Below are 242,146 nucleotides of genomic sequence, written 5' to 3' on the forward strand. Positions count from 1 at the left end.
AAACTTAATAAAAGACTTTTTATATTTTATTAGAATTTTTAAACTTAAAAATTATTATTTATTACTTTAAAAATTGAGTTTTGAGAATTTTTACGATGTAATTAGACAGCTTTTTATGATGATCAAAAATATAATGCAAATAAATAAATATTTGTAACAAAAAAAAAAATATATTTATTGTATGTTAGTTAAAAAAAAACGTATTATATTTTATAATATTTTATTAGAATTTTTTAACTTAAAAATGATTAATTATTAATTTAAAAATAAATTTTTTAAAGAATTTTCACAATACAAGTTTTAAAGAAAAAAAAATTAGACTCAGCTGTATATACTAATAATATTATAATTATTATTTTAATTAAATAATCTTTAAAAAAACACTTGTAATACTTTACAAATCTAAGTTTCACATAAATAAACCTTTTCTCAATATGAAAAAAAAAAGTGGAAGAGACTTACTTGGCCAAACACACAAATTTCATGCATTTTTAAGCTGATTTGCAGCTTAGAACTCGGAGATGGAAACTCGCAACTAGAAACTTTATTTTGGCTTTGACTTTTCCCTCCCAACAGTTTTTCCCTTTGCGTCTCATTCCTCCTTCGGCAGGCGTTTTATTTTATTACATATTTTTCTTTTAATGTAATTTATTTGATTTGGCTCGCTTTGTGCGACGGGTCCAGAGTTCAGTCCTTAGTCCTCCTCAACCTCCTGCTCCTCCTGCTCCTCCTGCTCCTCCTCCAGCGTGTTGTCTGCTGGGAAATGCCCATTCATTTCGTTTTGTTATTTGGCACTTAGTCAGCGGTTGGCTTTCGGTTTCGGTTCGGTTTCGGTTTACATTTCTTTAGTGCAGAAGGTCATAAAAAATAATAAAAGGCAACGGCCGCGGGTAGGTCCTTTTTACCCCCTCTCTCTCTCTTTCTTTTTTTTTTTGTCGGACTCTCTGAAAGGCCTTAACTTGGCAGGACAAACAATGGCCAAGGACATCAAAGATTATGTAAGCCATTTCCGGCAACTATACAAGAGTAGTTGCTGGGATTTGATTTATGCTTTGTACATCACTTTTATGGGTTTTCATCAGGATCTTTTTCAAGAGTTTCTTAATAATTTTTTAATGACAGATATGCGTAGTAACTCCCTACCATCGACCGGATTGGATTACATGGCACTTGGAGGCCATTCTGTTGCCCATTCAAGGCCCAAATAATGCCTGTCGTCTGCGCATGAAGGAAGTATCGTTTATTATAGTTAAATGTCGGCTGCACGTCAACGCCGCCTGACTGCGTTCCCGCCTCGTTTCCTCGACTGGATGACTAACTGGCTATATATATTGCTATATATCTATATACGTATACTATGGATATAGGCGCGGAGCCAGTCTTACTTCTGGGAGGGCGCCGAGACGCGCCTGAGCGGCGATGATAGCTTCCGTGGCCGGGTCCCGTCTCATGGTTTCCATCTGGCTAGGCACGCACACAAGCATTCGACTTTTATATTATTAAACATATACAATATACATATACATAAGCCTTTCAGACCCTTCATATCCTTGCCATAAAGCAGATCCTTGCTGTGGATTTTTATGGAAATTTCAGGTGCATTTATGGGTGTTTTATTTGAAGAAGCGGAAGAGATGAAATTTATTTAAAATATAAAAAATCAAAGTTTCTATCAATAGGCTTTTTGATTGAAGTAAGCAGCTTAAAATAATATTTTCGAGATATTTTCACGATAAATACAATAATTTTCTTTTTTTTAATTTGTATATATCGAATTTTTTATCGATATTAAATTGATAGGAAACCTAGCTTAGAAAAACTTTTTTAAAAGATATTTTCACGATAAATACTATAATTTTTCATTTTTAAAATTTTTATAATTCGAATTTTATTATCGATATTAAATCAATAAGAAACCTAGCTTAGAAAAACCATTTTAAATATTTGTTCACATTAAAAAATTATATTTATCGATATTTTAAATATAGAAATATCAAACATTTGAATTTTTCAGTATTATATGGCACTTTTTCTTTTCTTTTATGGGATATTTAAAATGATTTAAAATATTAAAGTTATAAATGTATCAAAGAGGATCTTTTCGATAAATAAGCTTGAAAGAGGCTCTAAAATAAACAAAAAATCCCACAATTCCCTTTAATTTACTAATTAATTCCCTATTTTCTGTGTTAATTATCAAAAAAAAAATTATTTTTATAAATTATATAACTAAATAATACTTTGAAAGTTTATCTGTCCCTCAATTTTTTGTATATGTATGTATGTACATATATATATCTTCAATCTTTTCTCTTTTCTTATTGCAGCTTATCAGGCGAGACACAGTCGTTGTCCTTGAATCGCCTTAATTCCTTGGTGTCTGGCCAGGCCTTCGTTTAATTCAGATTTCCGCTGTCAGCGCACAAATTATCGTATCAATCATTTCATTTCATTTACAGCCATTAACTTGCCTATCAAAGCTGTCCGCAGCCATTCAGTGGGGCCTACAAGCCCCCAAAATCCCCTTCTCCCCCCCCTCCACAGAGAAGCTTGTTGGCCAAGCTGTTTCCCAGGATTATCACAGGCCCGATTCTGGGCATCGTGTTCATGTTTTTCCAACTTCAATTACACTGCACAGGCAGTTGTAACAACTACAATTTCCTACAAAATTAAATATATACATATATATATACTTTATATATATTAAAACGCATAAACAAAGGCAGGCAACAAACGCTGGCTGGCAAAATATAGCTGGAGTTTATTATGAATAATTAAGGTCTAGCCCGGTCCCTGGCAGTTAAACTTTTTAATTTTCCACTTCCGCAGTAGCCTGAAAAAATGCCAAAGGAAAAAAGGAGAGAGAGAAAAGCGTAATGAACAGCTGTAAATACGAATTGTAAACATAATTATTCGTATTCGTTTAATGGCTGTTTCTCAAGAGCTATATATATTTTATTTTTAGTGAATTTATTTTATTAAAAATTGTTATTTATTATAATTAATATTTCTAAAAATATAAGAAAAGCAGGAAAGGAAGCCAAAGAAAAGGATTTTCGAAATTAATTAATTAAGATATTAAAAAAGAACTGAAAAAAACCTTCTTGAAGTAAGTCTTCCTTCTTGTTTCAAATATTTTAAATTTGAAATCTATTTAAACTTCAACTTTATTAAATTTTTTATTATTAAAATACCCTTTAAATCATTTTAAAAATCTATTTAAATATAATCCAATCGATGAAGGCTTACATTTCTTGACAGAAGCACTTAAAAAATGTATGTGAAACGCTGAAAGAAAATTCCTTTATGCCGGAAGCAAACAAAAATCGTTGAAAAATATCAACAGTTGAGTGTGTGGAACAAACAAAAAAACACGTACCAATGGCTTCTCAATAACATAAAAGCATTTCCTTCCATGCCCCATTTCCTCTTCCACACTTTTTCTTCAAACAATAATAATAATAATCGTTATATTAATAATAACAACATCAACGGGGAAAATAAAAAATGTTTTACAATAAATAAATAATTATCTTCCTGCCATAACTGAGCATAGAGATTTTTGGATTTGGCATACGTGGCGTATGCGTGATGTGCGTATGCTTGATATAAGCTATTTCTGTTTGCACTTTGAACAATACTTTTCTATACAATTAACCTTATTTATTGCTGTATAATTTATAAAATTTAACAGCTTTTAGATTTATAGAGTTAAAAAATTAGAATTAAGATTACATTAAATTAAATCAAGTTTTATTTCATGAATTTTAATGTTTAAGCTTAACCAAAGTAAAACTCTAAGTTTTGTAATAAATTTAAAAAATAGCTTATACGTTTTTCCATTTATAAAATCCTATATATATATATTTTATTAATATCACTGATCCCAGGGATTCCCCTGACATTTTGGAGGGGTTTGGGCTGCGGCACAATCAGCCTTCGATGCGAGAATTCATGTCGAAATTCATGCCTGAGCAGCCAAATGCGATTGGTCCTGGCTCCTGCTGGATTGCTCCTTGCCCCAGCCTCCGCCTCCTTATCCTCCTTTGCCTCCCCCTCTTTTCCCCTCCCTTTTGTTATTGTTGCTGCTCAAGCATTAAATTGCTTTATTATGCTTGATGTTATTATGCCCGCTGTGCAATTTGTTGCTGGCCACTGGGCCCCCCCCCCCTTTTCCTTTTTCCCCAAGTGAAAAATTTGAAAAGAATAAAAAAAGAAGAAGAAAAAAAAAGTAAGCAAAAGAGAAAGAGAATCAGGAAAAGCACGGAGAGAACGCATCAAAAGAATGATTTTCATATTTGTTCTGGTTTCCAATTTCATATTAATTTTATTACAGGCAAAACAGGCCCCAGACATGTGCACAAGCATATCAAATATTTACAAAAAAAAAAAAAAAAAGAAGTAAAGGGGGAAAATATACATTTTCATAATGGTTAAAAAAAAACCCTTGAAGCTTAAAGCCTGCAACTCTTTTTTCAGGTTTTCTTTGGTTTATAAATATTTAATTTTTATTAAACGATTGCTTACATTTCAATTATCATTTCCAAAATAAGTTTAAATAATAAAATTAAATTTTAATTTAAATTTCTAGAATTTATTAAAGGCTATTTACATAGTGCTTTTGTATTCCCTAATTGAAACTGCAATTAATCTTGGTTTGAATTCGATGTTCTTGTATTTGTTTTCCCTCTCTGTCGCTGTGTGGGCTTCCCCCAAAATGCATTAACATAATTGGGGATTGTATTTTAAAGCCAAGACAGTGTTACTGGCTTAAGGAAACACAAACACAGAAAAAGGAAGATATATATATATAAATAAAGCCAAACTCGCGGCCAAAGTTGTTGGCTAATTGAAGTTTAAGACCAACTTTGTGTGTGTGTTGTCTCCGTTAGCCGTAAATCATTCAATAAGCGTTTGCGGCATTAACCGACAGATTTGACAGGAAACCTATTAGAAGGGACTTTTAAGGTATTTAAGGATTTTTTTTTACTTTGGGGAAAAACAAAAAGATTTTCAAGCGTTAGAAAGATGTTAAATTTTGTGCTTTAAGTTGGAATATTTGTTTGCAAAACGTCAGCTATTTTTGTATATACATACATCACACTTACAGTGCATTGTCCTTATCAGGGATGCCACTAAAATCGTACAGGATTTCAAATTTCCTAAAAAATGCAGTCTAAAAAATAAATATTTTAGGAATGTGGAAAACTTTGGGACGTATTTTCAAGTGATTTCAAATCGAGAGATTTCAAATCGAAAGATTTCAATTCGAAAGATTTCACTTCGAAAGATTTCAAATCGCAAGTCTTTAAATCGAAAGATATTTTTTGGGAACTCGTCATTATATAATTTATATATATATTTTTATAAATATATACTTCCCTTTTTTATATTTAACTTATTAAAAGTAGATTTGAAATCATTTCAACTTCCAACTTTCCAAAGTAGCTTTGAAATATCACATATGCCTAAAAATATATAATTTAAAAACCGTTTAGTTAATTAGTAACGAAAAAATAATTTTTAATAATAAATATTATTATAAATAATATTATTTTTAAATTAAATTTTTAATATTATATTTTTTAACATTTCTTTAACATGTTTTTTTATAATATAATATTTTATAGTTAGCTTAGCTTGGCTTTTACAGCCACAGCATCCTGACTGGGGCTCCCCCGGTATGTGTGTGTGTGTGTTAGTTTTAGTGGCATTGCCTGCTGTGTCACTGCCAACACGGTTCCTTACATACCAACACACGCACAACATAACCCACACCTCTCTACCCGCCACCCACTCTGACACTCTCAGAACCTTAAACCCCTAATATCCCTCCGCCCCTGCCGCCGCCACCCCCTCTCATGTCCGTTCATTCTTGAGTAAACAACATAAATTTTTGTTAAAGTCAACAGGACAACGTTTTTCTCCAGCCTCGACAACGGCGTCGCCATGTCCTTGTGCATTAGCAGGTGGCGGGTGGTGTGGGGTGGTGTGGGGTGGTGCGGCACGGGATGTGGGCTGGGTTGGGTTGCCTCAAGAGGTGGCTGGCTTGGTGGGTGGGCTGCTTGCAGGCTGCAAGAGATACTAAGTTTCAAGTCGCTTGGGAAGAGTGTTTGAAAAAATAATTTCAAGTTGAGAAGGGTATTTTACATATTAGTTTATTTATTAATATTATTATTAAAAATAAATATATTGTTTATATATATATTTTTTGTTTATTTATTTAATAGTTTATTTAATTGTTTTATTTACTTAATTTAATGACAGTATCTCAACCTTTTTTGTATAAAAAGGAATCTTTCAAAGAGTCTTTTAAATAGTTTTGAAAGAGAAATCCTTTTAAAGAATATTTTAATTTTTAATTATTTAATTAATTACTTAATTAGTGAAAAATTCCTTATCTAAAAAATTAAAAAGGCCCCGTCAGAGTCTCCCAAAATGGCTCCCCGAAGGAGTCTCCCTCCTTAAGGAGTCCCTAAAGTAAACCCAACTCACTACCCATTGACTCCTGTCTATATATTTCAACTTGATATATAACTATTGTCGTCAAATCTGACTGATGTCGTCAGTCTGTTATTAATACCACATATCTCACAAGATAGACGAGTGATGATCCCAACTCCTTGGTAGCTAGCTGTTTCATCCTGCAATTTATCGCATATGTTAGTACATATAATGGGCACACAGCATACACTGTGCGAAATGCGGTGGTAATAAATATCAAAGAGATGGCTACTTTTATGGCAATCGATTGCAATTTTCGTGCAGTGAATGTTAGCGGAGAGATTATGGGTATGTAGCTATCACCAGGACCACCAGGACCTGTCCTGGAAACCATCTCCTCCTGCTCATCTGAAGCTTATCGCACATTCGTCTTGTGCCTCCGTCGTGCCTGGTGCAAGGAATCACGTCGCACAGCTGCTACTCGCTCGCTATCAACTTTCCCGCTTCGATATAAGGAGTGTGCCTCCTGCTGGTGCTCCTCCTTCTCCCCCTCCTCCTCCGCGGGCATCCTTATCCCCATTCTAGACACCTCGACGCCGCTTTAAAGTCAATTGAGTTGCCACTTGGCATACATTTTCCTCGTCTTCATGGTGGGTTTTCCTCTTTTATGGCTAAGAAAATGGTTAAGATGCCACATACTGTGATTTAATATATCAACTGTAGAGATTTTACAATGTTATTTTAACTTTATCTCTGATAAATCTTTAAATTATTAAAGATATAAGTTGCATTTCTGGGTTTAAATAATTTTTTTAAGAGTTTCTTAAAGTTTCTTTAAGTTAAAACCATTTTTGCTGCCTGGCCACTGATTGATTTTAAATTCCTTAACAGTTTGAACCAAGGCCTGGTCCACCTCTGGCCAGGATCATCCTCTGACTGCTCCTACTCCTGCTCCTGCTCCTGCTACTCCTCTTGTAATCTTCATTCCGATTGCCACCTCCTTTGCGTGCTGCCATCGGAGTCTGCTTTTGGGTGATTTAGCCAACTGCCATAAATATTTTATTACTGTACAAGGCGCACACCCCACACACACACAACACACCCATACAGCCTGGTGTTCAGGGGTGTAAAGAAAAACATAAAACTGTGATTTTGGAATGGGAAATGGCCCTGGAGGTGGTGTTGTGTGTATATTGTTGGCTCTTAGCTCATGGCTCATGGCTCATTAGCCAAGTCAGTTTGCTGAAAGAACTTTAAGCTTAAGCCCGGGCTTAAAGTCCAACCTCAGAGAGCGTTGAAATTACGAGCTGGATCTGGAGAAGTGAGCTGAGAGCTTAGTCCAGCAAACTGGCCAAAACTATAATTACAATATCATACAGTGAAAAGTATTTTTATTGAGATTTAAGGGGTTCTAATATATACAAAAATTGTTTTTATGCTTTTTTATATACTTTTTCCCATTAATTTAATTATTTCTATAAGTAATTGGATTTATATATTATTTATTAAAACATAACTTTGATTTTCAAACTTTTGAAAACCCAAAAACAATTGAATTAAAATTTTAGAACCTTAATAAATTTGTATACTAAATTTAAAAGTAAAAAATACTTAAAATAATTATAAATTTTTAACAATTTTAACAAATAAAAAATTGAAAAAAAAATTTGAACATTTTTTCTGGGATAGTATTATATTATATTAAATTTATTCCATTAAAGTCCCTCATTTTTACTTGCTGTGTAGCCTCAACCTCGATTAAAATGCATATAAAAGTGTTTGTAATTAGTAAAATATAAGAGGAAAATATGGAAAGCAAGGACTAAGCATTATTTATGAAATATTTTTTTTTGAAGAATTAAATTTGCATTGACCTACACACAACACACAACTCGGTTTCCACAGTGTTTGTTCCCAGGTCAATGACCCAAGTCAAGACAAAACCAATCGAAAGCGGACTGAAAGACCTAACGTAACCCAAATAAATTCAATTTGAACTGCGAACTGCGAGTCAGAGTCGCAGAGCAGTGAGTGGCAACCTGGCAAAACAGGAGGAGCCAGCTGCTGCAGGGCACATTACTCAACGCATTACTCATACGCCCCGTGTGCGGTGCTCCCTGGAGAGCCCTTCACACGCAAAATCATTGACGGCGCTGAAACAGGTTGTTCCTTCTCTGTAACTCTGTCCCCACAAGCTCCAGCGTCAGCGTCTATGAAGAGCAAAATAAATATAATAAAAATGGTATGAAAACACCGCAAGCCAAACAATAAAACAATGCGAGCGAAGCCGCCGAAAACCCTGAATCCCTGACCTCCTGAACCAAGAATACAATGCAAGCCATAAATAAGGCGAAACTTGGGGGAAAAAAAACGGGAGGGAAACGGATCGAAGGAGCTTAAAGAAAAAGAGAAAACTAAAGGGAAAATCGAAAAGAGAAACCAAAGTCTGAGGATACACTTAAGCTTTGGCAGGTGACTAATAAATAGAAAGCGATTCATAAAGATTTCATTATTAAATTTAAAAAATAAAGCAAATAATAATAAGAAATCAACAATTAAAATAAAATTCCCGAATTCAATTTTTTGATTGTAAATTCTTTAATAAACATTTAAGATAAAAAAAAACATTAATTGAAATTTTATTATTGTACCCTTGCAGGGTATTATAATTTCAGTCAGAAGTTTGAAACGCAGTGAAGGAGACGTTTCCGACCCTATAAAGTATATATATTTTTGATCAGCATCAACAGGGGAATCTTTCTAGATATGTCAGGAAGCAATCGATTTTTTGGCCATTTTCGCAATATTTTATAAGGGGTTACATCATTAAAATTTTTGATTTTGATAAAAAATTGAATTTTCAAAATTTTAAAATGAAGTATGCAGATTTATTAACTGTAGAAAATCTTGCACAGAACAGTTTTCCGATTTAAAATTAATGCTCTTTTGGCCGAGTTATGATATTTTTAATTAAAAAAAAATTAAGAAGTTTTTTAATATAAAAAATCAGATTTTATAATACAAAATAATATTTTTCTTAGTCAAGGAATCATTTCCGACCCCATAAACCATATATATTCTTGATCAGCATCAACAGGGGAATCTTTCTAGACATGTCCGGAAGAAATCGATTTTTTGGCCATTTTTGCGAAATTTGATAAGGGGTTACATCATTAAAATTAGCGAAAATGGCCAAAAATTTTGATTTCTTAAAATTTTAAATTTGGTATGCAGTTGTTTTAAATTAATAAAAACTAACACAAAACTGCTTTCCGAATCGAAATTAATGCATTTTTGGCTTAGTTATGATATATTTTAATTGTTACCTGTAAGGGTATACAAACTTCGTGTTTCGAAGTTAGCTTTCTTTCTTGTTAAAAATCAGTTATTAAAATTAAAACAATAAATGAATAAGTGATTTTTAATTATTTAATTGCAGTTGCGTAAAATTTATTAATTAAAATAAAATAATTTACCATGTAAAATACTACAATAAAAAGTCTCTAACAAAATTACACCAATTTAAAAAATTTTTTAAATGTAAACTAAAAGTAAAAGCCAATAAAATTTCTTAAAAAAAAAGCAATTAAAATTTACCAATTAAAATGTTAAATTTGAAATAAAATTAAAAATTTCCCATTAAAATTGACAATTTAAAACTCGCCATTAAAAAAAAAATTCAAAATACAACTCAACAACCAAAATTCACCAATGGTTTTTGTACTTTTTATTCACCAGATAAAATTATTCCAAAAATAATATAATGTATAAAAATTGGTAAATAAACTAACTCTTTTAATTTGTAATTCCAATAAGTTTGTAAAAAAAAACTCCGATTTGGGTAATCGGGTAATTTGGGTAATTAATAAAAAAAAATACTTCAAGTCCCACAATACCCATTGAAATTCTTGCAGTGTGCCGATAACCTGTACATTTGTATTTTACTCACCTATTCATTAGGATAATAATAGTAAAATTTAGTCAAGTATTTCACTCTCCTGATTTATACGACCAACTATTTCCCGAAAGTCGAAGGGAGGCCGTAAGGCTTTGATGACCACCTGTAAAGGCCATAACTTTTGGCAAACTGATTTGAGGGCGGAACGAGCGAATTTGTACAAATAAATCGCATCACAAACTTCTTAAGTACATTTCGAGATAGTTTAGCTGCCAAATAGTACTAGTGGGGTCTGGTTGGTGGCAGCCCCTTAACCCATGACCGACGACCCCAAAAGCACCCGCTTTAACCCCCCCTTGAGGCCGCGCGTTGTCACAACAACAGGCCAGGGCGAAAATCGAATAAGAGCCACGCCGTGAATCTGATTACACGGAAAGTGCCACGAACGAACGAAAAATTCGATCACGTAAATTGAGTTTACACTTTTATTTTTTTTTTATTATTTTGTTCTGGGAAACCTGGGTAAAATCCAGTTGGGAAAATCGTGCAAAGGGAAATATTTTGCGGCGGCACGTCTACAAATGTATTTGCTCAACTCTCGTGTATATTTGCCTTTGACTCGTATTTGTTGTTATTGTTGTTGTCGAATGGCCCCGAAACGGCTAAAGTCAAATCGAGCAAAGGCTAAAAAAAAAAAGGGGATAAAAAGACGAATCAGGGAACGTTTAGGTTCAAGTTCATTTGGTAAGAGAAATAATCTTGAAATAAGTTATTTAGGGGATTTGGCAATAGATTCAAGACTATCTTTGAGGGACGTGATCGTGTAAAGTTCGGTTTATTTATATAATTTAATCAGTTTTTTGTGGTTTAAGATTAACGTATTTTATATGAAAAATAGTAAGGCACACAGCGACGATCTAGAAAGTTGTAAAAAATGTTAAAAATTGAGATTCCAATTATTAGTATTCAATTTTTAAGAAATTAAATATAAAAAAAATTTTTTTTAATTTAAAAACAATAGAAAGTTGTAAAAAAGTTTTTAAAAAGTGAGTCCCTTTTTAAAACCTAAAATAAAAATTGGGATTCTTATTGGTATTTAATTTTAAAGAATTGAAATATATAATTTTATTTAAAACAAATATTTTAAAAATTTAAAAACAAGAACTTACTTAATTTTTTCCATTTAATCTTCATTTCAAAAAATTTAAAATTAAATTTGAAGCTTATTAAATTTTTCAAGCCAACAATAATTAAGCTTTAAATACGCCTCATATCCTTCGCTGAGAAAGGAGGCAAGGCAAAAGGTCCCCACCATCTAATTAACCTTCGTAAGCTGCTCTTATGATTTATATTTAGTACCTTTTAGTATTTTTTTTTTTTGTCGTTTTCTATCCTCTGGCTCCTTTTCCCTTCCGAATGTGTGAGGCACTCGAGATCCTCTTCGCTCGCACCAAACAAATCATGGCAATTAATTTAAATTTAATTTCACACCGCTCTCACTCTCTCTAGAGCACTTATTTTTTTTTTATTTTCCCTTTCGGTTGTAACCCATTTCATTTCTGTTTTTCCGCTTCCGCCCCAGGATTTATTTAAAGGGATTTGTCCTCTTGCGCGACATCGCGCGCCGTAATTTCATTTGTCCGTGCGCATATGCCCCCTCTCCCTCCCCCTTGGAAAATCTCCACTCCCCTTGTTCATCTGGAAGAGGAGGGGGAGCGAGTGGAAAAAACGGCATTAACGCTGGCCAGGACTCCCGATTCCGTTCCCTGTCCCACTTCCATTCGAACACTGTCAGGACATCTCGTGTGCGTGACTCATTTACCTACGCCAGCGGCACATTATTGAGTTCAGCAAAATAGGAGTGCTTTTTGTTAAAATATATTTGAGCTTAATATTAATTTGCTAAATATTCTTTTAATAAAAATTATTAATTGGGCATTGCTTTTATTAATTAACCAAATTAGTTGAGCAACGCAAAGAGGATTTGAGTCAAAAGAGTTATGAAAATCGTTGCTCTCATGCTCTCTTCAATTTCTTGTAACAGGAGAACAGAGAGCGGGAGAGCTAAGCTGATAAGGAGTGGAAATAATGAGTCATTAAGTTAATGAGTAATCAATGCTCTCATAAATTGTCCGTCTCTACATTTCCTATAACTAGCGAAGAGAGAACGGGAGAACTAAGCAAAGCTTATGAGCTGATCGGTGCGATGAGTGGAAATATTGTCATTGAGTGAAAATATGAGTCATTGAGTTAAAGAGTAATCGATGCTCTCATGCTCTTATAAGTTGTCTGTCTCTCCATTTCCTATAACTGGCTGAGAGAGTCCAGGCCGAGAGAGCTAAGATGAGCTTATGAGCTGTTCTGTGCGATGAGTGAAAATATTGGCATTGAGTGAAAATATGAGTCATTGCGTTAAAGAGTAATCAATGCTCTCATGCTCTCATAAATCGTCCGTCTTTACATCCTGTAACTAGCGAAGAGAGAGCTGGAGAGCTAAGATGAGCTTATGAGCTGATCTGTGCGATGATTGAATTGAGTGAAAATAATGGTTTACTCCAAAAGCATTCCTGCTTCTGCTGGCTTCTGTTCGCCTGGTGCCCAGAAATCGAGCATTTAATTGAATATGGACTTAAACATATCAAGATTTAAGCCTGGTTATATACATATACACCTCCAACGGATGGTGTTTGACCGAGCAGGGCCCTGAACACAGAGTACATTTTTGCGAATTTCCCTCTTTGGTGGCTTGCAACCGCGGAAAAGTCGCTTTAATTAACAGTTAACGGCGGCGCCGCAGCTTTAATCGATCTGAGATGCCAATTTTCCGGACAGGAAATTGCATCAACTGGGAGAAGAAAAAAAAAAGAACAGAGGGAACTTTTCTGAAATTCTCTCTTTTCGGAAAATAAAAGGCAAAATGGTCAACAATGTGCATTAAATATACATAAGGTATATGTATATATGGCCAGGGTTTTTTTTTTCGTGTTTTGCGTTGCCGAAAGTCCCAAGAGCAATTTCCACTTAAAATGCAATTACAAACATTTGCCGAGTGCTTTTCCTTGCGCAAGTAGCCAGGAAAAGCAGGACCTATGGCGACCATTAAACCCCTTTCATCCTGCCGAATCCTTCCATCAAATGGGCCAAGCCAACACATAAAAATGAATATTTATTGCCGGATTAGTCCGTTTATTCAAGATCGAAATCTACTCTCCATAGAGAGAGAAATCTTTTGGAATTTCCCGCTTTCTTTAGTTTTCATTTATTCTATTTTTCCCTGCCCAGCAAATATTACTTTTAATCTCTCGAATAAAGTTTAGTGCACGGCCCTAAAACGATTTTATTTGCATAGTCTGTGTGTGTGGTCTGTGCCTTTGTTTATGAATTTAAAAGGCAGAGTCTGAGGTTGGCATGCCCACTAACACTATTATTCTTAATCTCTCGAATAAACTTGATTGCATGTCCCCCGGGCATTTGTATTTGCATTTATGACTGACCACTTAAGTTGCGGATTTAGGAGTGCGTGGGCTCTTGGGTCAAGAACATTCATAAATTGGAGACAATGTCCTTTTTTATTTCTTATTTTTAGAAGCTGAGGAGACTATTTTGATTATTTCAAATATTTAATGTTTTTTTAGGGAAATCTAGATAATTTATTAATTTAAAAAAAATAAATAAATTCAGCAAAAGAAGAACAAAAGTAAAGAAAAATAAGTCTAAGATTCTATTACTTATATTTTTAAATTATATTTAATTAAAAAAACATTTAAATATATTTTATATACAAATTTTCAAGTATCATTCCCTAGAATTCCATCATAATTGAACATAATCCTTTACTTGTGGATTGCCCAGAGCTTCCATAAAAAATAAAAAAAAAAAAGAGAGGAAAAGAATAAAGGACACGACATGTCCTGGAGCCAAATAATACACATACATCGCAAATAAAGTGGCAGGAAAATGAAGCAAATAACTGAAACGACAACGACAGCGGCAACGATGGCAATAATAACGAGAATATAAAATGCATAAAAATGTATATAAAAGATTGTTTGGGAAATTGTAAAAATGCAAATTAAAATGCGCCCAAAAGCCAAAAAGGACCTAGGACCAGGACCAGGAACAAAAACATAACCTATCAACAGCAGCAGCACCAGCAGCAGCAGAGACGACAGCAACAACAGCAATTTAGTCCTGAAAAATACAAGGACTTTGCGGCCTGTTTGATGGAGAGAAAGGATATATTTCTTTAAATAAATTTGTTTTTTAATTCAAAATTTAAAATTATTAAATCCTTTTGGCAAGAAATTTCCTATATACAATATATATTTTATTTTTACTTTCCAAATGTAAAGGGTATTCCAAAGTTGCCACTTTTCAAATGCCTTTATTTTATTCCTTTTAGACAAACATTTTTTATGGTTGCCACGTAAAATAAAAGGAAAACAAAAAAATATGCATAGCACAGCGACTTCTGTGGCACTGCAGTAAATCAAAAAGTAGGCGGAGCTAATAAAGAGCCGGGAAGAAAAAACGCAAGTGAGAAAATGCGACCAGGTGGATAGTCTCATTACCATACCTGCCTTTAAAAAAATATATATATGTATATGGGCATATATAGACCCGTATTCACAGGTGAATTTTAATGGGTCAGACGGTGGTTTTTGGGAAAAGAGTATAAATAGAACAGGAGAGAAGCTGACGCTGCTTGAAAATATCCTTAATACAAAATAAATAAATACGTTAATAAATTTGTTAAAGAATATAAAAAGAATGAGATATAAAGAAAGATAAATAGAAATATAGATACATGGATTAAAAGATAAAAATAGATAAATAGATAGATTGATGGATAGATATATAGACAGATATGTAGATATGTATCCAGATAGATAAATAGAGAGATAGATGAAAAAATCCCTTGCCACATTCTCACCTGAAAACAAGCCTCTCCATCTTAACCCCTTAACGCACCTGCATAAATTGTGGTGTTAAGCTCCCCTCGTGTGAATGGCATCCGCCAGCTGTCATCCGTTCGATCCAAATAGATAGCAGGTTGCCTTTATTTGCATTTCGCATTTTATATATTTTTATACATATCTAGATATTTATTTCATAAAAAGCAAAGGCAAAGGCAGCTTAAAGCCTGCTTTGAGGGATTTTCAGCTGGGGCAAAATATTTATGCATGTGCGTGTGTCCACTTGTGGAATTATTGCGGAAATATCCAAAGCAAGGACGAAAGGATTTGCATTTCCTGTGCCTGGAAAGCCGCCACCCCTTTTGCGTTTCTGCTTTTCTGCTTTGCTGTTGCTTTTTGCACTGATTTTGCTCTGCTTATCAGCAGCTGCCACGCCCACATGCACAGGCCCCTTTGTTGGATTTTTAACCAAAGTACCAAAGGTGTGTGTTGTTGTGTGCGTGTGTGTGCTGGCAAAAACGACAAAAGCCGGCAATAAACATTCAAGAATCAAGGATACTCAAGACTAGTTTTTAGACCCAACAAATATCCATTAGTGCTTAGTTGATTTTTAGTAATAAATTAATTATTTAACGAAAGAAAGAAATACTTTTAGGAAATAGAAATATGAAATAATATTTTTCAAGAATTTTCTATGCTTAATAATTCCAAAAAAAAGCATTTTCTATAACTGTTTCAAGCTCATTTTTTAAGAAATCCCACAGGTAATACCCTTTCCTACCTTCACCCTTAGCTTTAAACCTTAACATCATCCTGTTTCTGCTAAATCCTTTGGTGCTGAAAATCGATAAGAAAGCAAATTAAAATTGCCTTATGAATGCGGCATATGCTGCTCGTGCTTTGTGCTTCGACAAGTGCCTGCCTCTGCGTCTTCGTCTCCATTTGCTAAGCTGTGGCAACAGACCAATTGAATCGTCATCAACAACGTAGGAAAAACAGGTGGGGAAAACACAGGTGGAACAGTGAGTTTTCACTGAGGGATTCTTTGGTAAGTGGGATCACAATGCGATCAGCTGTGAAATCCTCTCAAAATGTTTTCTTTCTTTTTTTTTGCTTTTGGCATTAAATCAAAAAAAGAGGCCCTCATTTGGCGTGCCAGCGGCATAATGTAAATCGAGAGACATAAGCCAGGTGAGCCAGGGCAGCATTTATATAAATTTATATTTAAAACGTGCTTTTAGAGGGGAAAGCAAGAGGTTAAGGATAAAGGGGATATAATATATATTTTTAAAAAATATAATATATATTTTTCAAAATATAAAATATATTTTTAAAAAATATATATACATTTTTAAGATTATTATATACCTTAAAATATATATTATATATTTTAATACTTATTTTTATCTATATATTTTTAAATATTTATTTTTATGTATATTTAAAAAAAGTAAGTGTCTAGATTTAAGTATTTTAAATATATATAAAAAAATAAATACTTAATATCTTACAAACTGTCTAAATATTTTCATAATTTCTTAAACAATATTATTCATAAAAACTTTAAAAATATTTATCCAGGGGAACTCAACCCCCTGGGCAACCCCTAATGACACGCCACTGTTGGATTTACTGGATGCATGGCACCCTGCCACTTCACATGTGTCGCTCACGACTGTAACTCTGACTTGGCGGGTTATATATGGTGTGGGGTATATGTGGGGTATATGTGGAGTATATGTGGAGTGTATGTGGGGTGTGTGTGGGGTGTATGTGGGGTGGGTGTTTGGTGTGGTGTGCCTTGTGGTGCGTGTTCGCCACACCAGAAAAATAAAATGACTAAATAAAACAAGAAAGAAGCTAACTTTGGTTAGCCGAAGTTTGTATACTGAATTTAATATATTAAAAGTTTATAATTTTTGTCAATTTTTGAGAGTTTAAAAATTAAAAAACTTTAAAAATGTTTTTCAACAATTTATGATTTATAGGGTTGGAAATGACTCCTTCGCAAGCCAGCTTCTGGCTAAAATTATAATGCCCTGAAATTATAATACCCTAAAAGGGTATTAAAATAAAAGAGTGTTGGGGGGAAACTGGGGAATTTATTTGAGTTTTTACTTTGACTGAAATTTGTCTGAAATCTGCATTAAGATTTCACCCGATGACATTTTGTCTGTGCGAAAATCACATTTTTATATACTTATATATATATATTTTTTTTTTATATATATTTGTAGGTATATATATTTTTTTTGTATTACTTTCCAAGGGCCATGAGTTGCAGAATTTAAGAGGACGCACAACTTGTACAAGAGAAATGCCTTTGGCCGGGGCAACATCTGCGGGATTTGCAGTCTTTTGACACTCGAGAATGAATGATATGTTTTTGGCCCCAATTGGGAATCGCAAAACGATTAATCTCAGCGGGTCGCATGTGGGCTAACCAATAACCTGAAACGCGACCTTGACCCCAAACGATGATGAACCCAAGCAGGTATTGACCAGAAAACAAATGTACAAACCCAAATATACATACAAAAAATTTAAATTTAAATAAAATAAATAGTTACTAATTAATAAACATAAATAACAATAAATAAATAAATTATATGATATATAATCCCAGACTTTCACTTAATTCTTAGGCTTCCTTTATTTTTCTAAATTTATTTAAGGGTCACTCCTACTTTTCTTTCTCTCTAGGCAACAAATAAATTGCGCTAGCCTAAACAAAAGCGAAAATTATGAGGGGGTAACAGAAGAAAAAAAATACAAAAAAATGAAAAACCGAGACAACAAGTTGAATTGCCTGCGGGCGTCCTGTTTTTCGTCCTGTTGCAGTGTTCTTGGGCTTTCCCTCTCTCTCTCTGTCTTTTTATTTTAGGATTTTTGCACGTGAAAAGCCATTTGCACGCAATGCCGCATAATAGAGCAACGGCATGTCCTGCCCCCCAATTTGGACGCTAGGAACGCTTTTCCAGGACGCTTTTCCCCACTGCTTTTCGAGCAATTTGCCTGCAATTTGCTTCTGTTATATTTTTTTATTTTTTTTGTCCCTCCGCCTACTTGCAAATTATCTGCAATTTCATTTCGCGCGCAAAACCCAAATTAACGAAACGTAAGCGAAAGTGAAAGTAAAAGTGAAAGTAAGGACAAAGGAAACGCGACACGGTCAGCGCTGAAAAGTAGGCAGCAGCAAAACGACAATAAAGAGAGAGTTTCCATCTAAATAAAAAATACAATTTAGGGATTATTTTATCTATTTTTGGGATAAGTCTAAAATATAAACCCTTGGAAACCCTTAAAAACACAAAAAACACACACCAGAAAACCTTTTTTTTTAATATTAAAAACCAAATTTACGAATATTTAATATTATAAAAAAAGTTTAAAAATAATATCCTTTCGCCTAACAGCAACTTTCTTAACATTGTAATTAGAGAAAATTATCGAAAATAATCGATTTAAAATCGATTTTGACACACAAAAATATTTGAAATTTAATTTAAATATTATTTTTATGATATATAAATAATATATAATCATATTATATATATAAATTAAAAAAATAAAATATTTTCCATTTAATATAAATAAATAAAAATAATAAATACTTAAGTATAAATATTATTTTCCCACTCAACTACATGCTCTTCAGTTAAGGACCTCTCCCATTTCAGCTAGAAAAACCGTTCAGCGCTTGCCAAACGGCAAGGACATGTACAAATTAAATAAGAAATTATTTGGCCGTCTCCGTCCTAGTTGCGGAAATGAATGATTTATGAAGCAAAGGAGGCGGAGGAGGTGGAAAAGGAGCAGGAGGAGGCGTGAGCAAGGCTGACCGACGGGCGTCGTAATCCTTTTAGCGCTAATTTATTTAATTCCGCTAAGTCGAAGGCAAACAAAAATCAATTTCCAGCAGTTTTTTTTTTCTTTATGCTCCTGTTTTCAGCATTCAGCCTTTCGCCTTTCGCCTTTCGGCTGGCTCTAAAAATTAATTAAACGACAGGCAGCGCAAGAAAAGGAAATTTGCGTAAAAATGCCAACAACAAATACATTTAAGTCACACCAAGTCCAAGGCGGGGGGATTTGTAAATGAAGTCAGCGAAATGGAAACTTCTTCTTCTCCATTTTCTCATTTTTGTTTTCATTTTTAATGCAAAAATTTACATTTAACCCAAAGTTTTGCCGTGGACAAATGTCCGTTCATTTGTCTTAAATCATCAAATTGGAAACGGCGGAAAATCCAATTTGAGGTCCACAAACACAGAGCAGGCATATCCTGGGACAGAAGGACATGGACAGGGACGACGACAGGTAACAAAGCGCTGACCAAGAATCAAATGTTCAACATAAATCCACCAGCAGCTTGTTGCAGGATGTGTGTGTGTGTGTGTGGGTGGTGGGTGTGTTGTGTGCCCTGTGACGAGGGTGAGAAATCAAATAAGCCAACGGAGAAGCAAAAGGATTCCGCTCAGGATTCCCAAACGAATAAAATACATTTCCAAACGCATTTTAATACATTTTCACCTCAAATAGTCGCCTGATAGAGAGTGTGTGTGTGACAACACACAGCCGCAAAATAATAGTTGTTGTTCAAATTAACATATAAATATATAAATAAATAAAATATAATATATAAATATATAAAATTATTTATCTATCAAAAAACCAATTTTAATATTTACCCATATTTTATATATATTTATTTTAATATTCATCCTTATGTACACAAGTGTAAATGGCCAAAAGGAAGCGAAGGAAGCGAAGGAAGCAAATTTGAAGCTCATTATCATGCTCATTTCAATATCAATTTCCGTGCGTTGACATGAGAAATCCTTTTAGACATTTCCCCAGAAAGGGTTTTTTTTTTGTTCTTCCCTTCACTACAGTGCACCCTCGCTGCCAGGGACCGTGTCAAATCGATGGCTGCCCCGGGGGAAATTGGGATATGTACTGTGCGAGTCGATGGTGTCGGCCACATTAGCATAATTCCGTGAGGGAACCGAGTCCGATGCCAATGGGCCGCAATATATATTTCTTTTTGTCGTTTTTTGTTTTGTTTTTTTCGTAATTTTCTTGTGCATTTCCTATGTGTCACACTGAAGGGGCAAATCAAAAGGGAATGCGATGGAAAGAAAGGACTACATCGAAAATGGAAATTTATCCTTTGGCTTTAAAGATAATGCACAGCCAGGAGAAGAGATGGGTAAGAGAGAAAGAGAGAATTTAGAGAGGGAATTTGAATTCTTAAAGCCAAGACCTTAAAATATATAAAAATTATATTATAAAACCATTAGTTGCAGCTATTTTATAATTAAAATCATAAAATGGACGTCCTGTGAGTTAGAAAGTAGTAAAAAATATAGATATATGGGTATAGTATCGATAACTGACATTAAAGTCTATATATAAACCTATATTTTAAAGATATTTGTAGAATAAATTGATATTCCTTGAACCGATATCATGGGAAACAAGAAAATTTTGATATAAATTATAACACCCAGCAAGGGTCTACAAATTTATACAAAATATTGATAATATGTAACCTGAAAATCACCAAAACTTGCAACGAAATCACTCACAGATCTATTAGGTTTCAATAGTTTTTATTTTTTAAACCAATGGTTGGTTTTTTGGAGTAAGTAAACATTAGTTGTAATGAAAAAAAATAGAGAAATACATTAGCGTTATAAGTATGTTTGCTGTTTGTATGTTATGTGTTCTTGTTTCGATTTGTTTCTTTTCTTCTTTTATGTTTTTTTAAATATTTTGTGAATACTTGCACAACCGCAAACAGTTCCGGGCGATGTTGCTGCCTGTTTCGGTTGGTTTGACGACGCGGGTTGAGTAGCAGGCGGTGCATTAACTTGGTTAACGTGAGAGTTTAAGGCGACCAAGTTCTACTAGCCCTTGAGGCTGGTCATGCCCGCACGCATCACCTCGTCGACGAGCAGCAGATTGCTGGCAATGATCGAGCACGAGTTGAGGATCTGTTTCTTCACAATGTAGTTGTCGTAGACGCCCAGATCCACTGGCTTCATGGGCTCACCGGTGGCAATGTCGAGACCGACGAGATCTGGATTGAGGCGATCCTCCACCGTCAGCTTGACAATGGTGTCCTGGGCATCGTAGCCACTGTTGACGGCCAGCGTCTTGGGTATGACGAGCAGGGCATCGGCAAAGGCCTGCACGGCCAAACGGGATTTGCCCTTGATGGTTTCCTTAAAGGCCACCAGTTCATTGTAGGCGCGCACCTCAAAGGCACCGGCGCCGGGCACCAGAGCCTTGTCCGCAATGGTATTGTTAATGGCCCGCAGACCGTCCCTGATGGCATCCTTGATCTGGGTGATGGTGTGCTTGTTGGGGCCCTTAATGAGGATCGTCACGGACAGGGGATTCTTGCAGTCCTCGACAAACGTGTACTTGTTCTCGCCCAGAACATGCTCGTACACCACACCGGCATAGCCCAGATGCTCCTCCTGCAGATCGTCGAACGAGTTCATGGCAGTGCCACCACAGGCCAGAGCCAAACGCTCCATGTTGCGACGCTTGGCACGACGCAGCGCCAGGATGCCCTCCTTGGCCAAAGCATCCAACGAGATGGGATCGATGCCCTTCTGGTTGATCAGCACAAAGGTCTTGTCGGTGCCGTCGCACACGGAACGCTTCAGTTCGATCACCTTCTTCACGCGCTGATCGATAAAGTCACGCTCGGCGCGCACAAAGGCCTCACGCTCCTCGGCGGTCTTGTAGAAGAATCCAGAGTTGACCTCGGCCTTCTCGTACTCCAACGACACGTTGGCTGTCAGGATGTAGGCATTCTCCAGACGCTTAGGCATATCGGGATGGCGGGCGCCATGGTCCATGACCAGGCCACGCACCAGCTGGGTGTCGGTGTCGGTCTTGTGCTGCATTTCCATCAGCTCGACCATATGGAGATCCACCGGCTTGTTCTTATCGCTGCTAGCAATGGTCAGCACGGCATCCACACACACCTCGGTGAGGAGATCGGCCAGACCTGGATGCACCTTGGTCTTCAAACTGGTATTGGCAATCTCCACGAGACTCTTCTTGCTGATCTCCACGGGCACCTTGACCTTCTCGAGCACCTCCAGTGCCTTGTCACGTGCCTTCTCAAAGCCCTCGGTCATGATGCGTGGATGTAGACCCTCCGACAGATAGATATCGGCCTGCTTCAGCAGCTCTCCAATCAACATCACCGTGGTGGTGGTACCATCGCCAGTGGAATCATCCTGGGCGGTACTGGCCCTGGCAATCATCGAAGCAGTGGGATGCTGGATCTGCATCTCGTGAAGGAGCACATTGCCGTCCTTGGTGATTTTGATGTCGCCGGCGCCAGACACCAGCCTGCGAAGGTTCCAGAACAAACATGAGTAAACGTGAAGCACGTGAGCGTTTAGGTCTTGTTTTCTCAGACACCAAACCTTGAAACTCAAGTATTTTGACCATTCCAAACATAAATAAGTCCTAACTAGCACAGTTTCATTGAAAGAATTTAGCTAAAACTAATAGAAAACATAAAAAATCACTAATTTCTTGTTTTAGCTTTCAGATGCTGCTATCTCTTTCTGGCCTACGATGACGCATGCCGCCAAGTTCAAGTCTAACCTCAAACTTTCGGCAGACGCAGCTGCTAGGAAAACGCTTGTCTTGGGCTGTATTTTCTTGAATTTTAACTAAAACTCCTGTCACATTGGAACGGGGCTGGTAATAGTTATATATTTATGCTGTTTTACTCACATCTTGACGGTTCCCTTGGGTCCCAAATTGGTGCGCATCACATCCTGCAGTCCCTTGGCGGCACTGATGTTGATGGCCAGGGCCTGGGCGGCGCGGGCGAACTCGGCCTTGGGGTTCAGCAAGCTAATCGAAGCCATTGTGTATGGGATTTAGTCAATTACTAAGTTTATTGAGTGAATTAAAGCGAGAAAAACTAAAACACGCTGAATGAGCCGACGAAATCAGAAGACAATGTGACCAGAGGCAGAGCAAGGGGAAAACGGCACATAATAGAGTATGACCAGTGTAGCTAATTTCTGTTTTTTTTTTTGTAAAAGTTATACATTTAGCTACTTCTTTTTAGCCATTTTTTCATTTAAACTTGTTTATATTCTTATTTTTGTTTAATAATAATAATAAACATAAAACTCTAAATCTATTAACCTTTTTGCCAAACTACTTTTCCTTGGGATAGTTGGCAGCACTATATCGTTATCGATACCACATCATCTCTCGATACCGATAAGCAAACAAAATACAACTGTACGCTCTAATCCCATCTCTAAACAACACCAACACCAAAAACGGCAAAGTTTTTTTTATTGGCAATAATTATTTAAAAAAGAAAAGCGAGAACAGGAGAATCCAGCTACCGAGTGCCGTGCGCTGCGTACCCCGAGGCGATACCAGAAATTAACTGCTTGCGTGTGCCCCGGGACCGGACCACAACCGGATCGCAGGCGGCGCCATGAGTGTGCTGGCGTATCCACGTACCAACGATGAGGAGATTTTCCGACACTGCGGCAAGGACTGCGGGGTGGTTACGGCCACCGAGGACTTTCAGTATTTCGCCCTGCGCTGCATATTCTGCAGCGAGAAGTTCCTCTACTTTGACTCCTTCATGGGGCACATGCAGACGGCGCATCTGGGGGATCAGTCTGTGGCGAATCCAGCCGAAGCCGCCGCCGCCGTTGGTGCCTCCTCAACGGCCGCTGGCGGCGGCGGCGGCGGTACATCCTCCTCCACCTCCAATTCAGCCAGCACTCTCCGGGGCCTGCATCTTGGCGATCCAATGTCGCTATCGGACGCGGGAAGGGAGCAGTTGCTGCCAAATTTTCATGAGATCGAAGACTTGACGGACGCCGATACAGCGCTGCTGGAGCCGCAGATGGTCATCAAACAGGAGCTGCAAGATTTGCCCTGCAGCGATGCCGACGAGGACATGGCTGATTCCGAGGCGGATTCCGAGGCAGACCACGACGACGACGATGACGACAACAACGAGGCCATACTGCCCGAGAGCGATGTGCCGGCGGTGAGCAGCAGCAGTGCCGGCGGCGGCCACAAGCCCAAGACGCGGATGAAGGTGACAAAGCCACGACAAACGGTAATGCCAAACGAGACGCCACTGATCATGGCCGATGCCGAGGGAGATGGTGACTCCTTTACGGACGATTACGGTGATCTGGACAACAGCTATATGGACGAAAACTCTGGCGAATATATGGATTATGGCGAGCCCTTTGAGCCAAGCCAGCTGTGCCTAGATTCCACGTTCCTTAGCTACGACGAGATGGTGGAGGAGTCCCTGCTGGGGGTGAGTTTTTGGCAGACAAACACCTCTAAAGATTCTCTTAATTATTCTAATAATTTCTTTTGATTTTCTTTGTTAACTAAAGCGCGATCGGGAGGTGACCATGCACATCAAGGACCGCAAAATGATCAAGTTCCTCATCCATTCGTACAAGCGCAATCCCTTCTTGTGGGACCACGGGAATCCCCAGTTTCGTGATCGCGTCAAGCGTGCCCGCTTCCTCGACTGGATCGTGCTGGAGTTCAAGAGCCGCTTTAATATCTCCCTGGCCAAGGATGCCATCACCCGAAAGTGGGACAATCTGCGGACAGTGTACAAGCGAGAGTGCAATCGGATGGCCTTGGAGAAGACCAACATTAGCACATTGTGGTACTTCAAGGAGCTGCATTTCCTCAACGAGGTCTACAGCTACAACGACAAGATGTCCGATGCCGTGGTCAAGGTGAGTTGGATTTTGGACTCCTCCTTCTTCTCCTACTAATTGCTTGGTTCACTTCATCACCCAACAGGAAACATCGTATCGTCGCCGTTTCTCGGCCATTTGGAATGACACCTCGACGGCCAAGCTACTCAGCATGGTGAAGCGTTACCAGTGCTTCTACAATCGCTTCGATCCTGATTATCGCAGTAAGGAACGACGCGGCGAGGGCCTTCATCAGATGGCCATGGAGCTGCAGCAACTGATCGATGTGACCACCATTCAAATCTCTAAGCGCATCTCGCAGCTGCGCTTTGATTACTCCAAACAGAAGATGGAGCGCCTGAATTGCGAACGCCATGGCCGTAAGTTTATTGCCAACTATATATACTACGATCAGATGCACTTTATGGACGAGGATATACCGCCGTTCAAGTGCCAGCACTGTCCGGAGATTGTGCAGACACTCCGAGAACTGGATCTCCACATGCTCAGCCATCAGCCCAGCCTGGGCGGTGGTTACTTTTGCAACATTTGCACCATTCAGTTTCACAATGCCGAGGACTTTGAGAGTCACAAGCAACTGCATTTGGGCGCCGGCAATGAAATCAAATTCAACTGTGAACTCTGCACGGCGAGCTTCCGGGAGAAGGCCAACTATGATGAGCACTTGCGGAGGCATAACGAGGAGCTATTCCTGCCTTCGCTGGCCATGAATCATAGCATTTTAGAGGCCGGCACTGCGGACGAAATGGAGGATGAGGCACCAGCGCCGCCGCCGCCGCCTACTGTCGGAGGTAGAGGTCGCAAGAGGAACGCTGCAGGTGCATCGAAATCATTACCAGCAGTGGACCTGAACGATGAGGAGGATGGCACAACGGCAGCGGGTAGCGATGTGGCCAAGCCTTATGGCTGTGAGGTATGCCACCGGAGCTTTGCAACACCGGGCCACCTCAATGCCCATCGGATTGTGCATCAGGATGAGCGCGAGCGGTGCTACAAATGCGACTATCCGCAGTGCAATAAATCGTTTGTGGCCCGCAACAGCCTGTTTGAGCACCTGAAGCAGCACTATAGCAACGAGGAGTTCAAGTGCGACATCTGCGGCAAGACATTCAAGTCCACGAAGAACCTGCAGAACCACAAGCAGATTCACGACAAGGTCAAGCGCTATGTCTGCCAGATCTGTGGCTCGGCCTTTGCCCAGGCGGCCGGCCTGTATCTCCACAAGCGTCGCCACAATCGACCCAATGGTGCTGTCGGTGCTGTGGGACGCTCCGGTCGTAGTAGTCTGTGAGATAGGGAGTGGGAGAGGGACAAGGACAAGGACAAGATCAAGGCAGCGAGCGTCGGTCGGGGTGGACGCGGAGGCGGAGGACGTGGCCGTGGTCGTGGTCGGGGTCGTGGGCGATATGTCAAATAGTTTTCTAAGCAACTCAAAAAGGCAGCTTTCCTTACATTTATACAATGATTGGTAATTGTACATGTAATTGGTTTTCATTGAGTGTATTTTGTATTTTTTTAAAACCTTAAATTGTAAACTGTAACCTGTAGCTGGTACTTAAAGCAAAACAAAGTATTTAACAAACATTTAGGCCTAAGCTAGACACACACACTTCCTTCCCTCCACAAGTTCCCAATGATTCTTGAGTAAGTTCAAAATGAAAGAGACGGCATATGATCAAGAGAGAAAGAGAGAGCTAGCTCTGTACTTACAACCCTAGTATATTTATAATATTATTTATAAGAATAAATATTAAACATTTCTGTGCCAATTTCACGTCCTTCTCCCAATGATTGTAATGTTAGCCATGTAAGAATTGTAAACACATTCCTTCCCCCGCGCTCCGGTAAGAGACATTCCACACATTACCAAGTATTTCGAAAGAGTATTCTATGTAACTAAACTTAACTTAACTTATATATACACACATAGAGCAGATAGCAAAGCCGACTAATTAATTAACTAAGTTACTAAGCGCCGCATAAACTGAGCCGTAAGCTTAAGGTCAGCAGGAGAAATAGAAACACAAAATATATGACCACAGTGCGTCCGCCAAAATGACTGAGAATCTGAGAGCAAGGCAGAGAGATTACAATTACGAGAGGCCCACAAAAACCTAGCCCTAACTCTTAATATATATTTTAAAGCTATTCTGTACATATGTAAGCTGTATTAACAGTAGATATATATACCTACGCAGGCTCCTTGGCAATATATACTGGAACTAGAGAGGAGATTTCCGCAGAGAAGCTTTCCCATTTTTAGGCCTAAGTTCGTATTTAGCACAATTTCGCAGATACCCGGAGGATCCTGCTCTGATGATTACTCATGCAAACTTTAAAAATAATACAAAAACAAAAAAATAGTAAAAGAAGGCAGCCAAAAATCCGCTTATCACTAAATGCTGATAACATGCCGGATCGAGGGGCTTTATTCAAAACAAATTGTGAAATAGTTAACACGAGGAGAAAGAGGAGAACGAGTCCAGAGAGACAGTTTGGAGGAGATTATCGGAACAAAAGTGCGCTTCCAGGAGACAAAATAGAGAGATCAACCTCAAACCTTAAATGGAAAACAAAAAACAAACAAAACAAGAAAGCAAAAAGAAACTCAACCCAAGGAGGAAACCTAAACTAAAATAAATAATAACTGAAAAAAACTGAAACCCAGGTAGCACTCTTAATGGATAATGAATATTTTATAGATCTAAGTGAAAGTCTTCTGAACTAAACTATAACTAAAGCTAATGTAAATTAACTGATTAACTGAGAGAAACAAACAACAAATCACAATTCTATTTATATCCTAGCAATATCGAATGAGATTTTAGTACGATACACACACACGCATATTCGAAGTATTCTCGAATAAATAGGTTTAAATAATTTAAAAGAAAACAAAACAAAAAAAAGAAAAAACAGAAGAAAACAAACCCCCTTTTATTCACTCGGTGACGTCGGTGGGTGGGTCTTATCACTATCACCCGGGGTTTATCTTTACAGTTTTGTTGCTGTCGCACGTCTAGACTCTCACGGAAGATGGACGCCATCCAAGGCGGAACGGGAACCCAGGAATTAAAATCTTCTCTCGTCGTCTCTCATCGCCGCGTGTGTGTTTTCTTTTCAAATAATAATAATATGTACTATATATATTTTTAATTATGTTTTGACGTCAACAAAAGTGTTGTGTCATGCTTACTCGGTAAACAGCGACTTTGTATGCTCATTTGGCATTGGTCTAGAGGCATAAAAACACGACCAAAGAGATCATAACTGAACTATAAATATTATATTATATATTATAATTGATAGATAGATTCTAGAATTTTCAGAATTTTAGAAATTTCAGTTTACAGAATTTTAGAAATTTTAGTTTATAGAATTTTCAGAATTTTAGTTTATAGAATTTAAGAAATTTTAGTTTATAGAATTTTAGAAATTTTATTTTATAGAATTTTGGAAATTTTAGTTTATAGAATTTTAGAAATTTTAGTTTATAGAATTTTAAAAATTTTATTTTTTAGAATTTTAGAAATTTTAGTTTATAGAATTTTCAGAATTTTAGTTTATAGAATTTTAGAAATTTTATTTTATAGAATTTTTAAAATTTTTGTTTATAGAGTTTTAGAAATTATAGTTTATAGAATTTTGGAAATTTTAGTTTATAGAATTTTAGAAATTTTATTTTATAGAATTTTTGAAATTTTTGTTTATAGAATTTTCAGAATTTTAGAAAGAAATAACAAATAATATTTAGATCAGGTTTGGGGCTACAAAAAGTTTATCTAAAGACCTTAACTGACAGATTTTTCTAAGCACCCTGATTAATTTTTTTTTGTAATTCTGAGGTAGCAGACTTCATATAGTTAAAACCCGATAATAAATGTACTTTTTTGTTGAACGCAGCAACCTATGAATTACAGAAACGAAACTTACACAAGGTGCTATGAAAAATGCTTCAGTTGTTCAATATACTTTTATAAGCACACACCTCCAGCTTAGTACAAACATTTTTTCTAAAAAAAAAAAAAAAGGCTACAAAATGTATTTTTGTGTTTCACAAACTCTAATATTACACTTTAACACTTATTCTTGAATTGTGAGTCTAAACATACAATTACGTTAACAATATCGATTTAAGAAAACCTTTTCAAAATAGCAACTACTATCTACTGATTACTCGTATAAAAGTAAATTCTGAGGCCTTTCCTTCAAAGGCGACAGCTTCAACACTACATCTTGAATAGCGCGGCAAAGTACCTCCAGAGTGGAGGCATCCATCTCTCTGGCCAGGACGAAGGCTCCCATCAAGAGACGTTAGAGTCCCTACATTGCAGCTGTAAAGGGATATATCATCCTTGAGCTCTAGCTCCCGGCGCAAGGTGATGGCATCAACGCACGCTAATGCCGAGGCAATGGCCTTGTCTCTGGGGATGTGGCTTCTGTTATTTCCTGGCTTTTGTTCCAGAGGAGCCAAGCACTCCCGACTATGCTGGACACGTACTCTGAGCGCCACTGCGACTTTGGAACCCATAAACCATGGCATGGAATCCCTGCCAAAATTTTGCCGACCTCCTCCAAAAGTGCCCCTGGAAGTAAGAGCCTGGGCTTTGGCACAAGTTCGAAGAGTTGGTGGGAAGAGGCTGGGGAACAGTTGCCTGATCCACACTGTTCTGATCGGGAAGGATAACTCTTGGCTCTGAAGAGAGTACCCGCCGCTCCTTGTTGGTGACGACGCGATCTATGTCCAGCGTCTTGAGCTGCGGCAGAATGAGCAGTACGCTGGATCTATAGCTATCGCCGGCTGCTACCGAACACGGATTTTCTGCGAGGATAAGAGAGGTCAGGGATCTGGCATCCTTTCTGATACTGAAGTTCTTGGAGGTCTGCTATCTGGTTCTTTCTTAAAGAAAGATGATTGAGATGAACGCAATTCTTGAGAGATTTTAGCATAACTCCTGATGTGAAATATTTTATTACCAGGACAAAATTATATGTTGAAGGCAAAACCCAAGTCGTATACATTTCCGTTTCTAATTCTTGGACCTAGTTTTCTACCAACAACTCTTTAAAGAAAATCTATTGATATTGTTTTAGATATTTATGTTCCGTGTGATATGGGCACTTGGAATATATTATAGTTTACAGAGAACCTGGGATCAATGTCCCCTAAAGCCCCCTGGTGAAATTACAGGCACGTGGATGTGGCTGGCCCGCCCCTTAAAACCCGTCTGCTGCTGCTACCCCCTTCGCTGGTGGTTAGTGTGTCTTCAAGGCGAAGAAGCAGCTCCGGCGATCACTCGCGTGGGGCGTGCGCTCTATATAAGCCCATAGTCTAGCGCCATGCGATATACATACATATGTGTGAATAATTTTGTTGGCACCGTGCCAATTCAGATAACTTTAGCGATAATTAGCGGCCCGCGAAACTGTGTTTTGATCGATTTGATCAATTAGGAAAGAGTCGCGACACAAGCCCCTCCCGGGGCCCACCTTGTCGGTACGCCCAGCTACGCATTTCGCATTTTCTAGTATCAAATAAACACACATCATTAGTCAGCGATTAGATTGCCACGGATTTACCAGAAACATATGGAAAATATACAAACACAACACGCTTTTCTATAGATTTCGAACACTGGGACGTTCGTTGGTTTAATCACGGCACAAATCAACAATCAACGATTTTAATGGTACATTTTTATCATAGTTTTAGCCGGCTGTCTTCTTGCAAACAAAAGCTGTTTGCCTGCTGGTTCAGGTGTGCAGTAGCGGGTGCGGATGCATTTGCTCTTCGTGGGCTGTCCCCCCTGGCTGAGTGAGTCCTCCTTGGACACGATTCACAGGTTGACTGAGATGCAGGCATCAGGGTTAAGTGCTGATGCCTTGACTAGATGCCTAAATGAGCTCGCCGCGCTCGTTCACCTTGATCACACGGACGCGGGCATGCCGCTCGGATAGCACCTGATCGATGTTCTTGCTGGTACTGATCCCGGAGCTGATGCTGCTGCTGTCGCTGCCATCGCTGGCGGTGAATAAACCGAGATTATCCTTGATTAAATGATCAACGGCACAGCCGTCGCACTGGAGGATCACAACGCCGCTGTAGTAGGCCTCCTCGCTGATGGTCTTTGTGTTGCGGGTGTTGCACAGCTTGCAGCGATACACCAGCTCCATGCGTCGCTGCATGCGACGGAAGCGCTTCAGGGTTGTTGGCGACAGCGAACCACTGGATGCCTGGCCACTGGTGCGTCCGGCCTCGAAAGGCTTGGCGGTAAAGTGGCAAGCGTCGAGAATGGACCGGGGTATGGAGAGCGGAGAGGGACGCGGCTTCAGCGAGGCTTCGGCATCGGAGAGCTCCACTGCAGCGGCCGGCTGCTGCTGCGTGGCGTTGAGGATCGCGTTCTGTCCATTCTGGCGCAGGTAGTTGAGCGTTCGCGAGGTAAAGATGTTGCGCAATGCGTTCATCGCATGCTATATTCTCCGGCTACAGTGTCGACTGTGTTTTGGTTCTGCTGCAGTGCGTCTTCTGGCGCTGCACGGGCTGGTTGGGGGTGTTTCGGGCAGTTGGTTGCTAATGCTCCTGCCTCGATTTGTTTGGAACTGCGCCGTCTCTCCGGCAGAAGGTGTGTTTGGAGATATCAGCGAATGGGGACAAGGCGAACAGCTGTGAGGAGGCTCAGTGTGACCGTGCGGGGTCGATAACGATAGGAAATATTTTTAACTTTGAAATTCTAAAAAATGCCTACTCTCTGTACAAATATAAATGGGATATAAGCAAATTTATATAATTTATAATTTAATAATTAAAAATGTTCCCATGAGAATGAAGAAGTTGTTTTTTAGGTTGGCACTATCGATAACATTGAAAGTTTAGCCTTTCGATTTATTTAGTATTTTATGCGGCCTATGCATGGCAACAGTATTTTTGCCGGGAACTTAGCGCCATTTTGTTTTAAAATCAGATGAAATCGAAAATCTGATGGACAAACTTCAAATATTTACCAAGCTAAAAACGTTGGGAGTATTAGTTTCCCGTAAATAATGCAGTCAAATCCTGCCACCAAACCGCAGGTGGCAAGAGGGCGCAAGCCGCTGAACGTCTCACCATCAAGGGACTACCGTAGCGAGCTCCAAAATGCGCTGAAGGTTTCGCCGCCTGGTGGTCACCTCAACGCCGTGATAGCTTTGTATACTTGCGATCCCATAAAGCTGAAGAAGTCCTACGATCAAATTCGCAGGTGCATCAAAAGTGGCCTGAAAGACAAGGGGATCGTGGAGGTGTCTGCCTTTGGTTCGCTGGTCACGGACTTGGCTCTGCAGGGTAAGTGTAGTTTTCGTGTACACACACAGGAGCTATCAACATGCTAATTCATGTTTCTACACGCGCAGATAGCGACCTCGATTTGTACGTGAGAGATTACAACGATCCGTCCATGTCCCAGAGTCAGTTGCATGCCGTGCTCATGGATTTTCTAACCACCAACAAAGATAAAAAATTCTTAGGTGTCGCCAAGGTACCCCGCACCAGGGAGCCCATTATCCGGTGTAAGCATCGATTGTCCAAGCTGAACCTCAACATCCATGTGTACCATCCGAATGGCGCTTACAATTCCGAGTTCATCGGCAATCTGATGCGGCGCAGTAAGATTGTGCGCGACCTGAGCCTGTTCCTGAAGATCTGGTCGAATAATCTAATTGAAAGCTGCAGAATGAGTAACTATTGCCTGATCTGCATGATCATCGTCAGCCTGCAGGAGCAAGGCCTGCTGCTCAGTGTCAAGCAACTGCAGGCAGGCTGCCCGCCGAACATTTTCCGTGGCATTAACTACGCGTGCACCTTGTTCAAAATGCGACCGATTCCGGAAGAGATCACCGTCCTGGAGCTAATTGAAGACTTCTTTGAACTCTACAGCACCACAGATTTTGAAGCCCAAGCTGTAAGCCCGTTCTTCGGCTGTGTTATGGACAAACAGCCATTTCGGGATGATGAAATTCCCGAGTACACGGCTCAATTGGAGGCCATGAAGGTGGCTGGGGCTGAACCACCGTCGCCTTTCCGGCTGATTACATGCATGTACGTGCAAGATCCATTCGACATGCACAGCAACGTGGCCCAGTCCGTCTCCCCACTGAGTCTATCTTGGATTAAAAAATGCTTTAGCCTGGCATCTCGCGCCACTAAGGATCCGAAGCTACGGGCAGAACCGGAAAAGCTTTACGAGTACCTATTATTCGGCATGATGGATGAGTTAGATGAGATGCAGGAAGAGGAAGAGCGTGCAATGCGGGCACAAAAAAAGCGTATGAATCAAAGGAAGGAAGACCTTTAAAGCCATATTAAATTTAAGCTTTACTCTAATAAATATTACCTATATACAGGAAATAATTAATGCTTAATTTCCAGTGCCATTGTTAAAATGTGATTTAGAAATAAAGAATATGCAACGTTTAAAATCGGCTTGTGTGGCTATCGTTATTGGGAAATCTGGTGGAGCATCGATATTACCTTATTTTTTATGTATTTTGTAGTTGTATTTTCTCTTCTTGCACAATTTTTGCACAGTTTTTTTTAAGTTTAAAATAATAATCTATCAGTATTTAATATAAATATCCTCCAAAAATGAAATAAATATAACGATAGTTAAAAAGTTTTGGTTCACGATAGTTCCAGCTTAAATGGCTGGTATTCTCATCTCTGTGCGATATCGATATCGATAATCACAACAAACGGCAATCGACACCTTGCCGGCTTACTATTTTGATTATATAGCCATTATATAGCATGGCCCAGTAGCTGGAAGCTTGAAATCAACTGAAAAAGGGCGAGAAACGTCATGAACTTTGCACGCCTGGGATTCGAGCAGATGCTCCTGCAGAGCCTCCGAACGACCCGCCGCCGCCAGCCAACACAATGGCTGATGAACCACCACAGGCGAGGGATGGCCAGTGGAGCCTCCTCGTCCCCTGCTGCTGCGGCAACCAAAAAGCAAACATCACAGAGTGCACAGGTAAAGCCGTTGCCTTTGGCAGAGGAGCGCCTGGAGTCCATTCTATCACCCATTCGCACCCGGCTCATCCGAAAGAAGCGCCTGGCCATCGACGAGCTGTCCGCCTTGGGCTTTCTCAACGCCCGTGGCTACACCACCGCTGAGGAGTACAACTTGGAGGATCTGCAGATAGCGCTCCGTCAACAGAATCTGTATGAGACGAAGCGCTTCTTTTCCACGGACAATCTGGACGCCGAGCAGAATGTCCTGTTTGTGGCGGCCAAATATCCCACCGGCCAGCAGCCGCGTGAGATTTTCTTTTTCCGCGAGGGATCCGTGGTGTTCTGGAACTGCAGCGACATCGAGACGAACAATGTGCTGAGCTTCCTGCGATCCTTTGAGCGCGAGTCGTATGTGAGCGCCCTGGTCCACGGCGAGAGCGAGGTGATGCCCTACACATACATACCGTCGACGGCAGTGGATGTGGAGGGTGATCTGGTGGCTGAGAGCAGCGACTTTAATGTCGCCTCACGTGCCTTCTTCCAGAACGGCAAGTTCTTTGTGACCGCCGACACGGATAGCTTCCTGTACAAGTACACCTTCTCCAATGCCATGGCACAATCCATTAAGCTGGGCATCTGGGAGGCCACGCTGACCCGCTACATAGACTCCATAGAGCACTTGACGGAGGATCTGAAGCGGGGTCGCCGTCTGCGAATTTCACGGGCGACAATGCTACGCAAAACCGGTGAACTCTTTGCCCTGCGTCATGTTATCAATCTGTCGTCGGATCTGCTGGACACACCGGACTTTTACTGGGACCGCGAGGAGCTGGAGACGCTCTATTTGCAAGTCTGCTCCTACTTTAGTACCACGCGACGCACCAAGGTGATGAACGAGAAGATCAATCACTGTGTCGAGCTGGCCGAGCTTGTTTCGCACAACCTGAACGATGCCCATCACATTCGTCTCGAGTGGATGATCATCATCCTGATCATGGTGGAGGTGGGCTTTGAAATCCTGCACTTTGTCAGCGATGAGCCGCATGGATCGTCGCTGGAGGTGGTGCCCCTGGCAGCCAGTCCTGCCAATGTTCCTGCTCTGATGCCCAAGTAGCAGCAAGCCGAGTGAAATCTTTGTAATATATGTATAATTGTACCGTCGCCAAAATATATACTATATATATTTATACTTAGATCGGTTAGAAGTCGAAACAAGTCACAAAAGTATCCAAACCATCTCGCAATTTTTTTTACAGATATTCAATTATTTTGTAAAAATATCTCGTGCCTCATCTTTTGTTACTTTCATTTAAATGTCATTCGTAAAAATATATGGATTTATTTTAAATATATGGACCCATAAAATAAAGAGTCTATATATTATATAATCAGCGATTAGCTTGAAACTTCCAAGTATTTATACTACATTTTATACAAAAACTAAGCAAGAGAGAGCCCTGGTATGTAATCAGTGTTAAATTGAAAGTTTAGAGAGCTGTGTGGTTGGCTTTAGGCCGCGTTTACTGTGAGCATTGTTTACCTTTTTGTTTGCGCGTAAAACCATTTTTAATTGCTCGCCCGCCACCACCACTGTCACTTTTCCCCAGCCTCGACATTGTAAAAGTTGTTTTGTTTGGCTTTGTTTTCACTTTGCCGGACGCACACAGTCGATGAAAACTCAGCGCCTAGCGATGATGATCGGCTTTTGGCAATGCCGACGAGTCGCTCTAAAATGGGTCACACAGCCGCAGTGGCAGCGCGCCACTCCAGCAGCATCAGCAGCTCTTGAATCCCACAATTGCAGCCTTTACTTTGTAGGCTCGGCCGCCAGACAGACAGACAGCAGCGATGGTTACAACTGCCAAAAGTTGCAGCATCAAGTGATTGCAACTGCTGACTTACCCATTAAATACAGTTTTAAAATTTAAAATTTAAATTTTACAAATAAAACAATTATTTGGGTTCGTGTTAAACAATCTGTTAAAATAATGTTTAGTTTTAGTTTGCAGCTAGAAAATAAAAAAAGAATAGAGCCTGAAATTTCCTATCTTTAAATGTGGATCGTATTCCTGATTCCACATCCCGTGGGAGAGCTGTCTCTTTTCGTTTGTTTACATTTCCTTTCTCAAGGGCAAGTATCAGAACCACAAAACAAAGAAGAACAAGAAAAATCCCGTAGGGTTATTAAAAAATGGAGAGCGAGATGAAAACAAAACAAAACAAAAGATATTTTTGCATGTGCGTGTTTAAAATAACGGTGCATAAGAAATAAGGAAAAACAAAAAGAAAGGTAAACAAAATGGATAATCTTTACTCACCTGTTGTTTGTAGCGGCCAATCGTCATTATTCCTTGCCTTTTTATCCTTCACAAATATATATGTATGTATTTACATGTATACACAAACAAATAAAAAAAAAAACAAAAAAAATCACAGGTCCTTTTTTCATTTTAGGCAAAAAAAAGAATCGGCACTTTTCGGCCGTTTTCTGCCCGTTTTCCACATTCTTCCTAACTCTTTTCTTCTCCGCTCCCCTTTTCCCGATCAAAGGAAGAAGGCCAGAAAGCAAGGCGGCAACTAACGGGGCTTGCTCACATCGCTGGCACATTTAAGCGTCCTGTTTCACTCGCACTTGCAATTACACAGCAAAAAAAAAAAAAGAAAAAAGCTAAAAACTAAGGGATCTATGCAGCCGGGGCCTAGATTTTTCCGGCATTTCATTCGGATTTCATTCTCCGATGTTTTTTTCCGCGTTTTTCCGCACTTTTCCGACCATTTTTACCCGTTTTTAACCCATTTGTGTAGGAGCGCACTTTTTTCCGACCGAAAAATTTGCGTGGGAAAAAAGAAATGGCAGGATAATGGAAGAGCGCAGGAAGCTGAGAGCGGCGAGAGCGCGACGACACTCGATATTGGAAATTGGAAATGACAACAAAGGATTGCGGCCATTATGATCCACTTTTAACGGGAAGTAAATTCTACCCATTTTCGGGGGCTCGCCTGAAACCACGATCCGCTTTGTTTACATTTTTAGCAGATACAAAATTGAATTTATAATAAAAACAAGAAAGGAAGCTAACTTCGGCACGCCGAAGTTTTTATACCCTTGCAGATTGGTTTCGATGTTTATATTATAGATTTAAATGCTGAAAACACTCACAAAACAGAGTTTCATTACATTTTACCTATACTTATTATGTTTACAGTTTGACAGTTACAGTTTTACATTCCCAGCTTTACATATTTTATACATTTGCCGATCGCTTCTATGGCAGCTATATGATATAGTTGTCCGATTTTTATATAATTTATACCAAAATTCTAGAATAATAAAAAAAGCTTATAACTTAAAGTAGATGAAAATACGTTGAAAAACAACGAAGTTATATTTTTTTTCGATTAATTTCCCGATCGTTCCTATGGCAGCTATAAGATATAGTCGTCCGATTTTCATAAAATTTTTACCAAAATTCTTAAATAATATAGAGTGGCCATATCTAAAAAATGGTGCAAAAATGTTGAAAAACAGCAAAGTTATAATTTTTTTTCTAAAAATATATCGAACATTTGTATGGCAGCTATATGATATAGTCGCCCGATCCGGCCCGTTCCGACATATATAGCAGTGAGAACATATAGAAGACTATATGCAAAGTTTCATTCAGATAGCTTTAAAACTGAGGGACTAGTTTGCGTAGAAACAGACAGACGGACAGATGGACAGACGGACAGACGGACAGACGGACAGACGGACAGACGGACAGACGGACATGGCTAGATCGACTCGGCTGTTGATGCTGATCAAGAATATATATACTTTATAGGGTCGGAAACGTCTCCTTCACTGCGTTGCAAACTTCTGACTGAAATTATAATACCCTGCAAGGGTATAACAACGAAGTTATAATTTTTGTTCTGTTAATTGCCCGATTGTTCCTATGGCAGCTATAAGATATAGTCATCCGATTTTCATAAAATTAATATAGAAATTCTGAAATAATATAAATTGGCCATATCTCAAAAATGGTGCAAAAATGTTAAAAAACAGTCAAGTTATAATTTTTTTCCTATTAATTTTCTGATCGTTCCTATGGCAGCTATATGATATAGTCATCCGATTTTCATAAAATTTTTACCAAAATTCTGGAATAATATAAAATGACTATATCTAAAAAATGGTGCAAAAATGTTGAAAAACAACAAAGTTATAATTTTTTTTCTAAAAATTTATCGAACATTTGTATGGCAGCTATATGATATAGTCGTCCGATCCGGCCCGTTCCGACATATATAGCAGTGAGAGTATATAGAAGACTATATGCAAAGTTTCATTCAGATAGCTTTAAAACTGAGGGACTAGTTTGCGTAGAAACGGACAGACGGACAGACGGACAGACGGACAGACGGACGGACAGACGGACAGACGGACAGACGGACAGACGGACAGACGGACATGGCCAGATCGACTCGGCTGTTGATTCTGATCAAGAATATATATACTTTATAGGGTCGGAAAGGTCTCCTTCACTGCGTTGCAAACTTCTGACTGAAATTATAATACCCTGCAAGGGTATAATAAATATACAAATATATTTATAATTTTCTTTTATTGTTTTTTATTGAAATTAAATTGCGTGAGAAAATTATTATAAAATTTAAAATACATTTTATTAGAGCGTTAAATCACCCTATTTAGATTTCATTGCTCTTCAAAATAATTTTTTAATTTCATAGTTTATCTACTAAAATTAGTTATTAAACTGGCAAGTCATGATTAGACTAGGTCAGGCTGCCACAATGAATTGGAAAAACTCCAGTCAGGGTTACAAGTCCCAGATTAAACTCGTAATTATAATTGTACTATGTAATATGTATAGTAAAAAATAATAGGATAAACAATAAGCTTATGGGAAAAGTACCTTTAAAACGGTTCTAGGTACTGCACATGTGGAAACTGTCGTAAAAAAATTGTGGGAAAGAATAAATATTATTAATTTTTTTTTTATAAATTTAATCAAATACCATGCAAAAGTTTTAAGTAGTTGAAAGCAAAATACATTTAAAGAAAATATAATGAATATTCGTATTAACATTTAAAAGAAACATTATAAATATATATATTTAAAATAATATAATAATAAAAATATATATATTTAATATAATATATACTTCACGCTTACTTTTTGTTTTTAAATTCTTTTAGTTATTAATAATGGTTTTATGTTGATAATAATAGAACCTTTTATAACGGTATTATATATAAAATGTAACAAAATATAGCTTAATTTAATGTATTTAAAGTAGTTTATAGAACTTTGAAAACAAAACCTAGAAATACCAGTTTTAGAGATTACAAAAATAAAATATTCTTATTTAAGTTTTGTCAACTTTAAATTTTACTAAATTCTTTTTGACTTTAAGAAATCTGGTAGATCTTGCCCTATAAATGTGCTATATACCATCTATAGTATATATATTTTTTGATGTATTTTTCAGAGGTATCACTGGAGTGTTACCTGTGTGCTCTACTCTGGGCCAGCTTTTCCTTTTGACACATTTTCGTCGCTGTCTTGTCGACGTTGTTGCCGCCAACGCTGGCTTTTGTTGTTGTTTTTTTGTATTTGTAGTTTTAGTTGCTGGTTTTGTTGTTGTTGGTGCAGTTGTACCCAAGTCTCAGTGGCAATGTCTCTCTTCTCTTGGCGAGTTTTGAGTTCGGCTTGGGCTTGGGTTTTGATCGATCAGTTGCTGACTTTGCGCGGCAGCGAGCGGTTTGCACAGCGATCTCGCTGGTTTATTCATATATATGTATTTATAAACATATATATATTTTTTTGTTAGTTTTCAGTTCGATTTTGTGGTTGCAGTTGCGCACGCGCGTGGATTTTGATTTTTTGTTTTGTGAGTGAGCTGTCCGTGTAAAAAGTGGACTGTTTTTAAAGAAATCAATTAAAAACAATTGGTTCTGCGTGCTTAATTAAATAATTATAATTGATATTTACGGCTGCTGCTTATGCTGTTGGGTTTTTAAAAAATAATAACACTAGTGATTGATTGTTACACTTTTTAAAAACATTTTTCAACAAATTATAATTTATTTTGAGTGTTGTGTTTAAAAGGAAAACAAGTTAAATAATTAGCTCAATTAAAAATTAATTTTAAATTAATTTAAATGTAAAATTAATAATGATTTATGTTGAGTGTTTCGTTTTAAGATATTTTAAAGTTAAACAATTAGCTTAAAATTTAAATTTTTAATATTTTGTTGTAAAGGGACAATATTTAAGGAATAAGCTTAATTAAAAAAAAAAATTTTAATTAATTTAAATTTAAAAAAAACTGATAAGATTGGAAGAAAAAAGATATGTCCCTTGCTAGTTTTGGCTTTCAACTTTCAATTTTACTCAAAAAATATTGACAAAAAAAATATTCAAAAATTTGTAGTTTAAGTTTAGACTTAAATATTCTTTTTTTTAACAGTGTAGCCGCCTTGGTTACTTTTCATGTGCCATAATATCTGGCGCGCAAGTTCAAAAGTGCAAATTTAGTGCATTCTGTCCACCGATCTGCGCGGATCTGTGGCAAATTCCCAGAATAATTGCTGCCTTTTATGGCTAGAACTAGAACGAGGAGCATACACTGAGGGAAAATGGGTATTACAAGACAAGGGGGAATTCCTTAAAATAAAATTTAAGCATACAAATTTAGCTCAGCATGTTCCTGGCCACAAAAAAGCATGTGGTTATTTACATTTTCTTAAGAATTTCAACATTTTAAAGGTAATTTTATTTTTAAAAATATTTAAAATAAAAAAGAAACTATTTTTATTTAAATTTTAATCAAAGAAAAATATTCATAGATTTTTCGATAGATAGAAACAATTTTTCCCTTCAGACCTTTTTTATAGCCCAACTAAAGGTCATTAAGGCACTAACTGAACTCCCAAGTAAAACCCACAACTATTATGACTGTGACCATGATATATTCTATACGTAAGTCTGGCCCAAAACAATACAAAATCGTTAACAATATGACGTTTTTTTTTTGGCCGTGTTCACGCACACACAATGGAGGAGGCGGGGGGATTCGGTCTCGAGAATCGCTATGATGACTCCGAATGGGAAATGGGAATGGGAATGGCCATAATGGATTAGCGTGGAGCTGTGAAGTGCGACTGGGCTGTCCAGCTAGACAGCTACCCTGGTCCCAGTTGCATAATTGGCATCTCGTCAGCCCAATACCTAGCCCACATCCCTCTTTCTCTATTTGTGGCCCACAAAGAAATTCAAAATAAATAAAAAGAAGATCAAAACTGGAGCAAATTAACCGAGATTAAGCCCACAATTAGGTGCCCAATGTGAAAGTTAAGGCAGGCAGTGGCAGCAGCAGCAGCTGCTGGAAACCTGTTGCCTCTTCTTTTTTTATATATATATATTTTAAAGCTTTACTTGACGCTGCTGGTGCTGTGGTTTCGCGGTTTCGCGGTTTGTTTCTTCGTGTTTTGGCTCATCTGCAGCCATGGCCACTTTTACTGCAACTCCCTCTTATCGGGGGGCTCAGAGAGAAAAATATAGAGTCGAAGAAAAAACCAGAAATAAGTGCAGAGGGCAGGTAATACCCTTTCTGGACAAACTAGCAAAATCAACTTTGTTTATGTTACTTTTTGTTATTTAAAAAATGATTCTTAAATTCTGGGAAGGAGTCATTTTTTTTTTTTTAATTTTACAAGTTTGGAACGGTTAAAAGTCAAGTTATGAATAAACTATATATAAATATTAAAATCAAATTATTATAAAATAAAAGAAAATAATAGTAAAAACCAATAAAAAAAATAATCAAATCGTTAGAATTCTTAAATAATTATTAGAATCTTTATAAACTATTAAAATCCTTACAAACTATTAAAATCCTTACAAACCTCAAGCTTCCGTTTTAGGTCCATGTGGTTGTAGTGGCTCCTACTTCTCCTCCGGCACTCTCCTCCGCCTGCACCTCCTCCTTCTTCACGTCCTCCTCCACCTCCTCCTTCACGTCCCCCTCCACCTCCTCCTCAACCACCACCTCCTCCTCCACCTCCTCCACCTCCTCCACCTTAAAATCCCTAAAAATGATTATTAGAATCCTTATAAATTATTTAAATCCTTACAAACTATTAAAATCCTCCACCTCCTCCTCCATCTCCTCCATCTCCATCTCTATCTCCTCCTCCTCCTCCTTCTCCAGCAAAATGCCTGACTTCTATTCCACCTCCTCCCCCTTAAAATCCCTAAAAATGATTATTAGAATCCTTATAAATTATTTAAATCCTTATAAACTATTAAAATCCTTATAAACTATTAAAATCCTTATACATTATTAAAATCCTTACAAACTATTAAAATCCTAACAAACCATAAAAATCCTTATAAACTATTAAAATCCTTACAAACTATTAAAATTCTTATAAACGCTCAAGCTTTCGTTTTAGGTCCATGTGGGTGTAGTGGCTCATAATTCTCCTCCGGCACTCTCCTCCGCCTGCACCTCCTCCTTCTTCACGTCCTCCTCTACCTCCTCCTTCACGTCCCCCTCCACCTCCTCCTCAACCACCACCTCCTCCTCCACCTCCTCCACCTCCTCCACCTTAAAATCCCTAAAAATGATTATTAGAATCCTTATAAATTATTTAAATCCTTATAAACTATTAAAATCCTTATAAACTATTAAAATCCTTACAAACTATTAAAATCCTAACAAACCATTAAAATCCTTATAAACTATTAAAATCCTTATAAACTATTAAAATCCTTATAAACTATTAAAATCCTTTTAAACTATTAAAATCTTTACAAACTATTAAAATCCTTACAAACTATTAAATTCCTTTTAAACTATTAAAATCCTTATAAACTATTAAAATCCTTATAAACTATTAAAATCCTTATAAACTATTAAAATCCTTATACATTATTAAAATCCTTATAAACTATTAAAATCTTTATAAACTATTAAAATCCTTATAAACTATTAAAATCCTTACAAACTATTAAAATTTTAAAAATTATTAAAATTCTTTAAAAACTATTAAAATCTCTAAAAATTCGTAAAATCCTAAAGAACTATTAACACCCCTAAAAATGATTAAAATCCTTAAAAATAAATCTTAATTTAAAAAAAATCATAAAATAATAAAAAAATAGTTATAATAACAAAATAATAATATAAATAAAATAATGATTAAAACATATAATAAAAACACCTACACCAATAAACCCCATTTTGTTAGGGTATTTGGGGAAAATATAAGAAAACCCAGTATTAGCCAGGTTAAAACCAAGTCAGGAAAAGGGGGAAAGGGAATGGGAATATATATACTGCTCGAATGATAATAATACGCTTCACTGACCTATGCCAAGGCCCCCAGGGCGGCAGCTGTTGGCTTTGTTTTTCCGCGCTTTTGTTTCTCTTTTGCACTTTTGAACTCGGCCAACTCTCGCCGGCATTTAAAGCGTTGCTTTTTTTGTCTAGTTTTTTGTTTTAATTTTAGCAAGCCATCAAGTTCAAGCTTCAAGTTTCGTTTGGGGCTTTTAGTTTTCCCCCTTTTTGTTAGACGGAAGAGCAGAGCACATTAAAGATGATCTCTGTGAGCTTAGGAGAGACTCGTAAAATCAAGTCAAATGGAATAAAAACTCTGCCTTGCTTTCATTGTGATCGTTGCCAGCACACATCTTGCGACTCCAATTAGTTGCTATCAGCGATGAAAACAGTTAGGAACTTGGAGAGTAAGTCCCTAACCAGGTCTTCATTCCATTTATCATTTATCATTAATCGTTAATCGTTGATTGTCAATCGTTTGGATTTTGATTTGATTTGGAGAAACCATTTCCGGCGACAAATTAGCAATGAGTTGACACTTTTTATTTGGTTTTTTTTGGGAAGATTTTAAAAGGGCTTAAGAAGAAGAATTCTCAATTATTTTGACCCAAATTAGAAAAAAGAAAAGTTGATTATAAATCGATTTTAAATCGATTAACTTTGTGGTTTTACTAGCTGTAGTAGGTGATGAACCTATCTTAACCTGTTTCGCTTTAGGAAGTCGCTAAAAAGAGAAGTGTTTCTTAATATTTTTATTTTTATGACTCACTTCCCGCTTTTAAGTATAATTCTTAAAATTAACATACATTCGTTAAAGCAAAGTTCAGGCCAGAATTTATGGTTCTTTGCTTGCGCACTCTTTGAAAAACAAAGCCTAAGCTTAACCCTTAAGTTTTAAATACACCTTAAAAATAAATTAAAATTATAGATCCATAAATCATCTTTACCTTGAGCTTTGGGTTACAAAGTCTATATAAACTTTGTCGTAAAAATATTCCAAGAAATCTTTACCTTCACTTTTAATTCCGTAACTAAATCCAGTCAAATATTTTAAAGTTTTGCAATGGATTTTTCTTGATTTTTGGACTCTGACTTGACGCAGATTTCGTTACGACTTTATTTTTTGTTGTATTTATTTTCTGTCTTGGCTATTTGCATTTTCGTTTAGCATTGAACCAACCGACCACCGGTGATCAACGGTCGTCAACTGCTCCACTTGACATACATATTGCTGTGTTTTTTCTTAGATATACATGTGGCATTTAGTTTGGCATTTAGTTTGCTTAAAATGTGAAAAGTACATGTAAATTAATAAACATTAAAGCATTAAGTTTACATTTTATATCAAAGTCTAAAATTTTGATTACGAATACACATTTATATATCGATTTTTCCTTTAAGTCTTAAAGTCCATATATCAATCGATATTTTTGATTTGGAATATATGTGCCATAAATTTCTGTTTGATATATCGAATTCAAAATAATCGAAAAATATCGAACTTAGTTAAATAATATATACCTATGAATTTATATATATTTTAAAATTGAATGTTATATTTTTTCGATATTTAAACATTCGATATATCAAAGTTTACCATAATTTCGATATGATATGGAATATAATATTTTTCTGATGTATTATAAACTAATTTTTCTCTAAATACATATGATTAACTAAGAATTAATATTATTAAAACTATTATTAATTTTTTGTATTATTATTTAAAATCGAATTATCTTACCTTTTACAATTTTCTCTGTATTTTGAGTTGAGGAGTACTGAGGGTGGGCGTTGTTTTGCGGCTTTAGGCCAGGTCCATTGCCATTGCCACACACTCACGCCACCTTTTTTCGGTCGGCTTCTTCGTCATCTTCCTCGCATCACTTATTATTGGTTGTATGCATGCTGGCCATTGAAATGCCACAATGGAGCTGTGGAATCGTGGAATCACTTTCACTTGGCTCACCTACAGGGCCATCTCCCCTCCCTTTCCCCCCTATAGCCCCTTGGTTGCCAACTCTCTTGACCGAAAATGCTTGCGTAAACCGTTCGTTCGTGCTTTCAAAACAAAACAAAAAATTATGTTTATGCCAGAGGAAAGAAAAACAAAAAAAAAAAAAAAAAACACCTTAATAATAATAATAATAAATTTAATAATATTTTTGAGGTGTAAAAGAGGGACAAAGGCAGGTGTTATATGCAGGGGACAGTTTTTTTAGGGGCTATTTCTTTGGCAGCTTTATTAGCGGCTTCGCATTGCGTGTGTTTTAGCCATTCGCCAAACTCAAGGCTTGTCGTGGGAGTTACTAGTGAAAAGGGGGGTTTTAAGGGGGTTTTAAGGCGGTTTTAAGGGGGGGTTTTTAGGGGGGTTTTATAGGGGGCTTTAGGGGGGCTTATGGAGCTGTTTCCTCGGGGCTTCAGCTAGTTCAATGTCTTCCTAAGCAAATGCTAAGGTCAAGGGACATTTGACCATGATGTCAGAGGTGGCATATCTTGGCCAGATTGAAAATCCATTTATAATGATCATTAACTCTCCTTCGCAAGAGATTTTCCCTACAATATTTACTATCTATGAATATATTTATATATTCTAAATACAATTCCCAGGCCCTTATCTACCCATTCCTGATTAATCCTACGAAATGTTCTTTTTCTTAATTCATACAAAAAACTTAAGCCAAATATATATGCTGTTCAGACTTACCCCGATTCCTCCTTGATTACCTGTCATCTGTATGCCTGAGCCCGCCTGGCCGATGAACGTCTAATTGGCATCATATTACCCAATACGCCCAGCTGAGTGACTGGCTAACTCACTAGCCATATTGCCTCGAAATGGTCTCCGCTGCGTATACGTAATGTGTTGCATGTATCCCATCCGCCCCGTTGCCTCGCAGAAAAACACAAGACACAAAAACAAAAACAAAAAACACAAAAACTAATGGCAGGCGTGGCCCAAGCGATTCTTGGGGCTTGGCCTGATGCAATGGATGACATATGTACGGTTTGGTAGGAGGATTGCGGAATATGCCAGTGCGTGGCAATTGTGCTTCTCTGTCTGAAAGTCTGGAAACGAGGTCAGCTGTGAGCTGAATCGCGGTTTTTGGCACCTGCCACCCGTGGGGTGCTTTGCTCTAGCCGGGTTGAAGCCGGCAACTAGCAAGTGCTGGGAAATTGACCAGCCGGCGGAAGGGCTACGGGTCTTCCTTTAGTTTACCACTGAAATAATAATAAAAAAAAATAATAAATAATAAAAATATTATTTATTATATATTATTATAAATTAAAAAATAAATAAAACACAATAAATTAGAAAAAAAAATTAATCAAAATAAATTAGAACAAAAAAAAATTAAAAAAAATAATTTTAAATAATTAATAAAAAATAAAAAATAAATAAAATAAATATATATAATATACAAATATACATAATATATAAATATATATAATATATAAATATATAAAATAATAAAAAAAAAAATTTAATAAAATAAATTAATAAAAAATTCATATTTAATAATTATAATCTTAAATTAAATATGTACAGGAGAGCAGGTGGCCCATAGAAATCGCTTTAAACTTGAAATTAATCGAAATAAGGGTTCTTAAAAATATGTTTTGGAATATTTAGGGTGATAAATTTCACTTGAACTCACTTTTCAGGGCACTGTGGGAGAGATTATTTATTAAAAAAAATATATTTTAGAATTATATATATATATATATATATAATTCAAGCATTTTAATTATAATTTCTATGCAGATTGTTATATATTTTATCTATTAAAATATTAATATATATTTTAGGACTGTTTAGTAAGTAATAGGAATTTTAGAACCCTTAAAAAGGCGTTTAAAAAAATGAAAGACAATTTTTGAGTTAAGAAGTCTCTTTAAATTTGCTTATTTTAAGAAGTCAAATTTTGTAGAATTTTTTTTGACAACTTTATTTTTTTTTTATATTTTTATAAATTTTATATTTCTAAATATTTTATATTTCTAAATATTTTATATTTTTATAAATTTTATATTTCTAAATATTTTATATTTTTTTATATATGCCACAAATTTTAAATTTAAATTAATGAATTTCTAAGCTCAAGAATTGTATAGCAAAGTTTTGCATACCTTCTAAAAGAAAATTTAAAAAATACTTTTTCATACCCCTAGTGCTATTTTTTTCTTGTTCTGCACATATAAATGTATATATATTAAATCAAGGCGGCACTGTATTTTCTCTCTATGGTATACAAGTGATTCAATTATTTACTAAGGCTTGGAGACGCCTACAACATTTGACACGCAGCCCAGACCTCAACCAGCAGAAGCAGCAGGTGCTACTCGAGTGGCCACTAAAACCCTATACCTATATATCCTATATTTTTCTTTTCTGTCCATAGAGAACCGCTAGTTAACCAGCGCGAACTTCTACAGCTGATTAATTAAACAATAAAAGAAAAGAATATAGGAAAAAAAAGCGACTTACCAAGGGTCTAACCTGTTTGGGTAGCGACTCAACTCAGTCCAGCCGGCAATGCCTTGGGCTCTGGCTCAGCTTTAGTGGCAGCTCCAACGTAAAAAGGCTTTCAGAATCGGGATCGGAGATCGTAAACGGGATCGCAAACATAAACCTTTAGCCATGCCCTACAATCTGTGGCTGCGACGGCGCCTTCAGCTGCTGGCCTCGTTGCTCTTTTGCGGATTACTCGGCTATCTCACATCGGAGGCTGTGGCCAAGCCAACGCTGTCCTTTAGCCTGCCACAGGGCCTCCAGGGATTCCCCTCGTTCCAGTCCTTTACCCAGCAGATCATCGAGCAGCGCAGCGTGCGCCAGATGAAGAAGTACAGGTGAGTCGCGTCTCTGCTCCCCCTGATTAGCATTCAACGCCTCATCGTTGACTTGGAGGATTTTCACTCAAAACCATTGTCATGGACATCACGTAGCTAAACGCATGGAACACGGCTGACCATGTGTCCATACCTAGGCTCTGGCTCTCACTCTCTCCTCTATTTTATTGTATTTATTCTTGTTTTTTTTTTTTTTTTGATTTATTTTTGTGGCAGCGGGAAGCGGTTGAGCAACGATTCACTCATTATGATATACTATCACGATCAGACCATAGCCGTTACGGAGCTGGGGCCCCAGAAGCTGCTCCTAGGCTGCGAGCTCATCGAAATCTAGTGAGTACACATGTCCACCAAATAGATATATGTTTTATATATGTATAATCATGCGTATAGCCAAGGCTTGCCGGAAGTCGTCATGCAAATGCATTTGTTGTGAATACCGAATACTTAATTTGCTTTCGCAAATATTTGCACAATTTTATAAAAATAAGTTGAAGTCATAAATATGATAGGTATTTAAGTTATATATTAGTTTTGAGAATTTTGAGAATGAATTTTATAAAAAAAAGAATCAATAAAAACAACAACAAAAAAATATAAGAAAATATGAATTAAAAATTAATTATGCTTCCGCTTAGGTACCCTGTATGAGAAGCGCAGAGGAGAGCACTTGCTCTTTTTCTAAAAAACAACAACAAACACACTAAAAAAATATATTTAAAAATTCATTATGCTTCCGCTTAGGTACCCTGTATGAGAAGCGCAGAGGAGAGCACTTGCTCTTTTCTAGAAAAACAACAACAAACACTACAAAAAATATAGTTAAAAATTAATTAGGCTTCCGCTTAGGTAACCTGTATGAGAAGCGCAGAGGAGAGCGCTTACTCATTTTTATAATTTTCTCTCTTTCTCACTCTCTCTCCCTCTCCCAGCAACGAGAAGGAGGGCAAGATGCTTCTGGACGGCCTCTCCCACTATAACCGCCCCTTGGAGATCAAGTTCGATGAGATGCTCAAACTGATGGACCAGTGCGAGCATGTGGACAAGCTGAGCTATGCCTCCAAGTACAAGGCCTCCAAGCTGGAGACCAGCGGCGGCGAGCGGAGCAGCAGCAGTGGCAGCGATACATCCTCAACGGCAGTGAGCCTGAAATTTGGTGCCAATATCCTTCCACGCAGTCCCATCTCCCTGCTCAGCGGGATAATACCAGGTGAGGCAAGGGGGGATTACCAAAGATGATGCTCCTATAGTTACTCCTTCTTTACTCCATCTTTATGACAGGCACCAAGTGGTGCGGCACTGGAGACATTGCCGAGACTTACGGCGATCTGGGCAGCGAAATGGCCATGGATCGATGCTGTCGCCAGCATGATTTGTGTCCTGTAAAGATTCGGGCCTATCAGCACAAATACGAACTGGCGAATGATTCCCTGTACACCAAGTGGGTGCTAAAGGATGCTCCTTTTGGATTTCTATAGAATACTATATCCTTTATTTGCTTTTAGATCGCATTGCATTTGCGATGACATGCTCTTCTCCTGCCTGAAGATGACCAACACCTCGGCCTCGCAGCTAATGGGCTCCATTTACTTCAATCTGGTGCAAGTGCCCTGTTTGGATGGACGCAGCAATACGTACAAGTTCCGGGCAGCCAAGGAGGGTTTCTAGAAAGGATATTTCATCATCAAGGGAAGAGGGTTCACTGTACAGGCGGAGAGGATTGATGTTAAACAGAAAAAATGGGGGAAATCAATGTGTATTTATTTTTTTACAAACGATGAAACGCCCGCTGTTTTATTTTTGTCAAATATTCTGTTGGGTTTTACAGTTTAGCATTAACGTTATTTAGATAAGTATATATATATATATATAAAGTAGAATTGCAATCTTTGTTATACAAATACGAATATAAATATAAATATAAATATATATATTTTGGGTTAGCCGTCTTTAATCGTTGACAAAAAAAAATACAAAGGGGGCACGGACACGGACACCAATTTCTTTGTCATTTTTCGTATTAAACTTTGTCTTTTTTTTCCACACAAAAAAAAAATATTTAACTACAAGGCTTAAATCTAAAAAATTAAACAATGTCTCCCCCAAAAAACAAGGTGTGCTTAGATTTTGTAATTTTCAATTTAGATTCACTGTAAATTTTTCGCTGACACTTGACTAGGAGAGTCTCTCTATTCTTCGCATCGTTGTCTCTAGGTACTTGGAAGGTTTTCCCTTTTAAAAAATGCTTGCCACATTCGGACCCGGCTGCGAGTTGGTGGGTGTTGGCTGTGTGGGCCTATCAATGTCCTGGTAGCTGCGTTGCTGGCTAGTGGGGAATACCGAGCCCGTTTGCAGGGTACCGCCGCGTGTGTTGAACTCACGGTAGAGCAGGGCCACGCTCACTGGCCTCAGGATCAGGTTGATGATGGCAAATGCAATGGCCCAGCCATCTACAAAGAGGATCAAAGATAATAAGCATTAATTATGTTGGATTTTTGGTTTATATATCTCATTTTGTGGCGGAATTCACGGGGGAGGGGGAGATATGAGAGAGACTACTTACTCATGCCATGGAAATAAACAATGATGTTGACGAGATCAAAGAAAATGCTAGAAGCGTTGATGACAAGCGCCTGGAAAGATACGAGGAGAGATGATACGAGATGAGAGTGTGAAATCAAGGGGAATGTCAGGTGGTTTTGGAATAGGCAAGCTAATAAATCAATGAGAAATATTAATAAAACACACTTATTTTTTTTAAGTATTTATCTTCTTGGGAAATCTTAGCTGCTATTTTTCAAGGCATACTTTTGGGCGTCAGAAAATGGTTTTCATAAAAAACTTAGCTTGGGCTTGTTATCAAGATCAATAAACAAATATAATATACTAATATATTTATTTAAAGTATAATTAACCCAAATTCGGGCTTAATTAAATGTTAAACATAGGAGTTATGAGGCTTTAAAGTAGGAGACTGCCTGTTGAACTGATTGCAACATTGTTGTGTTGCCAGCAACATTATTGTGTTGCCAGCAACAATGAGTGTAGCATAAATTGTTTACAGAAACATGGTCAAAGCAATATTGGTAAAGTAACATTTGTTTAGCAACACATGTTTCCAGAAACATTTGTATAGCTACATTTTTAAAGCCACTTTTGTATAGCAACATTTTCTTAAGCATTTTTCCATGTTGCCAAAAAGCTAGTGAAAAACTTATTAACCCAAAAATAATATAAAAAGAGAATAGAATTTGTAATAAAATTATTGAGATCTAACAAACAAATATTTTACTATAGCGTCCGTACTCTTTGATAATTTATTTTAATATATTTTTAGGTGAATTTTTTATCATTAATATTCCATAAATTATTCAATTCTATTATTCAATAAACAATTCTTTGGTCATCGAAATTTGTTCTCCAGTTTTCTTAATTGTTTATGAAGATTTTAAATATTTTATATATGTTTTATATATAATATATGTTTTAATATTATTATTAATATATTTATAATATTTTTAATATTACAAATTTAGGTGAAAATAAATGATTAAAAACTTGTTCATGCAGCTGTTGCTAAGCTTAAACCAATACTGTAATTAGTATCCACAAAGCTGTGACAACAGTTGGGAATTTAACTATTTTTTTCCGTTTAACAACTTTTAAAATACTAAACAATTTCCATTTAATAAGAATTCCTTTTCCGAGTAAAAACTTAAACCCACAAAAAACACATGTCAAGATTCCAATGTCCCCCTTGGCTTTCTGCAAAATCCTTAACCCACTTCAACTTGGCTTGAAAATAACAACAAGCCCTCAACTGTTCGAGAGGAAAACTCCAAGTTTGTAAGAAACAAACTACAACAATTTACATATTTTTCTTAATTAAATAAATAATGTTCATTGATTTTTTTTAGTCTCTCTCTAGAGGGTAATGAACGCCAACGCCATGACTGGCCAGGATTATTTGGAACCGTGGAGGAGCTTGATTAAAAGGCGTTGCTAATGGCTTTCGAGGAAGCAAACAAACCAAGGACCAAGTTTGGAGTCCAACCAGGTGGCGAGGCCTTCGTGTGACTGTCCGAATTGGGAATGGAATCGTAAAGCCCGATTTACACTGCTCAAAATGGGACCTCTGACTGATTTTAGCTCTTAGAATTCCCAAGTGGTAATTTATAACAGACCTTGACTATGTCTAAATACATTTGTTTTGTTGTTTTTTATTCAGAAAATTCAGGATTAAAATCTTAAAATATCTTAGACATTTTTTTGCTTATTTTATTAACGAATTTACTGAACAATTTAATAGACTTTTCTCTCTGTGCAATTGCCAAAAAAAAATCAGCTTTCATTAGCATACCACCACGCGTTTGGAGTTGGACTTTTTTGATTGCGATTCGGTTCCGTTTATTTTATACCTATTTTATATATATATACCTATATATATTTTTTTTTTTTCTTGCTATAAAAATGAACCTGGTATGTGCCTGTTATGGCCAAGTTAACCCATAAGCAAGCAAATTGATTGGCCATAACTCCTCATCGTTAGCGCAACTTTTGCCATTATAACATTTAAAGGGTAAAGTACCTAGAGTTTTTTCTTTCTCGTTTCAACTAAGCTTCCTTTAATAAATGGTTTTAAGAAAGAGTGTACTACTTAGTCAGTGGATAACACCTTATCTTATCCAAGACAAAGAAGAGAAGGCAAACAAAAAAGACTTCTGTAAGCCCCTATAAAATATTGGGCTCCCTTAAGATATAGGCTTTATCTCAGCCCCTATATGTTTTTTTGTTTAAGAAAATGTAATATTATTTTTCTTAAATTAAAATAGGTACTGCCTAGAGTGTTTTAATTTTAATTTAAATTTGGAGAACCTTCTTTATTATAAAAAAAACATTTGTTTATAAAAAAAAGTCTTATGTAATCAACATACAAAGGCTTTGCTTTAGTTTGTATTCACAGCAGATTGCAATTAATTCGAATGATTAATTCGAATGACTTTAATGCAATGCCTCAATCAGTCAATCAATCAAGCAAAGCACACACTCTCGTCATTGTTTCAAGCCCAAAAACTATATTTTTTTTTGTTAGTGAGAGCATTTTGTTATTTATATTTTCGCCTGTATGTGTTAATTGTTGAGGAACAAACACCGAGCTGCTGTTCGCAACCGGTTTTTGTGGTGTGACTCGTCTTTTGAATTTGATTAAGAAAACTAAAGCCCAAATTGGCCCGGCAAGTGTCGAATATTTTAAATAAATTAAATATGAGATATTCTCTCTCCCTCTCTCTCTCTCTAATGAGAGATATGGTGCTCTTGGGCCCTGTTATCAGCTCGGCGGGGCTATCAACAATGCAATATGGTGAGTCACGGGAAAGGCTAAATCGCCATAACAAAGTTTAATTATGACATTCACACATCCTCATTTTATTTTAATATTTTTATAATAATAATAAATTAATTTTTTTTAAATTTATATATTAACTAAAAGTCTAAAAGTCATGCAAAATATCTTAAAAAATATATTATTAAAGGCTTAAGGCCATAAAAATGCAAGCAAATTAATTCAAAATAACCATTTCGATTAATTATCGAAAACTGTTATCGATTTAGAATTTACCAACTCACCGTCTGCACTGCTTCAATGGAGTCCTTGCTGTGCATCGTCCAGAACATGGCAATCAGGAAGAGGAAATTGTAAAACTCAAACGATCCATGGGCCCAGCTACCGAGCATGGCATTCGAGATGAAGAAAAAATGTACAAAGGCCACCAGCTGGAAAATATGAAGAAAAATGGGAAAATGTGGCAAAAATGCATCTCTGGTTAGCTTGGCTAATAATAAGCGGCTTAGTGCCAAGTGAAGCCCCACGAAGTTTGCCCAACGCCCAGCCGCCGCCATATCGGCTGTCATGTGCGGTTAACTTGGCTAACTTGACGGCTAACTTGGGGCGCTAATCAGTCGGAAAGCAATAGCAACAACGGCCATTAACCCATGGAGGCCCAACAAGTGAGAGTGCAAATCGGTTTGCAATAATAGCATTTGAGAATCTCTACCATTTTATGAAATTTTTGAAGAGAAAAACATTCTCTCAATGTCCGGTTAGGAGTTTGACAGTCACTCTAAATTTAATCTATCTTAGAAATTGTTTGAATTTTTTAATTTTATAAAATGTTAATAAAATTAAATGTTGAATTGATATTCTAAAATTATGATTTTATATTAAGAGCATGGAATTTTAATAAATTAGTTATTTAATTTCATACATTTTTTTACATAAATAATATTTAAAAAAAATAGGCCCAGAAAATATTTTGAGTTATTATTTCATTACAAAATTATAGGAATATAGCAAAACACTTTAGTTTTCTATTTAATTTCCTGGTTTAAAATTATTTCAAATATTATTATATTCAATATTAAATTTAAATTTTAAATTTAAAACAAATATTTTTATATTCAATATAATTTTTTAAATTTTAAATTTAAATCAAATATAAATTTTTCAATTTAAATTTGCATCCTCCTAGTTAGTGACTTTTTTGTTGCTATTATCTTAACCGCAGCTGTACATTTTGCCAGCTTTGTGGGGGGGCGGCGGCTCTGAACTGCTTTGGCAGCTTGGATGCTGCAACTGCATCGCCCACTGCTTTGCCAGTGCGTGGTGCACTGCTTACCTTCACACGCACAAACGGCGAACCCATCAGTTCGTTGAGATCGGTCATGATTCTAGCTCTCTCGCTCGCACTCACTACTCCCCAATTGGCAGATGCAAATGCAGATTATGATCTCTTCCGTCTCCCTCTCCCACAGAACGTTGGCTCTCCCACGCAGGCGGGCAACAATAACAACAGTAACAGCAACAGCAGGTGCGGCGGCGAACAGCTGTTTCGTTATTTTTGTGTGCAACAATTTGCTAGCGCCGAAACTGTTCCACTTTAGATCTATTTTCACTGCAATTCACTTTCAATTGCTGGCTCTCGCCCCCTTTTGTGTGTGTGTGTGTGTGTGTGTGTTTGATTGTCGGGTGTTGCAATTGTGTGAGTGTGAGCGCACTTGTTGGTCTTCGTTCTGCCTTTGCGGGGGGCGTTGACAACACAATTAAATAACAGCAACAAATTTGTTGGTCTCGGCAGGAACAATAACGCACACAGGCACAGGCACAATGGTGTTCACAAAAAAAAAATTTGATGTCTTTTTTTGCCGTTTGTTGATTTTTGTTTTTTATATTTGGTTTGGTGGGGGCGTGGCGCCAACAGTAGCCTCCGAATTTACACAAGTTAGAGAATCGAATCAACTTGATTTTTCCGCGTTACCGTAAAGTTGCTTCGTTGAATTGCGCTTTGCACCCGTATTTATTGAAAATTTGGCCCTAAAAAATCTGGAAAATTGAAATCTCCTAAAAAATCCACATCTGACACTCGAACCACACCCGATAACAGAGTGCTGCCACACTTTGCGTTCATAGAGAGAGCCGAAAAGAGAGTACAGAGAACGCAGTGAAAGCCGTTCAAAAAAAACATTATTTATGATTTTTATAACTCGAAAATAGCTAAATAAGTGCCTGAAAAATCATCGTTGGCGCTAATTTTTTGCCAAGAAACGTATGCTGGGTAACACTGTTCCAAAAAGGGAACATTGCTAATAAGAAAAACCATAAAAATTGACATGCAGATGGCGGGTTAGAGCGGGCGAAAGGCTTTCTTTTTAAAATTTAAATTCAAATTTGAATTATAAAAAATCAAGTTTTTGAAATGAAAAAAATATATATGTATGTATTAGCATAAAAAAACAGGTTTTTATATTTTTTTTATATATTTTATTTTATTTTATATATATATTTTATATAATTTATTATTTATTTAAATTGTTTCTATTTTGAAAATCTTTCATACTAATAGATTTTATTTTTTTTTTAAATTGAATAAATTAATATTTTATATTACAATTTACAAAATAATATTTTTTTGTAATTTTTGAATATTGTTTTAGATAATATTATTTCCAAGTTAAAAAACTTAAATTAAAAAAAAAATACCTAAGGAAAATATGATAAAATATATAAGGAAACCTATAAAAGAAAATAATAAAAAGAAAGGTTCAAAAAATACTCCAAAAACCGTCATAGTACCTTTAATATCTCTGATATTATTTATCATTTTCTTTTTTAATATCTCATTAATAATTCATACTTGTTTTTTATTTTTAATAAACTTTCACAGTATTTCACTGCTCCTCCTCCACTCTCCTCTCATAGGGCACCTCTTTGCTTTCCTTTTTTCCTTGGGGGTGGAGTGAAAAACTAACGAAAGGAAACGAATGGCGAACGGCGACAGAAGCGCCAACTAAAACACGAAAGTTTTCCTAAGCGCTCGCCTGCCATTGGCCAGTTGCCTGGCTTTTTTTTATCATATATTTCCATATATATATATTTGTATTTTCTTTTTTTAGGGCGTGGTTGAATCGGAAGGCAAGACTAATATTTTGAAAGGAAGAAACAGGCAGCTTATGTTGTGATTTAGCTGCAAATTGCTTTTGCACAATTCCACAATTTGCGTAATTGACACGCATGGAAATTGTCACAAAATACTTGGGTGTAAGTATTATATTGTTTGTCTATTTGTCTATTTGTTGTGTTTGCTTTTCTCCCATTTTCCTCGGGAAAATCTCAAGCTACAAATTTACTGACTAACTGACTGGCAATCCGAAATGTCTCAATAAATTGAAAAGCCAAATAAAAGTTCCCATGCACGGTTAAAAAATAAGTTATATAGAAAAAGGAAAAATAATTACATTTTTTTAATAAATAAATTTAATATAGGGTTTATTTATAATAATAAAAACATTTATGGATAGACAGTAAATATGAAAAAAGTAAACTTTATAATTTTCTAAGGGATTTTCTTTTTATTTATGCTAGAGCCAGTTGGGAATTATAAGTACACAAGTATGAGATTTTTTACCCCAAAAAGTTTAGGATAATTTCGCTAAGGTTATAATGAAAAATTTACCAGCAAAAGAAGTTCATTTTGCAATTAAATTCAAAAAGGAAATTAACTTAAAAAATCTAATCCTAAATTTGATAAAAAAAAATTAAATTAAATTTATTGGTTTCATTACAACTTTTTCTTAGTTTTAGGGCAATTTTTCTTAAATATAAATATAAAAATATTTTTTAAATAATTTTCGTTGCGTGTAAAACCCTCTCACACCTTACCTGAGACAATTTGCAATCCAGCGCATCTGTCGCCGGCAACATGTGGCGTCAATGATGTTCCTCTAACATTCTACATTCTACATCCTTCAGTCTTCATTCTCCATCTCGCCCCCCGTCTTTCCCACCAGTTTTCCTCGTCGCATTTTCCCCAATGCCACTTGACAATTGTCAACAAAGCGCACGTAAAGCGATTACAGTCTGCGTGAGTGCATGGAAATGGCTGTGGAAATGGCTGTGGAAATGGCTCCTGCTCGGGCTCCTCTGTCCTGGGCTTTTCCTCCTTTCCTTTTTTTGTGACGGATATTTGGCAAATCCGATGCCAGCGGCACTTAAGCTGCTCAAGATTGTACACATTGTCGGGGCATAATGCCCGGGTATATGGACTTTTCTCAGTTTGTAAAATATATAGAAAGCAGAAAGGATAGAAGCTTTTATATGGAATATATCAGAAGGAAATTTTAGATATTAAAAATATTTCTGAAGGTATTAAAAATTTATAAAAATTAATATACCATCTAAAAATAATATTAAAAATTCTTACATACCCCAATTCTCTATTAAATTCTCTCTTAATTAATAATAAAATATCTTAAAAATTCAAAATAAAATTGTACTACATTTTTTAAATTCCAAATTGAAATCATCTCACTCTTAAAATCCATCTAAAACCGCCTTAACAACCAGGAAATAAAATTTAAATTTAATTAAAGGTAAAGCCCACCACGCAGCCCACTAATTCATTAGCCGAAAAATTTTAGGAAATTGAAATTGAGAATAAAAAGGAAACCGAATTCTTGCCACAAAAAAAAAAAAAACATAAAAATCAAACCCACGAAAGGCTCGCGAACGTCTGCCTTGATTGTCCTTGATGGATGGCTGGTATGGATGGAATGGAATGGATGATGGACCACTCATAATGGGGAGTGGTGGGTGGTGTGGTGACGCCGCTAAAAGCAAATGACAATCAGTGGGGTTTGGTGGAACAGGGAACGGCGGGGGAGGGCGCAAAAGGCGACAGCGGCAAACATTTAACAAAAAGACAAGAAACAAAGTTTAAAATCTAAAAAAATTGAGTGAGCCGAGAGGGGGCACACACAGCGACAGCGGCAACGACAACGGCGGCACATTGCAATTTACATGCAAACAAACAAAACGAGCCCAAGAACACTGAGAGAAATAGTTTTTATATAACTCAATTTTAAAATTAATAAAAAATTTAGATGATTTCCCTAATTATTTCCTTAAAAGTTTCGATATTTGAAGTTTACAAGCGATATTTTTCGATATTTTATATATATTTAAATATATTTTTATTTTTTTAACACTTAACTAAAATATAAACTTGAAATAATCAACAAAACAAAGTCACGATCTTGCAACAATATCGCATTTTCTCTTTTTTCCCTGTGCACCCACCACCCACAGCGCGGCCATCCCTGTCTGTCTGTGTGTCTCCCTGTGCATACACCCACCCACCCACACACACACACACACACACACCACTCGTTCGTTGAACATTTCAATCAACGCTCGAGTGAAATGTGAAAAAAATCACAATAAAAGCAAGGATAATATGGCAAGCGAGTGGCTGGGTTGAGGCCTCTGAGGAGGATGGTGATGGGTGGTGGTGCCGCCGACCAAGCGGAAATGGATGCGCCACACAAAAGTGGCACAAACTGTGTGTGTGGCATGTATAAGAGACGTTGCGGTGTTGCAGGCATAAATGAGAAGAAAGATCATACATCACCTAACATAAGTAGTTACTTTAACAGTTGAGGAAAATCTATAATTCACTTAAAAAAAATAATAATAAATAAATAAATACATTTTTATGGATTTATAATTACTTTAAAAATTAATTTAGCTTTAGAAAGGCATTAAATAATGAATACACGTTACTGTATTGTAATTTAAAACAAAAGTTGATACTTAAATTCAATTTTCCAGAATTTACAATAGTTTTCATATAAAATTAAGCGAGATCATTTTTTAAAGTATTTTTTATATAATATATCACCCAAAAAACCTAATCAAACGCTTTACTCATATTCTTATTCACGCTTTGCCTGCAATGTACAAGCAAACGTAGATGCTGCACTCACTGAGAGAGCTACGCACTCTTTTAAATCTCTTTCTCTCTGGAATCTCGTCTGCTTGTGGGAATCCCCCTTTTCAACTGCAACAGCCGCTGCTACACGCCGTACTTTCAGCCGGACGGATTGCCATAACAACCGTTAACCGAGATACATTTTAAATCTCGAGCAGAGTCCAACCCAAAAATGGTAATGGTTTAACAAAAAAAAAATACAAAATACAAAAAAACGAAAAAGAAAAAAAATTGGTAGAAGGGGGAAAAGGGTGCGACGACCAGTAGCAAATCCAAAGTGTAAACATTCACAGCCTTGGTGGCGGAAGGAGGGAATGTGATGCCATTCCAGCCACTAGACAATGTCGGTGTTGCCCCACAAAACCCACTTCCTCCCCCTTGGGCGGGCATGGGCACAGCCACGGCAACAGCAACAGCTTCCTTCCGTGCTGATGTTTGATGTGCAGCCATGGGAGCTTTACACTAGCACTTGCTTTCTTCTCTTTTTGGTAAAAAAAAAGCGACAACCAAAAAAAAATGTGGTATTTATTTCAAACAAGCCCCAAACTCTTACCAAACCGAAATGGAGTTACATCCCGATGCTATTGCTCCTCCTGCAACCGCATACGCGTGCCATTGGCCAAGTCTGGCGGCTTGCAAATGCACTTGGAGGAAATTCTGGTACGAAAATTTTAACATTTCTAGGGAATGTCACTTATACTGTGCCAGAACCACTTGAGAATTTTAAAGCACGAGAGGAAGAAAGCCATTTGCTCTCTTTCGCTCACTTTCTCTCTCCCTCTAGCTTACCTTTTCTCTCTCTTCCTCACTCTCTTTCGCTTACTCTAACTCTCTCTCGATTACGCTTTCTCTTTCGCTTACTTTCTCTTTCTAGATTGCTTGCTCATGGCTTGGAATGTCACTTATATTGTGCTAGAACCACTTGCGAATTTAAGACCACGTAAAAAGTAATAATCAAATTATGCAAATAATTAAGTAATCTCAAGAGAGCGCAATGGAAAAAGGCTAAACCAATCGGTTCTTAGGAATCCCTTTTTTAACTTTAACTAAAACGGAACCCCTTTTGAGAGCTCTTATAATTTTAATTTAAATATATTATCCAACTATCTATATAATTTCTTTCACTGTCCTTTATACAGACAATTGCTTGGCAACAGCTTGCCGGGGAGGTGTCGCTAATGAAGTCGCAAACAGTCAGTGGCTTCTGTTGCTGCTGTAAAAAAAAATTAAGCAAAGAAGGCGAACATATAACCGCACATCCGGAAATCCGCATTGTAATAGAAATTATAGCAACCACATACCATCGGCCAAGCGCTGTCGTTCTAGCAACATGTCGTTGGCCGTAGCCAAGGATTGCATCCATTGTTCCAATGGCAGCAGCAGCAGCAGCAGCAGCAGCAGCAGGAGCATCGCCAGCGGATGGTAATTGAAAACGGACCAGTTTCAGGGTAAAAGGTTTAGCATTTAGACTGCTATATGCTATATGCTATGAATACATATGTATAAATCACACGATATGGTATAATGATGAGGCCAAAAGCGATTTTTTCTAGCAAAGTAGAGTGCATTTATTGCTGCTTTTGAAAAAGCAGGTTTGAATGAACTGTAAAGTTGAAGTTTGGGAACTGATATTATTCTTAAAATATTTATAATTAATATTCTAAAAAATATAAGGGGGTATTTTTAATTATATTTTATATATTTTAAAATATTAAAAATAAACTTAAGTCTTTTATGAAAACCGCCAAAGCTGATTTTGCTTATTGTGAGTTGCATTTAGAACCTGTAAAGGTCTTGGGTAAATTGTGTTATTTGCTTTTCCAAATGTATATATTAATTAAGTTTTTATGTATAATTATTATATTATTTATTTATTGATTATCATATTATTTATATTATTAATTAATACTATTTATTTCAAAAACCAAGTTTTTCAAAAGCGATCAACTCGCAGACTCATGAGTTTCTACATATTTTTTCGAGGCTTTTTACGTTACCTTTCCAAGGGTGGTTTCCATTAACACTTTTCCACTGTTGTTGTGGATGCTGCTGCCACTGCTGCTGCTATTGCTGCTGCTGATGCGCACCACCAATGCCACAGCGACTGGGGCGCAGCCACCCACCAGTTTCTGGCTCGCTTCATTTCCAACAATTCATAATTTTAAAATCGCAGCGAACTCTGGTCCTGCCGCCTCTGGCTCTGCATCGTCCTGGTTCTCGGTCTCTGGTTTTCCGCTTCTGTTTCTGTCTCGGCCTCAGGACTCGTTGGCTGATGCCGCTCTGCTTTGCTGCTTTGCTGCTTTCGTGCTGCTCTGCTTTCATGCTGCTGCTGCTGCTGCTGCTGCTGGCAGTCATTTCATTTGATTTTTAACTGTCATCGACGGCAGTTCTCGGTGTCCTCTGAATTGTTAATAACTAATATTAATATAAAAATAAATACAAAAATAAATTTCGAAATAAATATAAAAATAAATAATAAATAAATTGAAAAATATATAAAAATTAATTCTTAAATATAAGCATAATCAATATAAATGCAAAAATAAATATTATTTATATATTTTTTTCAAGTGAATGTGTGAGTTTTAAGCTAAAATCAAGGAAATATATTTCTCATCTGGATTATCAAAGGTGAGAAACGACTTTTAAGAGCAAGATAGGATTAAGGAAAATCCAAAATGAAATAAAGGAAATCAAAATTAAATAAAAAATTAAATTAAGTCTTAAATAAAATACATTTCAGGTAATTTTTAGACTTTTTAAACTGGAACAAAGTGTGGCAAAGTTGGAATAATATAATAAAATATATATCTAGTTCAAAGATTTCACTGAAACCATTATAAATTTTTGCGATTTTGGTTTTTTTCTGATAGATAGATATTATAAAATATTAACAGCCTATTCCAGGAAATAAATTCATTTAAAAAATGTCTATAAAATATTTTTTTAAATAAAAGTAGAGCTTGGCCAAAAGTTGAGGTTTCACAGAAATAAGCAAGCTAGAATTTATCACTGTGACATTTTTTATAAAACAAGATCTTATAGGCAATACTTCAACGACCACTCCACCTAGCCACAAATCCATCAGCGATAACCAGGGGTTGCACTTCACTCTCCGGGACTCAACCATTTGGCATTTTCCTGTTTTTGCCAAAAACTCGTATAACGCACAGGGAGAACCTGCCAGAAAAAAGGGTTCAAATCAAATTCGATTTGCCGCAACGAGCGGGCAAAGTTGCAAATGAAATTTTGTCAAATTTTCGGGGCGACACACATGAGCAGGGAACAGGGATCCCGGAGCAGGGGTCTCCATGCACACATGGACACACTCTGAGAGAGAGAGCCACAAGTGGCACATTATTTTAATTCGCAGTCAAACGCTGTAACGTTAACACCACAACGACAATGTCACCAACAAACCAACAAGTTCATCTGTCTGCGTGTGTGAGCTCTTGTGTCAGAGTGGAGTGGGTTAAATACAGGACAGGACAGGAGCAGAGGAAGGAGCGGGAGCTGGGACAGGAGGAGAAGCAAGAGCAGTAGAGGAATGGGTTAAATAAGAGACCAAAATGCTGGCTCAATTAGCAGGACAATATATGACTGGCTTTCTAAAACGTTTAATTCGTTTTTTATTAACATTTTGACATATAAATATAAAATTTTATTATATTTTAATATTACTACTTATAAGTTTTTAATTGTTTTTATCATCTTTTATGGATGTGCTTCATTTCTACTATAAAGGATCTGTATTTAGTTGGCTTTTCTACACTTCTGAAGCACCACGTTGGGCGTCAATTCTGAATATGTTTTATATTATGTTTATTTTCCTTGTTTTTTCTTTAAATAAAGTTGTATTTAAAATATATATATATATACATTTTTTAATAAATAAAGGCATTATAAATGTTAATAATTGTGGTACCCTCATATATAAAACGCCCCACGTTGTTCGCCAATTAAAAGTATTATTTATTTTTATTACTGATCAATAAAACTAATTTTAAAAAACCTTTTTTAATGATTTAAATACTTTTAAATATAAATAATTTGGATAATCTGATAAATTTATTTATTAAATTGAAACTTGTCAAAAAATCTAAACTTAAAATAACTTTTTTAAATGATTTAATGACGTTTAAATTTGGATAATTTTGATATTATGATAAATTCAAGAAATAAAATGCCCCACATTGCAGCCTAAACACGATCACAGCCAGACCTGAACTCTTACCCAGACTCCTATCGGGGTTGCAATCACACATTCACCTGGCTCGAGGGTTGCTAGCCGATTTTCAGGGGGTAGACGACGGGTTGGAGTGGTCGACTTATCGTTGTTTGATATGCTGTAATTATGTTATAAGGTTGCCCAGGCCCAAGTGCCAGTTAAGTGTGTGTAAGCTTGCAAGGGTTGGCTCAGCCCAGGGGGTGGCTTCAATGACGATGGGACATCAATCAGCTGGGCGCGTCCTTGGCTGGGTTGAATGAATATCCCAGTAGTATACTCCCGTTTTAATTGCCGCTGTTTGCAAAGCGAGAAGAGAGAGAGAGAGGGGAGAATCGGTAGAATTATGCAAAAGTTAGTTTCCAGCTTATCCCCAGACGAAAGACAAACAAAAGTCGGACTGCACTTGGCGCATTAATCCTCGCCCAGACCACAATCTCAGTTTCTGCTGGAAAAACTTCTGCGCTAAAAACTTGGGCGTGGGCCATAAAAGAAATAATAAAAGAAACTTACCCAACAGCTGCTGATTGAATATTAAAATTCCTGGCAGTTACTCTAGCAACCAGGGTAATGGTGGTTGCTCCTCATCCACTTCCTCATCATCATCCTTCTCATTCCACTTAAAAGTGGCAATTAAAGCTCCGTTTCGCTTCTCCTGTCCAGCATCAATCAGTGGCGTTGAAATCAACGGAATTTTCAGGACGGGGACAGGCCTTAATTAGCATAATCTAATTTCAACTTTGTCGCAAAAACAGAATAACAGCCACGGCTGCCAAAAAATGCAAATCAACAGCAGTGCCTCCCTCCTTCCTTCCTTTCCTCACCCACACACACACACATTCCTTTTGCGACAGTTGAAAACTTTTATATATTTTTACAACGAAATGAAAAGACAATAAAAATACGAATGAAATGTCAGAAATCCAGCATGAAGCAGAGCGGTAAAAAGCGGAAAGAACGCAAATGAATGCCACGAGAGTAATATTTTTGAGTGGATATGGAAGCAGAGAATACCTTTTGATTAATTGAAAGGCACTTGCTTAGGTTTAGACTATGAGAAGCGCAGAGAGAGGCACTTGCCTAGAAATAGGATCTAACATGTCCTCTCCTTAAGCCAGAAGGAAAATCTATCAGCAAATTAAAAATTTAACAAATTAAAAGTTATTCCTCCAACTTTTTTTGTGTTACAAAACCTCAACTACCCTTCTGATCCCTCTGGTTCGTGCATACCCCATGCTTGCCCTATTATTACAGGGCATTTCCAGCCAGCGAGTGTAACAGGCGACGGCTGTGGCTTGTTAAAAAACTTTTTTAAATGCGAAAATGAAAGAGCAACAACTGGCTCGAGGGGAGGAAGTGCAACGGTGGGTCCTGCCACACCCCCTGATGCCTGATGCCCGACACTCCCGATTCCTGGTTAGAATTGACAGGCACAGGATACAGGCAAGGCAGCAGCCGGCACACGGCGTCAAGTGCCTGAGCTGAGTTTGGCGACACAACAATTGAGTTTGTCCTTCGATGCTCGCGGGGGCCTCCTCCTCCTCCTCCTCCTCCACCTCTGTTGAAACATTTAATTTACTGGAATTTGGCGCAATGTGTGTAAGCTTATTAACAGCTTGACGGAGGGTATGGCTGCCTGCCTGCCTTTCCTGTTTTCCTATGCAAATTTTAAACCTTCATTGGAATGGGAGGTGGGGTGCAAAGAAGGTGTTTTTGAAACCTGGTTTCACCACAGATGTTGGCTTAATAAAGTCACAAAACAAAGGCAGCTTAGGCGGCGCCATCAGGTGTGTGAAACAAAGGGATGTTTGGGATGGGTTCGTTGTGGTTATATCTAGATATTATCCAGGTTTTTTCTACTTTTCAGATAGCTTAGTCATAGGTAATTTTTAGGTTTACAGGGAATACAGGGGAAAAGGTATATGACAAGCAGTAGGAGATCGTGATAGATATTAGATAGAAACTAGGTGATTCTTGGGAGATTCTTGAGAGATACAGAGATACTGGATAGGTACTGGATAGATACTAGATAGATACTAGATAGATACTAGATAGATACTTGAGAGCTACTTGATAGATAGATAGATTTAGGCCCTAAAAACCCTTTTACCACTCAAACTCAACATTCAGCTGGGTTACCACTCAAAAGATGATAGAACTAGTTGGGAATTATAATGTCAAGAGAGTGTTTTATTGATAAAATAATAATTTTGTACAAATTATTTAAATTAATTTTTGTTTTAATATTTTTTTTATTTAAATGAATTATTTGTATATAAATTATTTTATATAAATAAATAAATAAATAATTTATAAACACTTTATTAATATTATAATTACACAAACTAGTATCTTAAACACTTTAAAAACGATTTCTAAGTTCCTTTTTTGGATGGTGAAAACCCCCAAGAAAACTCACACCAAGACTACACCCAAGACAAAAACCAAGACAGAAAGCACAAAATTCAGATTTAATTGTCCCTCAAGAGGAGAGGGGGACATGGAAAAGGTGGATCCTTGGCCAGAGACAATGCAAATATACTTAAGTGGGATTTCCTATACAAATAAATTCTCAAGTGACTTCAGCAGAACATCTCTTACTCCCTCTCTCTCTCCTCAGGATGAAGGACAGCCTCTCCACGAGCAGCGCAGCAGGGATGCCAGCGGGAACAGGAACTGGAGGAACTGGAGGCAGTGCCACGCCCACGGCACCCACAACGCCCTCAGCAGGAGGAGGTGGAGGAGGAGGAGTAGGAGCTGGAGGAGCAGGAGGAGGAGCAGGAGGAGCAGGAACTGGAGCCACCACAGCCGCTGCAGCAGATCCGCAGCAGACCCCGCAACAGCGTGGCAAAAGCAACATCCATGAGCTGCGCAATCAGGACTATGTGAGTCGCCTGATGGCCGCCACTCCGCCATATCTGTACTCGGCGCCCGTGGGTCCCAACAACTTTTTCTTCAGCGACATGCTGCGCTCCCTGGTCCAGGCCAGGAACAATGAGACAGCGCGAGTGCTGCAGCTGCAACAGCAGCAGGCACAGCAGCAACAGCAGCAACATCAGCAACAACAGCAGCAGCAACACCATCAGGCCTCGCTGGTGCGACGTCCAAGGAAGCGATCCTGGTCACATCGTCCCTACTACGAGCAGCTGCGCGAGCGACGCGAGGCGGAGGAGAAGCAACAACAGCAACAGCAGCAGCAACTGCAGCAGCAGCCGGAGAAGCCCCTAGAGCTGACCAACAAGTCCCTGGCCACACCCACTACCGCTGCCACACCCACTCCCCCCTATGGCTATGCCAAGCTGGAGACCAAGCCAGCAGCCCTGCCGCCGCCACCCAAAACCCTAGCCACGGGTCTTGGTCTCGGCCTGGGACTTGGTGGCGCTGTGGACTCTGCTCTGCAGGATAATACACCGCCGGCGGCTTCATTGCCACCGCAGGATTTGGTTTTGCCACCGCCACCGCCCGTGTGGTATCCACCTTTGTATGCACCCTACGGCATCGATCCGCTGCACTTCTTCATTGATCTGCGAGTCTCTGGGCACATTTACGATCGCAAAAAGGAGAATGTGTCGCCTTTGTCGGCCAGCAATAATGCCATTGGCGAGGAGGGTTCATCCACCACCACTACCACCACCTCATCCTCTGCCTCCTTAGGTGGCAATCTTTTGAGCAAGCAGCGTCATGGCTCCGCCTTCACAGTGCCCATACCAAAGGCTGCTCAGAGTGATGCCATTAATTTGTGTGCCAATCCCAATGGGGGAGGAGGAGCAGGAGGAGCTGGTGGAGCCACCTCCCCCACCAGTGTCAGTGTCTTGGGCAGCAAATTCGAGCATTATGCCAAGTACTATGACCTTGGGGAGACCAAAGAGAATCAGCCCACGGCCACAGCCTCCAGTACGGTGGCCGCCAATCATCTCTCGGCAGCCGCCGCCGCCGCTGCTGCCGCCGCCAATCTGTCCAAGTCCAGTGCCAGCTATATGCTCCAGCATCTGCCGCGCCTCTACAGCCAGTTTGCTGCCCATCATCAGGCCCAGGTGCAGCAGAACCAGGACACGGAGTCTGCCAAATCGGATTCGGTCTCGGCCTCGGTCAGCGCCTCGCTTTCGGTGCCGGATCTCTGTGATGAGGATTCCATGGGCAGGGGTTCCAGCGACACGGCTGTGGGTCCTGGCGGTGGTTGCCTGGGCGAGGGCGATGGTGAGGGTGAGGGCGAGGGCTCTGGCGGTGGGCAGGGCAACTGTGACATCGATGTGGAGATCATAGACTCCATCAAGTACCGAACGGATGGGGAGAGTAGTCGCTATTCCAGCAACGACGAGGCCTCCATCACGCAGATCGATTGAGCGGCAGGCAGGGGGTTTAGGTAATAAAGAATATATAAATAAAATATAAAAAATATATATAAAATTATAAATAAAGCAAACAAAAATAAAACTATAATATTAATAAAAAATAAAAAGCTATGAAATATCCCTGAAAACTTACTTATTTATTCTGAAATGATAATACCCAGGAAGGATATAAAAAGGTAATGCCATTCCATTGTTCTATGAATTTGGTTTATTTTTAATAATATAAAAAAATCCTATATTTATATTCTTAAACTGATTTTATAATTCCCAACTTGTTCTGGTCTCAAAATGCATAAACAAGATCAAATGAAAGGTAGATTTGTTGTGAAAAATCTTTGAAGAAGAAAAGCTGAAGCCACCGTATCACTTGACACCTTCCATCATCATCAGGACAAGCCGCTGCTCCTACTCCATCTTTAGCTATACTTCTTCTTCTGGTTCTTCTTCTGGTTCTTCACTTCCGTTTCCTCCTGCCTGTCGCCCCTGAAAGTATGCAGCGACAAAAGTAATTTCATAAATCATTTGACGCTGTTGACGTCGCCGCTGTTGTTCGCCCATCTTTTTGCCACTGCCTCAAGGCATTTGTTAAATGTTGAAGCATCCCAAGAACCCCCCCTTCCTTGACGCCCCTGCGAAGCGCATTACACGCCTGACTACGCTTTGTGTAAATTAAAACTGCTGCCGGCTGCTGGATGGCACACAGAACGATGCTCCGCAATTCTTTTGCGTATTTTTTTTGCCTTCCCTTCGAGCCTTTTTTATGTATTATTTTTTATTTTCTTTTTTATTTTTTTGTTTCATTTAAGGCCCACAGGATATTAATTTTTACACCATTCATTGATTTTGTTTGCTACTCGTTGCTTAATGAACACATGCACGGCTATGGCGACTTCCGTTTCCGTATCCGTTTCTGCCAGAGCTGCACTGGAGTATAGGGGTATTATAACTTGTATATCAACGATTTCATTAAGTATAAAAATTCTAGAAAAACTAGGGATGACAAAAACGAAAACTTGCTCATTTTTAGATATACATATGTCCTTGAAAATTATACTCTATTTAATATATTGAAAAATATAAAAGAAAATCTAGACAAATTAAATAAAATAATATTTGTATAATGTATTTTCGATAACTCGATATTTTTAAACTTTATGATACAAACCACCCACCTAAGGCTACCGGGTAAAGTGCAGTCGTGCCTTCTTTGCAGTGGCTTTCTTACTTGCCTTTTTGCATGTCGCTTCTTGTTGCTTCTCGTTTGTGTGGGTGTGTGTATTGTTTATCAAACGTATGGATTTCCATGAGTTTGCAAATTTCTGCACATTGAGGTGGAAAAACTGCAGAGGAGACACTCGATAAAAAAAGGCAAAAAACCAAAACAAAAAAAACTGAAACCGCGGTGTACAGTCAGAACAAGAGATGTCGATAGGCTGGAGGGAGAACGAGCTGCTCATCATCATTATCATTGTTATTGTCATCGTCATCATCATCATGTGTAATCAAAGTAAGTACCAAAAATTGTAAGAGAGAGAAAATTGAAATTCAAGCTAATTGCAGGAAATTTATAACTCAACTTAACAGCTGACAGATTTTTGCCTTTTTCGCTGCGAGGCAAGGATAAGGAGCGGGAGCAGGAGCAGGAGAAGGAGGTGGATACTTTTGTTATCCTCTCGAATTCATAAATCTTGGTAGACGCTCATAATTCATGCAACAGTCGACAATTGGCAGCGGTTTCCACTCTCAAGACGGAGACAAGGATGCTGGCCAGCGGGGGGATTCCCCAACAATATAAGCCCGCTCAACTTGCCAGCATTTTACCAATGACAAGACGAGCTAACTGGCAACAGGCAACCGGCAAACAACAACAAAAAAAATAAAGGAAAGTAGGGGAAAGGGAAACTGGAAATGGAAACCCGAAGGAAAAACCCTTCAGAGTTGGGCGAGGTTGGGGGAGTTTTAGGCAAACAATGAATGCAGGCAGCAATGGCTTATCCCCAAAAGGGAAGACGGAAGGTGGAGGGGGTCCGTGTTTTAAAAAGAAAACGCCAAGTACTTGGGCGTGTTGACAGCTTAAAGCTTTTTCCCTAATTGATAGATTCCCCTTTATTTTTTTTTTGTTTTTTTTTGAGAGCTTAAAAGAAAAGGAACAGAAGGGAAAAGCAGCATAAAAGGGTAACCTAATTATTTGTTATACTTATTCAAAAAAAAATTAAGAAGAAAAAGAAAAGTACTATTTTATAGAAAATAATCCTTAGATTTTAGGGGTGTATTCGACATACCGGAAAATATTGATATATCTTTTAAACTATAATTATTAAAGTATTTCGGAAAATAGTTAATTTCCTTTATTTTCGGTTTTTTGTCATATTTATTTAATGTTATTATTAAGTAAAGGTATTCATTAATTTTAAAACTAAGTCCTTAGGCAATACACATTTGATTTTCGTTGTTTCCTTAGTTATTTAATAATTTATAGGTTAAATTTTGATTGGTTTTTTCTTTTATTAATTTGTTGTATTTTTTGCCCAACCGGAATTTAATTTTATATAATATCTTATTTAACGATTTGTGATTTTAAATATAAACTAAAAATCTTTTATAAAAAGGAAACCTCTGGCGCCATCTGTGGTTCCGTTACAACTGGCGCCATCTTGTACTCAAGTTGCAAAACCCATAAAACAGTGCTGCCCCAAACAGAGTCGCTGCCTTTAACTGTTTTACCTCATTTTCTCTATCATGGGCAGCACGGTTGTGGGGCGGGAAGTTTTAAAATTTAAAATTTGCGTTGTCTTGTTTGTTGCTCAAGGCAATTAACAGTCAATCGAAAGTCGAAACTAAGCAAACAAATTAAATTAAATCAGATTAACAAAAGTCTTGCACCGAGCGATATTTGGCGTTCGGCCTTCGGCAAATTATCATGTGATTGTGAGGGCTTTGTGTTACCAATTTGTTTTGCTACTTGTTTGGTCCCATTTTTTTTTATTTTTCTTATGTATTTTTCCAACTTCGTTTCCTCTGAAATTTTTTATTTATATTTATTTTTTTATATAATTTATGCTTAAATGCTGAGATTATAATAAAGAGCCACGCTTTATTTGCTCATACATATTTATGAGAAAATTTTCCAGATAGCATTCGTTATGGGTTTGTTTTTTTTTCCTCTCTACGCATGCAAAATACGCTAATTGTGGCAGCACGCTGAGAATAAACAAATACAAATACAAAAGCAGCAGGCAATAAAATCAAATAGTTTTGTTTTCTTGTAGTTTTGTTGGTTTTTATGTGTTTTTGGATTTCGATTTTTGATTATCTAATAATACTTTTTTAATCTCAGTTAATCTTTTACTTGGGGCCCCGAAAAAGTATGCTATATTTGGGACGTTAACCTCATTGATCACTAATTTTTATTTATTAAAACAGAGCACAGTTTTAAAACTGCGCATTTTGTAAAAACAAAACGAGTTACAATAAAATATTCAATAAAGAGGGTTCAGGAAAAAAAAAGAAGCAGAATGAGAATAGATTGCCAAGGGGAACAGCAACAAAAAAAAAAAAAAGGAAAGAGAAGACGCGATGCGACGCAAAATCAAAAACAAAACGATCGTTTTGCGTCTGTTGACAAAGCGAGGCTAAGTGGGAGAGCGAGCAAGACAGCGACAGCGGCTGAGAGCGAGAGAGAGAGAGCGAGCGTCGGAGAGCGGCGTCGTCATTTGTTTGACATTTATCAAGAGCAATAACAACTACAACAAAAGAATACAAACAAAAACGAAAACGTAACGAAATGAAGCGAAGAAAAATTGAAAACTCAACACAAAAAAAAAACTAATAAGAAACATGCCAGGAAAATAAACAAAAATATGAGATTAATCAAACGTGTGGAAAAAACATAGAGTGGTATGCAATTTTCTGCCTGTATTTACGCAAAAATAGAGAGGAAGGTGTAAAAGAGAGCGTCTTTATAAATTAAACATGCCCAAACGTTAAATGAGCCGCACACCGCCCGCCCCCCAATTCTTCGTTGTTTCTCTTTCTCTCTCTGTCTCTCCACCAGCTCGCAGCTCCTCCTCCTCCTGCTCCTCTTTCCTATCTGCTTCTGCCTTTTGCGACGACCTCACCTAGACAATAAGGCAAAAGCAAAGATAAGAGCAAGAAGCAGAACGCACAGACAAAGCACCGTGAAACGAAAATGAAAATGCAAATAGAACAGAGATAAAAACAATTACGAATGTGCATACAGTATGCATAATGATTGATTTATACATAGATACATATCTAAATCTCACATACATAGGTTTGCCTGTTGTATTTAATTTTATTCAATTTAATTCCCCAGATAAGCATCTCGCCCCACTGTGCACTGTGGAAGCTATCTCGTTGGCGTCCCATCAACAACTTTTTCGGGCTATAGCCCCCCCTCCCCCGATTCCGCATCTCTGCACCACCGACTGCTAAAAATGTGTTTGTTAATGCCTTCAGATTTTCGCTTTTCTGTATCTTTGCTTATTTTCCTCTCAGCTGCGCCGTATTTGATGATCGTTTTGTTCTCTGCTCATTGAAATTTAATACAGCAGCCGGTACACGATCGATATTGAGGCGAACAATTTGAGAATATATTGAAAATGCAGAAGAATCAAGCATTTAATAGGTTACCAAAGGAAATAAAAATAACGGATGGAAATATGCACAACAAAAATTGTGAAAATAAAATAATCAAAAATAAAATAAATAAAATAATGTATTAATCAATTATTTAATAATAGATTTAATTATTTATTTAATTTAAATAGTTTTGTTGGTCTACATATCTATGTCTAGTGCTCTATTATCTATAGATCTACGATCCTATTCTTCAACCTATATCCCCGATGTCAACTATGTGTGATATTGTGCGTGTCTCTTAATTGCTGACTCGGGCTGCATTCGGCATTTGCATATTTTCGTGACTGATCCGATCCGATCCGATTCGCCGCGTTAAACTACGAAAATGGATGGATGGTGATGGAGAGAGCGAGAGAGAGATGGTTAGTTGCTGTGGTAAGGGGTGGAGGAATCAGTGGCCGGGGCATGGGGAATGGAATGGGTATATGGATGCGCGAATGGGAATGGCAGGGGAAAGGGAAGTAGGTGGTGGTGCTTGGTAGTGTTGTGGTCTAAGGGTACATGGCAACAGAAAATTTGTCGGGCTTGTTTGCTTTATTGCTCCACTTTTGCTTGTGACTGTGTTTAGTGCCCTGGCCGCTGTCGCTGCTATTTGATTTTCACATTTTTCTTTATTTTGGTATCACATGATTGTACAAACACACCCCAACACAGCTACAAATACCTGTCGTGAGTGTGCGTGTGTAGTGTGCTCGAAGGAAAATGCCTTTTCAAAACGATCTCTTTGTTTTATTTTATTCTTACTCCTTAGTTTTCGGTTCTTGAGTGACTGATCTGTTGATCTCCCCATTTGTCGTTGTCGTCGACATAATGACGTCAAATTTTACCTTCGTTCTTTTGTTATCTGGACATGAATATAGCAATCCTACATGGATTCCCATATTCCTCGCCCTATAGATACCCTTTCTGTATCCCATCAGTTGAGTTCAATTGAGTTACTAATGAAATTATTAAATTTTGTATAAATAAATAAAATCCGTTTCCTGGTTCTTGTGTGCAATGCTTTTCTTATAGCTCCATGCAGGCCCAAAGAATTGTATTTTACAGCTGTATGGCACTCTCATTTTTTATGTTTATGCCAATTTAGTGTATAATATACTATAATTTATTTGCAACTAAAATTAAAATTTAAAAAATAAAGCTACAATTTAATTTAAGTTTTAAGTAGTTAAATTTAGTCTGTCTCACACAGACTCTATTTTTTTATCACGTGTTATTGTTCAGTCCATCTTGCTCCGGCCACACTGATGGCGCTCTTCCCTGCTTAAGCTTTCATTGGCTCTCTTTTTTGTTATCCGCGCTTCTCTTCGGACTTCGACGTTGTTATGCTTTTTTGCACCTGTTTAACTGTTTTTGGTTTTTCGCCGTTTTGAGCGTGGTTTTGCTGGTTGTCGGGGGGCGGTGGGGGTCTGGAATCAGGTGTCGGAAAGGGGAACGGGAGGAGAAAAGCGGTGCAGTAATGGGGACCCCCTTTTGGCGTTGCCATGGTTCTAACTGGTTTTTCGAAATTCCTTTGCACTGCAATTTCACTTGCTCGTTGGTATTTGATATTTGTACTTGTATTCGTAGTTGTATTTGGCCCCCAGAGCGAGTTGTATAACTATTTATGTGAGAGCGCTTACATATATCTATGTATACATATGTATGTGGATCAGGCAACAACAGCTACTACAGTGTGACTTCATTGAAGCGAACAACTGCGAGTAACATCATAAACAGACATGTATACATGTATGAAGTTTATTTTACGATTTGTCAAAATAAATATAAATTCAAAAAAATGTATCTAATTCATATATTCATTTAATTTAATTATTTATTGTATATGCTTTATATTCAAGAGGTTCCACTTCCACTGCTCGACAGCGATAACCGCATGGCAAAACAGCAGAGGGGGTGACAAAGAGAGGGTGGCGAGGCGAAGAGAGCGTTGACAACACAGTGCGTCGCGTCGAAAAGTTGTGTGTAAACAATTGGGGCCGTCGCCGACGCTCTTGCTTGCTCCCCAACTCTCTGTCTCTCTCTCTTCAGCGAGAGAGTGACCGCCTGCAGTTTGTTTATACGCCGTTTGTCCCACATAATTTTTGTTTGTTAGTTTTTCTGCTGCTTCCACACGAGCTTCGGCCCTGCGTAAGTGTGTGTGAGTGTTCTATTTTCCAATACACGTATAGCTGCGTCCACACCACACGTTTTTCGTTCATTAAAAAGCCGCTCTCTCTCCATCTTCCTCCCTCTCTCTCTCTCATTCTACCTCTCTGTTGCGTATTTTTGGCCAAAGCCACGTTGTTGGAAAAATCGGTTTGTTGGAGCGAAAAACCGGCCGGAAAAGCGAACAAACAATTCCAATTGGAGATTTTCCAGTAATTACGTGAGCGCTCACGCTGTCTCTCTTTTTCTCGGTCGTCTTGCCCGCGTGTGTGTCATAAAATAAAATTCGTATAATTGAGTGACAAAACGATAAGAACTTGCTTCCATTTTTTTGTTACTCGTTCTTTGTGACTTTCTTTTCGCTGCGCTTTGCCAGCTCTTCCCTGATTTTTGTGGCTTTGTTTTCTTGGCCTCTCTGGTTTTCTTTCTGTCTAATTAACACGTTCGAATTACAATTTAGTTTCATTAATAGACCAACAAAAAATAAATGAAAGAGTAACCAAATCTAGAGCGCTACTAATACCAAGGCAAGCACAAATATGCAGCGTAAAAACAATAACGGCAACTCTCCCGATCACGCTCGCACTCGCGCTCCCGCTCTCTAAATGCCGATACATTTAGCGTGTTTGTGTTTTGTTATTTGCGCGCGGTGTTGCGGTACAACAAAAACAAAAACAATAATAATAATAACAAAAACAGCCGAGAGCGAGAGAGCCAGACAGGCGAAACGCGACGCGATACGACGCTGCGGTTACGTGTATTAGTGTGATTGACTTTTTCGCCGCTGCGTGTGACACATGTTCACCCACACAGACGCACTGTGTGTAGCATTTATGTAAATGTGATGAATACCTTTTGCCGATAATAAACGCTACCGCACAGTGGGCAACAATGTAAACACCCCTGATTACCTAACCAAGTTGAATAATTAACTGGCGTGGACTTAATTTTCCCATTGACAATGCCATTTTAAACATTCCGTTTTTAATAAGGTTAAATCCCCTTAAATCGTTTATCAATACACAATTCAATCTAAAAACTCTTATTGGAATTAAGATACCTCACTTAATAATATTTACTGGATAACAGTGGGTCTACAATTTTATGGTGTTTATGAATTTCGAATTCAGTGTATGAAGAAGCCATGTATGTATGTATGTATATTTACAGATTTTTAATATACGATTATTTAAATCCATTTAAATTGCTGTTAAACATTGAAAAGTAAAGAAGAAATTAATTTTATAATTAAAAACTAAAGTAATTAGCTAAGAGTTCACAAGAATTTACTTAATTTTCCCCACTTCGTGCCACTGTGCCATCGGCCGAAAGAACAACAACGCAATGAGGCGAGGTAACTGTAAGCGCTAGCTGCTTCGTCATCTGCTTCTTCCTCTTCTACTACATCTACGTTTTGGCAAAAACAAAAACCATGTGTTTGCCACGCGCTTACGTTACGCTCTCCGGAGCTCTCAGAAGAAGGAGAGAGAGAGAGAGAAAGAGAGAGCGGCGGAGCTGCCATGTGTTTTTTCTTGCCGTGTGTGTGCGTTTTTGTGTCGAAAACAAATCAAAATCCAATTCAATTAGTAAATGAAGCCAATTTTGTTTATGTTATTATTTTTTTTTTTTGGCAACTGGCAATGAATAAACTCGAAAATAGTTGGAAAACGAGTAACAAATGATCAGCGATCTACAACTGTCTTTGCATTGCTTTTTGTTTGTTTCGGTGCGGCGACTGCGACGCCGCCTCCGCAGACTGCGCTGCGCTGCCCGTCTCGTTGGCATTCTCGCATTCCCGCATTTCATTTTGCATTGTGCCTTTCAGCGCAGCGGACGCAAGCGAAAAAGCATTCAAAGTGACTATTAAGTTAATAGTATCAGCTAACAAGAAAAACCAATCTCATTAATACAAAAGAAGAAGAATCAAAAACAAACAAATCACAGCTACGAGTGGACATAAAAATCAGCAAGAAAATCAAACCAAAGCTGCCAATTGATGCCCCAAAATTGAGTACGTATGCCTAGCATATTAAAACAACCTTTTTTTTAATGTGCGATTAGTGTCATAATTAAAGGACTAAGGAATAGAAACAGAAAAAAGCCCAAATAAAGACCTCGTAAAAAACAAAAGCCGAAAGCGCAAAATTGGCGAAAAAAAAAGTTTGCAAGTGCTGCCCACAACGCCGTACGAAGAGAGAATAACAGAAATGAGCGCAGATGGGAGAGAGAGAGTAGCAGCAACAACACAGTAGTGAGTGCAAAGCAAAATAAATAACTGGAGGGAAAGCAGCAACAAGAAAAAACACAAACAAACACGGCGAAAAAAACAAATCACCAAAAGGAAAACCGAAAAAAGCTTCGCAAAAACAACGTGGTATTAAAAAAGAAATAGAAAAAGAAAAAAACAAAACAGTTTTGCTTGAAATCGAAGAAATATTTTTAGTGCTGCGGCCTATCAGTGTCTTTGTGTACAAATTTGTCACCAAAATGTGCGTGCAAGTGTGTGTCTGTGTGTGTGCGGGTCCCCCGCCTTGTTGTTGTTATTATTTTTGTTTTTGCTTCTGTTGCTTCTGTTATTTTCACTTCTTGTACGCCCCCCGCTTTGCCCTGAAAAATGTTAATGAAAAACGGGACAATTTGGGAAAAGCAAAAAGTAAAAGCGATAACAAAATTTATCAATGATCCCTAGATAAAAGAAAAGGATAGGGGCGGTCAGAGAATTGAAAAGAGTAACAGGAAGGCGAGACCCACCCGCATAAAAAAGAATATAAAAATATATGTACATTTGTATAAGAAAGGAAAAGGAAGTTTTCATTAAAAATCAATCATAGAAAATGTTCAATTTAATTGAAAATATTAAAAATAGTTAATAGGTTTACAAACAAACCAAATGTCTCTACAGATATAAATCGTGAATTTTTTTTATATACATTTTATTTTCGTTCTATACTCATCTTGTATTAACCCAAAAACTACTGTTCGGGAGCATAAAACCCCAATGAGAACCGCGTGTAATCAATCATTTGGAAATTGAAAGCGTCGCCACCTGTTGGCTCTTTTTATATAAGCTCACGCACACGAATATCAATCAAAATCTGGGTTATTTTACCCCAACGAGATTCTAATGCAAAAACCCCAAAATGCCGAATACTTTGACACCCTTTTACTGCATTATGTTCCCCCTTTTAATTTAAAAAAAAAGTGAACTTTGGAGCTTTACAGGTTGAGCCATCTTAGATTCGAAATGATATAGTATTAGTATATAAAATTAAAAACCAGTTACGAAAATTCTTACAAGAAATTCCTAATCCCTATATTTGGGATCTTTAGATGCTTCACTGTAGTTATTATAAGTCCACTTGGGTTTGTTGTCGCTTTTTCTCGGTTTCGCGTTGGCCTGTTACCCATACATGCACACACAGTACACACACGTGATAAGGAGTGAAAGGGAGAGGTAGAGGGAGAGTGCGTCGCCGCCGCTGCGTCAGCAAGAAAATACATTGGATTTTGAGCAGAGAGAGAAAGAGAGAGGCAGCTACGCCTGTTCTGGCAGCGAAACGAGGCGCAGAATATTGACATCGCCTTGTCGTTGATGTAATACCCTGTAATTTAACATTAGCTTGGCTATATTCGGCACTTTAAGCAAAAAATATTATGAAATTGGATTAAAAAGCCTTGAAGGAATTCTTTAAAATTGACACTTAACTTATAATTATTTTATATGGTACATATGTATACCTATAGGGTATCCCATGGTTGATACTATTTTAATTGCTCTTCACTTGCTTTATTTTGGCGTCGTTTTTTGTTATTTCTCCTGCATAATTCATGTGTAAGTTTGCGATCGTGTGATTTGTTGTTGCTCTCCCTGCTAAATAGTGCTCTCTGCTCTGCTTTGCTCTCTTTTCCCCCCCACTTATATAGCGATCTCTATCCCCCTATCTACCGTCTCGCTTGCTCTCTTTCTCTATCTCACCGAGACGCTAATTTGTTGTTGTTAGTGGTGCTATATAGCATATACACACACGTCATATAGCGTCGTGTCTTGATAAAGCGACCTCGCTATTGCCTGCTGCCTGGCTTACTTTTATATTTGTATAATAATTTTTTTTTTGTGTATTCCTCCAAAGGTAACCGTCTTGTATAGTTCTGAATTTTGTTGCATCATCTTATAATCGAAACAAAGCCTTGGAGTTTTAGTATAACGTGAGATCTTAACACTGGACATCCTAATATGGATTTTAGTTAGAAATCATAACTCTAATGATGTCAAGTCTGGAAAACCCAACTCTGGGAATCTTAATCTTGGGAGATTCAAGTTTTAGAAATCCTAGCTTTGGGGATCCCTATTCTGGAGCTCCTAAAATCCTAATTCTAGAGGGTTCTATGGTTGTAAATGCTATTTTTTTTTCATTTAAAATCCAAACCCTATATATCTATGGAGATAGGGAGCCTTACTTTCAAGATCCAAACTTGATGTTGAACGTCCATTAGCATTATGCAATTATTGAGAAGCTTTATGCAATGTGCGTTGAAGTTGATCGAATGAATAGTTGGAACTTGAAAAGCTCCTCGATGCGAATGCGTATGGGTATTGTTTGTTGTTGTTTTGTTTTTGTTGTACCATTTTTATTTATTCTTTTTGGTTGCGTGTGGTGGCAATTTCCGACTTAAAAACCAATTGGAAATTGAAATTCCTTGACGCTGGGCTGGATTAAAAACTAATTGAATATCGGCCGTAACATTTCCGACGTTTTGTGTGCCTTAGTTTGGTAGTTGGAAGCCTGATGAATATATGTATGTATGTGTGTGGGGGTGGTGTCGGCACGCAAGACGACGCACAACAGAAAATTTAGACGGAAACTCGTGCTGCCAAAACTTTGCCAATGTTTCTCTCTCTTCCACACTCTTTCTCTTAAAATTTACCCTTACCTTTTTTTTTTTTTTTGTCAACCTTGGACTTTTTCATTTACTCAATACCCCAACAACCTCAACAAAAGTCAATAGTTTAAATAAAAGTTAATGAATTAAGTGGATAAGTGATCTAGATTAGAACTTAAAAAATGTAAATACTTGCCTTTATTTAAAATCCTATTAAACATGAAAAACTTTAATTTTAAAATGACATAATTTCGCCTCAGTTCATGTAGTTTTTGGCCGCGACTCTTAAATTATATCGTTTTTAAGAAACATAAAAATAGCAAGTTTATGTTGTTTTTAAATGTTGTAAAGCCACATAGTAAGTTCATTTGGATTTTGTACTGTCGGCGGTACTTATGTCGCTATGATTATGATACATTTTGGGACATTTCCCAATCTCAGATCAAGCCAAAAGTATAATAATAATAATTATTGTTCAACAAAACAAAAGATTCGAAACTTATAAATCTATGATATATTATACATTTTTTTAGAATTATTTTTCGAATTTTTAAATTTATTTTCCAACTCCTATTCATTTGACTTTAATTGTAAGGCGCGTGTGTTGTGCTTTTTTCCTGAAAGTCAGAAAGCAGAACCTCAGCATAGAAGACGAACTGAGAAAGAGGCTGAGGCGTTGCTGTTTGTTGATTACATAAAAAATGAAAATAATTATGTACACTGACTGTATGGCACATTGTTGAACTAACCGCACACACACACACTCACGACGTTGTGTTTTTAGCGCGATAAGATATAGCAAGCTATATACAACAGAGAGGGCAGTACACAAACCAACTTAAAACAGCAGCAATAGTGCGCAAAATGCAAACAAAAAGCTAAATAAAAATAAAAATAAAATAAACTTAAAAAATAGCAACAGGAGAGTGCGACAAGTTTGTTGCCTTCTTATACAACAGCCGCGGCGGAGAAAATAGAGCAAGCATCGGAATTCGAATTACATTTCGATTTAATTGTACAAAATTAAATTTCAATTCGGTTCATATTTATAGAACCACATTACAAAGTAAGATTAAGGAGCAACTATAGAAGATGTAAGATCAGATTTCATTCAGAAAGATGACACAAGAACACCTAGGATACGGAAATTCAGTAGAACAGTTGTACACTTGACTGATTTCAATTTTTAGCATTTATTTAACCAAATGACACATGGATAATTAATATGAAATGATTTGAAACGGGTTTGATAAAGCAGGGCGAATTTGTTTCTATAAAAAGAATTAATAAACCGCCAAGATTTCAAATTTTTTCAGGATGAATAATAAAAAATTATGAATGTGTACATTATGGGGTCTCACTTCTCTCCCCAGAAAGAGCATCATAATTCCCAATTCTCGTTAGTGTTAGCCCGTACACCTGTTCTCAGCGAAATGTTTTTTCAGCTGTTAGCACATTTTCTATCATCATCATCATCCAATGCACTATGCAAATTATTAAATTTAAAAAACATATATATAAAAAACAAACCTTAATCGCTGCTCAACGTCTCGTATACGTAACGCCTGACGCCGCCGCCTCCCCGACATGCTCTTATTTTTCATCAATTATCAATTCATCTATTTAACTAAATGTTTAACGAAAAAAAATAACGTGGCTCAGTAGTTCACGTCGTATTTGCATTATTTTTTTTTATTTATTTATTTGTAGCTTTGCTGGTCTTGCCTTTGTTACTGCCAAGTGGTAGTTGCAGGTCTCTCGGTCGTTTCGAATGTGCTAATTAGTGGAAAACGTTTATAGCTCTGCCCGTGTGTTTGTGTGCTTGAAGGGCAGCTGCCCCCACTGTGCAGGTCCACTGTACGAGGTGGTGGTCGGTTGGTGTGTGCCAAACAAACAAATGAGGAGCAGCACATCTCGGCGGCAATCGAACATAGTGTTTGTTGAAAGTTTTCATTCCATTGCTAACCATCTGTCAGCACGCATATAGTGGCTACGATAGACACTCGATAGAGTGGATGGGTTGAAGAGGAGCAGCTGAGATCACCTAAAATTCTAAAGTACGAATTTGGTGAGGAATGTTGAAGACCAAATTATAGACTTAATGCAGAGTTGTTCCGATACATGTCCCTAGACCAAATGAAAAAAAAAATATATAAAAAGTTTAGGCAATATAATTTTATATTAAAGTACTGTTTACTACGGCGAGTACCAACTGTGGTCTTGGCTGTTTGCATTTTATAAAAAGTGAGTTTAGGTTCGGCGACACTTTTGTAGGGTGCACAGCAGTGTGCAACTGTGATCGACATTGTTGTTGTTGTTTATTTCTCATCTGCATCTGCTTCGCCCTCTCTTCTTCGCGCACTCTTGCTCCCTTATTTAGCCACATCACGTATACGCCACCGATGCAGATCCCTCTTACTGTTATCAGGTCTTTTTAGAGCGTGCTCTCGGTCCACAACAAAAGGGTAAACAACTCTGCTCGGTCAACACTCATTATTCATTATTATTTTTACTTATTGTATTTTCCTCTATGCTTTTATTATAACTTTTTTCCTTTTTTTTTTGTGGCTTTGTGTGAAGAGGGAAATGTGCGCTTTGGCTATATTTAGTTGTATTAATTGCGGCTGACCCAATTTGTGGTTCTTGCACACAGGCGACGCCTTGTGTAATTGCTTAGAGCAAAAAATAACAACGGCAGCGAACAACAGCAGCAGATAGAATAGTGAGAATATAAAATATACTCTAGAGATATAGATACCATAGCATGGCAGCAAATATAGCTGGCTATAGCTATAGTGAATGCAGATGTACAGAGGACAGCCAAGAAGAACACATGATGGGTTTATTTTGGTTGAACGCCGTCCGTCGACGTCGACGACGACGACGAAATCAATTGAAATTGAAATTTTCAGGCGAAAGAATGAAATCAAATATAAACCGAAATAAAGCCAAAACTGTCAGTTGGAAAGGTAGCATCGTCTAGTCCACGGACGAAGAAGGGGGTTTTTTGCATTCAGGTTTGCCTGGCAACAGCATTTTTTTTTTTTTGTTTTTCGTCGTCGCAACTTAAATGCCAGAGCAACAGAGAAACAAATGTACAAAAGCAACACGCCATACGTACATAGCATTTATGTAGGGTTTATGTACTTGGATTCGTGCATAAAACTAGCCTCGGAATAACAAAGCCTAATACCATAGCTCATGGTTCCGCGAGAAAAGTTACAAAACTCTACCCAGAATGGAAGTTATTAGCTGTTGTTATTGTGCTGCTTTTACATTGCAGGCTAAGCGTAAAGAAAGTACATTTAGTGCAATAAAACTCTTAAGTATAATTAATTATTAATAGAATAATTTAAGTGTTGTAAGTCCTATAAGTTGACTTAAAATACTTAAATTATTCTATAAATATTTTGAATTAGGATATATACTTATTTAAGAGTTACTATTTCTGTAACCGCAATTGTCTGCTGATTTGTACATAGTATGTACACATTATGCACATTAGTATGTACATATGTACATAAAAATACATGCTTCCACATAGACAAACATACATACATTTATATTTAGTTTTTTCGTTTGTTGTCTCTTCAACTGCAGTTTCTTTCCCTTTCTACCATAGAGTATTCCTTTGATTTCTATTTATTTGTTCTTACCTTTTTATTTATTTATTTATTTTTATTTGTTTTTTTTCTAATCTTTTTATTTATTATTTTTTCTTACCTTTTTATTTATATACATATTTTTATTTTTTGTCTTACCTTTTTATTAAAAAAAAATTTTTTTTTTCGAACTTTTTTATTTATTTGTTCTTTTTACTTTTTTTTTATTATTTTTTCTTCCTACCTTTTTATTTAATTATTTTTTATTATTATTTTTTTTTGCTTGCCTTAAAAGCCGGCTTTATTTTTATTTACGCTTGTTTCTTTACTCTTGGCTCTCTTTGCATTTTCTCTTCATCGGCATTCGGCGTTTTCATTTTCATCATCATCATCACCAATTTCGTTGTGTTGTTGTGCGTGCGCCGTGGAATGGGGAAAAAGTTGTATAAATTTATTTTTATTTTCAACAAATATAGGATTGGATATAGGTACATAAGCGACAGCGACAATGCCGTCGTTGTTCAATTTTCCGCTGCTTTTGCTAAAATTAAATATGGTTAAGCAGCACCAGCAGCGGCAGCAGCACCACTAAAAAGCTACGAAAAAAAAATTATAGTAAAGCCTCCCGCATTGTGAAAGCTAAAAAATTATTTAAAAAAAAAAAAAAACAAAAGATTGGATTGCAGATTTCTTTAAATAAGTTTAAATTACGTTTATCAGCAGTGTAAATATATTGCACAAAAATAAGCAAAGATGGCAATATCACACTTTTTAAATTTATTTATTAAATATATAGTCTTGCTATTTAGAATTTTTTATATAATTTAACCAAAGTCATAATAGTCTTTGTTGCATTTTAACAGCTTGTCACCTTTTGCGAGTGCACACTGTACAATAATATTCCTGGCTGCAGTCGATGTAGTTATTGTTGCTGCTGTCTTGATTGTTTTTGGAATATTTGCGCACGCCTTTTTTTTTCTCAGTGTTTGTGTGTGTGTGTGTGCTTGTATTTTGACTTCTTGTGTATTTCCTGCTCTACCGCTCGCCGCTTTGGCTCTCTTCCTAGTGCCACTCTTGCCGCCCCCCTTTTGCCCTCCCATTTTAGTCGCACGTGCCGCTATTTCATTAGTATATTTCGCTTTAGTTATGTCTTTGTTTTAGCTGTCGCTTTTTAATTAATTTAATTATGCATTTCATAAAAATTGAAGTATTGCTTTTGATATTTATCTATTTTTTGTAGTATTTGTTTATTTTTTATTTATTATTTCCCTTTGGGTGATTGCTTATTTGTTTTGACTCCATTAAAAACCACAATTCAATGGCTTTACAGTGGAATCTTTTTACTGAACTCAATTTAAACAAATACCATGTCGTCTTTAATGTGCCATTTTATTTATTTATAAACATTTAGCGGATTTGTAACAAAAATACAGATAGCACTTGTGAGTCACTTGGCGCTTAAGAGACAGAGAGTGAGCAAGCCAAAGAGAGGTTTTAAAGAGAAGACCGAAGAGAGAGTTCGAGCGAGAGCTTAAGCCTAGCCCAAACAGCTGTTTGTTGTGCCTTATTTGTGTTGTTTTTTGTGATCCTTTTCGAAAAGTTGTTTATGTTGTGAGCAAAGAGGATGAGAGAGGGGGGGTTGTGTGAGTGCGAAAGAGAGTAAACTGGCCTCCATGGAGCAAACATTTCAGCGTTTCTTTTTGTTGTGATTTTTTTCTACCATTTTATAAGTATTATTTTTGTTGTAGCTGACTTTTCAATAAATGGCAATGTCATGCGCGAACGCACAACATTCACATACACATACAGTGCACGCTTGATACAGTAGCCAATATATCGTATTTACATTATGTTTTCAAGAATCCCGTAATAATCCAAATAAGGTTAATTTCTTGACTAGTAATCAGCTGTTTTTTCAAAATGACGTAATTAATTGATTAAAAATGTACACATTAGAACGTTCACTGTATGCCAGTGTATACACTTTCAGATGCATACTCACAAGCTTGTTTACGACGCTTTGACTATGCTTTGGATTTTATTTATTTTTGCTTTATTTTATTTATTTTGTTTTTTCCTACTCGCTTTGCCGGCTCTCTCTCTTAGGCGCTCGCTGTGGCTCTGGCACAATGAAAGCTTTGTCTGAGAGAGCGGGCGTACGGTTTACGTTTACGCCATTTGTGTGTGTGTGCGTGAGCGAGCGAATTGAGGGTGTATGTATGTGTGCGTGTGTCGGTTTTTCAATTGCGTTTACCGCCGCTTCGCTTCATTCGTTTGTCTGCTCGCGTGCTTTACGGTTCAAGATTAACAAAAAGTCGAATTTCCATTCCGAAATCCTGATTCTGAATCTAGATGAGAATCAAACTTTTATGAAATCAACTTTTAGATATTACAACTTCTCGAACATTAATTTTTTTTGAGTGTGTAACAAATACCATTACCAACAGCAGCAACAACAACGACGCCGAGAACGCCTTGTATGGAGGTATGTGTGAGAGCTCAAAGGAGATGCAAAAAAAATAAATAAAAATAAAAAGTAAACTTTGGCTAAACAAACCGAAAAATAGACAATAAAAATAACAGTGTAAGTGTGTGTGCGTGTGCGCGTGAGTGTATGTGTGTAAAGCAACAATAACAATAAGAAATTCAAAGATACAGTGACAGAGAAACGGAAAAAGAGAAAGAGCGAGTCACAGGCAGATTACAATTTAAATTTTAAATTGCTTTTTTGTTCAATGAAAATACACTTCGACTTGGCAATTTAATTTTTCTCATTTTGTTCGTGTTATTTTTTTTATTTTGCGTAATGTCTTGACATTCTCCGATTTCATAATCACGCCTAAACGCAGCTACTAAATGCCAGGCGGCGTCGGCGGCGTTGTGTGTATAAAAATAACAACAACTTAAAAAGAAAAAGCAAAAGAAAAAAAAAAAATGCCAAAGAAAACCACGTTGAAATTTCGGCCAGCGACGACGTCAGCGCGTCGTTTCTCTTTGGTACACTCTCTTTTGGCGGCTCGCTCTCTTTATCCAAAGCAGTTCTAACTGCTTTTCTGGTACAGTGAAAGCTTACTCAGCGAAACTCATGAAATCAAATGGGTTTTGTTGCAGAGTATTTGCTGTACCACACTACCCTCCTCTGGCTGTAATAATAAAATATTTCATCATAAATAATTATGGTTTAAAGCTCGCTTTTAAAAAAAGAATATACATATGCATGAAGAAAATAAAAAATAAATCAAAGAAATTACACATAAGGAATAAAAAAAGTGCCTTGTTCCTACTTTATCGCTGTTCCTCTCTCTCTCTCTCACCCTGACGCTTTCTCGCACACACACACACGTGCAATCACATTTGTTTTTGTTTTTTTAAGAGTCGCGAAAAAGCTGACAATAAAAATAACAATAAATACAACAACCATAATCGAGACAACAACAACAATGATCGGCAATTATAAACGCCAAAAGCGTTTTTCTAGCGGCCTTGTTGCGTTTTTCAGTGTATACAAAGGGGGGCTAGAGAGGGGAGAAAAACAGCAAAGTACAAACACAACTGAACAATATAAATAAACTCAAATCCGCACCCATATAGATTTTTGTTGTTATATTTTATTTATATTTGTTTTTGCATAGTTTTCTGATCGTAAAATTAAGCGTATGTTTTCTATATATATTATATATTATGCTTCTTAAAAAGTTTTTATGAGATATTTTTAAGACTTTGTTGTATAATTTATTATTTTATTTAACTTAAAGTGTCATTTTATTATTTAATTTTTGAGCCTATTGTTAATATTTAATTTATACGCCCTTTAGCAAATGTTTTTTGTACATAAACTTCCTCGAGTTGCTTCTGTTCGATGATTTCTTGTGACCCAAGCGTATACGTAATGTGCAAGCAAGGCAACTGCCGAGCAAGAGAGTGCCACACAAAGAGAGACAGAGAGAGAGAGAGAACTCACACATATGGGCACCCATTGATACCAACACTAGTGCAGGCGACACACAAACATGGCAGCCACAACGTCAGGGGGCATTACGTATACGCCGCGTGGTTGTCGCCATCGCATTTCTTCTTCTACTTCTACTTCTTCTGCGGCTTCTGCCGTTTTGTTTCTATTTGTATTATAGTCGGACGAGAAAATTCTGAAATATATAAGTATATAGTATATATTTTAACAGATTTTTTACTTTATTTGTAAACCAAAAAAGAAAATAATATAAAAAAAATTACGAAACTAAGATAAAAAGAAACAGGGTTTGAAAGAAATTTATATGTTTTTACAAAAAAAAAAAAAGTATATTCCCAACTCACCTTTGTTCCAAGTTATTTAAATTAATTTCAAATACGTTTGTTTATATTTCAACACACACATACAGGGAAAGAGAGAAGGGTTGAGTGTGTGAGAGAGGGAAGGCCTGGGCGAGAATTGGGGAGGTACTAGATGGGTCTATTGCCGCCATAAGTTTTGTTGCTGTTCTCTCAAAAAACGCTTGCCCGGTGGCTTGCTTTTCCTTTTTTCGCTATGTTTTCACTTCTTTTTTTCCCCATTAGCTTTTTCTTTTGCCTTGGTTCTTCTTATTTGTATTTTATTTATATTTTTTGTTGCTTCTCTTTCTCTTTGTTGCTGTTTCTGTTATCTTGTTGATGGCCGGAAGTATGCGAAAGCTTTCGCGCACTGCCTGCCGCCGCCGCCAGCTGCCTCTCTCTTTCTACAGAAAACTCGTCTCCTCTCTTATTGCCTTTGTTGTTACGTGAAATGCTTTCAAAGCTGTTGCAATGTTCCTTTTTTTTCTTTCTTTTCTTTTCTTTATTTGCCTATTGTTTATTGTAAATTTTGTATTGTAGACAGGCAAACACAAACAAAGCGTTGTAATTAAAGCAATTACATTTATATTCAGCCATCGATTGTGCATTGTGGGAGAAAGGGAGAGAGGATCAAAAAGATAGGAGAGGAGAGACTGCCGGCATCCCACTCTCTTGCTCTATATTTATTTATTTATTTATTGTTATTATTCCACATTTTCTCTGTCTCTCACGCTTTTGTGTGTTGTTATATTTATTAAAAGAGGAAACAACTCATTTAACATTTTTTCCATAGATTTTCACCGTTTTCCCGCCCCTCTTTTCACAACAACAACAGCAACCACAATGAAAATATGCTGGCTGTCAATTATTATTATTATTATTGTTGTTGCTAAACTGGAGGAAGCGCCATTTGTTGATGTGTAGTATTATATAGTATATAGTATTATTGAACCAGTCGCACGCCGACTACTCCACGAGGTTCATTTTTCCCCATTAGAAGATAGTCGCAGTAGTAGTAGTAGTAGCAGCAAGGGGTAGCAAAAAGGGATCATGTTGTTGGCGGTAAACAACTACTGTGAATAAAAAAAAACTGGGCCACGAAAATTATGCAGAAAAAGTGTTGTTTAGGGTTCCATTAACCAGTGCAACGATATGGCATCAACGTGGTTTTACCAAGATAAACAAAGCCTGAAACTTAAATCTGCTTCGAATAAATCAATATAATTGATTGATAATCGTCAAATAGTATTATAATAATAATATAATGCTTTAAGAAGCCAGCAGTTAGTTTATTATATATTTATAATTTATGTGTTTGTTCTAATCATTTTCAAAGGGTATCAGCCAGTTGTAACGAATAGTAGGGGAGAACTTAACGCAGGGTTAACTTCACTAGTTACTGGGGTGGTTGGTTTATTTTTATTATTATTATTTCTTTCCTTCTGTTTGTGTTGTTTTTTTAACACGCTCTTAAGCATCCGTGTGCCGCATTTATCATATACTATATGTAGTATGTATCTGAATGATTCACTCCCAGAGAGTGCCATCATCGGCCATCCTCCTCGCCGCTGTGTAAGTTTTATATGGCGCGGATTCATTAGCGTAGCGTGGCGGCTGTTTTTTCTACGTTTTGATTCTTTTCTTTCTTTTTTTTTAACAGGCAAGTTTTGCTCAGGTACAGTTATCGCTGCTTTTGTTGTTGTTGCCGGTTAATTGGCTTGGAGAAAGAAGAAGAAAAAGCCGAAATGCAATACTTGCACTCTCTCGCCATGCATCCTCTCTCTTTCACTCTTGCATTTGATTTTGTAGGCGGCTCAGTTGACATTTAAGATGGGCGGCGAGCTGCTTCCTCTACCACTTTCCACTTGGCGCGGAGGAAAGGTCCACAGGTCACAGTCAAAAGCGCGACGTTTCTAGAACGACACTAATCTCAAAGCAAAGTACAGTGCGACCGCGCAAAAAAGAACCTTTTCAACTTAAAGTAAGGGAAAGAGAAAATCTTAACATCTAAATCTAAACCCTACTTAATATATTGCTAAAAAAAACTCAACGAATTGAGTTATATGTTTTGGGTTCATGTTCTCGAAGCTTGACTGTATTAAGCAACAAAACGAACGGCGTCTCTTGCGCGCGCTCTCTTTTGCTCTCTTTCGAAAACAAACAAAGCTGAGGCAAAGCCAATGGAAAGCACAGATAAACAATTCAGCTCGTGAGAGCATGTGGCATGTATCGGCATTTTTTTTCGATACAAAGAGAGAGAGAGAGGGAAGAAAAGAGAGAGTTTCCAGTGTTGCATTGTGCAAATTTGTTGTTGCTGCCATATTTGCTAATTAATTATGTACGCCAAAAGGCAACTTGAAAATTACAACTGACACCAAACCCGCCGGTCCACCGCCCGCCAAATACACCTTCCCATTCCCTCTTTCTTATCGCAACCACGTTGTTTTGCTCTCTCCCGCTCTCTGACTTTTATTTGCCAATCTGGCTCTCTTGCGACGCTGCAAAAAAAAAATATTCGTACGCGTCTTGTTATTATTGTTTTGTTGTTGTCCAAAATAGCGACACATAAAAAAAAGGGAGAGAGAGAGAGGGAATAAAAAAAAAAGTTGCCAAGACAACGAAGGTAGGCGCAAAAAATAACAAAAACTGCGTCGCAAGCTTTTAATAAAATATAAATAAATTCCAGCCTGTACTATTTGTGTGGCACGTCAGTGTAATGACGTTGCCATTGACTGCGACGCTAGCAGCGAAGCTGACGTTCGTTTTGGAGGTCAGCAGCGGGAGCTTTTCACAATTTAACTTTTGTTTTTGGTTTTGTTATTATAATTGTTGTTGTTGCTTTTGTTGTTTCATTGATATTGGCTTTTGTTATTGTTCTTGTTGCTCGGTTCTCGTCGCGTTTGTTGTGTTTTCATTTCATTTACGGTTTTGTTGTGGCGCGCACTTTTCCTTCTCTCTCTCTCACTCTCTTTCTCCATGTACCTCTCCCCTCACCTCCCCCACAACCTTGTTGCTATCAATTTTGCACATGCAAAACAATGGCTAATAATCAGGTGGAAAAGGAAATACAGTGAAGCTTAGAAATGAAGTAATCATTTTAAAATAATTTTATGATTATATATTCCTTTTTTTTTTACATTTATTTTTTAATAAATAAAAATGGAAGTTTCACTATTTAAATGTTTATTATGGCTAAATTTAGACTTATAATATTGATGTGGAAGATGTGGAAACTTCGGTAAAATAGTTTTAAGTAAAATTAAAATAAAAAAATAATTAAAATTGAGAAAAATTAAAATCAATATAATCATATTCGAATATTCATATGGTTAGCTCCACTGGATTAGCCTAGTAAAAGTAAATTTTTTGCTTCTTGAACGCGTGCATTTCTCTATTGTTGACTTTTTGTTAGTTTCGAGTTGTTCTTTTTGTTTGGCCCCTGCCTCAAATGAAAATCAATAAATAATAATACACTTTGTTGGCTTTGTTTTCCGACCCCCAAACCCACCAATATACCCGAACTGTCGCTCATTCGATTCGCGTGCCCCAACGACGAATAAGTTGTCCCTCAAGGCAAAATGAATATTTCAGTTAATTAATTGCCAACGAAATGTAATGGCTTTTCTGATGACTAAAAGATGATGGAAGCAATGATGATCTTAATAAAAATTGCTAATCGATGACTTTTTATTACTTAAAAATTAAGGAAGAAACTAAGAAAGTTAAGAAAAGTAAACAAACTAAAAACTAATACTCAACCAAATGACTTATATAATTTTCAAATAATCGAGTAATAACCGAAAAATGTTAATCGATTACTTGCTAATCGATCAGTGATCTTTGAACCCTCATTTTAGTTGCCTCGTTTAAAAATCAAGCCTATCGTTATTTTGGTGAAAAGAAAACACCCCAAATTGGGGGAAAACTATGAGCAAAGTACACAGTAATAGTGCTGATAAGATAATCCACTAATCACTAGTGGAGCAACAGAGAGGGCGAGAGCAAACAGAAAGTGAGAGAGAGAAGGAGGGAGAGGGAGAGTGGGCGTCATAAAAAAATAAACACGCGGAAATTTGAAGCAATATAAAAAACAATTTCTATGATTGCGTAAAATGAGAAAAAAGATACAATTTAGAAAGAGTAAGAGCGACAAGGTATAGAACAGGTTATTACCCCCTAAAGTAGGCAATATAAATTATAAATGTTGAAGGACATTGATTAAACCATAAAAACAGAACCATAAACTATTAATTATGCGCTTCTATTTAGTCACAAAACTCATGAAATGCCAATTTGATGACCGAACAAAGTGCAGCAGTAAACAAAATAAAAAAACACAGAAATTGATCATTTCATCAGTCAATCATTAGATCACCTCCCCAACATTATCGTCATCATCATCGTCATCATTGGTTTTGGCTAAAAATAATGAAATTGCGATACTTGGCCAACTCACCAAAGTTATTTCCAAGGAATTTCAATATTTATAATGAGGCAATAATATTAATAATAATTTATTATTATTATTAGTGAATTTCATTAATTCAAATGGTTGTCAAAGTTATAAATAATCTAGAGATATTACAGTATTAACCTACGATATGTGTAAGCTGTGCCTTTTTTACCCACGAATTTAAAGAAAAAGCCATGGTTTTTCTTTCAAGGTTTTAGCCAATATATTTCTTATTTTATTTATTTATTATTAAAAAATTAATAAATATATTTAATTATTAAATTTCATTGCTTTTCTCTTCTCTCTCCCCGGCAGCATGTCAACAGATAATCCCACACAGTTGCTGACCACCCGCGATTTAAGTCAGCTGCGTGGGCACCTGCAATCGGGCCCAGCGGCAGTGGCATCCACGGCAGTCACGGCATCCGGAACGGCGGCTGTTGTGGCAGCAGCAGCAGCTGCAGCGGCAGCAGCGGCGGCAGCAGCAGCGGTCTCCTCAGTGGCCAATGCACCACATGGATATCGCAATATTGCACCATTGGCCACCATTAGCTGCGGGAGCAGCACCAGCACCAGCACCATTAACACCACCAGCACAGTAGCAGGAGCAGCAGCAGCAGGAGGAGGAGGAACAGGAGGTGGAGGAGTACTTGTACCCACAAGCAATAGCAACATGCCGGCCAGTGCCTCCAAATATGTATTTCTGCAGCACAATCACAATGGCGGATTCACGGCCTACGATGGCTCCACAACGTCAGTCACAACGGCTGCATCTGCTTCATCCTCTGGCAGTGGTGGCGGTGGCAATATAGTGCTCCTTGCCGCCGAACCCCTGGAAATGGGTTCAGCCGATGCCTTGGCTGCAGCAGTGGCTGCCTCCGGCGTTCGAACCACCGATGGAGATGATGGAGAGCTGCGTTCCCTGTCCTGGCTAAACGATAGCAATCTGATCAAGGGCATTGTCACAACCAGTGGTGGTGCTAATGCTGCCACGGGAACGCAAGTGAAACGGGCAATGGCCATCAAGACGGTAGGAGGAGGAGCAACAGCAGCTGGTGCTGCTGCTGTAACAGGATCTTCAGTCAATGGTAATATGTGCCTAGTGAGTGATATAATCGAAGAGGTACCCAACAGTCTCAACGAACCACCCAGTGGTGGTATCGATCAGGCGGATGGTTCGCTATATAGCACCACCACGGTCCACAAGGGTCCCAGCGGCACCACCACTGTGGTGGAGTACAAAGCCAGCAAGTCTGCTGGCCAACAGCAGGGCTATCTGCCAACGTCTACACGAACCACCACGCTGGGCTATATGCCAGTGGTGGTGACCCAGCCACAATCAGCAGTTAGCCAAGCCATAATCTCGCCCATCAAGCAGTCACAGCAGTCCCAATCGCAATCCCAGTCGCAAATCTATGTGACCAGCAATGGAGGAGGGGCAACGGGTAATGACATCTACAAGGGAGGGGCGGCATCATCATCATCGCTGTGTTCACCCACAACCACCAGCAGCAGCAGCAGCAGCAACACCACCACACATCATCCGCACAAAAAGTATCTGCGCGAGAAGATGCATGTCCAGATGGATCACAGCAGTCATGTGGCCTCCACTGTGACGGTGGTCAGTTCGCCCGCCTCCTCCAACAATTCCTCGATCAGTTCTAGTTCCATATCGGGTGGCGGCGGTTCAGGATCCTCGACAGCGGCCGTCAATGGAGGCAATAGTCCGGTGGCCAAGGCCAGCAGTAGCAGTAGTAGCTTTAGCAGTGCAGTTTTTGAGGCCGTTAACTATGCCAATGCCAATGCCAACGCCAACACCAGCAGCAGCAGCAGTTTGAGCCATAACCAAGAGCCATCACCGCCTACCACGAGCGTTGTGACCACCACCACGCTGATCAGTGCAGGATCTCTGGCGCCGGGATATAGCTTTGTGAGCACAACGCCGCATGTCATGTGAGTTTCTACTTTGAGTTCTACATTAGAATTTAATATTTATTTTTTATATTTTATATATTTATTTTTATATTATTTATACTTCATATTTTTATTTATTTATATACATATATATATATTTTTTATATTTTATATTTTTATTTTTTTATTTATTTATTTTTAATTTTTTATATTTTTATTTAGTTATATTTTATATATATTTTTTTAAAATATTTATTTTTATATTTTATATTTAAATTTATTTATTTTTATATGTTTTTATTTTTTATTATATATACATATTTTTTTTTAAATTTATTTTTATATTTTTCGTATATTATATTTTTAATTATTTTTTTTTAAATAATTTAATTTTTATATTTTATTTTATTTTTAAATATTCCCCTTCATTTTTGATTCAAAATTCTATATAAATCGTGGGGTATGTTCCCCGTCTCTCTCTCTTTCAGATCAACACCCGGCCATGTCACCTCCACGGAGACTCCACCTGGTGCTGCCCTGCTGCCTGGAACCTACTATAGCACCAGCAGCAGCAGTGGAGGAGGAGCAGCCACAACAACAACAGCAAACCTTCAGCCACGCAGTCTGCAGTTGGCCAACTCCCCACCACCGCCGCCCACAACGAGTCATGTGAATGGATCCCTGGGTGGAGGAGGCGGAGGAGGAGCATCTGCAGCTGGAGGAGTCAACCTGCGCAGCCCCAACAGCTATACCAGCTATGACAACGAGGACTCGTTAAAGGATTTCGATCTGGTGGTCAGTTCGCGGATGCACACAAGCACGCCCCAATATACGGTCTCCAAGGGAGGCTACAGCAATGTGAATGGCGCATCAGGTGGGGCAGGAGGAGGAGGTGGAGCCACCACGCCGCAGAAGCAAAAGCATCCCAACAACGTGCCATATGACCCGCTAGTGCATACCAACAATAAGCCGCCATATAGCTTTAGGTGAGTGACTGTCTGCGAGGGAGTCTTTATAAATTGTTAAAAATAAGCTACAATTTTCAAGTTTTTAAAAATATTATAATTTATTTTAATTTATTTTATTTACAGTTCCCTGATCTTCATGGCCATTGAAAGCTCAAACGAGAAGGCTCTGCCCGTCAAGGAGATCTACGCCTGGATTGTTCAACACTTTCCGTACTTTAAGACAGCGCCCACCGGCTGGAAGAACAGTGTCCGCCACAATTTGTCGCTGAACAAGAGCTTCGTGAAGGTGGAGAAGGCACCCAATATGGGCAAGGGTTCGCTGTGGCGCGTTGAGCCCCAGCAGCGCCAGAATCTCATCCAGGCGCTAAACCGTTCCCCCTTCTTTCCCAATTCGGCGGTGGACAAGATCAGTCCCTCGCTAAAGAGTCCCAAAGACTCGGTTTACGATAGCCTAGATGGCAGTGTAGCCACGGGTATGCCAGCTTCGGTAGCACCAGGAGCAGTGCCAGCTGCTGCTGCTGCTGTGTCGCTATCCTCCACACCCTCGAAAAGCAATGGCCTGGCGCTGGCCAGTCAGGTGACAACGAATGCGGCCAGGCCGCACAGTCCCAATGGAGGCGGAGGCGGCGGTGGAGGTGGGAGTGGCAGTCATGCCCGTTTCGATCCCAAGCTTTTCCCCAATTTGTGCAATCTTTTTGGCAATATCCGTGATGATTTGACAGGACAACAGCAGTCGCTGCGCGAGGATGAACTCTCTGAAGATTATCACAACAACAACAACAACAACAACAATATTAATAATAATAATAACAACAATAACAGCAACAGCAAGTACAACTATGTGGGTCTAAATGCAGGCAGTGGCCCAGCCGGAAATGGAACTGTAAGCGGAAACGGCGGCCCAGCTCTTAATGGCGGAGTAGGAGGAGGAGTTGGTCCTCCTCCGCCGCCTTCGGATGGCATCAATTTTGAGCAAATGGCCCGAGACTGTGGAGCTGACAGCATGGACGATGTCCATGCGGCGGCGGCTTTGCTTTGCCTCAAGCACGAACCAAAGGCCTTTAGCAGTGATTCCTTTCAGAATGGGTAAGTGTCTACCTAGTTGGGGAAAGAAATTAGACTCTCTTTCTCTCTCTCGCCCCTTAATTATATCTATTTTTACCTCTGATTTTCCAGCAGCGCCGCTCCTGTAATTACAAGTTCCCCCAGCGAGGATCACACCTACTCGGCGGGTGGCAACAGCAATGCCGACAGTGGCTCCTCCACGCCAGTCACCAATGGGAATGGCCTCACCACCATCAGCAGTGTGGTCTCCCAGGCGGCGGCGACGGCTGGCTCCGATAGCAACTGTGCCAGCTCGGATGCAGCCTACGATAGCAGTGAGGAGAAGTAAGTTTAAGAGATTTTTTAAGCAAAAACCAAGTACTAAAGAGGGTTTCTTTCAATAGTCACAACATCACGCCCGAGGAACTGGATCAGCAGCGACATCGCGATGGCGTGGATGCCTTGCTGTCGCTGTCGCGCTCCTCGAATGTGGATTATGGTTCGCATTATCATAGCAATGGCAGCAGTGGCAGCAGCCAGGGATCTCCGCGCAAGCGACCAGCCAGCCAGAGTTTGGAGGAGGAGCAGCAGCAGCAACAACATCGCGACCAGCAGCAGCAGCAGCAGCATCAATTTGGCAGCCTTCAAGCCATCTACACAAATGGCAATGGCAGCAAAATGGCTTTGCTTAGCAGTGCAGCGGCCAATGTGGCTTTGGCACAACACCAGCAGCAGCAGCAGCAACACCAGCAGCAGCAACACCAACAGCAGCAGCAGCAGCAGCAACAACTCCACCCCGAACTGTATAGCTACCCGGCTGGCATGTATTTGGGCAACCTCAATCACTGCCTGCCCGCTGGAGGAGGAGGAGGAGGAGGAGGAGCAACAACTGGAAGCAACAACAACAGCAATAATAGCAGCAGCAATGCTGGCATGTTGCCGCAACATCTAAGCGCTGCCATGGCTGTGGCAGCAGCAGCAGCAGCGGCAGCGGCCAGCAAAAACAAGGTGAAGCCTTTGAGAGGGCTGCGTACCAAAATTAAGCGCAAGTCCGCCTGGATGCGGTGAATATGGCGACAACAGGTTCGAGGCAGCAGCAGGTGGACTTGATGCTAAAAGCGAAGAATTGTTCAAATCACAGAGCATTTAGACTACAAGTTATACCAATAATATATAAATATATATATATATATATATGTATATATATATTATATATATGTGTATTTATATTGATGGCTCTTGCTTAACTTTTAAAAATTTCCCTTAAATTTCTTATGTTTTGTCTGATTTATACTTGTTTTTTTTTTAAGTGTACGTTAGGTGTTTTCTTTATGTGTTTTTCTTCCACTTTGTTTGCGGTTTAATTTAATTATTATTTTTTATTTTATATAATCGTTTTTTTTTTTTAATATTTTAATATTAGTGTTAACTATATTTCGACTTGATTTAATATCTACTTTACTTTCTTAGCCATTTCCTAGCTGCAATTTCGCTATAAGTACATTTTTAACAACAAATCAAAACTATATATATATATTTATATATACCAGAGTGAAAAGTAAAACCTACAAATGAGAAAAGCTAAGAAAACCCCCGACTAAATAATGAAAAGGCTTCAACAACAGATTTTAAAAATGCATTAAATGTCATTTTTTTGTATGTTATTTCGGGACACAAAAGGTTAATACTATATATATATATACAAACATATATCAAAGCATACATACAAATTGAGCCAAGTAAGGAAAATCCATGAAAAGATATATATAAAAAATAAATAATAATAAATAAGGAAAAAAGAGCAAGAAAAGCGTAAGAAAAGCGCAGGAAAAGCAAAAAAACAAAGAGCAACAAGAACTAAATATGTAAACAAGTTTTTTTTTTTATTTCTGTTCAGGATCTAAATAATTATATAGAACGAGAGTTAAATATATATATAGAGAAAGAAGAAACTTAGATATTAACTTAGGCCAAGCACACACACATTTAGCGCCTTAAACATTGAGTCCTTTTTAGCTACAAAAAAAAAACAAAAATAGAGAAGAGACGACACATTTGTTGAATTGTTTGAACTTCTTTGTTATAATATATATATATATATATATATATATATATATATTCTATATCTATATATAGCCCAGTAAACCCCACTCAAGCAAAATGTTAAATCAAAGATATTTAGTTGATAAGCCCCCAAAAAAACACACACACACACTTATACACAGACTTACTTGTAAGCTCCAATTTTATGGTTACTTAGTTGAAATATGCTCTAGACATTTGTTAAAACGAGAAAACGCCAATTTTAGTTTAATGCAAACATAATTAAATTAAGCAAATGAATCCCGAAAGACCCTCAGGATCCACATGGGATCCACAAGAGAAAATACTTATTACAAAAGGACGAAAGAACTTGACACTTCATGTACCTTTTTATAGCAAAAAAAGCAAAGGAAAAACAAAAGCAAAGATCGCATTAAAGATATATATATGTATATCTGGATATATATATATATGTATAATGAAATTAATAATAACTGTTTATGTCAAAGAAAATACCAATTTGCTAGTTGTTACAAAACCAAGGAAAATCAAGGGAAACCCTAGAAAAAAAACCCAGGATAAACGAGGCAAAATCAGGGCAAGCCCAGGGAAAACCCATAAACACAAGCAAAGAAAGTGATGGTATTTGTTTTCTTTATCTTTTTTTTTATATTGTGACTAAAAAGTAGAGAAGCGAAAACAACAAAATAACTGTATACTTAGAGCCTATCCCCCTCAGCCTGGTAATCCCCAATCCTAAAGCCCCTCCTCGCACGACACACGCACACCCTACAAACACACACACACACACACACACACACAGTGAAAGACAATCGCCAGGGTCGTGCGCTGTTGTCGCTTAATTTTAATGAAATTCTATGCAAGTACACAACCACAGCAATAGCAGATATATATATGGTTATATATATATAAAAAAAAACCCTTAGAGAGACCCTACAGATAAGCTAATTAACCAGTTTTGTTAAAGTGTTTTTTCTGCTAATTTTTAACTATTTTATGGCATCATTATTATTATTATGATTATTATTATTATTATTATTGATACTATATATTATTATTATTATTATTATTATTGATTATAAACAACCTTTTTTTGCGTACCAAATACACAGACCAATCAAAATGTGACATATTTCTTAACCTTTAAACTTGACTTGTTTATTTATTTTCGTTTTTATATTCGACTTTGGGATCAAGTTGTATATAGCTGGTAGTTGTATGTACATTGAAGTAGTTATAGGTAATATATAGAGAGATTGGATTCTGTTGAACTATTGTAAGTATAAGTGCCTGCCTGCCTGCCGCCGTCGCCGCCGCCGCCGCCGCCTGTCTTTCCTGGACTTGTAGAGCTTTGTTGCCAATTCCCATACCTTACTATATTATAAAAAGATTTGTTTGTTAACCTCGTCTGTTGGCTTGAAGCCGAGGGCCGCCTTGCTTTAGCCTCTAGAGAAAGTCTAGAGAAAAACACACAAAAAAATGTACAGGGTATCGAAAACATTTCCCAAAACAAGTCTCTCTTATATCAGCCTGATCAGTGTCTCAGTCTCTCTCTCTTTCTCAGTCTCCCTCCAAAGGTTTCAACTAGCGCCTGTGTTTAAGTCTCTGAGAAAACAAAAGCCTCTACAAATATTACACACACTAAAGCAAATCAAAAACAAAAAACAAAACAAAACATACATTATATTTATATATATATACATTAGCATAAATATGATATTATGTAGGAAATAAAGCAAAGATAGGACAAAAAACAACAAAATGTTAACCCGTATTTTTTTAGACCTAACATTTTTCTACTTTTTGGACAACGTGCAAAGCGAAACAAAACAGAAACCAAAAAAACCAAAAAACGAAAAGCAAAAAGCAACAAAATACAAATTGCAACAAATTATATTATATTATGGTTTTTAGTTGTTGCTAATTTATAGAATAAAATAATACAAAGAACACGACCTAAGTTAAGGCAAGGACAGATTTGGGTCTGATCCTTTGGACCTGTATCTTTGTGTATGAAATACAATAAATAAATTACTCTCCACCCATCTGTTGATATCGAGCAATGCGAGTTTGTTTTCAATATAAAAATGCCTTTAGGTATTTTTTAAGAGAATTTACTTTATTAAATCATAAACTTTTAAACAAAAACGGCCTGTAAACGTCATCTGTTGGTATTTTTCTGGAGCTTAGCCAACAACCCGATAATAATTAAAACCAATTTTACAGTTAAATTAAACTATTTTTTCTAAATTTCAAACTTTTTTTTCGGATTTTTAATTTTTTTTCTAAATTTTTGAACATTTTTCTGAATTTTTAAAATTTTTTCTGTATTTTCTACATTTTTTCTGAATTTTTAAAATTTTTTAAAATATTTTTTATTATTTTATTTAACTGCCAAATTTGAATTTGAATTTAACGACGATCAGTTTCAGTGTGCCCAGGTGCATTTGTAAAATAACACCTAAATTTGGATTGGAAAGGTTTAAGTCTCCGCTAACTTGCGCCGGCTCCTAAATGGTTTGAAACTTGGACTTTTTATAACAGTTTATACCAGTTTTCAGTTGCTTGCTGCTGATTTCTGTTCGCCTGTTACCCCAATTTGGGAAACGGCCAAATTTGTATGGAAATTTTTGGAAATTTGGATGGGCTGCCGTAGGGATGTTGTTGTAAAGGGGTTGTTGTTGCAATCAAGTGGTTGTTGTCGGCAACAAATAGGTATAAATGCATAAAATGAAATATAACAGATATTCAAAAGGTTTGAGTCTCCGCTTACTTGCGCCGGCTCCTAAATGGTTTGAAACTTGGACTTTTTATAACAGTTTATACAAGTTTTCAGTTGCTTGCTGCTGATTTCTGTTCGCCTGTTACCCCAGTTTGGGAAACGGGCAATTTGCATGGAAATTTTTGGAAATTTTGATGGGCTGCTGAAGGGATGTTGTTGTAGAAAGGTTGTTGTTGCCATCAAGCTGTTGTTGTCGGCAACAAATAGGTATAAATGCATAAAATGAAATATAACAGTTATTCAAAAGGTTTGAGTCTTCGCTAACTTGCGCCGGCTCCTAAATGGTTTGAAACTTGGACTTTTTATAACAGTTTATACCAGTTTTCAGTTGCTTGCTGCTGGTTTCTGTTCGCCTGTTACCCCAGTTTGGAAAGCGGCCAAATTGAATGAAAAATTTTGCTCACTTGCATCAGTGATGCTCATGGTCATCAGTGATGCTCATCTGGCTATATTGCAATATTGGGGGGGCAAAAAATCGGGGTTAATGGCAGTGATGCTCATGTGCATCAGTGATGCTCTTCTGGCTATATTGCAATATTGGCAGTGATGCGCATCTAGCTATATTGCAATATTGGGTGGCAATAAATTCTGGCTTAATGGCAGTGATGCGCATCTAGCTATATTGCATTATTGGGGCAAAATGGCATCTCACTAACTGCCAGTGATGCTCATCTAGCTATTTTGCTATATAGCTCATAACTCGGCCAAAAACGCATGAAATTGAATTCTGAAAGCTGTTCTGAGTTGCCCTTTCTATGCTTAACAAAACTGCATACTCAGTTTTGCTAAAATACTTACCTATAAAAATGTGAAAAACACAACTCGGCCAAAAATGCATAAAATTCAAAACCTAGTATGTAGTTTTGTTAAGCTCAGAAAGGGCAACTCAGAACAGGTTTCCAAATTGAATTTCATGCGTTTTTGGCCGAGTTATGAGGGTTTTTTATAAATTATAGGCATCTCACTAACTGCCAGTGATGCTCATCTAGCTATTTTGCTATTTAGCTCATAACTCGGCCAAAAACGCATGAAATTCAATTCAGAAAGCTGTTCTGAGTTGCCCTTTCTAAGCTTAACAAAACTGCATACTTCTCCTGAGTTTTCAGACTGCAATATACTGCTTGATGTTTATTTCAAAAACTGCTTTGCTGTGCTACACGGCTGTTTCAGCAAAATACCGACAGGTGGCGCTCACAAAAAGAAACTGCTTTATGGGATAAGGAAATAAAATGAAAATATATTAACTAAGCCAGAAATTTATTAAATTTAATTCGGAAAACATAGAGCATACTCCATTTAATTTTATCTAAAATGTGTGCTTTTTTTTGACAATTTTAACGATCAAATTTGGAAAAAACTGTCAATTTTTTGATTATTTTTGGGAAAAAACCAAATTTAAAAAAATCTGTAATTTCGCCAAAAATGCATTAAAATCAATTTGGAAAGCGGTTTTGTGCTAGTTTTTATAAGGGCTATAAATCTGCATACTGAATTTTAAATTTCATTTTTTTCGATTTTTTGCAAATTTTAATGATGGTACCCCTTATCAAATTTTGAAAAAATCGATCGAAAATTTTTTTTCCACTAAATGTCTAGAAAGACTCGCCTGTTGATGCTGATCAAGAATATATATGGTTTATGGGGTCGGAAATGATTCCTTCTGCCTAAAAAGCTCTAAAAACCCCCCAATGGGGCTTAAAAAATCAATTTTTGGTTTTTATTTCTTGTTGAACAAATCTTTTTGTTTATATTGAAAATGTTGCTACATTTCCTGAATAAAATTAAAATATCCGTAATAAATAAATAATCACATCGTTCGGATTGGAATACAGTAGATTCGTCTTTATTGAATTTGATTTTTCTGTTCAGTTTTACATGCTATATAAACTAGTTTTTATTAATCATATATTGTTAATATTTATATTTGCATTATTTTCTCCCCTTTTTCCATATTTCTTCCCATTCTCCATTGCTTTGCCCGACGCTTTCTTGCTTTTTTTTATTTTTTGTTTTAGAAATTGTTTTTTATGGCTGTTTTTTTTTTGCATTTGTTTGATTTTTTTCTGGTGTTTTTTTTGTTCGTTTTTCTTTGTTTGCCGGAAATACACGTTTTTTGAAATAAAAAAAACACAATTATAGTTTAGCTTAATTAAAAAAAAATATTACCATTTAATTATTTATTATATTCGGTTTCTTATTTATTTTTGAATGCTCTCGTGTTTGCATTTATACAAGAAATGCGCTACAAAAAAATGTTTTCTTGTGTAATTTTTGGGATTAAAGTTTTTGTTTTCACTTAGATTTTAGAAAATGTTTGTTTTTTCGAGGTTTTTGCCAAAAATTGTGTGTGTGCTTAAGTTTAATATCTATATATATATATATGTTTTTTGTATTTACTTTTTTGTTTTTGCTTTTTTATATGTATATTTTTGATATTTTTGCTGCTTTTGTTGTTAATAATTGTTTATTTTTTATTTTGGGCACATTTAGCTAATTTCTTTTCAATAAACGCTTGGCTTTGCTCCTTCTTCGGTTTTTGCATTGCTTTATTGGGCGGATTTCAAACTGAAAAAACGGAGAGATACTGCCTCTGTATGGGTATCTGTATCTGTATCTTTGTATCTTTCACCTGCCTGGGGGTTACAGGAAGTTGGATCTTTGTTTGGGTTCTGTGTGCGTTGGTGTATGTTTTTTTTTGTGTGTTAACTTTACTCGTTCTTGACTTGCCTGGGTTTTTCTATATATAAGTATATATATACGATATATATCGGCTGATTAATTATGTCAAGTCATGGCTGGTTTTTGGGGTTTTTTTCTGCTAAAATAACTTTTTTTTTATTACTCTTACGCTTTAAACATAATATTGATATGGTCTGGTTTGTTGTTGTTGTGTTTTTTTTCTGCTATTTATTTTTGTTAATTTTATTTATTTAATTATTAATTAATTTATTTATTTATGTACAGCTAGGGTTTGCTTGGTTTGTGGGGAAAAACAGGGTTTTGGGCCACAAAAAAATTTAAACAAAAAACCTTTTTTTAATTGTGGAATTTTTTAAGGTTAAACTTTTTGTTTTTTTAAATTTTATTTACAGCTTTGTGTTTTTTGATTTTACTTTAGTTTCGTTTTTAAATTGCTTGCTTTAATTTAATTTTTATTATTAAAATTAATTACGTATGTCCTGCTCTCCTCCTAATATATATATATATATATATATTATTTACGTGGGCTAGCACCGCATATTTGTTTATATATTTATATATGTGTGTGTGTATAAAAATGCTGATCATTCATATATATGTATATATTCACCTGCTGGACACTCCCACCTAAAAGGTAAGCTATACAGGGCGTGGGCGTGGGACTTGGGGGGGGGGGGGTTTCCAGGGATTTTCTCTGTGGGCATTTTTCTTTTTTGGCGGAAAATAAAAAAAGGATATCGATGGGTGTTGTTGTTTTTTTTTCGTTTAAGAAAACATTTTTATTTGATAAAGTTTCGTTCATGTTCATGTATTATTGGTATGTTGTCGCTTTTGCTTTTCCTTCTCCTTTTCATTCTTTTAGATTTATATGTGTATTTTGTTTTTTTTTTGTATATAATTACAATAATATAATAATAATAATAATAATAATAATAGAAAAAAAAAATGGTTGCTTTTAAAACTAAAAGTTATTCCATATTTTGCATATATTTTATATATATAGTTTTACTCTTTTACGTTTATCTCAATATCCATATTGGGTTTATAATTTATTTTTTAGCTAAAGCGTATGAAAATGCAAAGTATTTAAACTTGATTTAACTTAGCAGGGTGGAAATTATATATATATGTATATATATATTTATATAAATTAAAGAAGATCGTTGTTTTTCTCTCTCTGCATATATTCAAAATATGTTTTTACTTGCTTTTATATTTGCTTAGATTTTTTGTTGTTTAGTTTCTTGAATAAATTTCGCTTGAAGATGCAAATTTTATGTTTGGTAATTTCCTTTTCTCTCTTTCATTCCTTCTCATTTATATGTATGTATGTAATAATAATAATAATAATAATAATAATAATAATAACGCGGCAAATTTTGGGCCTATGCAAAAATGGTTTTCGTGCTTGTTTTTTAATAGTTTCTTTTTTATTTATTTAGAGAAATCTGTTGTGTTGTTTTTTTTTTAGCTTAAACATTTAGCCTAGGAAAAAAACGTTTAAATATTTTGCTTAAAAATTTGCTTCGGTTTGTAGGAAAACAGATTCTTGTGTTTTTTTTTGTGTGTTTTTATTATAATAATGATTTTTTTGTTGTAATTTATTTAATATTACGATTAATATATATATAAACTTAGGTTCTAGGCAAAAAAAAAGTTGGCTTTCTTAGATTACGGTTGGTTTTTCTTTTTTTTTTTTTGTATTTTCTTTTTTGTTTTTTTGTAATTTCTTTAGTACGATATGCGGGTTTTTTATTTGTTTTTATTTTTCTTTTAATATAATATTATTTAGATTCACAGAAAAAAATTGTTGTTATATATGCTAAGGGTTTAATGCAAAATGTAAATTTATATTTAGCGTAAGGCTAAGTTGATACACATATACATACATATATGTATACATATATATATATATATATGTTTAATTATATATTAGATATATGTATATATATAATTATTGTATATATCGAATAATTAGATTATAAATAATTTAGTGCATTTTGCATGTGTGTTTATTTTTGCTATAATTATGAATTACTCAATGTATCAGTGTGTGTGTGTGTGTGTGTTTGTGTTTGTGTGGTTTTTATGTAAATTCAAAATTTACAAAATTTATTGTTATATGTATTTTACTTTTTTTCATCTCAAATCAATTGGAAAAACCAAGACGGGGAAAAACACGCTTCTTACTTGTTTTATTTCCTATTTTTTTTTTAATTTTGCCCTTTAACTATCTTTTACTTTGGATTTTTAAATAATTTTCCTCATGCATTCATTTCCCTTTTCGCTTTCCTCTAACTTTTCCTTCGTTTTCATTTTTTTTGTTATTTTGTATTTTTTATTTAGCTTGAGATCAAAAGATAGTTAAAAACAAGTCGGTTTGCGGTTAAAAAATTTAAGGGTTTTGTTTGGTTTTTTTTGTGTTTAGGAAGAACGACAGAAACTTTCTATTTACATTAATTTATTTATTTACACTTAACGAATTAACACTTAACTATCGAGTTCATACAAAAAAAAAAAAAAAAAAATAGTATAGAATTACGTGTGTGTGCCTTTGCTTACAGTCTTCAAGTAGAAACAAATCGAAAAAAATCGTTAATCGATAAAATTGCTTATCGAAAAAGATCGTTAACCGAAGAAATCGTTAATCGACAAAAATCTTTAAACGAAAAAATATTTTTAAATACAAATTTTGTAAAATAATTTTATAAATTAATTTTTTATCGAAAAATTCTTCAGCTGATAAAATGATTTATCGAAAAATCCACAAATTTGTTTAAACAAATTAAAAGAATTTATAAATAATATAAAAAAAAATTAATCGAAAAAAATGTTTAATCGAAAATCGATAGAATTCGCTTAATCGATCATCGAATCTTTGCAAGATTTTGATCTTTCTTTTCACTAACATTTGGATCTCGACACACATGTGTTTTGGTTCAAGTTCTTCGGCAAGTCAAGGGGGTAGGGGAGGGGTTTCCTGCAACTTCTCTTTCTTTCTTTACTTCTCTCCCCATCTCTCTTCTCTTTAATACTTTTTGCGCTGCTCCACACCCAACGATCGCATAGCGTCTCTAAACTTTTAGCTACAAACTACTACGGACTAACCTTAGGTCTAAACCAAACTAACGCCTATTTAGTAGTTAAAAAAAAATAATATAATATATATTTATATTTAGATATATATATATATATATATATATAGAGTGTCTGCTCTCTCTATCGATCTCTGGATATCGATCTCCCTGGTCGCTTTCAAACATTTTCAAACTTAATCACAAGTAAACGCGCCTCAACTCAACACATTGCACTGATTATTTCGCTCTCTACGCTCTCTTTTCTCTCTCTTTACTCTCTATTTGCTCTCTTTACTCTCTATTTGCTCTCTCTTCTTAGTAATTCCATCCTGCAGGACTCGGACTGGCCGTCACTGCCGGCGGGGCTAAGGGACTGCTGCTGGAGCTGGCTGTGGTGCTGTTGCTGGAGGCCTCACCAGCTGGTGTCGAGGCTGCTAACGGAGCCGTGGGTGCGGGCATCTCATCGGCGGAACCATTGCCCGTGCTGCTCAGTCGACGCACTCGCACTAGCCTTAGCTTCTCCTCGTTGACCACCTTCAGCTGCTGCTGCTGCTGCTGCTGCTGTGTCTCCTCGGGGGTAGCCTCCAGACTGGGCTGCTGTTGCTCCTCCTCCTCCTCGTCTTCGTCATCTTCCTCCTCCTGCTTGATGTGCACCTCTGGCTCCATGAAGCGCTGATCAATCTCTAGCTGGGCATGCTCATGATCCGAATCACCGCCCGCCGACTCCTTGCCCGTTTGGTCGCCATCATCGCGTCCATATTCGGAGCCCTGCATCACGCACACTCCATTGATGATTCTCTCGCTTTCCGCCGCCGTGGCTGCTGCTGCCGCTGCTGCTGCTGCGGCTGCGGCTGCTGCAGCTGCTGCTAGGACAGCATTGGGCGTGGGCGTGGCACCGCCACCAACACCAGCCGGATTCACCCATTGGGGGGCAGCTGGCTTGCGGCGTGAACTTCTCACCGCATTGGACATGTAGGCAGCGGCTGCAGCAGCCGAGGCCAAGGCGGATTTGTGCAGAGCCTTCTCGTAGTCGCTGCTCTTGTTATCCTCCAGCTGATCCTGCTCGGATTCGTTGTCGCTGAGCTGATGCTGGAGCTGCTGTTGCTGCTGCTGCAAGTGCTGCTGCAGCTGGAGATGATGATGCGCCTGCTGCTGATGATGATGATCCATCTCCAGGTCATCCTGATAGTCATCGCTACGCTCACGCTTCAGCGTTGGCATCGACAGATCCAAGCCGCTCATCTGCTCCTTGAAGGCTTGATTTAAAGCCTGCAGCTCCTCGCTGGTGGTGGCACCACCGCCTCCTCCAACAGCTGCCGCTGCTGCTGCTGCGGCACCTGCTGCTGCTGCTGCTCCTGGTATTCCAGCCAGGCTGCGTCCCAACAAAGCGGCAGCTGCAAAGTACGGGGGATATGGGATGGGTGCCCCGCTCAGACCCATGCGCTCCTTGTGCAGCTCGACGAGACGCTGCTGCAGCAGAATCCGGAACTGGACGGGATCGAAGGGTGTGGCACTGGTGCTCTCCCGGCTGGGTATGGGATTATCCTGACCGGGCTGGCCATGCGGCACCTGTTGCTTCAACCGCATCCGGTGATTGTGGAACCAATTCGTGATCGTCCGCGTGGCCAAACTCAGTTCGTTGGCCAGAAATTCAATGGTTCCCACATTCGGATAGGGATCCAAGGCAAAGGCTAGGCGGAGGGCTTCCTTTTGCTCCTCGGAGAAGAGTACCCTTTGCTTTTTGCTGGGCGGAGCACCACCCACACCGCCCACGCCAGAGCCCACCGAACCCGGCCCAGGGCTGCTGGTGTAAAAGTCATTGGTATCATTGCTGGATGTATCACTGCTATTGTCCTGCTGATTGGGACCGGTGCTCCTGCGTCGCTTGCTCGCCTCCCGGCGCTCATTCTTCAGCAGTTGCAGTCGCTCCACATTGTTGGCATCGCTCAGCCAGAGCTGCATCCGGATGAAGGGCTCCCGGCCCTTGATGGAGAGCATATGCCAGGGCTTGGGCTTGCTCAGGAGCTCCGAGACGGAGCCCTGGGAGAGGCCAAGCACCGCCTCGCCAAAGATCTTTTGACCAATATTATTGGCCAGCAGGGCCTCCTTGATCTTGGTGGTTATGTCGTGCGTGTCCAGATCCTGGGTGAGGGCAGCCATCTCATAGACGGTGGGCGACATGTGCTGGTGCAGGCTACGCATGGCATTGGTGCCATGAACCGGCATCAGCATGGGTTTCTTCTCGCTGTTGGCTGGGTTTTGGCCCGAGTTGGAGTTGCTCTGATTCTGGCCAGGATTACCGCCGGGCGGCAGGCTAATGGCATGCTGGGGCGGCAGACCCGGCGAGGTCAACAGCATGCTTTGATGATGCAATGCTGCTGCTGCCGCCGCTGCTGCCGCTGCCTGATGGTGTTGCTGGTGTGGATGTTGCTGCTGCTGCTGCGCTTGCTGCGCCTGCTGCTGCTGCTGCTGAGCTTGGAGATGCTGCTGGGCCGCCGCCTGGAGATGCTGCTGGGCCTGCTGCTGCAGATGCTGCTGGGCTGCCTGTTGCACTTGTACCTGCTGCTGCTGTGCCATGGCCGCCGCCTGCATTTGCTGCATAAGATGCTGCGCCTGCGCCGGCTCCTGCAGCTTCAGCTCGCTCATCATCTTCTGCATGGGCAGGGAGGCCTGCATCTTGCTGGCCAAACCCTGCGGCATCTGTGGACTACCGCTGTAGCTGCCCGTTCGCATCAGCTTCTCCGGGGCAATCTTATACTGGCTGGCCACCAGCTTATGCACCGCATTCTCATCCTCCAGGAACATCTTCATCCGGATGAAGGGCTCGCGACCCTTCTGGGTGAGCATGTGCCAGGGCTTGGGCCGGGCCAGGAGATCGGATACGGAACCCTGGGACAGGCCCAGCACGGATTCGCCAAAGAGACGCTGGGAGATCGAGTACTGGGAGAGGGCCTCCTTCACCCGACGCACTATATCCTCCGTGTTGAGGTTGTTGAACATGTCGAACTGCTGCTGGGTGATGGGCGGCAGCACCGCCTTGGTCGGACGCTGCGGTGTGCTATGATGCGGCGTCACCGGCGGCTGTGTGATCAGCGAGTTGGTAATGGAGGCCATCCTCTGCAAAGGACTGGCTGTGGCCGCAAACTCCTCATTTTGGCTGCTCAAAGCCGGCGGCAGGATGGAGTTACTCAAGGGACTGGGCGCTGCCGAGTTGCTGCTGGCTCCGGCTCCAGCTCCACTGCCTGGAACACTTGCTCCACTGCCCACATTTGATGGGGTTGCTGGCACTGAGGGTGTTACCTGTCCTGGTGCCGGTGTACCGCCACCTTCAGACTTGCGGCCATGCAGGGATGAGGGATAACCGGGCTCATCGCGTTCGCCATCCTTGGAGCAACTGCTGCTGCTGCCACCGCCACCGGCACTGTGCTCTAGCGAGGAACGCTGGCCATTCAGCTTGTTGTCCTTGGCAGCCGCAGCGGCCAGCGAGAGATCCTGGGCTCCATTGAGCACCTGCTGCTGCAGGGCCATCAAACTGGAGAAGTTGGGAAACTGCTGTTGCTGCTGTTGCTGTTGCTGTTGCTGTTGCTGCTGCAGCTTGGCTATTTCACGCTCAAAGACATGCCGCATATTCTCATCGGCCATGGCAGGAAAGGCATTACCAGCGGCTCCAGGCATGCCGGCAGCTCCTCCGAAAATGGGGGAGAAGAACAAGCTGAGGGGGATGGAAGGGGGAGAGAAAAAGGATAGATTTAGATTATATGGTTTTCATCTGAGAACCCATCTAAAGACCAGCTGCATACCCTTTCCCTTAGCTGGTTTTCCAGATCTTGAAACCCCCACTCACCTGGGAAATGGTGCCTCACGAGGCGTTCGCGCTATAAGCTCCTGATACAGCCTGGCCATCTTGTCCTGGGCCATATCCTCGTGCCTCAAACGCTGCTGCTGCTCCCGCTCCCGCTGCTCACGCTCTCGTTCACGCTGCTGCTCGGGATTGAGATGTTGCTGCTGCTGCTGTTGCTGTTGCTGCTGCTGCTTGAGCTGCTGCTCCACCTTGAAAAAGGGTGAAGTGCAGCTCTGTGGCGGCGATTTGCTATCCTCATTGCTGTGAGAATCATCGCCCACCAGACCACCACCATGACGACGCAGCTCATGCTCCCGCTGCTGCTGCTGGGCAACGCTGCTCTGCTTCATCAGCGACGAGGCCTCGCTTAGAATGTGGGCGATGCGATCCTCGGACATGGAATCATCACCGCCAGGGCCGCCGGCACCGCGACCAGCATACTGAGGCAGGCCAGAATCTGAAACAGAGATATATATATTCGATTAGTAGAGGGATCGTAAAGAGTCTGAGCCATTAAATGCTGTAAAGTTTATTGGAGGAGCGCACAGGAAGGAATCAAACTCAGAGAGAGAGAGAGGGAGGGAGAGAGGGAGGGAGGGGTAGAGTTCAACCAATTAAGCCATAAAGCGTTCAAAAGGCCAAAGCGAATTTGCGGCCATAAAGGCGGCGCTGCAGTTGAAAGGATCTACCCGTATATGTATCCCTAAAATTTCGATGGGTTTCGGGGAGAGGGGTGGCTCCAATTATATGTATATATATGTATATGTATGTAGGATATATATATGTATATATTTTTGAAATGTGAATGAATTTGAGGTCCCCTCTCAAATAGTTGTTCGATGCAAAAAGAGCGTTTGCGCTAATTTGGCACGCGCCAGGACCCAGCCCCAGCCTTAGCCTGCTCATCGAAGCGAGGTCCTGGCAGTTGAATAAACCAAAACGAAATGAATAAATGAATGAATTCAATTGCAATTGAGAGAGAGAGAGAGAGAGAGAGCGGGTTACAAAAAAAATAAAGAATCCTGCAAAAAAGTCCTTTCAAAAAAATGAAATGGAGAAGGAAGTCCTTGTGCTTTTCAGACTCCTCTGTATTTTTTTTGTGACAAAACATCGACTGGTAAATTGCAAAATAATCAAACACAAGCACACACACACACACACATCCTGTTGTGTGTCCTGCGGCATGTTTTTGTGGCAACAAACATCAATCAAACGTTTTTCCCATGCAAAAGCAATGAAATGAAATAACTGAAAATCGCTTTACAATTGCCAAAAAGCATAATCGATGCCCCAAAGGAGCAAACACTTGGCGACTTGGCAAAAAGCGGAAACGGAAATCAACACATGAATGACAAATGTACCACACACACCCACAACCAGACACAAATCCCTCCATTGAAGCGAGAATAGCTGGGGTAAAAAAAATGAAGCTAGCTAGTCCTGGTCAGGCAACAACTACAATAGGTTTCTGACCATAAAAATTGGAAAAATCATTTTCCACATTTTTCTTTTCTTTCTTTTTTTTTTTGTTTTTGTCGTCGCTTCATTTAGGGATTACAAAGTGTTTTTGTGTTATAAAGTCGAAGATGACATTGATGACACCTGGTATGACCCAGGGCCAAAGCCAGGGCCAGACCAGGTCTAGCTTCAGCTCCAGCTCCAGCTCCAGCTTCTGGCTCCTGGCTCCAGGATTTCAGGTTTCGGAATCAAATACAGAGGGAATGTGAGGGTTGTCCGAGTGAAAGTGGTGTCTGGTCAGACACAGACAGCTTAGCTTGGGATTTGGCCAAAGATTGTGACCAGCTCCAAAAGGGGAACCAAGGGATACATGGCTATATATATAGTATATATCGATTGGGTTAGGAAGAAGGTCACTCAGCAGACTTTAAAGGTTTGATTTTTGAGCAGAGAAAAGTCATTAAAAGGGTAAAGAAAGGTTTATAATAGCTTTATTAGCTTCAACTTCTCCTAACTAAATTTACTTTATTTATTTTTTAATTTAAAAAATCCTCTATTAATTCTTAAATCTCAAAGTCTGATGTATGTTTTTAATTTCTATATTTTTATGAGCAAAAAATTCAAGAGTCTTTAACTCACGTGGCATTTCAGACTTGACAAAAAATATAGCTTCAACTTCTCTGCCCTTTCCCCAAATATATATTTTTTTCCTAACAACCTTTCAGCTTTTTACTATATATATATATATGTATATACACACAAATATATGTAGAGTTATAGATAGCTCACCGTATTTTTTGTTTTGTCTGCGATTTACATTATTCTTGTCTGTACTTTTTCTGTGTTTTTTGTTTTTTAATTTATTAGAGAGAAACATGTTGACCAAATTGTCATTCAAAAAGGGATATATTTATTTGTGTTTTTTTTTTTTTGGACCACCAAAGATATGAGCTATCATATTTGTCTACCCAGTTATTGTATATATATATATGATATATATATTTTTATATGACAATCTTTGTTCTGCTTCCCATTTTGCCTGATGAATATTTGCCTTTTATAACAAATCGGAGAAGGAGAATGAGGAGGTGCAGACCTGGGCTCCAACTCCATACTGGGGGTTGGTTTCCCTTTCCCATTTTCCATTTTCTGTTTTTCTGTTTTTTCTCCTCTATATATGTATATTCTAAAATACAATAAATATTTGCCGGCATTCTCGTTCCACACACAGAAATATGTGTAATCATACTTCAACATGTCGCGTCGCGTCGATCTGAAAGGGTCCTTCTTCCTTTCGTTGCGTTGCGTTGAGGGTTTGAGGGAACGCACGGAATTGAACCGGCTGTTGGCACATTGAAATTGGCACACGCACGCAATTTGCATTAATTGCAAGTAAAAATTTTCTAATTAAAATGCCAGTCATTTCGACTTGCTCTCCTTCTCCTTCCTCTCTCCTATCCATTTGTTCCTGGTGTATTAGCAAAAGTGTCAATTAAAAAAAAAAAGAAAATAAAAAATAAACAGGAAAAGGGGATTTGGAGGCTTCTTCTTTGCTCCTCCTTCTTCCAGCTGAGCGGAAAGCAAACGTAGCATTGCAAATTGAAGAGTTTCGACACAGGGCGATGGCTTCTTCTTCTTTTTCTGGGACCTGCACTGCAGCAGAGCCTCGAGTCTCTCTCTCACCTGTTATCAAAAGCGTTTCACTTTCCCCCATTCCCTGAATTCCTAGCCACCCCATTCCCCTTTTGTTCCACCTTTGTTTGTCTTGCAATTAAGCAGAAAATTTTATATATATGGGGGATACAGAGGGAGAGAGAGAGCTGAGGAACAAGTGGAATGGGTAAGAAAGAGTATGGAGAATGGTGTTATTGGAGAGTGGAGAGTGGAGAAAGGAGTCCTTTCTGGGAGAATGGGCAACGTGCAGAGGCAACTTTGTCTTGCATTTTAATTTGTTTTCGTCATGGATTTCGCTTTGTTCCATCTCTCCAGCCCCCTTAACCCTTATACCCCCCTTCCTTACCCCTTAACCCTGTTGTTGTCAAAGTTCATTACAAAGTAATTAGCCCGCTTATATGCAAAATAAAAATTACAAAAAAATATCCAGGCACGAACACGACATGTGTGCAACATTTAACCATTTTACTTGGCTGGGGTTTTTTTTTTGTTTTTTTGTTTAAAATATTTTCCCCCACCTTATTTTCCACCCATTTTCCCCCCCTGATTTTTCCCTCCTTCTTGTTCTTATTTTTGTTTATTACCCATTTCAGTTTTATTTATTTTTTATTATAGTCTCTAGTGCTTTTTTTTTCGGTTAGTAGTCCTCATCAAATTATTAGCACTCCCTGATCGGGGCCCATTACTCTTCGGTCTTCAGACTTTGGGGTCTTCGGTTCTCAGTCTTCGGTCCTCAGTCTTCTTCAGTCTTCAGTCTTCGGTATTCGTTCTTTTCCCATTCTTATGGCGGCAGCTCTTTCATTTCCCCTCTGATTATTGCCTCATTTCGTTCATCACAAAAGATATCAAAAGAAATTCAAAATAAAATAAATTCTTGTCGGTGGCTAAGATTTCCCTTTCTGCGATCGAGTCAGATTTATGAAAATTGTTGAGCGAGCTTTATGCTAATTTATGCGTATTGTTTGGCCGGCCTACGCAGCCAGGCAATCCCCCCTAAAAAAAAAAAAGTAAAGATAATACATAAATAAATAAATAAATGAGATAAATTAAAAAAAGCAAGAACCGCAATGAGTCGCCACACTTATGAACGATGCGAAGCCACTCAATGAACAATTTTAATGGCTGCAGCATCAGCCAAGGAAGTGTGTGTGTGTGTGTTGTGTATAAATAAAATCAAATAAAATCAAAATACAATCAAGATATGGGGCCAAAAATCGCGTTAAAGCTAAAGCATTGATACGCCCCGTTGGCTCACTTAGAGAAGGAAAGAAAAATGTTCTAGAAGGCTTTGGGGATACTCTATCTCTTTTGGTTTTTTAATATATATTTTTAAGTGATTTTTTATTATAAATAATATTAAGAATGTTGAAAAGGCAGCTTGGAGTAATATAAATATATAAAAAAGGCTTGAATACAGGTTTTGAATATTATTGAATATTAAAAAAGAGGTTTTAAAACAGTTTAAAATTATATTAAAATCGTATTTATATTATTTAAAACTTTCTCTACTTTTTAAATAATTTGATTATTTTATTTAAGCCTTTCTTAACCCTTTTTTTATTTTAATTTAACCTGTTTTTAATTAATTTATTATTTTTTTCTTTCACTTTAAGTCTTTTTATTAATTTTTTATTTTATTTTATTATTTATTTATTATTTATTTATTATTTATTTTACTTTAAGCTTTTGTTATTTATTATTTTTTGATTGGATTTCAATTTTCCTCTGCTTTAATAATTTTATTATTTTATGTAAGCCTTCTTTAACATTTTAATATATATTTTAAATTTTTGATTAATTAATCATTAAATTTTAAATTTATTAAATAAATAATTTATGTCAATGTTCCTTCCTTTCCTTTTCGATTTTCTCAAAAAAGAGCATCTCCTAGTCTTTAGTCTTTCGATTTTCTTTGTGAAAAATATTATTATGTTTTTGTTTTGTATTTCTTGTTGTTGTTTTTCTTTCCTTTGACACACACTTACACACACTTTTAGCCCGCTTTATAGCTTGTGACAAATAATTTGTGAAGCGGCCGCAAATAAATGTGTGGCAGTCTGCCGTACGTTTTTCTTTAGCTTTTTCTGATTTTCCTTATTATTATTTTCTTTTTTTTTTTTTGGTTTTTATTCAGCCGCATCTTCTTGTGGCATTTGGAATGCTTTTGTTTTGTCGAAGCTCTCCCCCCTTTCCTGCCCGATTTTTGGTGCTATTCTTAGCCAACACACTCGCACTCGCACTCTGTTTTGGCCTGGCCCGCGCGTTGCGTTGGCCTGGCTAAAATAAAGGCAAATAGACATTGAGGGGGGGCGACGACGGTGTCTGTTGAGAATTATGTGTTAATATGCTAGTATTATTAGCTGCTATAATGGCTCACACTCTGTACTCCTCGAGTACTCCCCCAACCTCGCCCAGTCCTCCTCTTCCCGGTCATTACGTATACGCCGCATAGTACCCTGCTTTTGAGCGAGTTTCAATTGAGCACTTAACTCTCCCCTCATTTTTCTAGTCCTGTTTTTGTTACCAAAGAGTCCTGTCAACAGTTTCTTTTTTTTTCTACTTTTGGTTTTTTTTTTATGTGCGTTTGTGGCTAAAGTAAACTTTAGTCAAGTGTAAGAGGGTTAAGAGGGCTAAGGTCCTGCGGGTTAAACACTATAAAAGTATCTTTAGTCTGGTTTTTAAGGTTTTAAAGTATAAAAAAGGTAGGTAAAGGTTTTAAAATATATTAAGGGTTTAGTTTAAAAAAGTTATATATTTTTTTAATATATTTTGGAAATTTTAAGGCTTAAAGAAAATTATTCAAAAATTGAAATAAAAAGTTTTGGCTTTGCAGTTCAATTAAAAAAAATAAATTTAAAAAAATTATAAATTAAAAAAAATACATTTAAATAAAAAAATAAATAAAAACACATTTTTAAAAGGCTTAAAGACTTGACCAAAAATATTTTATATATTAAAAAAAATTCTCTTTTAATTTCTATACCTTTAAAAAATCGTATTAATTTATTTTTAAAATTCTATAATTCATATATCTTAAACTTCTTTTTATTTTTTAAAGTTAACCAATTAAAATATAACAAATAAACCTTTTTTTTATAGTTTTCTGGTACTAAACCTTAACCCCTTTGATTGATAATATAAACCCCCTTTAACCCTAAAAAAAAAGCAACAATTGTCCTTAAAAAAAAAAAGAGAAAAGAAGTAAAAGAAATAAATAGCAGCCAGGGCAAAGGAAGAAATTCGAAGGGGGCGGGGGACAAAACAAACCGAAAACGCAAAAACTTTTGCGTCAAGCCATGAGGGGGGTAAGAGGAGGCCACTACCCCCTGGTTACCCCCCTTTTTTATAGGGGGGAGAGGGGTACAGGAGGGACAGCCACAAAGACGACTTCAAACGCTCGGCACGTCAGCGATTTTGCATGGCTCGTTGAAGGCAGAGTTGCAGTTCTGCCTCGTATTATTATTATTATTATTTTTATTATTATTTGTTGTGTGTTTGTTGTTGTTGTCGTCATCACTGGCTTGTTGTTTACATTTAATTCAACTTCATGTTGCCCGCCTATACACACACACATATATATATTTATTTTTAATTTTTTTTCTGATTTTGTTTCAAGCTTTTCACAGACCAATTGTCACGGCAGTCGTCGTCGTCGTCGTCGTCCCCTCACCTTTGCCACCTTTTTTGTATTTATTATTAAGTCCATATACTCCCCTCCCCTCCTGGCAGACCCCTTCTAAGCCCCTGTCCCCCCCTGATTTTATATAGCGCGCTTTAAACAATTACAATTCAAAATTCATTGACGCGCATCCTGGGTTAACTTTTGCCACAATGACTTCAAAGTATTGTTAACCTGAGCTACCTGAGTTGCCTACCACAGGTGGGATAGGTGGTGAAAAGGGGGTGAATGCAGAAATTAGAAGTCACGGAAAAAAGGGGAAATATCAAAAAAATAATAATTGCCTTGAAGTTTATTAATAAATTTTGTAAATTGATTTTAAATATGGAAAATAAATATTTTTTTAAAACCAAAAAGGACTTAAAAAATTAGTTATTTAATTAAAAAAAAATAAATTAATAACAAAAATAATTTATTAATTTTGTTGAATATTTTTAATTAAGAAAATAGCAAGAAAATATTTTAGAACCCTTGAAAATATATTTTTTAAATAGCAGGAAAATCTCCAAATTAATTTTTTAAAATTTTAAAATGACTACATGCTTACTTTTAATTGTTCTAAATATTTATTTATAATAAATAATTCATAAAAATTAATATAATTAATAAAAATTAATTTAAATTAAACAAATAAAGAGAAATTAAGAATTTTAAAATTTTGATTTTCTATTAAAATTAAAATTAAAAAAGAGAGAAAAATATAATTATAAAATATTGACTTTCTATTAAAATCAATATTTTAAAAAGTATTTATTTCCCTTTCTTTTATTTTTTTTTTAATATAAACAAATAAATATAACCTCTCTTGCACTTTAACCCCTGCCAGTGCCTCCTTAACCCTACGTCCCTGTCAGAGCTGGCTCTGTGTCCCTCTCTAGCTCCTTCTCCCCCCTTTCTATCCTTCTTTCTCTCCCTTCCTCTCCCTCTATAAACAGTCACAGTTAGTTTAGCTGCCATGAGTAATCGTCATAAATTAATTGTCAACATTTGCATGCACTTAGACCAACACACACACACACAGACACACACACGCACCTAGGGCAGGGACGGTGGGGCTGAAGGGGGGTTGGAATGCGTGCTTAGCACATTTTAAACATACTTTTTGCATTGACATATTTCCCGGTCTACGCTTTTCCAAAGTTTTTAACCATTCAAATTGATGACTAATCAATATTGAAAAAGGGGAAACCCAGGCAACAGGGATATATAACAAGGAGTTGTGTGTAGGATTTTATATATACATATATATTCTATATAGTATCTATAGCTTGCTCTTAAATTCAGTTAACAAAATGAAAAAAAAAAAAACAAAAATCACGACAGAATGAAACGAATTCCTGTTCATTTTCACGCCTAATGTGCGAATTTGCTGAAATTTATGGCGACAGGCAAATGGCCGCTCCAACTGCACTGCAAAATGTCTCGTTTTTTTTTTTTTTCTGCACCTAACCGACCCCTCCTCACACACTACTCCCCTGGCTTCTTCGTCGTCAAGTTTGTCGCCGCCGACTGGCGGTGCTGTTGGCACGTTGATTATACGCAAAAATCAAAAATAATTAAAATTTCACAATTTAATGTTTTGGCCGGCGGCCAAACGAAATGAAAAACGCCAAAAGACGCAGCAAAAAAAATAATAAATATAAGAGGAGAAAATATTTCACAGAGAGAAAGGAGGAGAAAGAGAGCAAGCTGACAGGACCTCGTTTGAAGTTCGAGTTGAAGGACTCTCTCTCTCTCTTTGTGGTTTTGCCTGCCAGTCAATGAACCTGGGAATTATTCTGTTATAATTCGATTCCTTCAAAAATATGCTTTTAAAACCGATTTAAAAGGCTTCTAAAAGTAGGCAATGATATATTTTAAGGAGTTAAAAATATGTACGATTTTTTAAAGTCTCATTTTTTGCAGGGGTTTGAGAAAGGTTTTTAATTTAAAGGTTTCAGTTAATTAAAACTCTTTAAAAACAATTAAAAAGACAGCCAAAAGTAGGCAATGAAATATTTGTAGGAAAGTAAAAATTGTATTACATTTTTTTGTAGCCTACTTTTGAGCAAGGTTTTTTAAAAGGTTCTCCAATCTTTCTTAATTTTCCAAATAAATTGTGAATAAAAATTAATAAATTAAATAGAAATAAATTAAATTTAATTAAATTAAATACATTTAAAAAAAATTATTAAATTTCCCAATTTAATTTTATTAATTTCCAAAGAAATTCCTTTCCATAATTTTTTTAAACCATTTCCCTAGAGATTCCTTTCTATATTTTTTTAATCCATTTCCCCTCAAGAGATTTTCCCCTATAATCCCCTCCCTAAGGCACCCCCTTACATTCTAAGCCACACTTACCTTTCTTGGGTATCAGCGACTTGAGCAGCATTACGGCATTATCATCACAGGCCCAGGCATGCATCTTCCGATAGCTATCCCTGCCCTTCTCCGTCAACTTGTCCCACGGCTTCGGCTTGCTTAGGAGCTCAGAGACGGTTCCCTGGGACAGGCCCAGGATATACTTGGCGAACAGCCGCTGCCCAATGTTGTGCACCGAGAGCAACTCTCGGACGCGACGCGAAATGTGCAGGGTGTCCAATGCCTGATTGGCATACTTGTCCATGTTGTAGCGCAGCATCTCCTGCAGCTTGGCCTCCATGGGATCACCCTTGGGTATTAGCGATTCACCCAATCGACCGGCCATCGAGGCACCCGGTGGCAATTGCAATTCCGCATCCGCAAACCGATAATGTCCGCGACCAACAACATCACCGCCACCGGCGGCCACCTGGGCGGCGGCAGCAAACTGAAAGGCAGGCGGTAGACCCGGGAAAATTCCAGGGCCCAAGGCAGCGGCAGCTGCCGCATGCTGGGCATGGGCAGCCATGGCAGCGGCAGCCAAACCATTGGTGGCGGCATCCTCGCCCAACGATTTGCTGCCATTCAAGGCGGTTCCTGACGTGCCCGAGCCCGATCCGGCGGCTCCAGCTGAACCCGACGATCCTCCTGCAGCTCCGGCGGTGGGTGTGCTGGTGGCACTGGAGTTTGAGCTGGACTCTTGATGCTGATGCAGGTGATGATGAGCTGCGGCTGCGGCTGCTGCTGCAGCTGCGGCTGAGGGATGAAGCAGGCCGGCGGCATGCAGGTGATGATTGAGGCCATGATGGTGGTTTAGCCCATCAGACTGATGATGCTGCTGCTGCTGCTGCTGGTGTGAATGTGGGTGGTGGTGGTTCGAGGAGCTGCTGTTCCCGCTGCTACTGTTGCTGTGCAGGTGATGATCCCGCTCCCGTTCACGCTCCCTCTCCCTTTCACGCTCCCTCTGGTGTTGGTGGGCATCTGTGCGAGAGGATAAGGAGGAGGTGGTGGTTGAGGTTGAGTTGGAGTTGGAAAAGGTTGAGTTAACCAGTTGGCTAAGCAAGGCGGTGGACGAGGGTCCATGTTGCTGTTGCTGTAGCTGTTGGTGTTGTTGTTGTTGTTGGTGTTGTTGTTGTTGAATTGGGTTATTAAAAAGATGTTGTGGTTGTTGTTGAGGCACCGTTGGGGCCATGGGTGGCGGCGGAGGCGGTGGTGGCGGCAACAGCAATTGCTGCTGTGAATCGACAGGCCTAAGGCCCTGATAAATTGTTGGCGTTTTGCTCCCCGGAGGCGATGTATCGAAGCCGCGACGCCAATAGCTATTGACCAGCTGCTCCTGCAGTAATACTTCCGTTTCGGTTTCCGTTTCCGGTTCGGCTTGAGGCTCATCATCATCATCGTCGGGTAGCTCCATTTTTGTTATGTTTGTAGCTTCGATAGGTTCATCGATAACATCCGATTTCTGGGGGTTCTGGTTTTCTGCGGAGGGATAACCAACGAAAACAAATATTTGGGGGCTCTATTTGTTTTGTTGTTTGTATTTTTTGGTTTTGTTTTTTTTTTTTTTTTTTGTATTTTTTTGTAACAACAACACATCCAGGGAACAAAACGCCAAAATTAATCGAAAACTTTCTTTGCCATTTATCGTTTTTTTTTTTTTTTTTGCTTTTTTTTCTCGCCAATTTTGTAAGTGCAACAAAATAACAAATATATATATTTATATATCATATTATTATATTTTTTTGTAGATTTTAAAAAGAGAGTGATGGTAGAAGTAGTTCTTTCTGCTATCGATAAACACATGCAGAACTCAACAACAACTACAACAACAATTAACAACAACAACAACAACAACAACAATGCTCTTGGTTATTTTATAATGATAATGATTGATAATGATAATGACCGGAATGCAAATATTTAGCCACCGCAAAAAAAAAGAAGAGTAGAGGGAAAAAGTATTGTGGAAATAAAAGCATTCTTGCCGCGTCTTCAGGCCATAAAATCTGGCGCCGTCCGAGTCTCCTCTTTGCTGATTTCTGATTTCTGCTGTATATATATCGTATGTATATATATGCGATATATAACCTTCTTCTTTGCAGGGTTTATCGCGCTCAAATAAACCATAAAAAAAATAATAATAAATGCAAAGCCTGCGCGTGTCGGTTTCAAATCAAAGACGAATTGATAAAGCCAAGAAATCAGAGAAGGACCGGAAGTATATAGTATGAGCTATAGGGTGGATCAATAAGGGGATTTTAAGAGATTTTTGTTAAGAGAGAAACGTGGAAATTTTTTAAAAAGGTTTTTTTGAGATTTTAAAAGTTGAATATTTTTTGAAAAGATTTTTTTTAGAGATTTTAAATAGTTTCTTAAAAGAGATTTCTTGGTTAAAATTTATATATTTTTTTATAAATAATAGATTAACGATTTTTTTTTATATATTTTTAACGATTTTTTAAAGACATTTGTTGCTTGAAATATTAATAAAAAGGAAATTTAAATGGAAAATAATTAAAGTTTACTAGCTTTAAAATTCTTTTAAAAATATCTGAATATATTTTAGACCTGTATTTTCTATAAAATATTTAAGCAATTTATTTAAATGTAACCCTAGTATTTTAAAATATTTCCCCGTATTGATCCACCCTTGTAAAAACAACAAACTTGATGAGAGAGCTTGATGATGATGGTGTCTCTGCTGGCAAACAGCGGGTCTTGGGGACTCACCTTCGCTAATGGCATTGACGGCATCGCTGGCGCCATTCTTGAGCGCCTCGGCGGCCAGGGCCTTGGTCCGCTCCATGAGCAGCTCCTGGAATTTGTTGGGGTCATTGGCACAGGCAGCGGCAGCGGCGGCGGCGGCGGCAGCGGCAATGGCCGACTGAGGACTGAGCACGTTAAGGTCCAAAGGACTGCTATAAAAAAATATTTTAAAATATAAATAAATGTATAAAATATATATAATTAATTTTATAAATAAAAATATATTTCAAATAAATATTTTAAATATATAAAAAATCAAAAAAACTCACTGCTGTTCCTTTTCGATTTTGATCTCGTTGCTATCGCTGACAATCCTTCGATCTGCAGCCCGATCTTCGGCCATGTGATCCTCCTCATCCTCTTCATCCTCCTCATCGTCCTCCCTCCGCTGTCGCTCCTCCGACTTGACCTTCTCCTCGGCCTTGACCTCTTCGCTGGTGTCCACCAGCATGGCCTCATCCTCCTCCTCATCCTCATCGTCGTCGATCTTGCTGATCTCCGCAGGATCACTGGAGGAAGCGGTGGCGGCGGCGGCGCTGGCACTCAGCTTGTTGTGGTCACTGCTCTGACTATTATTATTATTATTGTTGTTGTTGTTGTTGGCAGCGGCAACGGCAGCGGCGGTAACAGCTGCCAAAGCGGTGGCCTCCGCCAAAGCCTCGTTGATCTGATGCTTATCGAGGCGGGCCTCCAGTCGTATAATATGCTGCCGCTTCACCTCCAGATGCTCCTCCAGGCGCTGGATCTGCACCAGGTGCGTCTGTTCCAAAGCCTGCAGGCGCTGCAGCTCCTCCATAAGTGCTTTAATCTGCAAGGCCAAATCGAGAAATATTGCGTTAAATTTATCCATTTTCAAAATGTTTTTCGTTAAATTTGTTGTAAGGAAATATTTCTAGTACGCGATTAATAGTATTTGTATTTTTTACAATACTTTTTTATCGATTTATTCATGTCTCATTAATATTTATCGATGACTGTACTTGGTTTTCTTCTGGCTTGTTTTTGACTGTTTGCCCCCCTGGGTTTTTATACACGTTAAGCTCTTTTGCTGTAAAAGTTCCCTGAGAGTTATAAAATAATTTTTAATAAAATTAACAACGACGTCAATGTCGGCTTCTGGCACACATACACACACACACACACACACGTGGTGAGTCCCCCCCTTTCCCCCAGGTGGTAAGTAAAGCAGGCCCAATCCCACCCCAAGGTACCATCATCAGCATCCCTTTCTCCTGCTTTTGTTTGGGAACTTTGTTTGTTTGATGAAAATATGATAATTGGCAAATTTGACAAGGGAATTTTTCTTAAGTGCGCGTCGACACACACACACATAAGCACACACACGCACAACCGCCCTTTTCCAGCACTGGCAAAAGTTGACAAGATAAAGTTTTTCGGCAGCCCTGCCGCCGTGTGGTATGCAACGAAATTTTTTAATGACAGCCCAGGTACACACGCACACACACACACATGTCACTTTGTGTGTGCCTGTGTATCTCTTATTATGTGATTAAAATTAATTTTATGGCGCGGTTTTTAATTGACGCCAAGCAGATGCCAAGCCAAAAAGTTTTACCTTCAAAATTTCTTATCGATTGATTTTATTAGAGATTTTCTTATTACTTTTATGCTAAAAGTAGCTTTTAAAGGTTCTTTTTAGTGCTTTTTATGGGCGTAGTGAATTTTACTTTAAAGATTATAGTTTTATGCTTTGAAAGAACCTTTTAATTTAGCTTTTAAGGACTTTTCCTATTGCGCTCTTGCTTTAAATGCTTCTGCTTTGCCTGCAATGTGCAAGCAAAAGAGAGAGAGAGAGAGAGAGAGAGAGAGAGGTACATTTGTTCTCTGCTTTTTATAAAATCATAAATAAATCAAATTTCAAAGGCAAAATCAATATGAATATTAGTAAATAATTAAATCTTGTAAATATATATGCGTGCCAGGAAAAATAGAAAATAGAAAACTTTAAATATCGAGCGGTAAGCGGTAAGCGGTTTGGGGTACCCTTAACCCATATGCAAATATATCAACGAAATCAACATAATTCTAACTACAAATTTGCGTGTCATTGCGTGATTTGTGTCGAACATGGGCATAAACAATAATTTCATCAACATGGGGGAACACCATTGCGAACTGCTGGTGGAACTTCACGTGTCTATTTTATCAATATTTGTGGATGGGGCGTACCCCGCACTCCGCTGATGATTATTGGCCATAAACAATGGTCCCGGCAACAGCAACATAATTGGCATTAAAAAAGCATCAACAACATGCGTGTGTGGCATGCCGAAAAATGCAAAACAGCCGCCGAGAGCCGCCAGTTAATTCTATTATCAATCAAAGGACACCCAACCCCAAATACTGAGAGCGGGGGGGAGGGAAACAGGATCCGGGACACATGTCAAGAAGGGTTGGGAAAATGCCGGCATGCGTGTTCGATTTTTCATTAGCATACGAGGGGGAGTAGGAGGCGGGAGGGAGGGAGGTAGGTAGTAAGAAAAAAGACATGACAAGACGACAAACGACTCAAATTAATTGCATAAAAATCTTATGGGTGCGGTGTAAGGCAGCACCACAGAGGGTGGCTTCTAATTGCCAGACAATCCATAGCCCACAAGCCAACCCCTTTTTTGCCTGGGCTTCATTTTCCAAAAACGAAATTTTTCGCAGCTTTTCTTAAATAAACGTAATTAGCGCACAAGTCGAGGGGCGCCCAGGAAAGGGATCACTCACACACACACATGTGTGTGTGGGAGCAACTGTACTTGTAAGATGGAACTTTAATTTCAAGACAATGAATTATTTTTTAAAGGAAATTAACTTAGTTTTTATGATAATTAATTATTTTAGCAGTTAAGCCTTATTTGAAATTTTTGGAAATTATGTTTAGGTTACAAAAAAAAAAAATACCTAGAAATTTCTAAAAATATTTATTTATAGCCAAAATATATATTTATATATATGTACTTTAAAAATATATTTATTTTTAACCACAAAACTTAATTAGTAAACATAAAATGAATGTTAAAGTTGAAAATTTTAGGCATCCCCTTTTTCGTATGCAAATTAATGCCAAAAAATTGGGGCGGAGGTCTGAAAACTGTCATTTCGATTTTTGGTTTCGACTTTTCGAGTATTTTACGCCAAAAAGCCGAACGACGGCCAAAAATGAAAGAAATATTAAAACGATAAATCAACTTTTTGGATGAGGACAACGACAACAAGGACGATAAGGCACACACACACACACACACACAGAGAGACAGCAGAAATCATTTTCATTTTCATTTTCAAGGGTTGAAAAGTAGAAACTTTCTGCAACTCTTCTGTGGTTGATGAGGCTGCTGCTGCTGCTGCTGCTGCCATGGGTGTGCAGAGTCCTGGGTATAGTCCTGGGTGTAGCATCTAACAGCAATCAAACAAACTATAACAAATACTTTCGAACGAACGATGGATGATGGGTGTGTTGGTTTATCCACCCCCCCCCCCCCCCCCCCCCATCTCGCACTGTGAAAATTATGAAAATTTACATTTTTCCCTTGGACCAAAAGCTGGACAAAAGGGTCTTCACTAGGACATGGGACATGGAGAAGGGGTATTATATATGTACCCTCACTTTTTGGGTAATAATTTTTCCAAATGAAACACACGCAAAAATTATTAAGGGGGAAACGGCAAAGGCTGGCGACTGTGAAGCAAACGATTTGTAATTAACAAAATTGCCAAGCAGCCAAGAGAGAATCTTACCCTTTTGCATAACAATTGACAAAGCAGTCGATACACATATATATATATATATATATATTTATATGTATTTATATGTATTTATGTACATATATAGAAACAACAATAACAAACACTCGAAGGCAAAAGATGTGAAGCGCGTGAGGAGTTTTGGTTAGCAGATGAAGATGGAAGCATAAAATGCCAAAAGGAATTAAGGCAATGCCGCTGCTGTTGCTCCCTTTCTTGTCACTTTACATAGAGAGAAAAATTTTAAAAAATTAAAAATTAAATTGAAAATTAAAAATTGAATTTAAAATTTGAAATTCAAAATTAAAATTTAAAAATATATATAATAAAAAAAAACCCAGGGAGAAAATATAGTAAAAAAAAATAAATAAATAAATAAAAAGTATACACTTTAAACAAATAAAAAGAAAACATGTTTATCTTAGGTTTTTCTTTAGTAAAAATCTCTTCTTTATTAAATCTTATTTAATTTCCTATATTTTTCTCTCCCTGTACTTATTCCACATGAGACCAAGGCACTGGCAAAGGGTTTTCCTTGGAGTTGGGGGTGTAAAAAAAGGGTTTAATCAGCGAACAGCAGCCTCACACACAAACACACAGAGACACCAATCTACAAATACAAATTAACAATAAGCAATCAAAGACACACACACACACACACACACTCAGAGGAGAAGCTCTTCAGGGCTTGCTTATAAAATAATTCAGCTTGTTTTATATTTTTTTTTTGTTTTTTTATTTGTGCAGACTTTTAGGCCGTCAGCTGCCAATGGCAAAGGCAAAAACCGTCAAAGGAATTAAAATTCATTCGGGCATAAAAATTTTAAAATATATATATGACTGGCAGGGGGGGCTGAGTGGAGCGTTGATGGATAGAGATAGCGCACATATATATATATATATATATATAAAAAAGGGGTAACTTTTGCCAAGGCAGCCCCAGAGGCTGAGGCGTGGGCGGAGAAGGAGGAGTAGGAGGAGGAGGCTGACTCTAAAAGGGGGTTGACTCTCTGTTGTTAATTTCCAAAAAGCCAAAAGACAAATGAGTAAAAGGCAACACACTGGCCGAGAGGGGGAAGAAGCTACAGCTTCGTCTCAATGTCGTCAACTGTTGGTGTTTTTTTTTATATATAAAATGTTCCTTGCTGGATTTTATGTGATAATGCAGAGAGGAAAATGGGTTATAGCTTAGTTATAAGTTAGTTACGAGGGATTTCTAAAGACTTTTCCTAATTTTTTTTTATATTTTTAATTTATAACATTTTATAAATATTTATGCTATAAAACTAATTATATACATAATATAATTAATATTTAATACCCTAAAAATATTATTATTATTATTTTATTATTATTATTTTATTAATATTATTTATTATTTTTAAAAAGAGTTCCAACAGTTTTTTTATATTCTTCTCATATTTTGATTTTTTGTTAATTTTTAAAATTATTAAAAATATTTAAATTCCCTTAAAAAATGTTTTTGAAGTTTTTCCCTCAGTGCATATATCTTTGCTTGTATTATTTTGCTTTTGCTGCTGCTTGTCATTGATTTTTGATTGTTTCAAGTGTTTTCTGGCAAAGGAGTAGCTCGCGGGCGGCGCAGGCACAAGGCTGCTGTGAAGGCTGGTGTGATAAGGGGACATGGAGGAGGAATACAAGAAGGCGGAGGAGGTGGAGAAAGGAGACTTTAAAGTCTGCCAAGTGCACCCCAGAGCTTTGACGCCCCGGCCAAGACAAGGCTTTGTTTTCGCAGCCTGTTTCTCTCTCTCTCTGGCTGTTGCATTTTTTTGCAACTGGCAATGCCCAAGTTGGCAATTTGCAACAAAAGATAACAAAGAAGTGAAGCAAAAATAATACAAAAATAAAGGAAAAACAACAAACAATAAAAAAAATGGAAGCAAAAAATAATAAAAAAAAAAAAAAAACAGTGGAGAAAGGCAAAACAAAAATACAAAGTCAAAACAAAGACACTCGCCTTAAAGGGGTCACATATGGAAGTAGCTTAAACTATATGAAAGGTTACTATTTTTTTAAGTTTTTTAATATTTTTCTTAACATCTTAATTATTTAAAGTTTATACTAACAAAAAACAAGACTTTCTTTTGGGAATTCTAGTGTTATTTATAAATTGTATACCTTAAATTGATTTTTTAACCCACTTATTCACTCAATCAATAGTCTAATTCCTTTACCTTCCTTCATTCCTTCATTCATTTATTCATTCCTTCATTCATTCTCCTCACTGACAGACAATTCATCAACTTAAAGACCTCAAATCGCAGGTAATTTCGCCAGAATTTTTGCATTATTTGTCAATTGCTGCGGGCCATTTAAGAGGGGGACGGGGGCGGTGGTAAGAAGGGGCCTCTCGGAAAAGGGGTTGGAAAATTTAAAAGGTAGGGTAGTAAGGGGGCGATGGGGGGGGGGGGGAGTGGAGCAATTTACAACAATTCAAAGGCATAAATCAAACATTTTGCAAGTTGAAGTTTGGGAAGGCACGAAAACGTGGCGGCGTTGGCGTGGGGGTAAAGCTTTTTTGTCAGTTAGTCAGTCAAACAGTCATTCAGTCATTACGCACACACGCACACACACAGACACAGAGTTATTGAATTGATTCGCGGGGGGACCGGGCAGGAGGTAGGGTTATTTTTGACGGGGGTTTTTCTTTGGGAGGCAAGCCCAAGCCCCCCTTGGGGCACGCAATTCACAACTCGTCTTCCTTGGAGTCTTCCTATCTCCCTGTCTCTCTCTCTCCCTCTAGCTGTTGTTGTATTTTTTGGATTATAAAGTTTTGTAATTAAAATTTGACAGCTTTACAATTCCCAGGATTCCCTTGCCATCCACTCAAAGGCAAAGGGAAAATCTTGACTCCCCCCGCCGCGAGTATTTTCCTATTCGAATTTTACAATTTTCGATTTATGTTTCGATTTTATTGTCTAGAAATTTTGTGCGTGAAAGGAAGCGAAGCAGCAACCCAGCAACCCTTTTTAACAGCAACCTGTACCCTAACCCCTACTCCTTTTATTTCTAATTCGTTAAACTTTTGCTTAATAATTGTCTGGCTCTCTCTCTCCCCTCAACCCTCAAATAATAAATACAAATAAATAAAGGAGGACTTGGCAAATTTTGTTTCATTTTTTTTTGTCATGTGTTTTGTATATATATATATATTTTTACCCACAGATAAGCACTCGACTCCCGGGCAGAGCCCAGTCACATGTCTAATCCCTTTGCTTATTGATATGATATCTGCACAACCCACAGAAAAATTCCAAAAAACACAAAAAGAGAAACAATAAAAAAAAAAGGTTATTTTATATATATATATATTGCGGGATGGCTGGCAAGGACCCGGTCTCTCTTTCATAATCAAAAAACGTTAAAATCATAGTCTAGACAATAATTTATGAGTCCGGGCAGCGGGCTGAATTCAGATCCAGAGATTCGGCGGCCCCTTAACCCCTTTTATGGGGAATGCCAATCAACATCTCTCGAGCAAACATTCGTAAGGCTCGAAACCGAAAGTCCTCGCGTCCTGTCTGATGATGATCCTGCTCCTGCTCCTGCTCCTGCTTCTGGCTGGTCTGTCATTGTTTTCCCTGTGCCTCTTGCCTTTTGTGTGTGTTTGATTTCCTTTTTTTTTTTTTTTATATTTTGCCACACATTTTTTGTATAAAAATATGAATTTTTTGTATGGCCAAACTCCTGGCAGTTTCTAATGGTTTCAACTTCCTTCCGCTTGCCGTTGTCCTTTTTGCCAGCATATCCCTCATATATATAGGCTTTATGGGAGGGGTTAAGTCAGGTGTTTTTTGGTACACTGCAACTTCTCTTGCCTCTGTTCTCGAAAGGAACTTGCCTAAAAAGTGGCCTAGAGAGCGGCAGGGGCAGACACTAATTTGATTTGGACATCAGCGTCAACTTCTAATTGAATTCCAGCCCCATCATCATCATCATCATCATCGGAGGGCTGTGTCTGTGCATCGATTAACTCGCCTTCGCTTTCAGTTTCCACCGAAAACTCAATCTTCGTTTGATGACAATTTCATTTCTATTAAATGCCACTGGAAATGCATAAAAAGCCCCAAGCCTACGAATTTTCCCCCCTTCAGGAAACTAAGCAAAAAAAGAAGAGAAAAAAAGATATGGCCAGCTTATTTTAATTACCCTTGGTGGAGTAGGAGGGTTTGGTTTTTGGGTTAGAGCACACAGTGGGTAAATAAATACAAGAAAGGCATATCAATTCGGTAACGAGTAACAAATAAAGAGTAAGAATTAACGAGTAACAAATAAGGAGTAGAAACTAACTAGTAACTTCGTACTAGTTACTTGAAAACCTTTAGCAATCAAACTAGTAACCCATAAATACTAGTAATTAAGTACTATTAGAAAGTAACTAGTAAATAGTAGCTAGCAATCAGCAACTAGTAAAAAAAACCTAGAAGTTAATAGCTGATAACTAGTAAAAGGTCACACTGAACTAGCAAAACAGCAACTAGTAACGAGTCACCTATAAATACTAGTAACTAAGAACTATTAGAAATTAACTAGTAAATTTCTTCGATATTTATCTTCAATTTATGTTAATTAGTTAAGTCAGTTAAGCTTTAGTTAAGTAGCCAGATAAGGTTTACCATTGGCGAAATAAATGAAATAAATAAATAAATAAATAAATAAATAAATAAAAGCTAGTAAAAAAAATGTAAAAAAAACTAGTAATAATTAAATAAGAAGTAGTAACTAGTAACTCTTTAACAAAAATTAATTTAACAAGAATTTTCCATTTAGGAAACCAATTTAAAATGTCAAAAATAATAATGAATAAACCTGGAAATTTAATTTATATTCCTCATAAGAATTTTATTATTAACAAAAGACACAAAAACAAAATATATATATATATAAAGAAAAGCAACCCGGAAAAGCGAGTGTTACTAATTTGTAGAAGAGTCGGCTGCTGCTGCTTTTGCTGCTGAGCATTTAAAATTAACCCCACCACGCCCACTGTGCGTCTGCGGTCGCATTTTGACCGAGCCACGGCAATTATTTTGACGACGCTTAATTTGCGTTGAGTTGGAGATTTCTCGGATGCGGATGATGATGGCGATGACGAAAACGAAAGCGTCGGCATGTAGATGGAGACGGAGACGGAGGCGATGGCGTTGAAGATATATACTATATAGAGTCTATATAGATGAGGGAGAGAGAGACGTCGCGACGTTGCGGTTAACTTGCATCAAAATTGAAGCGACAGCATGGCAAACTAATTAAAGTCCCGGCCATTTACCGCGCCCGGAAAAATTGAACGATTTTTACGCTTAGCCTTTTTTAATTGTCCAAATTGGTGGGGAGACCTGCGTTTGATGGCAAAGGAATTATAAGACAGAAAAAAAAAAGGAAGAATAAAACTTAAATGCAGACATATTTTGGCTTAACATTTTTATGGCATTTCATCAGGGTGTTTTTAATTTGAAATCAATGAACTAGTTAATTGCCAGGCTGCTGTTTTTGGGGAATTTAAATTAGGAGAGAAGAACAAGCCCAAGCTTTAAATTCAATTGTCTAGTTCTGGTTTGCTTTTCTGCTGATTTAATCGCTAAAGCTTATTTTTAAGAGTTTTCTTCTTGGCTAATCTATCATAATAATCGCTTTGGACTGTCACACGTACAAATATGGCCGAAGGTTAGCAAACAAAAACGCCAACGGAGTATATCAAACATCAGCAACACCGACTTTTAGCCATGACTACTAAAAAAAAAAAAATATAAAAAAACCCAAGAAGTAGTATCTGTGTACGAGTGTATCTTTGTATCTGCAAGATAATAAATTCAAATGCAAACTTAATTAATTGCCGGGCAGCAACACACGTTGCCAATGGATGTCTCAGCCACAGCTTCAACTCAATTTAATGGTAAATTAATAAAAATATCAAAAAAAAAATAGAAATGAAATTTGATTTATCGACAGGCGGCCATCGTCGTCGTCTCCGGCAGCTCCTTTTGCTAATTGAAATGCTAAATTTCCGTTCATGCCTGAAATTGACTTCCCTCAGAGGTGCGATGTGGAATCGAAATTGACAATTTTCAAATTGCCAGAAAGTGTGTGCAATATATAGATATATATATATAGTATATATATATATGAAATTGATGGGTACAAGACTTTGGGCCAAGACTTGGCAGATTTTTCATCTAGATTAGCCCACCTACTCTTTGCCGATTATTTGTTGGCCATAAATCAGGCGGATTTTCTCTATGCCAATTGCATTTTCGACTTGTCACCGTTTTAATGGCCTCCAATTAGATGGTAGCCAATGTGCATGTTCATTATTTTTCATTGGATTTTCCGCTTAATGAGGCGCAGGGAAAGTGCCTACCCAAAATTAAGTCTTAAAAAACTAGAAAACTAGTAAGGCAAGGTACATTTTTTAATATTATTAGGTCACACTGGAATTTAATTTAATAAATCACTTGGTTAAGCCTGATTTTGATTACTTTACAATTATTTCAAATATTTAAAGATTTTTATATGACAAGTGTGACCTTGCTTTTGTATATATTTTATACCAGTACCTTGGTCACTCTGGTAAACTGAAGCCTAATAACTAGAATCGGAGTAATTGCTCAATATTCTTGAGGGATTTGTTATACTTTTTACCGTGTGACCTTGTTTTTTTTATAATTATAATTAGTAAGTAAGGTCACACTGAGTTTAATTGTTTTTTTTTCAATGGATCAATGAAATCTTAAGCCCAACATTGTTGGAAAAGTGCTAAAACATCAGCCTCAATCAAGGCATTTATGGCTGATGCAACAGTCAGAGGCATAAACTACAACTACGATTACAACTATGACTATACTACGAATGAATTTAAATTCCAAATTGAACTGAACTAGCTCACGCAACAACAAAAGCCTCTGGCGAACGAAAATAAGGAAATAATCAATTTAAAAAAATCAAAATCACACATTTACCCATTTCGAGAGCAAACAACAAAGCTATACTAAGCAGAAGCAGAAGCAGAATCAGAATCAGAATCAGCAAAAGCAGAAGCAACAATCAGTCAGTCAGTCAGTACGAGTCCGAGTCTGTAGACAGAGAGGCAGATAGCGATATTATCTATGGCTGGACTGCTCTCGCCGATCAGAATCCATATGCGATAAATAAATTGAATTTATCCGCAATTGGTGGATGACTAGGGGATGTGTGTGGGTGTGGGCATGGGATGTGGGTGTATTTTCTCTGTGTATATTTTGTATATTTTTTTTTTTATTTCACTTTAAGCAACAACAACAACAACAACAACAGAAGAACGATAAGCACAACACAGAGAGACCAGAGAGTCAGCAATCATTGCAGGCTTGTCCTAACTAAGCTCAATGTCTCCAGCAATATATATTCAGATCTGAGTGGTATTTGTGTGCTGATTGATTTGAATTGAATAATTGCAATTGTGCGGCCTGTATTTGTACATTATTATTATTATTATTTGTAGTATTTGTCCAGACGAAAAAACCCCCCCCTGGCTAAATTTTCCATAAATTTCTCACCCGTCGTCGTCTCATTATATTTTACTTTTCAGACTTTTTTTTTTTTTTAGATTTTAAGCAGCACTTTTTGTGAACAAACTTTTGCTTCGATTGGCATAACTCATACTAAATTCGAATAATCGCCAATAATTTTGTTGGGTGCCCCAACACCATCATCATCAGCGGCAAATAAACAAATTTAATCATAATGAGATTCAAATTAATAACAAAAATCTAAAATAATTGAAGCTCTTTGAAAGATTACGAAAGCAATAAACTGAGAGCAAGAGACGAAGTAGAGTGACACTGGGGGAATCAATCGAATATTTGTTTTTGTTTTCTTCATTGTTTAAACAGTTGATTTTAATTTTAGAAGCAAGCGGTTGGCATTAGATGGATTTTCCGCTTGATTTGCATTTAAAAATAACACTTTTAAGCGTGTATCTAAATATTTGAGATATACCATATAGCATATATATATAACCCTTTCATAATTTCTAGTTGCTGCCGGGTTTTGCCTCTGACGCAGGTCGGTCGGTCTGGTTTGGTCCAAATCCCCCAATTAAAAGTCGTAGCTATTATAATTTCGTGCTTTGGCACTCAAGTCACGCGATGATAAGCCTAAATCGAATAATTATGATTATATTTTCAAGAGGGAGAGAGAGCAGCAGCAGTCATGCGGGTGCTCAATAATCATAATCGGTTTTCTTATCATTGAAAAGGTTTCCAAAATTAAACTCAAATTATGTTTGCTGATATTTAAAATAATATATATATATATTTAAATTTCTATAAATTTTGATTTCAATTTGAAAAGTCTATTAACTTGAAGAATTTTATGGTTAACATTCCCATATCATGGCAACTTATCAATGAATTTTCCCCCAAAGGCTCATAAATATATGTGGCTGCTAATCAGATATATATATGCATATATAGTGTTAGGATAAACAACTAAATCTAGCCGCAAAACAAAGGTCATAAAAAAATTGATTTGGTTTTTGTGTGGTTTTTTGTTCGTTGTTTATTCACAAAAAAAAATGTGGGAAATGTGTCGATAAAGAAATTCTAAAAATATATATACACACCACCCTTACATATTATATATAAATATATATATTTTCCGGTGGATAAAATAAAAACCAAATCGAGTTAAATTTTTGTTACCAGTTATTTGTGGTTTGTTTTTGTTTGAGGCGTGATAAAAAAACTAAAAAAAAAATAAAATAATAATAATAACCATGGAACGTGTCGTTTTGTTTAAAAAGATCTGCCTAGTATTAGTAACAAAAGCAAAAATCGAAGCGGAAGCTGGGGCTGCTAATTTGTTGTTCATTTGTTTGCGCTGTCAAAAAGCGTTTAATTTTTTTGCTTTCTTTTCGATTATTTCTTTTCGTTTTTATTTTCATGTTGTTGTTGTTGTTATCTTTTTTTTTTTTTGTGCTGTTTTGCATTTTATTTTTGGAAACGCGACGGCCCAAAGCACTTTGTCTATAAAAATGCACTTCTGCGAAAAAATAAACACATGCCTCATAGCCTAAACAAACGCACACAAAACTGGCGGCTAGAGGAGCTGTTGCACTCTGGATTCTAACAACAAACAACTGTTGCAATTCCATTTAACATGATTTCTGGGCAAAAATATTCGAATCTACAGAGGAGCCTCGTTGGATAGGGAAATATTAACAGAAATATATATTTTCTAAGCACTTTTGCATGTTGGGCAAGGGCACACTGGTCTTAACTCCCATTAGATTTGGTCACACTGAGTGTTTGTATAAGTTGTTTTACAAAGTAATAATTAATATTTGTAATATTAATTTTAATATTACTCTAAGACACACTTGTCTCAAATTTCCTTAAGACTGGCCACACTGTATTTATCTTTATGACCCTCCTCCCGCCGCCTCAGCTCATATTCCTGTCGATCATCTTTGGCTGTTGCTATCCCAAGAGGACAACACAGAAAATATTGTCGCATATTTATGAACATGTGTAACAGATAAATCTGAATCTACACACGCACACACACACCCAGTGGCGGTGGCGGCGGGGCACAACACATAAGTGATTTAGTTGTCAGGCGAGTGCATTTATCACAGCTGTTTTTTTTTTTGAGGGGGGGGGATTGAGTTCCGAGGACCAGGCCAAGGCGCCAGTAATCAAACTAATGAGCTTGGTGGTGGTGGCAAAAATAGCATTTAATGGATTTCAAATAATCACAAAAGAAAAAACTCTGAAAAAACCCCCCTCTAACTACTCCACTGCCAGGGAGGCTGGTTAGGTGGTGAAGTGAAGTGATAAAACATTAAAGAAATGCGCTTCTTCTCCTTCTTGTCACACCTTGGGGGTTGCTAATGGAGGCAGCTCTTGCTGTTGCTGCTGCTGCACTTAATGGCAAATGATAATGATTGATGCTGAAATGCAAGGCAAAAATATGCTGCACCCACCCAGACCCCCCAAAAAACAAAATCTTCACAAAAAGCCACACGAAGCAAGTCGTAAAGCTGTAGCTTCTATATCTTCTTAAGGGTTGGTATCCCAGGGGGTTTTCTATGGCGATAAGCAATCATTCAATGCGGTTTGAAATACAAAAAAAAAAAGACAAGAAAGAAAGAAATCATTAAGACCCCATTAAGAGGGGGGTTTTATATTTATACTTTTTGCATTAGGCAGATTGCAAGTTGTATTTTAGGACCTTTTAAGACTGCCTTTAAATATAAATTTATAAAGAAATATATATAGAAATATATAAAACCCCCTAAAATATGTTATACCTTATATATAAACCCAATTACCCATCTATACCCCCCTAATATCTATATCTAATACCCAAAATGTTAGTTATTTTAGGCAAATTTGATCCCTTTCTCCACCCGCCCTTTATCCCCTGGTGCTGTGTAAACAAAGGCATTCAACAAATTTGTAGGCGTAAAAATTGTCTTGTCAATATTTTAATGATATCACTTTACACCACAGTCCCCCCCACCAAGACCGTTTGGTCCTTGTCCTTGTCCTTGTCTGTGGCGAAAAAGTTTCCCTTCAACTTTTTTTTGTTCCCTTGTTGCTGTTTGGCTGTTGTCCCCAGGAAAAAGGCTGGAAATCCCAGGCTCTATGCTTTTTCCCCTATATATATATATATTTTCCTTTTTTTTTGTGGAATTTTTTCCCGCTATCCCTTTTGGCTGCTGTCTTGGGCGTGTAAAGAAGAAGTCAAAAGTCCCGCCGCTCATTTGTTTGCCTTGTTTCCCTTTTTTTTTCGTTGGTCTCGGTTTCTCGCTTGTACTCGGGCAACATTTTTTCTGTTTGGCTAGAAAATTACAAGAAAAGTGCCCGGAAAAGTGGGTGGTGTAAAACGAAGGGGGGTTTGTTTATTTGTGCAAGTGTTTTCTCAATTGTGCGTGTGCTGGCCAGAGGAGGGAGGTGGCCAAGTGGCGAGAATCTGCAGACGGAGGTCGGTCCTCGGTCAGTCGTGCGTCGCCGTCTGCGGTTGGAATTTTGCTCCTTCTTCTTGCCTGGACTTTTCCCCGAGTTTCCTCCCGCACACAAACACACACACACACACACTTGCAGCATTCCAGCGGCGACGTTTGTCTAATCTTAACGGTTTTACATTTCATTGCGCCGGGTAATTGTCCTTCGTAGGGTTGGGGCGGCTTCGGTTGCGATCCCCCTTTTTCCAAAGGATATTCGACCTTAGTCCGCTACAGTTTATTAAATTAAAAAGTCACTTAAAGTCGGGGTAGAACTTTTTTTTTTTTGCGACTCCTTTTTTGTACATTTTTGTGGTGTTTGAAGTTGGAAAAAGGGTTTGTGAGTTGCTTAATGTGAGGATTAAAGAGTGAGCTATGGGATTGGCATATAGCAGATGTTGTTGAAACCTCCCATTGGTGAAAGCTTATTTTTTCAACAACAATTTCAAAAAATAAACTAATATATATATTATGCCTAGTAATTTACACTTAACTTTACCCTTAACCGTTGGTTAAACTTACCTCTTTATCTTTGGCAGCTAATAGTACAGCTGGCTGGCCGTTGTTGTTGTTATTGTTCTTCTTCTTGCGCTTCTCGCTGTTGCCACTGCTGCTGTTGTTGTTGTTGGTGTTATTTGTATTGTTGTTATTGGTATTACTGTTGTTGTTATTATTATTATTGGTATTGGTGTTGCTGGTGGCTGTGTTGCTGGTTGTTGTTGTTGTTGTTGTATTGTTATTACTGTTGTTATTGCTGGTGGTGGTGGTATTGGTATTGTTGTTATTGGCGCAATCATCATCCTCGGCACTATTGGCAGCCACAACAGCAGCTTGTTGCTCATTGTTGGTGTTACTTTCATTGCTGTTGTTGTTGTTGGTGTTCTTTCGACTACAACTATTATTGCTATTATCGGTTGTTGTTGTTACATTTAAACTAGCCTCCCCCTTGTTGTTGTCCTCTAAAAGTTCCAACGCCTGCGTTGTCGCACTTGGCTCAGTTCTGGTCTCGGTCTCCATATCGTCTGGGTTCGATTGCATCGAGGCATTCTCCTCCTCCTCATCCTCATCCTCGTCATCATCGCCAGCCTCATCCTGCTCTGGCTGCTGATGCTGCTGCCCTTGCTCCTGCTCTGGCTCATCCTCCTCCTCCTCCTCATCATCCTCGTCCTCATCCTCGTCCAGCTGCAAATCCTGGTGACTGTTGTTGCTGCTGGCCATGGCCTCATTGGTTATCGACTGCTCGGCGGGCATATTGGCTGCCGCTGTTGCTGTTGTTGCTGCTGCTGCTGCTGCCGCTACTGCAACATCGGTGGCCGGTGAGTGGAGTGGAGATTGCTGTTGTTGCTGCTGCTGCAAGGCCGCCGCTGCTGCCGCTGCAGCCGCCTCCATCATCATCTGCTGGGCGTGGCTGAAGAAGAGCTTCGGATTGAGGCAGGCGCCGCTGACGACGCCGCCGCTCTGCTGCAACTGCAACTGTTGCTGCTGCTGCTGCAGCTCGGTGCTGAGCAGCGGCGGCGAGGGCGACGGCGTATTTGTATTTGCGAGCAGATTGCTGCCGTTCTGCTGCTGCAGCGTTAGAGCCGCTGCAACGATAGAGTTATTCAGCTGCTGCTGCTCCTCCTCGTTATCTGTGATTGCTCCTGCTGCTGTAACTGCTGCCGCTGCTGCTGTTGCTGCTGCTGCACCTGTGTCGCTGTTATCGCTGTTGTCGCTGTTGCCGGTGGATAGCTGCTCTTTGAGTGTGTTTACTTCCTTCTCGGCCTGGGTAGCGCGCTGCAAAATAAAAATCAAGAATAAAGTAAGGGTTAATTTTAATTTTTAATTATTTACTTAAATTTGGTTTTAAATTTTTTAAAGTTTATTAAAAATGCTTAATTGATAAATAATTTGGCACAAAAATTGGCTTTTTAGCTTTTGTTTTGTGGGTTTTATATTGATTTATAGGAATTAGAGCATTATGAAACCTTATGCTAAAGAGAGCAGAGTCACACTTGATATATTAAAATAATTTTTTACTAATTATTTCTTTAAATTGAATTAAATTTCTTACAATTTAATTTTTGTTTATATTTAATTTAAGCTATGTTTAAAATTCATAAAAAATTGAATATAGTGTCATATTGCCATAAAAATCTCTTATAAATCAAAGAAAATAACAATAAAATTCAAACAAATATTAAAATTCTAATTTATCATTTTTTTCTTTTATTTAAAACTGATTTTTAAAATATATAGAAATATATTTGAGTAGCTCCCATCCCTCATCCCTCTAAAAAATTCGTCTAACGTCCGCCACATATGTTGCAAAAAGTTTGGGCACCAAAGCCAACTATCGACCCTCATTAATTTTACTTTTAAAGTCATTACGGGTTAAATTTAGCCAAATTAATACGTTGCAAAAACTTTTGTCGGCCGGCAACGACAACAACAGCAGCAACCGTTTGGTTGGAAGGCTTAAAAAACATTCCAGAGTCCTGGGAGTAACGGAGTTCGGAAGGGAAAGGACTCCCCCCCGCCGTCTGCATTAGCAACCAGGAAAAGCAGGCGAACAAATTTATAGTTTATCGTTCGTATCGATAAGCCTTGACTTGAAAATGTTTGCCTGCTATTAGTGCTGACCTTCGAAGGGGGCGGTGGCAGCTTTGGGTGGTTTGGTTTGGCTACACTTTTTTGGGGGTCCCCGGGAATCAAATGCCAAATGAGAAATTAAAACAACAAAACACAGGCTAGTCAGGAAGAAGGTTACAAAAATATGCGGTGCAAACTTTTTTGGCAAATTAGTCTGGGATTCCAGACCAGCGAGAGCCCAATCCCAGTGCCCATTCCCAGTGCCAAGTTTTAAGGCTTCCTCCTAAGCCCAAGCCCGAAATGGCAATGACTTTTGCCTGGTCCTCGTCCTGGTCCTGGGCTCCTTTTCGATTCGATTTTCTGTTGATTTGTACTTGTTCGGTTTGCCTTGGCTTTGGGGTTTGAGTATTTTCTGTGCTATTTTATTTGTATAAATACCGGAAGCTAGGCAAAAAAGGACTCCCGAGGAGGATCCTTCTTCCAGGGGGGCGTTGCAGGCAATAAAGAACTTTGGAAATTAGTCGATGGGCTCTGCAAAAACTATTAGGTGGTTTGGTTTGGGGTGGCTTAAGGCTTTTGCCAAAAGTATCGGTAGTGAAACCTTACCCTTTCTCCTCACTCTGAAAAAACTTGAGCAGGAAGTCGTTACAGAGTATATATTTTTGGGTTTGGGTAAAGTAGTGGCACTTTTCCGATAGATATTAAAGCCAGAGATCTATAAAAACAACAACTTCTCTTAATGACAAATACATACAGGGATATATATGTACATATATCCCTGAAAGCAAATCATTTTTCTTGGCCCCGCCAGGCATATTTGTCAACATCGTCGTTCTCATTCTCATAGATATATATTTATGATATTTAAAAGCTCTTAAGTACAAACAACAGACAGGCAAAGCGGGAGGCTGCTGCTGCAATATCCACGAGTCCTGCCACGAGTCCTTTTCCAGACAGACAGACAGTCAGACAGACAGACAGAGACTGTGGCAATGGGTGGCTTTCAGTGGTTGCTCTGCCTCTCTGTCTCTGTTTTAAGACCTCGTCGTCGCCGCTGCCGTGAGCTGCTTAAGCTTGAAAATTGTTTTCATAATGGCCAAGAGAAAGAGAGACAGAGAGAGGGAGAGGAAGGACCAGAAAGGATACTTTTCAGTTTCAGTTTTGATTCCCGTCGCCAGAGGTATTTTCCATTTCTTTCGCTGACTTTTTGCTGGGCCGAAAATCGATCAGTGGCAGGCAGCAGCAGCAGCAATCCCCGTGGGAAGCCAAGCACTTGTTGGCTCTGCTTCGAAAATAGTTTTCTTGGCCAGGTTTTTCCCACTCTGTTTAGTTTTTTTTTTTTCTCTCTCCTCTGAAATCAATTAATACAAGAAGCGGGGTCTGGCTTGGGCCAAAAACCAAATGAGTTAATTAACTAAAATGCGGGTGGCTTTGCCGGGCATTTTTTTTTTTTTTGTTTTTTTTTGCTTTTCAGAAAGTTGGAGGGTTTTCTTTTTTTTTGTAATTTTTATTTTGGGTTTTGTGCCCACTTCAATGGTCCCCCCCAGTCCGTGTGTGTGGTCAGCTTATGGCTGGCAAGGCTTTCGTATCGAGCACCCTTTTAGCGTGCTCCCCTCCCCGCCCTTCTCTGGCTCCCCTTTTATTTTTGGGTTTCATTTAATATTTTTGCCCCGGTTGCCACTTCAAAGGGGCTTTGGAAAAAAACAAAAAAAAAAAAATCCAAAAAATACATGAAGAATTGTATAAAAACCTACGGGTTAAAATCTCTCGCGCGCGAACCTAAAATGTTAAGTGAAATGTTAAAATTCCATCCTAACTAAAAAGAATTGACCATTAGAGGGGGAGAGAGAGGTAGAAGTTTGGGTGTTTCAATGGGTATATTTTTATTTAAGAGTTTTTGGAATATTTTATAATAATTTATAATATTTTATAATAATTTATAATAATTTATAATATTTTATACACTTTCTCAAAGAACTTTTAAGACTCTCCTATAGTTTATCCCTATAATAAACTCTTTGACGTTGGCTTTTGCTTGTACATTGCAGGCTAAGCTTGGCAGAGAGAGTAAGAGAGAAGCGAAAGCCTAAACAAAGGGTTATTTTGATATATTTAATTAATATTTTAACTTTAAATGATCTTGAAACTCCTATGAAATATTTATAGATTAAGTAACCAAAATATATTCAAAAATTATATTTAGTACTATTTATATATTCAAGAATTTTATAATTATTAATTTTTAATGTGGCCTTGTCCTGTCCTTTTTCCACCTCATTGGCAATTGTATCAATGAAAGTCCCTTACCTACCCACTCCTTAATTTCTGAGCTTTGCTGTTCCTGTTTATATATATATATATATATATATATATATATATTATATATATTTTCCCCCTTTTTAATTTTCTCATCGTGTTTGTTCACAATTGTCGTGTGCTTGGCACATGTCAACTCACTCGTCTTCGTTGTGCTCCCCCCTTTCGGCACCACCGCCGCCCATGTGTGTTGTTTGCCCCTCCTGAGGTTGCAGCGTGCGCGGCGGCATTGTCTCAAGCTGTTTGTCTGAAGTGAGTTTTTGGTTTTTGGGCTTAGCTCACAGAGAAACAGAGTGAGAGAGAGAGCTCGCTCAAGATTCGCAGCAGCTGTTGTTCTTCTCGTCCTGGTGGTCCTCAGGACCTTATTTGGGGGCGAGCAAGCACTTTTTGTAATTAGTACGAAGGCAATGTTATGAATTGTGCTTCAACTTAAGCTCGAGTGGCCGGGCTTCTTGTGATTTAACGAAAGGGGATATACTTATATATATACATGTACCATGATGTATCAACCCCCTTGGGTTTGGAAAGGGTTAACGCGGCGGTGTATTGTGCGGTTTCTGTTTTTTATGCTTTTCTTCTTTTTTTTTTTTTTTGACAATAAATCAAAGCAAATCAATGACACAATGTGGGTTAAGGTGGCACACGCCGCTACTCCAGCAGTATCCTTCAGCTGTATCCCTTTGAACCCCCTTTGTCGCCAATTTTATGCTGCTTTTCCCCTCTTTTTTTCTTCCCTTTTCCTTTTCTAGTTCTGGAAGTCAAAGGACTTGCCAGGACTGCCACTTGAAGGCATAAATATCTACATATATAGACATGAAACCAGCGACAAAGACAATTATACACACATTAGGCACATCCAGGGAAGAGTTGAAGAATTAAGGATATTTATGTATATATGCTAGAAGGGGGTTAAGTTATGGTAGCCTTTCTTCCTTCTCCCCCAGAAATTCCTCTTTTTTATTTTAAGCATCCAAAAACTGTTGCCCATTAATTGAGGCTAAAGGATAACTCCTTTCTCCTTTCCGAATAAAAATATATATACCAAAGGATTTGAGATCCAAGAGGAGGAGAAGGAGCAGGAGATTCTGGGCTCCCCATTATTCTTCAGTTCGGATTCGGGGCATGCCTTTGCATTTGCTTTACAATTTCAAACATCATTAGCAACGCACACAGTACACAAAGCCCCCCCGTCTCACACACACACACACACACACACATGTATATCCCTTTTTGCTAATTATTTATTTAAATATTAAACAAAAAATACCCGAAATACACACACACATAAACAAAGCAAGGAAACACACACAAAACTGCAACAAAAAAAAGGAAAAAAAAAAACAGTGAAAAGAGTGGCATAAAATCAACACACACACACACACAGAGGAAAGTATCCTCCCCCCCCCCCCCCCCCCACACACACACACACTCATAAGCACAAGAGCCAGAGAAAAGACGAAAATGATGTATTGATGCTGCCTGGCAGGAGAAAGAGAGTAGAATGAGAGAAAGAAGGGGTAAGAGCAGAGGCGGCCATGTGGGGGATCCTGCACACACATACACCCACCCACACACACACACACACACAAGACAAGAAAAAGAAAAGGAAGAAGGAGAGCGAGAGGCAAATATGCAAATACATAACTGTACATTCGTGGAGATAACACGGCTGGCCTTCCCTCTGCCTTTCCCCTTGGAACTAACTAATATTTTCTAATTTAAAATTCTGTTTCTTTTTTATTGCCTCCCCCCCCCCACACACACACACACACACACACACACAGACACTTACACGCAGACATGTGTATGTAAATTTATAAAATTTTCTATTTACTTATCAAAAATCAGAGGCGCAAAAAAAGAAGGGGGTTTGAGAAGGGGTTGTGTAGGTTGTATTTCTTCTTGTTTTTTGCTCTGCCATTCGGGGGGTTGGTGTAACTGTAAACTGAAAATGTATGCTATACGAAATATAAATTAGCTTTGATATGCGAAGCTTTGCTGACGAAGAAGATGAGCCCACCCCCCTACCCCTACCCCACTACCCCACTACCCCTTTTTCCTCTCGATTCTGATTCTGAATCTGCAAAAAAAGGATTATATACACGCGTGCCTCGCATATGTGTCTCTGTCTGACTGTGTGTCTGTCTCTTTCTCTGAAAAGATGCTGGAAAAAAGGATTAATGCGTGCAAGAAGAAGACAGAAGGCAGCAGAAGGGATAGGGGTTGGGGCTGGGGTTCTTTCGATTTTTAATGCGTCACATGACAGCGCATTCGTTGGGGGTTTGGGGCTGCTATGAGGAAGCTCAAGTTCCTACTGATATATATCCTCTTTTTTTTTCTAAATGCCAAAAAGTGTCAAAGAAGACTCACTTTCTATCTCTTTCTACTTTTTATGTGTGTGTGTGTGTGTGTGTGCCATTTTTTCCACTTGAAGGATACAGTTACACATTCATAAGGCACAATTTGAAGCTATCTTGCTCCCTCTAACTTTATGTTAGGCTGTTAGATTTCTAATTGCCAAGGAAGAGAGAAAGAGATAGAATTTTCAAGGATCTCATAGATCAAATATTAACCAAAATAAAATTCTAAAAATATACAAAACTTAACTTAACACTTGATAACTATAATTCTCAAGATGTATACTTTTCATAAATTATTTATTTTTATCTTTTAAAGGCTTTTTTACACTATTATTATTCAAGGAAGCTCTTTTAAAATATTTTCTTTAACAAAATTTAATTGTAAGCTCCAACTATGTCTTATTTAAAATTTTAAAAATTAAGAAAATTATATTTAAACCCCTCTGCCTAATATAAATATACCCAACGACCCCTTAGATCACAGTTTTGAAATTTTTAAACAAAAAAAAACCCCTCATTAGATATACAAATTTTTGTTAATTCCTTTGCCATTTGGTGATTAACGACGGACGCCTTTTCTATGCAACCCTCTTTGTGTTTTTTGATATTTTAAAGGGGGTGGGAGGGGGGTTTTGTAGACCCCCCCCCTTCCAGCAGCAAAAACCATTCACATTGAGTGACCAAAAGTAATAATAATTTTTTGGCTTATCCTTATTATTACATAACGTATGCATACCTTTTTTGTGGGGCCCATTTCCACCGGAAAAGCGGGAAAACGGGAGCAAATCGTACATCAAAAATGAACATGTCCATGTGTGTGTGGGTGTGATGACCCTTTTTTTCTTGTGGGTGTGTGTGTGTGTGTGGGAAGGTGGACACACACAGTACCCATTGTTCACACACACATATATAAACCCCCCATTTTTTGGTCACTTTGTTTCGTAGGCCGAAAAAGGCAAAGAGCCAAGGCAAAGGACTTTTGTTTTGTGTTTTTTTTTATGTTTATAAATTTATATGTGTGTGCGTGTGTGTATGCCCAGCTAAGTAAATAATTAAGCATTACACTGACCAAATAGCACAAAGCAAAGGCAAAGTCGGAGGGGGGACCCCAGACAAATACAAATAAATATAACTCATATGTGGGCTTTGTTTGGGGGTTTCCCTTTTTTTTTTTTCTTGATGTTCGGTCAGGCCATACAAATAATGATTAGAAATCCTGAATCCTTCATATGTGTGCGTGTGCGTGTGTGTGTGTGTGTGTGTAATTTTTGACATTTTTATGCGGGCCTCAAAATGCTTTTACAGTCGGACGTTGGGTGGGTGGAGCAGGGCTTACCTAAGGGTTGTCCATTACATAAATTTGACATTTTAAAATCTAAACGAAATTAATGATTTCAGTTTCAGGCAAAAAAGAAAAAGGGATATGTGTGTGTGTGATATACAGTTGGCAACAAAACGTGGTCCCTAATTAAAAATGTTAAATTTTCAGGACCGAAAAATCCTTAATCCAGACCAAGGCATTAATATAAATGAATGTATTAATGTTTAAGGCAGCCAAAAAACACAGAATCAATAATTCTTTTGGAAGAAGTGGAGTGAAGAGCGGAGAAGACCGACTCCTTCTCTTAATTAAACCCAAAATGAAGCAATTTATTATTTGCGAGACGAGACGAGAGACGAGAGAGAGAGACCCTTTTTCAATCAAAATTTCCAATCAATGTCAATTCATTATGCCCAACGAGATGATGTTCTTGTTGCCAACAAAAACCAAGAACCAAGGCAACCAAAGGGTTCTTCTAAAACTCTAAAAAGCAACCCCGAAAGACACAAAACTCTGTTGGCATTTTTAATGAAAAGCCACGACGACGACGACGACGATGTTGGCCTAATCAAAATCGACAACATTTTATAGTTTCCAGTGGGTGGAGAGGAAAACTCACCTTTTCCCTGAGCTTCCTCCACCTACCACTTCGACTTTTGGCTTAAAGAGAGAAAGTGTAGTGTGTGACAAACAAATATTTGAGAACGTAAATCAGAAATCTTTTGCTTTCATTTGGCAATCCTTTTGTGCTCCTCAGAGGGTGGGGGGAGGGGAGGACGCTAGGAAAATGTGCTGGGGTTGCTGTCCTTAGGAAAATCGAAAAACATTTCGTGTATTAAAACCGAAACGAATTAATTTAATTAATTACAATCATGTCTTATTAGGAGACGTATGAAGGAAGACAACGGAGCACACCAAGACGTTGCGGAAAATCAAGGAAAACTCAAGAGGGGAGGAGGAAAATCAAGAAGGAAAAGTAGGGAGGCAAAACTTGGGGGCTGATTTGGGCGACAGTTTTGTTGCTGCCAAAATGAAACAACAGCGCGTGTCAGCTGCCAAAGAGTTCGCTTTTGTTTCAAGTGCTGATGCTGCTTCCAGCATGGCTTTAGTGGGTTAAATTCTGCCAGTTCTTGTCGGGGGGTGAGCTTGAGAGGCGTTTTCCTGCGGGGGTGGCGCCAAAAATTGTATGCTCACATCATTTATAAATGCCTGATTTGTTATTTACAAAACGAGACAAGTTGCGGCGGCATTTTCGGAATTTTCCTTACAGAAAGGGAGGGAGGCGGTTAAAGCTTTTCCTTTTGTGGCCCATGTGTGCGAGTGTTTGTGTGTGTATGTGTGTGTGCGGCTGCCACTTAATTTGAATTTGAGTAATTGGCCAAAAGTAGGAGAGTATTCGAAGAGAAAATAAATGCTTGGTTTTTGGGGCAAACTTAAAGCTTAAAATTTACAGAACCAGTTGGGAATTTTAGCTGGAACTAAGGTTTTCTTCAGGGAATTTGTTTAAATTTTTATGTTTACTGATTATTTATTAAATTCTAGCTATTTTAGGTAATATTTTAAGACAAGTAAATGTCAAAGGACAAATTTTCCTCTTCTACACTTTTGTAAATTATTTTAAAAGAAATTCTTTTCAGTTTATGCAGAATCCTCATATATAGCAACTCAATATCTGGCCTCCTCATCCCAGCACAGACTTCTTTTAACACTTTGTTGCCCCATTGTTGTTGCTGTTAATTAATTTCTGTAAAAATATTTATTATTATTAGTCGTCCCGCAAATGGCGATGGCAATGCACCCGGCCAGCCAGCCAGCCACCACTCGATATATGGCATGTATATATATTTATACATATATATATGATGAGAATATATATCTGCATAAAAATGCATGCCACTGATTCGCACTGTTCCCGGTTCCTCTTTTTCCCTTTTATATATTTTTTTTTGTTTTTTTTTTTACCCCCCTCAACGACTTGACTGTCACTAAACGGCTCATCTAACTGCAATGCTTCATAGAAATTTGTTTGTATATGGAGGAACGTGTATCGGAAAAGGGAGCAGAGCATTATGGGGTTAAGGAAGGGGGCTAGTTGGGGCAGGGGTTGACGGAGGGAGGGGGTCTTGTGTGTGGGAATGGGAATGGCTGGCGGGCAACTTATTTTTGCAACAACAATGAACTAGAGAGACAGAGGGAGAAGGAGAGGGAGAGACACACAAATCACAGAAATGAAAATCGAAAAGTGCATGCTTCTGCTTCTTCTTCCATATAATATCGGGCGAAGGAACAGGCATAAATATAAGCTATATATATAGGCTATACAGTAGAGATTTTTGTAAAAGTTAACAAAGTTATTAAAGAGAATTATTGGTTAAAATTATGCTTAAACTATTTGGGAATTATAAGGTATTAAGGTAATTATAAGGAAAACTGATAAAAAAAAAAAACCTTAAAAAACTGAAATATTTCAAAATATTTGCCAGAACTGCTTGGGAATTATAGTCAAAAATCGACTGAAGCTTGTTATATTAATCTATATCTATATTTCTTGGGTTCACCTTGTTAAACCCATACTATATACGATATTGGCTATATTCTGCGTACTGTGTATATCGAAATACTATATACTTTGTATCTGAAAAGTATAGAGTATGTGTGCAACAACAAATTTACACTCCAACAGACGATGTTGTCGTCGTCGTCGTGCCAGTCACTCAGTCAGCCAAAGCGGCTCGGCTGTCTATAATGCAGCCTATAAGCCCCATATCGGCTGGGATATATATGCAAATATATATATATATATATATATATATATACATATACATTTATGCATTTGTGTCTTCATATCCCTCGATTCTCTCCTTGTGTCGCCACGGCTATAAAAATAGGCAAATAATTATTTAAGAATTTCTTGATTAATTGGCAACGTTGTTGCCGCCGTCGTTGAGTAAGCGAGATGGAGAGTTTGTCGTGGGGAAAGAGACAAGACCAAAGACAGAGAAAGAGAGAGAGAAGGAGCTAGAGCAGACTGATGAGACATTTTGGCCAACACTTGATTGCATTTTCAATTGTTTGCCGTTATGCATTTTTGCCAATAATTCACATAAACGGCAAGGAGCGAACGCAAAGACATTTGCAATTTTTTTCTATATATATATAAATGGCCTGCAACATTGTGGCAAAAACTTTATACAGAATTTAGGAGCTATTTTAATGGGCTATTTTAATTGGTTAAATCGGATTGGAATTTTGTGGGGCAGAATGAGTGAGTTTTACTAATTAACTGGATTTTGCGTTGATCCTTTCTTTAAAATAATATATTTAATATTAATATTTCTTGTTAAAATATGTAAAATAATATTATTATTAATTTTCTAGATTTCTTTAAATGTTCTTTGGACTAAAAACATCACTTGAGAACACCCATAGTCTGGCCTGCCTGTTCCTGTCTATCTCTAGCCTGGCAATTAGCATATTTTATAACCAATTCCTGTCATACATGCATTCCACACCTTGACTCGGGGAAGGTAAAGAGAGAAGTGTAGGGGGGATTGGAAAAAACCCCCGCAGAATTCAAGTGTCACCGCCCTAACAATTGACAAAGTTGCACAAAGGCTGAGACGAGACAACGCACTCCTCTGACGCTTTCCTAATGTCCCTATCTACGCAGTCCCTGAATCTCCACCACAGACGTGTGTGTGTGTGCTCTTGTTTATTTTTATCAACTTTAGACAGGAGAGTGGAGAGTGGCGAGAAGTGGAGACATTTCGCATATTCAGATTCATCTTGTCGTTCCGCATAAATAACTGTCCCACTCTGTGTCTTTCCCTCTTTGTCTTTCGATTTCCCTGTCTGGGTCCCGGGCCAGGCATTATTTCATTAAAGTATTACAATATTAATTCGATTTTCACTAATTGACAAGAAGAACAAGAGCAGACGCGACAAAAGGCATGAAGAATTTGGAGATGTGGCCATTGAATCGATATATATCGAGATATAAAATCGATAAGAGTGCTTTATATCAAGTATAAAGAGTTAGAGTTTTACTTTCTGATTTTAATTATTATTTACATTAATATGACTCTTAAAATTCCTGTTTATCGATAATTTGACCTAAATTTCGATAGGTTTCCTTAAGCTTATACTCTTTCATCTGAGTTGCTCCCAATCCTGGCTTAAGTTTTGACCCAATTCCAACTTAAAGCCACTCACAAAAAAAAGAACATAGACTACGCTTAAGCCTCGCGGAAAAACAAAGGAAAACCCCTCCAGCAAATACACACTGACATGGGGGGCTATATAGGGTTAAGGGGGGTGGGACTATAAAGGTGGGTGGTTTTCATCTGCAAATGTTGCGGTTTTTCACGCACAACAGAGGGGGCTTTAACAAAAAAGAGAGAGAGGTGGGTGGGAAGAGAGTCTATGGAGAGACAAACTGTTGCGTTTGGCATGCTTTTGGTATGCTTTTGACCCCAAAGTACAAATCAATTGCATGTGTGTGTGTGTGTGTGTGGCACACTCATACTAACATAAAGAGGCATTCACAGATATTAACCCATTCCGAGGAGTGCCTTTTGCCTTGTCGGCCTTGTCTCCCTGCGAAATTGTGTCAATTGCAGTGGCCGCTGTCCACACACACCACTCCCCACTCCCCACCCCCACCCATCAAACACACACACTCTCGCACACAACGCAATGTCAACAACATGCGCAGGTTGCGCGAAATTTTCGCAAAAAGCTAAAATATGGGACTGGGAGAGACAGAGACCACTGGGCTGGTGAGTCTTTTCGGTGGCTTTCCTATGGCATTTCAATGTCAAGCGAACGTTAAAGGCCATGTTAATTAACTACTGGTTAAATTACTATTTAAGTTTATTTTACTTATTTCTGTTTAAATTTTAGTAAAGTTTTTAAGACCTAAGCTTTAAATCCTATAGAAATAAAAGTCCAAGTCCTTGTTAATAGACCTCCTGTTAAATGTATTTTTATTTTTTATTTATTATTAAAAAACATCTACTAAAACCTTGTTGTAAATCAAAATCATCTTCGTTTAAAGATTTTTTTAAGATTATAAATCTAATTTGTAGCTGAACAAAATTATTTGATTAAAAACTTTGCTTAACCGGCGGTTGTTAAATATCTGTGCGACTTAAAAAAAAATCTTATCTGACTGGTTAGTTCAATTCTACATTATTATTTTAACAAAATCAAGGCAAACTTACTATTTTTGTATTTTAATAAATTCATAAAATTAAAACATAGACTTAACCGCTGGTTAAATTCCTAATTCACTTTTTTCCTCTAAATTTCCCATTCAAATTCAGTTTTTTTTTTTGCCTTGAAATTGCATTTGCTGGGAATTCTAAATACAAATATCTTAATGGTTTATCAATTCGACATTCCCGTCGTCAACGTCGGGGCATCCGCTGAGCGGTGACCTTCAATGCGAAATCAAAATCAAAATCGAATGCTCCCACGCATTCAATGGGCTGAATGCCTGATGATCTTTCCAGCCACAGAAAATAATACAAAAAAACGACGACAAAAAACCGAAACGAGGCGAACGCTTAATTTAATTTCCTCCAGACAAAATGTGAAATTCGATCGAAACAAAAACCGAAGCCAAAACAAAGAATCGCTCAAAGCTAAGGCGAGTTCTGTATTTTTTTTTTTTTTTGTTGTTGGATTTTGCATATCGACAAGGGCAAACAGGAAATCCATGTTTATGTTTAAATTAATAATAATACAAGAGGCCCAAATCAGAACTTTTTATATCGAGGTATCAATGAAATGGTTCTCCATTGAACCAACTCTGACGACGACGACGACGACAACGACGGAGCTGATGATGATGATGATGATGCTGACGTTATGCGGGACAAGCATTAATACAATAAATTATATTATGCCTCTTCCTGTTTGCTCCGATAAAAAAAAAACGAAGCACAGAAAATTCGAAATTGAACAATATTTTTTTCCGCTCTTTTTTTTTTTTTTTTGTGATAATAATGCGTCGTCGTCGTTGGGGCTCTGGGATCTCTCTGGAAGATCTTGAGCGTCTGATTTGTGCAAATAATTGAAATTTGCATATAATGAAGGCGATACACTAAGAGAAAATGTAATCAAGTGCTGTTTAACTCTTTTTAAAAAATTGTAAAATTCATTAAATGCTTTTTGGGTTTTAAATGAATATTTTAAGAATTTGTTATATTTTTTACTAGAAAAAACCTTTAAAAAAAAACCCCTGAATTTTTTAAGACTTGTTTTTAGCATTTTAAATATTTTAAAATTTTATTTATTTTAAATTCGTTTAAAATTATTAGCTTTCTTATTTTTGTCATATTTTTTTAAGCCCAGATATCAACCTAAATATCTATATTTTTTTAAAGTTAGTTTTTAAGCTCATAATTTCTTATTTAATTTTTTTTTTTTTTTGCTCATAATTTCCTTTTTGCCTTGTAATATTTTTTGTGAATGAATCATTTAATGCACAGTAGCTGCAATCAAGTCGTGTGCCAACTCTTTCGCCAGCCCCAGGATCAGTCTATTGTGAGCAGCGAACATAAATTACATTTAAGGTGAAGTAACTGAGGCCTCCCTGCCTTCTTCACCTTGAAAAAAAATATATATAGAAAAAAAAAGAGTACTAAAAACTGAAAAAACCTTAAACCTTAAACCCTAAAGCCCAAAAACTGGTCTGCAAATTGATGATCATCGCGTAATGAGCATGATGATGCCGTTGCCGTTGCGCCCACTTTGTGTGGGCGTATTGTTGTTGCCGGCACAGTGTGTGCTGTGTGTGTGTGTGCGAGTGTGTGTCTGCTGCTGCTGCTAATGGCAGACAGACGAGACAAGTTTTGACATATTTTGTTGCAGGAGAGAGGAGGATGCCGAGGACAGGCGGCAGTGGCAACGGCAGCGACATGAATGAAACGCAAATGAATGAAATGCGGCTCGAAGCTCCGAAGCCAGCAAACATGGCAAACAAAAAGCGCAAAAAAAAAAATATATATATATATATGTATAAATATAAAAATATAAAAAAAAAAAAAGAGAGAGAAGAAGGAAAACAGGACCCCGCATGAGGTAGTTATCATTATAATGCCAGTCGCGACAAACATCATTAGTTCCTCACCGTCTTAAGTGGAGCACAGACAGGCAATAATAATTCTGGTTTTTTGGTTTACCATTTTTTTAAGCCTATTTATTTTTAGTTTAAACTTACTAATTTAGTTTTGGGAATATTACCTGCAATGAGAAGAAATGAAAATATTATTAGTTGATTTTTAATAAAAATTATTAAGATACTTTTTTAAAATACCCTTAATATCTTAAATTATGAACCTTGAGTTGTCATTTTATTTGTGTAAAACATTCCTAATTTTTGTCACTTTAAAAAAATAGTTTGTAAATATTTTAAAATACTTGTTGTTCAAGTCTTAAACTGGTAATTATAAAATAATATTTTTAAATTCTTAAAAAATTATTTTAAATATTTTAAAATTTATAGATGATTATTTTTAAATATTTAATATTTAAACAATAACTTGTTTATTACTAAATTAGTACTTTTTTCAGTTTCCCAAAGGCCTTTTAATATTTTTAAAATAAATTCCTAACTCTTGTCTGGGTTATATAAATCCCGAGAACCCACAAAAGTGAATCACTATTCGATGAATTTTCATTTCCGGTTCCGCTACTAAGACTCACTGAATCAATACAATAGATGACACATTTCCTTAGACATTTTCTTTTGATATTTTCTTTACTAACTTGCATTACGCATACGCCGTGTGTGGCTGTCAAAAAGAAAACTTCCTTTTTTGCGGCGGTTGGTAGGAGAGTACACACGTCGGTAGCCGATATAACGCGTCAAATAGCAATTAACAACTGATGTAGATAATCACTGGACAAAATATTCGGAGCGCGAAAAAAACTTGAGCCCACCGAGAGACACACACACACACACCCTAAGTATACATATATATATCAAATTCATATTAAATCCCACAGCGTGTGTGTGTGTACACGCAATGGCCGCAGCATTTTTTGTGATAAACGAACACAAAATAAAATCAAATCTAAAGCTCCCAAAAAAAAAAAAAAAGAATAATAATAAAAAATAGAGGCAGAGAATGAAATAAAATAATCACAAGGCAGCGGGCAGAAGAGAGAGCCCAGCTACTGAAGCTGTGGAAGAAGAGCAGGCCAGAAGGCAGCAACAATTTCTAAACAAATACATCATCATCATCATAATTATAAAATTAAATTCCTGTTGCTTATATTCTTTTTTTTTTATCAATTTTATTTGCTGCCAGAAGCAGCAGCAGAGGGATGGGGATCAGGTGTTATAAAGGCCATACACACATTTTAAATATTGCCCAAGATACAGATACAGATACAGATACAGATAGAGCTATATAGCTATAGATACCGCGATCCTAAAGATAACGAGTTAGAGTCGAAGACATATAGCTGCCATATTTAAACAGAGACGTAATCAAGTCAGTCAAGTGGCCCCTGCGTCCTCCAATTGGTCGAAGATACACGCAGTACTGTACCCCAAGTCTATATACTATATATTCAGAGAGATAACAACTGTATCTGCCTTATCTCTGGCCATATATATATTGGCCAAGACAAACAAATAGGTGTATAAATAAAGGCGAATTACAACAACGAACGAAATGAGCGAAATGATAAGGCAGAGCCCCCCATCCGAAAAGGCAATTCAAAAAAATATTAAAAAAAAAACTGGCAGCCATATCTGTGTGCTGACGAGCAGCCCCAAGAGATATGGCCCATAGATATAGTCAAGATATAGTCGTGATATCAGTTAATCGGCGGCCCATATACACACACTCACACAGAGACAGTCGTCATAAATTGTTTAGTTGTTGGCTAAACATGTTGAAAGATTTATGGTAGGGCTATACACGATCATATAGTGATTTGTAAGAAATCGGCCAGATATACAGATATACAGATATATATATATATATATATATAGCGAGGGTGACTATGTGCCGTGTGCTCCGATTAGGCAATGGCGTCGTCGCTGGCTAGTTAGTTGGGTGTGAAAACTGGAAACCTTGAGCTACTTGGGGACAAGCCATCATCATCATCATCATCATCTCGACGACGGTGTTTGCCTTTGACGACGACGTCTGGAGGTTTTTTTTTTTAAGAGATGTAGGGTTTTATCTTTATAAAGTTTATAGAAGATTTGTTAAATAGAAACTGATTTAAAAGTCATCAAAAATCCAGCAAAAATCCATCAAAAACCCAAAAAATCAACTTGTTTTCTATAATTTCTAAAAAATAAAGCTTTGTTTAAAATATTTGTCTTTGATTTTAAACTCAAAGATAAATATTACAAAATAAAGAGAGGTTTTATATTTAATTCACAGAATTTATAAACCCAAAACCCACCCAAAAAACACATTTTCTTTGATTTTCTATACAAAAAACGCATTAAATTATTTTGTTAAATATAAAGAATCCTTCAAAAAGGTATATTAATCAATCTGTGAATAAATTTCCCCCTAGAATATTAATATATTGCATATTATCTTGAACTCCTGACCACCTCTGACCATAAATAAATAAGAAACCAAACCAAAAACGAGATGACATCAAATGAAATACAGCCAAAAAAAAAAAAAATAATATAATATATATATAGAAAAAAAGAAAGGAAAGAAAGAAGAATGCTATATATCTATACAGCATATAAAATGTATATATATATCCATCTATATGTAGCAGGCAACGTCCCTACAATAAAACGGGGCGGAGCACAAGTGGCAGAAAAAATCAGCAAAAATAAAAAAAAGAAAAAAAAAAAAAAAAGGAAAATATATCAGAAGCAAAACGAAAAAGAAATGGAAATGGGAAATGGGAAAGAAAAATCTGCCAAGTGAAAAGAAATCGGAGCCAGCTCGAAGCTCGAAAGGTGGTGGGAAGGTGGCCCAAAAGGGGGAGGCATTCAGCAAATCCTGATGCTCCTCGCTCTGTATCTGTATCTGTAGCTGTATCTGTATCTGTGGCTCCCTATTGCCGTGGCTCTGTGTGTATCTGTAGCTGTGCCTGTGTATCTGTAGCACTCGAATAAAATCGAATAAGCATAAAAACGCATGCGAGTGTGTGTGTGTGTCTGCCTTTTTGGAGTACATAAGGCAACGATGCTGCCGCTGCTTGTATCCATAAGATACACATGTCTAAGCTAGCTTTGGGTTGGTTGCCTCGAACGCATATTCAATAATGACATAAATATACAAGCACGCACCTGCCTAGCTCCACACCTGCTGCCGCTGCTGCTGTTGCTGTTGCATGTTGTTGCTGCTTGTTGAGTGCGCTGCTTAGCACCTAAAAGCATGCTACTATTTTTATACAGTCGAGCGCTCAACAACAACAACAACAACAACAGCAGCAAGGAGGGTTTCAACAACACCAACACCAATAACTACAACACCAACACATCCTACATCCTCTCTCCCACTTGATTACATTTCCCAGCTCCTTTTCGGAGAGCTACAGCTACAGCTTTGCTTTTTTTTTTTTTGCTCCTTCCTCTTTGTGGATTTTTTTTCGCTTTCGCTCCCTACACATGTATATAATATATTGACGTAACCCCCCCCCCAAACACCACCCTCTTTGGTATATTCCAAGCGCTCATCGCTGGTTGGGCGCCTTCGGAACTTTGGAACTTGTCAACCTTCCACACCCAATCCTCAATCCCCAATCCCCAAACCACCCCAAACCCAATCTTTATAACCAACCTCCCCCCTCAATTCAATGCCCCAAAACGGGGGGAAAAAAAGAAAAAGAAGGTGTGTGGGGGGGGGGAGTAAGAAGAAAAAAACCGAAGCTTTAAGGGCGCCCAGCAAACGAGCGAGAGAGAGTGAGTAAGTGAGTGAGAGAGAGCCTCATAGCCATCGACAGCAGAACGAACACACGAGCCCGAAAAACCGAAGAGCTCCCTCTCAATGGGGGGGTTTGGGGGGTCCTAAGGGTGGGCTTCAGCCTCCCCTCAGAGCTCTCTAGCTGTTGATGGCTTCCCAATCGAAATCGATGTTCGTATGTATATTTCGCTCCTTTTTCTCGGTTACGTTTCGGTTTTTATACATATATTTTCTTTTTTTTTCTTCTTTTTTTCGAACCGAAGCCACCCTAAAATAAGGAGAAAGATAGAACCGACGAGTGGAATTTCTCTCGCTCTCGGTCCTCTCGATGGGGGGGGGGGAAGTTGGGAGGCCGCCTTTGGGTTGACATTTCCTTTGGGCAACTTTAAGGCTTCAACGAATGTTCGGGCATTGAGTCGAGTGAAAGTGCCGCCTTGTACTTCTCGTATATATTTTTTTCCCTGCTGTTTTATGGCTGTCTGGTTTTTCACAACCACCCCCCACCGCCCAGTCCCCCTTCATTGGTTTTTCTCACTCATTTTATTCCTTCCTTTTTTTTATATATTTATTTACTTTTTTTTTTTTTGTGACGCCAAAGCTTCGGTTTTTTGGGTTCGGGTGCCAAGATGAAAAAGGACAGCGAGAGAGTTTCCCAAAAAAAAAGGCAAAGGGGGCGGGTTTTTATGGTGAGAAGGGGGGTAAAGGAAAACCTAAGCAGCAACAAAAAAAAAAAAAAGGAAAACCCATACGGGCAATACCAAAATTGGATTGGTTTCAGTTTCGGTTCGTTTGGGTTCGGTTTTGGGGGTTTTTTGGGCTTTGGGTGCTCGTTGGGGGGGTTGGTTTTTGGGTGATTGGATGTCGCCACGCACACACACACGCACACAGCCTTCACCTTCCTTTTCCCTTCTTTTTTTCTGCACATAAAAATTTGTGCGTCAATTGAATTCGATTGGACGAATCCCGAAACGCACCAGTGAGCTCTCTGCCTCTATATGTGTGTGTGTGTAGGGAGCCAGGAGAAAAAAAAAAGAAAAGAAAAAAGCAGCGCTGCTCACAGCGCAGTCAGCAGCTACGAAAAGCTGTTAACCTTTCGCACATAAACACACACACAGAGACACAGGCAGAGTGTGCTTTATATGGATTGCTTTCAATACATATTGGCAACGCCTTTCGGGGCCCCACTTGTGATTGGTTTTCACCGCACACACACACACACCCAGTCACACACATAGCGTATGTATATAGCGCAGGCTGGGGGAGAGAGCTCAGAGATATATTCACGGAGTATAGTAGTTTGACCCCAAGTAACTCGACTTCCACCAGAGCTGGGCAGATGAAACTTTAGCCGGGTCCTTAGCCCGGCTTAATACGTCGAATTTGAGGCGTTGGGCGAAGTGCGACCATTGGATGGCGAGATAATCGGATATTATAGGGTGAAGGGAGCCTAATACCTATTATTTCAAGAGGTTTGGGCGGTTGTTAATCAAAATCAAGGCGCTTATTATGGGATTTCATTTTTATTCTGCATTTATTTTGCATTTTAATTTGTAATAATTTGTAAATGAAATATATATAAACGATTTTCTTATACAATATTTATGGGATATATTTTTATATAAACTTCTTATTTCAATATGAAATTTAATAATGAAGGTTTTATTATTTAAAGTCTAAGGATAATGAAAACAAATTAAAGAAAGCTTGATTAATCACAGAAAATATTTCAAAAACCTAAAATAAATATATTCTCAAAACCTTTTAATAGTACAAAAAAAAACCTAATTTTATTTTAATTAAAGTTTAGCCTTTTCTAAAATATTTTTTTAAATAGGCATTAATTTAATTATTTAAAAATTATAAAGTTATTGGGATTATTTTTATGATTTTCGAATATAATTTTTGAAACTTAAACAGAAAAATATGTATTATTTTTTAAATATATATTAAATGTATTATATTTTATAGTTATATTAAATTTTTGTTATAGATTGTGCATAAAATATATTTTTTAAAGTTTATAAAGCCAGAGTATCGGAGATGATTCATGGCAGCTTTATCGCTATGAGATACCAATATTGATCGTGAATCAGAGCACTGGCATGCAAGGCGACAGATCGTAATTGTGACGATATTGCAGCGCATCGTAACGGTATCGCATCGTATCGTATTGAACTCGTGAATTTTGCTCTCATCGTCGCCTGTCCATTGGCCCCTCCGCCTAGTTCTTTCTCCCTTTAGCCTCGCTTCGTTTCTTTTTCGCCCCTCTTTTATTTTATTTTCTTTTTCGGTTCGCCTGTCGATAGCTGATACACACATGCGTATGTGTGTGTGTGTGTGGAAACCAGTCAGGCGGAGCGAACGAATCATCGCCCGGTGGCCGTTCGGGGCGCGTGTGTGTGTGCGCCAGTCAATAACATCCAATCAGGTTTGTTAAAAATCTATCTATATATGATGTTCATGATGACGGCGACGCAGTCGATGTCCGCACACTCGCACACTCCTGCTGCCGCCGCCACCGTTGCCGCCGTGCACGTGTGAGTGCGAGAGAGACCCCTCTCGAGTGCAGCAGCAGCAGGCGCGTACCACCTCCCCCTCCCGCTTCAACTGCCTCTGTCGGCGTCGCTGTCGACGACGGGCTCTTTCATTCATTTGCTCTGGGTTATCGAACACACATTGAACAACGGCATGCGAGTGTGCCTGTGTGTGTGAGCTGTCTTATCAGCTGCAGTGGCTCTCTCGCGAGCAGACGCTCTCTCGTGCTCCCTGGCTCACTCTCTCTCACTCTCTTTGGCAGTTTCACTCAATGATTCGCAGGGTATTGAGCCTTATTTTGAGCGCTCGCTCTCGCTCATGGGATGTGATGCTTTCGTTGCCCTCTCCCTCTGACATGCTGGCTCCTGAAACAATTGTTGTTGTTGCTGTCCGTGCAGTTTCTTGGCCCAAAACTTGCAGCTGCAATTCGCAAGCAGGAGAGTATGAGAGAGAGGTAGGGGTAGAGGGAATGCAAGAGCCAGCGGGAGGAAGCGAGACAGCGAGAGGCAGAGAGAAAGAGCCAAAAGAGAGAGAGAGCGCCTCTTATTTTTTTGCTTTTTGTTGCTTTTTTTACTGATTGATTTTCCATAATATCCAACCCCAGGCAGCGAAGTCGGCGGCGGCAGCGCTCTGCTGGCGGTGCGAATGGGTATGTGTGTGTTTGTGTGCCTGCGTGTGTGTGTGTGTATCGAACTCTTGGCCAATCGCAAAAATTTCCAATTGCGTACGATTTTCCAATCAAAATGGCACACAATGAAAATCAACGGTAACGACAGTCAGGGATGCTCACACACACACACGTGTATGTAAATGTGTAGGTGCCAATGGAGGTAATGCAACCCTGTTTTATTTTATTTTTATTTTTTTATGGGATTATTTTTTTTTATTTTTTTCCCCTAATATAACCTATTATTTATATATTTATTTATTTATTTTCTAGTTTGTTAAATCCTTTTTTTACTATATCTCATCCCGAAACTCCTTACTATATCGCAGTAACTCTTGGTTCTCTAACAAACATATCCCTTAACACCAAACCCAAACAATACTAACCATATCACTCTCTGCCCACAAAGGAGACCCCACCCCTAAATTCACCCCAACCCTAGCCCCAATCCCCCCCTACGAAATATCATGAGGTCCGAGCGCAGCAAGTGCCGGCTCCTTGTGCGCATCTCTGACATATTTCCAATATCATTGGTCGATAAATACGGAGCAAAACGAATCGAAACGAAACGTACGAAAATGTACGGACAGGAGGGGGACAGGGCTCGTACATAGATCCCTCCCAGGACTCACACACACACACACACATATACCGAAGGACATTCGGGGGCAAGCAGAAAAAAAAGCCCGTATGAAGCAAAGTGGATGTGAAAGGACTCGCTTCGTTTGCCACTTTCTATATATATCGAAGTATACATATGTATGCGTGTGTATATGTACATATACATTCAGAGGTATCCACCACTTGTTGTTGTTGTAAGTTGTCGATTTCTTGTTGTAAGGAAAAATAATCTAAAATTCCTACAGTTCAAGGACCCATCAAATGTTTTTATATTTTTGCACAAATTTTTGGATTTATAATTTATTTATAGTTTTATTTTGAAAAAGATGGGTTTACATGGGGGAATTCTATAAAATGTTTATAATAAAAATATCCCCATATTTGTGGAAAGTGAAATACAAATATCCCTATCTACTTGACAAGAGATAGATAGTAATAATCCTTGGATCCTGGGAATAAGAGATACAAATATCTTGGAAAGGGAAATATTAATAACCCCATTTACTACAAATGGAAAATACCTAATAGCCCTTTCTACTCAATCAGAAATATATATTAATAAACCTATCTTTAAGTTCAAATCCTTAAGTCGGATTTGTAGTCTCAAGATTTAAGCTGCAGCTATTTTGGTTGCATCTTAGGTAGGTCCTTTTGTTCCTCCCAACATTTCCGATTACCAATTCCGATTGGTTTCCGATTGCCCGAGAGTCGTCCTCCTCCACACGAAACACACAAATCCCTCTTTTATCCCCATGGCCATAAACGAAGTCTGCCAATACAAAAAGAAGGCGTTGTACTGAGAGTCAGCTTCCCCCCCTTCCATTTTACCCCCCCTCCCACTTTCCGTTCTGGAGAGGGATACCCGCAAGGTCTTGGCAAGGATGAGGCTGCCAGGGAGTCAGTGTCGACGCACTCAGAACAGAACTGAACTGAACTGAACAGGACATGGACATGGACATGGACAGCCATGGAGAGCAGCCGAGAAGAGGAGACTCCTCAGTGCAGGCGTCGTCCTTCGTACGTAGTCGTAATAACGGTACAAGGGGATTCACATCCATGAAGGGGGAACCAGAGGCTCCTCTGCCGAGGACTACAAACGATGATGATGATGACGAGGACGACGACGACGACGAGGAGGACGACTACAACGACGACTACGACGACAATGTCCTTTCACATTTGTCGTTTTGCCCGAGACGATGGCTTCAGCTTTAGTCCTGCCCCTGTCCCTCCGTTCATGTCCTGTCCTGTCTGTTTGTGAGTGTCTGTATGCCAGGGGGGTGGTGGCTGCTGCTGCTGCTGCCTAGAGGGTGGCATAAAAAAGTTTACTTGTCTGCGATGCTGTCTGCCCCAAACTGCTGCCAATTTTTATGCGCTCCCTACGTTTCTTTTTTTTTTGTTCCTTCTCGGGTATAATTTTTTTTTTCTTTTTTCTCGAGAATGGGAGAACATAACCTCACTCTCGAGTACACCCTATGCGCCCCGACACCCTACTCTTTTTCGGCTGCTGCTGCTTTATTTCATTTCATCTTCACTTTCGGGTTTCGTTTTCTTTCTTTCTTTCTGACGTGTATAGATTTTTGTTCGGTAGGGATGATTGCTAGCCAGGACTGGGGCGGGGGGTTTGGGGGTTGGGGATTGGGCTGGAGGAGGAGCCGTCGTACATTCCGATTCAAGGATATTTCCCGATATGTGTAAAAAGAAGAGCCGGGCAGGAAGGAGAGGATGGAGCCAAAGCAGCAAAAAAAAAAGAAGTAAAATAAAATAAAGAGAAACTCGAAGCGAAAGAAATAAAGGAATGAAAATGGAAATGGGGTGGGGCGGGGTGGTGTGGCATGGGATGGGAGGACTTCGGGAGGTCCTAGGAGTCGAACTCGCTCTCTTGCTCGCTCTCGTGTGTGTGGCGGGGCTCCTGTTCTTGATTGCGCGCGTTAGCAGAAATGAAAATCGGGAGGAAAATATATATACAAAAAAAAAAAAGGAAAACAAAATAAAAACGAGGGAAAAATGAAAGAAAAACGAAGTTGGAGAAGAAGAAGCAATCGCGGCATATAAGAAAAAAAAAAAAAGTAAAGTAAAGTAAAGAAAAAATAAGAAAATAAGGGAATTTATTTCTTTTGGAGCGCGCGCAGGATTTTTGCCATTTTTCTATATACATGGGGACCACCAGCAATCCATACATAGCCCCATGCATATATATATATACATATATATATATAGATATTTGTGTGCATGCCATTATATACCATCCAGAATGGCTGGAGCACTTTTCTGAATAGCTTTGGCCGTGTACATGGCAATAAATTGCCCTCTGCCAGCGCTATTTGATGATTTTTAATGCTCCCTATCCCTATCCCCCACTTCCTGGACCCGAACCTCTCTAAGCTCCCCCTCCCAGTGCTGACTAACCTCACGTAACTCGGTTACTTGAGTGGCTATGAAGCTGAGACTTGACTTGGGCTTAAGCCCCTCACTATGTTCATCAATAATAACTGAGAATCTGTCGACTGGAAGTTTCCTATGGCAACTAACCCCTAGGAACTGGACTTGTGTAGGGACTAGAGATCTGAAACTTGGTATAGTTATAACTTCTATTGATATATAATGTAACAGTTAAAAACTATAATTGAAAAACCCTAATAATAACCAAATACAAAAGACCTACCCTACAGTAACTCGACTTCTATAAGAGCTATTGATCTAAATCTTGGCACACTTGAAGCTTGCATGGATATATAAGTTATCAAAGAAAACCAAAAATATAGCTACTTGAGCAACCCTGATAATAACGAAAAACCAGAAAACTAACCTCTAGACACTAGACTTGTGTCAAGATCAAAGCTTTTATTGTGTGGGTAAAAGTTATAAACAAATCAATGCCATTATAATTTGATTTAAAACATATATCAAAATCAACAGACACATACATAGAGAAGACAAAGAAATAAAACAGAAGCGAAGCCACATTTATGGCAATCGCGCAGCTTAAAACATCCGGTAGTTAAACAATCTTACAATGAGCCTAAGCTCAGCTAAGTTGACTTCAATTATCAGACTCGGTTCGGTTTTGGTTTGGGTTTTCGGTTTGGGAATGGGAATGTGAATGAGAATGGAATTGGGATTGTCTCGTCCGGCGGCCAGATAATAATCATTAGTATGATCAATTGCCCGGCCACAGAACCGAGGAGAGCAGAAAAAGTGTTGCGTTTAACTGGTAAATCAGTTCGAGACCGAAACCGAGTCCAAGTCTGAGATACGCGGATGGAGACGATGTCGGAGATCCACACCGCCGGACGTTGGCAGCGGAAAGACACTTAATTGAATTCGATTTGACGACTGACTACTGACTACTGACTACTACTACTGGCATGTCAATGTAGAACAAACGGAAGTCGCTCCAAAAATAAATTGAAAGCGAGGCAAAGCCCGAGAGATCGGCTTCAGCCTCACAGCATCCCAGCTTCATTTTTGGTTTCAAAACAAAAGCGGGGCCAACATTTTATTGTTCTAGAGAGTGTGGGCAGAGGCTGCTGCTTCCTGTCTTCATCATAAAAAATCAAAGTAATAATGCGTGTACTTGCGTTTGCCACTTTATAGATTTATTAGAGGAGTCAGAAGAGAGTCCCTCGCACAACTGTTTTTATGCTCAACGGAAATTCAAATTAAAATTGAATGCCATAAGGGAGAGGCGGTGGTGGTAGTGGTATTAGTACGGTTTTGGTTTGCCTGATGATGAGGCTGAAGCTGATGCTGATGCTGGTTCCTGTTCTTCTCTTCTTTTTTTTCCTAACACAATGATGCGTTTCGCGCCCGCCTTTAATTTGATTTCTCCAGTCGAGTTGGGATTTGCATAAGACAGAACCAAACCGAACCTCTATTCCCGACTCAAATCGAACATTACTGGAGGGGATCTGGAGATCTGAAGATCGAGGTTCGGGGTTCGGGGTATTAAAAGTGCGCGGGCGTGCATATAAATCAAAATGCGGACTTATGTTTCTTCAACAATGAAATATGTGATTCAATGACTTCCTCCCAATTAAAGGCTCCCCTCTCCCTCTTGCTCTGTCTATTTTTGGGCTTCCTCAAGGAATATTACAGACCTCATTTTCGGGGTGTAAAAAGGTGTGTGTGTGTGTGCCCCGGATCTGGCCATATATCATATCATATATACATGTCTGCGACGAATTCAATGAGATGCGCTTTGGCATCAAGGAGTTTGGGGGAGTATATGAGATCGACGGGATCGTGGCATCTCTAGATCTGGGAACCAAGGAGCCTGTGCCTGTGGCTGTGGCTGTGGGAAGTGTTATGTCCAACAGATGTTGTTCAATAAGTGCTACCAAAACAATAGCACTTCCCCCTCTACTGCCCTTGCCACTGTCTCATAAAAAACTATTAAGCTGAGTACTTAAAACAAATAAATAGCCTGGCATTTCCTTTGAATGCAAAATATTTCTGTAAACTAAGGTGGTAATAAAGTCTTTCTCAGCATTTCTTTGGTTTTAATTTTAACTTACTTGGTTATTTCTTTAAGATTTAGGTTTAAAAGGGGGACTTTCGAGTTTGGATTGTACACATACCTGTAAATAAAGCAGAAAATAAGGGGTTTTATTAGTTTTTTATTGTTAAATTTGAGTTTATTTTGTATGTTTCAAGTGGGAGCATTAATTAGTAAATTTAAAAAATAAAATAAAATAAAATTATTTAGATTTTTTGTATTATTATTATAATCTGTTTAGTTTTAATTTCTATTTAATAAATATATTTTTTCTAGTAAATATCACAAAATATTATACAATTTAATGTTTTCTTTGACCCTTTTTTTTAAATTTTTTTCTTTTATATTTTTATTTATTTTTTATATTTTTCTTTATTTATTTTTATATTTTTTATGTATTTTTATGTTTTTCTTTATTTATTATTATATTTTTCTTTATACAATTTTAAATTTTTGCTTTTTTTTTATTTAAAATTATTCTTTTTTTCTTATTTAAAATTTTTATTATTTTTTTTTTATTTTACATTTTTTCTCCTTCAGTTTCTATTTTAATTTAATTTCTATATTTCTTAAAGTAAAAATAATTTTTCTATAAATTAATTAGAACTCTTTTTCCTATAATTTTCTATACTTTTCCTTTTAGAATTTAAAATGTCTTTAAAAGTGCCAACAGAGGCCTTGAGCGGAGTTTCTTCTTCTTAACTTGGGACGACTTTAAGCCAGCCCGCCGCCCAACTGTTGCCACCCCGAAAAGAGTGAAATGTTCTAATTAAAGCCAGCAGTAAAAAGGCACAAACAACACACACATATACACAGAGAGAGGGCCAAAAACCAGACGGGGAAAATGTGCCAAGAGGCAACGGCAAATGCCGGGCGATGATGATGACGCCGTCGCCGTCGTCGTCGGCAGTGAAAACTAACCTCAGACAACAAAACAATAACGAAAATTCTAAGCAAGCCGACAACGACGACGTCGTAGTCGTCGTCAGCTGCTAGCTGCTGCTGGCCTGGCGAAAAACTAGCAAAAGAAATTAAATTTAAAGGAAAATGAGAACGCCCCGAAAAAAAAACATAGCCTAGTGTAAGGCGCCCATGGAGTAAATTAAACGCTTTTCTCTCCCTTCCCTGTGTGTGTGTGTGTGTGTGTGGCAGGCAAAGTAGCAAAATTAGTAGCAAAAAGCAGAAAGCAGAAAAGCAGAGCCGAAGCAAAAGACGAACGAAAAGACATGGGACTCAAAGGGGGGAAACCTGGAGTAGTGGAAAATGCAGAGGGCTTTTCCCAAAGACAAGGCACTTTTGGCTTTGTACTAGTCCTCGTTGTTGTTTGTTCTCTCTTTTTTTTTTCAAATATTTTTGTGTTTTTGTTTGTTGCTGTCTTAAACTTAGACCACGTCCTTGAGCTTCAATATGGGAGACAGGGACACGAGAGAGTAATTGTGTGTGTGCCCTGAGCCTACATCTAAAAAGGCTCAGAGACAACTTTAAAGCCAGAAAGCAACAGCTTAAAGGCTCAAGGACCAAGGCTAACTGGGCTAACTGGGCTAACTTGTCATAAAAACATAGTTTTTAAAATTGAAACCTACAAGAAACCTTTTTAGTGAAATTTCTATAAAAAGTGTGACCATAAATTTGTATTTTAAGCAAGTTTAGTCTTGTTGGCTACCTAACCATTTTTTGTAATTAAAAATAAAAAAATTGTACATTTCTTTATTCAATTTTAAATTTTTATTTTATTTATATTTCTCTTTTTTATCTTAGTTCTTTAAGATTTTCTGTAAAAATTAACTGTAAGCACACACGAACACACTCTGAAACACTTTTAATTACGCACGTTTTGCGGTGGCGGCAGAAAGAGACAACCTGCGAGGGTGTGAGAGAGAGGGAGAAAGACGGTTGTACGTAAGGGATGGGTGGCAGCTGCTGCTGCTGCATGTGCGCGTCTCGGAAAATGCCGCATGAAACGCATGATTCTGCCCCCCCTCCCCCAGCCACGCCCCCTTGCTGCTGCATTGGATGTGTCCTTGAAAGTTTTTGGCATAGTTTTTGGCTGGCACCAAAACACAGGCCAAAGCAGTTAATGCTCTCTAAAAACCTTCTATGCCGTGTGTGTGTGTGCAAGGCGAGGTTAATGACACAATTGGTGAATGGAAGAAGCAGTTGGTCACACTGGCTAGGAGAGAACTAATAATGGTAACACTGGATTTAAGGTGATTCGGGTAAGACACTATAACTATTATTCGGGGTTTTCTTTATAGTTTAAGAGTAAACTATCCTAGCCTGGTCACATTAAGTGCAACAGCAAGGCTGTTGGCCACACTAAACACCACAGAACAACCTTCAACTGGCCACACTGATTTATATTTTAATAAACAAAACAACAAATAGTTAAATGTACTAAAAATGTACCAAAAAAAAACTATAAAATTATTAACCTAAACCCTCTATGATTCGGCCGAAAAATAATACAACAAAAATCAAATTAAACACTTAAAATACCCTTCGGCAACAGGCGGCCGGCGGCCACTTAAGATTCATCAGAGGTTGACCCTCTCCGTTGTTGGTTTTATGGAAGTTTGGCTTATCATAAGCCACCGATCTGGGCCAAGAGCATGATATGACAGAAATTATGACTTCATAAACGGTTTACTTGAAGCGAAAAATAATAATAAATAAATAAATAAACATACACACACACACCACGCACTTGGAAGAGGATTCAATAGAAATTTACCAGAAAACTCCAACTCCCGGACCCTTTATACGGATGCCAAAAATGTTTGGCAATTAAGCGGCAGCGGGAAAAGTTTTAGCCACCCAAAAACATTATATCATAATTAAAGGGAATACGAGTTATATATGTATGTATGTATATATGGATGTGCTTATCAGTGCTTGCCAATTATGAGCCTGGGGGGAGGGAGGTATGATGGCTTTCGGGATCGGTCCTGCCCTCGCTTTTATGACCTCTTAAATATTTATGGATGCCCCGATACCGCAGCCAAATGAGCAAAACTATCATGGACACGGCCATTAAGTCTTAGCTGACTGAAGAACGAAAAACCCCGGGAAATGGGGAAAAAAATAAAGAAAACACATAGGCACACACACACACACACACACATGAGAGCGAGAAAAACTATTTGAAATAAATTTTAACAAATTAACAGTGGCAAACTAATCCCCTAAAACATAACAATGGGCCAACGCCCACGCGTTATATATACTATTGGCAATCACCATAAATTGTCACAACTGATATCCTAGACTATGGCGCAGAATACAGATACATATACTATATAGATGGGTACTTATAGATACTTTTGTATAAGCAGCGAAAAAGTTATAAAATTTTATGACAAACTTTGCTTTCCTTTGTTTCGGTTTTTGAAAAAGACTTTCAATAAATTGTCGTTTTTTTTTTTTTTGAAAGCCCAGTAAAATAAAAAACAAAAATTAATATTAGCGTGTGTGTGCGGCGAGGTGTTTGAAAATTTATTTGCCTGGCCCAATCGAAATATTGTGAAATCAAAAAAACAAATAAATTAAAAGTAGAATGAATATAGAAACAAGAAAAAATATAAAAAAAAAATTATAGAAACGAGACACACTCAGCGAAGACAGAACAAAGCGTGGCAGTGCGCTCTAGTTCCCATCATCGAAGAATCAGAAGAATTCCCATCGAAGAATCAAGAGAAGAATCGGTGGTAACCCCCCCTTCACAATGGGAAACTATGCCAAATTGTTGGAAAGAACTCGAAACCGAAACCGAAATTCAAATTCAAATTCAAATTCTATCGATGTGTGTTGGATATTTTTATCAAAGTCCACGGAGCAGATCAGATGATCCCCACTTCGTCATGTGTCACATGTGCCTCTCTGTTTCTCCCTCCCTCTCTCATTGAAATCGAGAGCTATATACATATATATATATTTAGTACAATATAATACCTTTTAATTTAATATGCAGCTGACGTGCTCGCCGCTCTCTGTGTATCTCGTTCGGGTTTTTCGGTTGAAAGAAAAATAAAATAAATCGAAATGACAGATCATTAAAATTTACAACAACACTCCGCCCCATACCCGATGATACCGATGATTCCGATTCCGATTCGGATTCAGATTCAGATTCAGAGATCCCCAGAAAAAGGCAAAATATATACATATACAATACACAGAAAGCGCAGTGTCCCAGCCACCGAGAGTTTATATTTTTGTCGTTGTCGATCAGTTTTTATGTCGTTCGATATGGCAGAAGCGAAAATTTTTTATTAGCCTCTTCATTTTCCCCAGTGACGACGACGATGGCTGCCAACAAGTGCAATTTGATTTTATGCATCTCTATATATATGTGAATATACATATGTATATGGAAATTGTGTTCTATTTGTTCCTTGTTCTCAAGGAATTCTCTGAAAAAAATCCCAAACTGAGATCATCACAATTTGGAGTCATTTTTATGATATGCAAAAATTATTTTTGGCCTTAAAATCATTATTAAATTGTTATAAAAATTTAAAAAAACTAATTAAGAATTGTAATGAGGTAAATAAATATATATCTTAAGCAAAACTTCTTTAAAGTCCTCTTTATTTTCTTTAATATTTTTTAAAATATTTTTTCTTATATATTTCTTATTTAACATATATTTTTTTAATATATTTTCTTAATATTTTTTTTAAATATTTTTTTTAAATATTTTTTTAAAATATTTTTTTAAAATATTTTTTTAATATTTTTTCTTTAATATTTCTTTTTAAATATTTTTCTCCCTCCCAAAATTTTCCACTTAAACCCCAAATATTTTCTTGATGCCCCCACCGAAAAGCCATAAATTAATAAATGAAGATGTTTTCCGTTTTCCCCACATAAAAAGACTCTCTTTCACGCCCCCTAGACAAAAAAAAAAAAAAAAACAGAAAAACCAAACCAAACCATCAATGAAAATGCATAATATTTACGTCCATAATTTTTTCTAATATTTTCAACAGCTGAGACACACTCTTTATGGTGTGCCTTTGTGTGTCTGTGTGTATAATTGACACTCAATTATGCGAGGGATATATCGGATATAGTAGGGCACATTACGCTATGCCATTATCCAAGCTACTTAGCAACCGTTCAACTGCCACTTGTTGGAGGAGAACCCCACATTCTTTTTCTTCTTTCCAAAACAGAAGAAACCGAACTAGCTAATAATACAACAACAAGAAGCCACGACCACTTGAGGCCACATACATATATATACATATACATATATATATCTCTTAGAGTGGCACAAAAGATTTCCGCTGACAAAAACAGCAGCCAGCGAACAAAATCTCTTTCTTCTTTCAAAAAAAATAACAACAAAAAACAACAAGAGAAGAAAAATTGAAGCACGATTGATCACATTGATCGCTGGCTGCCAAGTTGTGAGTGTGTGTGTGTGTGGTAGAGTGTGTGTAAGAGTGTGTATCTAAACAGACAAAGTATTTAGTAAAACACAAGCACCAACAAATATCCACAAGAAGAGCTGTCACTGCTACTGCTACTGCTGTGGGGCACTGACAGAAATATCTGGTGAATATTTAAAGATTTTTAAAAGATTTTGTTATAGGAAAAATGTATACAATAAGTATAGATTTTGTTTAGTTTAATTTAGTTTAAGAATTTAGTACTTATTTAGCAGTTATTCATCTTTTACATTTCAGCTTAAGTGTTTCGTAAAACCTCACTTGAGAATTATAGTGCCAAGCTAGCTCTTTTTGTGCTTTACAATCTTTATAAACTTTTCTTTCCATTTTCATTTTAATAAATATTTGAATAAATATTTGAATAAATATTTTAATAAATATTTTAATAAATATCTTAATAAATATTTAAATAAATATTTTAGTAACATTTAAATCCCCTCAATTTCTGCATTTTTCTCAGTGCTCTCTAGTGCTCCCTAGTGTTCCCCCCTCAACATTGTCGCTGTACATTTGCAGCTCTGATCTATATAATAATTCATATGTTTAAGCATTATTTTGGACACAACAACAGGCATAGCTGAAGATGATCTCTTGCAGCTTGAGAAAAGCAGCGTCAGCAGAAGAAAAGGGGTCTAGGCTTCCCAGCTCAAAGTCTGATCTGAGTTGTGAGAAGCTTGCTGAGAGAGCTCCAAAGAAAATCAGAATTTTTCCGGGGGCGGTATTTATTATCGCAGCCAACAGATCTGAAAATCGAACTCTTGAGTTATATTTTTCTTCTTTTTTTTTTTTTTTTGCCTCTCGAGAATCTTGTCCTATCAATCGTTCAAGTTGCATTTCACAGAAAAACCACACAGAGATGAAAAACGATATGGTAGAGCGGCCAAGAGAAGAGTTACAAAAAATCGTGTGATCAATATATATACTATATATATATTTACATATATATATAGGAAGAAGTAAAAGGGAGCCCCGACAAGAAAAAGAATCTAAATATAGGGGAGGCAGCAGCAGCAGCAGCAGCCACATGTGTGCATTGTTTGTCACTGTATTTTTCTCAGCCACCGTGCGGCAATAATTAAAAACATAAAAAAAAAAAAACGGGAAAAAAATATAACGAAGAACTAAAGAACACTGGAGGGACTGGAAAGGAAAGGGTATTTTGCCTACTTAATCATTGTCTGTGTGCGTGCAACATGCAGCAAGGCTGCTGCGTTCCTTACTTGATTTGATTTACGCCTGCCAATGCTTTATGATTGAGTGGGGCCCTTCTCCTCCTCAGCGGAGATAAAACGCATAAATGTGTTTTTATTTTACTCGGGATCCGGATCGGGATCGGGATCGCTATACCCATATGCTGCTGCAGTCTCTCTTTATATTTCTTTTTTGAACAAAAAACATATATATTTTTACGTCTGTTGCCTTGCAATGAGGCGCAGCATTTTGTGGCAATGCTGCACAGGCTAGAAAATGCAAAAAACAAATATTCACAAAAAAAAAAAACACAAAAAAATAAGCACCAAAAAGTTATACACAAAAAATATCACAAAAAATCTACATTAAAAAATTTCCCAAAAAAAAATCACCCAAAAAATTAAGAATTTTATCCCAGCTGTCCACAAAAAAAAACTATATAGAGAATATAGAAACGCAGAAGGGTCGGCATATATAATTTCATTTGATTTTTTTTCGTAATTTTTTTGGAATTGTGCTCGGCTCATTGAATAAATCAAACTCATTTGCATACCAACTGATAAATTATAGCGAAACAGGCCCGACAATTGACAAAACTGGCCCAGGGACAGGGACAGGCCCGAAGCCAATCCAATCCCACCCCAGGAGCAACCCTTCCTCCAGCTAACTTCTCTCTCTCTCTCTCTCTCTCTCTCTCTCTCTCTCTCTCGGCAGGAGGGGAAAAAGAGCAACCACCCATGTGAAAGGGTCAAACAGCAGCAGCGACAAGATTCCCAATTCTTTAAACCCCTTCCATTTGGAATCCCCGAGAATCCCAGAGAGAGAGAGTCTCCGGGAATTAATCGACGACGCTGACAAGATGCGACCCGGGACCGGTTCTCCTTCACCTCGAAAGGGATTATAGCCAACCCTCTATATCTACATATATATATATATGTTATATATCATGCAAATCACACGGAAACTTTATGAAACTAACAAATGAAATTAATTCGCTTAGGTTAACCAGAGAAAATTTCTAAAAAAAACTATTGATAGTTAAAAATTTCAAAAAACCCTAAAAACCTTTCAAAACCAACCATCAAATCTCTGTGGATTTCAATGAAAAGTCAACACTAACTTTTAGAGATAATAAAATATATAGTATACCAAAAATCCCTCACTAAAGTTAAGAATCTTTTATAATAAATAGGTTCAAACTTGAAGGCTTATCGTAACTCTGTGGAACTTGCATATTTGCAGGGAATATTTTTGTATTACCCTGCTGATGCAGTGCAAAACCGCAAAACCGATATGGATATATGGATATGGTATACCGGAATCTTGGGCGAAAATTTCACATAATTAATTATATAAACAAAAAGTCATTTCGTAGGCGCTAACAACACACCAACAACACACCATATTTATGTGTTATTTTGTGCAACTATAAAGCTCAATCGAGCGTCTGCCGATTCCAATGAAAATGCAGGGAAAACCTCACGATTCCATCTCTTTCTCCCTCTCTCGAATGTTGATTTAGCTTGAATTTAGATTCTACACATAGGTAAACACACAGCAGCAAAAGTTATGCCACATCAAATATTTCAATAACATCAAATTAAACATAAAACTGCTTTGTACACACACAGAGGCAGAGGCGGGCGGCAGGGCAGGGCAGGGGGGGACTGCGAATGGTTTGCAAATGGTAACAAGCACTCAAAAGTCAAAGCGAATTAAATTCTAAACTAATTTTCATGTCGTGCCAAAAATAATAAAAAAAAAAAAAAAGCAGAAAAAAAAGACCGCGCCAGACGGCAGACGGAATGCATATTGAAGAGTCGTCTTCTTTGGGGCGTTGGCGTGTGGGCGCAGAAAACCAACAACTTAATTAAGGCATCAATAAAAAATTGTAAAAACAAAAAGGAAAATATATACATATATGTTAATGTAACTGTGCAAAAATTTTTCGGGCTAAAAGAATTCTGCTTAAAATAAAAAAAAAGAAGAAAAGATCAAGAGGCTAATGGGGAGTCCCCCCGTAAAAAATCCTTTATCCCCTCCTGGCTGCCAATAATGATGATTCCTTTTTAATGTCTACTCCTCGGGCGTTGGTCATTACGGAGGACTTTGCTCTTGGCTTTAGCCTGCTTCTTTATTTTTTTTTTTTATTTAACATTTTTTAGCATTCAGCATATCGATCACAACACAAAATGTTGCCAATATAGGCAGAGTCTCTCCTCTGGACTCAAAACTCATCATCATCACATCACATCACATGGTCAAGTTTTGGTTCTCGAAAAAGGGGCGTGCACAAAATGATATTTTATTCAATATCCTCAACATCTGAGCAGCAGAGACGACTCTGGGGCTCTTTCCCGGCTTTGGGTTCCCCCTTAACGATTTGTCCTTTTCAAGCGAGGAAATCAAATTGATGGACACTGAGACGGGAGACGGGAGAGAGAAGACTTGGCCATTGATGGCGCACATGAGAAACCTGAAATTAAAAACTCATAAGATATCGACTGATATATTGAGCTGCACAAATTACTGACAACTGAAAGATGAAAGAGGAACCAGCGCGCACACACACACACAAACACAAATAAAAAACAAAGAGAGATTTTCAAGACAGGTTTCCGTATGAATGCCCCATCCTGTACCCCTTTTTTTTACTTTACTTTTCCTATATCCCTCTCGTATATATATATATGTATATATATATGCATATAAAAAGACAATTAGTTGTTATTAAGTTGTACACAAAAGCCGTCGAATCTTTTCTTTGCCGCTTCTTCATTTTTGGCATCGGCAGGCTGGCTTTTGTGAGACAGACGACCACGACGACGACGACGACGTCGGTTCGTCTAGATGCGGAATTAATGATGCAATGACAATTGATGCACACCACGCAAAGCGCATTTAGCATTTATGATATTTATGCTCAATTAGTGTTAGCTGGTTCTCCTGCCCCCCCAATGGTCTACGAAAGTGTGAAGTTTCAGCTCGATTTGATGGCTCCAGGCTGAGTTCCATGAGGTTGCTCAGGAGGTTTCAGCTGAATACCATAATATATTTACTGATTATGGTATTTACCAAAAGTATGTAGAGTTTCAGCTGGTTTTGATGGCTACAAGCAGAGTTACTTGAGGTTATTCGCTGGTTAGGATAGTTGGGAAGTGCTGAAACTCAACCAACTTTGGTATACAAATATCTAACCAACATTTCCTAAACAAAATCATTGACAAAACTAATAAAAATTTAAAGTATCTACAAAAGTTCTTATAAAAGTTATAAAAAAATGTTAACCAGAGGGTTGCTTAAACAATTTTCAATTGATTACCGAGTTCTTTGAGTAGAAAATCACCTAATTACATTGAAGTTTGAAGTGCGTTTCGATGATTAGTTAACCCAAGTTAGCTGGAGGACTTCAATTAGCTTCAATGGCTATTCATAATTAATGCCATAAAAACCGGAAAAGAGTGGAGGGGAAACGGCCAATGATCATAATAAAAATTGATCAACAGACACACACACACACACTCGCGAGCACACACAGTTCATGAACTCAATTTTTAATAATAATTTCCAAATGATTTTTTATTTCACATTATTAGTTGTGTTGCGTGGCTCTCGGATCGAGTTCGAGTTCAGATAGATCGGCATCGGCATCGGCATCTCTTTCCACCCCCACAAGCTTTTAATTGTTCGATTTTCATTTCGAATTCGTCTCGTTTCGTCGCGTTGTTATAGATACTTTGGCAGAGATACAGATACAGCTACGGGTACGGGTACGGGTACGGGAACGGGTATGGGGCTACTAGGCGCTGCGGATATTTCGGTCGCCGCTGCTTCTGTTGTGTTTTAATTTCCGTGCTGACAAATTAATTTAATTATATTAACATATCTTTCCAGCGATCGAACGATTGAACTGACTGAAATATTTTCGTCGTTCTCTGTGTATCTGTGCATCTGTATCTGTGCTCTGTGTGTGGGTGGTTGGTTGGTTGAATTCAGTTCGAGTTCGGTCTTTGGTCTGTGATTCTTAATATTAACCCCTTTAATTTTTGTTTTTTTGTGCATATACATATATTATTTGCCGGCCTGTGTGACTCATTAGCTCGGGGTGCTGTGCACTTAAAACGCTAAAAATTATACGACACACGCCGCGATCCGTATCTATGTATCTCAGTATCTCAGTATCTCAGTATCTTTGTATCTCTGCTGCTCTCTATGTGTGTTTAAGGGCTTAGAGAGACCGAGAGACAACCCCTTTTCCACCGGCTGCTCATTTTCGGCGGCCAGCAGGACTCGGACGCCATCTTTGAAATTAAAATTAAAAAAAAAAAAATTATAAACTTTATACCCTATAAACTATCAATGCCCCGTATTCCCGTATCCGTATCTGTGTATCTGCATCTGCATCTGGCCCTGGTGGTGGCCTACCCTATATAACCGGTTTCAATTCGATTAAAACGGAACCCAAAGCGTCAAAAAAAAAAAAAAAACCCAAAACTCGAATTTCTATCATCTTTTTTTTAGCTCTATTTTTGTCAGCAAATGCATTTGGCAATTAGCTTTGTTTTGTTTTCTTTCCATTTTCGAGTTTCCCCAGATCAGCAGAAATCGTTCTTCTAGTAATTATAGAAGCCAAAAACTCGGTTCGATGTTAATGGGTCAAGTTTATAGATTGCATTACGGGGTCTCTATACGGAAATTCAGTTCTTTTTTCTTAACCACTTCGTTCTATATTTAATGGCTAAAAAAAGAACTTTATGTTAATTCAAGCACATTTTTATTGTTAAATTTTCGATTTCGATTTGTGTCAATTTTTTTTGCTTGTTTTTTTTTTCTTTGGTCGTTCCAAGTAAATAAATAAATAAGCGAGAAAGTATTTCAATTTCATCAACACATTTGGACAGCTGTAGACGGCGTCTGCGGCTTTGTGTGCTTCCATTTACTTAACAAAACTTCTATTTTTGGTTTGGCAAATTAATAAATATTGCTCCGGAGTTCTAATTCGGAGAGGCAAAAAGCTCAAATATTGATTCATTGATTGCAATCGATCATCGGTAGACGATCGTTAGCGAGTACATTTTATAAAAAATAAAAAAGGAGAAGAAGAACCCCATATATCTTGGCCATCCTAACGAGTTCTGCGGCTTTGCTTTCGACTTTGTTGTGGGTAACAAGAAATATATATAAATATATATATATATATAAAGATAAATATATATATTTATATACCGGTTTTTGCTTAGTTTTATTATTTTTATGGCTGCAGCAAAAATGGCGAGCACTGTTTGGCTAATGCAATTCACCGACGGCAAAACTATAAATTTCCACCTAGATTTTCCCCTCTGTGTCTGTGTTTTCAGGATCAATCGAAGAAGAACTCCAATTAAAAATGCACAGGCAGTGCAACCTAATTAACTTGCTATATACATATATATATATACCTATATAGATATGGAAATACTGAAATATACGAGTTGATATTTCCATGTCTGGTCTGGGCTTTATATATTTTTTTTTGTTTTTAATGTTATTTTGCCGCCTTATTTGTTGAGAGTCTGGCATTTGGCCAGAGAAATTTTGCATCGTCGTCTGGTGGGCCCCCCCGATTTTCCACCACTCCCTCCGCCTCCCTGATTTTCCAGTCTCAGATCTTGTCTGGTTTATTAGCAGCCTTTCGTATATCTCAGTTATTCAAGCAATAAATTGTTCACTTACAATTTGCTTGTTGCACTTTGCATTTTTCCTTTTGTTTTGTAAACAAATTTTGTGCAAAAATCAATAATAAATAAATTAACAACAAGAAATTAGACAACAATAACTGGAGAGAGAGAGAGAGAGGCAGAAGCAGCAGCAGCAACAATAAAAACACATTTGCCGTAGACACGCAAACTCAATTAGTTAACTTAAGTTAAGTTAAGCAGTTACGGTGGGGGCGGCTCTCTGGGGGCGGTCGAGGGGGTTATTGTTGTCAGTTGTGGGAGTTGGATATAAGATCGCACTGAATATATATTATAAATAAATATATATTTATATTTTAGGGAAGTCGCATAAGATTAGCCACACTTTTGGACAGTTTTTAATCATTTGAATGACTTGGGAAAATCTAAATATTTTCAATTTAATTTAAAGTATTTATTTATTTATTTAATTTTAAAAATGTTTACGAAACGTAAGTTTCTATTTAATTTGTAACAGATTTTTGTTTTAAAATGTTTGTAATTTATAAAAGTTTATATAAAAATGTATAGAAATATCTATTAAATTAAGAAACTAATATTTTGACATGTTTCCTTCCTCATTCCTTTATTTAGATATTTATTTGTAATTTTTTTTTTTACACTATTTTCACTGGTAAATAAAAAATATCACTAAGAAACGTTTCTCCCCAAATCCCAAAACTAATTCTTAGGGGTCCCTAATTAAGTTCACTTTATTTTTCCCACAACTTTTCAAAAGCACTTCCCTTACTTTCCGATATATATATTTCACCGTTGTTTGTTTATAAACACACTGCATTTCATTCATTTAAAATTCAACCGAGAGACGACACAAAACCCCGCCCATTAAATGCCAAACAAGACAAGGAAAAATTCCAAGATTTTCAGGCATGTGAAGAGAGCGCATTGTGAATATCCAAAATATTTTTAGCTTGCTTTCCGATAAAAAAAAATAGAACCAACAATAATCGCATTGGATAACCATTGGGTGTAATGTGGGTGACTTACCTGTTGCCAAAATTGTGCCAATAAATAAATTTGCTCCTTTTTGAAAAACCAATCGTTGATTGATTGAACAGCCGTCAGATCCATATCGGCTGTCCCAGCGGCTTGTGGCAATGTTGGCTGCATTCGTGGGCTTTGCTTTCTTCAGTGTTCTTCTCAGTCAGTTGTTGTATCTTTGTCTTCTCGGATTGTTCGTTCTTCGTCGTTGTTGTTCCTTGTTATTTTTTGTTGTTGTTGTTTTTTTTTTTAGCAATTGCCAATAATATAATTGCCAATATTCAATTGGCTAAGGCCTGGCATTTGGGAAAACACACTCCTTCCTGCTTTTGCTTTGCTGTTAGTTTTAGGTTTTAGTTTCAGTTTTGATCTCTGTACTTGATTTGCTTTTTGTTTTTTTTTTTCTTTTTGGAAGTTAGTTTCGTTTTAGTTTTGGTTTTAGTTATAGTTTTAGCATTTGTTAGTGGTTTCTTTGTCACTGTTTTGTCATCACATTTACACCTTAAGTATTCTATTTGTTACTGTTGCTTTACGTGCCCAAAAAAATTCATAAAATACATAAATAAGCCAATTTCCAATTTCCAACTTGTGTGTGTTGCTTTGCTTCTTTCTAACTTCTATTACTTCTTTTTTTTTTTGTAAATTGAATTCTTCTGCCTTCTTGTTTGTTGTTGTTGAGTTAAAGGTGTGGTTTTTGATTTGTTGTTAACGTTGTTGGAGTTGGAGTTATCGTTGTCGATGTGGTTGTTGTTGTTGTTGAATGTGTTGTTGGATTGGGTGTTGTTGAATGGTGATGGGTGTTGTTGTTGTTGTTGATGATGTAGTTGTTGATGTTGTGTGTGAAGTTCAAGCCATCGATGTTGTTGTTTATGTTGTGGTTGTTGCTTATTTTGCACATGTTTCAGCTGGTCGCAGTTGTTGTTGCTGTTGCTCAGGTTGTTGTTGCTTTTGTTGTTTACACTTGTCACCAATACACGCGCACATTTTTCGGTTTTAACAACAAAAAATCACTTGAAAAAAAAAGCAGCGAAAAGCGTTCTTTCCTTGTGTCCTTTTCTCTCTTTGTTTTTATTTATTATTTTCGTGGTAATATTTTCGTAGTGATTCTGTGAACTTCTTTGTGTTTCGGGGGAATTTCTTTTTCTTGTGAATTTAATAATTATAATTGATTATGATTATTTAATTTAATTTAATATTTTTTTTATGGTGATCACACCGCGAAGAAACTAACACACATCGCGTCGCACACACACCGCACACACTCAGCCGCGCCAAGAACACACACCATACGCAGCGCACACCACACACAATACTACCGGGAATAACGGGCAGGTAGGAAGAAAGGAAGGAGAGCGCGAAGAAGTAGGCGGCTAAGCGGCGTGTGCGATATTATTATTTCTCAAATCTCTGGGCCTTCTTTGGGGCTCTGGGCTCGAACTCTCGGACGTCTCGTCTCGTCTCGTGTCTCGTCTCGTCTCTCACACGGGGCGACGTTTTCAGTCACGAATGCTGTTGATGACTGAACAAATCGAACCCTAACGAAGCGCCGACAACCCTGCACAACGGCGTTGCTGCTGCTTTGCGCCACTAACACACACACACTGGCTCGCTCGCTCGCTCGCCTGCTGCGCTGCTGCTGGCTCTGCTTCTGCTGCTGGTGCTGCCGCTCACACACCGATGTGTGACAAGCCGAGCCGAGGCGAACACGAGCGCCAGAGCGAGAGAGGGCGCGAGTGTGAGAGAGTGAGCCCCAAGAAAGACTCACTCAATTTCTCAGCGCCGCTGCCACTGCTTTGGATTTCTTCAATAGATTTTGATTTTTCCCAGCTCGTTTCTTATTTTTCCCTATTTGTTTGTTTTTGTTGTTGTTTTTTTCGCTTCTTTTTTTTTAGTTTTTTCTTTTTTTTTTTGAGTATTTTTCTGCGCCGCCGCTGTTAGAGTTGCATGTATTGAAATTCATTCATTCAAGGTACTCGCACTCGCTCGCACGCTCGCCTTCTTTCTTATTGGGAACAACTTATGGGGGCTAAAAATTGAGCCGCAAATTGAGCGGTTTTTTTGCGGCTTTCGGAAAAGAGCGTAGGAGATGGGGGATTTCGGGGAATCATCTCGTGTTCGGAATTGCGATTTTAAGGGTTTCCAAACTTGGGATTAGATTTTTTCTGTTCTTTATTTATTTCATTAATTTATTTTTAATATAAGTATTTAATTGTTTATATTTGTTCTATTTTTTAAGGGGTTTGGTTTTTTTAAGGGCTTAAAGCAGAATGCCCTTTAAATTATTATTGTTATTGGGGCTTTGGTAAGTTATTTATTGCAGTATTTGTTTAATAAATAAATTAAAATTAATTTAAGTAATTTTTTTTATTATTGTGTAAAAAACAGTAAAAGTTTAATGAGTAAATACATTTATTTATGGATTTATTTTTAAACAGTTTATTTCTTTATAAAAATGTTTATTAAACAACTAAGAAAGCTACAGTAAAGATTTAAATTGTATGTTATTTGAGTTTAATAAGCAAAATATTGAAATATTGAGATATAAGAACGGACAAACGGACAACGAACAACAGACAAAGCTATGTAAATTCGCTAGCTTGCACCTTAAGGCTACCAGTTATAATTTTATGATCTTTGTTTTGAAAATTCCCTTCCATTTTCCCTTTTAAAATCCCTCAATTTCCCACACTCTACTCTCTTACCTCTTTGGCTGCACCTTAAATTTGAAATTTGTTAACTTTTTCTGCGCTTATTATCCTTTGTAAATATCCTTTGGAATATTAAATAGCCCCGTCGCCGTCGCTGTTGCGGGATTTTCGCATAAAGAAAAGTTCAAATTGTATCGAAGCGCCGCCGAAGTGCAAGGCAGACGCATCCCCAGTGCCAGTCTTAACCCCCTACACCCCAACGTTCACCCATGGGGGGAGGGGGAAAGCAAAGGAGGCTATGGTTATGGCTTACACCTTAGGCGGAGATGGAGACTGGAGGACTGCAGAACCAAGAACCGAAGTCGCAGTCGCAGAATGCGTTGCTGCAGTCTGAGAGAAAATCTGAGAAAATGGGGGAAAATGTATGGAAAATCCAGAAGGGGTCCGGGTGCCGGTTGGGGGTTAAATCTGCTCGGGGACTTTGTCGTCGTCGGCTGTATGAAAAATAACGAAAATAACGGGAGAGCCGAGGGCCGAGGGCCGAAAAACCGAGGGCCCAGAGAAAGGGCAGCAGCCACCTACACGAAGACAAAATAAAAAATAAATAAAAACGATGCTCGCTGTCGACGTCGCTGAAAAATCCCCTTAACCCTTAAGCTCCCCTTCCCCCTAGCAGAAATACTATGAAAAAAATATATATTTTAGTTAAATTAAAAATTTTTTAGTTTATTTTAATAGTTGTTTTTTTTTATTGAAAAATTCGTAAAAATAGAAGATATATTTTACAGTGATTGATATTTAACAAAAATATAAATTAATTAATTAAAGTTTTAATCGAAATTCTGTTATATTTACAAAACAAAAAAATTATTAAGAAACTCATTATAAAACAAGAAAATAAAAAAAAAAATGTAACCCAAGTAATGCCTTCTCTCTCACACCGATTGACAATCAATGGGATGCAATTGGAATGCCTCAAAATGCCAGGACAAGTGTCGGCCAACCAGCAAAATTCCAACTGGATAAAAATGCAGGCGCAAAAACAAAGAACCGAAACAGAAATCACTCAATGCCAACGCACTCACTCACTCTCTCACGCAACCCACACTCTCTCTCACGCTCTTTCTCTCTCTATCTGCCTCACACTCTCTTCCCGTTTGAGTTGCAGTTGCAAGCGCGAGCAGGGGCGAGCAGCAAGTTCGAAATGATTTTCGAACAGTTTTCGAACTTGTTGAGTTGCCGAGAATTTCTAAGCGGGAAAATTGGAAAATTATGTTACCTGTTCGTTATTTTTGGTAACAATTAAAACACAGCAGAACATACAGAAAATACACGTTAAATTCTAATGCATTAGGTTTAAATTCACGATAAAAATATTTTGTATATTCTTAAAAACATTCTGTTAAAATTATAGGTATTCTATTTAATAAATGTGTATATATAAAAAAAATATATTAAATTCTTGGCATTTTATTATAATAATTGTGTCTAGTAAACAGCAAATCTTAAAAAATTGCAATAAAAATCGAGTTTCTTATTTCCTTCCTTCTCACTGTTTCCTTAACACTCGAATTCCCCTTCGCCACTTTGAGCTCCCCACTCCCTCACAAAAAGCTCACTCACTCAACGAAGAAAATCACTCACAGTGACACAAGTCGCTCTCAATTTTCGATAATTCCCGTAATAAAAACCAAAACCAAATCCAAAGCACACACACACGCGCGCGCTCACAAGTGTCACAAAAAAAGTCAAAGAAGAAGCCAGGCGGCGGCGACGCCAGCCGAAGCAGCGGCAGAGCAAGACAGACACAGGCGAGGAAAAAAAAAGCGAAGCAAACGATTTAAGCCCCGCCCCATTTGATTGGCGAGCAAAAAGCAAAGCAAGGAAGGCAAGGCAGAAAAACAGACGACGACGACAACGTCAATGGACAGCAACAACAACGACAAACACACACGCGCTGGCCCCACACATGAGTGTGTGTGTGTGGCGCTCTGCTTCGGCCGCTGCCCGCAGCTACCTGCGCTGCGGCAGAGGAGGGTCGTCGCAACATCATTCATCGGAAAAAGAGACGCAGCATCTGTTTTGTTGTAGTTGTAAGGATGATTTTGTTGCTGCCTTTGGTTTTTAGTTACATATGTATTAGTTACAAATATATTATTAATAATTGTAAAACCGCAGAAGTGTTAAGAAAACTTAATAATAAATATATATTTTTTTAATCAAATGAATTAAATATCGTTTATGTTTAGTAAATTGAGCACAGTTTTTGTTATATTTTAATTTCATAATTGTCCTATATTATTATGGAATTATTAACAAATATTGTTGAACAAATTAAGTTAAAATTTGGCACAATTAAATTTATATATAAAATTACAAAATATACACGATCAACCAACAAAAAAAAAGGCAAAGTAACTCGAAGGCTTCCTTTCAGTTTGTGAAAATAGTTACCAATAATAGTTAGTTATCTATTAAGACTAGTATATTTGACATTAAAAGAAACTCGTTTTACTTTATTAATTTAAAAAGTACAATACAATACAATAACAACATTTTAAAAATTAAAATTCTACGTTTGAAATACAAAAACTATTAAATAATAAATATTAACTACCAAATTTAATATCAATCAAAAAACTTTAAATATTTGTCAATACTATGCATTCAAATTAAGATAATAAATGTAGATTAATAATCATTCAGATAAATCCAAACCAAAATAAATAAAAGAACAAGTGTGTGACAGACAGAGAGGGAGGTAGGGGAATATAAACTAACAAGCGCATTTAATGTCGCTCCCTCTCGCTCACACCAAACGCCATTGAGCGCCTCTTCTTCTTCTTCATCTTCTTCGCTTTTTGTTTTCTTCGTATCGTTTTTTTCGAACAGCTTTTGGCTTTGATTTTTCTTTGGCTTTCAAGTTTACTTTTTTCCCTCTCTGTCGCGCGCGCTCTGTAGGTCCTCTCGCTCTGGCCGCTCGCTCACTCACTCACTCCACACACTGCCACACACACTCCTTCTCGCCCACTCTCTCTCGTTCACGCTAACTCTGTGCGCGCGCAAGCGCTCTCTCTTCGGCCTTTTTGAGTGCTATTTTTTTTTCGTGTGTTGCCGCTGTGCTGCTGCTTTACTTTTATTTATTTTTTGTTTTATTTCTTTTCGGGCGCGCTGCTGCGTCGACTGCACTGCCGACAGCGCTCAGGCGCTGCCGCTCCCCTGAAGCCGAGTGCATAGGTGCAAGCGAGCGAGCGATATGCAGGTGCCGATGAGTTGATGCTGTTGCTGCTGCTGCTTCTTGCTCTTCCTCGCTCGCTTGCTTCTCATTGTTGTTTTTATTCGCCTCGCTACTGTTGTTGTTCTTCTTGTTGTTTTTGTTATTGTCGCTGATTGAAATTATGATTTTTTATTATTAGTTGTGCGTGTGTGTGAGTATGTGTGAGCGTCGGCCGCCTAACTGTTAAAGTGTCATATTAGCGTTGTTTTTGGTTGGCTGCCTCGGCATGTGTTCGTATGTGCGTGCTTGCGTGTGTGTGAGTGACGCAAATTGATTTGATTTGTTTCGAGTTTTGACTTCGAAACGAATCATTTCGCTTGATTTGATTCAATTTGTGTGGGTTTTAGCTTAAAAACTATAAAGAAAATGGTTTTTGGTCGGAATATTTAGTTAGTTAGCTATACCAAGTAAGGTTAATTTCCATATTTTTAACTTTATTTGGATTTATTATTAGAAATATACCTTGAATTTTATACCAAATTTAAATTTAATATTAAATTTTATTTTTTTTTATAAATGATAAAATTTAATTAATTAATTCATTAGCTTGTTTATTTATCTAATTTTTGTTTTTTAACTATAATTGTTGTCTAGATTGTATTTTATTTTGATATTATTATTTATTTTATTTTTCTCGCATTTGTTCTTTTGTTATTTTTAAATTGTTGTTACCTATGATATATTTTCTTGATTGTTTCACACACATTCCTATAATTATTTAAGGGTCTGCCAAAAACACTTTCACTCTCTCTCACAAAAAAAGAAAAGAAGAAAATAAAACCCATACACACGCCCATTTAATGCGTTAATTACTGCTAATTAGACGTAAACATGAAAAAATCACACAATACAAAAAACAAAAATACCGAAAACAACAAATTTTTGCTTTCCCTTTCCCAAAACAACAACACTGCAGAATTGACAGCAATTACAGGAGTCGGCCTCAGCCGGCGTCAGCAGCGCCGCAGGACATCGGTTGCCCTTTGACCTTTTTGCCAAAAAATTAAAAATGAAGCCAATAAGGAATAAAAATGTATAAATATATGTATGTATATGTATATTATATAATAACATATTTATTTATTTTAAATAATGCATTTTTAAAACCTTGATTTATTCAAGAAAATACAAGTTTTATCCCATTTATTATTTAAATTGTCAAATTGATTACATAAAATTTTTTCTTAACATATATCGATAAGTATCGATGTAAAGTTTCTAGAATGCGATTATTTGGATTGCCCTGAAGGCCAATGATGGCCAATAAGCAAATGATTCGTAAAAAAACTCATACAAATTCAGATGTCCAATTAAAATCTTTATTCATAAATAATAAAATATTGAAAAATATTAAAATTAAATTAAAGGTAATTAAATTAAAAAAAAAATGGGAAAGGGTTTTCAATTTTAAATTTAATATAAAGAAGAGCACCGAATAGTTGACCGATTTTGAAATAAATTTAATTTTCTTAACCCAATTGCAAACTGCAAGGGTACACAGGCTTTAGCTACCCTAAGTTAGCTGTCCTTTTTTTTTTTTTAAAAGATATTTCCCCATTTACTACCATTTTTCTTTCAGTGAAAAGTCCAAGGAAGCGCCAGCAACAGTTTGATACAACTGGACCTTTGTTGTTGGCGACGTCGTGTGTGTTTCGCATTGTTTCGCAATAAACGCGCGATAATTGCACACACTCACATGAGGGGGAAGGAGAAAGCGCGAAGAGAAAGGGGTGGAAGGGATGTCAAGGTGTTGCAGTGTGTGTGTGTATGTGTTGCAAGGCCAAACTTCAAAGTCAGGAAGAGGGGGTTGCTGGTAAAAAGGGGTGTACCTTGCCACCAAGTGGGGTGCGTTTTCCAAAGACACGGTGCGTGCCATTGTTGTTGTTGCTGCTGCTGCTGCATTGTTTGGTGGTTTTTGCAACAACAAAAAATTACACCAAATTTAGCAGTGCGAATTTTTCGCACAAAGGGGTTCTCCTTCAAAAAAGGGGTAAACACCAGAGAGGAAAAAAGCAGGGGGAAAAAAAGGAGCAACAGGCGGCAGGCAGCAGCAATTGTTGCGCCGCAGTAATTGCGTAATAGATAAACGATTCGCGAACGATGCAAATTAAATCCGAAATGCAACAGTTGTTAATTTCCGAGAGGGTTGTTGCATTGCCTTTGAGTCTATATGGCTTTTAAGTAGTAGTAGTAATGGCAGAAAGGTCCCCAAAGTGACTTTTTGAAGTCTTATAATGGGGATTTACGGTTTTAAGATATTTTTAAGAAGGTACAAAATTAACTATAAATATTTTATAAATCATTATATAATGCAGCTTTAATAAGTAGTATATATTTTTTGAAGAATATATATTTTATTGTTTGTTAAAAATATCGGTATATAAGAAAATATGTAGCAGAGAACAAAAACAGAAAGAGGGAAAACCCAAATCAAAATAAAACTAAATACTATAAAAGAGCAATGTTTCTCTTTACTCACCGAAATATTTATTCTCTCTTTATCTTTTACAAAATTTTTAAAAAAATCACAGACACTTTTTTCACTTTACCCACAGCAAAAAAAAAAAAAACCAAAAACGAAGGGATATACGCAGTCCGGCTATAGATTTTTCTGGTTTTCGTTCGGATTCCCGTCGCAGACAATGTTTTCCTGCAATTTTCCGACCGTTTTTACCAGTTTTCAGCCCGTTTTCGCAGGAGCGCGCTTTTCTCCTGCCAAAAAATGTCCGAGCGAAAAATGGGAGGAAAGGGAATGGCGGAATACTGGCAGACGACGTAAAGTTGGAGGCTGCCAGCGAGCGACGCTCTCTTCATTGCTCCTTTTCTTCGCTTCGCTTTTGCCGATCAAAGGGAGAAGAACTTGCTCGGACTTGCTCAGTTCACTGGCACTTGAACATGCACTAGGACGAAACTAAAACTTAAATAAAACCGAACGCTACGCCGTCCGGGCATAGTTTTTTCTGGTTTTCGTTCGGATTTTCATTTTTCCCGTCGCAGACAATGTTTTCTAGCAATTTTTCGACCGTTTTTTACCGTTTTTAGCCCGTTTTCGCAGGAGCGCGCTTTTCTCCTGCCAAAAAATGTTCGAGTGAAAAATGGAAGGACAGGGAATGGCGGAATACTGGCAGACGACGGAAAGTTAAAGGCTGCCAGAGAGCGACTCTCTCTCTTCCTGCTGTCGCACTCCCACTCTCTGGAGCCCAGATCCTCTCTGCTTACATTTTTATTTGAAGCTTAGTTCTAATTGGAATAGGCACAAGTTAAAATAGATAATAAATGTAAATATATATTTATAAGTTTTACATGAAATATTTCAAATCTAAAATATAGTTTTTTATTTTTAAATTTTCTTAAAACTAAATTTATATTTATCCTTTGTATATTTCCTTTATATATTTCTGAGGATCAATTCTTAATGATCTAATTGCCAACTGCCAGGGTTTTATTTTTTATTTTATTTTTGTAATAGTTGCCGATCTCCAGCTGCCTTCCGCCCTCCCTCCCCTGTCCTACGGACAATTAAACACCTTTTGCTCATTACTCAGGGAACTTGGACTTACGAGGGTTTGTCCTGCGCGCTCCTTACGTTAAGGAAATCGAAAGGGTGCCGGGTGTACAGTACTTTCCTGTTCCTCACTGGATATTGTATCTACATATATATATTTTCTTGAATTCGGATTCGGCTCGTGCTAATTTGCATATTGACAGAGGAAGCCGGACTCCTGCAAAAACCATCCCACTTCCTAGTACCCTTTTGTTTGGGTTTCGGGCGCTTTCTTCGCTCGGTTTCTTTGGGCTTAAATTATTATAATCAGGCGGAGGGGTGGGGGGTGTAGTCTAGGGTGCAAGGAGGGTGCGGATATACCAAGTCGCGATCTTTGCCAGCTGCCTCAAGTTTCGATAGCCGCGAAAATCGGCAACGTTGCTCGATCCCGATTTCGATTTGAATGATGATCACGAGGCAGCAGTGTATAAAAAAAGAGTAGAAAATTAAATAATTTTAAATAAATTTATTTTGCTTGATTTATTATTTAAAATTGAAGAACAGCCTTTGGGAAAATGAAATATATGGTATAAGAAAGTTCTTAAAAAACAGGCTAAAATTAAGAGAAAAAGGAAAATTCTCAAGCCATTAGCTAAGAAATAATTTTAAAATATTTTATACATTTATAATATTAATTTTTTCCAGTGTGACTGTTGTCTACGGCTCGTATTACGCTTTAGTAATATTCCTGCAACGCCTGGGTAAGCGCCTCTTTAATTGGAATCCGCCAGATGCATTTCGCATCTTTTTCGAGCTTTTCGTTCTAATTACGTCCAATGGACACCGATACCTGGGACAAAAACAAGCTTAGGAGATTCAGATGCAGAGGCAATAGATACAGATACAAATACAGATACAGCTACTGAGACTGCCTGCAGATACAGATAGAACCGACGTCAGCGGTCTCGGATTTCCCTCGCATTTTGATCGTGTTTTGTTGGATTTCTGTTGGATTTTGAAAAGCGTGATCTTATGGCCACAGTCGCCACAGTCTCCATGCAATTTGCATTTCAATTAAAGCCCGAAAAAAAATTTGCATAGAAAAAGCATAGCTCATCATCAGCACTTCTCGACTTCTCGAATCAAATTTATGGCTCTTGCATATGCCCTAGTCCAAGCGAAACATTAAAATATATAGTATATATGTATAGATATATTTATGTATATATGCAATTACCAATCGCAGATACATTACAGATATTACAGATAGCGGCGAGTCCTGCGGGAACATAAAAATGCACAAATGTTTGATTTTTTCAACCCACCTCTGACCTTTTCCTAATGAGCCAGCCTCAACCCCCTGTGTTTTCGTTTTGTAACCAGGATACAGTGGTACTTATAAGGTTTATATTTATAAAATTATTACAAATAATGTAAATATTATGTTTTTAAAATAAAATTTAATTATTTTGATGTCAAATAATACCCTTAATAATTTTCGTTAAATTTTTGTAAGTTCACATATGTTATAAATATAATTTTTAACGGTTCCTTTTTTTTAAATTTTCTCAAATTTATATTAGTAATTAAATCATTTTCTTTCGTTTTAAATTAATAATTTTGAAGTTTTTTGGTCTTATAAATTATTTCTTATATTTCCTAAATTATTCAAAATAGTTCTTGTGTAGTTTTGTGTCACCATATTGATTGCCCTTGTCCCACTATGCCTCCTGCAGCTGTAAAGTATCCTGTGTGTCCTGCTATCAGTGTAAATATGCAAATTTTCGCTGCGTTCCGAGTGATGATCGCTGTGAGGACACTTTCGGCAAGCTGTTCAATTTTCAAGCTTCGAGTTAATAAATTACAATAAATAACTAATACCCCCGCTAGCTTTGTTATTTAATATTATATATATTTCAGTTTTTTTTTTTTCAAAACAGCTTAAGATCAAGACCGAATATGATTATAAATTGTGGGTTCCCACAGCAAAAACTTTCTTGGGAAAAAAAATTACCCATGGGTACCCTGCAATTTGTCCGAATGGGGGCGTGGCAGGCTGGCGGAGTAAACTGTGTCGTTGGCTACGCATTGACGCTCGCCTGCAAAGGCTAATAATAATAAAATACAACAACAGAAAGAAAAAATAAGAGATACAAACGTATCTAATAGATACATGTGAAAATCATGCCTTTGACAGGGCTGGGAAAGCCAATGAATTGTACTATTGGATGTGTGCTATCCATGAGATACAAAAGCGCCTAAGCGACAAACTGCACGGAAACGTGTTATGACAATGGAGGAGCCATCAGTCGGTGTGTGTGTGTGTGTGAGGTGCATGTGTGTGTGGTGTGTTCTGGTCTATTAAGCAATGCTGCGACCTGGGGCCGCGTATCTTAAAGATAGAAGTTAACTAATAATTAGCTCTCTGCCAGCGGCCCACAATTGCAGACTCTTTTTCTGCGTTTTTTTTTTTGTCTTTTTCAGCTTACGAAATTTGTGGGAATATTTTCCCGTTCGATTGTTTCAGTTTAAATACGATGCGAAGCTGGGGATACGCTGAGTTACGAAAGGTTAATTCGGGGGTGAACAGGAAATATAAATGTATAAATGTAAGGAAAATATATAAAAAATATATAAAATATAAAAAATAGGAAAAAATATAAGAAATATAAAAAAATATAAAAAATATAAAAAATGTAACAAATGTAAAATATATAAAAAATAAAAAAAATATATAAGATATACAAAATATATAAAATATAAAAAACATTAAAAATATAAAAAATATAACAAAATATGAAATATGAAAATATAAACAAAAAAATATAAAAAATATATCAAACATATAATATATACATTTTTTTTTAAATAATAAATAAATAAAAATTTACAATAATTTAGCCATTATACATAAGTGTAAGCTAAAATTTTAAAAATATTTATAAAGATGAAGGTTTTCGGAGAATTAATAATTTTAAATTTTGCAAAGGAACTTCCCTTAAAATTGCTATTTATAGAAAAATAAATAATATACACATTTTTTTTTAAACAACATATTTTCTGTAGATTTTTCCTCTCCTTTAGAATGTAAGAAAAAAATTTCAAATAAAAAACTAAAAACCTTAGCTTCATTTTTCCTACCCTTTATGAAACGCACTGTACTTGTACTGTGCACAACGCGTCGTGTGAGTAAATATGCTAACTCCTTGACTTATTGTTTTCATCTTTCGTTTTTCGTTTATGGCTTGCTTTGTACTTTGAGTTTGACTTTTATGGCCAAATTGTGATTATTTTCTGCTTCTTTTTTCTACGTTTTTTCCTATGTATTTTTGTTGTTTTTTTAATTTTTGGTTGTTCGACTTTTGGCCCTCTCAGTGTTTGGCAATCGCTCGAGTTTTGCCCTCTCAGCCGGCCGCCTCTGGCCACCGTTCGGATGCAATTTTCGGTTTTGGCATAGACTATATAATGGACAACAATTTTTATTGACATTATTTTAATTAGCAGCTTCGAGTTTCGAGTTTTGAGGGGTTTTTTTTTTTTTTTTTGAGATACAGATACATGGCCTAGCCATTGTTTTGCAAAGTCACTAATTGAGGTTAATGGGGCTTCTTGAATTTGTCTCTCTCAGCCCACCTTGATTGTTAGCTCAAAACTATATATACATATATATAGTCTCGCGGCTTCTGTTAATTCCCATTTATGGCTTAAATAATAATTTAGATTTGATTGTTCGGTTTCCATCACTCTAAAGTGCCACTCTCGGGGGCACTCGAGTTCGGTTTAAGGTTTTTTTTTTTTTGTTTTTTGTCAGGTTGTTGCCAGGTGAGACGAGCACGCTGTGGGGATTATTAATTTACAAGTGCCAGAAAAAATGGACAGAGATTTTTGAACTGCAATTGGAGGACAAAAAAGATGTTTAGATCAATTTAGATCAAGTTTTTAGCTGAAGAAAAATAGTATTCCCAAATAGCTTACCCTTAAGTTTCTCTAAAATTTCGTTTCAGTTCTTAGCTCCAACAAAAAAAGTATTATAAGGAAAAATCATTAAAAAACTATTTGCAAGCCCAAGAGAAACCATTTGATTTCAAAACAGGACAACAGGAAACACTGGGACACTCTGGGCATCATTAATTTGCATTAATTCCGAATCAAGGAATGTGAGCGAAAGTCCTTTTCGAATCGAATTACACGAATCGAGCATATGTGAAGGACTCTTCGGGAGAAAGCAGAGCACGTCCTGGGCCTAATGACATTTTTGAGGTTGACAGCAAACGGAAAAAAAGAAAAGGGTTTCGGCTGCTCTGCAGATGCGCAGCGCATATGACATTTGTTTATTTGCATCATTTACCTTACGATTTTCTCTGGTTTTTCCACCGACTTTTCCCCGAGACTATGCCGCAAGTAAAGGATTATTAATGATGCCGCTGACAAGTGAAGTGTACGAACCGCAGAGTCGTTCTCGTTTCTCGTATATGTATGTGATTTATTGGCATTTTCTGGCATTTAGCAAAAAAAGAAAAGCCTCAGTCCTGACTGAGTCGTTGCTGGGTCCTTGAATCCAAGGACATTAGCATAAGAAGCCCCATGTCAGCTCGTTGAGGCTATTGATTAATGGCCAACAACAAGTGCGTGAGCCAATCAATGCCCGCCTGACTTCCCAACCGGCTACCCAACCGACTTTATCTGTGGGAATTCCCATCGCCAGGACGCGTTCCCCTTGCGACCATTATATAGGTATCGGCGGTGGCTCCAAATTTGCATAACCATTCACCACGAGAACGAGAGCCTCCTCCGTGAGAAGCGGCTTGTCCTTGAGTTCCTTTCGAGCAAACACACACTCACACACACACACTCACGCACAGGCAGATATTATGCCAGGACAGGCAAACGCAGGCCAGCCAGGACTCTACCGAGCAGGATATCAAATGGGTGGGGAAAGTGCAGCAGCAGCAGCAGGATGCACGCATCGATATGCCTGCAAAAACGCAGGGCAACAAGTGCGTGACGTTGGCCTCAGGGGTAAGCCTGCTGCAAAGGATACCCTTTACAGAGAAAGCAACGGGGAAATTGTTGGGAAAATCCTTTAGAAAGTAAAAGAAAAGTCAACGTGAGAAGTGGGGAATTTATAAGAATTTTATTTATAGGAATTTAATTTACAAGAATTTAATTTGTAAGAATTTAATTTGTAAGAATTTAATTTTTAAGAATTTAATTAAGAATTTAATTTCTAAGAATTTTATTTGTAAGAATTTAATTTTTAAGAATTTTATTTGTAAGAATTTAATTTATGAGAATTTAATTTAAAAGAATTTAATTTATGAGAATTTAATTTATAAGAATTTAATTTTTAAGAATTTAATTTTTAAGAATTTTATTTGTAAGAATTTAATTTTGAAGAATTTTATTTGTAAGAATTTAATTTTTAAGATTTTAATTTGTAAGAATTTAATTTTTAAGAATTTAATTAAGAATTTAATTTTTAAGAATTTTATTTGTAAGAATTTAATTTTTAAGAATTTAATTTATAAGAATTTTATTTATGAGAATTTAATTTAAAAGAATTTAATTTTTAAGAATTTAATTTATAAGAATTTAATTTTTAAGAATTTATTTTTTAAGAATTTAATTTATAGGAATTNAATTTTTTAAGAATTTATTTTTTAAGAATTTAATTTATAAGAATTTTATTCAAAAGAATTTTATTCAAAAGACTTTTATTTTTAATTTTATTTTAAGAATTTAATTTTGAAGAATTTATTTTTTAAGAATTTAATTTTTAAGAATTTAAATTATAAGAATTTTTAAAAGTCCTGTATACGCCAAAAGATACCAAAAAACAGGCAAAAAAAAAAAGAAATCCAAGGAAAAGGCGAAAAACAAACAGCGACAGCAGCAACATGCTCATTATTAACTACTAAATAACATTGGCCAAAAGGATAGAGGATAGAGGTGAAAGAGGCGAATGGGCGCAAGTGGGCGTGGCTCTGGCATATGTAAACTTGCCGCGGTATTTTTGGTATTTGTATTTGTATCTCATAGATACGCGACCAGACACACAAACTGGTGCTTCGACGTTCGCATAACGGTGCATTTCAGCTATGCCAGCTACCAACAACAACAACTAGAGAAGCAGCAACAATAATAACAACAAGTAGCAACAATAGCAGTAGCAACAACAACAACAACAACAGCCACAAACGTCGACCTTTTCAAGCCTTAACGTCTGGTTTTTATCAGTGCCTGGCAAATCTGCAATGCCCTACGCCGATCCAAAGCCCCCACTGGTATTGCCCCCCTCTCAAATACACAGAGAGAAAAAATTTATAACATGAAATGCATCAAATGAAGAAAATAAACTCGCTATTTGGGGGTGATAATATTTCAAAGCTGAGAAGGAATTAAGATGTTTTATTATATATTCTTTTGACGCAAATGAAATTTGAAGAAAAACTAAAAAACTGTATGAATAAAGAGTTTTAATTATATATATTTTTATTAATTTCCAATTCTCTAAAATCTTTTTAAATAAAAAACTGAAAAACAGTTAAGAGTCTTTCAAAAAGTATCTTTAAGATATTTTAATTAAAAAAAACCGAACTTATTCTGTTATTTTACTATTATTATTTTATTCTTTTATTAATCTACTTTTTGCCCAGTGTACTTGTATGCCGTAGAACCATTGCACTTGCCGTTGGAAATTAATTTTCGTGCAACAGTCGGAGTTGTCTAGAACAATAGACAAAACAGTTGCGACCACAAAAGCTTACGTGAATCCGGGGGTTTCCCCTCTCAAATCCGCACATCCCCCTACCTAACCACCACGTATCTCATAGATACACTCAATAAAAGCTAAAAAAAAACCAACAAATTCACACACGTTCTTCGCCAAGAGTACGCCATCGACAGTTGTTGATCTTGGATCTTGAATCTTGATCTGCCGGGAAACCAGATTGGTTATGGATGCAACTAGAGCGGCCATAAAAAATGGAGTAAAAAAAATAAAGAAAAAATAGAGAAGTACGTAGAAATACGTAGAAATATCCGGTAGTGTGTGTGTGTGTCTGTGATTACTGGGAATAATAATGGGGAGGCATTCCTCTGAGCCCCATCGGAGAAATATAGATGAAAGCTTAGATAAAGTGGGAATAACCGAAGAGAAAGAGATAACTTTGTATGAATATCAAAAGTGCATGCCGCAAAATGTCATCAAATACCTTAAGACCAGGCCAAGATATGCAGAGAAATTAAATAAATAGAAAGGAATACAAGTTGAGCTATGATTTAGGATAGAAATTAAGATATATATATATTTATTTTATTTATTTAATGCTAACTAATAGTTATAAACTAAAAGTTAACAAAAGATATATATATATATATATATACAAGACATATATTAAAAAAATCAATTCCAATCACAATAACCAAATAAGAACACAAACAATTAATCTAAAATCAGATTTAATAATATAAAAATTTCTTATATACATACATACACATATAACATTTTAAAAACATGTACAATTAATCTAAAATCAAAATCTATAATTTTATAACATTTTAAAAACATACAAAATTAATCTGTAATTTTTTAAACAATTTTGAAAGCCTTTAAATAAGTTGTAATCATAAATTTCATTAAATAAACACCTTAAAATAAAATAAAAAATTAAAAATAAAATTAAATCTAAATTAAATCATTGAAAAAATAAATAGTTTTGTACATAAAACCCTTAAATAAATACCATAACTTACCAAGCCCCTTGTTTAGGTCTTTAAAAATCAATTTAAAAATGAGATTAACTCTCGAAATGACACAATCTCAGCGGGATCTTGGGATCTATAACATTTTTGTCACATGCTGGGCGATCCGCACATATCACAATGCCAGCTAAACGATGCCAAGTTGATCTCATTACATGATATATAGTTTCCCTTCTCTTTGGGAAATCAGGGAAAATCATTGCAAATCTGGGAAAAGGGTTACAGGCAGGCACTTTCACCCCTACATTTAGCTTTGTGTTTTGCCAACTTGCCATTCTTGCAACTGGCAAATATTTTTGCAAACAAAAAAAAAGAGAAAAGGGTAATGATTTTGATTTTGGAAATTATGTTGAGCTCGAAGCCGATATCAATTACCACAAAATGCCACTCGAAATTGTCGCAAATTGCACAAAGCGAACAATCAATTTGATTTTGGCAAATTTACAGAGATCCTTTCTCCTTTCTAAATTCTTCGGATATAAAATTTCACCCCTTGATGAATCCCTTTACCCATTTGCATAATCACAATCTTGAGGCCAGGTACTTCCTTTCCTTTTTTTTCGGATTTCCTAAGGGTGGGATCTTCAATCTCCATCTCGAATCTCGATCTCAGTCATCCCCCTGCCTCTTGATTCCGATTTCAATACACTTCCGATCCTCGGAAATCATTTGCATATCAATGCCCTTTGGCGGAGGATATTATTTATTTTCAGCATAGGTATATTTTCTTTTTGAATTTCGAAATATATTTTTGCCAGAGTTTCGCCTGCCTAATGGGTGCAGATGTGTGTGAGATGAGTGCGATTTTCTCATAATTATAAATGCAGGACGACCCCGGTGTCCTAAGGCTGAGTCGATATTTCACATATTCCAGATGGAAATCCAGAAATGGAAATGAAAATGGATCATTTACATAACCGAAACTCCTATTGATTGATCCCTGTTCTCGTTCTGGTCTGCCTTCGTTTATAAATTTTTCAAAAAATATATTCCCTTCGTCAGTTTGTTTCTTATGTAAATCCCACACAGCAGCAGCTGAAATTCAATAAAGAAAATGCCACTTGATGGTCATATTTTGAGATTAGAAATGAAATGTTTTACGGGTTTAGGTGCTGCTCTAGGCATAATTCATTGTGATCTTACGAGTGTTGGGTGTTTGAAATTATTATAAATTAATTATTAGGCTCAAGTACAAGAATTTTAAAAGAATTTAATGGTTAATATTTAAATATTTAAAAAGATTTAGAAAGTGAAAATATTCTTAATTCTGTGCTTGAAATTTATCTGAAATGTTTTTAGGATTTTTAATATATAAAAACAAGGAAGTTCTTTGTTTTTTTTTATTTTAAAAATTTAAAACGAGTATTTTTAGCCATAAATCCTTAGCTTGAAATATTCAAGTGTTTTATTTATTTTTATTTTTAGTCAAGTAACAAGTATATAATTCCATTTAAAATAATAACAAAAATCTACAAATATTTAAAAATATTTTTTCTTCATGTGAAGTAAATTTTCTTATTTAAGCAATTTTAAAATATTCTTTTTTTAAATTTAAAATAATTTTTTTCATATATTAATTTTAATAAATGCCAAAAATAAACAATATATGTTTCAAAAATTTTATATTTAGTTTGAAAAACATATTTTTATACTTCTAAAATTCTTAAATAAATAAAATATATTTTAAAACTTTAAAATATTAGCTTGAAATATATAATTTTAATGTATTTAAAGTTTTTAATTAAGAACAAAGTATATATATTACTTTTAAAAAGCATAAATCTCCAGCTTAAAATCATATTTTTATATAAATTAAATAAATATAAAATAAATAGATTCTTCCTTAGATTCTAAATTAATTTTTTTTTCATTTTATTTAATATTTATTTTATTTATTTAAAAGAATTTAAATATATTAGAATTTGAATTCAGTAAAAGATATATAAAATTTGTAGAAACCCTTATTCTTTAGCTTAAAAATATATTTTTAGATAAATAAAAGTCACAGCTATACAGTAAAAAATGGCAACATTTAAATATTCCCAAAGATTTTGAGTTAGAATTTATATTTTATTATTTTTTTTTAATTTCAAAAAACAGACCCCAACTAATTATCTAATAATGTTTAAAAAATTCCTATTTAAGGCTAATTGAAAGCTCTTATAGCCTGCTCGATTTCCACCTAATTATCGTATATATCCAGAGCAGAGTTAACAACTCACCCGATAACTTTTGGATATACCTTATACAAGGGTAAGAAAACGAGGGAAACCAGCCACCGGGGACCGCCACACTTGACCACTCACACACGAACCTAGTATATATATATATATATGTACATGCTAACCGCACACACCTATGCCTATATAAAATGCTAATTTATGGCCAAAACCGATCTATTAACTTGAATGTCAAACTAAATGGGACCGAATGTTTAGGGGAAAGGGATAGCCTGAAGAGAGAGCAACCCCCAGAAATTTCGGAGCCCGGGGCACCTGGAACAAGGCCCAGGGGTCAGTCCAACAAGGGGGACTCGATATGCCACCATTGGGTGTCATTTGATTAGCATAATGCAACTATAAATGTGCCATAGCTTACTTTTTACCAATACGGGGCGACCTTTTAGAGGCGAGGCTCAACGAGCTGCACTGGAAATAAATATTAGAATATCTAAGAAATTATTATATATAATTTTAAAATATTAACATTATTTTTTATTATTAAAAACATATTATATTTAATGTGAAATTATTGAAAAATATTTAATTTAATATTGAAATGTCGATATTATGCTCTGGAAATATATTTAAGAAATAGAACAAAAATCAAATATTTAAATTTAAAAATATGAATGAATGAAATATTAAATTTAATGTTTTATTTAGTTGTCTTAATTTGGTTTTATTATTTCGATATATTAAAAAGTATATCGATTTATTATATATCGATATAAATATTTTTTTAATAAGAAATAAATATTATTTTCGTTATAAATATTTTTTTAAGTATGCAATAAATATTATTTAATTGTTTAAAATTTATTTTATAATTTCGATATATTAAACAGTATATCGATTTATTATATATCGATATAAATATTTTTGAAATATGCAATAAATATTATTATCTTAAGTTTTTTTAATTTTTCTTTTATTATTTTACGAAGTTAAACAAAATATTGATTTATTTTCAAGAAACTTTCCCAAATTAAATAAGTTTCTCGATTTTTTTGCTGTGCATTTATCGGGGGTCGTGGCTACTTCGAATATATATATTTTTATATAGAAGGAATGGGAAGTTCGCTTGATATATACATTTAGTTGTGTTAATGTTGACGTTTGTGTTGGCCAGGTGGAAAAATGGAAATTCGAAAAAAGAAATGGCCGCTCGAATGGAGAAGGAATAGGTGTAATTTGAATATTTATTACGTTATTACTGCCTTCGCTGTTTTCCCCCGACATATGCCATTTGGGGAGGATTTTCATTACGTGACACAATACTATACACATATATAAACTATATAAACTAGCATATATGCAAGTATATATCGTTATTTGTAATTAAGGGAAAAGAAAAACGAAGCCGCGAGGAGGCTTGTTCTTGACTTCTCCCGGTCTTGGCTTATCTGTCATCAGCCTCTTCTAGCCAAACAATTTATGGTTCGCTCTCCTCCGCTGGTACGTGATCACCCATAAAGGTGTAATAATTTTTATCAAGTCCACTTCCCTTTCCCTTATGACTTATGTGCTCTGCCCTGCCGCGGGGATCTCATCATCATCGTGATCATCATGGGAAACCAGGGAGATGGGAATCTCTACCCAGAACTCGAGCGAGCTTTCAGAGAGGGGGGTACGTGTCGGTATTCTTGATTCTTCAGTGATTTTTCTTTGAGATTTAATTTGGCTATTGATTTTTTTGGGGCCAACGAGCAGGCAAAGGTAGGCACTCTATAGCGATCGACGTGCCAAAATGGTGATAATTGTTTATAAACAAAAGTTAAACAGAAAGAAAGCCTGCTTTTGGTAGAAAAAATTTAAATAAAATATAAATTATAGATAAAGTATTAGATTATTTTTAAGATGTGTAAAAAACAAATTTGTATTATTGAATTATTATTAAAACTTACAATTTTATTCAATTAAATATTATAAAATTAAATATTAAATTAAATTTATTGTTAAAAAATAAAAACAATATATTTATTAATTTACAAAAATATACAATTCTTAATATAGAATAAAAAATGAATTATTATAAAAAATTAGTACTTAGAAAAAATAAAAGAATATTTTAATGTTGTATATAAAATAAAATTTTATTTTGAAATATTTTTTTTTTTAATAATTATTAAAAAATAAAATTAATACAATATTTTTATTGAGTATAAAAAATCAAATTCTATTAAAAAAAAAGAAAACATAGTCATTATTCTGCAGAAAAAATTAATTACAACTAAAAATAATTACCTGACAATTAATTAATATTTGATAAATATAATATTTAATATTTAACATATTTAAATAATATAAAAACAATATCCTTATTATCAAAATAGAAATATTCCTTCAATGAAAATCCCAAACAATCCAAAACTGACCGATAGACTTGGCTTTAACCCACCTTAACCCCACCAATTAATAGCCCGAGCCTTGGTATGCCCAGACATGAGTCCTGCCAACCACCCACTCCCCCGTGGAACTTAACCCCGTTTAACACTTCTGGTTAGCAGCCACCCCTGGACTCGGTCCGTTATCACCTTTCAATAATAAAATGCACATGACACCCTCCTCCCCCCAAGTTAAGGGCTAGGAAAAATGACTTCAATTAACCATTCGACTGACCAGTGACTAACCAAAAAATTGTTAGTCCAAGGAGGGCGTGGGGTGAGGGCGAGTGGACACGCACACCAGAGGGCCGGACAGGGGTTGAAGGGTTGACAGGTCCTGCAAAGTCCTGGAAATTAAATGTCGTTTTTGGCCGGGTGGCCGACCCAAATGATCGAGGCGCCTAACCAAACGGCGACTCTAAATAACTTGGCCCAATGGCTCCCTTCCCCTCCCCAACACCACAACCGACGGCTTATCGATTCGCATAAATTAATTTTCATTTAAAACGAATAGCGAATAAGGAATAAAGTCAACGCCAACGACAACGACGACTGCGACTACGATGGCTTTTGTGAAACTTTTTTCCCTTTGTAGGTTATAGTTGTTGATATAGTTTTACTTTTTGGTGGGTTCAAAGGCGGGTTTTAGAGGGGGTTGCAAATAGTAAATAATTTATAGATAAATATAATATAATATAACAAGGTTATAGTTATTAAATAAATTAAATTTAAATCATTTATTTACGGAAATTCTTTTTAAAACTTAAGGATATACATGTATCGAATAAAATCGATAAAAATATATCGAAAATATCGTATTTTTAGCTATACCAAATTTTTAAGTTATGATAAGAAAGGCATGTAACTCTAAAATATTTGTAATAAATGAAAATAACAAAACAAATAGTTTTAAATTTAAAATAAATGAATTAAATTGTACATTTAAAATATATCACACAGAATATTTATAATATATATAGTCACTATCAATATATTTATATTTTTCCTAATTCCATTCCTTATACTAGTACTTCTCTCAGAAACACCCTACTAAACCCCTCTTAAAGCCCCTACCCCTGCCACTACCCTCTGTTAGCGATAATAGTTGACTTTATATATATCGCCTATATATTTACGTTTTATACATGTGTGTGTGTGAGTGTGTCGTGTTTGCATATAGAGCCAATAGATGACGAAAGTCGATGTGGCCAACCTCACACACATATTGCATGTGAGAACTCATTCGTTAGCCTTTGTTCAAGAAGTTCGAAAATTTTTGGTGGCAACAAGGCACAGTGGGTTTTATTTATGGAAAAGGTGGAAATTAAATAAATTAAAAAAGAAAAAAATGCAAATAAAATAAAAGAAAATAAAATAAAAATAAACAATTATTAAAATGAAAAATAAAAGAAAACAAATAAATAAAAATAAAATAAATAAAAAATACATGAAAACAAAATATGTAAAACAAAAAAAAGATTAATTAATTAATAAATAAAAATAAAATGTATGAAAATCAATTAAATAAAAATAAAATAAATGAAGATAAAAATAAATAATAATAATAAAAATTAAAATAAAATATATTAAAATAAAGTAAATGGTTTTCAACTAATAAAACTTGACATATAACAATTAACAAGTTGAATACTTAAAATACTATATTTATGTATAATATAGTTAAAGTAATATTTGAACAAAATTCTTTTTTTTTAATTTATTAATCGGTTTTATCGACTTTTGATATCTTCAATATTTTCCAAAATTGTTTCTTTTTTTAACCCCGCAAATTCTTATTAAAAATTTGGTCGTTTTGAAATATTTCCACCAACTTAGAGATGGCTTAATCTTTTTATTGGCAGTATGTAAATATATAACCTTCAAATAAATGTATAAAAAATGCCCACTGGATGAATTTAGGGAGCCCGGGAGACGCCAATTTTTGACCACTTCCCCGGGACATGAGAAGCGCATACAATTCATATGCAAAGCGACCACATACTCCATATATATATCCATATATATATACCTATACATATGTATATGAGGGTATAAACTTGACTAAAAGGACTCGAGGGAGATATTAATCTACTTTTTTTGTTGTTTTTTTTGTATTCCTTTGGTGCCTTGAGGGAAACGGCAAAAGCCAAGCGTTTCATTCGTTTCATTATTATTACCAACTATTCGCGGTGGCTTTAACCCGATAGCCGAAACCGAAAACTGAACGGTAACAAGTACAAGTACATATGTATATATATAACTATATATATATATATATAAATATATTTACATATATATCGTACCCTTAGTCGCCGTCATTTTCACGTTTTCACGGGCTTTCACCTGCTTTTCATTTCCCATTTGCTCCATTTTGGCCACGCTCTTAACTTTTATTGTTAACATGCAATTCATTTATTAATAACACTGGTGTGCATATGTCATGAGTATGAGTATCAGGTTTTTTTATTCCTTCTTCTGCAAGTTTTTTAGTCTGTTTTTTAGTTTGTATTTATTGCTTTATTGTTTTTTGCCAGGGTCAGGGCAGCTTTTAAGGTCAGGGGAGGAGATTATTTTATTGATTTAATTATATAAATAATAGTGTTACATTTAATAAAAATAGAAAATTTAAATAATAAAATAATAAATAAAAATGTAATTAATATTAACATTTTTATACGGTTTTTCTATAAAAATATTATTATATTCCAAAAATTTTGGTTTGTTTTTGTGTTTTTATATAAAAGAGATACATCATTTTCTACAACGAATATATTTAAAAAATGTTTAATGCAATATTTTATTGATTTTCAAGTAACAGAATTTTTTTTATTAGTATAATTATTTAATTATATATTTAATAAATAAATATTTAAATTAATATTGCCTTTCTGATGTTAAAATAAAAAAATTAAAGCATTTCCTTAAAAAAAAAAATTGTTTTAATTGTTTATGATATTATATATTATTATATTATTTATTATATTTTTAATTAATTAATATTTACATTTATTTTTTTTTTTTTCTTTGAAAAAAATAGTTCTATTCCAAAAAAAATAGGTTTGTTTTTACTGTTTAAATAACACAAATTAAGCATTTTCTTTAAAATAATATTTTACAATTTTTTTATTGATATTTTTTTATGGATTTCCAATTAACTGATATTTTTACTATTAAATTTTTAGATATCTTTTCAAGCTTAAAAAATCTGTTAAACAAGTAACTTGTAAGGTAAGGTAAGTAAGGTTTTTCTTAATTAATATATAAAAAATATATTTTATTACCATTAATATTTATTTATAATTTATATTCAATATTTTTTATGTATAATTACATTACATTTTTGAATACTTTCTGGTAACTTCTTCTTTCACCAATGCCAGAAATTTTCCCACCGCCCAAAAAAAGAGAGAGAATTCCCTAGAATTCCCGTAACAAAATGTAGAATCCAAGTTAAAAAAAAAATACAAATAAAACAAAACGAGAAAGCCGAAAAAAATCAAGTCTGTGGCAAGTCAGGGCCCCGACTTTGGCTTTAACTTTGGCTGTGTGTGAACTAAAATCATATTTTGTAATAAACTTGTACACGGGTTTAATTAACTTCACACGTTATATATATAACTGAAAACCTTAAACTTAGGGGGGCTTGAGAGTGCTGTCTCTGTCTTATATATTTTTTCGAACGGTGAAAGAGCGAGGGAGACGGAGCGAATCGCTCATATTTTAACGAGTTTAATTTGAAAAACCTTTAAAAGGTAATTAACGTATATTTTTGGCAGTTTTTATGACAATCTTTGTTGCTTTATGCTGTTGCCTAAGTAAGACACACACATATACAGAGAGATACGAGATCCATATTTGTTTTTTGGGTACTGGGTTTTTTTTTGTATTTTTTTTTTGGGCCTGGCTGCTACTGCTATTGGCCAAGTGGCGGAGAGTGTTTAAAAAATTACTTAATTGCTGTCATAAACTGGTGACTTTTTTCCACTCTTATTTGCTTTATTGTCATGACTTGAGACACTGAGACGGCAACAGTGAGTGCCATAAGTGAGCTGCTGCGACTGTACTTTTGTCACAACTCTCTGAACAATAACAATAATAATAATAGTAGTAGTCGCCGGGGGCCAAACTGGTTGGTTGTTAATAATAATAATATTTTATTGTTATTGCATTACCAGCTAAATGATTAATTTGAAGAAAATGTTGCCACAGTTTTGTAGGCTGACAAAAGGGAAATATGAAGTTTTTAGATAAATATATATTTAAATTTATTTCATTTATTTGTAAATTTATTTAGAAATTTATTTATAAATTTAGTTTAAGCCAGTAACTAATATTAATAAAAATTTTAAATTTTAAATTTATTTAGAAATTAAATTAAGAAGAGCCAGAAATAGTATACATATTTTTAAAATGTATTTGAAAAACTATTTATAAATTTAGTAAGAGCTATAAAAATTAAAAATATTTTTTTTTAAGAATTTTATATAATTTGTTAAAGTTTTTATAAATTTTGTATAATAAAGATATATTTATAATATTTTTATAAAACTTTTTTAATTTATTTCCAGAAATACTTAAAAAATTACATGTAAATTTACTTATAAATTTAGTATGAGCCAGATATATTAAAAATATTTTTATAAAAATTTTAAATTTATTTGGGAATTTATTTATAAATTGAAGATGATCCAAAAATATAATATTAAAGATATTTTTATAAGAAATTCAACAAGTCGATGGTTAAATTTATTTGTTAGGATTTCAGTTATTTTATATTATTTAATAATAATATTATAATAATAATTTAATATTAAAATCAATTTGTAGCTTTACTCCTTTTCCTTTTAAAAAAACATTTTCCTTTGAAATATTTCCCCCTTTTAAGATCTAAACGTATGCTAAAGAACCTTTTATATATTTTTTAATCTGAATCTATAGCAAATATTAACTCAATTATTTATCTTGTGTTTAATGAAGCTATATAGTTGCTACTCGGGATTATTAAGTAGCTCTGAAACCCGGCTACTGCCACGGGGATTCGAAATGCGGGACTGCGGTTGCGTCATAAATTCAAATTCAAATAAAGTCTAAAAATTCACATTCACTTACTCATCATGCTTAATTTATATATATGTATGCTTTGTGATCTTTAGATTCGGGTTCGGATTCAGATTCAGATACAGATTCGGTTTCTGTTTCTGTTGTTTCGGCGATGTCTCATTATTTTGTTGCTTTCGTTTTTTTGTATTTTTTTTTTTGGCTTTAATCAGGAAGTTTTTAATTGCGTCGTACGTTTTAACTGGCAGCTAACCATATTAACCCCCCCCCCCAACAAAAAAAAAAAAACCCTACCCTGGCGTCATTTAATTGAATTATTTCGAACAACAACAATAACCATTATGGCGATGAAGAAACTCAACGAGAAATCAACACAGAAAAAACGTCGTCAAGAAATCAAAAAAGATTGCTGTGCTTGATTTTGATATAAACATATATATATATAGCTTTATATATATTTTGTTGTGGTTGTATTTCAGTTGCCTTTTGTTGTTGTTGCTGTATATAATTAATTTTTAATTTGACTCGCAGAAATTGGGTAATAAAAATTGTAAAAAAGCAGCTACGACTACGAGAGAGAGAGAAGGGTTTTGGGTTTGGTTTTTGGGCTGAAGACTTCAATCATTAGTTGTTGGAAGGATAAGGAGAGAAAGAGGAGGAGGGAGAGGAAGGCTGGCAATTTTTTAAGGACATATTGAGCTTTTATACACTATAAAAAAAATTAATAAAAAAAATTATAAATAATTATAAATACAGAAAATAATAAGAAAATATTGCCAAAGTAAGAATAAATTGATTTTAATTTAAATATTTTGAGTTTTAATTTAATAAAAAATGTATTAATTTATACAATTAATATTAAAAAATTAAAAATAGAAATAATTAAGAAAATAATAAGAAAATATTTCCAAACTAAGAATTAATTGAATTAATATTTTATATTTTGAGTTTTAGTTTAATAGATAATTTATTAATATTAAAAACCCTAAGAATCTTAGGAAAAATAAATATTAAAAAAATTTAGTTGGATTTATAATATTTTATATATACTTTTTATAATTTTAAATATATTATTTTATTTTTAAACCATTTATAAACCATTTTTGTTTAGTAAAACAAATTCCTCTTCCTAAATCATTTTTTTTGCGGTGCTTCTCTGTTTAACTGTATTTCTTCCTTTGGCCTCAATGTTCAATGTTTAATTTAATTTGGTTTTTTTTTACATTTTTCGTTGCCTTTCGATAGCTGCTTTTGCATTATTAAAAATGTAAACAGCGATTCTTAAGCAAGACTAACAATCTGCCGCCTTAAACCCTCGCGGCCAGCTGCCGTTTGACCGGCAAGAAAAAAAATTACGGGGAAAAAGCAAGAAGCAAAAGAAAGTTTATTATAATTTCCCTTTTATTTTAGGTTTTTTTTTTATATATATATATTTTTATCCTATACCAAACTCCCCCCTCGAAGAAATCGCCTTCGATATGCCTTCGTCTTCGACGGAAACGGAAACGCAGCCAAAATGCGACGCCCTGCAGTCGGTCTTAACCCCCTCAAGCCCCATACCTCCCCCCCCCTCAAAATTGTTGTTATTTTTCTGGTGTAACAATAAAATTTCCTTCCCTTACCCATTTTTTTCCTTGGGTATCCTTTGAGCAAAAAAAAAAAAAGCGAAGAAAAGTAAATGAAAAGGAATCAAAGGCTGCAATATGCCGCCCAGCAATGTTGACGCCGCCGTCTTAACCCCTTCCCAGCCCTCTTAACCCTACACCGTCTGTTGCTGTAGTTAAAAAAAAAAAAAATCTGAAAAAAAAGAATGAAAGAAAAGGGAAATATAAGTACAAGAAAAAGGAAGAATAGAAAGAAAGCCACAACCGACACCGACCAGCAATTGTTGTGCTGTGTTTTGGCTTATTTTTCCGTTCGGTTCGGTTTTCCTTTTCTTATTTTTATTTTTTGTTGTTGTTTTGTTCTCATAAACTTTCAATAATTTTTTTTATTGGCTCCTGTAATCGAATATTTGGGGTATATATATTTTTTTAGACAAGAAAATATGTTTTTTGCTGGAATTAAAATTAAGTAAATGGTTTTTAAATGAATTTTAATTATAAAAAAAATATAAATGTAAAATATATGTTGATATTTTAGTTTATATAATATTTAATATATATATTTTTTCATTATTTGTATATAATATAGGGGATATATATTAAATCTCCTTAATATTTAAATATATATATATATTTTTTTTTTATGCACTTTTTTTGAGTTATATAATTAAAAAATAATATTTAGTTTTTTATGTAATATTTTTAAGTATTCTTAAATAAATATTTTAGATGAATTTTAATAAATTTATAATATGTATTAAAATTTAAATTTGTTTTTTAAGAGCTTTTCTTGGCTTATTTTGAGTTTAATAATTTTTAAAAAATATTTTTAATTCAGTTTCTTAAGTAATTTTTCTTGTCTTAAATTTTTTAATATTTAAACTATTTTTAAATATTATTAAATCAATATTTCCTTAAACATTTGCCACTGTAGCTCACCCTGCAAGTGTCCTAGGCCTGCTACTTTTTTTTTCCTGATTTTTCGTCAAAGATTTTGTTACCCAAAGTTGAAATTTCTTAGCTTTTCCTGTTTCGTTTTTTGTTTATATACATACATATATATTTTGTACCGACTCCTTATTAATTTTTGGTGCAATTTTTCGCCCCTTTGGCTGGTGGAAATCCCCGCAGGACTTGCCGTGTTTTTATTTTTTTCCTTTTTCGGTGGGTGGCCGCCTGCTGCTTATCGTAATTCATTTGCAAGGCGGTCCAACATTAATTTCTATATTGAATCCTTTGCTTCCTTGATGTTCTTGTTGTATACAAATATATATTCTACGGATGTAGACATGGCTCCACCTGGAAATAGACCCCGTTGCGTGCCAGGGGATCGCGTTTTATATTTTTTATTTCCATCTATCTTTCGCTTAAATTGTCAGTTAAGCGACTTTCGAAACACAATGCCGCGACAAAAGCAAAACTTTACACGCACGAAGCCGGGGGCCTGGGTTTTTGGGGGGATCGGTATCCGGGGGTTCCCATCGTGCTAGGTAATTTGCCATGGGAAAAAGAAAGAAAATAAAACTTGAAATTAAACAGGGAAAGATGCAAGCCGATCCCAGGAAAATGCGTGAGTATTTTCTTTTATTTACTTATTAATTCATAATTTAATTTGTTTAAGTATTTCCCCTGAATTCAACAGCTTTAAATGTATTTGAACTAGTTGGGTATTCAATAAATACATGTTTAATGCCAGAGCATTAGTGTCACGATATGTTTATTAATTTTTAAATTACCTGAAAATTGATTGTTTCGATTCGTGTCACAGTTAAATAATTTTTAAGATGTATTTACTTAGAGTTTTAATGGTAGAAATTTAAGAATTAATTAAGATTTAGGGTGTTTAATATTATTTGAAGATTTTTGGATCTAATTAGATTTTCTTTTGTATATTTTCCCTGTAAAAAAAGGTTTGAATATATTTAAAAAATAATTAAACTTTCAATATATGAACCTAAAAAAAATCTAGTAAATTAATTTATTATTATTTATATTTCATAATATTCCTTTATATATATTTATATTAATTTTCCCAAATAAAAAAATCTTTAAACCTGGTTTTTCCCCCCAAAAGTTCACACTCTTCCCACGACTCCTTGGCGAAAGTGTCCAAAAAAATAAAAGGTAAAAAAATGCAATGTTCTGGAAGTGATAACCAAGAGGCCCTTCCCCTAGCCTCTTGTATGACCCAGTGAACTTTTAACGTGTGGGAGCGGAAAACTCACAAAAAATAGAAATAATAAGAAAAACTGCAGCTCAAAACCAAAGAAAACCCAAGGCCCAGAAGCTGAGATTCTACACCAAGTCTGGCTGAGGGCCGGATGTGGTTGCGTAGAAAGAGGGGGGGAGCTGGAGGTCAACCCACCAAAAAGAAAACCCCCACAAACAGAAGAAATGTTATATATGAAAGACAAGAAAAATGACGAGAAAAATTACAAAAAAAAAGCAAAGAAAAAGAAATGTCAGCCGCATGCAAGGCGACTTTCTGTTTGTTTAAGACCGCTACGAGGTAACTAAAATAATAACAATAATAGTACATAATACTAAGTCAAAATGCCAACTTCCGAGAGCCCCCCCAAAAAAAAAAAGACCGAAGAGCCGAACGTCATTACTCCATTTTTACCACAATTAAAAGGTGGAAGTTGGGGTCTCCGCCAGTCTCGGTTCTCCAGTCTCCTCCAGTTTCCAGTCTCCAGCCTCTCTCTCTCTCTCTCTCTCCCTCTCGGTGAATGTCTTTCCTATCTTTCCCCACTTCCCACTCTATTCCATTCCATTTCATTTTGTTTTATTTATTTTTTTTTTTTAGACCTTTCTTCTTGCTAGTCGGTGTTTGCTTTTCGGGTTTCTTTGGGTCTCTTCTCTGGTTTTAATGTCAACTTCCCACTTCCGTGGGGGATCGAAGGGGAGGCTATCGATGTCGGGGATAGATTTAATTTTAAAATTAATTTTTAAAAATATTTAATACAGGTTTTTAAACAATTTATATTATATATTTATATTTTTTAGGATTTTCATAAAAAACAATCACTATTTCTTTATTTTCTGGTATCACTTCAAGACTTTCCCTGACGTTAAAATTATTAAAAATTGACACACATTTTTTTTAAATTAAATTTTTAATTTTTAAAAATTTGAAATGCTGATTTTATGATAATTTCTTGTATACTTTTATATTATATATTTATATTTATGAGATTTTCCCCAAAAAACTAGCACTATTTTCTTATTTTCTTGCATTGTTTCAAGGCTTTTACCGTACTTTTACCCGGTTTTTTCATAGTCGGGCCATTCTTCCTTATGTTTCTTGTACTTTCATATATTTTTTTTCTGTTGCCAATTTGTTGTTTATTAAAATTCGCATGTCGTCGAATTTGACATACGCCTGTCAGACCCTGGAAATTACTTTTATTTTTTTCCTCTCTCTCTCTTTGGAATCGTATTTTTTCTTCACTTCTCTCTCTGGGCGAACTTCTCTTTCTATTTTTTTCTTTTGGGGATATATTCGGATGTAAGGATATAGCATGTGCCGGGGGTCGCCAGGGTACTGGCAAGTCCATCAATCATCAGTCTCACATATATATATACAGCCGAGTCGGAGCTGAACTCAACGTAACATTCAAATCAATCAAAATGCGACTGCGACTTGTAACTGTTCTCTTTCTGTTTCATTTTTTTTTATTTTCGTCGAAGGAGGAGGAGGCGGGGGGTGGTGGGTGGTGGGTGGTTGTATGCAAAACGTAAATCTAATTTTTCATCGAATGTGTTATAGTTGCAGGGCCCGAACTGCTGTCGTTTCCTGTTGATGAAGTCGTTCGGAATAATGAATAATGTGAATAATGTCTTAGGGGGGAGGGGGGGAGGGAGGGTGGTAATGCTCATATGGCGTGCCAGGAAAATTCCATATGTGAAAATCCATACAGAGTAGGCCTTGGATTATTGGATTTTATATGAACTGAGGGGAAGGCTATATAGATTCTAGCTTTTTGATCAGTTTTTAAAATAAATCTTATTGCTGATTTTATTTTGTCAAGTGTGTGTTTTCTAATTTTAAATTTAAATTATGTACTTACATTTATAAAGTAAAGAATCAGTATTATGTTTAGCAAGCCTTTCCCTCTTCTTTTTTTTTTAAATAAAATTAAAATGATAAAAATAAAACTAAAATATTTAAAAAAAAACTTAACTATTTTTTCTTTAATTTTAATATTAATAAACAAGTAAATATATTTTTAAATATATATAACAATTAATATAAATATATAATGAGTGTTTCTTAATTTTTGGGAATTTAAAGTTTAAATTTTAATCTTAATTTTATTAAGTATTAAGTTTACCAAGGGTTTCTAATTTTTTTTTTAAATATAAATAAATAAATAAAAATAAAAAAAATATTTAAAAATAAACTTGAACTATTTTACTCTATTTTTTATATTAATAAACATGTAAAAATATTTCCAAAATATTTATTACTATTGAAATAAATATAAAATATAAACAAAATATTACTTAAAATATTTCCAACATTTTTTTTTTATAAAATAAACAAGAACCGGATGCCAACCCACAGGATGTCTTCAATTCACCCCCAAAACGCAATATCTGTATCTGTGGCTCGCCAGCAGCGAATGTATCCGTAGCCGTATATCCGTATATCTGTGTATCTGGACCCGTGTATCTGCATCTGCGAGAGCATTAGCCTATTGCCTGATGCAATGCAATGCATTTTTAATGTAAGCAATAAAATTTACTTTTATTAAAGCAAAAACGTACCGAATTCTAAAGAATTTTTCGCCGTCTTGTTTTTGGCGTCTCGCCGACAACGTCGACAACGACAACGACAACGACGACCGCATAAATTTAAAACCACCTACACATAAATTTTCTAGCTAGATAGCGCGTACGTAAAATAAAAAAAGAGAAATACAAATAAAAAATAAACTGCAATATTCATTGCACTATTTGCAGTATTTGCAGTGTGCAACTGTCAACTATTAAATGACATTTAACATGCCCACCGAGTGGGGCTGCCTTTGGCCATAGCCGAGGGTGTGTGGATAAGACACACCACAGAGAGTCTACCCCTACTACCCCCCCTCTTAGCCCCCACAGTCATTCCCATTCCTAAAATATCACTTCAGATTTCAAATCAAGTCATCAGCAGCCGCCGTGCCTGCCACTTGCCACTTGTTTGGATAATTTCAATTATAATTTATATGCGATCATGGCGCTATTTTTAGGCAAGTGACATCTCTGGAGATCGGGCTTTTGAGGGGAAATATATTAGGGAAAAGCGGATCAGTTGGGACAAACGGATTAGCCAGAAAAAACGGCTAAAGAAGGGCGTGCTCCTGTGGAAACTATGAAGGTGGTATCATTTTTTTGGGTGTGTTTTTTAAGAATTTTATACTTTTCAAATTTAAATGGTAATTTGTTATTAATAATGTATGTAAATTTATTATAAATTATTATATATTATATTATATTATTAATCCCTATATTAAAATTTCAAAATATATATGTTATATTTTAAAAATCAATTAAAAACCTAAGAATACAAAACAGAGCCTCATTTTTATCAGTATCCATTTCTATATTTTATTTTATCTGCTTAAAAAATTAAAATATATATATATATATTTCAGAGAAAAAAATACCAATTTCAATTATACTTTTAAGTAAAATAATAATTATATTTTTAAGAGAAAAAAACAAATTATATATTTAATTTTAATAAATAAATATTTTTGATAAGTAAAAATAAATAAAATATAAATTTATATTTATATATATATTTTTTCAGTTTTTTATAACTCGAAATATTAAAGTTGATATGCTAAAAAATGGCAGCTTTAATAAAAAAATTATTTTTTATGGAAACATAATTTTAAAAATATTAAAAATATTGCTATTTATAGGATATTAACTTAAATAACCAAAAATATATTGTTTTGTAAATGTATAATTATTATAAATTTAAAAAAAGAATCTCTTAAGTTAGTTCCCTTTTTTTCCCTTTTCTTTTTCTTAACAAGAAAACCATGCTTAATTTAAACAAATTAGTTTACACTTTGTACTCTATAATTGTGGCCACAAAAAGAAATGCTAATAAAATAAAATAAACAAAAAAAAAACTAAACTTTCCAACGGCCAAAAGCCATTACTTTCAGGGCGAACTTTGATCGCAGGTTTGATTTTCACGCAGCTCATTTTTTGGGTGGAAAGAAAGTTAGTGTTTATTTTGATGTTGGTTTTTTTGTTGTATTTTTTTGGCAAATCATAAAAATGGCGCCGTGGTCATGGATCACAGCACTGCCAAAAAAAAAGAGACCAAAAAGAGTCAAAAAAGAGTCAAAAAAGAGTTCAAAAAATAGTCCAAAAAAGAGTCCAAAAAAGAAGCTCAAAATCAGCTTAAAAGCAGCCAAGTTCCTGGACTGACTTGTCATTCCATCATTCCATCATTCCAGTCAGTCAGCCAAGCGTCTCCGAGCCCAACTTGTCTTATCTGCAACTCTGCTCGCCTTCCACCTGCCTTTTGGCTCTTGTATTTCCTTTTTTTTTCGAGTGTTTACCATTTTTTGAATTTCGTTTTCTGGACGAATGCCTCTAATATGAGTTAACAAAAAAATAGAGAAAGAATGTGAAAGAAATGAAAACATTTTTCAAAATTTTATGCTCATTGTTAGTTATAGTTTTTCTTTTCTATTTTTTCTTTTTTTGGGGGTTTTTTGTTTTTGGCTAATTAGCGTGGCCCCTGGGAAATGGATATGGAAATGGCTCTGCCCGCAGCCCGAAAATTTCCCCTGAAACAGCACACATAATCCCACATATCCAGGTTATAGCCGCTGTTTTGCATAAATTAAATATTTTTTCGGTGCGCCGGCGATTTGCCAGGTGGGTGGCTTTTTGGCCCAGTTGAAGTTGGACTTTGAAAGGTGAGTCGAGGGCATTTTGGGAATCTCAAGAGTTTCAAGGGGGGGGGGGGGGGGGGGGGGGGGGGGGGGGGAAATAGAAAACTAGTGGAAAATCGGGGGTAGGAAAATGGAGTGCGTGTGTGTGTGTAAGTGTGTGGTGTGGGTTTCTGGCTGAGAGGTTACTGAGAGGTTAATATTCACAAGACAAGGTGGGGGTAATAATTATTATTCGTAGGCCATTGAAGATCACCTAGGGTAGGGAGATTATAGGAAGAGATATATATAAGGATTTTGGGATGTAGAAAAATAATTTTAATAAATTTTAATTTAGAGAATTTTAAGCTAAACAATCTCTTTAAGAATTTTATATTTCTGAGTTATTGGGAAATTGTCAAACTTAAAAAAAATAAAAATAAAATAAAAAAATAAATAAAATACAAATAAAAAAAATATACATTTGGAATATAATTTAAAAAAAAAAAGTGATTTAAAGAATTTTAAGATAATAAATCTATTCAGATAAATATATATTATTCAATATTATTTTGTATGTTTTTTATAGTATTTTTATATATTTTTTTAAATATTTTTATATATATCTATTTTTTTATATTATATATATATAATATAATAATATATATTTTAATTTAATTTAAGATATCAAACAATAGGAAAACTGCAATTATTAAGAAGAGGAAATAATAATTTCAAAAGTAATTTAATAGATATATTAAACAAAAAATACAATAAAATATATTTTAAAAAATATTTATAAAAATTATAAAATCAAGAATATGTCCCATAAATAGATTAAAAATATTAAATACTATATAAATAATTATTTATAAACATTAAAAAATGTGGTATATGTCCCATAAACTTAATAAAAATTAATATAATTATATAAAGAAAATATCTCCCATAAATTAGTGAAAAAATAAGCTTTATAAATATTTAAAAATAAACATAATTAAATCCAAACACCCCACAGAAACTCCAGTAGGGAACCCTCAACCCTAGACTTCCCAAATTCGAAAGTTATTAAAGCGTAGACTTGGCGGCTCTCGATGCGTATATTGTTTTAGTTTAGAGCTCTGTTTTTTTTGGTTTGTGTTATAGTATATATATGTATATATTTTTTAGTTTATTTTGAGCCAGATTCACACTATAATAGAATTAGCTTTGGTGGTCTCCTTTGTTAGGCTCGATTTTTGTATATTTTTCACGCCAGCATTGATGCCCATTTTGCGGCCGAGTTCAATGACTAATTTATGAAAGTTGAAGCGACTTTTACTATATATTTTTCTATTTTTTATATATCTATTTCTGAGGGAGAGGTAACCACCGAAGTGGTTCACAGGCAAATATCTAAAGGGATTCCAGAAAGAGAGAAAGAGCGAGTGAGAGCGGTTTCCCTAAGAACTTTCACCGACAAAAAGAACAAGTGCCAAGGATCTAAGGATACCGAAACTAGAGCGGTCTTTGAGGTCTCACAAGTTCCTCAGATTTAACAGGATTCCCGGAAGAGTATACTATTTACCTGTGAAATTTCACATTCTCCTTTTTTTTCGTGGGCATTTGTTTTTTTGTGTTGTGTTTAACCAGCGATTAGGCCTGAGGTTAACCTCGGCGACAGGTACAAAGGAGTGCCGATAATTGGGCTAGGATATCCGGAATGTGGGCTATCGGTCCAGACCCATTTAACACCTCTAATTGAGCCATATAACGCCAGAGTCTCTAGCCATCGATATACGATATATATATATAAAAATGCCCCAAAATATATATGGCCTTTTTGGCTCGAAGTCGGCGACCGACCAGCGTTTGTGAGTAAATCAATTTTTATGCCGCACTTAGCAGTTAAAATGGAAAGACTTCAGGACACACTGAACAAAATTAAGTCATAGTTATAGCTATTATTTATTTGGGAATTTTAAATTAAACGGAACAATTTAAGAAACAAATTTTTAAGAAGATTACCCAGCAGACAAAACCATTCGTTTAAGACATTAAAAACGATAGTTTTGCGGTCTTCAAAGCGGCCGATTCAGGCTCATAAAAGATAACAAAGCTAATCACAAAATGCTTTAATTTTCGGAATCCGAATAGATTTCGTTTGCGGACCTTTTGCGACATCAAAAGCGGAAGTAATTCGCGATACTTGTCCGCTATTTCTCCGTTTGCGCATCCGTTTTTGAGCATTTAGCGAAACTGATGAGGAAAGTCCGATTCTTCTTCAGTATTTAATACTTTTAGCGGTCATTTTTCGGAGCCATTCTTTTTATAAAATTTCAAATAAATATTTTATCTTATAATTTTTTTTTGTTAAATTTGCATTTTTTCGCTCAGTGCATTCCAGACCAGATGAAAAGATACAAAGATACTGCGCGCGAGCCTCTCGTTACATTAAATATGCATCAAAAATTGATGATGATGCATTTTTAACGATTTCAACGTTGGATTTTTATGTCGCCAGAAATGCATCGAGATGCGGCTTGATGTATGTTCCAATACACATGTCCATCATCCTCCCATCATTCCATCACATTCGACACATTCCCCCTTACAGATACATCTCTCTTGTCCCATCTCCTGCCCCATCTCCTGGGCCATCTCCATCTCAATCTCCATTTATTTGGACTTGTTTGTCGCTTGTCTGCGCCTCAATTTGATTTTAATGGCCTTTTGATAAATTCTCCCCCCCTGAACCTGGGGGATCCCTGGGAGCCCAGGGAGCACCTGGAATGCTCTCTCCCTCTTCCTCTTCTTGCCCTTGGCCCTTGGTAGTACATGTCATCAGCGTTGGGCGGCGCCACTCTTTTGCCTTGGCTCACACGCTGCGCGTTAGCCTGGACAGTTTGTAATTATTTCTGTGGCCAAATTGAATTGAATTAAGGCGAAGAGGTGAAGTGCACACACAAAAACACACATATATACACACGACCAGAGCAATGACAGTAACCCATCACTGGACAGTAACTAGGAGTTCCACCACAAGAAAATTAACTAAGAATTCGACCAGCTGGTACCCTTTAGTGGGGTTTCTTTTTGTTATTATTATTTATTTTTATTTCTAATATTTATTTTTTAATATTAAAATATTTTATAAGTAAGTTATTGAAATTTTTAGAAAAAGTTTGACAATTTTGGGCATCATTTTAGATATATTCAGACATTTGTAGACATTTTAAAACATGTTAAGAACTTTGTTAAATATTTTAGGAATTTAAAAGATCTATTAAAATGTGTATTAGATATTGTAAAGAGGTTTTAGACTTTAATATTTTATTAAATTTTTTTTTTAACTTTAAGAATATTTTAGAACGCATGAACACTTTTTTAAATATTTAAGACATTTTATAAATGTTTTGGGGTTTGTTAGAAATTTAAAAAATATTTATAGACATTTTAAGAAATTATTAAACATTTTTTTTGGGTATTCATAAATATAAAAAAAACATAATAAGTATTTTAAAAATATTTAAAATATTTAATATATATTTTAATATTTATTAATGTTTGTAATAAAAATAGTTTAACAGTTTAAAATTCGAATATTATCTACTAAAGCTTTAAAAGTTTTTAAATATTTAAATTAATATAAAAAAAGTTTTTTTTAAATAATTTTAAATATTTATTTAAATATTTTAAACAATTTTAAAGCTTTGGAAGGAAATTTTTGGATTTTTTTTAGGACCTTTTTAAGAAGGCTTAAAATATTCCATAAATTTTAGGCTTTTTGTTTACTTTTTTCTTTTCCTTTTCTTATTTTGTACATATTTTTACAAAATATAGCTTCTGCCTAATACTCCCCTTGATTACCTTTAGTTTTGCCCAGCATAATGAAGCCGAAGTCGAGCGCAAATGAACAACGAACTTTTTGGCCACACTTGAGTGATTCCTGGGTGTCGTCGTCAGCGTCGTCGTCGTGGTCTTGGGTCTTGAATGCTTTGGTCTGGTCTTTGGACTACTCCATTCGGTACTCTACACCCTGGTCTTCTCCTATTGGGTACACTTCTCTCTGCCAGGTACTCCTCACGCCACCCAGAGTGTACCCATTTAGGCGATACTCGCAGCGGCAGCACCTTAAGCCACTGTCACTGTCAAGCGTAATCATAATTTATTGTAATTATTTTGTATTATTTTTTAAAATTGTTTTAATGAGTCCGCCGCCGTTGTTACTTATTACTTTTGCCCGACTGGCATTTTCTACGATCGGCCGTAATTACATTATAGATATTTCCATGTTTGTGATTGTGATTACACCTGTGTGTGTACCTGCTCCAAGATGATGGCATTTTGTCAACGAAAAACGAACGAAATTTCATAATCGGAAGTGTTGGTTGTTGTGTGTGTGTGTGTACTTTGGTCTGCCATTATCCGCGCACTTTTAATGAGCCGCAATTATTGAAATTTCTCGAATGCAACGGCCCATGGGAGATGGTCGACGTCTCCGGAGAGGTGTTGTTGTGTATTATTTCCTTAAAAAAAGCTGGGTATTTGTTTGTTTTTATTTTGAAAACGTCAGAAGATTGTTTGTGCTTAAATTTACGATTTATTACGAGGGTTTTTCTCTTTTTTACTGGATAAGTAATTTAATTTTTAGGGTTTTTAGGTATAATTTGGGTTCTAAAAAATATGGAAAACGAGTGGGAATACTTGAAAATTCTTGCAAATATATAAAATATATTTTTTAAAATTTTGTTTTTTATTAAATTAATTTTAAGGCCACATTTTCATAGGGGGTTTTATTATTAAAACTCTTAAAAATTCATAAACAATTTAAATTTAATTTTAAATATTTAAATCTAATCGAAATTAATGCCTTTTTTTACTTTTCCCATTTTTATTTAAAGTTCTAGATAAATATTTAAATTTTAATACTTTTTTTTAGGTATTATAATATAATATAATTACTTTTTTATATACATATATCCATAATTTATCTTTAAGATATTTTTTAAGATACATATCTTAATGAGATCATAATTTTAAATATATTCCTAGCTAGTCAAAAGATAAATCCACAGATGATTGCCTCATATCGCTCCCATTTTTTCACCATTTTTATTTTTCGGGATGCTGACGCTGTCGCTCGGCAATGGCACCTGTTGATCTTGTGCAAATACTAAAAAAAAATAGTTTTCCGGCAACGAAACAATGCGATCCCAAAGTACACACTCACACACAGAGTCAGGGGGAGGTGGTTGTGCACACACAAACCTGGGTTCTGGGTTCCCTGATAAGCCTCTCTCTTCTCTCTCTCTCTCTCTGCCATATCCATCTCCAGCGAAATCCATTTGTTTTTGGAACTTATCATCAGGCGCGTTCTTCGGGGTTTATTTGGTCTTCTATTTTTCTTCAGATAAGATACGAAGCGAGAAGAAAAACTGGGTTCAGTTCCAGCTTGCAGCTTGGGTTTCATCAGCTAAACCGCAGCATGCCAAAGCCATGAGGCCAATTTTCCAAGAATAATTTGTGATTTCGTTTTTTGGTTTGGGTTTCGGTTCCTCCCTCTTCCCTCTCTATATATATATTTTCGTGGGGGAACTGCCACAACGACACACACACAAAAATAGTTGGGTAAATAAGGCGGAATGGCTAAACAATAATAGCACTTCACATTTCGGAATCAGAAATTATTTCATTGTTTGCCAACGATAAGGAGAAGTACTACAAGTGGAAGCTCTGCTGGCGGAGGGACTGACATGTGGTTGGGGGCAGTTACGAAAGTCAATAAGATTAGCATCGTTTAGGAGTCGAGACAAGTATACATCATCATCGCAATCGTAATCACAATCAAAATCTGAATTGGAGACTGGCCCTATCTGGCTGGGTTTTTGGATATGTGATTCCTAGAGATCACGGTTTTTATGAGTGTAAAGTTCTAGGTTTTTCTTTTGGACGAGGAAAAGTGCTATGCTCTCTTCCTCTGTATTTATATTTTGTTCTGTTTTTTACTTATTTGTTGTTGAAAAGAAATTGGAAATATATATCACAACAATGTTTTACTATTTTTTCATATATATATTTTTCCATATCAAATTCCATTTGTTGTTAAAAAGTTGTTGTTGTTGTTGAAAATGTTAGAGACTTATTCCCACAGTAAACTAATTTCTATACATTTTATAACTATTGTTGAAAATACAAGAAATATATCCTAATGTCTTACTATTATTTTCCATATCCCATTTGTTGTTAAAAAGTTCTTTTTGTTGTTGAAAATGTTAAGGATATATTCCAGCAAGGAACTTTTTCTATGAATTAATAATTATTGTTGAAATAATAAGAAATATATTCCAATGTCTTACTATTTTTATCCATTTCAAAATCCATTTGTTGTTGAAAACTTGTTGTTGGTGTTGAACATTTTAGAGATATATTTCACCAATAATACTTTTCTGTGCCTAACCGTCTCTGTTTTTCTTTTTATTTCTATTCTCTCTCCATTCTTTGCCTTTTTGTTGAGTTCAGCAAGAAATCTTTGAATTTGTTGTTGAATTGTTGAAAAAACTGATTCTAAGTTATATATTTCCTCATTTTTAAATGTATAGCCATAGTACTGACTTTTCATATATATTTATATGTATATATTAAAGTGCCTTACTGTCGCGTTACGCACTATCGCCATACCAACATCATCTACATCATGATTGTCGCCATCGCCACACTCATAGTCGTCGTCGTCGTCGTGCCCAGCTCATTATTTTTATGAGTCTTTGTGCCGGGGCCCCGTCTGTGCCTCCTTACCAGCAAAGTGATCTAAATCTATTGACCGAACGAACTCGCTCCCTACCAGAGAAGACTCTCGTACACTTGAGAACTGAGAACTTGGAACTGAGAACTGGCTTTTATGATACTCGAACTACGACTCAAACTCCGGCTTACTCTTTTTATTTCTTTTTTTTTTTGAATAAAACTATATACACGTTCGTGTATTTTTTATTGCCATTCATGCATAATGCCAAAAAGATAAATAACAAATAAATTTCCTACTATGTACTACTCTTTTTCTTAACCCCCGCCCCTCCCAAGCAGTCGCTCTCTTTCCCATCACTGTGTGGTAATTATTAATAAATGCCTGCCCACCTGCTTCCCCCCGGACCATGCCCTCCTAATAGTGTTCACGCTTCGCTTGGCATTGAAGAAGACAACGCCGAAGACGAAGACGAAGACTTTGGCTGAGAAGACGCTCTGCGGAGACTGGTGACTGGGCCGTGCCCTTAGAGCGTTCCGAAGAGCCAAACAACCGAAGAACCGAACAACCAATTGTCTTTTGGCATATTTTCAAGTTGAACGCTCGCCGCGTTTTTTTTTTTTTTCTACCATCTAAGCCATCTTCTTTCTAGAGATTTTCTAGTTGCGATTAAGCGAAAAACGAAACAGTCTCATAAAGAATACTCCTCCGGCTCCCTCTCTCTGTGGCTCGGCTGGCTCATACATAAATATTGTGGAAATGTGGCCGGGAAAATGGTGGAATTGAGAGACTCAAATTGCAGGCTAGTCTTGACTTGGGCCAAGTTCAATGGCAAATAGTGTGAAGTTCATTGGCGACCGTGACATGGCAACTAAAAAGCCACAAAAAGATTATTTAATAATTTTTTTTAAATAAACAAAATTAAAAAATTTACTTAAAATAATAAAAAAATAAATAAAATATATTTATTAAATTATTAAATTAGTTTTTGTAAATAAAATATTATCAAAAATATATTTTAAAATTCAAAAACAATAATAAAATCCCAAAAAACACATAAACTTTGACTCTCCACCGGAAATCTACCCACTTTATTTCCCCTTCCTCGACTGTATTAATTCATAAATATCCGTAAATACCCCATAATGTCTAGAAATTCCGTTCCCATTCTTATATATATAAAAAAAAAAAGACCATGAAAGTTATGCAAAAACCTTCTGCAGCCCATCAACGCCCGCTGTCAGCTCACCAATAACCCCATTCAGAGAACGAGTCATTCCAGTCACTCATTCATGTCATTCAGTCGAACGGAGAGAAGAACCCCTTTGATTGGGATTCGGGATGCGGATACCACGACGCCCTCGCAGAACTGCTTTGCATATTGACATCATCATTTTGCCAGAGACGACAAACTGTCAAACAAAACAATTGCTGTCAAATTTACAACAATGAAGCGGGGAAGGAAACGAAAAAAATGAAGCTGTCAAAGTTTTTTATGGCAAAAGAAGCAATTTCAACATATCAATAAATTTGTCGAGTCCTTGGAGAAAAAGGAATGAAGAAATTTCGATATATATATGGCTGGGGGGAAACACCTTTTCAATAAATTTGCTACAACTGTCAGCGAAACAATGTCATTGTCACAACGCCCTCACCCCGTTCGAAATATATATATTTTTTCGTTCTGTCACAGGACCCGGGCGCACATTCAATTTGAAGGCACACGAAGAAGGCACTGTGTGGCAGGACCTCTGGAACGACAACGACAACGAAAACGACGACATTATTGTCGCTAAACAAACGATCAAATGGCAATTTAAAAGTTTTTATTTAACACTAAATCACCCACACCAACGATCCCAGACAACCGCCAGAGAAGCCGCCGCCGCCGCCGCCACCTGACATTCGCTTTCTTTTTTTCAATTTCGAACCCTTTCGTTCCTTTCGTCCTTTCCAGGACCCACAACCCTACCCCTAACGCGCTCTCCCTCCCCTCGCTCTCAACCCCTTTTGCACGATTTTCAATAACTTTTGGCCCGCCGAACAAAAGGCGCAAAACTTTAGCGACTTAAATTATGGGCCTTGTCTTCGTCCTTGTCTTCCTCTCTTGTTTTTTTTTGTTATATATTTTTTGTTGTAATTTTGTTGTATATATTTTTTGTTGTAATTTTTTGTCTTTAATTTTTGTTGTATTTTTTTGTCTTTATTTATTATATTTATTTTTTGGCATTTTTTTGTCTTTATTTTTTGTCTTTATTTTTTTGCCTTAATTTTTAACTTTTATTTTTTTTTCTTTAATTTTTGTCTTTAATTTTTGTCTTTATTTTTTGTCTTTATTTTTGTCTTAATTTTTTTGGCTTTATTTTTTTGTCTTTACTTTTTGTTTTTATTTTTTTGTATTTATTTTTTATCTCTATTTTTTGGTTTTTATTTTTTGTCTTTATTTTTGTCTTAATTTTTTTATTTTATTGTTTTTATTTATTTTGTATCTCTATTTTTTTGGTTTTAATTTGTTGTCTTTATTTTTTTGTCTTTATTTTTTTGTCCTTATTTTTGTCTTTTTTTTTTTCTATATTTTATGTTTGTATTTTTTGTTTTTGAATATTTTTGTTCTGTTTATTTGCTGTATATCTTATGTTGAGCTCATCGACTGACTCCTCTGGTCTCCCCAGGGGAATTTTGTTGCATGCATGAAAAAATATTTGACATAACAAGGCAGGCAGGGGAGCGAGGGTGACTGGCTTAAAGACAAACCCAAAGGGTTTCCCCCAAGTTTTTGGCTTTTGCCAGTTTTCAGTTTCCGAAATTCCTTTCGCGCTTTTATATTGATATTGGTTAAGGACATTTGACACGGGGTTAAGCGCCAGCTTAAGGGTCTTGATTGGTTGACCCTGAAACCCTTCTTTTGGGCGGAAGTGGGTTTTGATTTCAGCCACTGCCAAGGAGCTCACCTGTTATTAGCTTTCAAGGAGTTTTACCTTTAAAAATATTCTCTAAAGAGTTTAAAGTGTTTAAGAAGTATGGAAATTTCGGAAAAATATTTTTTAAATATATTTAAAATGAAGTTTAAAATATATTTTAAAATATAATGCAAATAAAACGAGTATTTTTCAAGGCTTTAATAGAGTTTCGACTTGTTTAGACTCTCATAAATAATTTTACTTTAAGAAACGTCTTTAAAATATATCCAAAAATAATACATTTCTTAGGTTTCGAGTTAAAAGAACAATTTAAAAATAGAATTAATTAAATTATAAACTTAATTAATTCATTTAATAATTAATTCCCCAATTTTTAAATATCTAAAAACCCCTTGCAGACTCATTGTCCCAAGTTTGGAATTTATTAAGCTTCAATTAACAAACTGGACAAAAGATAGTAAAATTGGAGAAGGTTCCAGGAGGGGGATCCGTCTCCTGTGCCAGCAAGCTCCATGTGGTCCTACTTCCAGACAGGATTCACCGGACGATGACGACGGGCACTGCCCTTGGTCTGCTTGAAGGCAATGCTCAGACGACGCTTGGCCCGCTTCAGGGCCTCCTTGGAGTCCGATGGCTGGAAGAGATCAGCATAGCTGCCCAGGCTGCTGTCCAGGTGCTGCTGCTGCTGCTTCTGCTTATGGTCACGTGCCTTGCGATGGGGACGAACCCGATCATCGGAGCTGACGGCCGAGGGTGGTGGCGGTGGCAGCTGGTCGGCCACCTCGGGCGATGGCTTCACTGGTTTCACTGGCTTCTGTGGCTTTTGTGGCTTCTGTGGCTTCTCCACCTTGGTTGAGGACCTCTCCCGCCTGACCTCCCTTGGTCTTTGCAGCGAAGAAGATCTAGTGATTCTGGTGGCTTTCTGCATCTCCCTGGAGGACGACTTCCTGGCCGGCATCCATTCACCCCGATGGCGACGAAACAAACCAGAGCCATAGCTCAGCATGTTATCGATGGGCTCCTCGCGCTTTATATCCCGCTTCTTACGTTCCGCCAACATGCGATGGTGTCGCTGGCGACACGTGAGATTTGGGCCAAGTCTGGCCATCAGTGGAACCGAGGAGCTGCGTGGACTGGGCTGCTGGGTGGCACCGGCTCCTCCTTGGAACTGATAGGGCGTATACCAGGGAAAGTTCACGTTGCGCATTTGACGGCCCACATGAGAGCGGGGCTTCCGCATCACCACCGACTCCGACTTGTTGATCTGCTGTTGCTGCTCCAGGCTGCCGGCCACCAGGCGTCGTCGCTTGGCCCTGGACACCAGCCAGGGTTTGTCATAGTTTCGGTATGGCGGCAATGCCGGCGGCGGCTGCCTTGTCTTTTCCCGCGGCTTGGCCTTGGTTCGGATTTTGTTTTGTGGACAGGGCTTGACCAAAGCCTTGGTTAAAGCCTTGGTCAAGGCCTTGGCTGTTACACCCTTGTCCTGCTGCCGCCTGGGAGATCGGCGCGATTTCCCAGTGGTGGCCGTCACCGAGGAGGGTGAGGGTGAGGCCGACGGCAGGCGGCAGTGGGAACGAGAGCGGGAGCGGGAACGGGAGCGGGAATGGGATTTTGATTTGGTCCTCAAATGGCTTTCCGGGGGTTCTGGTTCTGTAACCGAAACTGCATCCCTTTCAGCCTGATTGGAGGACTTGGTTTTTGTTTTGTTTGTCTTGGTTTTTGCTGGCATCTTGTCTTTGCCTACGGTCTTCACCTTGGACTTGGACTTGATCTGGGGCAAGATGGCAGCCGCCTTTGGCTTCTTGGAGCTGCCAGCTGTTCTTCTAGTTGAACCCGCCGGCAGGCGCTGATGATTGGTGCTGGTTAACTGGGTTTGAGGGGATCTTCTGGGAGAGCCGGAGCGGGAACGGAAGAGGGAACCCGATACCGTTCGCTGCTCCAGTATCGCCTCCTTTCCCACCTGCTGCTGGCTCTTCGGTGAGGCCTTCTTCAAAGCCTGGACAGGCTTGCAGGCGGACTTCTTGACCAGCTTGAGGGAGGAGCTGCCTTTGCCAGGCTGATGAGCGATCGCTGGAGCTGGCAGCTTTGCGGAAACCACTAGCCTGGATTTGGACTTGGACAAGGACCCGGATCTGGACCTGTCTTTGATCTTGAATAGGGAGCTTACCCTCGGCGGCTTCAGTAGCTTCTTCAGGTGATCCCTGCGCTGAAACTTCTTGGCCAGTCGCGGATCCAAGAGCAGCAGGTCATCGAGTGCCTCCTTGGACTGGGCCAGAAGGTTCAAAAAATTGAGACGCTCCGGCTTGGCAAAGTACATGTGGCCCTTGTAGTCATCCACCTGGCCCAGATTGTGATGCTCAGCCACCACCTGGGCCACCACCCGTTTCAGGGTGCTCCGGTTGAGATTCATGTGCTGGGCCACATTCTTGGCCAAAGCCTTCAAGGCGCCGCCAGTGCCTTCCAGCGGTCGCATCGTCCAGATATTCTGCAACTTCCGTCCGTCCATCACGGGCCTGGGAGGCGACTGGAAGTGGGTGTGACCTTGGATGGGGACTGAGGATCGAGACGGTGGCATGTCTGGACCCGGTTAATGACGAACTTCTAATTTAAATGCAAGCCGAAAGGATAGCGAACGGAGCATAGATATTCCTTAGCCTCTTTTTACCAATTTTGTTTCAAAGTTTTCAATATTTTTTGGTGTTTTGACTTTGTCTTACTTTCGAACGGTGTCTGGGGGCTTTGAATTCTGCTGTGAAAATGAAAATGAAAATCTTAGCATAAGAAGATACATAGATTCGAATGGCAATGCGATGTGGGGAGTTGGAAAGGCTGTTGGGACGTGGGGGGAGTGACTGAAAAGGGACAGAGTGCTGGGGTTTTTGGATGAGTTTAAATTATTTTACATTTTTAAATATATTTTTTATTATTTAGAGGAATAATATATTATTTATACTGACTGAAGAATGACTAAATGTTAGAATTAAAATTTAAAAATTTTAATAAAAATATTTTAAATTTTTAAATATTTTTTTTGTATTGTTTATAAGAATAATATATTATATATTATTTATACTTACTGAAAAGTAACAAAAATTTAAAATTTAAACTAAAATAAAATTTAATTCAATTATTTTACATTTTTTATAATTTTTTTCTTATATTTAAAAAAAAAAACTATAATTAAATTTTAAAATATTTTTAAATTAAAAATTTATTTCAATTTAATTATTTTACATATTTGGTTTTTTTTTTTAAATTTTTTTTTTAATCTGCATCTGCATTTTAAGGCTTTTTAAAATTTAATTTTTTTTAATTTTTGAAATTTGTTTTCCTCCTGACATGGCTAAATTGATTCGGCTGTTGATGCTGATCAAGAATATATATGATTTATAGGGTCGGAAATGACTGCCTTCACTTTTAAATACGTAAAAAAGCTTGAATTTAAAATATTTTAAATTTTGAATTGTACATAAATAACTCTCCCTCTCTCTTTCTCCCTCTTTCCTGCTCCCCTTCCCTTCCTCTTTCTGTCTTTGTCTCTCTGTTAAATCATCATTTCGATTATCCATCCTTAAGGGGACATGGACATTTATTTCTTGGCCATCATTAGAGACAGCTGAAAGCCAAGCAGGTGCCCCACCACCGCGATCAACGATCAACGATCGGTAGCCACGTGCTAAAGGACCAGGGACAAGTGACCCCTCCTGCTCCTTGCCCATATCAATGGGCTCCGAAATGGGCAATGAAGCGTGTGTGTTGGGAAAACACAAAAGTCAAACGGGAAAGAAGTTACAGGTAGTAACCTGCTGGGCCAAGATGAAAAGCAGCCAACGATGTCTGGAGACCGCAAAACAAAGACAACAGGGGAAGGAAGGAAAAATTATAAATGATTTCATTAAGGCGAGAAAGGGAAGAACGAGAACGGTAACCGGAGGGTCGTCGTAGGTCAGGAACCAAACCGAGTCGAGGCGATACGATGCACCTGCATTACCCTGCCTGCACCTTGGGCAGGTGGAGGTTCCCTCGTGTTTTTAGAGGGTTGGGAAAAATGATTTACACGCGGAGTCGGAGTCGGAGTCGGAGTCTCTCTCTTCCTGATGATGATGATCCGCTTCAGTGGAGGTTCAGAGGTTAGGGAACCCACAAAAAAAAAAAAAAAACTAAAAGCCAGAGAAAACCCTTGGCAAAGTTCAATACGGAAGGAGAGAGGGGGATCCCGCTCGTTTGGGCCACTTAACCGTAATTAGGGCTTTTCAATATTATTAATGATGATGATGGTCGCTGGTCTGTGGGAAATGCTTGTGGACAATGAATGCAAAAATACAAAAAAAAAAAAAAAGGAAAATAAAAATGCAAACACGCAAACCCAAAAGCGCAACAATTTTCGAATAGCAATTTCTGTGTCTGTGCTGCGTTTTTTGGTTTTTTTTTTTTTTTTTTGATGGCTCCTCCTCGCTCTATTTGAGTCTTGTTTTGTTTGCACTTTGGTGGTGGTTCCAGCCATCCATCCATCCATCCATCCATCCATACGTTTTTAGCGTTATCAGTGCAAAATAATCTTTCAATCAGCCCTATGGCTTTGGTGGTTGCTCCTCCTGGGGTTCCCCCTCTGTACGCCGCCGGAGCGTGACGCCAATTGTTGCAACTTGCAGTTGGCTGTGGCTGTGCCTGTGGCAGAGTTGCTGCATTTCCAAGGGCAAATGGTATGGGGTGGCACTTGAAGGGCTGCGCAATTACACTACCAGGAACCTATCGAAATATACACACACAGAGGTACAACACTAAACACACACTTACCTGTTGGTCGAGGGAAATAAAGGTCGGGAAATTCATGTAGGGAAAGCCACAGAAGGTCCTTGTTTTAATTGTAAATTTTAAGATTAGTAAGATATTTTTATATATTTTTTTAATATAAATATATTACACATAAATTATAATAATAATTAAAATTAAATAATTATCTTTCTTCCAAGTGGAAAAGCCACAGAACGTCGTTGATTTAATATTTTTTTAATAATATTAATAATACGATTAGTAAGATATTTCTTTTTCTTTGTTTTTATAAATATATAAAAATAAATTAAAATAATATTCTTGTTAAATAAATAGATTTCTTTCATGACAGAAAAATAGACAGTGTCCTTGTTTTAATTTCTTTTTAATTAAATTTTAAATTCTTTTTATTTCATTTCTTACATGTAAGTTTAGGTAGTTAATTTTATTTATATTTATTATAAATATATTAAAATGAAACAAAATAATCATAAATATTTTAAATTAATTTAGATTTAATATAGATTTTTAGGAAATTATTTCTACAATTATTCCTTTTGTTTTTTTGTCTAACTTAACTTAACTTATTGCTTGATATTTTTGATGTTTTATATTTTACGTTTATATTTTATATTTTTATATTTATATTTGATTTAATATTATATACTATTTTCACTTTATTTGTATTTTATTTCTATTATTATTACATAATTCCCTTTTAGTTCACAGACCTTCTTCTTCCGCACTTTTTAACCCACGAAAACCAAGTAAAATAAAAAATAAAAAAAAATACAAAATAAAAGAAAACCGACGAGAGCTGAGAGACGGAAAGCGAACGGCGGCGGCGACCGGGAATCATTTAAGCATTGCGGTGTGAAATTTCACACCGATTGCAATAAACATTCAACAATAAAAAGTACAACAAAATATACAACAACAAAAAGTAAAGGAGAGAAAGGCCTGAAAAGCGAGAAGAAACCCTTTGCAATGTGGAACAAAATCAATCAAACAGACGACGGGCCACGGGGCGACGGTCGAGGGACTGCGCATGCGCGCACGCCGGATGTGGATGTGTTGTTGGCAAACTGCTACCAGGCGGCGGCATGGGTTAAGCTGGACGGGGGTTAAGAGTACACACACTGGCTGCTGCTGCTGCTGGTGGCGTTAATGGTGTCACTAAGTACGCCGCAAACTGGCGGCCTTTCCATTCGCGCTCTGATCATCGAATGGAACCAATAAAAGTCGCCTTCCCATTGTCTTTATTTTGCGCGACTCGGTGTGCACTGTAAAAAATGTATTACAAAAGAAAAGAAATGAAACCAAACAAAACCTTAATTTCTGGATCATCGTCTATACTATTTCTTATATTTTTATATTTATCAAACTTTTTTAAAACGATTTTTAACTCTGACAGAAGCTGTTAAGCTGTTGTTAATCGAATGCGCTCGATATTAAATCGAAAATTGATTAATTGATGTTATATCGAAATTTTATTTAAAGCTAAATATTGCTTAGATTGAAAGTAAAGAAGGAAAGTAAGGAATGAATCTATATTTATCAAAATTATTATTAAACTTAGAGACTTATCGCTTATTTATCGATTTCTACAGTCTCTTATCGATACTCGTAACCAATTTATAAAACTATATCCCATATTATATTTTTCACCAAGTGCATACTTTGCCCATTTCATTCAATTTGCATTTTGTGGCCAGCTCATGGTTGAATGGTCTTGCGGGTGCTGCTTCTGCTGCTGCTGTCCCCCATCCCATTTCCACTTACATTTCCATTTCCACTTCCATTTCCACTACCCAGCTCTATATATGTACATATATGGGGGTGTGGATAGGGGTGGGGGTTGGAGCGGTAGTAGAACAAAAGAGTCAACAATTCAATTGTCTGATTCGGTGTTGACTTTCTTGTTTTCCTGTTCCATCCGCAGTCCGTCAGTTCGTCAGTTGCGGTACATTGCATCTCACACATCGCACATTAGCGCTGCCAATGACAATGACGATTGCAATTCTAAAAAAAAAAAAAAACGATTCCGATGACGATAACAAAGGCAATGACTTTTGTGTAATATGGTCGAGCGACTTTTTTTTTGGGTGCTCATTATCCATCGAATGTTAAAAGTGGGAATTCAGTAATGGTATCAGGTAGTAGTTGGTAAAAAATATCTTTATATCGGCTCTAAATCGATATTAAATCGATAATGAATCGATTTTGTATCGATATTGCATCGATAATTAATGCTTTATTTGTTTTATCGTCATTCATAATATTTATTATTGGAATATTTTTCAATAAAATCTATAATATCGATATTTTAACCTTACAAGCGATATGAAAATACACAATAATTATTATTTCAACTTCTCCACCCCCATACATCATGCGTTTTATCTATATTTCCGCCAAACTCCCCCGATATATGTATATACCAGATATGTACTATATGCGGGCGCGATCGGGAACCGCAAACAAAAGCGATCCCAGGCGAGGACCGATGGTTAATTGCCCCTCCAAGAGCCAGTACTCTACTCCACTCTAGACTCTCTCTCCCGTCGTATAAATATTTTTTCCAATGAAACATTTTTATGTTAATTCGAAAAATTGTTTTACAACCAATTAACTTAGCCAATGCACCAAAAAGATCAACGGACAAGATCGCGCACTGCCACTGGGCAGGCAGAGTGGCTTCCCGAGGGTAATGCCATGTCCAAGGGGTCCAGGGGTCGGAACTGGAGAGTCGAGAGGGTGAGTGAGTGTCGATCGCATGCCGCTCGGAATTCCATTATCCATATTCTGACGGGGCTCTGCCCTCGCCCTGGCCGGCGGGCAGGCAGGTGCACTGGGAACCCTTGAGTGGTGGTGCTGGTGGTTGTGGTGGTGGTGGTGGTGGCAACCCTCCGTTGGATGTCCTGTTGCTGCGGGTCAGTGCTGCCTTGCTAAATCAATCAAGCGGGGTGAAGGAAAATTATAAAACGGAAAAAAAGAGATGTAAAAGAGCCAAAAATAGTACAAGAAAACGTTAACGGATTCAATACACTGGGTTTTTATGAAGTATAATAAATAATAAAATAAAGGTCTCGGTAGTTGTCACGACAGCATTCCACTCGCAGTCAAGCTGCAAGATAAACCGATTATCATAGCGGATTTCGATTATTTTCGATATATTTCGCCCTCCGTCTTAGGACTCTACAATTTCAATTAAAATGCCACTCGTGGCTATCCTTCTCACTCACTCACTCACACACACACACACCAAGCCAGTGGTGGTGACCTAGGCCACAGGTGAACGAGCCACAGGTGCGAACGGACACCGGGTAACCCGACCTGCGGTTGTGTCATGTAATTAGGAACTTCCCCTTTGGAGAAGGCCTATCGATGGATCGATGAAGTCATTCGGCAGCTGCTTCTGTTTTTATTTCTTTAGTTTTCATTTTGCATTTCCCTACCAATTTTCTTTTGGCTTTTGGCCCAGTCATGACGGGCCTAAGTGGCCACTCGTGATCCGCAGAAAGAGTGACTTTCCCAGGCCGTATATCCAACCATCCATCCATCCATCCAGATCCGGCGGAGATCTTCATCTTACGGGCCCAGTGGCTTCTGGTTATCTGGCCGCATTTATCAGCTGGCCTCCAGGAACTGGCCTCTACCACTATAGCATCCTGGCCAAGAGCTTGGTTCTTGGCCAATCCCAGCCAGCTTCCGCTAATCTTGGCCAGCGAATCGGCGTCACGTTGTCCAAGCTCTTCTAGGAGTCTCAGGCCAAACACTACTAGGAAAAATTGGGAAAAAATCGTTGACAAAAAATATTAAGGAGAGCGTTGAGGTTAAGATATTTATATAAAAAATTATTTAATGGAAAGTTTTTTTAATTTTTAATAATCAATTAAAAACACAAGAAGGTACCAGGTGAATTTATGTCCTGAAAAGAGGGTTTCTAAAGCTGTTCTTTGACGACTAAGGGCTTAACAAATTTTATTATTGAATATTTTAAACATTAGGTAACAAAGCCATACCTAAAAAAAATTATAAAATATATTAATGAATTTATAAAATATTTTAAACAATTTATGAAGTATAAAAGAAATTTCTCCGAGTAAAGTAACGCTAATGATATTTAAAGAGGTTACCTAATATAACCCTAGAAATTAATAAATTAATAAATTAAAATTAAATTTTTAAATTATTAATACCATTATTTAATTATTTTTATCCAAGTAAAAACAATAATATTAAAGAAAACCAAGGAATAGATCTTTTTTTCTTATTTTTCTTTCTGGTGACGTTAAAAACTAATAAATAAATATTAAATAATTTAAAAAATAATAAATAAATTAATAATACTAATTATTAATACTTTTCTTTAATGATTTTTATCCAAATAATATTTTTTTGTTAATTAAAAAAATATAACAATAAAGAAAACCAAAAAATAGATCTTATTATTTGGCTTTCGGGCATTGTTCAAGCCTCTTTGTGAACCCAAAAGTTGAGTGTACGACATCTGAGGGAACCTAATTGCTGTGGTGAATTATGATATAGAAGCCCTGTGGAATTATAAGGCAAAAATATGGCAAAACTATGGCCTACAACGACTACAAAACAGCGAACTGCGAACGCCGGACGGCTGGCGGCTGATCGCTGGCCAAAGATAATCCCCAGGTTATGGAGTATGGAGTATCTCCAGGTCTGATTCTCTCTCCTCTCTATCTCTATCTCCCTCTCTCTCTTTCTTTCTCTCCCTCTCTCTCTCTCTTTCTCTTTCTATATCTATCTTTTGAAGGCAGAAATCAGAGCTCGTTAAAAACGCTCAAGTTGAACCAATCAAAAGACGCGCCGTTGTCGACAACGATGCCGCCATCGTTGTGGGCCATAAAAATAATAAAGGAAAAAAATCAAAAAAACAAAAAAAAAAACAACAAACAAATAAACAAGAAGCAGACACAAGAAGATTTCGAGAGCTAAAAGTATATAATAATAAAAATGGGTAACGCATCGCACACGAAAAAAATATGAGATGATGATGAAAATGTGCGACTTTTTCGTGGGCAACATTAGATATTCATATCGAAAGTTCATTGTACCAAAAGAACAACCGGCGACAGCGGCATTAAAATATGATCTATGATCCATTGTTCTACAAAAGATTTTCAGTTCAGTTCGTTTTTTTTAGTTTCGCCAAAGAAATGCGGGAATTTCTACACAAAAAATAGAAAAAGGGCGAAAGGCAAACAGGAAATGGCTTTAAAAAGCCAACAAATGAAATTAACTTAATGGGTTCTATAGGAAAAACAATACTATAGAGACTATATATACCATATATATATGTGAAAATATATGGCCTAAGATGGCCTGGTTTGTCTGAAGATTTTCTCTAGGAACAGGGTTAAAGGGTTTTTATTTTAAATAATTTTACAATGGCTTCTTGGTTGATTATTGATGGATAAATTATAATAAATATAAAAAACAATAATTATATATTGTTTAGAAATTATTTGGTAATTTATTTTGATTTTATTTTCATACAATATCGAAGACCATTGATTTAAAGCCCTCAGAATTGTTTAAGCCTCTAATTAGATTGTCCAATTAGACAAGCTTTCCCAATTGAATTTGCTGATTTTTTTTTCCTAGTTATAGTTTTTTTTTTAATCTTTGATTTGACTAGAAAATATTTTATTTTTGTAATTTTATAATTTAAGTTGCCATACATTTGATTTCTTAAATAACGCCTCAGCTTGGCCTGGGATTCCCCCTATCGGTTTTAATATCAACTAAAATTCAGCCTAAGCTTTCCCCCAGTCGTAACCCTCGTGGTTCCGGCAGTCTTTCTGCAATTGTCTGCCATTATTATGTATGTGTAATGTGTGTGTGTGTGTGTTGTTTTGTGTGTTTGGAAAAACCTCTTTCCCAGCGTTCTTCCCACGAATACCAAGTCAAAATCCGCGGTCTACAGTCTTGATTTCCAATCCATCAGCATGACTTGCTCTGCTTTCCGGGACCAGAGTCTTAGGTTTTAAGTTTTTAGTTTCAAGTTTTTTAGTATCAAGTTTTTAGTTTCAAGTATTCAGTTTTAATGGGTTTTTATGGTGTATCTAGGGGGCTTCTTGGGGGCCCTAAGCGGGGGCCATTAAATCAAGCCACTCAACCACATCAACACCCGGGCGTGCAGCTTATTAAGTTGAATCATAATGGAATCTATACAGCTATAGCTTCCAGACGGGACTAAATATACACTAGGATTTTGGTTTGGTTTTTAATTAAGAATTATTTTTCCTTTTTTTAAAGATTTTTTTATGAGAGTGGTACTTATTTTGTACATTTTTTAAAGCATTTCTTGTTGTAGATTTAATTTTTATTTAATAAATTTTTACATTTTATTTTTAAATATATTTTTTATTTTTAAAAGTTTAGTTTTTCAGTGTCATATTTTATTTTTAAAGCATTTCTTGATATAAATTTAATATAAAGATATTAAAAACATATTTAAAAATATTTTTATATTTTAATAAATTATATTACATTTTAAACTATTTTTTTCACAACGTCATAAATTTTTTTATACATTTTTAAAGCATTTTTTTATATAGATTTAATTTTAAAAACAATTCATATAAAATATATTATTTCTACGAAAATTTTCACCGATTTTATTTTTTATTTTTTAATATATTATATATATATATTTTTTAACATTTACTGTACCTTTTTATATTTTTTTAAAGCCTTTTAAAAAAGACGGAAACCAATCCCCGCATTGTTTTATTTATTGAATACATAAATAATTCTGATAATATAAAACCCTTTTAAGAACTAGTTTTCCTTATTTTTAAAATATATAAACCAATTTCTAAATATTTTTTAAAATACTTTTTTTAGCCGTGTAATATCTCCCTCGCGGCCTTATCAATTATTTTCACAAAAGTCTCATCATCATCATCGTCATAGATTCCACTCCGATCCACTTGAGTCCCTGCGGATATATCCCATGCATATTTATGGGGAATATGGCAACTTTTGCCCATATATTTTACACGTTCATAATTTTTACATTGTTCTATCACGCGAATCGGTGGCTCCCCTGGATCCATAGGAAAACCCGGGGTTCGAACCGAGTTTCGAGCTCCCAGTTTCCATTTTTTTTGTTCTATTTTCTTTCTTTTTTTTCTTTATTTTTCCCTTGGCCAATGTAATGCATACTCCATTGCTTTCAGTCATTATATAGGGTGGGGAGGGATGGAGGGGGCCTTGGGCATAAATCAGAAGTTGCCACCTTACTTTCTTATAAACCGAATAGCCACCTTTCCTGTTCCTCGTCGCATGTGCAGCATTTTGAATTATTAGCATTGGACGATGGCGCTGTTTCTTGTTTGCTTCGGTTCTTTGATTGCCAACTTCTTCATAGCGCCATATATATATAAATATATATACTATATATGTATGTCTGCCTACAGTTGTGGCCATAAAAATAGCTTGGAAAGTCTTGGGTTTCTGTGGAATAATTTTTAAGAATTTTTAAAATATTTATTTGCTTTATTTTTTATTAGTTTATATATAAAAAAAAAGATTACAATTAAATAAAATACAATTATTTTTCTAGGAAACTATTTTCTTGAACTCTGCTGTTTTTTAAGTATTTTTTATTTATTTACTTGCTTAATTTTGTATATTAGTTTTCATAAAAGAAAAATATTGAAATTAAATAAATTACAATTATATATCTAAGGCACTATTTCCTTGAACCCTACTGTATCCACAATATACACGCCCATTTCCGAGTATATATAATCAGTGCGTCGACTATACATATATGTTTTTATATATATATATGGATTGGCGTTGTTTGGTTTGCTCGCATCGTGTAATGTGTGTGGTAAATAGCGGCAATTGGCACAACTCCTCACCTGAACAGGTGAGATTTTAGGGGGCCAGGGGGCGTGGCTGGGTGTGGGAGGGATTTGCCAGGGGGCATTGACTGATTGAGGAGAAGGGGTTTCACGACAGATTGTTTAACCATAAAAGGCAGAAAATAAATAAATAAATAAAATAAATAAAGTATCAATAATAAAATTATTTAGGGGATGTTATTATTTATTATCTTAAAATAATTTAATATTAATATTAATTGTACTAAGAAATTAAATTGAAATATTTATACACAATTTTTTTATAATTTTTAGGAAATTTAAAATTTAAGAAAATAATAAAATAGTATTAATAGTATTAATAATTCTAAAAAAAAACCCAAAAGGTATTTAAATTTAATTTTGTATCCATAATTTTATATAGTTTTTGGATAAATTAAAATTTTAAAAGTAAGCAAAAAATGTCATTAAATTCATTTCAAAATGCGTTTCTGTGTTAGTTTTCATAAGCTTAATAAATCTAAAAAATAGCCATAATAAAATAATAATGTATCTTAAAAAATGCCCATTTTAAATGCCATAAATACTTAATAAAAAACTTATTTAAACTATTTTTGAAAACAATTATATTTAAAAAAGAATCCCCTACCATTACTTGCCCTACAATTTTGAAACTCAGCTTGGTAACAGTGCGTTATATAAGTGTAACTACGCAATGCCAATTTCTCATGGCGAACTCAATGCAAATCGCCGCTGTGTTGCCCAACAACAACAGCAACAACACACACATAGAGACGGGACGGAAATGAGGAGCAGCTAGTCGTTAATTAAAACCACTAAATATTACCAACTAAACCGAACCGAATTAAGCCGAAGCCGAAGCTGAAGCCAAAGTCCGGGCCAAAAAATGGAAATTAAAAGCCAGACGGACGGCAAAAGTTCAGAAAAGCACAAAAGCCAGAGCCGTGACTCAGTTAACCATTGGATAAAAATTGAAAATGCGGGCCAAAAGCGTAATCAGCTCACTAGTAGTAGTAGTAGTATTTTTTCCAAACCGCCGAGTGATTTTTGCATAATAAAACACTTAATTTCCATGAGCATTTCCCAAAAAAACAAAAAAAAAAACTCTAAAAATACAGAAGCGAATAGAAACCCCAAAAACATCTTCGTATGTAATTTCAAATGGGAAATTTATGCAGCGAGTTTGTTGAAAATCATTAAACAAATCGCACTTTAATAGGCACTACCCAGCCGAGGCCTACGGAAATTTACGACCCGCAGACTCCCCCGAAAAGAAAACCCAAAAGAAAAGCCCAGAAAACCAGCCTGAACTGGGCTTGAACCTAACTCCACCGGGGGAGCATCCAAGCGGTGCGGAATTGAAGTGAAGTGAAGTGCAAAAGACAACACACACGGCAGCAGCAGCAGCAGCAGCAACAATAGTAACAACAATGACTCTCCAAATAAAAAATGGAAATAAAAATAAAAATAAAAAAAATAAAGGTATCAGCAGACGAAGCACCTGCGCCTGCGCAGCCGAAAGACGAAAGCGCAGTCGTGGGCGGTGCCCAAAGGGTGTAAAGGGGGGGAGGCCAAGCGACAGGGAATACACTTAAAGAAAATTAGAGATAATTTTTAAGGTAAATTAAATCAAAATAAATTATAAAATAATTATATAAATATTTTTTTAGATGAACTTTAGTTAATTTATAAAAGATTTAAGGCCTTTAAAAGTAAGCCAGGCGACAGGAAATGCACTACAAAAAAATTTTTTAATCACTTATAAACTTCAATTAAATATAAATATATTATTAAACATTTTATTTAAATTTATTAGATTTTATTTCTAGGAAATAATGTATATTTAAGGCCTGCAAAGGTAACTCAAAAGTGTTTTTTATATTTAAACTAAAATCTAAAAAACTATCAAAGAAATATAAAGTTTTTTTTATGTATTCAAGGATTTTTATAATATATTTTTGGCTTTTTAATATATTTATTTCCTATTTTTTAAGGACATTTAATAATTATTAAAATATATTAAATGAGCTATATTTTAATTTATGCAAAGAAAAAAATATTATACCAAAATAAAAAAGTTTTTAAATGTTTTTCATCATTTTTATTATACATATAGATTTTTTAATATATATATTACTATTTTTATTCAAAAATAAATTCATTAAAAATTTTAATAGACATTTTAAGAGTTACCTTACTTCATTTCTCCCCGTGCAACCTGTACTGCAAGGTGTTTCTCATGCGTTTTCGGCCTGCCTACTAACTAACCAACTGACTAACTGACTAACTATAAGTATATACATATAGCAACTAGTGAGAGCTACGCATCGCCGTCGCAAGAAGTCGGAGTCGTCGCCCATTACGTTTCAGTGCGCCAGCCAACCAAGCAGCAAACCCCAAAAAAAAACTAAAAAAAAAAAAACAACAATGGAGTAAAAAGATATATACTCCATATACATATATATATATATACAACAATAAAGAGGCAACTAAGGCCCGATATATATGCGATTTTTATGTGTGAACGTAGACAAGTTCGGTAGTTAAATAGATGCACAAACATACAACAAAAGGCAATGGTAACAACACTATGCCCCGTCAGTTAGACACCAACAACAACAATAATAACAACAACAAAGAGAGAGAAAAAAAAAAAACAACACAAGCCAAAGAAAAAACCCCAAAGTTAACCAACATTAACATTTAATCGAACCTCATGTTCAGTAGAGCATGTCTCCTGTTACATACGAGTTATCATCCGAGGGACGACGGGTGCACACAGCACACACACTATACACACGGTTACACACACACAGAGCTCACAGGGGGGGAGTTAAGTTAAGCGAGGGGCTAGCGATCGCACAAGGGGTTAACGGAGGGAACTCCACTGAAGCTCTGCCTAAAGACTTTTGCCACACTTGAGCTCCAGTTAAGGGCCTGTGCACTGAGAGAAAATGTTACTAATAAAATATATCAAAATAAGGGAGTAATTTTTGGTATTTCTGGTATTTGAAAATCTTAAAAAAGTTAAGAAAAAGTTTATTTATCTTTCAGTTTATTAAATATTAATAGTACAATTTTGATATTACTTACTTAGTTATCAGTTTCAAAGAATCTTCAAGTCTCAAATTGTTGCTAAAAAAATCATATAAATTTTGTATTTGTTATAACTTTTTCTTAAATATTTTTCTCAGTGCAATATTTGTAAATATATGTATCGGTTCTATGTACTTGTGGCCGCTGATGATCGCTCAACGTCGTCGTCGTCATCGTTAGCATTGTCGCTGTCGTCTTTTGTTTTCGCAGGCGGTCGCTGCTCTCTCTCTCTCTCTCCCTAGCCCAGTGTACACCTTCCACACTTCCATTCCCACTTCCATTTCCATTTCCATTCCCACTTCCCATACCACTTCCCTTACCATTTCCACCATTTTGCTGAGGTATTTTAATTTAATTTCGTTTGCATTTCATTTGTTTTGCAATTCGCGATCATCATCGAACCCCTGGCTCTTTCGGGGAGTGTGTAAAAAATCACATAAAACCTGCCCTCGATGGCGCCTCCCGGTTACAGTTGCGGCGGGGTCAACCATTATTCCAAAAGATCCGCCAGACGGATAGGCAAAGTAGCTTTGGGGGGATTTTCAAGCTTGAGAGATTGCCGCGATCTCAGATTGCGTTTGTTTTTTTGCGGAAGGAGCCCAACGCGGCGATCAGTGATCACAAAGATCAAAGATCACAATAAGTGCGTGGCTCAGACACGAGCTAATAAGGGTTTATAGGTATTCTTTACTTATATATTATATATATTTGTTTAATTTTATTAATTAAGAAATGAATTATAAGGGAAGATCAATGATCAGGCAAAGTTTTTAAAGCCTAATAGAATAGTAGAAAATCTCCCAAAACACTTGACTTATGCTTCAACTTGTCTGCTTTCTAATTTCAACAAAGATCTCTTCTCTCTTAATTTCTTTTCTTTATAAAAGTCAAAGTTTACCGGGTCATAACCCCCTTTATTATTAGCATTTTAAAAGAAAACCAAATTAGTAACTAAACTCGGTGAAAAATGAAATAAAATTAAAGAGTCCAACTAGCGGCAAAAACCAAGGCGATCTTTGAACTTCCCTCAAAGCGAAGACCAGTGGCAGTCATTATAAAGACCAAATGCTAAACGATCCACTAACACTTGACCAGGAGAAGACCCAGAAGATGCCCATATACCCTGTCCGAGAAGTGATCTCCCAGCTTCATATGAGAATTATAGAAATTATGACGATTTAAAGAGGAATCCCAAGGCGAAATCACGATGGGATCTCTGCGGTTTGGCTTCCGAAATGAGCTAGGGGTTCTGGACATGATTCCATGGGAGAGATGAAGGCTCCACCATGGCTCCACCATGGCTCCACCTTAACCCATTAAAGGCGAACGTGCCACAATTATGTGCGTTGGCAAATTGCTCAATTGCCCCAGACCACCGGCTGGCTGGACCACCGCAAAATGCGAGCACAAATATTTGCATTTCGCTTATACAATTTATTTGCCATTTTCAATCAAAAGTCGTGGCCAGAACTGCTGGAAATGTGGCTAAGAAAACGAAGTTGGTAACGAAACCGAAACTGAAAATTGATTACTTTTACAGCCTTTGCGGTTGGTGGGTTACAGTGCGGCTTAGTAGCATAAGGCTTAATATCTTTTATGGAATAAAGATTATAAATTAAATTAATTATTGAAATATTATTAAATTAAATGAAGATTTTAGCTGAAAAAATCTCAATTCTAGGTTTTATTAAAAAAAAATTTATTAATTACATTAATTTGATTAATTTTAATAATTTTTTTTAAATAATAAAATTTATAAAACTCATAAAATTAATAAAATTTATAAAATTTATAAAATTAATAAAGTTAATAAAAAGTTTAAAAAATTTATAAAATTAATAATATTAATAAAATTAAAAAAATTAATAAAATTAATAAAAATAAAAATGTAAAAATGTTAAAATTATTAATCACAAATGTTCACCCTTGATTAAATTTGTTTTTATAAATTGTATTAATTAATCTAAATTTCGAATAAATTTTATATAAATTGAATTTATTAACATGAAACGCACTGTAAATCATCGCTGGGGTGGGTCTGTTCGATCCGATCACGTTCGAATATTTTGATATTTTTCGTTTATGCATTTGTCGGGCCATAATTTATAGCGAAAATTTGATCAATTTAACTCACGGGTGGCCCTATGAGTACCCGTAATTTTTCCCCCCCATTTTCCTCTTTCCATCTAGAGATGGAATCTCCTCTCCGGCTCTCGATACGTTTTCACGCATCAACTGAAATTGAGCCCATGAAATGCAGGAAGCGCAACGTCTTCCAAAAACGATCTTTGTGTGTCGGCTTTTAACAAAATCTTTACGATATGTCATTAAAAAACACAAAAACACACAAAGGAAATATATATATATAGGGGATATGTATATATAGAGAGAGAGGGGGGAGGGGGTATATATATATATAGACGCACACACGGCGTTTATCGCTGTCGGCAAATCGGAAGTTTAATGGGTTAATGATGGGCACGGAGACGTAGATAGATCCAGAGACCAAAAAACGAGAGCAACAAATAAACATATAAAAAAAAAATAAGAGAGAAAAAATAGGAAAGAGAGAAGGAGGAGGGGTTGGGATTGGGATTGGGGTTGGGTGGGGGGAGGGTAGGAACAATCATAAAAAATTGCAGCCGACACCGACGACGACCGCGTTGCACCACCCGGTGGCAGCCGCTGGGACCACCTTGGTGGCCATCCACCAGCGGATACAGCAATCCATCAGATACATGCCATCCATGGGATACATCTAGCTCTCTAGATTTCTGGAGATTTAAGCGCCACGTTGATCGTTCTGATCTGAACTTATTATCGATAAATTATCGCAGCCGTAAAATTTTAACGATATTTGACTTGACCCCTGAAATGCTCTCATTAGGCCAGGCCAGCTTCTGGTCTTTTTTATTATGATTATTGTGAAAATATGATAATATTTTAATTAGTTCTTGGATGATTTATGGGTAATTAATTAGAGATGTCTTAGAGGTTGGAAATTTTTTAAAAGGATTTTATTT

The 242,146-nt window shown here is 36.7% G+C and overlaps 11 protein-coding genes and 1 long non-coding RNA gene across 17 annotated transcripts; 7 read left to right on the forward strand and 5 right to left on the reverse strand.

Annotated features, from left to right (window-relative positions):
* Positions 1–20,853: 20,853 nt before the first annotated feature.
* CCT6 (chaperonin containing TCP1 subunit 6) lies at positions 20,854–23,262 on the reverse strand. Its single transcript, XM_017167183.3, has 2 exons — positions 23,026–23,262; positions 20,854–22,632 (listed from the first exon to the last, which is right to left on the reverse strand). The coding sequence occupies exons 1-2, from the start codon at positions 23,160–23,162 to the stop codon at positions 21,168–21,170; spliced, it is 1,602 nt and encodes a 533-aa protein (XP_017022672.1). The 5' UTR covers positions 23,163–23,262; the 3' UTR covers positions 20,854–21,167.
* Positions 23,263–23,521: 259 nt separating this feature from the next.
* On the forward strand, positions 23,522–26,791 carry LOC108074945 (uncharacterized). Its single transcript, XM_017167178.3, has 3 exons — positions 23,522–24,601; positions 24,684–25,040; positions 25,108–26,791. The coding sequence occupies exons 1-3, from the start codon at positions 23,753–23,755 to the stop codon at positions 26,311–26,313; spliced, it is 2,412 nt and encodes an 803-aa protein (XP_017022667.1). The 5' UTR covers positions 23,522–23,752; the 3' UTR covers positions 26,314–26,791.
* Positions 26,792–28,777: 1,986 nt separating this feature from the next.
* On the forward strand, positions 28,778–30,039 carry LOC108074920 (uncharacterized). Its single transcript, XR_001770712.3, has 2 exons — positions 28,778–29,118; positions 29,179–30,039. It is a non-coding gene; the product is annotated as an uncharacterized lncRNA (long non-coding RNA).
* Positions 30,040–30,637: 598 nt separating this feature from the next.
* LOC108074913 (DNL-type zinc finger protein) lies at positions 30,638–31,722 on the reverse strand. Its single transcript, XM_017167141.3, has one exon. It carries the CDS (start codon positions 31,485–31,487, stop codon positions 30,918–30,920), a length of 570 nt encoding a protein of 189 aa, XP_017022630.1. The 5' UTR covers positions 31,488–31,722; the 3' UTR covers positions 30,638–30,917.
* Positions 31,723–31,976: 254 nt separating this feature from the next.
* LOC108074906 (uncharacterized) lies at positions 31,977–33,463 on the forward strand. The gene is made up of 2 exons (XM_017167135.3): positions 31,977–32,343; positions 32,412–33,463. Exons 1-2 carry the CDS (start codon positions 32,064–32,066, stop codon positions 33,350–33,352), a joined length of 1,221 nt encoding a protein of 406 aa, XP_017022624.1. The 5' UTR covers positions 31,977–32,063; the 3' UTR covers positions 33,353–33,463.
* Positions 33,464–33,737: 274 nt separating this feature from the next.
* LOC108074955 (required for meiotic nuclear division protein 1 homolog) lies at positions 33,738–35,235 on the forward strand. The gene has a single exon (XM_017167189.2). It carries the CDS (start codon positions 33,857–33,859, stop codon positions 35,123–35,125), a length of 1,269 nt encoding a protein of 422 aa, XP_017022678.1. The 5' UTR covers positions 33,738–33,856; the 3' UTR covers positions 35,126–35,235.
* A 4,540-nt stretch (positions 35,236–39,775) lies between these two features.
* Positions 39,776–50,156, forward strand: LOC108074948 (uncharacterized). Of its 2 annotated transcripts, none has more exons than XM_017167180.3 (6): positions 39,776–39,909; positions 47,766–48,213; positions 48,430–48,546; positions 49,146–49,423; positions 49,495–49,654; positions 49,719–50,156. In XM_017167180.3, the coding sequence occupies exons 2-6, from the start codon at positions 48,005–48,007 to the stop codon at positions 49,879–49,881; spliced, it is 927 nt and encodes a 308-aa protein (XP_017022669.1). In that variant the 5' UTR covers positions 39,776–39,909; positions 47,766–48,004; the 3' UTR covers positions 49,882–50,156. The 2 variants fall into 2 exon arrangements, with proteins under 2 accessions (XP_017022669.1, XP_017022670.1); XM_017167181.3 differs by lacking the exon at positions 39,776–39,909 and adding an exon at positions 47,559–47,699.
* Positions 49,954–55,562, reverse strand: LOC108074949 (type-1 angiotensin II receptor-associated protein). Its single transcript, XM_017167182.3, has 4 exons — positions 54,891–55,562; positions 53,842–53,988; positions 50,777–50,846; positions 49,954–50,663 (listed from the first exon to the last, which is right to left on the reverse strand). The coding sequence occupies exons 1-4, from the start codon at positions 54,936–54,938 to the stop codon at positions 50,449–50,451; spliced, it is 480 nt and encodes a 159-aa protein (XP_017022671.1). The 5' UTR covers positions 54,939–55,562; the 3' UTR covers positions 49,954–50,448.
* A 6,533-nt stretch (positions 55,563–62,095) lies between these two features.
* LOC108074919 (ecdysone-induced protein 74EF) lies at positions 62,096–68,105 on the forward strand. The gene is made up of 3 exons (XM_070288379.1): positions 62,096–62,168; positions 66,383–67,919; positions 67,965–68,105. Exons 2-3 carry the CDS (start codon positions 66,384–66,386, stop codon positions 68,103–68,105), a joined length of 1,677 nt encoding a protein of 558 aa, XP_070144480.1. The 5' UTR covers positions 62,096–62,168; position 66,383.
* An 8,623-nt stretch (positions 68,106–76,728) lies between these two features.
* Positions 76,729–99,286, forward strand: CHES-1-like (Checkpoint suppressor 1-like). 3 transcript variants are annotated; one of them, XM_017167165.3, is made up of 6 exons: positions 76,729–76,935; positions 92,484–94,121; positions 94,571–95,068; positions 95,174–96,136; positions 96,227–96,439; positions 96,499–99,286. In XM_017167165.3, exons 2-6 carry the CDS (start codon positions 92,485–92,487, stop codon positions 97,160–97,162), a joined length of 3,975 nt encoding a protein of 1,324 aa, XP_017022654.1. In that variant the 5' UTR covers positions 76,729–76,935; position 92,484; the 3' UTR covers positions 97,163–99,286. The 3 variants fall into 3 exon arrangements, with proteins under 3 accessions (XP_017022654.1, XP_017022655.1, XP_017022652.1); XM_017167166.3 differs by lacking the exon at positions 76,729–76,935 and adding an exon at positions 85,694–85,892; XM_017167163.3 differs by lacking the exon at positions 76,729–76,935 and having other exon boundaries at positions 96,230–96,439.
* A 6,547-nt stretch (positions 99,287–105,833) lies between these two features.
* On the reverse strand, positions 105,834–179,975 carry ct (homeobox protein, cut). 3 transcript variants are annotated; one of them, XM_070287974.1, is made up of 8 exons: positions 153,578–153,653; positions 153,030–153,052; positions 137,762–139,012; positions 122,748–123,286; positions 122,443–122,630; positions 119,713–120,693; positions 110,562–111,015; positions 105,834–110,429 (listed from the first exon to the last, which is right to left on the reverse strand). In XM_070287974.1, exons 1-8 carry the CDS (start codon positions 153,588–153,590, stop codon positions 107,033–107,035), a joined length of 6,846 nt encoding a protein of 2,281 aa, XP_070144075.1. In that variant the 5' UTR covers positions 153,591–153,653; the 3' UTR covers positions 105,834–107,032. The 3 variants fall into 3 exon arrangements, with proteins under 3 accessions (XP_070144075.1, XP_041631011.1, XP_041631010.1); XM_041775077.2 differs by lacking the exons at positions 153,030–153,052; positions 153,578–153,653 and adding an exon at positions 178,396–179,975 and having other exon boundaries at positions 122,443–122,627; XM_041775076.2 differs by lacking the exons at positions 153,030–153,052; positions 153,578–153,653 and adding an exon at positions 178,396–179,975.
* A 43,781-nt stretch (positions 179,976–223,756) lies between these two features.
* Positions 223,757–226,194, reverse strand: LOC108074912 (serine/arginine repetitive matrix protein 1). The gene has a single exon (XM_017167140.3). The coding sequence runs from the start codon at positions 225,932–225,934 to the stop codon at positions 223,880–223,882; it is 2,055 nt and encodes a 684-aa protein (XP_017022629.1). The 5' UTR covers positions 225,935–226,194; the 3' UTR covers positions 223,757–223,879.
* Between the last annotated feature and the right edge of the window lie 15,952 nt (positions 226,195–242,146).

Source organism: Drosophila kikkawai, chromosome X (genome assembly GCF_030179895.1).
Source record: "Drosophila kikkawai strain 14028-0561.14 chromosome X, DkikHiC1v2, whole genome shotgun sequence".
Taxonomy (NCBI): Eukaryota; Metazoa; Arthropoda; class Insecta; order Diptera; family Drosophilidae; genus Drosophila; species Drosophila kikkawai.

Excerpts from the sequence above, each read along its gene's own strand:
- LOC108074906 (XM_017167135.3), top strand. The coding sequence starts at position 32,064 with ATGCAGTCAAATCCTGCCACCAAACCGCAGGTGGCAAGAGGGCGCAAG. Across the intron at positions 32,344-32,411 it reads CACGGACTTGGCTCTGCAGG|ATAGCGACCTCGATTTGTAC; the intron begins GTAAGTGTAGTT and ends CTACACGCGCAG.
- LOC108074948 (XM_017167180.3), top strand. The coding sequence starts at position 48,005 with ATGCCCTACAATCTGTGGCTGCGACGGCGCCTTCAGCTGCTGGCCTCG. Across the intron at positions 48,214-48,429 it reads CGCCAGATGAAGAAGTACAG|CGGGAAGCGGTTGAGCAACG; the intron begins GTGAGTCGCGTC and ends TTTTTGTGGCAG. Across the intron at positions 48,547-49,145 it reads TGCGAGCTCATCGAAATCTA|CAACGAGAAGGAGGGCAAGA; the intron begins GTGAGTACACAT and ends TCCCTCTCCCAG.
- LOC108074955 (XM_017167189.2), top strand. The coding sequence starts at position 33,857 with ATGAACTTTGCACGCCTGGGATTCGAGCAGATGCTCCTGCAGAGCCTC.
- CCT6 (XM_017167183.3), bottom strand. The coding sequence starts at position 23,162 with ATGGCTTCGATTAGCTTGCTGAACCCCAAGGCCGAGTTCGCCCGCGCC. Across the intron at positions 22,633-23,025 it reads CCCAAGGGAACCGTCAAGAT|GCTGGTGTCTGGCGCCGGCG; the intron begins GTGAGTAAAACA and ends GAACCTTCGCAG.
- LOC108074919 (XM_070288379.1), top strand. The coding sequence starts at position 66,384 with ATGAAGGACAGCCTCTCCACGAGCAGCGCAGCAGGGATGCCAGCGGGA. Across the intron at positions 67,920-67,964 it reads GCAGGGGTTCCAGCGACACG|GGTGAGGGCGAGGGCTCTGG; the intron begins GCTGTGGGTCCT and ends GGCGATGGTGAG.
- CHES-1-like (XM_017167165.3), top strand. The coding sequence starts at position 92,485 with ATGTCAACAGATAATCCCACACAGTTGCTGACCACCCGCGATTTAAGT. Across the intron at positions 95,069-95,173 it reads AAGCCGCCATATAGCTTTAG|TTCCCTGATCTTCATGGCCA; the intron begins GTGAGTGACTGT and ends TTTTATTTACAG. Across the intron at positions 96,440-96,498 it reads TACGATAGCAGTGAGGAGAA|TCACAACATCACGCCCGAGG; the intron begins GTAAGTTTAAGA and ends TTCTTTCAATAG.
- LOC108074912 (XM_017167140.3), bottom strand. The coding sequence starts at position 225,934 with ATGCCACCGTCTCGATCCTCAGTCCCCATCCAAGGTCACACCCACTTC.
- LOC108074913 (XM_017167141.3), bottom strand. The coding sequence starts at position 31,487 with ATGAACGCATTGCGCAACATCTTTACCTCGCGAACGCTCAACTACCTG.
- ct (XM_041775076.2), bottom strand. The coding sequence starts at position 178,518 with ATGCAGCCAACATTGCCACAAGCCGCTGGGACAGCCGATATGGATCTG. Across the intron at positions 123,287-137,761 it reads TAGCTGCCAAAGATAAAGAG|ATTAAAGCACTTATGGAGGA; the intron begins GTAAGTTTAACC and ends TTGGCCTTGCAG. Across the intron at positions 111,016-119,712 it reads GTCGCTGATACCCAAGAAAG|ATTCTGGCCTGCCTCAGTAT; the intron begins GTAAGTGTGGCT and ends TCTCTGTTTCAG.
- LOC108074945 (XM_017167178.3), top strand. The coding sequence starts at position 23,753 with ATGAGTGTGCTGGCGTATCCACGTACCAACGATGAGGAGATTTTCCGA. Across the intron at positions 24,602-24,683 it reads TGGAGGAGTCCCTGCTGGGG|CGCGATCGGGAGGTGACCAT; the intron begins GTGAGTTTTTGG and ends TGTTAACTAAAG. Across the intron at positions 25,041-25,107 it reads TGTCCGATGCCGTGGTCAAG|GAAACATCGTATCGTCGCCG; the intron begins GTGAGTTGGATT and ends ATCACCCAACAG.
- LOC108074949 (XM_017167182.3), bottom strand. The coding sequence starts at position 54,938 with ATGACCGATCTCAACGAACTGATGGGTTCGCCGTTTGTGCGTGTGAAG. Across the intron at positions 53,989-54,890 it reads CGCCGTTTGTGCGTGTGAAG|CTGGTGGCCTTTGTACATTT; the intron begins GTAAGCAGTGCA and ends CATATTTTCCAG. Across the intron at positions 50,664-50,776 it reads TGTTTATTTCCATGGCATGA|ATGGCTGGGCCATTGCATTT; the intron begins GTAAGTAGTCTC and ends TCCTCTTTGTAG.